The sequence below is a fragment of the Taudactylus pleione genome, unplaced genomic scaffold (assembly GCF_031769625.1).
Source record: "Taudactylus pleione unplaced genomic scaffold, aTauple2 ptg000082l, whole genome shotgun sequence".
In the NCBI taxonomy this organism is placed as follows: Eukaryota; Metazoa; Chordata; class Amphibia; order Anura; family Myobatrachidae; genus Taudactylus; species Taudactylus pleione.
Window position 1 is genome coordinate 162,878 of NW_028284484.1, and position 250,567 is coordinate 413,444.

General features: G+C 45.1%; 2 protein-coding genes across 8 annotated transcripts; one reads left to right on the plus strand and one right to left on the minus strand.

The window, feature by feature from the left end:
* Positions 1 to 3,270: 3,270 nt before the first annotated feature.
* KLHL17 (kelch like family member 17) lies at positions 3,271 to 111,710 on the minus strand. Of its 7 annotated transcripts, none has more exons than XM_088468163.1 (13): positions 111,521 to 111,573; positions 110,899 to 110,951; positions 42,245 to 42,506; positions 40,538 to 40,659; positions 37,060 to 37,281; positions 32,995 to 33,111; positions 28,726 to 28,939; positions 25,576 to 25,720; positions 25,330 to 25,497; positions 24,265 to 24,353; positions 24,103 to 24,176; positions 5,903 to 6,084; positions 3,271 to 4,937 (listed from the first exon to the last, which is right to left on the minus strand). In XM_088468163.1, the coding sequence occupies exons 2-13, from the start codon at positions 110,929 to 110,931 to the stop codon at positions 4,709 to 4,711; spliced, it is 1,857 nt and encodes a 618-aa protein (XP_088324289.1). In that variant the 5' UTR covers positions 110,932 to 110,951; positions 111,521 to 111,573; the 3' UTR covers positions 3,271 to 4,708. The 7 variants fall into 7 exon arrangements, with proteins under 7 accessions (XP_088324289.1, XP_088324291.1, XP_088324287.1 ...); XM_088468165.1 differs by lacking the exon at positions 111,521 to 111,573 and having other exon boundaries at positions 3,271 to 4,715; positions 4,830 to 4,937; positions 110,899 to 111,394; XM_088468161.1 differs by lacking the exon at positions 110,899 to 110,951 and having other exon boundaries at positions 111,524 to 111,710.
* On the plus strand, positions 111,598 to 229,359 carry NOC2L (NOC2 like nucleolar associated transcriptional repressor). The gene is made up of 19 exons (XM_088468159.1): positions 111,598 to 111,722; positions 114,442 to 114,609; positions 114,897 to 115,077; positions 117,467 to 117,583; positions 117,907 to 118,024; positions 118,604 to 118,691; positions 131,683 to 131,761; positions 137,960 to 138,070; positions 145,245 to 145,358; positions 158,070 to 158,258; positions 162,548 to 162,687; positions 171,049 to 171,160; positions 185,491 to 185,604; positions 188,637 to 188,738; positions 194,343 to 194,486; positions 205,544 to 205,657; positions 212,662 to 212,794; positions 227,115 to 227,234; positions 228,541 to 229,359. Exons 1-19 carry the CDS (start codon positions 111,598 to 111,600, stop codon positions 228,705 to 228,707), a joined length of 2,436 nt encoding a protein of 811 aa, XP_088324285.1. The 3' UTR covers positions 228,708 to 229,359.
* Positions 229,360 to 250,567: the final 21,208 nt, after the last annotated feature.

Consider the following 250,567-nt stretch of genomic DNA (forward strand, 5'->3'; position numbering starts at 1 on the left):
TCACAGATAAATATGTAACATTTCGCACATATTGTCAGGACTTCAGATATATGAGACTGTATATACATTTGCTGGCGTCCTTCAATGAGATTACTGGGCAGGATATCGCCAGTGTGTTGGAAAAACTCTCGCCCAATTATCCCAATTTTACAGCAAATATCTCTATTTTTGATCAGCTTCAATGACTTTTTGTATTTCTTAACGTTTTAAAAAGCTATTTTGTATAAGTCAAGTTGTAGTCTAAGTTTAGTGGTCTTTTTAACATTTTAAGCCCCCCTCCTTTTCTGAATCTCCATATTAACATATCTTTGTTGCAAATCACCTTGGGAAAATATATACTCAGAATTGATTTTATTACAAAAGATAGAAGGATACTTTCCCAAAGATGAACTGATTTGGATAAGGAAGACATGATTAGGCTGACACAGTTTATCGAACCTATAAAGTACAGCAGTAGGGAGGCAACATTATATGGATAACCATGAGAGCCAGCAAACTTATATCTATCTCCCCAATTGACTTGGCTATAGATCCTAGTTTTACCTAGCAGACTGAGGTCATTATGTGGGACAGTTAGAAAAAGTAGCGCACAGAATTTTTGTTTTTTAGGTAACCTATAGTTTCTATTTTTGTAATGGATCTCATTGATTGGTTGCTATGGCTACAATATCCTTTTCCTCCCATTTTTCTTTTATAATTATTCAGGAATCTTCTTTATTCCAATTTCATAAAGATACATTACCCATGTGCCAAATTCTCATACATCTTAGGCTACGTACATCATGGATTAAGAATGTGTTTAAAATGCATTTGAAATTCAAGTTAATGGCTGTGAAAAGTAAAAATCATTGAACCAAATAATATCAGTAGTTTATGTTTTTACATGCATTTGACTTGTGTTGCGCTTCAGTGCCTTTCTTAATGCTCCTTGTTTGTCTTCGCGAAACTCACATAGGGCTTTATGTATCAAGCAGTGAAAAGCATGGAGAAGTTCACCAGTGGAGAAGTTGCCTATAGCAACCGATCAGCTCCTGCCTATTATTTTATAGACTGAACTTGATAAATGCTTTTTCAAAGCTGATTGGTTGCTATGGACAACTTCTCCACTGGTTTACTTCTCCACACTTTTCACTGCTTGATACACAAACCCATAACTTACATTCGAGATATATCAAAGCTTGGAGAGAGGTAAAGTACTAACCAATCAGCTTCTGTCATATTACAGGCTGCGTTTGAAAAATGACAGTTATGCTGGGTACACATTAGGTCGACTTTACAATCGGCTGCTCAACATGCTCGAAATGCCTGCCCAGCTGTAAAGTCAGTCCCTGCAGCAGGTAGCCCGTACACACAGCCAGAGTGCCGATATATCTGCAGGTATATCGGCCATCGACTGTGCTGCACACCCGAAGCGATGTAGTTCGCAGACATATCGGGGTACACACCCGCTGAAGCGCTTACAATATAATCGCCCGTTTGACTGAACGGTGGATATATCACCCAGTGCGTAGCCATCTTAGGAGCTGATTGGTTGGTACTTTATCTCACTCCAAGCTTTGATAAATCCCCCCGAAAGTGAGCACATTGTAAATGTAATGAAATGCGGTAAAGAAGCGTTTACATCCCACTGTCTGGAGCTGCACAGTTTTGTGACGCCGAACAACTAAACCGTGACAATAAGGATTTATGTGTTTCCAGCTGCATTAACATGAACAAGATAACACCTTCCTTTTGTCACAGACGTGCTTAAACAATGCAGATTGAACAAGGTTGTAAACAAGTATGAATACAAAGCAATCACATATAAAGTGCATACCTATACGCAATGCGATTTACATATACCTGCAAACTCCAGTGTGTACGTAGCCTAAAACTGAGTAAAAGACAGCTATCACAATATGAAGATATAGGATTACTCAATAAATAAATACTTAAATAAATGATGCATCATTAAATAAATATGCCCATGTAGCTTTTAGTGTAGTAGGGGGTTAAATAATATAAGCTACAGTTAATCCTCCTCTCCCAGTAGATATTGGTGACTTTTTTGTTATTGGCGACACACACAAACAAAAAAAGATGGAAGTAAAAAAAAAAAAATTAAAAAAAGATACTTTCCATTAACGCATTGCTGTCTATGTCCATATGTAGTGTCTCTGTAGTGATCATCACACTGGAGAAAGCAACATAAAAAGGTGCATTGTGGGAAAGACATGCTGCTCAGTAAGGGAAAACCTATGTCAGGGGACATGCAAAAACAAACCATAGATTACAGAAGACAAGAGGAAATGTTAGAGGAGCGCAACAAGCAAGGACATACGGTGAAGTACTGTTATTCTATTGTGAGGTTCCTTTTCTAGATATGAAGGTTATTGCAGAAGTAGTGTGAGGTTACTTAGGCATGACATGAGAAATTAATACATATTTGCTTATTTGGAGTTATTATAAACAGTTAAAAAAACAAGTTCACGCAGGAGAGCAACATTTTATATTAACCTTATACAACCGTAAAACTATGGGAGCGAGTGGGTTCTTAATAAATAAGTAAGGTTATTATTAGAAGCACCTGAAATAGGTTTACGTGCAAATTGTGCCGGGTTGAACGTTTGCGATATGACATGTAAAATGTTAGCACCCAGAGGAGCACAGTTGATATCAAGAATAAAAACAAAAAAACACTTGTTAAAGTACAAAAGTGCAATTTGTAGCACATGATCGTGGGGGTCATTTACTAAGGTGCAGTAATCTATAGCTGCCAATCAGACATTTACTTTCGTAGTCTAAGGATACGGACTCACTAGTGGCTGTTGTCCAGTCTGAGATACTTTCCCAGTGCTGTGTTCACCAGAAAGTGAATGGACTCAGAACAGTGATCAAAAGAACTGTGAGTACCCGCTCGCTAGATACGTTTTCTCGCACCCAGCGTAAGCAACTCCAGCGCACGCCCAGCAAGGCAGGCGATCACATGGCAAGGCATTAGCATGCCCACTATGTCTTGGCGTGCGATCACTTTGTGTATGCAGACGCCCACCAGCTAATCATAAGAAGCCCACTTGCGCACGTCATCTCCTGGAAGTGCATGAAACCATTGGTACATCGAGCGCCATCCGATGTGATCGCAGCGCTTGAGGTTGACTATACCCTGGCGCAAGCACTGCGATCACTTCAGTGTGAAATTCAATCTGGTGACGTGTACAATGACGCTGCCTGTTAATTATGCACGCCTCTGAAATGGCGTTGAGACACACAGGCACGCCTGCGTTCGCACCTCCAATCCCCCATTTCTACTGGCCTGCACCTGTTACCACCTACAAACGGCCTTTCCTGTCACTCATTCAGCTGGGCTGCCTATGCTGGGCGAGCGAACGCTTCCCGATCTTTCGCAGAGGTTCAGGCACACGCATTGCGGTTTCATACGCAGTTTGCAAATATCGGCCAGCTACGAGCGAGCGGGTCTGAATCAGCTCCATAGTGCTAAGGTAGATCATCAGGTGTGGCTTAGGCTTACTACATTAATTTCAACTTTGAAGCCAGTACCATAAGTACTGATAGTGATGTCCTCATAGTGACGTACTGATCACTAATCTGAGGTTGGTTCACGCTACACTCACATTCTGGTGTACACAGTGTGGAGCAATACACTACTGGCCTCTGTACAATCACCTGTGAGTATGTACTATACATTGCAACAGATCATAGTTAGCATTTCATTGGTTGCTGTGGGACATTGCACATTGCGTTTGTAATTCACCCTCAGTGTAAACTTTTCCATCCGTTAACACAATAATGCATTTTAAAGGGGCAGTATTTATTTATTTTTTTACATTCCCACACTTCCTAATCAGTGTGACAACACCCCACCAATAGGGCGAGCACAGAAACACACTTCGACCACTCAGTCGGAAATCTTCTTGAAACATTGAAATTGTGTCAAGGAATGGAAACTTTCCTCTAGATCTCGCAGCTGTAAAGTGCTGTATTTTGTTTCTCTAAAACAGAAATTTGTTTCAAACCGTGTAGACCTTGACCATTTTATATAATTAATCCTTTAATCCTGTCAGTGCTGACTGGGTAAACAGTGGAACTGGGAAAAAAAAGAAAAAAAGCAAAACTAATAAATTATAGTGCCTAATTGTAACATGGCGCATCATAGCAGTCCAGTGAGGACATTTCATAACCTGAATCCATCCAAAGATCCAACATTTAAAAAAACAAAAACATCTTCAATCCATGACCTATATTTCAAAGGTATTTTTCCAATCACAGATGGGCCAGTCTAAAGTGCAAGAGACGTCTGTTCTTGATGAATGTTTGTGTCAATGAATAAATACAGGAAGGATGATTTAACCCCTTCAGCGGCTTGAGAGAACTATGCAGTGCAATAGAGCAAAGATTGCCATCTTCCCTGATGCAGAGACTTGCAGGATGCTACAGCGTACAGAAAAACCCTTTCCCGACCACTAGACAGAAATTTACTAACCCATCTGCTACTGGATGGGTCTTTCATAAAGTCTTTATGTGGCAAAGAGGTACCTTTGCAATGGGATGCAGGACTTTCCAGCAGTGACGAAGTTACATGGACAAATAGCATGTCCTGAGAAGAAACCCCCTGGAACTGAGAAACGAGTGTTTGGCTTCTCTGGTTCCTCCTCTTCATCTATAGTAGACCGTGTGGGCTTCTCCTTGATGTGATGGACCTGATTCTTTGTCAGAGGCTGGTTGAGGAGACGGAGAGAGTAGGGGAAGAAGGAGGAGGAAAGTTGAGAAGTTCTAGCACTGCTACCCCCACGCTGCTCCTCCGGGTAAACATACAGGATGCTGCTACCCACTTGTTGGTACGGGGGTTGTATTTCTCAATGGAGTTCAGGCTTGAGCTTCCATCATTGCCTCCTACTGCATAAAGCCACCCATCCATCGCCACTAGATCATGAGTGCTTCTGTAGAAAGACAAGAGATTAGAAGATCTGACACAAGGCAATGTATCTCGCAGCCTCTGCCTAGAGGCCTCATACATCTACGGTTTAACACAATTCTTCTCCTTTTTTTCCTACAAATAAACACTTTTGAAAAATCCTTGTAGAATCACAATACTGAGATTAAAAAGGGCTGTGTTCCTTACTTCATTAGGTAACAGGAAGTAATCTGGATCTTTACTATTCAATCGTCTTCCAGAGTTTTGTTCCAGTGCTTGGTCTGAGGATGGGATTTACACACCAAACAATAGGAAACTAAAAAGTTAAGTAAAGCCCCTTTGGAAACTCACCAGATGGACATTAGGACAACTAGGTTTCTACAGACAACCAAAGTCTTTTGATCTTAAAACCAAAGACAAAATAAAAAGTAACTTGGCTGGCGGTTAGGACTATAGCAGGTTATTACAATTGGGCCATTTTTGTTGAGCACCTTCAGGAACAGAGTATGAGATAGATCCAGATATTTAAAAGACTGTTAAATAAAAACAGTCACTGTGTAAAGTTTTCACCAGTGGAAATGGATTATTCCTGATTACACAGGCTCCTTAGGCCATTCAGCAGGGGGCTACAGAAACCCCCCTGCCCCAATGCTAGCACCAATCTCCCAGCTGGAGGTTATCTGATGGTAGAAAATCCTCTCATGTACATGAAGAGTGATTGTGAAGCATCAACAATCCCTTTGATGTGATATTAAAGTAGGAAGACAGATTAGTTCGGACGTTAACTTCCGTCAGATTCGTTTAGCATTAGAAACCATTTAAATTGTAAGGCAGCTTTTGTTTGTTTGCTTTTTTCAACTAATCTTAGCATGTGGTACATTTGTGTTATTTCTGGGTACAGTAAACAGTTTATGTAAGTAATATAATATAAACATTATTTCACAGTCCATTCCTACCATCCGCTTCCACATTCCCTCTAGTATATGTTACCTTCTAATGTTCATTGGTGCCACACTCTCCCATGTGTTTGCCTTTGGGTTATATCTCTCCACAGAGTTCAGACAGCTTGTGCCATCATTCCCCCCCGCTACGTACAGCATTCCCTCCAGTACAGCCACACCGGCACTGCTGCGGCGGCTCAGCATGTTCGCAATCTGAGTCCAAGTGTTTATCTGGGGGGAGGGAAATAATATGGATAAGTCACCTTGGCATATAGTAGAATAATTCTCTGATGTGCGGTGTGAATCCATTAGATTTTTTTTGTGATAGACCAGAGACTTTTCCTGCCAACACAAAAGTCTTTCACACAAAAGTCTTTCACAAACACGATACTTTTGTGAACAATTTCTTTATAGACCAAGGACAAAATTTTTATGAGTGCAGTGAATATTCATTAAAGAAGTCGTTTGCCGTTCACCGTTGCCGTTCACTGCATATCCACTGAACGACTTTCTAAAGTTGTTCAGCAACATACAGAAATTGACCAGCATGTGCGAACGGCAAAAGACTCCGACAGTTGTTCGTGGGAGTGCGCGTCGCAGGACGTTTGTAGCTTATCCATTACACGACTTTTTACACGATTGTTCACAAAGTCGTGTAATGAATAGGCCCCTTTAGCCTCATGTAACACTGCATTGGCCTCAATGATGCTGCTGATCTCTAATAAAAGTGTAGGTTAGATTATAGGTTGACTCACCTGTCAGGAGGGAACACTTTAATGTCCACTGATGCTAGGTACACACTGGCAGATATATTGGCCGATCAATTGATCGGCCAATATATTGTGTGCTCGTCGGCCAGTGTGTACCAGCGATATGTCTGAACAACAAGTCACAGACATATTTCATTGGCTGTGCTGTACAGCCGATGCCCAATATATCTGCGGACCACCCGTACACTTGCAGCGGAGGCTGCGGGAGGGGGTCGCGGTGTGTGACCCGCGGCCAGATGATGGTTGTTCAGTGTGTGTGAATAACCATCACCTGCAGATATATCTGTTAGGTGTGTACCCAGCTTTAGGAGATTTATAAAAATGGACTCCTCACTGTCCTCTGCCAGGAGCAAAATGCAGCTTATTTGTTGGTGCATTAATATAATTGGCCAGTTTTCAACCAAATTCAGTCATAATAAACAAGGTTTTCAAATTTTAGCATAGCTCCACCTATACGTATATTGCTGGCATTCTTATAGGTTTTTACCCCATTTTAGATTTCTGTTTTAAAATGCTATTGGTGCAATACATGGGGCTGAAATTATGGAATCGGTATGAAATCCAGACGCTGGAAGACCAGCAGTGAAGATATTTTAACAATTTACTAACCTAAAACCCCCCCTAACCCTCCTTTAGGGGTGCCTATCCCTAACCACCCCCCCCCCCCAAGTGCCTAACCGCCCCCTTACCCTGCAGCCTAAATCTAAGTCTCCCAAGGTGGTGCCTAACCCTAACCTCCCCCGGGGGGTGCATAACCCTAACCCCCCCTCCCCTAGCCTAACCCTAACCCTCCCGGGGGATGCCTAACCTTAAGGCCCCCTTGGGAGCCCCTAACCTAATCCTCCCCCCGCGGCTCTCCGCACCCGGCTTACCTTCGATCGGTATGCCGGGCGTCAGGCTCCCGACGTAGGTATAATGACAGGCATCGGGATTTCAACGCCTGTCATTAGACCCCTGCCAGGATTAGACAGTCGGGAAGCCAGCGGTCGGCATTTAGACAGTCGGCTTCTTGACTGCATCCCGAATGTTAGCTGATACCTGTTACCAACAATAAACTGCACAGTAAAGAAATTTGAGAATGACCTGAGAGAACCTCCATCATAGAAATAAATAGGCCTCCTGTTAGAAGTCCCAGCATGCCCTTGTATCCTATGGCTGGGACTTTGCATTCAACAGCAGCTGGTGAGTCATGCGTTGCATAGCCTGTTCTGTGAAATGGAAACTGTATGTTGTTATAAGATCTTAAAACTGATATGCAATGTTCAGCACTGCATCAGATTTTTATACTGGCATTGTGTTAAAATAATGATTACTCATATGCTTACAGTAATCACTACTACACTAAAATACTTTTGGTGATGTTGTTTATAAAGTTTAAAATGCAGGATAATAGTAGCAGACAGCTGGCTGAGCTGTGAGATGCTGCAGTTGAAGAAGCCGCTTATAAGATACGTTCTATAATAAAAGTCTCTTCTATAACTTTAACACACCTGCAAAATGTCCTGAATTATCTGGTGGTAACACATTGCGATAATTATCCCATAAGTATCAGTGACATCAGACTATCAAGAGACTCTTCAATATGATCGTTTAGTTTTGCAGGAGGAGGTAGTAGCACTCAGTGTCAGAACTACTGCTGTTGTTGGGGGCGATGCCTGTCCATCTGCCATGCTCCTATGAGACTATACGAGGTGAGGGCAGTGAAGCCCTTTTTGGGCTTTCAGTTCTGGAACTGGACAGGGCGTCACAGTGCATGCAGAGGCCCCTTAGTATGCTTAGAAGAACATAAAAGGGTCTAGATTGAAGGATGAATGCCATGTCAAATTTTGCAATGGGGTTCTGCAATTGAGTGTGCGTTACCCCGCTGATAGCGCCTTATACTGAGTATGCAATGTGAATTGTGTACTAAACCTTGGCTGGAGCTATTTATTCCTCAGATAACACTTGTCACTCATCTGTATAGTGGTGTTGCATACCAAAGTGAAATAATTAGAGCTCTAATTAATAAAGTATGCGGTGTATGCAGAATGCAAAACCGAATGTGGAAGGACCAGGGTATTCTCAAGGGAAATCAATAGCATGATAACATTTGGGTTGATGGCTATATTTGGGACATATATAAATATGTGCACAGTAACACTTATTATTTAACAGTTTCCTATATAGCGCAACAAATTCTGTTGCGCTTTTCCAATTGGAAACAACAGTAATAGAACAAAACTGGGTAGTAACAGACAGACACAGAGGTAGGAAGGCCCTGCTCACAAGCTTACAATCTCTACAGGATACTTACATCAGTCTTGAGCTTTACACACATACGTTCAGCAATTGCATATTATTAGACCTATCCTAACATTTACTTTCCTTCTTGCTGGAAGCATTGTCAGCCATGGGAAACAACACTAGTCATCGGATTTAATATTTAAAACACTGAAGTGCTAGATGAAAGAAATACTTTCTGAGCAAATAACTCATCAACATTTAATATTCAGTGGCAATTGCCCTACAGCTACTGGTGCTGTAAAACTGCTATTTTAGTCTATTCATAATATCAGGCGTTTTAATTTCTAAAAAGACGACGTACAGTATTATATAAATAGCCAGAATCTAACTTTAGGCCTGTCTTGGGTAAAGTTAAAACCAGTAAAAGAGGAAGAGATCGCTCCCTGCTGGGTATATAATGAATAGCAAACACTGAGATTAATTTATTTATTAACAGTTATTTATATAGCGCACACATATTCCGCAGCGCTTTACAGAGAATATCTTACCATTCACATCTGTCCCTGCCCCAGTGGAGCTTACAATCTATATTATTCATGCGATATGTTTACTGTCAAACCCCCCCCGTATTTTGACTGATGAATTTATACAAGTAGCCAACTCACACTATGGGACAATATATATTTATAGTTATTTGTATAGCGCATACATACTGCGCAACGCTTTACATCTGGCCATCCACATGAGTTACTGCCCCAGTGGAGCCTACAATCTGTAGTTCCTATCACCTGTACACACACATATATACTAGGGATCATTTCTGTTAGAAGCCAGTTAAGCTACCAGTATGTTTTTGGAATGTGGGAGGAAACTGGAGTACTCAGAGGTAAGCCACACATGTATGGGGATAACATATAAACTCCACACAGATGGGGCCTTGGTGGGAATTGAACCAACATCTTTTTGCATCTGGTTTGTACTTATTATTGTCCCTTCGAAACTGCACCAACATGTATGTATGGATTAACTTTTTTCATATTTATTATGTACTTCTAGGTGCAACAAAGTTCATTGATGAGGCAGAGACTGAGGGCTTTAACCAAAGAGCCAAGAGAAGTAGAGAAATGGAAGTGAACTCTTGTAGGACTCTGCAAACCCTAAATAACTTGTCTAATTCGCATGCCTGAAGATCCTCTCTCCGTATATATATATATATATATATATATATATATATATTATATATACACACACACACACACACACACACACACACACACACACACATACATACATACACATATTATATACACACACGGTACATATACACCTCAAATGTTTATCCTCATATAAATAACATTTAGGACTGTTTTAACTAGCGATTGGTACCATAATAACAATAATAAGATAAGTTGATTGCTGAAGAGTTTGCTTGAATTTCTATTAACTTACTATAGACATTTTTTTACCAGTTGTTCATTAATGGAATTGTCCAGCTACTAACCTTTTCTCTCCTAGAATGAGTCTTACATGGATTCAAATAAAACTGAAGGTTCCCCTCACCCTAAACCTTTCCCCTTTATCTTACTGGAATCACAGCAGATTCAATGGTAAACAGGGAAGCATGAGTACAAGAGTGCATTGAAACTGCCCTCTTAGAGGTGGATAAATGTGTCAGTCCTCAAGACACATGGAAATAATAACAGTGGACGAAAGCTATTCAAGACTGACAAGTAGATGTATGAAGCAGTGAAAAGAGCGGAGAAGTGGCCAGTGGAGAAGTTACCCATGTAAACCTATCAACTTCTACCTATCATATTATAGAATGTACTTGATAAATGCAACCTCGAAGCTGATTGGTTGCCATGAGCAACTTCTCCACTCTTTACACTGCTTCATACATCTACGCCTGAGATTCTCACCTATCAACGGACTGATTGCACAGTGTGTGGACCTCCGGTTGTGCTGCTACATACTGTAGGTATGCTCCAGCAGTGGGGAAGAATACAGACATTTCCATTATTGGTCTGATCATTAAAATTATGCCGCCTTATACTGATACACCAAGCATACAACAGGGGGCCTAGCATAAAGCTTTAACTGCAATCTTCAGCGGTAAGCATACTGTATCTTGAATGGACTAATGCGTTGATCCTGTGCGGACTATATGTCCTGCATGATTGTTGGATGGCATGATATATAATTAATTTGCCCAAAATACAGGGATGGCGTGAGTTCTATACAGTAAATAAGTTAATTAATCCATCTGTGACTTACTGTGGCCACAGACAGCCTCACATTTTGGACTATTAATGGAAGCATTTAAGATCATGTACACATCCTGTTTGTATTTATGATTATATATATTTTGTGTATAAAATAAAAACAATTTTTATAATAGCTCAGAGTTTGTAGCCTAGTAACAACCCCCTCTGGTCTTAGTTGCAGGGAGCGTGCAGGTTGTGGGCCTCTAATTGCCCTCTTAACAGAGCCGGATTGAGCCTTGCAGGGGCCCCAGGGCAATAAAGTTGTGGGGGCCGCCTCCGAGCCACACGGTGCCCCCCCCCCCGAAAGCCCCACACGGAGCCCTAACCCCCAAGCCACATGAACCCTCCCTCCTAGAAGCCCCACTTTGACACTACCCCCACCCTCCCCAAGCTACATGGCGCCTACAACTCCATCCCTGCTGCTGATGACTCGTCTGACATCCCAGCAGAGCTGCTCCTGAGTTCCATCCTCAGTGTCACGGACTTCTGTCATGTGACGTTGACGAGGAGACTCGGAAGCCACTCTGCGGTGCAAGCAGTACATCTGCCGAGTGCTACGGCTGCTGAGCCTTCACCCGGGAACAGGTGCCACTGGACACCTGTTCTCGGCAGCATCACATTAACCCTGTGGGGGGCCCTGGGCCGACCACCCTTGTCGCGCCTCCCCAGGTGCGCATGCAAGGGGGGTTTCCGAGTACCTAGAAACTCCCTCGGCATCCAGGACGGCAGCAGCATTCAGACAGTCTTTTTCACATTGAGAGAGAAACGAGATGGGGCTGACACTCTGCAGCAACATAAACATCCCATCTGAAAACAGTATGTGGTATGTTCTGTGGGGGAGCAATGTGGTATATTCCGTGTGGTATATTCTGTGGGAGAGCAATGTGATATCTTCTGTGGGGAGCAATGTGGTATATTCCGTGGCATATTCTGTGGTGAGAAATGTTATATAGTTAGTGTGGTTTATTATATGGGAGAGCAATGTGGTATCTTATGTGGAGGAGCAATGTGTTTTTTTTTCTCCTGTGCGGAGGGATGGGACTGATGGTGTGCCTCAGAACAGGAATCGGGAAAACAGCAGTTGGTTTTGCTGTCCCTAATAATCCTATGGGGCTATTCCGTGTCAAATCAACACACTTTTTGTTAAAATTTTACCTCAAAAGCTCAGATTTTGTTCAAATTTGGTATATGGAGAGTATATATGTAGTCTAAGAAAAATACAAAATTGTATTTAAATACTAATGCCGTTTCCAAAATATGGCTGTGTAAACTTTTAAAAAATCTGTAAAAAATGCACAACCAGCATATTTTCAAATCGCCATAGCAGATCTCCAGTGGTGTCATTTTACTGTGTTTTTTATGCCATTTCCTGTGATATACCACACGATAGGCTTTGTGAGGAAAAACTTTTCCCAAATTCAAACTGAAACTTTTGATTATGATTATCTCATTTATCCTGATTATCTCAAAAAGTGAGTCGACAAAAAAGTTAAAAAAATTTCTGGAAATAGTCTATACTAATGATAAATGTTTTTCAAAATTTAAAAGTGGGAAAATAATGTGTTCATAGTTAAAAATAATTTTAAACAGGAGTAGGCACTATGTTTGAAAAAATCAGGGCCTACTCTAAATCCAATGATATGATGGAACAACTAAAATTAGCCAAACACTCAATATTCAAATCAAATGTAAATTCAAATTTTTTCTCAATATCTACATGTGAGAATATATAATATCGATATTATATATTCTCACATGTAGAGATAGTCAAAAAAGAGAATTTACAAAAATTAAAATATTGTAGGCCTAAATATAGAAGTTCCTATCTGACTTTATTAACTAAAAACAATAAATAATGCTTGCGAGAAAAAAATTAGGATCTTCAATAATGTTAATGCATTGTTTATGAATCATGCTCATGAATCAATGGTCAGGAATCATGCTCAGTATTGCAGGACAGTTTATAGCATGTCTGTGCAAGCAAAACTTCACAAACTTGTGTTGTCACAAGCTAGACTTCGGTGGTGAGCCCGAGTGGCATTTTTCGGCCACAGCGCATGTGAAAGGCACCTGTGATAGAGTTGGCGGCTCAGTCAAGAGACTGGCAGCTAGAGCCAGCCTACAACGTCCATATGAGAACCAAGTCCTCACACCTCTCCAACTTTATCAATGGGCAGTAGAAAATATATCTGGAATTAAATATGATATTCACAATGCAAGAAAGTCTGAAACTTTTTGAATGATCGTTTCAGCCAGTCAGTAACTATTCAGGGAACACAACAGTATCATGCTTTTATACCTGTTGATTCAAGTACATCAAAAATATCTGCGAAACCTTTTCTAAGGCTACATCATCATCTACAGTATTCGTTACAAAATCTCTAGACAAACTCCAGTTGATACAAATAAATGGCTATATGTCCGTTGTGGTGTGTAACAAGAAATGGTGGCTTGCTTATGTGATGGACAAAAATGAAGATGAAGATGAATTAAAAGTGACCTCCCTTCATCAAGCTGGACTTTCACCATCATTCTTCTATCCAAGGAAGCCTGATGTACTATGGATACCTATAACTCCAACTGGAAGAATTTATGTCATGTCTCCTGATGACACTTTAAAAACCACTGAGGCATTGTCAAACTATCTTCAGCTAACATTGTTGACTGACTAATACAATGTCAAGTATTTCTATTCAACTTGATTTATATAATTAAACTAATGAAGCCATCAAATCTATTATTACCTATTACTACTTGTAATACACACAACTTTTTTGAATAAACTACCTTGCTTTAAAATTAGTTTTAACTATGAATCCATTATCCTCCCATTTTTAAATTTTGACAAACATTTAACATTAGTATAGACTATTTCCAGACATTTTTTGAACCTTTTTGTCGATGCACTTTTTGAGATAATCATGATCAACAATTTCAGTTTGAATTTGGAAAAAGTTTTTCCTCACAAAGTCTATTGTGCTGTATATCATAGGAAAGGACATCAAAAAACACAGTAAAATTACACCAGTCCCACCTCGTTAGCTTAATTAGAGAGCTGCTATGGCGATTTGAAAATATGCTGGTTGTGCGTTTTTGACAGATTTTTTAAAACTTTACATATATCGGAAACAGCATGATATATTTAATTAATATTTTGTATTTTTCTAAGACTACATATATACTCTCCATATACCAAATTTTTACAAAATCTGAGCTGGTGAGGTAAAATCAGTGTGTTGATTTGACACGGAATGACCCTACGGTTATGTTAAGGTCATTTAGTCATAAGGTAGTATTTTCGTTTAAGGCCACACACCTTATTGAGAGATCACACCCCTTACAATGAGGCCACGCCCCCTTTCTGATGGCACCAGGTTATTTGGAAACCCCCCCTTCAAAATCCTGCATTTGACACTGACCCCCCCCCTCCCACCTTAATCTGGCCCTGCCTCTTAATGTTTCCCCGATAATAAGACATTGTCTTATTTATTTATTTTTTGGTCAAAAAAACTCCATAGGGCTTATTTTTGGGGTTGGGCTTAATTTAATTAACATTAACAGCATCATGCCCGCAGTCCTGCTTTTATCCCCATCATGCCCTCAGTCCTGCTTTTATCCCTATCATGGCCTCAGTCCTGCTTTAAAATTCTTTACTTACCATAGGGCTTATTTTCGGGGTAGGTCTTATTATCGGGGAAACACGGTAGGTGGAAGGATTATGTGGAAACGCCGTGATGTACAGAACCAGAAGAATAGTCAAACCAAAACAATGGTCAGGGTCACAGGCACAGGATCAAAATACAGGCAGAATAAGATGAGCTATAAAGGTACAAGACGCAGAAACCGGGATGCTGAAGCACATGATGAGACCCAATACTCTGACACAGAGTAAATTTATATAGGCAGATCGGGGAAACAAAGAGGAATGACAGTGCACAGTGGAGACCAGGCATCTGGGGCAGAGTGAGGTAAATAGGAGCCAGGCTCCTGTGTGACAGCACCAGGCACTCTGATACGACACTAATCTTCCCCCTTTTCGGGGTGGGAACGGAACACTCCAAAAGGCTTACTAGGATATTAGGTTATTATTTGTGGAACTCTTTCAGAAGAAGTTGAGCAAGCACACATGCAGATATAATCCATGATCGCTCTCTTACGGTTGAAGCCCTTTCAATTAATAAGGCAGTAAAGAATTTCCTCTGAGATTTATGAATCAAGAAATCGGTTTCCTGTTATTTTTGTTCTTGTACCAAAACAGGTGAAGGAAGAACATGAGAAGAGAAGAAACAATTGAGTATCAACCGGGATTTGGTAGATGTAATCAGAAAGTCACAGGATTAACTACTTGTACCATTTTAGAAGGTTCTCTATACAACAGGGACAATTCAATGTTTGGTAAATTCAACTGGAGGTGATGAATTTACAACCAGATTATGGGCCTGATTCAGGCGGCGCATAACCAGATGTGAATTTATGCATCTTTGTGTATCACCGTTTTATTCTAAGTCAAGCAGAACATGGCCGGATCGGTCTTTTCCTGGTGGGTACTGGGCAGTGGACAATTCAATCACACGTAACCACCATGACATATGGGAGTTGACAAGGACATGCATCAAATGCTCTGTGTGGTTTAGAATTATGCGCACAGGGAAGGGAAGCCAGTTTCTGACTTATCTTGTACCCAGCATGGGGCTGGCGAAGGTGCCAATACTAATGATGACGAATGTGGCAGCCGGCTTTAAAATTAATGGGTGGCGAGTGTTTTCTGCACATGCATGAACTCGCGCATTATGTAAATGGATTCTCACATTAGCATAAGGTAGTAAATCGGGATTCTGCAGCTTCCTGCAACTGCATCCACTTTGCCTGCGACTCAGAATCTGCCCCTATTTCTTTAGGACTCAACTTTAGAACTACCTGTCTCTTTATCTACTGAAACATTCTAGTAGCAGAAAGTTTTGAGAAGATTACTCTTGACTTGTGCCTAAGTAACAGAAACATCTTGATACAGAGACTCCACTGCAAAACCTTCAGAAGAAGGGAAGGGAATTTTTTGAGGGCAGCTACTGGAACAAAAATCTCTTATAGAGAGCGATGCTAAAGTAGATATGGATGATAAACCTTTGAGGGGTATGAAACGGGCCATCTTGGAGAAAAATTCATCACAACCCAAATTATATTTGAGAAAAGGGAGATCAGTACTGAAATCCATGGATAAGCATATCCATGATTTTCCATAATAGGGAGAGGCAGAGTACAAGTAGCAGAGCAGAGTAGACTACCAGAAATTCCATGGTATGTGCTCTAAGGTTTTTCTTTTGACTCCCAGGAAAAGTTTTAAAGAGGACAAAGTTTTAGCATGGTGAGGTGTTGGATCACCATGGTACGTGGTGATCACCATGATGCAATTTGGTTCCAGTATTATTATTTTTTTTAGGTACATAGAGATTCTCATGATTAGTGGAACCAAAGAGGCCTGATAGAGCACCTGGTGTCCCATTCTTGCCACCTGGACAGAAGGTATTGAGCAAGTTGGAAGGGAAGTAGAAGACGAAGAAGAATAGACACCATATTGCATGGCGAGGATATACAGTCAGGTGCATAAATATTGGGACATTGACAGAATTTTCATATTTTGGCCTCTATTCACCAACACAATGGCTTTGAAATGAAACAAACAAGATGTGCTTTAACTGCAGACTTTCAGATTTAATTTGAGGGTAAATAAATCCAAATCAAGTGAACGGTGTAGGAATTACAACGGTTTCTATATGTGCCTCCCACGTTTTAAGGGGCCAAAAGTAATGGGACTATCAACTCAAAAGCTATTTCATGGACAGGTGTGGGCTATTCCCTCGTTATTTCATTATCAATTAAGCAGGTAAAAGGTCTGGAGTTGATTCTAGGTGTGACATTTGCATTTGGAATCAGTTACTGTCGGCTCTCAATATGAGATCCAAAGAGCTGTCACCATCAGTGAAGCAAGCCATCATTAGGCTGAAAAATCAAAACAAACCCATCAGAGAGATAGCAAAAACATTAGGTGTGGCCAAATCAACTGTTTGGAACATTCTTAAAAAGAAAGAACGCACCGGAGAGCTCAGCAACACCAAAAGACCCAGAAGACCACGGAAAACAACTGTGGTGGATGACAGAAGAATTATTTCCCTGGTGAAGAAAAACCCCTTCACAACAGTTGGCCAAATCAAGAACACTCTACAGGGAGTTGGTGCATATGTGTCAAATTCAACAATCAAGAGAAGACTTCACAAGAGTGAATATAGAGGGTTCACCACAAGATGTAAACCATTGGTGAGCCACAAAAACAGGAAGACCAAATTAGAGTTTGCCAAACAATATCTAAAAAAAGCCATTACAGTTCTGGAACAACATCCTATGGACAGATGAGACAAAGATCAACTTGTACCAGAGTGATGGGAAGCGAAGAGTATGGAGAAGGAAAGGAACTACTCATGATCCAGAACATACCACCTCATCAGTGAAGCATGGTGGTGGTAGTATCATGGCATGGGCATGTATGGCTGCCAATGGAACTGGTTCCCTTGTATTTATTGATGATGTGACTGCTGACAAAAGCAGCAGAATGAATTCTGAAGTGTTTTGGGCAATATTATATGCTCCTATTCAGTCAAATGCTTCAGACTCATTGGACGGCGCTTCACAGTGCAGATGGACAATGACCCGAAGCATACTGCAAAAGCAACCAAAGACTTTTTTAAGGCTAAAAAGTGGAATGGTATGCAATGGCCAAGTCAATCCCCTGACCTGAATCCGATTGAGCATGCATTTCACTTGATGAAGACAAAACTGAAGGGAAAATGCCCAAAGAACAAGCAGGAACTGAAGACATTTGCAGTAGAGGCCTGGCACAGCATCACCAGGGGTGAAACCCAGCGTCTGGTGATGTCTATGCATTCCAGACTTCAGGCTGTAATTGCCTGCAAAGGATTTGCAACAAAGTATTAAAAAGTGAAAGTTAGATTTAGGATTGTTTAGTTTGTCCCATTACTTTTGGCTCCTTAAAAAGTGGGAGGCACATATAGAAACCTTTGTAATTCCTACACCGTTCACCTGATTTGGATGTAATTACCCTCAAATTAAATCTGATAGTCTGCAGTTAAAGCACATCTTGTTTGTTTCATTTCAAAGCCATAGTGGTGGTGAATAGAGGCCAAAATATGAAAATTCTGACAATGTCTCAATATTTATGCACCTGACTGTAGGCATTGAGTGGACTATAAATAGAGTACATTTTTATGGTCTATATCATTTTGGAGAAGAACCTGCACGGATGAAGTTTACTGGATGAATGGTCAAGGGACAGAACTGTCCCTACTCTGAATGAAGATGTGCAAACCTCTAATAAAAGAAGCTAGGGCAGTGTCAGGCTGATTAAGAATTAGTGTTCGATTAAATGCTAGCTTCAAGTTATTAAAAGGCTTGGGTCGTCTTTAGTGGTCAAACATTAAGGCTAGCACCCTTACAAGTGAGGGAAGTGACTATGAATGAATACCTTTTAATACATTTTCTGTAGTAATTTGAGAACCATAGAAGATGTCAGGAAGCTTTCAGGCCAGTTGGATGGGGTCAGTTTTGAATGACCATTACTTTATCATAAGCCTTCTGTAGCTCTGAGCCAAAAAGGATGTATCTCAAGAAAGTTACAGAGAATTGTTCAAACAGGTATTTCTCAAGAAAATTAGTAAGTCATCTAGGCAGACAACAATGTAGTTGTGTAAGAGCTCTATAAAAATTTTGTATATGAAACTGTGAAACACTGTTGGTGCATTGCTCAGGCCAAATGACATTACTACATAGTCATGACCGTCATCTCTCATTTTGAAAGCGGTTTTCCACTCTGCCGGTTTAATGCAGATAAGGATATAAGCACCACAAAGGTATAACTTGGTTAAAATGCTGACTCCTTGTTGCAGTCAAATAGTATGGAAATGAGGGGCAGCGGATATCTAGTTTTGATTATGATGGCACTGACAAAACCAAAAGCAATGCAGGGATGAAGTCCTCCATCCTTTTTCTTCACAAAGAGGAAACCTGTCGGGGAAGAGGATTTGCAGATTAACCCACATTCGAGATTTTCTTGGATATGTTCAGACAGAGGGCCTGATTCAGAGCCGCTCGCTCTGAAAGGGCAGGGCTTTTTTTTTTTTGGAGCGGCCACTTGGCCGCTCGCATAGCTGTGAGTAACCACCCACAGCTATAGCGAGCGGCCATGTTGGGCTTGCGACGAGACCCTTGTGGTAGGGTCTCGTTCATCGCAAGCCCCAGAGAGCTTTTGGGGGCGGGCTGTCACTCAACATCGACAGCTCGCCCCCTTTGGTGCGAGACCCGGAGCGACGGAGTGCCCGTCGCCAGCTGGGTCTCGCGCATGCGCACGACGGAGCCGGCTCCGTCGTGCGCATGCGCTGTGGGCCACCATCGACCCGGTTGCGAGTGCTCAGTGCTTGCGACCGGGTCTGAATCAGGCCCAGAGTTTCAGGAATAAATTGCCTCACCCTTAACTTTTCCAGAAAGTCTCTGCCAAAAGGTCGCCTCCAGAGACTAATTATTACAGTTTATCTTAGAGGCCCAAGGTCTGGCACTAGACCTCTTACTGTCCAACAGAAGAGGCTCCTTGATATAACCACAGAAGCTGGTACTTGCACAACAAGGCACAACAATACTTAAGTAAAAAGCCTCCAGAACGACTGTGCAATTGTGAAGAAGAGCAGGTGCCCAGGGCAAAGTTTGGACAGAGAGGCGAGAAATAATGAAAGGTAATTGGGCTTTTTCAATGGAAAATTCAAAAAGGTATTGAGCACTGTTCGAGGAACCAATGACATTTCTTATAATACTTATCACATTTGGGGTAATTTGAAATGTGTAAGACATACTGTAGCTGGTCTGCAGTGGTTTGGCCTCCTTCCTCTAGGCTTACATAGCATCAGCTCCTGAAGGCACTTTCATGAGAGACTAAGGGGTATATTTACTAAAGTGAGAGTTTTTAGAAGTGGAGATGTTGCCCATAGCAACCAATCAGATTCTACTTAACATTTAACTATCACCTTCTAGAAGATATTAGCTAGAATCTGACTGGTTGCTATGGGCAACATCTCCACTTCTAAAAACTCACTTTAGTAAATATACCCCTAAGTGTTGGAACAAGTCTATAGTACTTTCGAGGTGTATCCAGCAAAATCCATTTTCTTTCCGCCCAGCATACACTGAAGTGGTAGGCTGGGCATATGGATTCTGTTGGTCAGTTTAAAGATGGAGCTGGCAATAATAAATTATTGGATGGGCATCATGCATCTGACCTAGCGCATATTAGACAAAAATGGGTAAACGATGTTGTTGTACTCTCTGCTGAGGCATGGCAACTGGCCTTGACCAGTCCGCACAATGCCACAGTAACTGCTCGATTTCAACAGATACAGCTGTTTATACTCCATACGCAATTGGGAGTAGGGCAAACTCACAATGTCCCAAATGTAACTCAACAGAGGGAGATTTTTGGCATCTCATATGGCAATGTCCAAAGATAAATACTTTCTGGCAAGAGATATGTCGTATTATATCAGACACAGGTATACCACAAGATGTCCTCACTCCAGTGTCCTGTGTTCTGGCTAACATTGAAGATGAGTCTATTGATAAATACTCTAAACTATTTGTAAATAATATGTGCATGCTCGCTAAAGTGTGCATAGCGAGGGAGTGGATGGCGCCCTGCGCCCCGAACATTAATGCATGGATATCGCTGGTAAATAAAGTAGTTTCACATGAAAAATATGTAGTTATAGCCAGGAAGTCAGAAAAGAAATTTATTAAGATATGTCCTAGGTGGCTTGAATCGACACATGCTTGTCATGCCAGCTGGGGGTCTGCCGGTGATTAATGATTGCTTACTGAATTTTGATGATAAATATCAAATGTCTGATATAATAGTTTTACATTTGCATGATGTTTTATTGAGATTCAAAGGATACATATATTTGAGATTTGACTGGCCGAAATCAACTCTAAACGACTATGCTAGATCCTCTCAGAAGTTGCTTTTTCTATATATTATATGTTGATGTTTGACTATAACAAATTGAGGCCACGTCCAGGTTCTCTTTGAAATACAATTTATTGTGAATCAACAATTGTCAATATACTGTTCTTACAATGTTTCAGCACTGTCAGTTTAATTTTTATGCTTGTAACTGCTTATAAAAATCAATAAAAACTTATTGAATTAAAAAAAAAAAAAAAAAGATGGAGCTGGCAGTATCAAGTCGCAGAGTCAAACAAGTACCCCGGTCTTCACCAGGAAGACAATGGTATGGGCTAAGCTGCCAAGAGCCTGCAGGTCACAGGCCTCTAACTATCCCCTCAACATGACTAGCTGGGCAAAATAATTGTGTGGGAAAAAAAGAGAGGTACAGAGTCAGGAGTCAGAGTATGGCCAAACACAACAATGGCCAGGGTCACAGACAGAGGTCAAAATCAGATATAAGGTACACAGCACAAAAAGCAGGATGCTGGATCACAGGATGAAATATAATCCTCTAGCATAGAGTGGTGCACAGAATAAGCTTAAATAGGCAGATAAGATTCTGAATTTGGCACAGCAGTCACATGACTACAATTTGCATTTCATCCTTAGGGGAAAACGCATCCACCACAGACCAGAGCCAGGGTAGCATGGAGAAACAGCATCGGCTGATTATGCAGCGAAGACAAGGCATCCAGCACAGAGTCAGGTAATTACGAGGTGGGTGCCTGTGTAACAGCGGCCAGCTGCTTGGATGCGTCAGACTTACCGTGGTGTTAATTATATGCATTTTATTGGCATTATTAATGCTGATAAAACACTTGTAACTAGATCTGACAACAGAATTCATTGTTTCTAGTATCAGCGCAACAACTACTGCTGTTTCTAGCATTTTACAGTGGTGAGATTATCGTTCAGCTTGCTTTTTATTCTATCCACGTGTGTTTTTACTGAAGTCTACAGTGAGCTCCAATCTATAGGAAAACACTCGTAACCAATGCCTCTGACATTCTTTCCATTTGTGTTCTTACCAGTGGTAAAGGACCCTGATGCAATGCCAGTTGGTATATGACACAGGGGACTTGAAAGCTTGGAATGAGCTGCTTTAAGCTTTCAAGTTCACTAACTATATGTATAACATGCTTGATACAAAGGTGCTGATGCAGAGTTGGCGCAATTGCGTCCCGAAAGTAAGGACAATTCATTGTTCACAATAAAATGCAAATGTATATATACAGATAGGTAGACATATATCTAACCTCCTTGCTCGTTAAACAGCTCTTCTAGCCGCGCCATGACGTGACTCGGTAGCCCTGAGCACCTTTTTGTGCGTCTTTTTACCTTCAAATGTGTCTTATCCGCACAACAATGTGACTGTGTAGCACAAGCAGCTTCTGCTGATTAAAGTGATATGCAGCATGTCTATGTTCTCTGAGCGAGTGCGGGTGTATCTGCATGCGAAACGCTACATTACAGTGTCAGTGGCTGTAACACTGTAACATAGTGTTTAGCATGCAGATACACCCGTTGACGCACACAGAACATAGACATGCTGCATATCATTTTAATCAGCAGAAGCTGCTTGTGCTATCCAGTCACATCGTTGTGCTGATAAGACACATTTGAAGGTAAAAAGTTGCACAAAAAGACACTAGGCTGCTACCGAGTCACACTGAGCTCACACGTTAAGTGTGGCGCGACTTGTAACGCACGGAGGATAGATGTATGTGGGCACATCTGTATATGTAAAGCTCCAACTAGTACGTTATATGCGTACAGCTTACACCAGACATATGTTGCATACACTTGCCGGATGTAGTTTAATTCCTGGCTGTCGGGAAGCCGGCGCTCAGAATGCCGGCAACGGAATTCCGACACCAGTCAGAGTCTCTGCGCCAGCATCCTGGCGGTAATTGTGGGGTTAGGGGGAGGATTAGGGGTTAGGTACTAGGGGGAGGGTTAGGGACTAGGGGGGGAGGTTAGGGCTAGACTGCATGGGTGGGGGGGAGGGTTAGATTTAGGGGTAGGGTCGGAATACTTACCGACAGGTGTCGGTATCCTAGCCCTGTCGGGATTCTGACTGCTGGGATCCCGTACCCAACCCGGTTATAAGCCTATGTTTTGATTAACACGCATGTGCTAGTAGGCATAAATAAAACTTCAAATATTTCATTAATACATCAGAAATAACTCAGCATCTCATGCACAAGAAACAAAAAAACATTTGCTTAAATGCCCACACAAAGCAGAATATATGCGTGAGCAAAGAAGAGGGCAGCAACTGTTGCCACAGGGCATTCGCATACAGCCATTCACAAGCAGTGTGCTAATGCTGGCCACTGCCCTCATTCATCATCATCAGCTATTTGCCCCTGACTACTTGCTAACTATATGGCTTCCTATCTCCCCTCTGTGTCACCCCGGTATGGTTTCCCACTACCCATTAGACTGTAAGCTTGCATGAGCAGGGCCCTCTTCCCTCATGTGCTTTTCTTTTCCTCACTTATACCATCATCTCCTCCATTCTCCTCCCCTCTGCCACAAAATAGCACCAAACCTTTAAGTTTGGCCGCCCCACTGCTTATTTGGGTATTATGGCTGCAGTAATGCTTAAAAACCTTGTCCATGTCCTGTAATGTTTTGTACTGTAAATCACTTTCTTGTTTTGTTCATACTGTTTCTGTACAGTGTGCACCATATAAATAAAGGATGATAATAATAATAATAACGCAGCCTTACGCGAATTGTCCAAATCAGCATGTCTGTAAGCATGCACCTACTTTTCCGAGCACGCACAGTGATTTCACGCTATCTGGCTTAGTACTCACAAGTCTGCATCAGGCTTAATCAATTCCCAAAAATAAACATAAGATTGGGAGCACTTACAACGGGTAACATTGCAGCAACCAATGAGGACTTGACATTAGATCCTTACCTGTGGCTCATATTTTTCCACTGTGGCTAAGTGAGAAGAACTGTCATAGCCGCCAACTGCATACAGATTACCATCTGAGTGTTTCAGAAAAAAGAAGAAACACGTTAGCTGTGCTATATATTAGATCTTCCATTCAATCGGATAGCGAAAGAGAATATTCACCTAGAGTTGCCACACGGACATATCTACGTCTGGTGCTCATTGCAGCTATAGATGTCCATGTGCCTGTGAGGGGGTCATAACGCTCTGCACTGGAATGACAGCAACTTGTTGTTAGTTATGAAGTGACCATTTATACAACATGCATGAGTACACTGCCTGCACTACATCAGGCGGCTTGCACATGGCTACATTTTCCAACTTGGTCACCCAGGTCAGTGCAGGACGTGCGCTCAACCTACCTCTGCCAGCAAAGACTAAACATGGAGGAACTTGGGTGTTATACTTATCTTTAATATAAGTATAACTTGACTTCGATGTTAGTAGGCGCTCGTGTTAGCAGCGCACACATACACTCCCCCTCAATAGCATTGTACCGCTAACTGACTGGGTGACTAAATTGGAAAATTCAGCCATGTGGCTGGTTGACATGGGAGTCTGTTGATACGCTTGGTGGATGACCCCTGACAGTGGTAAAGGGCTGATCGGAGTTGCACTCAGTTTGGGGCAATACGCGCTGTAATATCATCTTGATAATTTCAAAATGTAATAAGAAGCATTTATTTTGTAAATGCTACATCAGCAGCAGACATTTAACACACTTCATCCTTTCTGCTTGTTTACCAAGTGTAAGACTGCAAGGCAACCACTTTATATCAGATGAACGGTAACTGCCAATTAGATGTTTAGGGTTGCAGCAGACACTAGAGTTGGGAAGTACAAAACCTCTGGATACATAGTATATAGACCTTCCAAATGTATCAAATTAGGCAGGACAATTCCGATTGGAGGGTGCTGTCCTTCCTTCCCTGTTGTGGCACCTTCGTTCCGATCCAGCTAGATGGTATATCACATTTGCTGCTGTCCCGCAGTGAAATGGTGCTACCCGCACCTGCCATGCATGTATGTCATTAAGGGAACTTTCAGAAGATGGTCCAGCATGTTGGAAGTGTTGTGCGCGGCCCCATGATGCAAGGCCATGGCAATTTCTTGAGCACAGTCCCTCTCTAGCCTCTACAAAAGTCATGAGGTAGGAGTTTACAAAGGATGGAAGTTATAACACAGTACCTGTTTAAACAGGAAGCACCATCATATCCGCCTGCGGCATACAGCAATCCGTGAAGTACAGCAACCCCGAGACAACTGCGCCGGGTTCCCATAGAAACCTCTGGCTGCCAAGTGTTTGTTACAGGGTCATAAGATTCCACAGTAGCAAGATCTGACGTTCCATCATATCTGTGGGAAGAGAGAATGGCATCAAGCTGTGTTTGGTGTTTAAGAGATATCAGATAACACTAACCATCCGTGACTCACCCTCCCACTGCATAGAGTTTGTTTCCAATAGCTGCAACACCCACTCGGGCTCTTCTTGTAGACATAGAGGCAACCATGTGCCAGCGGTCAGTACGGGTATCATAAGCTTCACAGTCACCATGTATGGCAAACAGACTGCCACCACCTACAGACCAGACACAAATAGACTTGTGTCACATACCCTGTTTATAGGTACGGGTTATTTTCATTTTATTTAATTTACTGCTAGTAATATAAAATGCACAGTGAAACGTATGTGCATTAATTCGTAAATAGGACTTCATGTTATATCAATATATATATATATATATATATATATATATACATATATATATATATGCGCGTTTTAAGTCCATTTGGGAGAAAGTGCTAAATAGATTACACTATTATTACAGGTTGAGTCTCCCATATCCAAATATTCCGAAATACAGAATATTTTTAGCATGACAGATAGTGACATCTTTGCTTTTTGATGGTTCAATGGGCCTAATTCAGACCCGCTCGCGAGCGCTGAGCGCTCGCAAGCGGGTCGATGGTGCCCTAATGCGCATGCGCACGACGGAGGGAGCTCCGTTGTGCGCATGCGCGAGACCCGCATAGCAACAGCCAAGCTGTCGCTATGGGTCTCGCACCAAAGGGGGCGTGCTGTCGATGGCGAGTGACAGCACGCCCCCTTTGGTGGGCGCGCCGGGGCGTTGCTGCCCAGGCGTTCCCCTAGTGATGTCAGTGGGAGTGCTTTTGGCTCTGATAGAGCCAAAAGCACTCCTGGGCAGGGTCTCGTCGCAAGCCCGATGGTCACGACCATCGCGACCATCTTTTTGGCCGCTTGCATAAGCTGTGGGTGGTCACCCACAGCTATGCGAGCGGCCGGGAGGCCGCTCCATTTTTAGGTAGGAGGGCCCTGATTCAGAGCGAGCGCTCTAGTCAGAGCGTCCGGCTCTGAATCAGGCCCAATGTACACAAACTTTGTTTAAGGCACAAAATTATAAAAAATAAAGTATAAAATGACCTATAGGCTGTGTGTATAAGGTGTATATGAAACATAAATGAATTTCATGTATGTACAAAAACTTTGTTTGAGCCACAAAATTATTTAAAATATTGTATAAAATTACCTTTAGGCTGTGTGTATAAGGTGTATATAATACATAAAAGCATTCTGTGTTTATATTTGGGCCCAATTCCAAAGATATTTCATTATGATATGCAATTATTCCAAAATATGGAATATTCCGATATCCAAAATACCCCTGGTCCCAAGCATTTTGGATATGGGAGACTCAACCTGTATATTATTACATTATTGTTAGAACTAAAGATGAGCAAAATGATGTACAAATGATGTTTTTCAGCACAGCAAAGTGATAGTAACCAGACTTAAGCTGGCCACACACTAGACCAACTTACATCCAACCAGCCAACTTGTTGATTGGTTGGAATGAAAATTTGGTAACGGATGATCAGCAATTTGCTTCTAAATGCCAGAAAACAGATGGAAATGGTCGTCAGACAAGTTTGTTAAATATTTGATCTAATCAATTTGTTCAAACAACAGTTTTTGTCCATTTTCCGGCATTTGGGAGCAAATTGCTGATTGTCATTTACTTTCATACCTTACCAGATTTTCATTCCAACCAATCAACAAGTTGGCTGGTTGGATGTAAGTTGGTCTAGTGTGTGGCCAGCTTAAGTGATAATATTTACTTTATGTATTGTGCACATTTCAGTCTATAGTCCTCAGTCTCACAAATGGCAACACAGAAGGCCTAATTCAGTAACAATTGCTATAGCGATCGCAGCTAAGTAATTGCACACAGTCTCACTGCGAAAAATATGCTAATGATTACAATCGCAATGCCAACGCAGCCTAACATATGGACGTCCACTATACCTTACACACACATCCGTAAATTCTTAGCAAGTTTGCAAAACCATCGGTAACATCGCAGCCTCACGCACAATTGCACAAGGTCTGACCATACTCGGAAATGGCTAACCTCAGTGCACGCAGTGAAAGCTCAAGCTGCGTATGGCATCGCAGTGGCTAATTTATGCATGCTCCTGTAACATTGTTCCAACACACTGGCACACCTGCGTTTCGCAGGTGTGCCAGCCAGTCACCCCCCCCCCCACTCTCTTCCTGTCAATCACTCTGCGATCCCAATCGCAGTGTATTTTTTTTTATGGTTTAATGCATATTTATGGTCCATTTTTATTAGTCATTTTAGTTACCAATCCACAATATGGTTATTGTGCATAGGAAGAAAGACCTCCCTTGTCATCAAAATCTTATCTTCAGATAGTATATTCAGGTGTCCCTGAATTGAAAAATAATATAATATTTGTAGATGCTGTAAGAAACTTCAAGACTCATGGTCTATTGATCACATTAAGGGAACAGTCTATTCACTCATGTTGGACAAACCAAAAACAAGTCCCATTAATCGTGCAGTGAGTACAGGCATGGCATTCCTCGTGGTGATCATTAGATCCAGTGGCGGCTCGTGCCATGCTGCTTGAGTGGGCAGCCTACAGTCTGGTTGGAGTGAGCCTGATGATGAGGTTTGGACTGTTGAACTCGAAGCACTGGCCATGTGCAATGGATCGGGCAGGCGCCGTGACCGGCGCACAAATAACCATCTAGGGACTGCATCGGCTGTAGCCTCTAGAAGTCAAGTAAGGTTGACTGAAAGACAAGGAGTGGCTTCCTACTGTAAGCGCTCTCCCTGATAATCATGGTCCAGACTGGCAGTCCCAGGGGGAGAAAACACCTCCCGCTGGCACTGCCTGTCTGGCGTTTCATTAGAAGATAGTACTTACAATGGGAAGCCACTGCCAAGGAAGACACACTGGTTACTGCACTGGGAGTGGTGAATGTTACTGGGGTGGCTACACCAGAATACAACTACCCATAAGTAAAAGCCCTTGGGCTTATAAATACATTTGATTTATTCAACAAGAAAATTTCCAGAATATGTAATATCTTCAAAAAGCACTTTTCTGTATCAAGTACATTTTTACATTCATCGGTACCTTCTTGAGGACCGAATCTGAGTACATTGATTCTAGAACTTGTCAAGCATAAATTTCAGTCTCTATTAGCTTTCAATACAGCTCTAGTAGTGATCTTCATTATGTTAAGCCCCTTACCTACTGCAAAGAGCACAGTGCTGGCTCCCTCACAGCGCCTCGGTCGGGTTCGGCTGTTACTCAGCACTCCCCGCTGTTCTGGCATCAGGTGGTACTTGAGGGCCTCAATCAACAGGTCTTTACACTCCGAGTGATGACGCACAAGTAGCTCGGTGTCCACGCTGCTCATCAGGAAATCCCTGCCCAGCAAGGGGAGCCGCACACACTTCATTAGCTGCAGGCAACACATCAGATATTAACCTCTATACTTTACATCATAGCGGAGAGAACTGCCTTACATAAGAGAATCAATGTAGCTAAGCATTATATTCTATTTATTTAGATATAATTTTTGGATTAGAACAGATAAATGTTTGCGCATATCAGCTTGTATTCTTATCTTTTAATTTGTTGATTTTGAGAAATTCAATAGTACCTGATGCATAATTTACATGTCACACGTTAAGATTTTACAGCAGTTTATTCACTTCCCACCATCAAAGTCTAAATTGCTACCACTTTATGACCAACCCATTTTCATTTCTCCTCAGTTACTGTGCAGGTTAGCTTAATTTATGCCTTATATTAATCATCGCTGTAACAAAAGGCACTTATGTGTGTTAGAGGATTAGTGGCACCTGTTTACCTAGAACTGCACATCCAACAGATATGCCACTTGGCTGCAAAGAACATACACTGATAGATATATGGATGAGAAGCGATCTATTGAAGGTGAGACTTTTGGGATTTGTAAATAACATTTATTATACTTTATCTATGAATGGATAAAAGTTAACAAAAACTGGATTAACACATACAAATAATAAAGAATAGGATCCCCAATTTGTAAGTAGCATTTTTCATTACCAAGACTACAAGCCAATTTTGGGGCACCACAGTGGGGCAGTGATAAGCATTGCAGCCTCACAGAGCTGGGGCCATAAGTCTAACTGTGACCAGGGCCTTATTGCCGGCGGTCAAAATGCCGGAGGGGTTAGGGTTAGGCTGCAGGATGTACATTGTCCAATTGGGATGTACATTGTCCAATTGAGAGATCCACCTAGATTCTAAACGAAGAAGTTTTTTAGCCCGATCACCCCCTAGTACTAATGGAGGTATATGATCTATTATTTTATAATGAAAACCACATACCTCCATTAGTACTAAGGGGTGATCGGGCTAAAAAACTTCTTCGTTTAGAATCTAGGACACTGTACAGTTGGACACTGTACATCCCAGGGGATTGAATGAGGAAATTGCCTGGTCAGCTTGCTTATAATTGCTTTTTTTTTTTTGCACAGTTGCCTGGACGGGAAGACTATTTATCCAAACATACTGTAGACTCTGGTTCTGACTTTTGGATCCATAATAATATACTTGATTTGAATGTTTGTATTAATATGGTGAGGTACAGGCATTGCGATAGGACAGATATGTTTACCTGTAGTAGTCAATATGGTACACAGCACTTTATGGATTTGTTAGTGATCTGCATAGCATCATATGCACTGATATTGACACATTTTTGATTACTGATTGAGGTAATTGCCATTTTATCATACATCTTGTTTTTAGCTTTTATTAGACTCTTCTTGCTTATAAACACACTTTATTTGTTCTGGGCTTCCCCCTCCCCCCAGTCCGTCCGGTGTGCAGCGATGTTCTGTACTTCTCGGAGTCCGTGGTAGCTATGTGACACTGTTGCTGAGCGCCCTTGGTTACCATCCCAGGGATCCCTATATCTATGGGACGCTGGTTGATGACGCTATGTACAAGCGACACCCGGTACGTGGAGGCAGGTGAACACACACGGTATGTCATTTCTTAGTGCACTGGATTTAAGGTAAGCACTTGCACTTTATTTATTTTCACACCCTGATGAGAAGGCTGTAGGTACCTTGAAAGGTACACATACCTGCTTCTGCTGGCCAGGTCCCACACCCATTGTATCTGCCTGTAAAAACACCTATTATCTAGGGGTAGGATGTATCAAGCATCCTACCCCACTGATTGCAAACATAGCGAAGTCTAGTAACGCCGTATGCATGTACAATTGTGGCTAAAATCACAGATCTCCCAGTAAGAGCTGTTTTTTTGTGCAATAATGACTTCCGGGTTTATGACCTAGGAGTCCTTTTGTGCATGCGCTAGCTGCGGGTAACACTGGGAGGATTCCGACTTGAACCCTCTCAGGGAACTATGCAGTAAGAAGCTCATAAGCTTGTATTAGGCAACGCCATCTAAGCTCCGGAAGATTTCGCTTTACAGAGCTTTGTGCATATGGGGAATGCGGCCAAACTGCAAATGGCAGGGTCTGACTGCTGCATCCCGACCACAGTGTGCACATGAATATATCTGCAGAGTAAACAAGCGACACACGTGAGCACACGCACACCAGATCCAGAGCTGGTCACTACTTTTAGCTTGTACACTGCAGCAAATCACCTTTCATGAATGACCAGCAACATCTGACATAATTCCATCACTATAGGGTTATATTTCTCAGATTTAAGGGAGTCATCTATGAATGATGCACACTCAGGGGCAGCTGTCACTCGCATCATGCACACTCAGGGGCAGCTGTCACTCGCATCATGCACACTCAGGGGCAGCTCTCACTCGCATCATGCACACTCAGGAGCAGCTCTCACTCGCATGATGCACACTCAGGGGCAGCTGTCACTCGCATGATGCACACAGGTTCCCCATCCCCCTGACACACCTGTGAGGTGGGACATCTGCTTGCCCTGGGTACCCAATTGCTGGGAATACAGGGGGCAACCTGTGTGCATACATGTATATTTAAAATGAGGAGCAAGCGTGTTTTGTAGGGAAAAAATTGTTACTTTATTGATTGCTGGTATTATACAGGGCGATAAGTTGTTATGAGGAGAGGTAAAAAAAAAACAAAATGATAATACCCAAAAACAAAGAAATTGTGGTATATTAAAACACTATGCTACTAAGAAATATTGACATGGGAGTACTTTAAAATGGAATTAGACTGACCGCAGAATTGTTAAAACTAGATGAATAATCGTGATAAAATAGGGAATGGCAGGGGGATACGGTGTTCGGGCTCTCCTGGCTCATGGAATAATCAACGTCAGAAGTGACTTCTCTGGTGGCCGCTTTGCTTCCTTGTACTCTCATAGAAGGCGTTGATATGCATATCAGACACTTCAACTGACCAATCAACGCCCTGCTGATTGGTCAGATGTGTCAATGGGGTGCTCCATGCAGGTGTGAGGGGGCACACCGACAGCTTCGGAGATGCTTCCGGACACCACTGTCCGGTATGAACAGTCCTCTGGACAGATGTTCTAGTTCCCGGACTGTCAGGAGGAATCCTGGACTGTCTAGAGGAATCCCGATTGTGCCTGGACAGTAGTCACTAGTCAGTTCCTAATTGCCTTCCCTCAAACACGGAACGACTTCTTGCATAATTAATGTAAAAAGGGGAGGGCTGGATCAGGCCAGGGCTGATACGCGCAGCCCCTGTATTAGGAAGAATATCAACGATGCCAGCAACAGAGAAATACTGCCCTTGATATGGCTCTATGTGTCTGATTGCTGAGAAGTAGGCTCAAAATCCTTCCTGGCATCAAGCATATGAATGATGGGTGTGCTATCATGCACACTGGTTAGCAGAATTGTACCAGCCTGGGGAGCTGATGCCACACTGCCCCCCGGCCCAGTCCTCACCTGGATGTGGATGACTACTTATTCTTTCTGCAGTGCTGTGTAATATGATTGCTACTATATAACTAAACAATAATAATAGACTTTGGTACACTTATCAATTTTACTTATTAAAGGCTAAGAGGGAATTAAATGGTAAAGTCATATTTGAAATAAAAAATAAGCAAGCAATTTGAATGTACAATGGTTGTTTTGAGTTTCATTTGTCACCACAATAATCCCACATCTATTTGGCAGGAGCTTCATATCACAGCCGCTGTTGGGGACCCCATTCCTTACACTATCTAACGCTCAGTCAGTGGCTGTCCATTTAATTCTATTTACCTACTGCCATATGAACACTGCCCTTGTCATCACTAACAGAATAACGAGTGGACACTTCGCAGCCTCCAAACAAGATCTCCTAATGTAGTCTGACTTGTGGGAACATTCTGATCCGAAAACTAGATTGGCAGCCTGTAACTTCCCATCTGTAGCTACCCCCATAAGGATGTATAGCGGCGGTCAAGACTTGTGGTACAGCCACATGCTTTCCACCAATGCATTAAAGGGGCAGGGTAGATAGCAGCATGTTGGGTAGTTCCTCACCCGGGGAACATGTTGTCTCCTGCCATCCACATCATGTTTGACCCAGTTCAGGACAGCTCGGTACACCTCTTCCTCTGAAGGAACATTCAGACTGTCACTGGATATTAGGTCCAGCACCTGTATGACAAAGACAATAAGAAAGAAGAACCTGGATTACATGGCATTGAGGACATTTGTGTAGCTGCTCTCTCTCTCTATATCATTTGCACTGGGTCTTATATCTGACACAATAACTCCAGAGTTTGTGAGCTTTTTCCACTGGTCTCAAAATAAAGTTCCAATTGACCTCTGGGCCCTAGATTTTGGAAAGATGGTATGTAGGGATCCAATTGGTTATTTTAACAGCTTAGAAAGTAAAAGGTAATGTATGACTGGTTGCCACAGGTTACAGAACCATTTTGCTGTTCTTGGTTCTCATAAATGTCTCCTATGTTTCTGAAATCTAAAAAAATTCCTCTCATAATTTTTTACCTATTCGGTCTGTGCCTGTCACCTTTTTACATACAGGCATTGTTTCTACTCCTGTAGCCTTTCATAGAAATGTTCTACCTCTCTTATTCCTCCTGGGGAAACGTCACTACCTCCTTCTATCTGCATTTCTACTCCAATGACACTAGTTATTTACAGGCATGCATGGCTAGGTGGGATATGGACCTTCCATTCTATGTAACTGGTTCCATACGTCCTCAATTGTCTTTCTGTTCTGTCAGTCCCGCCCCCCTCCGGGATGCGGTCATAATCCCGGCTGTCGAGATGCCCGGCGCCGGAATCCCGACACCTGTCAGGATCCTGGCGCCGGCATCCCAACAGCAAGTACTGGGGTTAGGGGCAGGATATGGGTTAGGCACTAGAGGGAGGATTAGACACTAAGAGGTTAGGGTTAGATTTAGGGTGCGCGGGGGGAGGCTAGGTTTAGGCAGCAGGAAGGGAGGGTTATGGGTATGGAGAGGGGGGCGTCAGTATCCTAACCCTATCAGGATGCTGGCGTTGGAACTCTGACCACTGGAATCTCGTATCCAACCCCCCTCCCCTCTCCCAACTGTGTATTATATATATAAAACTATATACAATATAAATGTACATTACATAGAGGAAGTGGGGAGAAAAGACAAAAGGAGAAATCTACATTTCATCATCATCAGTGCTTTCTCTGACACAAACGTTATAATGAATTAAGGGGTGCACTTTTGCTGACGTGCAGTAGTATAACATACAGGCCACAAACCTCAATGCAAATTAACGTCATAAACAAGAATGAGTGAATAAATGAGCATTATATACAAATATTTTTTACAGCTCATATATCCAAAATGCAGTTACTTCCTTACAGTAACACCTTCCCTCTATTTAGCTTCATCGCAGATATCAGAGGCCATAAATTACAGGTATTAATATCTTGTATATCAAAATAACTTGGCTAAGAACATATTAATAGCTGAAAACTGGAAATATCATACAGTACTGTGACTAAACAACAGCTTGACAGATATGCTGGCAGCCAATGCCTCTAATTGCTAAAGACGTGTAGAGAAAATACAGTAGGAATATCCATTCAGATCCTAACAGCTGGGCCCTCGTGTAGCTATGCGCTGGCAGCTTCTCGTGTTGGAGTTTCCCTCCATTGTGTATCGCAGGCAGTTGCTAGGAGATAATACCGGGGTGCCTAGGTTATTGTGTACGTGTTTGTGAGGGGGCATCTGAAAGAGGAAAATTCTGTGTGGGAGGATAGCAGTGGCTAAGTAACTCTAGCTACATAACCTCCAATGGATTAGGGTAAGAGAATAGAAGATCAGAGGGTGGGGGTGAGGCGAGGTTAGGAGGGATAATGTATAGCATCCTGAATTTTTACACTTGATTGAAAAATAGATCAATATATATCTATATTCTGCTAGACACAGTGAACCATCAGAAGGTGTAATCCTATCCATGCCAGAGATCTGTGTACATTTTCCCCATCAGGTGGTGAAGCCAAATATCACAATAATTATAGAGATTAAACTTTGAATTACTGATGGGTCTATTGACTAAAGTGTGGAAACCTGTTTCTCTGACGAAAACTGGAGCGTTTGCCAGAGACAGAGCCTCTTCCCATATAAGTCACCAGGAGACAGATTTCGCCTGGTCACTATGGGCAAGGCTTCCCCATGCAAAGTACCGCCGCTATCCTCCGATCTCTAGCATCGTCTCAGTATTTATAGAAATCGCGTTTCCTAAGATAAGTATACATTCTTTTTGGATTATGTTTTAAATATTTTTTATATAGAAAGTGGAAACAGAACCACAAATCCACGCTTCCAGCCCAGTGTAAAGCCAGGTCATAGGCTTCCAGGACCGGCGGGTGAATGGCGGATTATTACCGCTGCTCGCCAGTATCACCAGGAAGCGGAGTATCACTCAGTTGCACGGGTGAGATTTTCTAACTAAATTGGGCCAAAACTATTTGTATTGCTGCAATATAATAAGTGGCAATATAAAATCTTTGTTATTTTCATTATGTTATGTTATTCATGAATAACTCATTATATACCGTGCACAGCGCATTTTGTTGTTATATATAATATGGAACACACTAATAATTACTTGTATGAACTGACCCTGTAAAGATGCTTTGTGCAACCTTCTATTTATTTGCATATAGCGGTGTAAAGAGTAAAAATATAAGTGCTGCCCACCGACAACCCTGCGCACCAACACCTTCCACACTTTTCAACCCCCCCATTGTTAATTAAATGTCAGATTTTTACATTAGGCCTGTATTTATTTCATGTGTTATTATGGTGCATTGCAATATGTTTAGGTGTAAATGTGCCTATAAATCAGAGGTGGGCAATAGGGGCCTTCTGGCTGCTGTTGAACTACACATCCCAGCATGCCCTGCCACAGTTTTAGCATGCCCTGATAAAATGATGTCAGGGCATGCTGGTATGTGTAGTCCCACAGCAGATGGGAGGGCCGCTTATTGCCCACGCCTGCTATAAACGCACTTTCCCATATAAAAGTAAAACTGGAAAGTGTAAAATGCTCCACATTGAAATTGTAGGCAAGGTCTGACTTTCATCTCCTCTGAGGACCTGACAACTGGGGAATATCCCTGTGCCTTCTTCAATTCTTGCATCTCATTGGTGATCTTCTCCCACAAAACAAAATAGAATATTTACATGCGGGTGCTAAACGAAGAGCATGGGTGAGCTTAGCCCAAATTCAGGATGAAATGCTCCAATGCACAAAGCTCCTACACCCCCTGAGATGATGCACAAATCTCCAGGCATCTCATAGTTGGTCAGTCCGGCTGTGAGCACCTGTTCTTTCAGTTACATCCAGTTAGAGATTAAGGTTTCTTGATTTTCTCAGGTGGGGATACCAGTGTTTAATCTGCAGAACTGCTGGAGGTAGAGGCTCCGAGGCATATTTATTAACTTTACATATTGGAACTAAACCATAGTAGCCAGACATTTGCTTTCATTACGTAACTCGCATTAAAAAGCTTGTTAATTGTGTTTGCTCTGTTAAGTGCAAATTAGAACCTAAAAGCAAGGTTAAAAGTAACCCTAACTGTGCTGCTTACTGATTCACAGCCTGCCACAAACTGGGGGAGATCTATCAAAACTTATAAAGATGGAGAAGTAGATCAGTGGAGAAGTTGACCATAGCAACCAATTAGCTTCTTCCTGTCATTTTATAGAATGTACTTAAATGCTAGCTTCAAGTGGATTGGTTGCTATGGGGAGCTTCTCCACATATATGTTCTACATATGATTTTTCTCTAAAAGACCAGCAGAATGGAGTGCTTAATGCATTTTATGGGGGAGACTTCAGGGCATATGGCGGGACACGCACTCACTGCCTGAAAAGGGGAGCCTCCAAAAAAATAAAAACAAGTCACAGTTCACCTTTAGAAAACAGAATTACATTCAGATCATATAAAATAGAGACTCTCCAATGTTTTAGAAATGTTAGTGCAAATGATGTTGGTAATTGCAAATCAAAATAAAAAACCCTCATAATGTGGCCATTGGAACACCTTAAAAAGTTGTGGTCTGTAACGGAAATATGAATTATTATTACCTGTTTTAAAGGCAGGAGCATGAACTCCTCAGTCTTTGACACCTCCACAAAGTGTTGCAGGACGTACTTGTGTGCAGACTTGAGCAGGTCGCTGCAGGAGTGTGTGTCTGCAAAGCTACGAATTCCCAGGCAGTTTGAGGGGTCCAACTGGCTGAGCAGGAACTTGCAGCAGGCGTCTCTCACTCCGTTCAGCTGCAGGAGGCTGGCGGCTGGGAGCAGAGTCTGGCATAACGATAACGGTAGATGTCAGGCTGAAATCTAGTAATCGTGACATGGATGGGGGGTGCTCTAAACATGCATAATTCACAAATTCAAATGGTCATACTGGCACAATAAATGTCTATTAACAAATAAAAGGAGCAGTACCTTCTAAATAAAAGGAGCAGTACCTTCTATACCCCAATAAATGTCTCAATTAGCTCTACATCCACTACCCATACTCTTTACATCTCTGAGCAGAGTAACATCACAGCAGTTACTATGATCTTGTCTTCTTTTGTTTTTTAACTCAAATACTTTTTATTTAAAGTTTTGAAAATACACCCAATAAAAAAAAAACAGTATAATAATAAAAGCAAGTGCGGCAAGTATGAAAAGTAAATTTTGTGACATATACATATAGACAAAGCAAAGTATAAGGTATAGTCATATTATTTAGGATATACATACATGTCTTAGGTAACACATGAAAAAAAAAAAAAAGAAAACATAACGAGTACCCGAAGGCGCCATTCGGGTCCCCGAAGTAGGAGCTGGAAACCAAAAACAACAAGCATAGGAGGTGCATAAAAAAAACCCCAAGGAAATCCTATATAAATGTCCCACCATAAGACTGACCACACCCGCAAAAAATAATAAAAATAATAACTAATCAAATACAAAATACACCCAACGCAAACCTACCCTATAACCCCCCCACCCTGTATAGCGTATCCCCAACTCAGGTATACCTGGATCCCACATTTCCCTCCCCCCTAACTAAACTAACGTACTACTAACAGTCCCCCCTCCCTCCCCCCCGATTGAAAGGATAGATATTCGGATAACTGACTGGAGCAAAAATGGTCTTATCCAGGACGAATCAGGCAGCCGGCTCCTCCCATAAACTACTTTCCTGCACTTCCGTAAAATGACTAGAAATATATACAGAAATACTGAAATATAATCGGCTAAAAAACAAACAGATTACGTATATCTAAGGTGCTTTGACAGAAAAACTACATTAACCAGGAAAGCAGGGTAATCCTATAAAATAGATGCTTAAAAATAGCCACAGCAAAATATATATTAAACAGAATTTCTAGATATAGCAGGAGTCTCATATAACAAACATATAACCAAATAAAATATAATAATCACAAATTATATAAAATTACATACTAATATGTGATAAAAACGATATATATATAGATATATATATATATATATATGAGTACTATAAAGTACTAGGCAATTACAGTTGAATCTTCAAATATACTATGGCAGGTCATATCTTACTAACAACTTGCATATAACAACTGGTAAGGTATAATAATAGATTGATGCAGATCAGTCTGGCCAAGCTTCGGCCCCCTGTGAAAATGCACCATAATGAGCAGTCCCGTTCCAGCATGCCCGAAAACCGACAGGGAGTACATAAAATATACCAGCAGCAAGTCCTGGAACCACGGCAGACCCCACAGGGCTAAACATCTGAACTTGGCCAATGCAGAGAGAACCACAGTCATATGGAAGGAGAAATACATGAACAGATTTTCCTCAAATGAAGTGTGAACTGCAGGATCAAAAAATGGAGATTCAGACATCTCAGTCTCCTCCCGGGGTTGCCAAGGGATACAGCAGGAAGCAAGAATATTCATTTGTAAATTCCCAACTTTGCTGATAAGTCTCTGAGCAGAGGCACTAATATCTTGCAGGATCTGTTGTAGAGAAGCCTCCGTGTTTGTTTTGTACAGGTGTGATGATAGCAGAAATCAGCAAGGACTGAGTATAGGAGCTGTGTAATGTAGGCAGGGGTGGGGCCCAAACAACAATTATACGACCAAGTGTGGACAATCTTGCAGAGAAACTGCCCCTGCACATGTACCCAAGATCCAGCAACCTTAGTGAAGCAGGGCAGGGACTGTAAACAGCCTCCTAAAATGGACGCAGGACAGACTGACAGCTTGGTACATCAGTAAGGAGCCAGAGCATCCACCCGCAGCCACGACCTTCGGACCACACACATCAAACACCAGACAGTGAGGACCGCCACGGACTAGTCAGCACAGGAGTGCCGTGAACAGCGCAAAGAGAGACACTGCCGGGAACTCAGCTGGGCCAGGATACTGTCTTCAGCATCGGAGCCGGTAAGTATATTTAGCAGGTACGCAGGGGGATAAAATTACCACCGGAGGTGCAGTGATATGTAATGCACCTGTGGTTCAAGTTTCAGCCCAATACCACCAAGGGAACAGGATAAAACACGGATATTTAGCAGGAGCTCATGCAACCAGCTGCCTGCTCCAACCAGAGCCAAGCCACGCCCCCCTATGATCTTGTCTTCTATTAAACTATGAACCCCCCAACATGCATTAAATAGGTCAAGTAAAAACAGATGTATGTATGCTGTTCTTTTAATCTTTTGCAGGTGCATAGAGTGCTTTGGCAAGGTGGTTCTCACCAACCTGCCCACACCAATGCCAGATTAACAACAGATCGGCCGGGGCAGTCGCCCATGAGCTCCCAAACGCATGGCATGGGTTGGGGACGGGATGCTGGCGCTCGGGATCTCGGCGGCCATAATCCTGACACCGGCATCCCGAAAGGGTTAGAATACCAACACCTAGTACCCTAACCCTTCCTTTACCCCTAACCAAACCCTACCCCTCTGCAGCCTAAACCTAAAGCCGCAGCCTAACACTAACCCTCCACCTAGTGCCTAACCCTAACCTCAATACTTACCATCAGGATGTCGGCGGTCAGTATGCCGGCGCCAGGACTTTGACTGGTGTCGGAATTCCAGCAACGGCATTCTGAGCGCTAGCATCCCAACAGCATGGATCTGAACTACATTCCCATAGCACGATTAGCATCGGACTGACGAGTGAGTATAGGCTGCAACTAACGATGCTATGAAAGTTGACATTGCCAGCACAGATGGTAGAAGCTAAGTGGGAGAGGCACAAAGGAGGAACAAGAATTTCCCAGGCAGTAACAGTAACACTGTGGCATAGCGTGAACTGGGAGCACTGTGGCATAAAGTGAACTAGTGACATTGTGGAATAATGTGAACTGGGGAACTACAGCATGTTCAACACATTTACATTGGTACTGGGAGTATTTACACATTATACCTACAAATAACATTGCCAGTATATAATTTTGACAATTTATTGGTCAGTATCCTCACAAGTTTGTTGCTCTAGCTCCCCCACAAGCCTTAATCTGACCCTGGCACACATCCTTCTAACGAATATATTTCACAGCTTGCACTTACCTGCACATTCCCTTCTCCCACCACAACCTCTGCTGTGTAAGCATATTGTACCAGCTGTTCCAGTGCTTGAGGGTCAATGTCATGCAACGTCACATGAGTCTGTCGACTCTCACTCATTTCATCTATGAAGCAGAAGAAATCAAATCTTAAAGCGGTCCTGTTACCTACCCAGCATATCTCAGTGGCATTATTAAGGCATTGCTTAATATTCATGAGGCTGCAATGAAGAACATGGTATATAGCTTTACTAACTTTTGCAAGCTCAGAGGACACAAGTTCTCATCCGCCTAGCTCATTGGACATGGTGTAGTTGAACACACATCTGCTGAGCTTATGGTGGGTACTACCTTAGTACATTGCTTTTATAGATTGCTAGAATAAACAAATACAGTAATGACTCTCGTTGTATAGGATCATTTAATTATAACCTTTAGCAGTGTAAACTTCTGGTTTCATATTGAGTTAACTTTTATTTCAGTAGCTGTTTTCTTTAAGAATTGCTGTTGGAATTTTATGGAGAGAGAGACCCCACAACATAAACTGTAATAATATATGTTGCAAAACTGAAATAAAAAGGAATTTATGTAAAACAACAAAGGGAAAAGTGAGTGACAGTAATTGACAGTAGCCTCAATGGCCCAGTGCACTGGGAAGGGTGGACAGAAGGATCAGAATGGCTAATGAGTGGTAGTGCACAGGTGATAGGGATAGTGCAGGGGGAGAACAAGAGTGTGGAGACATTTGTATGTGAGTCTAGGCGAGTGGGAGGATTAACTTGGTGGAGAACTGAAAAGAGATGATGAGGGAGGACAACGTGTGTGAGTTAGGAGTGTGAGGAGTGCTGGTAGTAGACTTTAGTGAACAGGTGTGTTTTCAGGGCACTTAAGAAGCTATGCAGGCTGGCAGCCAGTCTGACAGGGTACAGAAGTGAGTAACAGCTGAGGAGAGCGGCACGGGAGAAGTCTTGGATGTGGGAGGAGGCAATGGAGGCACAGAGGGCGAAAAGGAGTGTGCACCAAGATGAGGTTGGAGATGTTCGAGGAGCAAATCAGTGCTTTGAACATACAATAAGTGTGTGAAGTTTAAAACTGTATTCAGTATGAGAAGGGAAGCCAATGAAGGAGGTGATGGAGAGGACAGGTGGAATCAGAGCAGCGAGAGAGGAAGAGGCGATGAGCAGCAACATTCAGGGTAGATTTAAGAGACGAGAGGGGGGAAGACAGGAAGACCAGGGAGTAGTTCAGGCAGGAGATGGCAATGGTAAAAGATTTGCTAGCCCCCATTGTAAAAAAGATGTTGGGGAGGTGAAAGCGGCAGGAATGGGAGATAGTGTTAATGTGGGGGGAGAAGGAGAGGGAGGAATCAAGGATGGACCCAAACAGTGAACTTGATAGGGAGGAGAGAGGGTTGTGTTAGCTGAAGGGAGAGAGGGGGTGGAGTGGGAAGGAGAAGTGAACCTGGAGGGGTTTGGGCACGTGGAGACAATAGGCTCAGACTTACACATGTTCCTTTTAAGAAAGCGCCGAGACATTCATCCAGGAAGAGATGGAAGACAGTAGGTTAGAGATGTGAGAGAAAGGGTATAGGAGAGAAGTCATATTTGTGCATTGATAACAGAGAGGGGTATTGTAAGCCAAAGCAACACAAGCACAACAGCCCTGCAATAATATGTACATATATAACCACATATACAGGTATAGTACTTACTTGTAAACATAGCATGGAAATAAGGGCTGCAGGATGCCAGCACCACTTTGTGGCCCTTAATTTCCTTGGTCCCCACATGGAGCACAATGTCACAGAGGAGCCCTCGTTGGCGCATTCTATTCATGCAGACAAAGGCATCGTGGTAGTGCCGCTTTGAATTGTGGGAGATGCTGTGGCCCTCCCGGGTCAGTAGCTGCACCGTCCCTTCCATGGCTGGGGACTGGTCTCCTGATTTCTCCTTGACTGGCTTCACTCGTTGAAGCTGTAAAATATTCAACAACATACTTTACAAAGGGTCAACTTTGTCACATTTACTATAGCAAACCCATATTAGCTATCACAACTGCTTTTAGTCTTATTTCATTTGTTCAGATGGCGCTTGTTCTCGGATCCCCGCTCCTTCCTATGGGAAGGATTTCCAGAGATGCAAAGAGGGTTCCGAGCGGATCCCTCTGCCGCCTTCTCACAACCTCTTTGGTGGCTTTGCACATGCGTGACCTCAGGTCACGCATGCGTAGCCGCGCCAAAGGGGAGGAGGTAAGTAACGCATCTACTTCTGTAGCTGCAATACTAACCAAGGGGACAGCTGTTTTTCGGAGCAGTTGTCCCCGCACCAGAGCAATACTTAAGTGTCCCTCGCAGCGAGAGCAATACTTAATCATCGGGGGCCATATGGCCTCCGATGATGAATAGGCCCCTGTATCTGGAACAAACCATGTTGAACTGTGAAGGGTGCAAATACACTTTAGATTTGAGTTTGGACATATACCTCCCAAATCAAAATCTCCCCCCACTTGCAGTGCAGCGTGGTTTTGCCAAGGTGCTCTATTTGCTTTGCTCCCAATGCACATTAGAAAACTAATGTAACCAAATTGACCTGTACACATGAACTGCCTGTCTTTGCTTTATTTTGTATTGCATTGAGTTCAGGACTGTCTGCAGTGTTCCCAAGCATTAACACTCAGTAAAACATAATGGCGTCCTATGGGAGCAATTATTAAGTACATAGGTCAGCATGCTGCCAAGAAGCATTGATGACAACATTTTACAGTGCGCATAAGGTACAAGGTTTCCTCTGTAAGAGCCTGATTAAGACATTTGAGGACAATGCAATACACTAGTTTTGGTCCAGCTTTCCCCTCTTTGTTTGTGAAAATGTACACGATAACTAGTTACAGTAATCCGTGCCCCGGCCTCAGCAGCCAGTCTAGTGAGGCGGCTATTGCAGAATTTGATAAGGACTTGAGAATGATCCACTATGAACTGTTGCTGGGTCTCGGTCAAATAAGGTCATACATTTATTGCACTCAGTTTTGGTTTGTATAGTTTTTAGAATCCACCTCTGTTAAATTTCTTGGCCAACTTCATTCATAAATGATGTAATTTTTGGAAAAAACATATTAAAAAGTCAGTTTTTAGTTATTTATAAAAGTATTTCACAGGGAGAAATACGTTAACAGTCACCATTTATTTTAAAGTTAGACCTGGGTACATGAAACACAGTAAAGCCATGAACTCTTAATATTTGAACAATAGATTTACAGGGGTATTCAATATGGGAGCGATAACATCGTTTTTGCGTTAATATTGCACTTTTGACGTCATTATCGCAGGTTTGACTTTTACACCGTATTCAATTTCAAAGACTTATCACAGTTTTGAAAAGTCTTTGATAAAAAACGGGGATAACTTTTCACCATTGAATAGGTGTCGAAAAAAAGTGCAGAATTGGGGTTTAGGGGTGCAGGCTTAAAAAAAATAGAATGCACCCCTGGGAATGACATTTAAAAAAGAACTGTGTCAAAAAAAGTTTTTTAAAAAAATAGGGACACCCCAAAAAGTTAATTTAAAAATTGGGGTGAAAAAAAAAAATGGGAAAAAATTGTTTAAGAATAGGGAAATAGGTTCAAGGCTATTCTGCAAGTATGCGGCAGGTGTTTTCTAGAATAGAATTATAGCAGCAGGTGCACAAATGCAGAATTTTTAAAAACTTACTTTAGGGACATAAAAATATGCTAGTACCCATTTTCATGTACCCCAAATTTGATGGGACCACTTAAAAAAACGAAAAAAATCACCTAAGTGCTCTTCTGCATCACTTCTTCAATGTCGGGAAAAAAACACCTGCTGCGGCTATTTAAATCCCCGACTGTCAATTAAAGGCTAAAACGGGGATACCCATAGTGATCCCCCATGTTTTTACAACTTTAGGGGGGTCTTACAATTTTTTAAAGGAAAAATTTGTAACTTTACGCAAATCCAACTTCGCAGGCTCCCGTTTTCGTTAATTTGATATTGAATACGGGGATAAGCGGGAGCACGCCCGATACTTTAACGCAGGTAAAAACTCGATATGAAATGTTAACTTCGACAGTGAAGTTAACGTTTCATATTGAATACCCCTCTTAGTGTTTGAGTTTCCTCTAATCAGTAGATCAGGCAGCGTACAGTTTGCATTATTTAGCCTGTATCCCAAAAACCATGGACACTGTTTTATAAAGTTCAAAAAGAGTTTGTTGTGAATTAGCAATTTCAGACTTTAGTAAATTGTCACAGTCAGAGAAGTTTGAGCTGCATGCATAAAAAGGTAATGTCATACAGGGCCAGCAACAGAAATCTTGGGGCACAACACACATGTTTTTGGAGCCCCCATAACTGTCAGCCTCAAACCCAGCCTGTGTCTCACAGCCACAGCCCCTGCGCCTCACAATCTCAGCCCCAGTATCTCATAGCCTCATCCCCTGTACCTCACAATCCCAGCCAGCGTCTCACAGCCCCAGCCCCTGTGCCTCACAGCCCCTGCGCCTCACAATCTCAGCCCCAGTGTCTCATAGCCTCATCCCCTGTACCTCACAATCCCAGCCAGTGTCTCACAGCCCCAGCCCTTGTGCCTCACAGCCACAGCCCCTGCGCCTCACAGCCACAGCCCCTGCGCCTCACAGCCCCTGCGCCTCACAGCCACAGCCCCAGTGGCTCATAGCCTCATCCCCTGTACCTCACAATCCCAGCCAGTGTCTCACAGCCCCAGCCTGAGCCTCTCCAGCCTTATGTCTTCCTCATTTCCATCCCGCCTGCCACTTCATCTCCAGCTTCCCCAACCACCGCCCGAACAGTGTTTCCAAAGCCCCCACAATCACCGCCCGATCAGTGTCTTTCTTCTCCAGCCAGCACTTACCTGCAGCCTGCTCCTGTTCCCTGGTGGCTCAGACCCGGCTTTTCTCTGAACCAGCGGCGTGATGTCATGACACCACGCGCACTGCGCTGGGACAAAAAAAAATAATAGTTCAGGGCTGCAGACGGCCTGCCTCCTCCCTCTACCTTGTTTCTGTGCGCAGCTGAATACAGCTGTGGCAAGGGGGACACATTAACTGGGCTCCTGAGATTACTGAGGGTCCGGGGCCCCTTGCAATCTCGGGCCTGGTACATGGGTCCCCTTTGTCCTTTGTCCTCTGTCGCCGGGGCTTGGTGTCCCATATACAGCCTCCAAAAGTATCCAAACCCTAAAAAGTCAACACATTTGTCTGTATTACCAGTGACACATACACAGATTGGTCCGGACAGTAATTGTTTCTTTTTTAAAAGACTACACGTTTGCCATTAAAGTAAATTTTCTAATTCATAATTCATTATTTGTCTGCAGATTTAAAAATAAACAAAATTTCTGCTTGTTATCTTGGGTATGCACCAATATTTCACTATGAAATAGATAGATATATTTTAGATAAGATAGATGACTTGCAGAACAGAAACTGACTAAATAATCTTCGGTTATTGGGGATCCCTGAAACTGTGAGGGGGCTAGCCTTAATCTATTACTTACAAAATTATCTCAATAATGCCTTAGGCATGTCTCAGGGAATCGGTATGATATACTGCTGGATGGGATGCCGGCGGTCACAAAACAGACAGCGGCATTCCGATCTTCAATATCCTGACAGGGGCCGGTAAGTACCCTAACCCTCCCCCTGATGGTGCGTAAACCTAACCCCCCCTTCCCACACCCTACACCTACCCCTCTTGGGGTGGTGCCTAATTCTAACCTCCCCCCCATTGGTACCTAACCCTAAACCCCCTCCCCACAGCCTAGCCCTAACCCTCTCCTAGCCATAACCCACCCCGGGGGAGGCCCTTGTCCTAACCCCCCCATACCTGGGCTAATGCTAGTATACTTACCGTAGGGATGCTGGCGTTTGGGATGCCAACGTCGGTATCTTGATCCCTTCGGGATCGCGGCGTCGGCTTCCTGGCGTCCGGCATCCCATCCGCATTCCTATCTCAGATGCCCGCCCCTATGATTAATGAACGGGCACACCGGTTGGGACCAGAAAGATCCACCAATGACTCTAGGCCACGCCCGGTAATAGCAAAATATCTAAACTTCAGAGATAAGGAGTTGGTGCTCCACTCCAATAGACATCAGGGCTCCCTGGATATTGATGGCCACAAACTTTTGCTTTTTCAGGACTTTTTGGCCGCAGTGTCTTAGAGGAGGAAGGAATTTTCTCTCCACGGTGTAAATTACTTTTTGATAACCACATTCAGTTCACTCTATTATTTCCTGCAAAAATTGAAAGTTACTGTGGATGGAATAGTCCACACGTTCAATTATTTTAACAAAGCCAAAGCGTACGTGCACTCTCTATCTACTAGATCTGCTAGTCCAATGGGGTCAAATACTTAATATACTAACCTTTTAGCTCTTTATTTATAAAAGGAGGGACATACATTGATTTATAGTTCTATTGTTTTGAACAATGAGTTATGCTATGGGTTGAAAGATGGACTTGATTTTGGGTTCCACTTTTTCCCATTTTTGTTATTGTTCTAATCTTATGTGCTGCTGAAATATGTAGTATGCTAGAGGTTTCCTTGTTGGAATGTTTGTAGGAAAAAAAATAGAAAATGGAGATTCTCAGAGCAATCTTATATGTTTGTTTGTTTGTTTGTTTTTTTCCCCCGATATGTATATATAGCAAAGTCTCACTTATCAGCTTCCACGCTGCCTCCTCGCACCACCGGCTCTCAAAGCTGCAACACCGGCTCTCAAAGCAAGACTCTGGAGTTACTCTCCCGCTCAGTTTGGTGGACGTCTTTGACCAAAGATGTCCGCGAGTTTGTCCTAGCATGAGAGGTTTGTGCCCGAAATAAGACACCTCGAACAGCCCCTTCAGGTCTGTTGCTTCATCTCTCTATACCTAAGACACCTTGGACTCACATTGCCATGGACTTTATTGTCGATCTCTCAGTTTCTGCTCGATGCTCCGTTATCTGGACAGTGGTGGATCGCTTCAGCAAAATGGCACATTTCATCCCTTTGTCTAAATTACCCACTGCCAAAGAACTTTCTTTGTTGTTCCTCCAGCATAATCTTTCATCTACATGGATTGCCTGTGGACATAGTGTCGGATCGGGGAACACAATTTATTTCACAGTTCTGGAGAGCCTTCTGTTCCTCTTTAGGCATGTGCCTCAGCCTTTCTTCAGGATATCATCCTCAATCCAATGGGCAAACAGATGAGTCAACCAGTCTCTGGAACAATATTTACGCTGCTATGTCTCCAAATGCCATTATGATCTGCGTCTTGCAGAATTTGCAACTCGTGCCATTTAGCATCTTCAGTCTCCCCTTTCTTTTGTGTTACTGGACAACATCCCAGATCAAATCTGTTTGATTCCAGTTTCTCCAATGGGCCTGATTCACCTTCTGTCTCTCGGCTACGTCGCATTTGGAACAAGGTGCATCAAAATCTTCGTAAAGTTTCTCTCCACTCCAAGAATGAAGCTGATAAGCATCGGAGGTCATGTGCATTCAGGAAGGGTGATTTAGTTTAGCTCTCTACCAAAAACATCAAGCTTCGCCAACCTACTCAGAAGTTGGGTCCGAGATTTATTGGCCCTTTTCATATCATTGCTCAGGTTAATTCAGTGGCCTTCAAGCTTCAATTACCCAAGTCTCTCCTTATTAATACCTTTCACTGTTCTCTAGTAAAATCAGTCTTCAGTTCTGTCAAATTCAAATACAAATTTCCGTTCAGGCCTGCTTTGTTGTAGAAATGGGCCCTAGACTGCAGACCCTGAATATATATATATATATATATATATATATATATATATATATATAAATATATAATGGGAGTTGCTACCTGTGGAGACTATTGTTGCAAACACAAAAAGAATTACAGATGCACAACTCCAACATTACTAATTATATATAATAATACAGTGTTTGGTTCACTGTAATGGGTATGGCCCAGAGGAACGTTCCTGGGTCCCTGAGAATGCTTTACATGCTCCAAGACTGAAGAAGGTTTTTTTCCGGGATTTTCCTGACAACCGGGTTCTGGGGGTTCTTAAACCCCACATCAAGGGGGGGGGTACTGTTACAAGTCACGGTCATGACTTGTTTCCCTCCAGCAATATACCTTCATCTGCCAGTGTTTCTCCTGAAGTCTTTCCATCGGTTGCTAAGCGATCGGGACGCCATAGGATGTCACATGTGAACCAGAACACCGCGTGATTGGATCCTTTCCTTATTTGTTCACGTTGGCCTCTTTCCGCCTCGCCGACTATAGTTTCCTAAAGGATCTCTGGGCTCTGCTGCATGGTCAGTGCTTCTTGTTGTTCCTGATTTCAAGCGGACTCTCACTTACCAGCTTCCACGCTGCCTCCTCGGTTTCCACGCAGCAACTTAGGCTCCCACGCCATACCACCGGCTCTCAAGCCGCACCACCGGCAAATTGCTGCAACTCTGGCTACAAGCCGCATTAGTGGATATTGGTTGCACGGCAGTTCCTCAGCTATGAACTTTCAACCAGCGATCACGCCACAACATCTGAACTAAACATCCTTTTATATAATATCCTGTGTACTCGGACTCTAAGTGTCTAAATTTTGCTCTGCCTTGTTTCTTGCTATACAGAAATAGTCGTTTTATAGTACTATCTGTTCCAGTTCTCTGTGCCACATAACGTCATCTAATCCTCTTAAGACTTCTGTCCAGGCCTGAACCCTTTTTTCTAAGAGGGTTTTAACTAGTTAGGCCAGGAGACCGTAACAGAACCTAACACCTCTCTCACAAAACAGAAGTTTTTAGCACAGCACTTACATTCAGTAATCACAGTGTATCTCAACAGGCCTCTGATCTGTTGCCCACGCAGTGACTGACTACAGAGACTGACACACCCTTTATCAGCCTCTCACAGGTGGACTAACAATGAAGGTTGATAATCAATATCTGTACACCAGACAGAACCTATCTACCCTTAAAAACCTTTCCAGTGTTTTGTCAAAATATATACAAAATATGCACACTGATTTATAAGTTTATAAAACAGCAGATGCCCCAGAACTTGAGGGCCCCACTGTTAACATCAATGAATTTCATATCAAGAAATCCTACAGATAGGTAGGAATGAAAATACTGTGACCCAATACCTGAGCAACAAAGCTTGTTTAAACTGTATTGGGATATGGGTATATGGGATATAGGAACTGGTATGAAGAATTCAGAATTGGAACCTGGTGCCAAGGTACTAAACTCTGAAAGAGTTGTACTGACAATCCTTTGGCAGCACTTCCTGAATTAAATAAAGCACCTTGGCTTGCGATTGGTCCAAACAATCACATGATTGAGGCCTGTTGTTCACTGATTGGCAGGACATCTCGGTGACATCATTCCAAGATGGTGGTGACCATGGACCGGGACCCCAGGAACCCCCAGGAAGAGGATGCCTGTCACATGCAGTTAAGTTTTTGGGACTGTGAGTCAGCACTGCGTAGACTCTGATGGGTATAAAGACACCACCAGACCTGCTAACATGATCCAGAGTGTGACACCCTTACTGTTCAGAAAACTGAGCAGCTCTCTTCACAGGCTTAGGTTAGAGAGAAACAGCTTGGCTTGGTTCCTTGACACATGAATAATGTGATAACTAGAGATGCCCATTCAAAATTCACTTCTGGAAACTGGAATTCTCGAATTTTAGAACCATTAACAAACGTTTGAGGCTGCTCACGTGTGTGCAATATGAAATAATTTAATTGATAAATATTTTAAATTGCAAACATTGGGCTTGATTCAGTACGGATTGCAACTGCAATAACGATTACGCACACAGTCTCACTGCGACGATATGCTAATCCACTGCGATTGCTATGCCGTCGCAGCACAACGTAAGGATGCCCACCTTACCTTACACACATCCGTAATGCTTAGCAAGACTGCAAACCCATTGAGTACCATCGCAGACTCACATACACTTGCGCAAGCTCTGATCTTACTCAGGAATTGTTAACCTCGTCGCACGCAGTGAGTACACAAGCTGCGTATGGTATCGCAGTGGATAGTTTATGCACGCCCCTGCAACGGCATTCAAATGCACCGGCACGCCTGCGTTTTGCCGGCCAACTCCCAATCCCCACTCCCAACTGGTACGTCCTGTCAATCACTCTGCGATGGGTCGGCGGAGTCACTGCGATCACAGTCCCGATTGCAGTGGTCGGTTCGCGTAAGCGCACTGCGATGCATACACATGTGCAGAACACTACAATCGGCCGATTGCGTGAATAATCGCAGTTGCGATCTTTGCTGAATCTGGCCCATTGAACATAAACATAAAAAGTCTAACTTCACAGAAGTGTTCATCTTTATGTAAAAAAAAATAAAAAATAAATGTTGTAATCAATTAAAATTCCTCAAATAGTGTTGCAATAAACTAACATTTTAATGGAAATGTAAACAGTGAACCATGAACGTGAATAAGAGCTGTCATTTTCTAACCCACAGCTGGGATTAGGGATTCTTAACGATTGTACTTCAAACATTTTGGAACAGTCAAATAACTTGATTCATCCATTACAAAACATTAGCTTTAACTAATCTAATACCAGTAAGACATTTAAAGTGGATGCTGATTTAGATGCTTATTTGTTATTTCGTATTTGTATAGATTGGTGAATAATCCCTGAAATGACAATACCACTTTTAGTATTTTCTATGGGTATTCTCTCTTGTAGGAGCAATTGAATTCAATGCCACGGGCCGCGATGTGCCGTTCCGAAACGGAACCATTGTGGCCATCAGCCGTAAGTTTTTTCTTGCCCACATAGAGGTGGACAGGAAAGACTTTGATGAACATCACACCGTAAATGGCCGATATGTGCGCAGCTGAGCACTGGAATGATGCTCAGTGCCACATCGCACTGAACTGAACTGTTCTCATATTAGACTTGTTTTACCATCCTGTCCAGCAGTCGTGAGGAGAGTGTAACCATGACACTTGTGTACATATTGTAATGCACTTTGTAGATGAGGTGCATGGTAAACATTCTCACAAATCACTTTTAAGGCTAGGTTCACACGTGACTACTGCTATTTGCTAGAAGGTGTAATATATATATATATATACACACACACACACACATATACACACATATATATACATACATACACACACACACATACAATCAAAGCCACGCAGTAGGCTGTACTGTACAGTTCAATGACAGGTGCAGGGGGCACTCACTCAGATACCTGTCACGCTGTAATCTGTAAATATTATGTCACCTTGTATGCAACATCCTATCTACAAAGCAGAGAAGTACAGCAGTGGCCATGAATGGTATTAGCCATGTACTCATCGCTTTAGCCAGTGGTTCCCAAACTGGTTGTCGCGGGGCACCTGCAGGGGTGCCAGGGTTTGTGGTCCAGGATCAAATGAAATCATTTATGGTCAATGTGATTGGCAGCCACTAGTACTGGTTGTGCCCATCAGAAAATATGTCTACAAACAGAAGTGCAACCTAAAGCTAGGTACACACTAGACGATATAGACATATCGTCCACATCGGCCAGTGTGTACCCACTATGCGCGACCATGAGCACTCCTGCATGTCGTCCATTGGGGTCATTCCATCGTCCTGCATATAGGGCGAATGGAATGCAGTGCAGTGTGTACCGCCCGCCCGATATATTGCGCGGTCAGGCATCGCATTGCTGGGAACACACATTGGCAAGTGTGTACCCAGCTTAAGCCTGACAGGTAAGCACAATTTACTAAATTTAATAATTTTTGCTGAATTTCTCAATAAGAAAGGTGCAATGAACAAAACACTGATACTCTAGGGATCTGTGATTCAATAATGATTTACAGTCCCCATCATTCCTTGTGGGAACCTCAGTCCCACAATGAACAGTTAAAAATAATTATACGGTTCATCGTAGGATGATATTAGCGCACTGCCTCCCTCATCTCTTTCTGTACCAGCAATTCTGTATCAGATCCCTCACAACACAGTGCTAAAAAAAAATGAAAACTCATTATTCATACAGATAAATGCAGAAAGAAAAATAATATTGTATGGAAAAAAAAAACAGGAGGCGAATGTCACCCTGCAGCCTTTACTGATTCATCACTGAATGTTCCCTGCCCTCGCCTGCTACTGCCTCGTACACCTACACGCTCCTGATTACTGCTGGTAAAAATAGATCCACTTAAAAGAAGCAATTTCTACGCATTTGTAATCACAGCATGGAGACGGTGACTAGTACATAGTCAGTACATAAGGGCACGAGAGGTTGAATATACTAAACCTGTATTTTTATTTGGATTTATGTGTCACACAGATCATAACGTGCCTGGTATCTAGTCTATGGATTCTGAGATACGTTGCATTCCTAAGTAGACATTAGGGGGGGGGTATATGTACTAAGCCTTAGAGAGATAAAGTGGAGAGAGATAGAGACTGTTTGAAAAAATGACAGGAGCCGATTGGTTGGTAATTTATCTGTTATTTTTCAAACACAAACTTTAAAATGACAGGTGCTGATTGGTTGGTACTTTAGCTCTCTAAAGTTTAGTACATCTCCCCCGTATGCTTTACAGGTCAAGGACCTAGGCATATGGACCAGGAGATAAATACAACAGGTCATCTAGCGTGCTCAGTAGTTCACTAAAGTGGAATCTTGTTTCATTGTGAAATGAAAAATCATCCTGTATCACTCACAAATGTATGTATAAAAGATTTGGTATCGTGGAGGAATTGAAAGTGGTTTTAAAAATGCGATAAATGGCATATACACACATCGCTGCTTCTCCCTCATATTCACTTTTATAAGGTGCCACCAAACTTTGCAGCACAGAGTTGTATGATTTGTAGAACACGCAGTGTGAGAGCCTGCCAGGGATGAGGTGCATGAGGAGGAAGTGACCAGAACAAGATGGCAGACACCCATTTAGGGATACCCGGAGAAGACTGCACATTTGGGCACATTAACTAAATGTAAGTGCTTCTGGCAGGCTTGGTGTGAAGAGGCGGGTGGGAGCACGGAAAGGTGAGCTAAATTTAAAGTACATTAGTGGAGTACCCTCCCTGAAACCATTACCCTTTGCTCAAATTAAATCTTTTGCTATATTTACTATTAGGGGGACCACAGCTTAAATATTTTAATAATGATAAATAAGTGGCAAAGTGTCTAAATGACAGGTATAAATGACAGGATTGGGTACGGGATGCCGGCACTCAGGATCCCGGTGGTCAGGATCCCAACAGAATTAGGATACCGATACTTCTCAGTCGGTATTCTAACATTCCCTCCTCTCCCTACCCCTAAACCTCCCTCCCTAGTGCCTAAACCTCACCTCCCTCTCCCTGCACTCCCTTAGTGCCTAAAGGCACACATCCACTAAAAGTCATCAAAACGACTGCACGACTACGACATTGTCGGTCTGTGATGTGCCTACACTGAATGAGCAGTCATTCAGTGTAGGCACATCAATCATCCCCTAACATGCTGAACCTGACGTTATCGTCAGGTTGTCCAGCATGTTTGCCCGATGATAGATGTCTAAACGACCAGCGGGAGCGCACATCACTGGTCGTTTTAGACATTTTTCCAAACAATTTGCGAACGATTAATGAACGTCTGAACGATATCATTATCGTTCAATCGCTCAATTTAATCGTCTAGTGGATGTGTGCCTTTACCCTAACTCTCCCCGAGTGCCTAAACCTAACCCCGCTAAGTACCTTCGGAATGCCGACGGTCAGGATGCCGGTGCTGGGATTCTGACAGGCATTCTGAGTGCTGGTACTCCACCAGTCGGTATTATGACCGCATTCCAAATGACATATACTGTAGCTTCTAATCGGATGTCCAGGCATTATCCAATTAGTAGCCGATTATCAGTCAGACTTTCTCTAGCATTCAATCTAGATTTCTGTATTCTGCCAGCAGATAGTAGATATTTTCTGACCTGCTACACTGAGCAAATGGTGAGAACGCCCTTCAGTAGTACCCCACATTTATATTGTGTGGTGGAAGAAAGCCTTAATGCCGCTTTAACTTATTGGGAGCAAGCAACTATCCTCTGTAATGAAACGCTTTCGCCACAGAGCGTCTTGTTCTATAGTCAGGAAGAAATTGTAGAGTGACAAAAATGATCACGCTACAAAGCACACTTGTATCACAAATATTGTTGTAAGCATCTCAAACATTTATACATGCATTTGTGTTTTTTATTTCAGTAACTGGATCACTGATATTGCTCATTTTGATTCTCAGAATAAATCAATGTTCATTAAGCTCTGGCACTGGTTTTGCCGTTTTCCCCAAGAAAGGTAAAGAAATATTTAATAATACTGCTAACATTTACAGCAATCTTATGCAAACACTTCTATTCCTCCAAGTATACAGCTTTCCTTTAAGGGGATTTCCACTTTAGGACAAACCAATTCATCAAATAAAACATGCATTTCCCATACAGGGACTTGTTATCCTGAAGCCAGCGAAAGCTGCTCATTTTTATTGCACACTCACTAAAGCTCTATGTAATATCTTACTTAGAGCTCTACTGTACAGCTATGGTATGGATGGAGTAAAGCTGGGTACAAACTATACAATTATTGGGCTGACCTGTCAGATATTGGGTCGTTGGCCTGAGAACCGTTTAGTACCAGGGCCCGATGGCTGCTCTATAACCCATCGGATCTGACACCGGCTGCTGCACACTTTACTTCGGCCCCATCGGAAGGGCATCATTTGGAATTTGTAGCGTGTATGGAGATCGTCCCGATCTTGCATATAAAAGTCACCTTAACGAGTTGAACCCCAGGTAATCGTTACAAACAAAGCAATTATTATGTAGTGTGTATGCTCCACATCTGGTGTTATCGGGATCATTTCGGTCGTTGAAATTTGTCTAGTCGTCAGATGTGTACCTAGCTTCAGTCTGCCAGTGCAGCAGTAGAGTGGTCTCTCGGCCACAGGTAAAAAAAAAAATATAGCTAGATCGCTTTTAATTAGAGAATCCCTTTGAAGAGCTTTTCTCTACATAGGGTGGATGCAGTTACTTTGGTGGCTAAACCATTAGCTAAGCATGGTGTTTTGTGGTACTATACTGCTGCTATATATACACCGTTAGCACTTTCTATTTATAGGTAAACTGATTTAGTTCCGTGAATGCAGGGACAGTGTAAACTAGGCAGTTGCTCATCGGCTCCTGAGCAAAATCAAAAGTTAAACGGTGATTTAAGTTCCATATCTCGCTTGTATCTAGCACCTGAGGAAGGGGGGGGGGGGACGGGTACTATTTAACCCGGGCCAGGCACAGTTGGAGGGGACCGGGTCACCGGTTGCCCCCACTACTCTGCCCACTACTGCTGCCCGGGTCTGTAAAAGCAGCACAGACGCACATTGGGCAGTAAGAGCGCGGAGACTGCTGCAAGATGTGCCAATGTGTCTGCGCTACTATACAGGCACGGCCAGAGCTAGTGGGCAGAGAGAAGAAGTGTTACAGGTGTGGATGATCACCCGCTGGAGCCACCCCCTATGCGGCACACTTTATTGGGTGGGGTCGTCTCCCCTATTTGGTCACACCACCCCAGTACCCGAGCCCGTCAGAGCTCTCCCGGCCCTGCCCAGCACGGGGCAGGTACAAGTGCTTATACTAATGATGTTCGCAGCTGCGAACAGAAAAACAGTGGGCAGTGCAGCTCTCCATTGGACACTCTAATTATTATATTGTAGTGAATACAGCGACTGAGCGCTTAACAATTTGCGTCTTGTGCCTCAGGGTTGTATTTGATTCCTAGAGAACTTATAAGCTGTAATGTACTGACTAATGTTTCAGCCTGGCTGGTGAGAGAGAAGGGGGGCTGGCTGGTGAGAGAGAAGGGGAACTGGCTGGTGAGTGAGAAGGGGGGCTGGCTGGTGAGAAAGAAGAGTGGTGGCTGGTGAGAGAAGGGGGGCTGGCTGATGAGAGAGATGGGGGGCTGGTTGGTGAGAAAGAAGAGTGGTGGCTGGTGAGAAAGAAGAGTGGTGGCTGGTGAGAGAGAAGGGGGGCTGGCTGATGAGAGAGATGGGGGGCTGGCTGGTGAGAGAGATGGGGGGCTGGCTGGTGAGAGATGGGGGGCTGGCTGGTGAGAGAGAAGGGGGGCTGGCTGGTGAGAGAAGGGGGGCTGGCTGGTGAGAGAAAAGGGGGGCTGGCTGGTGAGAGAGATGGGGGGCTGGCTGGTGAGACTGAAGGGGGGCTGGCTGGTGAGGCAGAAGGGGGGCTGGCTGGTGAGAGAGAAGGGGGGCTGGCTGATGAGAGAGAAGGGGGCTGGCTGATGAGAGAGATGGGAGGCTGGCTGGTGAGAGAGAAGGGGAGCTGGCTGGTGAGAGAGAAGGGGGGGTGGCTGGTGAGAGAGAAGGGGGCTTGCTGGTGAGAGAGAAGGGGGGCTGGCTGATGAGACAGAAGGGGGGCTGGCTGATGAGACAGAAGGGGGGCTGGCTGATGAGACAGAAGGGGGGGTGGCTGATGAGACAGAAGGGGGGGTGGCTGATGAGACAGAAGGGGGGGTGGCTGATGAGACAGAAGGGGGGGTGGCTGATGAGACAGAAGGGGGGGTGGCTGATGAGACAGAAGGGGGTGCTGGCTGGAGACAGAAGGGTGTGATGGCTGTGGAGACAGAAGGGCTGGCTGGTGAGACAGAAGGATTGTTGGCTGAGTAGACAGACTGGTGATACAGAAGGGGGTGCTGGCTGATGAAGACAGAAGGGGGTGCTGGCTGGAGAGAGAGAAAGGGCTAATTATATCCATCATAATTTTTTTAATATCAAATCAATGTTTATTTTAATTTTTTTTGTTCTTAACATTGTAAGTACAGAGTGTAATTGTTTAGAAACTATCGGGGAGGGTGGGGGCAGTCCATTACTTTGCCAGGGGCGCTCGGACTCCTAGATACACCCCTGGTGGTGATACCTGGTGTGGCAGTATGTAGACTTCACCCCCTGGTTTGTGATATTTTGGGGATGTTCTCATCACGCCCCCAGCCTATCCCGGCACAGTGGATGACGCCCATCACTGCTGCCCGGTGACATCATCCGAGGCTGACACAACAAAATAGCAAAGCTGCTCAGATGGAGTCACCCGATGCTGCCCGCAACCCCCCTAGTGACGCCACTGTCCTCACATATACCATCATCTCCTCCCAACTGTCCATAATGGTCCTGCTGCTTATTTGTATATGTTGACTGCTGCTGCAGCAATGTTTAGAAACCTCATCCAAGTCCTGCAATGTTTTGTACTGTAAATCACTTTTTCCTGGTTTTGTTCATACTGCTACTGTACTTTATATAGCACAAGTGGTCTGCAGCGCCTTACAAAGGATAATAATATAATATTAATAATAATCCCAAGTAATAAGCCTTTCAGAGTTCAAAAGGTAGTAGCAGTTGGTCTAGGCTAACGTGCTACTGATTTCTTCAACTTGCTCTTTATTATTGTTCTTTCCAGAATTCTAAAGAACCCATATTTCTGTGTATTTGCTGCAGAGAATGTTTGATGTGCAAATAAGGGACACGACACAACAGGATGTATGCCCGGGACCATCACTTCCCCCACTTCTGTGGAAGTGTGAATATAAGTAATCACAGCACTGCCTGCAAAATGTTATATGCAGAATCCATTGGAAACATCCTAATCTGTTACACAATTAACAATGCTGGATAATTTCTCGCTATAATAATGTTTAGGTCAAACTAGAATCTATTCATTAAAACTGCGATTACTGCAGAAGGCCATACTTCCTTACTTTTACTTTCTCCTCTCCGGAAGAAGCAGCTGGCCACTTTGGGGCAGAAGCCGCGCTCTTTATGTCATTAGGCCCGCGCCTCCCTATGGACCTGAGATTCCCGGTATGTGGGCAGGTTGCGGAAGATCCACCAGCTCTTCTGGCGGTCCAGGGGACTACCCTAAAAAATATCAGGAGTTTCCCACACCTTCGGGAGAGTAGGTAAGTATGAATAGGACAGAATACATGTTTTATAACAGAGATGGATGCATTAAAGCATCATATTGGTGAATTCTAATCAGCTACTTTAAAAGTAGCAAGGTAAGGGCCATATTATTGAAAAAGTGATATATGTGTGAGTGTCATGTGTATATCATGGGGCTGCACCAGAACGACAATTGGAATTTCATGATCACATCACTGTTCAGATTAGTATAATGCAGAGGCGTAACTAGGGTCTTTAAAATGGCACCTCCTCCCCAACGGTGTACGCGCCAAAAATGAAAGTGGCCATGGAAAATGTGCCAACATGACGCGCCACCGTTTTGCGTCACTCTGGGACATGCTTGCTGACATTCTGGCAGCCCCCTCCGGGAGGGGCCAGCCAGGTCGGACAAGCAGGGGGGGCGTGGCACGATAGAGGGGGGCGCGGCCGGGGATACTACACGTCAATGGGGAAGAGCAGGGGCGTGGCCACGGAATCACGTCTTCTATGCCCCGCACCCGCTACACAATGCAGAGATTTTCGGTATTGTGAAGCAGGGGGCGGGGTCATGATGATGCGATTCAGCGCGCATTGCATCATCTCCCCTCCCCCTGCAGGGGACTGGGGGTGGTAAGCATGAGGTGCTAAGTTTGAATCCTAGATATGACTATTTTAGATTAATAAAAATGTGAAGTATCTTGATATAGTTAGAATACAGTCTTCTCTTGTAATATAGCAGATGGCTCTGTTGGTAAGTTGGTATTATGAAATGTGGATATGATTGAAGGGGAGGACGTGATCAGACGCAGAAAGGAGATGCTGGGACTCACATAGCAGGAAGCTACATTACTGAGGGACGTTTCTTCTAGAACGGCGACTTCCGGATACGCTGCCCTGGCCCAGGGCACATGCCCTGCTCACCCTGCCCTAGTTATGCTACTGGTATAATGCCGCTTCACAAGATTATGGGGAAAAAAATTCTGCTTTATGAAATGGTTTGGTGTGCTGGCTACCTAATTATTGGGATGGATCAATACATTATTTTGCCACGCATACAAGTTGTATGTGTAGTGTGATGATTTATATATATATATATATATATATATATATAATATTTTTTTATTATACACACACACGTCCATAGTAACGGCACTGAGTCATATTGGATGCAAAGTTAACTTGCGTTAAAAGACATCAACGTTTTGGAGCATCCACCCCGTTGTCAGGACCATACAAGAGTGTTAAGAGTATTATCTCCATCCTACGCTTATAAGTTTGTTCTCCTATCTGCTGTTTTTACTAACACCGTTACAATTGAATGTTCTATTTCTCGATTGTGATTTTATTATAAAAGAGTACTTCTATTTTATTATATATAAATTTTTATGTTGGATTTAATAAATTGTGTCTATTATTCGCACTCTATTTATAATGTTTTCTTCTTACACTACATTGAGCCTTTCACCACTAAATTCCTCCCACTTCGTATATCTACCGTCTCTGGGTTACACTAAATAGCGCCATATTCTTTTGACACCGCCCTCACATATCTCTAGTCTTAATTAGGTTTCACTGGGAAACCATGGTCATTTGGGGGCTTACTAACACCAAGTTGCCAAGTTGGACCCCAATAGTCTTTCCAAATAAGTAAAAAAAAGATGACTCTGAGTGCCGTTACTATGGACATTGATGTTTTCACTTACAAGTACCGGGGCGAGCTGCTATTTTATATGTGAGTGCCGGCAGTCTGTCTGTGGATGACATTCCAAAAGATCGGTTGGCACACACAAAAAAAGTTTCTAAACATCCGCCTGGGGTGCTCCCCAATGCTTCCTCCAGGGCAGCATCAACACATGTCCAGGTTAATAATCAAGGTGCACTCACCAGGGACTTTCCATCAGTAGCAAAAACTTAATTTATTTCTTACTGCATAATCTCAGGTTGTCACAAGTCGACGTTTCGGCTAACAGCCGTAGCCTTCCTCAGGACAGATATCCCAAACCACCAAGATAGACCCACTATGCTGAGCCCTCCTCTTATACCCCCAAGGCTAATTAGTAGCCACACCCCCAAACACTTTGGTTTACATAATTTGAAAACGAATTTATTCTATCGCACTATGGAGACAAGATAGTCTACTTTAAACATTTTATTGACAACATTTTTGTCGTCTGACGTGGTGATAAGAACTCTTTTCTCAAGATGATTGAGATTCTTAATGGTTTGAATAGCCCAATACATTTCACAGCATCTGTCGATCAGGATCAAATTAATTTTTTGGACGTCTTGGTCTTTAAGAAAAACAAACGGTTGGCACACATTCTGTTTCGTAAACCGACCGATAGAAACACACTCTTGATACCGATGAGCCACCATCCCGATGCCCTTAAAAACAAATTACCAACTTCTCAGTTCCTTCATGTTCTAAGGAACAATTCTGAATGCGATCTGGCTGAACTCCAATCTCCAACAGAGATTCCTGAGAGGATATAAAGGCCATGTTGTCGAAAATCGCCTCACCAGGGCAAGAAAGATCTTCAGTGGTAATGTGCCCACTAGAGGGACGGAAAAGAATGACAGGATGATCCTGGGTGTCAGATGTGACACTAGATTACGAGCAGTACAACGCTCGATCAGGAGACATTGGCCACTTGTTGGCACTGATTCCAACTTGGTGAATGTTGGGACGACCTCACCCCTACTAAGTATCCATCGGGGTCCTAATCTTAAGGATCTATTGTACAGGACAAATATGGAACCGACAACTCCAGTAAGGCTAACTGGCTAACTACGAATAAAGGGTGTTTCCGGTGCCTGGGATGCACAACTTGTAGAGCACTCCTAGTGGGGAAATCATTTCCACATCCACATGGTGGGCGGTGGATCCCCATACAATACCGTTTGACCTGCCAATTGGATTACATCATTTACTTTCTATTATGCCCATGTGGTTTGATGTACGTGGGTAAAACCACTAGAACCTTTCGAGAAAGAATGAAACAACACCGGTCAGACATCAGATTGGCCTATGAAAAGGGGAATAACGATAAACCGGTGGCGATGCATTTTTTTCTGTTGAAACATCTAGTGTCATCGTTAAAGTATATGATGATTGATCGAGTACCACCACTCAGAAGAGGTGGTGACCGTGGCCTGATCCTTCTGAGGAAAGAGGCTAGATGGATACACAGACTCGACACGATATCGCCTAAGGGACTGAATTAACATAATCATTTAAATATCTTTTTGGATTGAGCTCTCACCTAGTGATTGGTCGCGCCAGAATGAGGGTCCTCCAACAGTTGCATATTTATTTATCTATATTTTCTTTATTGAGCATGATATGCATTTAGAATTTAATTAATCGAGGGATGTAATCATTCTTTGATTATTTATCTTTATACTTATTTTTGATCCAGAGGGGTTGTGGGGGGGTGTGTGTTTGTATGTAGAGTATGTTTATCTATATTAATATTTGTTGTTTTTATATTTCCAACTTTTGCACTATGCTGATGAGCCTCTCTCTAAACCCTGTAATAGTTATTAGGTATATTTACTATCTATAATTCCAGTACATGATCCTTATTTTGTTAATACACCTATAGGGCTGTTTAAAAACGCTCATGGTGTGTTGGTTCTGGCTTAGCACATGTTGCCCTTACTTTAGGGAGCCATTAGGAGGTGAAACACTGTACTTCCGGTGTTTGGAATGCATCGGATGACAACTTCTGGTTGCAGTGGAACGCAAACCGGAAGTACCGCTAATTTAGCTGCGAGGTGGTTTTCCCACGCTGGTACAGCATGTTTGGCATGATTTAAGGTTCGTACCATGGTTCAGCCCGCTTGGGAATTCCAGGGAGGATAGATCAGTATACTTCGTATTCTGTTTATTAGATTAAAGTGTTGGTTTACATAATTTGCCCCATTATTCCACTGTTTGGGGGTGTGGCTACTAATTAGCCTTGGTGGTATAAGAGGAGGGCTCAGCATAGTGTGCAACATGGGTCTATCTTGGTGGTTTGGGATATCTGTCCTGAGGAAGGCTACGGCTGTTAGCCGAAACGTCGACTTGTGACAACCTGCGATTATGCAGTAAGAAATAAATTACGTTTTTTGCTACTGATGGAAAGTCCCTGGTGAGTGCACCTTGATTATTATCTTGGACATATTATTTTTACATTATATATATATATATATATATATATTATATATACACATATATATATATATATACACATATATACACACATACACAAGCCGCCACGCTGCCAATGCTGTGCGGGGTGATGGATTGCCGCGATCCCGCGATGCTGCAACCCAGCATCGCAGGATTTGACGATCGTGATCAAAAAAATTATCACAATTGTCAAATCGCCGACATTTAACATGTAAAATCTCTGCGATCCAGCGACGGATCGCAGAACATCGATGGTGGGAGGTCGTGTTTCCACCTAGATATACCGGCATCTCCCACCACATTGCCAGATCGCGGCAAACAGTCGCTGATGTATGGGCACCTTCAATTGCTACTGAAGCTCTGCACTAATTACTGCCTGTCTGTGTGCAGCATCAGGTGCACACTAATTGATTCTCCTGTCTGTGCACAGCCCAGCTGCACACTAGTCTGTCATTAGGGAGGCTTGCTCTGGTTGGGCCCGGTTTCTGTTAAATTCCAGCCAGCACTTCACTCCATGTCGGTGACAGCGTTTCTCAAGTTTCCATTTGTGCCCAGTCCCCTGTTCATCAGTCGAGTTCCAGAATCCTGTTTTGCTGTGTTTACCTGTTGCTGTTTGCTCCATCCAGGCGGTCCGGCTCGCATGCTGTCTGCTAGTGGTGCTTGTGTCACCTAGATGGCACGGCGTGCATTCTCATCCTCTGGCGCATGCCAGCGTCAACCCGGCGGTATTGGCCGCACCTCAGCGTCCAAAGTGAGCAGTCTGGTGTACCATTGCCAGTGTCAACCTGGTGACATTGGCCGCACCTCAGCGTACAAAGGCCCTCATTCAGAGCCACTCGCTAGCGGCAGTACGCTCGTTCCGAGCGATGTTCGCACATCTGCGCATGCGTACGGTTTTTAGTACGCATGCGCGAACCAGTCAGTGCGGCTGAAAATTGTTTGTACGCAATATAGCGAATGCCTGCTATTTTGAGTGACAGAATGAGGCGTATGTGGGTGGTAACAGGGGAAGGTGCTTGAAAACGGGGAGTGGAGATCAGAACGTAGGCGTGCTTAAAGGTCAAAACGGGCGTTTTATGGGTGTGCATAATTAATCCAGCAGCGTCATTGACCAAGTCACTTGATTTTTTTTAACTCAGAACTGCTCGCAAAATAGCGGTTGAAAAAACCAACCACAAGAATAGCGAGCAGTTCATATCCTGTTCGATGTACTCGATTAATCTAATAAATAGCGGACATGACGTATGATGCGAGCGGCCAGGGGGCGTTTTTAACAAATAAACGAGCGTATGTTTTGCTCGCTCGTTCAGACTTAGAGGTGTGAACAGACTGCAATGTGCGAACGGATCATTTGAATAGCCACCCCTTGTTTTCGAACGAACGAACGCAAATAGCGAACGGCTCTGAATGAGGGCCAAAGTCCGCAGTCCGGTGCACCATCGCCAGTGTCAACCTAACTGACTATTTGCACATTACAGCAAAACATGTAAAAGGATAAATAAAAAGAAAGGGGTCCTGGTCCCTATCCCTACAGTCAAAAGTAACGCACAAATGTCAGGATGGAGTGGCTTTCAATAACGATGATATAACACTGGGGTAATTGTTTTACAAGCCAAAAAAAATGTTCAGAGTGCCACCACCATTACAACATAAATAAACATATGCAAAAGTAATAGAGGGGTACTAAAAATGTGACTTCCCCGTCTTCCTTTTTATTAGCCAGTCTGCTTAGTTGAAGTCAATAATTTTAGTTTGAAGATGAAAATATGCATCAGAAATTAGCACTGTTATTAGACTGAGCAGGTCTAGTTGTGGCGGGGTTCACTCACCAGGGGCCCAAGCTCTGTTGGGTATGCAGGACACATTTATGTTCTCTGGTTTGGAGAAGGTCTAACCATTCCTGTGGGGAAGGTGGTGGGACAGGAGGGAAGGAGAAGCGTGCATAGTAGGAGTTGGACTGACCCTGCAGTTGTCACTCAAAACATCCTTGAGTGCCACCTTGTTGCACTAGTGCCATGGGTATCCTAATCCAGATATAACATATGTTATCAGTACACCTGTTCATTGCCTCCAGTTACAATATACAACCATCCAACAATCAACTTCTTGTCCAAAGGACATGTATTAAAATGGCCACTTCCATTTTTCAACTTGAAAACTGTTTCCTGGGAGGCAGTGTGATACATTTACACTATAGTATCTTTTGTTTGCTACATGGTTTTTCACTTTTCAAAGAAACACTCAGGCACTTTATTGCATGCTACACAATGTTAGCTCTTATTTATTTGTAGGCTTATTACAAAGTCCTCACATGCCTGATTAAAATGGACAAATGATTGTAGGGTATGTATGCCCCAAGGTGGTAAAACCTACACCCAACTTATGGGGAGCTACAAGTCCCAGTCGATCATGCCAATATGCCAGGGCACGATGATCTGAACCTCTCCAACAGGAGAAAACCACAGAATGCCCAAGCCAATAAAACACAAAAAGTTCTGTTTTGGTAAAAACAAACAAATAAATACCTGTGTTAATATGAACAGAACTTTGGGCCTGATTCAGACAAACTCGCAAGCGGCTGTCCGCTCGTAAGTGGGTCGATGTTGTGCACTGCGCATGCGCACGACGGCGGGAGCTCCGTCGTGCGCATGCGCCAGACGTGTCGAGCGAAGGAAAGTCCTTCGCTTGTTGTGTCTGATCAAAGGGGGCGTGCTGTCGATGTTGATTGACAGCACGCCCCCTTTGGTGGGCGTGCCAGGGGCGTGCCTCCCTGACGGGGGCGTTCCCAAGGGAACGCCTACCGTCAGAAGCAGGCCCACTGACATCACTAGTGATGTCAGTGGGAGTGATTTTGGCTCTGATAGAGCCAAAATCACTCCGGGCCTTGCGGTTGAAAACCTCAACCGCAGGCTCCGGCTCGCAGTTTCGATGGTCGCGATGGTCACGACCATCGCGGCCATCTAACTGCACGCTCGTATAGGCTGTGGGTGGTGACCCACAGCTATACGAGCGTCCAGGAGGACGCTCCAGAATTATGGAGGGCGGCCCTCATTCAGAGCGTTCGCTCTGCTTAGAGCGTACGGCTCTGAATGTGGGCCTTTGTCCTTTTAAGAACATGAGAATATTTTTTGTCAGAAGTTACAAACATATACTATTGCTAATATTTTAGAAAAAAAATATTCTGGTTGATGCTGACTTTGTCTAAAGTTTGTAACAGTTACATTTACAGTTACATGGGTTCATGCATACATTTTAAATATAATATACAGTAAGTCACCAAGTGGCTTGTATCTATTACATAAGGAAATCTTTAAGCTTATGCCCCAGTCGGGATCTTCAGCATTCGGGCTTGCGACATTGGTATTTAGTCAGACGGCTTCCTGGCCATCGGCTTTTCATACCAACCCATCTTCAATAACCACAGCTTCATCCTAATAGTGCAGAATAACCACAGCCTCACAGTGCTCAGTAACCACAGCCTCATAGTGCTCAATTACCGCAGTCTCATCATTGTAGTGTACAATAGCCACAGTGTCACCCTAGTAGTGCTCAATAACTACAGCCTCATCCTAATAGTGCAGAATAACCACAGCCTCATAGTGCTCAGTAACCACAGCCTCACAGTGCTCAGTAACCACAGCCTCATCATTGTAGTGTACAATAGCCACAGTGTCATCCTAGTAGTGCTCAATAACTACAGCCTCATCCTTGTAGTGCACAATAACCACAGCCATAACCTTGTTGTAGTGCTCATACCACAGCCTCAATCGTTGACTGATAAATTACTTCCTCAAGCTTCCACCTACAACTAATCATGTCCACTAACTGACTACTTCCTTAATTATATATTGCTAACTGACCAATTCTCCAAAATGTTCCCATAAACTGATCACAGCCTCAGCCTCTGCCCATCAACCACAGCTCTCACCTAAGCAATACACTCATAAACTGGGAATATAATTGCACTTAGACTCCTTTAGAGTCTATGGGGACTACTACACAGTGTTGCTTAGTAGGACAGCAGAGAAATTGTGTGTCTCTCTCTCTATTAATATATAAACAGTAAGTAAACCAACAACCCATGAATTCTCAAACATGCAAACAGGGCATTACTTACAATGTAAGGGCCACAAGTTGTTGCCTCGATCACTTTTCTAAACTTCCATCATCAGAGAGTTCTTGTGTTTGAGATAGGATCTGTCTGAATTCATTCACTGCTTTGTTATATGGAGTCCATGCCATCTGCCTCCCACTTCCTGAGCTCATGGATAAACAGGGGATTGTTTCCCTGCCCTGGAACACAGCACCGCTATGCATGCTTTTTTCTATAAATGAATGTAAATGTTTGGACCCTACTATATTTGCATTATTCAGGCGGTAAATGGAATATAAATTTCCACCATTCATTTTGGCCATTAACTGTGTAGAGATACAAGTGAGCAAACAGTAAAAGAGAGGTGAGCACTATCCTCTGACTTACAATAATAAAAAAATGCCATAACTAGGTGAATAGGCTGATGTAAAGCCAGTAATAAATAGAATAAGTTGCTACAACAAAAGTAGAGGGTATATAAATAGTGCGTACAATGCTAAAAACTAATGTAATTAAATAAAAAAAAAAAGAAAACACTGAAAGTAAAAATAATTAAAAACTACATCCAAATAATATACATATACACCAAATTTGTGTCTGTAACAATAACTGTAAATATTATCATGAAATGGTGCATATATATGTTATATGTTGTAATGACCCAAATATTGTGCAAATACAATGAATTCCCAATTTTTACACCAGGCATATGCAGTCAAGAAGCCGACGGTGGAAATGCTGACCACCGGCTTCCCAACTGTCATATCCCGGCAAGGTACTAATGATAGGCGTCGAAATCCCGACGCCTATCAGTAGCCGTACGCTGCAAGACCGACGCCCGGCATAACGAACGAAGGTAAGCTAGGGGAAGGAGGGGTTAGGGGGGCCTAAACCTAACCCCCCCCCCCCCCCCCCCGAGAGGATTAGGTTTAGGCACCCCTGGGGGGAGGTTATGGTTAGGGTTAGGCACCCCTAAGGGAGGGTTAGGGTTGGGGGGGGGCTGGAAAGGTTAGGGCTAGATTATTATTATTATTATTATTATCCTTTATTTATATGGCGCCACAAAGGTTCCGCAGCGCCTTACACAGTACATAAATGAGCACACAAGAAAAACAGTTAATAGTAATACAAAACAATGCAGGACAAGGACAAGGTTATAAACTCAGCTGCAAAACACAAGCAGCAGGACATGAGCAACCAGGTGGTAGGTGCCATTGTAGGGAGTTAGGAGTAAATTATACTATAAGTAGGGGGAGGAGAAGCACTTGAGGATGAGGGCCCTGCTCGTGAGAGCTTACATTCTAAAGGGGAAGGGCAGACAGACAGGGGCGACACAGAGGGGTAGATAGTGAAGAAGGAGCATGGAGCAGTGGGTTAGGATATGTGCTGCGGAATGTGTGTGTATAAGACGACCTGATGTTATGTAAAAATTAAGTCCTTCATACATCTATCTCTATGATAGAAAATAGATTGTTTGTGTTATTTACATGAGAGATGTACAAAGTAAAGTAGAAGCACTTTAATTTGTGTGTTACATTTTAGCATCTATATACAGCCTGACAAGAAATGCAGCTATTATGGGACTGTCCCGCCATCCTAATACAGTAGTGACTACTTTAGTTCCAGCTGCTGGGTGCTATGCCATGCTCCTGTGAGTGGGTGCATCTCACATGCTAGACCCACTCACAAATGGGTGCAGCCATACATGATGTGGTCCCACAGGATGTTGCAGTACCCGGGCCCAGAATTTCTCTTGGCAGCCCTGGAGGTGACAGACAGAACGAGGAGGGAATGGGGCTTAGTAGTGGGGTAACAAGACCATGGAGGGAGGTGGTTGAGAGTGGAGGTATAGGAGAAGTGGGGGAAAGAAGCAGAGGGTTGGAAGCAGACTGATGAGAGAAAAAAAGGAAGAACAGCAAGTGGAGGAAACAGGAGGGGGAAGAGAGGGACGGATAAAGTAGAGGATTATGTGGACATAGAATATGGGGGTTGTGTGAAGTAAGGGTGTTCATGCTGTGGACAAGGTAATAATTGAGATGTAAACTGGAGTGGAGGCTGTGTGATGTAGAGACAGTGAGATATAGAGTCAGTGTGGATTAAAGTTGTTAAATGTTCAAAAATACATGTAAAGAACAGTGCTGCTAATGTATGAGCGCAGCTCCAAAAGTGATATATAAAGGAGAGGTATGTGAGTAGTGGGTGCAGGAATTAGTTTATAAACAAATGATTAATGTGGATAGATGTGACACAATTGGAAAAGGCAATACAAAATGAATGAGGACAAAATTACAATGTACCCGAGCTGATCCAGTCCAAAGTGTTCTGTTCAACAAAGATCAATCAACAAGAGCAGCACACAGACAGGGGAGCACTTGCAGTGTCCAAGCAGTGAGTGCAGTAAGTAGTTGCCTGGATACAGCAGAAGATGTTGATTTTGTTCATTCACATAAGTATGTTGCTTCTTGTTGTTCAGAAAGTGTTCTGGTTTTGAGTTTCGTTTTCCTCCAGTTTTCCTCCAGCGTAACTCCGACTTAGTTATCAAATTGTATTTACACTTATAATCAGAACACTTTGAATCTTAACACAGACTATGGCAGCCTCCGGCTATGCAGCCTGTGGGAGCAGTAATATCTAAAGTTACAAACATGTGTCTCTGTGCTCACTGATTGGGACCCCACCCCAAAAGCTCTAACACACACTAAATTGGGATGCAATAAAGTCTAAGATAAACAATTTGTGAGAAGGGGGAGGCCAACACAGATTCACAATACATTCCTAACTTCCTTTAGATAAATTGCTCTTAGTATAGCAGTAGTTGTAATTTACCCAGTATAAATTTTCAAAACTGTGCTGAGGCAATCACTAAAACAGCATCTGATGGGAGCAGTAGTTGTAATTTACCCAGTATAAATTTTCAAAACTGTGCTGAGGCAATCACTAAAACAGCATCTGATGGGAGCAGTAGTTGTAATTTACCCAGTATAAATTTTCAAAACTGTGCTGAGGCAATCACTAAAACAGCATCTGATGGGAGCAGTAGTTGTAATTTACCTGTGGAATGCAGAGAAGAAGTCACATCAGTCTTTGCATGGTGCGCATATGACAAATAAGATCTGCAGCGTAACTCCGACTTAGTTATCAAATTGTATTTACACTTATAATCAGAACACTTTGAATCTTAACACAGACTATGGCAGCCTCCGGCTATGCAGCCTGTGGGAGCAGTAATATCTAAAGATTAGATACTTACCCTGTCGGGATGTGGTCCTTTCTAGCTTCCGGGGTCGGTATTACATCCGCTGGGCTGACCAGGCAGCTATCAATGCTGAAAAGGTCAGCAAGCTTGGTCACCTGTGTTTGAAATACAGAAGGTGCACGTGTGCTGAGTGTACACGGAGGAATGCACTTACTGGAGAAGGTGACACTTGATGTGCCCAGGTGCACAAAGGACTATTGGCCAATCGGATCCCTGTCTTCGACACTATAGTATTCTGAAATGACCACGAGTATACTGGGGTGTATACTGGGGTGGGGGATGTGCTATATGTAATGTAATAAATTCGACATAAACAAATAAATGGAGGGGATATGCAAACCAACGTTATGGTACAGTGATGTAAAAAAGCATTGAGTCACATGAGGTGTCCTCTAGGTCACATGGATATTATTACCAGTTATTTATATAGCGCACACATATTCCACAGCGCTTTACAGAGAATATTTGCCCATTCACATCCATCCCTGCTGCCAGTGGAGCTTACACTCTATATTCCCTATCACACGCATACACACATACACACATACACACTAGGGGAGTTTGGGAGGAAACCAGAGTACCAGGAGGAAACCCACGCAAGCACAGGGAGAATATACAAACTCCACACAGGTAGGGCCGTAGTGGGTATCGAACCCATGACCTCAGTGCTGTGAGGCAGTAATGCTAACCACTACACCGTCTGTGCTCCCCAATAATAATAATAATAATAATATTATCTGCAATATGGTATGGTGCCTATGGAGAGTGCTGAAAAGGAATCCACACAATCCCATGAAATAAATCATTGACTGCAAGGCATCATCCAAATACTGTAAATATAATATATATATATATATATATATATATATATATATATATATATTTTATTTTTTTTTATTTGTCTGTGTCTGCACTCAAAGCATATCAAGCTAATATTAAGGCGGTGCACCTTAAGAATCCCAAAGTAAAACGGGCACTCACCAGGTATCCTTTGTGTCTGATCACCTGCATCTCTCTCTCTTTTACTTGCCTCCTGCACCTCTCACTGCCTGCTACTCGATCAGCCCCTGCTTCTAACTCCCTGATACCCTCTCTCATCCCCTGCCCATCTCACTAATTCCTTCTCTCACCCACTGCACTTCAGGCTCTCACTCCTTGACACCCTCTCACCCACTGCCCCTCTCATTAATTCCCTCTCTCACCCCCTGCACAACTAACTGATTCCCTCTCACCCCCTGCCCCCTCATTAACTGATGCCCACTTTCACCCCTGAACCACTAACTACCTCCTCTCTGCCCCTCTCACTAAATGCTTCCCTCTACATCCCCTCCAATCCATCCCCTAGTGAGTTGTTGGCTGACCTCACCTAACCGATGAACTTGATGTTCAGGCCCTGGTGCTCCAGTCACTTGCACGGACTCCACAGGCTGACAGTGACCCGACAGGACACAGTCCCCCATAGAAGAGGGAACTGATGCTCCTTCTCGGTGAAGATCAGAGATGTGTCCCCTGCAGGACACATCTCCATTCAGTGCTGCTGGTGTTCCAGCACTGGGATCCTGTGCTCGATCTCAGCACCAGGACACACACATATATATGTCCACACAAAACTGTCTGGCACTCCGCTGGTCACTAAGGTCATTACGTTGCTCCGGGTGCCGGGTGAGTATGCGTCCCCAATGTATAAAACCCAATAATGGCGGCACTCCGGAGACTCTTCATAATAGGTGAAGCAACATTGTGTTTATGGTCAACGTTTCGGGGTACGGCAACCCCTTCTTCAGGATACACAACCAATTGGTTACCCCGAAACGTTGATGACAATGAACATAATGTTGCTTCACCTATTTTGATGAGTCTCCGGAGTGCCGCCATTATTGATAGATGTATGTATATATACATAAAACTTTAAAAATGTGGGGTCCTACCCAACTTTTTCTGGGTCCCAGCTAAATTAAGGTTTTCGGTAAATCTAACAATTTAGCAGCTACAGCCCATGAAGCAGATTACATTGGTCCTGATAGAATAAATACACACAAGAAAACAAAAACAAAAAAAAACTCCCCAACATGAAGAAACACAAACACATTGGGCCTGGTAGTAAAAACCAAAACACACATATGGGACCAGATAGGATAAAACATTACAAACACAAGGATGCAGCACAGCGGGGGTGCAGGCAGGTTTACATCAGAATATGTGGGGCCCAGTATAAATTAAACAAGTAGGGCTTCCCAATCGGAGGCACACAGATAGGGGGAAGCGGGCAGATGCTGACAAAGGCTGGGTGGGCAGATGCACATATGGGGAGGGTGGGCAGAGGCACACATGGGGCTGAGGCAAAGGCACACAAGGGGAAGAGGGTTGAGAGAGAGAGGTAAATCTATAACAAAATAAATCTGTGTGGGCAGCTCTATGTATCATCAGGGCCCGGCAGCAGTGACATCAGATTGGCTGCCTGTAATTACAGTGCGCCGACTGTGGGGAGCTCTCAGTTGGCTCTGCAGTACTTTGTACATCGATGTGGTGAGCAGTCTCGGAGCTTCTTTTCTCACCACACTGAGCTCCGCAAGGCCGCCGCACTGTAATGACAGGCAGCCAATCTGATTCTCTGCTAGGCTGCCTGTTACAAATCTCACTCCATGCTGCCGGGCTGGTGAGTATGTACAGCCACCCGACAGCCATCGGGCAACTCCCCCTCCCCTGATGCAGACATAAGCGGCCCCCCCCAAACACTCCTGGCGGCCGCACAGTGCCGGCTATAGCACCCTTGTTCAGCCGATCTGCCTCAAGTCGGCCCAGAGCACCAGTCAACCACTCACAATTAAGCCTCCACCCGCTACCCGCCTGCTTACACTTACCGGAGGATGTCTTCACTCCGGGTGCAGGGGCAGTCACCATCACGCCAGTCACTGTAGTGCAGAAGCATGACAGGAAAGGCGCCAAAGAGGTCCATCTGCTTTTTATTGCCTGCAGCCGGGCCAGGGTCAACTAATCTTTAATGAGGAGCCAGGCATTGGCCGCAGCGGAGCGCGCCCCCTGGTACCCACCCATTCTGAAAATGTGAGTCCCCAATACTGGGTAAAATACGCACTATAGTGCGTATTTGTGATCACTGCAGTTTAGTACAAAAACAAGAAAAAAAAAATATTCTATAGATCTTTGAGCCAAGTGAAGAAACCCACATGAACGCAGCGAGACTGTTCAAATTCCACACAGAACATATTGGGTTAACCACTGGGTCGCAATAGATGCGGCTCCGCCAGGCTGCGCTTTCCCTGACATGGTCACATCTGATGCGACCAGTCAGAAACGCCCACTGGGCGGCTGCTGGAAGATATCTTTCAGCAGTTGCCAATCCAGAGGGATCTCTCGGCCCCTTGGCATTCTTGTGTTCTCCCCCAGTGTCTGCCATGCAGCCGATCACTGCTGATGAGGCAGCCCAGTGAGACCCCCACCCGGCACCCAGGGGCACCAATATGGTGGTGGGGGGGGGGAGAAGTGGGTCCCAGGTCTTCTGCTCACCCCCCTTCCCTTCTAGCCCAGCGTAGTGAGTACAAAGAGGCTGATGGTGCTAAGCAGTCTCCTCTGCAACCGCACTGATCACCCCCCACGGCTCTGCCCCTGTGTAGCAAGCAGTGCCACAGATACTGGGTTGTTGTTTTTTGGTAAGGAGATGTGACCACACCTCCTTACGTTAGGCCACACCCCCTTGTCATTACCAGGGCCCAGCCAGGCTCTCTTCAGCCCCACCGCCAGCTGCAGAAAGGAATAGCTGCCAGAGAAAAGTAAACTAAGTAGCCCCCAGTAAATTGTAAAATAGCGATATCCCAATTATCAATGTTTTCATAAATATTGACAGTCGATGATTTTTTTTTGATTATATTAATGTTTTTTGTTTACTTTTTTTTAAATAAAATTGTGTTGGATAAGTTGCTCTTGACCTAATTCAATCAGAAAAAAAATGACAATTTCTGAGCAGTTTTTAGAAACAATATTAGCCAGTTAAGAGGTCAATCCCATAGTCCAGTGCTTTGAGGAGGCAATGCTAACCACTGTGCCACCCTGACAAAGTAACAGGAAGGTAAAAGATATTGAATTCTTTGAGACTACAATATGACAGACATCAGGCATTATGGAAATACAGAAGCTAGCCATAAAGGTAAAGCAATATACTGTATGTAGTATAAATTGCAGCATGACATGTACATACTAATTGCTATGGCATCTGAATGAGACATTTCTCTTTGTCTTCTGTGCAGTGGATAAGACTGGTAACATGCATGCCTAAATTGGCTTTATTGAGCCTATCAGTGTACTCAATTCAGTTTTATTCAATAGACAACTCTACGGAAATGTGCACAGTCAGAGAAGACAAAGCAGAGGGGATCCCCTATTATCAGGAACCATTATTCCTTGGCAAGCTCACTCAAGCTTCTCACTGAGCAAGCATGGAGCGGTCTCCTCATTAGAGACAGATAATTAGGTGTTTGGAAACAGAAAGTCCTGTTTCTTTGCAAAACACGAGAAGCAGTTTGCAATTGAATCCCACAAAAGGTGTATAACGTTTCATTGATAGAATCAGGAAAAAATATGCATATTTTAAGATTTCTGATTCTCCTGACGCAAGCTATATTATATACCTCCTCAACATTGGGAAATATATATTTGGGAAACAACAGAATGTAAAGGGGTCTCTCCATTACACAACTTTTGGAACAATCTGACCAAAACCAGGAGGTTTTGGTCGCATTGTTCACAAAGTCGTGTAATGGATAGCCGGCAAGGACCAGCAATGCACGTGCACGCTGGGTCCTTGCCGACCCAGACTATCTACGGAACATGCTTGTCAACCTGACGACGATCGTCAGGTTCCCCATGTTCCGAGATAGGAGATCGGGATCCTGCACTGAAAGACGTTCAGTGAACGCCGTTCAGTGCGGGCACCTCACCCGGCAACTTGAAGGACTGAACGCTAGACGTTCAGTTTTTCAGGTTGCCTAATGGATAGGCCCCTTAAGAGAGTCCTGTTAGGGTGCATGTCCATTTCACAGTGAGCACTGATGTGCACTCCGGGGCCTGTCTAGTGATTTCCAAGTGCTAGGTATTCCCAAGCCCCTATTCCCTCTTCCCCCAAAAAAACAATTCAATGATGCGCTGAAAGGTCATCATAAAGCTGGACATATCTCGCAATATTTTTCAAATCAGGGCAAAGTCTTGATAATTGGGTCAGTTCCCTGGAATTGAATTGAGACTGACCTGCCTAAATCATGCCAAACAATAAAGGGGTTAACGTATTTGCATGTATGCGACAGAAGCCTGGCATCACAGATTAATAGAGCACCATGCCTTGCTTGCCCAGGCCACAGCTAGAAGATTCAAAAAGTTTTTTCGCTAGAGAGGACCATATCTGGGGAGATCAAGAGATTGCATAATTCTTTACAGGAAGTGCAAATGGTACTCTATACAGAAATCTTTTTTGGTACCATTTCTAATTATCATAACTAGTACTGGAAAAAGGAAAAAAAAAAAAAAAAGTCAGATATAACTTCAGAAATTAGTAAAATTAGCTTTTTAACACTTGTCCAGAGTATAGAAGCTAATAAAAATGTTAATACAATTTTTTTTGAGTACCGGTACCTTTTTCATAGGAAAAAAAAGGCACTACTTATGGCAAACATAATACATCAATGCACTACTTTCCATTAACCATTTTTAGGAGATTTTTGTATACATTTGTAACATGTAGAACCAATCACATGAAAGAGGTAATTTTCATATACTGGCCATACAAGGAAACTAAAGAGAATGTATCTTCCCAAGGCATCAATATAACGTAATCATGCTTCCTATGCCTATGTGCATAGAAATCATACCATGTTTAGTAGACTTAAATTAATATAGCAGGAGAATAGAGAGATACTATTTATAGGATTCATAGCTAAAATGGTTTTTGAAGAAAAAAGGCAATAGATTAGTATACAAGCATGCATCTTCCTGTGGCACTTGTCCAATCAAATGTCACTTCAGTGAAATCCCCTTGTTGACAACTGATTGAATTTCAACCTATGTTTCCACTCCTTTAGAAAATAGGATACATCCATTACAAGTCTTCACAATAGTAGGTGACTACATCTCTTCTCCACACAATACAACAGTGTTTTCTTCCGTTAAATCAACAAAAAACTACAATTTACACTTTATAAATGAAGAGGAAGATCTGCACTGAGATATCATGAGAACACTTTTTGTTAGTGATGCTAGGGACTCACATAGTAGGGAATGCCTTGACGTTGGCAGGTGAGCTTACCCCAATATTGCTATATTGAGCACAAAGCCTCCTACTTAATTGTATGCTGGCACACAGTATTTATATATTGTTGGTTTTATAAAGCAAGACTTTCGATTTAATTTAATGTGTCAGTAAAAAAATGCTGAAAGTTACCATTTTACCTTTTTTTAATTTTTATAACTTGTCAAATAAAAATATTTATTGTGGTTGGCAACAAGGCACAATCCAATGCTCGGATCCCTGCAATGTGTGTATGTGAGCAGTATTTTATGACACGTAAAGGAGACAATAAATGTGACTAAGTGGATGTGGGTAGCATGAATCATATTCTATTGACCAGCTATGATCCACTATACTCTTTGTCATTGGCATGCAAGAAGCCCTGCTTACTAGGGAGATGGGAGAGAAATCTAGCAGCTGCTTGCAGAACAAAGCCAGTAACTAGCAGGCTCGCCTCTCTGTGACCTGGAGTAATAGAACATGGGTATCTGACATTATTGGTGCTGGTACATACATCCTTTGTCATCTGTGGACAGCCACAAAACACAGCTCTTAAATACCAAATCAGAGGCTACCAAATATATCTGAATCTGTTAAAGCACAGGTTGCACTGTGGTGACATATGGGTCATGGATGCTACAGACACGTTAGATGGTTTACATGTTTATATAATGGGAAAAGTTGCCTCGGTACATCACATCAGAACTCAAGCTGACCAAATTCAATGACCACCCAAGAAGCAAATAAGTTCTTAAAAGCAAATAAGTTACAATAAATTAGACCTATAAACTGATTTTATAAAGAGGTGCATCTGACACCACAATGTAACAGGAACCTCGTATCACTGCTCCATGCTGCTTCCACTATACAATTCTCTGTATATAGCCTTCTTGACTCTGTTACGCTCCTCAGATCTTTACTCTGCCCGCTAAAGGCCCCCATACACGGTGCAATATAGCAGCCGATCCAACAGATTAATACGATATCGCTGCTATATATCGTACCGTGTGTGGGCATGATATCGGCCAGTGCGCGCTCCCGTGGGATTGTACATCGCTCCTCCAGATCTTACGTGCTGCACATAAGACCGGGCGATGCGATGTACGATCCCATGCAGCGATATGCAGGGGGGGGGGGTAGCATATCGGGCGGTCGGGCAGCAGATAGCTCCGTGTGCGGGGACCGCCCGATGTGTCAGCCATCGGATCAGCCGTCGCGTCGCGCAAGGTGTATATCGCACCGTGTATGGGGGCCGTAACACAATTAAATGAGTGGACAGGTCACTGCCTTAAACAAGTCCAGTACATTCATATCTGCAAATACTCTGTTCTGCTATGAGCTTTCTAATTATCTGATTGGCTACAGACTGTTCTAGACAAACCCACTTCAAAAGTGTAAGCATGATGGACAAACAGGAGATGAGTAATGATGATCATAGAAATGTGCTCAGACCCTAGTCAAAGCGTCTAAATAAAAATGTACCTTGGACAAAATATTGCAATAATGGCTGCAGAACATCTTGGCAAACAAAAACACCTCTTACTTAACTTTAATTTTTACAGTAGAGAACAAGGATTTCCACAAATCTATATTGCATGGGCCACTGACCATACCCTGAATCACTAAGACCTCAGTAGGCTACAAGGCAATCGTCTTCCTTGGCACTCAGGCCAGTCTGCAGTGAAAAGACTAACATGACATCCCAGCTTTCCCTGGGCCCTGGGCAGCCTTGTTTTCTATTGTGCTTAACACTGGGTCTCTGTGACATCAGCGGGTGTCTGCAAAACTCCCAGTGAATCTGATATAGCTGTTCTTCAAAGAAAACTAAAGTGGTTTCTAGAAGCAAATACAATATAAAGTCATTGAGATATATTATATATCTCTCCACACATACATACATACACACACACACACACACACACACACACACACACATATTCCTGATGACAATGTGATAATACATTGAAACGTTGGCTATATGCACGTTCCTGTCTGAGAGTTTTATTTTACCAGAATGCAGCAAAATCTATATATCTATATATATTACAAACACACTGAGCTATTCATCCCACAGTGGTGTCTAGAAGTCAATCAGCAATTAAATACATACTGCTAAGGTGCACTGATTTGATATACGAAATCCAACCCTAGCACATACAGATCATCTGCAAGCACAGCCTATGATTGGGTTAAGTTCTGTTCCACAGTCTCTCCATTGCAGTAGAGAATCTGCTCCCTGTCTTGCCGGTCACTGCAGCAGTAGTAAAGAGCTGCAGAGAGCACTAGAACAGTCTAATAAAAAGGATCATTTTGCTGGGCCTGCACTAAAGAACTATGTGGGGTTTAAATACACAGCAATCCCTGTCCAGTAATGCCACTTGCCATTGTAGAGGGTCATTCTATATTCACCAGTAAATCCACCTAGCATATTTTGCTACAAAAGGTACAGCCCAGATATTAGTGCATGCTGTCACTATAAATAAAAGCAGCAAACATCATTATACACAGTATGTGTTGAAATGCATACATGTGCAGAGGATGTTCGTGTAGACAATTGAAGTGCACAGTAATTAAGTTTCTATGTGAAATTTGTCTACACTTAGGATAAGTAGATTCAGTGAAATAAAAATGCCAGGCTGCTCTACAGTCTATAGGGTAAAAGTAACACCAGCATGCCCTCCCCTGCCACCAGCAATGAATGAGGCTCATACTCACAGACATATGGCTGTAGGTGCAGATCTTATACTGTAATGTTGCCTGGATGCCCTGGACTCATGCTGGCCAGCTGATTAGACATCACACAGAGAGAATGCTTCTATGCACAGATCAGGTTGCCTAACTTTGCATACCAGGGCCGGGAGCAAAGCAGTCCTTTGTCATTATCCTGGAATAAAACCTCCACAGAATACCAAATTGTCATGGGCTGAAACTGACGCAAATCTGAACCAACCAGGTGTCTGGCTGCTCTTAAGGACGCTCCTCCCTGCTATGTGCTGCTGCAACCGAAGCATTTCATGTACTAGAAACAACAGGACAGGATTCCGGGCATTGTAATTCTGCCTGCTTCAATATGTCACCGAACAGTCTCATTCATCATATGGGAGGGAAGCTGGGAAAGGATAAGCCAGACATACAGCCAATAGCAGCAGCAGCAGCCCTGCAGTCAGAACCACCTTAAATATCACTTTAGCTGCTGCATGTTATGCCTGTGCCACCTTAAATGGAACCATGATGCTGTATGTGTTATTATAAAGCAACATATGTAACACTGCATAGTGATTCGTTAGACCTCGACTGTAAAAAGTAACATGTTATACTACAGTAAGGGCCACCTTAAAGAAAAAATAAGAGTTTGTTGTCCCATTCAGTGTGTTATAAATGACTCTCCAGCATGCAAGTCTGGACCCACAAGGGTAGTTTGTGCTGGGACTTGTTGTTCTGCAACATTTGGGGAACCACAGACTACATGCCACTGCCTAACACTTTACATACAACTAAGGGCCGTATTCAATTAGAGGCGAAAAGTCAGAATCTGTGGAAAAGTATCGCGGATGATGTAATTTCGCGAAACTTCAGATTCAATTCCAAAGACTTTTTACATACGCGGAAAGTCAATGCAATGTAAAAGGCGAAAAAGTTTCGCCTATGAATGGCAGGCAGAAAAAAATGCAGAATTGCAGTTTTGGGGTGCAAAAGTGCGGAAACCACTCTGATCCCCTTGGGACAGCACCCCAAAGAATAACTGCGTAAAAAAAAAAGAGGAACACCCCAAAAAATTACTTTGAAAAACTACAAAGTGGGGGTACACACATGAAAAGTAGCGAAATATACTTTAGGGGGGTCTGCAATAATGGGGTAGTTTTTTTGTTTGCAGGTGCATGCTGAAGGTGCGTTTTTGACGTCACTTAAAAAACTTCACTTTAGCGATTTTAAACCATGCTTGCACCCATTTTGAAGAGCCCCAAATTTGACAGTACTACTTATTTTCTCCCAAAAATACTGCTTAATGCATTTCTTCACCACTTGTGTAAAGACGCTATATAGAGGCAATTGAAAGCACTTAAGTACCCCAAATAGCTTCAGGGGGGCTAATCGAGGACATCTATACCCGGTATCCAATGTAAGTGCATCTTTTAGGGAATGTTTGGCTAATTTCCCCATCTCTGACAGCACTTTTCACCTGTTTGAATTTCGCCAGGAAGTGTTTTTGCGACCTTTGGAATTGAATACAATGAATAGAGGGTGCAAAACTTTTTGCGTCCAAATCACGCGATGTAGGCGAAAAGTACGACAGACGGAAGAGTATCACGGGTGCAAAACTAATTGAATACGGCCCTATAACAGAGGAGTTGAAATGTTCTATTGAGTCACTGCTGGAAGTTGCAGCCTTAAGTCCCCAACAATTTAAAGTTACAGCATCTTTAAAGAACTAGCACATAAAGACGGTGGAATTTTCTTCCTTTAGTGTAAAAAAAACAACACAACAAAACAATTGGAAATGCACTTTTATTAATGCTCAATTATAATAAAAAAAAGAAAGCATTTATTAGCTCAGATTTTTTATGGGACTGGAGCGGCGGGGGCGGATGGCCATGGGCTGTGCTTTATAGCAATAAGCTGCACAGCCCCTGCACTGCAAGGACGAGGTGTAATGTGCAGTGTTTTAACTTAAAGATCACAAATTACATCTTCTCCTCTGTACAGTGCAGGGGCCGTGCAGCCTATTGCAATAAAGCACAGCCCCTGACCGGCGCCTTTCAAATGTGGGGTGCCGGGCGAGCTGCCCCCTTTCCGATGCCCATGTACACACTATACGATGTGTTTACCCAGCGTCGAAATGCAATATAATGATACATCAAGCTCCATGTAAAACACTGCACGATTTGGTGTACGAGGACGCAATGTATCGTTACATGTAGCCGCATGGAGTCGTTCATTGCATCGTCCCATCTCCTGTACTGAATAGCAGATGGGACGATGCGATGAACGGCCATCGCAAACGACGGATTGGGCGTACACAGTGCAAGACCTTTACAATACATCGTTCCGATCCGCGACTGAATGTGTCGCATACGACAGATCGTACAGTGTGTACCCAACTTAACTCTGCATCTGCCCCAATCCATCTTACAACGAAACCATAGAACATAAGTATTTTTGCAATGCATATGTGTAGAAAATTATAAAAAAATATGATGTTTTAAAAAATTTATTTTCATATCTAAAATTAGATCAGCACACCAATCCACTTCCTCAGTGAGGTCAGATAGGAGAGGGTGCATGTTGGGACAAGGAACAGTGAACCTGATCCAGATTGTATGCGATGCCGATGTTTACACAGTTGGTCGATTATCAGTGTTGCACCTTGCATGTGCCAAGGTACATTATAGTATAAGTAATGCAGCTAACAATGTTAATCATCTTCATCACTGTTGTTGACATCATCATCATCACACAATATTAGCTCATCTACACTGGAATTCACCTTTACAGTCTCTGGGTCCGATTCAGAGATGGACGCAATATCGATATTTTTGCGTAATGAGCGACTGTTTGCAAAAAGGGATGTGTCAATGCAGCACTGCGCATATGTAGTGATCACATTGCAGGTGGTTCATCTGTACAAACATAATCCCAAAGTGAATGACAGATATTCATTTGGGGGTGGTAACAGCGCGGGTTGGTTAAAAGAACGCAGGTGTGTCTGACCGTTTAAAAGCGGTTTCGTGGGCGTGCATAAATTAGCCATTGCGTTTTCCTGCGCAGCATGAGAGCTCTCTGCATGTCAGGAGAGCAGCAGTATTTGAGGCAGGTCAGACACGACTTACATGCTGCGTGACTGCCCGATGTGCATCAATAGTACTGATGTTTAAGCTGTTGTACGTCGTCTAATGGATATGAGAAGACAGCAGTGGGCGTCCCTATGCTCAGCTGTGCTTTGGAAGCATTAGAATGTTTTAGAAACTACTATCCGTTAGTGTATGCAGTTGCGATTGCATTAGCGTATATATATGAAACAGGCCCTCTGTTTGTAATTCGCAGCAAAGGTTCCCTCATAGAATTTGTAGTTAATTTTGATGGACATCAGTTTGTCCCACATTTTTAGGAAGTAGCCTCCTAAGCTAATGGCTCACAAGGTTTCCGGGTGTGCTAAACACTCTTTCAAAGTACACACTGGAGGAAAATGCAAGCGGTTGCACTGAATCAGGGCGGCCTCTTGCATCATGAACGGCCGCCTCCTTGTCGATCGTTAAGCTGTGGGTTACCACCCAGAAGCTTAACGACCGACCTGGTTGATGGTCACAATGGTGATCACCATCTCGACCATCGGGGCTTACGACCAGACCCTAATATTGGGTCTGGGCACTCGTAAGCCCCAGAGAGCTTTCTGCTCTGATGGAGCAGGAAGCTCCCCACTGACATCACTGATAATGTTAGTGCGGCCGCCCACAAAACGGTAGGTGTTCGTAAAGGAACGCCTCCGTTTTGGAAACCACCCCCCAGCCCGCCTACCAAACGGGGGCAGCTGTCGATCAACATCGACAGCCACCCCTTTGGTAGCGTGCTCCGGAGCGACAGAGTTTCTCTGTCGCTCCGGGGCTTGCGCACGCGCAGGCCTAACCATTGAGTCGGTTACGAGTGCATTGGCGCTTGCGACCGACTCTGAATAAGGTCCATTGTGTCATGTGCCACTTGAGATGACAACTTGCTCGCAAGGAGCTCTTTATCAGTTGGAAATAAAGCCTTTACATAGGACTTAAACCTACGATCAAGCATTGGGTTTGCATACAACTCTGAATCAGCCATAAGGTTTGCATTCAGCTCCAATGTGTGAATATAAGTGCATTCGCAGGATCTATAATGTGCAGATCTCCTTCTGCAAGCTCGCTCCCAGTGCCCAGATGCCACAGCCAAATCGACATGCTGCAGACAGGGGGCAGTATCAGGCAGCATCCCAGAAACCTGGGGAGTGTCGGCCCCAATTTCTGAATGTGCTGAAGCCCGTGGCTGCGTGAAAACACTGGCCATGCTGAGTGCCTCCGATAACCGTTCGTCACACAGAGTGATCCGATGCTGCTTCCTCAGACTCGGCAGTGAATTACAGGAGCTGGCAGGAGGAGTTTATTTACACAAGATGTCTACTGCAGCATTAGCATATTTTAGCATTGCTGCCAAAGTTAAAAGTGTACAATTCCAGGTCCACGGTTGCCAAAAATGTACTGATCCAATTGCAAGATGTTGAATACCCTGTGATCCTGGCAAAGCGATGAACTAGTTTGCTTCGTAATTACGGGATCCACTTTAGCTTTTTTCCAGTTGTTTAATGAAAGGTATAACCTGACTCAGGCTATCAGTGTCGGAACTCACTTAATTTGTTCATTTTCAAATGGTTTCAGTAGTTTGCATAAAACAGACTATTCTCCAGTGTGCTGCAGTAAGGTAACATATCCCCCCTCTCACTATGTCATGGCTTGATGTGTACATTTGGATGGCTTGTTGATATTCCACCATTAAAAGGGTGGAATTCCAATTGGTAACTACTTATTGGTTCAGTTGGTGGAATGGCAAATGGAACTGTTCTTGCAGCTGTTGCAATCTTCTACATGTGGTTGCTGAATGCTGGCAATGCTTAAAAATTTTACGGGACACAGCCAGCATATCCTGCATGGACATTTTATTGAACCACCAAGTTTAGTTTGCGCTTAAAATTCACCCAGTTTTAATGCTAGCACAATGTTACTTGTGCTATCGGAAATTAGACATCTTGACGTGAATCTTAGCGGGGTAAGCCATTTTGCGATCACATCCCTAAGTTTATTAAACAGGTTGACACTGATATGCCTCTTAGTGAAGCCAGTGAGAGAACAGCCTGCCTGTGAATGAGCGGTCAATGTGTTTAGATACTGCTGCTGCTGATGCTAATTAACCCACCCAGTGGGCTGTCACAGTCATGTAATCTTTAGTTTGACCAGTACCGCTTTGTTTTGTCACCACTAGGGAGTAAATTTACTAAAAGTGAGAATTTTTAGAACTGGAGATGTTGCCCATAGCAACTAATCAGATTCTAGCTATTATCTTCTAAAATGTGCTAGTTAAATGTTAGGTAGAATCTGTTTGGCTGCTATGGGCAACATCTCCATTTCTAAAAATGATCACTTTAGTAAATATACCCCTAGGTTTTGTCCATCCTTAGCACCCTCAATTTCTTTGTCTAAACTATCATTACTTTTACTACTACTCATCCTCACACTTGCAGAGGGTGCAGAAATGGTGTAAGGAGGCTTCTCTAGGATTACAGTGTCAGAAATGTCAGACTCACACATAGCACTCGTGGACATCCCTTAGACTCTCCTTAGGAATCTGTGAAGTTTAAGAATACACAGTTTGTTCTTCAGCCTTAGGGGTAAATTTACTAAGAATAGAGTCTGGTCGAGTTTTTTTTTTTCAAACTCGATTAAGATCGCTGAAACTCGGGTGATTTGAGGCTCCTGCAACTCACAAATTTACACAGAAGAGAGTTTAGCTGAGAGTGAGATGGCCGATGGTGAAGCAGATCGAGATTTCTCCCCCGAGTAGCAAGTTTGGAAGGAGATTACTCACCCGAGATTGCAGTGTTTTCTCTCTGAAAAACTCTCCCGAGCTAGCAGCCTGCACATATCAGTGAGATATGTGTAAGCTGCTTGTGTTTTGTACCTGTAAAAACTGGTTAATTGTGTAAAAAAAAAAATGACATGAGGTTTCCCCCCAAAGGCCTAACCAGCCCCGGACTTGTCAGCCTGTCCTGGTACCTAAAATTACAGGGAACAAAATGAGTAGGGTTCCACCGTAATTTAGGTACCAGCACCAGGCTGCAGGGCCAGTCCTGGTTTTAAATATAGAGGGGAAAAAAAAAATGCGTAGGGGTCCCCCTATAATTAAAACCAGCACCAGACCCAAAACGACCGGGGTGTAATGCCACAACCCGGAGACCCTATTACCATATTTCCAGGGCCAAAGCATTCTCACTCCAAGTCGCTCAGGCCAAGCCGGGGAGGTGGGGACCTAGCAAAAAGGGGTCTCCCCTCTCCCAAAACCCCAGGCCTGGTCTGAAGCCCGGGGATCTTCCCAGCACCCCTGGGCTGTGGTTACGGGGTAATAAAGTGTTAAATTGAAAGAAAACTATTGTAGGTGCCAGCATGCCTGCCCTTTGGCACTTGTGGAACTACAAATGCCAGCAGGCGGCCAGCACCTGTACCTCCACTGTAAAATATATAGTTAAATAAAGACACAACACAGACACCTTAGACAGTACAGCTTTATTACACACATACATCAATCACACATACTTACCTGTACCAGCCGGTCTGCCCACTTTTCCTAGTAGATATCCGTGTGGAATGACCTGCAAAAGAGATCGTATACTCACCTCCATCCTCGCGCTGGTCTCTGTAGCATCCAGGGGTCTGTGCAAAAAAACAAACCGAGTACCCGATCCATATACTTACCATTAGCGGTGTATGTGTGTGAGCACATACACCGCTAAGCGGCTCCCGAATGAACAGTGAGAACAGTCAGGAGCCGCCAGCCAATCAGCGGCCGCTGCTTGGCTCCGGCTCCTGACAGTTCGCACGTGGGCTGACTCTTTCATCCACTGTTGCACCTTCTTGTACCCAGTCTTCCAGTAGAACACCCTTGATATAGAAGAAAACAACATGGCTTTGAATTTGGATTTGCTTTGATGTGCTTTCTTCATTCTTGGTGATGATGGCGTTTACCAGTGCATGGACTGGCATTTTGTCTCAGAATTGTGCTGGAAGATCCATGTTTCAGAGGTAATAACTATATTTTAAAAAAATGTGAATCCGCTTGAATTTGTTTCAAAATGTCTGTACAAATTTGCATTCGATTTCCTATCTGCTGGACAGTGAGAAGCCTTGGAACTATCTTAGCACAAGCTTTTGTCATGTTAAGATCTTGATGCAAAACTTGTCTAACATGTCGAGGTTTACCATTTCGACGGTCAATTCAAACATTTTTCATTTGTTTTTGATGTGCAAGGCCTTCCGGGACGTTTATCATCTTCGACATCCTTACGCCCACCACGATATCTTTTGTGCCACTCAAACACACGTGCATGTGACATTCAATCTGCCCCGTAAACCTCGCTCAGCATACAGAAAGAGTCAGTGGCCTTTTTAAAAAATATGTAACAAAAATATTTGAGGTAACACGTTGCTCTACTTTTATACTAAGCATTTTTATGTTGCACGGGAAAAACACTACTTCTAAGAACGCTGCGTGATAGCAAACTATCTGTGCGAGAGGGGTAAAACATGCAAAACCATTTTTTGACAGTCCAAGGTCAATGTTCCCCCACTCCCTTTGAACTCTTGCAGTATGGTTTATTTTTTACAAGTAGTCTTTTTATTAAATAGCCACACCTCGTAAGACAAACAGTGATAAATACGCTTGCAGTCACCCTTCCCATCCACTCCATCTACTACAACACCCTCTATGGCAACCAAATGGCATCTATTTGAAGCACAACTACAGCCCAAATCCTCTCCCTCTCCTAAGTGAAATGGCGCCTCTTATATGGAATCCAAAACAAGAGAGATATGAGATTTCCGGGAAAATTTTATTTTGCCTCGTTTTGAGATCCAAACTGACCCGGGACTCTGTTCTCCTTGGCAACCTCAAGTTTGGGTTTGCTCGGTTTTCAGCAAAACGGTACAGAGTTATTAGAAGTGGAGATGTTGCCCATAGCAACCAGATTCTAGCTATTTTCTTCTAGAAGGTGCTAGTTAAATGTTAAGTAGAGGGAATAGACCCAAAATAGCAAGAAGCACTCTCACCCTCTCCAAAGCGGTTGGAGGAGTAGCCTTCCCAGACTTGGAACGCTATCATTCAGCTTGTATTCTTAGTCAGGCCAGAGATTGGTTTATAATTGACTGCCCCAAACCCTGGGTACTTATTGAAAGGGAATTTATGTGTCCCTTCCCTGTTTCTGATTTATTCTGGTTGCCCCCCTCTGAAATTTCCTTCAGGCCAGGATTTTGTAAAGCAGTTCGGACTACAATAATGTGCTTGCATGCATATGTTTCCTTAGATGAAGAAATTTCCTTGCCTTCTCCTAATCTGTCTCTCCAATCGATAGCTAATTTGATTCCAGATTTGTATTTAGGTTCATGGGTTGGGGCGGGCCTTTCTTCCCTGAGTGACGTATTTACAGAAAATGGTCTTGCCCCATTTGTGTTTCTTCAAACTCAATTTGGACTAATGAAGCAGGACTTTTATAAATACTTACAGTTGAGACATTGGTTGCAAAGCCACCTCCCTTCTCCAATTAAGAAACCTGCCTTCCACCGTTGCTGTTGCTTCGTTTCCAATCTCCTAATCATAAAGGAGGTATCTCTTGGTGGTATCAGTGTCAGATAAGAATAAATAAAAAGGGGAAATTACCATGCCAGATCAAATGGGAGAGAGATTTAGCTGTAGATCTTTCTGAAGATGATTGGAATATTATTTTTTGTTCTGGTTTTACAGTATCCAAATGTATTAATCATTCAGAAATGTATTACAAGCTACTTCAGAGAGCATATTTTACACCTGAGAGGCAACATAAAATCTGGCCCTCTGCCTCCCAATTATGTTGGCGAGACTGTGGTTTAGTTGGAGACATTCTCCATGTTTTCTGGTCATGTCCCCTGCTTCGACCCTTATGGAATGCCGTGTTTTCCATGATAAGTAATATAGTTGGAACATCCATTCCTGCAGAGCCCCTAACCGCTTTATTTCATTTTTATCCTGGGACATTATCCTGTGGTGAGAGATACATCATGGGACATATTTTAATAGCTACGAAGGCTGCAATTGCTCAGGGGTGGAAGACTGCTAACTTGCCCAACATCACAATGATAGAAAACAAGGTTCAGAAGCACTTTGTTTTTGAAACATTGGATAGCAAATATTCCTCCTCTGCTAACTCCATCCATATTGGTTTCAATGGGGAGAATATAGGGAAAAACAAGGTCATTCCACTATTTATAGTGTTCCTGTTAATTTAGGTGTTCTCTGCTCACCTCATTCAGATTCGTGGTAGTTCTACTAATCATTCCTTTAGTATCCTGTTTCTAATTACTTTTATGTGTATTAAAAGTTCTCTTTTATGTCTATGAATCAAATGTTTGTAAGCTGACCAATGATATTTTGTTTTGTGCTATGCGATATGTCTGGCTTCCCCCGTTTCCCCTTTTTTTCATTCTGTATCCTCATTTATTTTTCAATACTAAATTTTCAATAAAAACTATTATGGAAAAAAAAAAATGTTAAGTAGAATCTGACTGGCTACTATGGGCAACATCTCCACCCTTAAAAACTCTCCCTTTAGTAAATATACCCCATGGAGTCAAGGATGCACAAGGTCAGTTCTTGTTCTCCCTATTATTTCTAGTTGTGCAACCTACTGTATATGCAGTTCATAGAGATCAAACTGCATTGCTCAAAAGGAAGACAAAAAGAAAGTCTAGCATACAGTTTCATGACTTGAAAAATGGCAAGTAAATTCCCTGGCTCTATTAGACTCTAAAGCTACAGATGGTGTCTCATAATAAAGGCATTTCATTCATTTTTAAATTCTGTTAGTGAATTTGTCACAACTTAACCACGCTTACAGTAATAATCCCTTCCCAAATCATTTCTTACATTTGCAAATGGGCGATACCTTGTCCTTGCATAGTCCAAGGTTCCAAAACTTCCTTATATAAATTCTTGGATACAGAGCCGTAATTAGACTTTTTGGTGTCCTGTGCCAGAGAGAGCATTAGCGCCCCTCCCCCTTTTTTTAAATAGGGACATAAGATAGTGCACCTGAAAAAGGGCCATGGCCTCATGGGGAAGGGCCAGGGAAGAGATAGGGGCAGCCAGGAGATGCTGGGGATAAAAGAAGAGGAAGCTACCAGTGAGAACGATAATAAACAGGAAAACTGACAGGCCCAAGCAGTGTCGCATGCCCTGCGGTGCCCTGTGCCATGGCACTGGTCCCACTACCCTAGTTACGGCTCTGCTTGGATGTATATATAATGTTCTGGGGCATTTAGCTCAGTAGACTGGTCAGTGGTGCAGTATCTAGATGCGCAAATAAACATCACCACACAGCTTGTTCAGGGCAGCTAGTCTGCATACGGATTCTCAATTTCTCAATTATACCCCTTTCAGACATACAACCCGGGAAATTTCCTGCTCAGACCCGGGAATTTCTCCTGTGCAAATTCCCGGGTATTTGGTCGAGACCCCCCTTTCACACTACAGTGTCTACCCGGGAAATTCCCAGGTAGACCCCTTTCAGACGAGAGCAGAGTTTTTCTGCTTACCTGCCTCTTTTCTGCCGTCTGCTCCTCCCAGCCAAAGGCCGGCCAATCGTAATGCAGTTTTTTTTTTTTTTTATAATTTTTTAACATTTATTTTAATTCCCTGGTGGTCCAGCGGGAGTGCGGGCGGCCCGCTGTGGCACAGCCGGCCGGTGCTGGGGGTGGTAAGCAGCAGCGCTGAGCGTCCTATAGGACGCGCTGTCAGCTCAAACAAAGCAGCAGCGCTGAGCGTCCTACAGGATGCTCTGCGCTGTCAGCTCAAAGCAGCAGCGCTGAGCATCCTATAGGACGCTCTGCGCTGTCAGCTACATGTCAAAGCTGCTTAGTGCTGCCCGGGAGTAGTAAATTCCCGGGTAGCACCATTCAGACAGAAGCAGGGTAATTTCCCGGGACTTAAGCCCCGGGAAAAACCCTGGTCGATTGCAGGGGCGGCTACCCGGGTAGGTACCTTTCACACAGACATGTGACCCGGGAATTTTGGCCGAGGCAGGCCAAAATCCCGGGAATCTCAGTATGTTTGAAAGGAGTATAGTGTCACAGTCCCTCCAGCCTAACACTGAATCAGTGGCTCACAATCCACATCAGCTAGCCTAACTCCACTACAATATAAAAATGTGTGTGTGTGTGTAATATATATATATATATATATATATATATATATATATATGACAAAAGGTGAGAGAACAAGCGCCTCATGGTGTAATATTTTTGGGAAACTTTATTTTATATATAAGCAGTAATCCAATATGCGTACCACAAATTGTATATGGGCAGGCAGTTAGTGTCTTTAAGTTTTCCAGCTTCACAAATGAAGGAAGTGTATCACAATCCTCTGGACATGGACCAGTTGCTCTGTTGGAACCCTTTTTCATTAGCCAGCGATGAACCACTACACTAGTAGCCACATCCTGCGTTACTCTCCGCTTCCCACCGGCAACAGCAGTCACGGGGTTAGCCCCGTGACTACTGCTGCTGACGATCTGTGTCCAGAGGGTGGTGATTCACGAATGAAGGAAGTGTATCTGGAAAACTTAAAGACAATTTTGTGGTACACATATTGGATTACTCCTTATATAGAAGATAGTTTCCAAAAAATATTACACCATAAGGCGCTTGTTCTCTCACCTTTTGTCTGTTCATAAATCATCCGTGACCTTTGAACAACAGTCCACTTGGAGAGTTGAAGGCTGCCACCGCTATTACGGGAGGTGCATTAGGAAAAGAACATTCCTTAATTAGGATATCCAGATTAATTACGAAATCAACATTGGGGTGTAGCACCAGTATTAGTACCTGTGTCTGAAAATTAATTATATATATATATGGTCGCCTATTATTTCTAACCTCTCCCTCTGTAACTTAGCTCTATCACTTTATTATTTTGGTTGTCTTTGTCATCTATGTCTGTTTTACAGTGAGGTACCAAAACTGTACCCCATAATCAAGAAGTTATAATTAGTGACTTCTACAATGTTTATAGCAGTAATGTATAGTGGCACACTCAGAGTACCCACAAACCCTCCACAATGGACCAAATTCTTTATTAAGACAGAGCCAGTTTAGTCTCGGTCTCTACATTGCCGGTACTGGAGCTCCGATTGGGCTGTGCTCCTCTTCAGTGTTCACCAAGATGGCCCTAGAGGTAGCCACTATACGCCGCTATACATGCCCAATCGCAGCAATTACTCCCATGGGCCATACTGCTCATGGCTTCAGAGACAGCAGGTAAGGGCTGCTGTGTCACTACATTATAAAGGCTTAATAGCAAGGAAAATGGGAGGTTTATATGTATTGGTGCACTTATTGTATCATGTATATCTATACAAATTAACCTTTATTTTAGATTATAAAACAGTTTTTGCAATAGGAAACCATCAAAATATATTAAAAGTAATAGAAAAGTGTTGTAGAATGAAAAGTGTGTACTTAAAACAAGGTGCTCTTAGAGTATAAAATATCATCACATTTCCCTGCTGTAAGTGTGTACTAACTATATATATATATATATATATATATATATATATATATATACATACACACACACACACACACACACACACACACACACATATACATACACACAAACACACACACATATATATATTAGGGGTGAGCGGGTTCGGATTTCTGAAATCCGAACCCCCCCGAGCCCCCCGATCCGAGGCCGATCCGAGTCAGGCTCGACTTTTCCCGCCTGACTCGGATCTGAAATCGAGGCAAAACGTCATCATCCCGTTTTGGATCCTATATAAGGTACCCGCGTCGGCACCATTTTCTCACTCGGCTGTGGACAGTGAAGAGGGAGGGTGGGAGTTAGGGCTGGCTGGGCTGTGTAGTGTAGTGTAGTGTAGTGCAGAGTAGTGTTGTGCTGTGCTGCGCTGCTGTTGTCCATAGGGACTGTGTCCACTACTTCAAAGTCCATAGGGGCTGGCTGTGTTGTGCTGTGCTGCTGTTGTTGTCCATAGGGGCTGTGTCCACTACTTCAAAGTCCATAGGGGCTGGCTGGACTGTGTTGTGCAGTCAGTTGTCCATAGGGGCTGTGTCCACTCCAAAGTCCTGTGCAGTGTCCCAGTCCTAAAGGGGTGCTGTAGTGTTGTCCAGGGGGTGCTCTGTCCGTCAGGGGTGCTCCCCCCAAGTGCTAAAAAAAATATATTTTTTCTGTGTTTGTGAATTGTGTGCGCAGTAGCCGCACGTGCATCAACAAAGTAGTGCCAAACGTGCGCCTGTGTCATAAGTAAAGGGCCGGCTGGCTTGACCGTTAAAGGGTGCTGTAACCCCCAAAGTACACTCCAAACAAAATAAAAAAATATTTTCTGTGTTTGTGAATTGTGTGCACTGTGGCTGCACGTGTATCAACAAAGGAGCAGCGCCAAGCGTGCGCCTGTGTCCCATAAGTAAAGAGCCGGCTGGCTCATTTCTTAAAGGGTGGTGTAACCCACAAAGTGCACTACTCTCCAGCAAAAATAAAAAAATATTTTCTCTGTGTTTGTGTGCGCCTTAGCCGCACGTATATATCAAATCGATATAACATAAATGGAGGACCAAACTTTCTCCGATAAAAATAAAATAGAGAAAGATCAAGAACCACTTCCTCCTAGTGCTGAAGCTGCTGCCACTAATCATGACATAGACGATAACATGCCATCAACGTCGTCTGCCAAGGCCGATGCCCAATGTCATAGTAGAGGCCACATACAATCCCAAATGACAAAGTTCAGGAAAATGACCTTAAAAAAAACATTTAAATCATCTGAAGAGAAACGTAAACTTGCCAATATGCCATTTATGACACGGAGTGGCAAGGAACGGCTAAGGTCTTTCCCTATGACTAGTGTGTGTCATACTAGTATGACTAGTATGTTCATGAATAGTGGTTCAGCTTCACATGACGATGGAAGCCCTCCTCCCACTAAAAAAATCAAACGAGTTAAGCTGGCAAAAGCACAGCAAAGAACTGTGCGTTCTAAGAAGATATCACAAATCCCCAAGGAGAGTCCAAGTGTGGTGGCGGTTGCGATGCCTGACCTTCCCAGCACTGGACGGGAAGAGGTGGCTCTTTCCACCATTTGCACGCCCCCTGCAAATGCTGAAAGGAGCACCCACAGTCCACTTGCTGATATGCAAATTGAAGATGTCACTGTTGAAGTACAACAGGATGAGGATACTGGTGTAGCTGGTGCTGAGGAGGAAGTTGGCGAGGAGGATTCTGATGGTGATGTGGTTTGTTTAAATCAGGCTCCGGGGGAGACAGTTGTTGTCCGTGGGATGAAAAAGCCCATCACGGTCATGCCTGGGCGGAAGACCAAACATTCCACCTCTTTGGTCTGGCAATATTTCTATCCAAATCCGGACAACAACTGTCTTGCCATATGTACCATATGTAAAGGTGAAATAAGTAGGGGTAGGGACGTTAACCACCTAGGAACATCCTCCCTTATACGGCACCTGCAGCGCGTTCATAAAAATTTACTGTCAAGTTCAGAAACTTTGGCTAAGACCGTAAGCAGTCCAGGGACACCTAAATCCCTTTTTCCTGTTTTATCCAAGGAATCGGTGGATAAGGACGACATCTTGCCTCCGTAGAGCCAGTTTGTGCAGGGACAGATTAATTGCCAGCTTGTTTTGTGGGGGCCCAAACGAACCAATCATTTCAGCCACAGTCATGTGGCAGACCCTGGCACTGAAATGATTGGTTTGGTAAAGTGTGCATGTCCTGTTTATACAACCATAAGGGTGGGTGGGAGGGCCCAAGGACAATTCCATCTTGCGCCTCTTTTTTTTCTTTGCAGTATGTACTGTTTGGGGCCTAGTTTTTCAAACTGCCATCCTGTCTGCCACTGCAGTGTCACTCCTAGATGGGCCACGTGTTTGTGCCGCCCACCTATTGAGGTTAATAATTGCATAGGAGCAGAAAAACCCACAAATTCTGTGATTTAAGCCGTTTTTATGCTTTTTAAAAAAAAAATACAGATCCAAAACACAAAACCCAGAACCCAAAACACGGAAGGGTGGTTTTGGCAAAACCAATCCAGATCCAAAACACGAAGATAGATCCAGATCCAAAACCAAAACACGAAAAGTGGCCGGTGCACACCCCTAATATATATACACACACACACACACACACACACACACACACACACACACACACATACATACACACACACATATACACATACACTGATGAGAAGTTACATTTAGTTCTCAGAAATATTTTGCACAGTTTCATATTATTTATAAAATGTGTTTATATGGTGCACAAAATGATACACAAGTACATGATAAAAATGTACTAAAAGTAACGGTACCAGGGCCGTAGCTAGGGTAGTGCGGCTGGTGCCATCGCACAGGGCACCACAGGTCAGGGGGCGCTGTTTGGGCCTGTCAAATTTCTGTTTATTATCATTCTTGCTTGTAGCTTCCTCTTATTTCATCCCCAGCATCTCCTGGCCACCCCTATCTCTTCCCTGGCCCTTTTTTGGGTGCCTTATGTCCCTTTGAAAAATGAGGGGGGCGCCAATGCTCTTTCTGGCACAGGGCACCAAAAAGTCTAGTTACGGCTCTGAACGGTACACTAAGTGAATAAGAAACAAGTGTGCTTGTTATTTACAGTAAAAAAGTTTGACTACACCAAACAGTGTACGTGGTCTTTTTTGGAAACCCCCTTTAAAAATCCTGCATTTTCCCCGGAGGTAAAGGTAGGTGGGTATGAGTACCATTACATGCTGCACTTAGTAGAGTAAATGATGTAGCTGGGAATGTAAAGTTTCTCTTAGGTTATATGTATTTCACATTATGTATTTATGTTAACTTTTCAACATTGGTACTTGGAGCAACGGCATTTATACACTGCGGGGTTGATTCATAGCTGTATGCAGACCCGATGGTTTGCGTACAACTCCGATGTTTGAAGATCTGCACATGTGCAGGATCTGTGCTGTGCATGTGCAGATCTCCCGCGAACTTTCTCGCAGTGACTGGGCGCCGCAGGTTGATTGACAGGCTGCGGCTGTTTCCAGGCAGTGTCAGGCAGCGTCCCAGAAAGCAGGGGCGTGTAGGTCCCGTTTTCTGGGCATGCTGAAGCCAGTGGCTTCGTCTTTGTACGCAGCTTCAATAGCTTCAGCTGCGTGAAAATACCGGCCATACTGAGTAACTTCAAGGTTACTTAGGCGATTGATGGTCGCGCAGAGTGTTCCGATGCTGCTTCCTCAGACGCAGCTGCAGATCACAGAAGTCGTCAGGGAGTGACTATTTACGCTAGACTCCGCCTGCGGCATTAGCAGATTTAAGCAGCAGCGATGCTAAAAGCGTACAACTCGGAATTGTTAATGTAGATCTGCCATTATCTTTATTCGCTCATTCCACCAATGTGCTATTATTTATTTAAATAAAAATCTTATTATTATTATTATTACATTACAATCACAGATGTAAGCAGCCATTACAGCAGGCCTGACTAGGTCCTATACCTATTTCTCTTTCTTTTAATCTAGATTAGGGCATTTTGAGGCTCTCCACCTATTGTAGGACTACTAGACCCAGCATGCCTTCACAGCCTTTGGCCATCTTTACATAATGCTGCTTTGCGATCTTCCTTCTGTACGAATGATTCTTGGTCTTGCAGTCAAAACTTCTTTGAATATTGAAAGAAAAATTCTGACAAAAAGAGCAAATATGAAAAAAAGGGAAATAAAGGCATCTGTAACACGGCGTGTAATTACCATAAGCCAAGAGACTAAACAATGTGGAATGTCACATGCACACTGGAGCAAATGGTTTAAATGGGACCTGTTAGGAGGAGAACTTGTTTTGTATTCGACTACCCCCCACTTCAATGTTTCCCCAGACCAATGTTTTGAGGAAATGCTATTGTTAGGCATTTCCTTACAACAAATAAGAAAGTCATACAAGTCTCCTAACAGATCCACTTTAAATTATGTAAGTGACACTCCTTTACTCCGTGTGTCCTTGGTTTTACCACTTGTTACTTTTACACAGTTGTGGTAACTCCAAAAATATAGATCACTAAATTATTTCTAGAATGTTGTACAGTTTATAAGAATAAATTGAACAAGTACTTGGACAGTCATTATAAGGACATTTTTTTATTTTCATTTTACTCATTGCCATCTAAAGGCTCATAGACGGTGTGTATGAGCCGACCTAGCCGGCAATGGACCCGGAGGGGGTGCCAGCATACACACTTGCTGATGCCAGCAACGACGAACGACGGCAGGGGTGTGTGGCATACTGCATTCAGCAACATGGCATCGTTAACGATATCCCCAGATTGAGCTGCATGCACAGCCGACTGGGGATATCGTTAACGACCCGCGTGAGCATGCATCTTTGGTCATACAGACCATACACACTAGACGATATATTGTTGAATGATATCATTATCGTTCACTTTTATCATCTAGTGCAGTGGTCTCCAACCTGTAGCTCGCGAGCTACCGGTAGCTTGCGGTCATAATTTTGGTAGCTCACCTAGCGACAGTACTGCCGAGTCAACTAGGAGGAAGTGACCTCTGACGTGTGCTCCCCAGTGGCATCGACGCCATAGGTGGAGCCATAGGGAAGCAAGTCAGGTGATTGCCACAGCCTCTACAGCAATCACCTAACTTGCTTCCCTGTGGTTCCACCCACAGCGTCTACGCTACGGCAGAGCGAGTGACTCCCATCCAGCTCTGCAGGAAAATCACACAGCAGCCCTGTCTATATCTTTGCTCCCCTACTCCGCTTTTATTTACAAACTACAATATCACTGTAATAATTAAATGCATTTTTATTTTCTATGAAACATTTATTTTTCATTTACATTAAATAACCTTCAATTGTTCTGTTATTAGTCAGATTTTTTTTTCTACAATTTTAGTAACTCTTCAGGAGGTTTAATGTTTCTAAAGTAGCTCACACCTCAATTAATGTTGGACCACTGATCTAGTGTGTACACGGCATAAGACAATGTTACTGAACCCAGAGGCTCTCTCCCACCTGGATGGAAGCCTCAGTAATGACAGCACCAAAGGCCGTATTCATTTAAACATGAAAAGCCGTTTTCGGTGAAAAAGTTTCGCCGCTGACGTCATTTCACCAGGCGGAAAAGTATCGTCTTATTCAATTCCAAATACTTTTCGCGTACGTGAAAACGCAATGCAATGTAATGAATAGGTGGTGAAGAAAAGTGCAGAATTGCAGTTTTGGGGTGCAAACGTCGGGAGACTACTCAGCACCCTTGGGACAGCCCCCCAAAACATAACTGTTTGCAAGTATGAGGAGGTGCTTTTTTGATTACAGGTGCTTGCTGAAGGTGCGTTTTTTAGAACTTCACTTTTGCGATTTTTAACCATGCTTGCACCCATTTTCATGTACCCCAAATTTGCTGGGACTAGTTATCTTCACCCAAAAAAACCCTGCTAAATGCTATTCTTCACCACTTGTGCAAAGACGCTAAATTAGCAGCTATTGAGAGCATTTAAGTACCCCAAATACCTTCAGCAGGCCTATTTGGGGCATCTACATTGATCCCCAATGTTAGTGCATCTTTTGGGGGGTGTCATGCTGATTTCCCCAAATCTGACAGCACTTTTCGCGTTTCACCAAGTTGGCGAAAAGTAGATTACACCAACGGCAAAATTATCGTGGCTAATTCAATACGGCCCCAAGTATCTGATGGAGGTAGAAGTGGGGACATCTCTTCCTATCACCACTGATCTAATGGTCACTACACGGGAATCCACAGCAGTTACGTCATGTCCTTTTGTGCGAAGGCGCTAATTTGTAGGACTGGAATATTTTATCACATTCAACCTACTGTTTTTGATATTTTGTTTCATATGCTCATTTCACCAGCTTAGATCCTTAGTCAGGCTGCCCCCCCATACACATTACTACATCACCAGAGTTTTACTGGTCTGTGGAAGATCTTGCTGCAGGTGCCGAGATTTGAGATCACAGGGCAGCGAGTAGCAGTAAGGATGTATACTGTGGGCACCAGGGGACACTGGGCGGCATACTGTTGGCACTGGGTGGCATACTGTGGGCACTAGGGGACACTGCGCGGCATACTGTGGGCACTACATTTTGTCCAACGCATTTGTTGTGCTGGGTGTTTTTACACATTTTACTTTTTAATAAGATTGCGAGTATATAATTTTGACAAATGTATTGTTAGGAGATGCCACAAATTAGTTGCCCTGGGGCCCACGCAAACCTTAGACACTGTGAGGGAATAGATCAAAGATGGTAAAGGGGTTGCCCAAAATTAAACTTCTCCTCTATAGCTGCACTTGAACTAAGGAAAATATTTGCTAAATGTGTCCTTTCCTCGGAGCTCCGCCGATCATGTATTACATAACCGGTGAATCAACAAAGCTCACTTTCTTTAAAAGGACCATATGTTCCCGGGTGGTAGTGCGGCTTTAATGGGAGTCTTCATTAGGTCTATCGTACAACCTAAACAATCTTATTTGCCTTGAAACAGACTCAAAAGGAAGAGTGCCCCCCTGTGGACATGTCGTCATTACACATGATAGAACACATTTGCTGGCTTCACTAAGCAATGGCTGAATAAAGTAGAAGACCCAGAATCACCTTTGCTTTTTAAGGCCAGTATACAGTACATATTTCAACATAATGAAATAAACCGAGCATCACAGTAATTATAAAAATACATACAAGCTTTCTATACACCAGTCATGATATAATAAATAAATTTGTCTATTAAAAGAATAAGATGTTTGGTGAATGCATGTAATAACAGAAGGAAAAACTGTTGATCAGTCTATAAATATAGGGGACAACAATTTTTATTTTACGATTCTAGAATAGTGCTGAATCTGTCTCTTTTATAATGCACACTGTAGGTAAGGAACGAGATGAATAAAAGTAAACGACACAGGTATCATATAATATGGTGACAGGTGTACTTCAAAATAGCTCATCAAAGCAATATATAGAAGTAAGCACATTTGCTTGTATTTTACGAGGCACAGAGTTTTCCACATTGAGAAAGGTCACCACTGCAGTTCCTGCTCAAGTCAGACTAGGGTATTATTATTATTAAGTGATTCTACTGGTTTAGCAAATGCACGCAGGAGTCCATTGCTTAAACATTAGTCTTGTTTGCCCAAAATCATGCTGAAAAACTTAAAAAAATAATGTATAATTTCTGAAAGTCTAAACATGCATTCGCTTATTTTATTTTTTTTAATCTGTTTATTTTAAAGCAAACTATACAATACGAATAGCAGGAATAAAACAAAGATATAAGACATTAAGGGCCGTATTCAATTAGGTGCGAAAAGTCACGTTTGGCGAAAAGCGTTCGCTGGTGCGAAAACTCCATAGGCTGAAACCGGCGAAAAGTTTTCACCATCTCAGATTAAGTGATAAAATTGGCAAAATCTCTATTATTTGGCTAAAAATATGTGGACTTGGTTCAGAACCCTTTGGACCAAGTTCCATCAAATCAACGTTTCAGGTTTATTTCAAACGGTCATCAGGACACATATACAGTACAAGTGAATATACCATACCTTAAATACCCCAACACCTGGCACTTGAATCACAACCAGCTCAGTCTGCGGCACCTGTTCCCACCTCCGGAAACTTCCCGCAGAGTGTGTGCTAAGCTCAGCCCCCTTGTACTGTATATGTGTCCTGATGACGGGTTGAAATAAACCCGAAACGCTGATTTGATGGAACTTGTTTGAAATCTTTTTATTAACCCGTGGAGTGCCGCTCTCTCGATCTTGCTATTTTAACACATGACTGGCACTTCTGTATTTTCATTATGTGAATGGGAGTGCCAACTCTATGGACAGAAATATTATAATATATAAATATATATATGTATATATATCACACACACACACATATACACACATACAGTACTAGACAAAAGTTTGAACACACCTTCTCATTCAATGGTTTTTGTTTATTTTAATTATTTTCAACATGGTAGATTAACACTGAAGGCATCAAAACTATGAAAGAATACATATGGAATTATGTTATAAACAAAAAAAAGTGTTAAACAAATCAAAATATGTTTTATATTTTAGATTCCTCAAATAGCCCCCTTTTGCTTGGATGACAGCTTTGCACACTCTTGGCATTCTCTCAAATCAGCTTCATGATGTAATCTCCTGGAATGGTTTTGAATTAACAGGTATGCCTTGTCAAGAGTCAATCTGTGGAATTACTTGCCTTCTTAATGTGTTTGAGACCATCAGTTGTGTTGTGCAGAGGTAGGGTTAGTACACAGTGGACACCACTATTTGACTACTGTTGTAATCCATATTATGGCACCAACCACTCAACTCAGTAAAGAAAAACGACAGTCCATCATTACTTTAAGACATGAAAGTCAGTTGATACGGAAAATTTCAAAAACTTTGAATGTATCCTCAAGGGCAGTTGCAAAAACCATCAAACGCTATGATGGAACTGGCTCTCATGTGGACCGCCCCAGGAAATGAAGACCAAGTTGCATACACACACACAACGATTTTGTTACCAACGATTTTATGAACGATTTTCTGTCAGATTATCTGTCAGATTTTTTAAAGAATAATGAACGATTCTTTGAACTACAAACGATTTTTGTAACTTCCCTTAATGAAAATCGTTCAGCTGGTCAGTCAGAATGAACTACAAACGGGAACGCGCATGAACGATAATCATTCATCGCTATAACTCAGAAAATGAACAATTTCTCAACGACTGAACGATAAGGACGTCGTTATAGTTAAATCGTTCAAAAAATCGTTACATGTGTATGCCCCTTTAGAGTTACCTCTGCTGCAGAGGATAAGTTCATTAGAGTTACCAGCATCAGAAACCGCTACTTAACAGCACCTCAGATTAGAGACCACATAGTATTTAAATAGCAGACAAATCTCAACATCAACTGTTCAGAGGAGACTGCGTGAATCAGGCCTTCATGGTCATATTGCTGCGAAGAAGCCACTACTGAGGATGAACAACAAGAGAATTGTTTGGGCCAAGAAACACAAGGAATGGACATTAGACCAGTGGAAATCTGTACTTTGGTCTGATGAGTCCCAATTTTAGATTTTTGGTTCCAACCGCCGTGTCTTTGTGAGACACAGAGAAGGTTAGTGGATGGTTTCTGCATGTGCGGTTCCCACTGTGAAGCATGAGAGGAGGTGTGATGGTGTGGGGGTGCTTTGCTGGTGATTTACTCAAAATTCAAGGCACTTAACCAGCATGGCTGCCCAGCATTCTGCAGCGCCATGCCATCCCATCTGATTTGCGCTTACTGGGACCATCATTTGTTTTCCAACAAGACAATGACCCCAAACACACCTCCAGGCTATGTAAGGGCTACTTGACCAAGAGGGAAAGTGATGGAGTGCTGAGTTAGATGACCTGGCCTCCACAATCACCTGACCTAAACCCAATTGAGCTGGTTTGGGATGAGTTGGACTGCAGAGTGAAGGAAAAGCAGACAAACAAGTGCTCAGCACCTCTGGGAACTCCTTCAAGACTGTTGGAAAACCATTCCAGGAGACTACCTCATGGAGCTGATTGAGAGAATGCCAAGAGCGTGCAAAGCTGTCATCCAAGCAAAAGGGGGCTACTTTGAGGACTCTAAAATATAAAACATATTTTGATTTGTTTAACACATAATTCCATATGTGTCCTTTCAGAGTTTTGATGTCTCCAGTATTAATCTACTATGTTGAAAGTAAATTTAAATAAACATAAAACCACTGAAAATATATATATATATATATATATATATATATATATATATATATATATATATATATATATATATATATAGAGAGAGAGAGAGAGAGAGAGAGAGAGAGAGAGAGAGAGAGAGAGAGAGAGAGAGAGAGAGAGAGAGAGAGAGAGAGAGAGAGAGAGAGAGAGAGAGAGAGAGAGAGAGAGAGAGAGAGAGAGAGAGAGAGAGCTCCATAGTGCAGATAAAAATGGTAAATTTAATAGACAATCAATAGGTGCATTACAATGTCGGCGCTCAGTGGAGCCGCCCGTACCTGAAAACAAACTGTGTGGGCTGGTTACAACGTGATGTGTTAAAACAATACTCCACCAGAAGTCATCGGCGCTGACCCAGAAGACCTCCGGGCTCACACACCCTGCTGCTGGATACCGCAAAGTAAACCACAGCCGGTCGGACCACGTGCAGCTGGGGGATCGCTAGTGCCAGCTGGGGATTCCTAGGAGATACGTTACAGAGGCCCCGCCCTAACGCGTTTCGGCATGGACTTCGTCAGAGGGCTGGGCTCTGTGACGTGACACACTTCTTTTAAAAGCTGATTCAGCCAATCGGTGTATAGAATGTGTAAATCTATACACCTGAACCCTATAGTTTACTAAGGACAAATGAAATCGTTTTTCACAGCGAGCACCATTTTGACACACACAATTAACCCTTTCACAGCTGTCCATAAAACAATATTGGCATAAAACATGGGAATCCGTGTGCTGTGGTGTCATGAAATACGCGGAGTCAATATATATCTAAATCTTACAAATCAATACATCATAAATGAATAAAGCAAAATGATACAGATGGCGTAGAGATATAGAATTAATAAAAAGTACAATAAAATATTGTTAAAGACTTGTTAAAAAATATTGAGAGACTACTCATACGTAATTAATAAAATGAAAAACATATGTTATAAAATTAATAACTCTTAAAAATGTTATATATCCTACATGTAAATAGTCTGTAAAACTCTATTTTCCTCTTTGATAGGCCACCAGACAAGAAAAACAGAAAACGGAGCACAGAATTGATTTTAGATAGCTGGGAATAGTATTATCTCTCTCGAATGAAGGGAGTGATTTCTATTCCTTCGTTTAGGGTGTGTGAGCCCGGCGGTCTTCTGGGTCAGCGCCGATGACTTCTGGTGGAGTATTGTTTTAACACATCACGTGGTAACCAGCCCACACAGTTTGTTTTTAGGTACGGGCGGCTCCACTGAGCGCCGACATTGTAATGCACCTATTGATTGTCTATTAAATTTACCATTTTTATCTGCACCATGGAGCGCTCTCCTCTCCTTTTATATTAACAGAACCTTGGACCTGGCATCCGGTCTTTTCATTGTGGAGAGCAGCGGTCCGTTATTATAGGGACCTGGTGTTACAGAAAAGAATAAGTACTCTTGTACCCAATATTGGTGTTTTTATTGCTGGACTCATGAGAGTTTATATGACTTATGAACAGTGTCTTTCTATGAACATGCGCAATCACTGACTTATATATATATATATATATATATAATATATTACACACACACACACACACACACACACACACACACACACACACACACACACACACACACACACACACACACACACACATATATAGTCAGGTGCATAAATATTGGGACATTGACAGAATTTTCATATTTTGGCCTCTATTCACCAACACAATGGCTTTGAAATGAAACAAACAAGATGTGCTTTAACTGCAGACTTTCAGATTTATTTTGAGGGTAATTACATCCAAATCAGCTGAACGGTATAGGAATTACAACGGTTTCTGTGCCTCCCACTTTTTAAGGGGCCAAAAGTAATGGGACTATCAACTCGAAAGCTATTTCATGGACAGGTGTGGGCTATTCCCTCATTATTTCATTATCAATTAAGCAGGTAAAAGGTCTGGACTTGATTCTAGGTGTGACATTTGCATTTGGAATCAGTTGCTGTCGACTCTCAATATGTGATCCAATGAGCTGTCACCATCAGTGAAGCAAGCCATCATTAGGCTGAAAAATCAAAACAAACCCATCAGAGAGATAGCAAAAACATTAGGTGTAGCCAAATCAACTGTTTGGAACATTCTTAAAAAGAAAGAACGCACCGGAGAGCTCAGCAACACCAAAAGACCACGGAAAACAACTGTGGTGGATGACAGAAGAATTATTTCCCTGGTGAAGAAAAACCCCTTCACAACAGTTGGCCAAATCAAGAACACTCTCCAGGAGGTAGGTGTATGTGTGTCAAAGTCAACAATCTAGAGAAGACTTGACAAGAGTGAATATAGAGGGTTCACCACAAGATGTAAACCATTGGTGAGCCACAAAAACAGGAAGACCAGATTAGAGTTTGCCAAACAACATCTAAAAAAGCCATTACAGTTCTGGAACAACATCCTATGGACAGATGAGACAAAGATCAACTTGTACCAGAGTGATGGGAAGAGAAGAGTATGGAGAATGAAAGGAACTACTCATGATCCAAAACATACCACCTCATCAGTGAAGCATGGTGGTGGTAGTGTCATGGCGTGGGCATGTATGGCTGCCAATGGAACTGGTTCTCTTGTATTTATTGATGATGTGACTGCTGACAAAATCAGCAGAATGAATTCTGAAGTGTTTTGGGCAATATTATATGCTCATATTCAGTCAAATGCTTAAGAACCCATTGGACGGCACTTCACAGTGCACAAGGAAAATTACCCGAAGCATACTGCAAAAGCAACCACAGAGTTTTTTAAGGCTAAAAAGTGGAATGTTATGCAATGGCCATGTCAATCCCCTGACCTGAATCTGATTGAGCATGCATTTCACTTGATGAAGACAAAACTGAAGGGAAAATGCCCCAAGAACAAGCAGGAACTGAAGACATTTGCAGTAGAGGCCTGGCAGAGCATCACCAGGGAAGAAACCCAGCGTCTGGTGATGTCTATGCGTTCCAAACTTCAGGCTGTAATTGCCTGCAAAAGATTTGCAACAAAGTATTAAAAAGTGAAAGTTAGATTTAGGATTGTTTAGTTTGTCCCATTAGTTTTGGCCCCTTAAAAAGTGGGAGGCACATATAGAAACCGTCGTAATTCCTACACCGTTCACCTGATTTGGATGTATAATTACCCTCAAATTAAATCTGAAAGTCTGCAGTTAAAGCACATCTTGTTTGTTTCATTTCAAAGCCATTGTGGTGGTGAATAGAGGCCAAAATATGAAAATTCTGTCCATGTCCCAATATTTATACACCTGACTGTATGAAGGAGGGACCACAGCAGGTATCTCCGATACCTGCTGCGATCCCTCCATTGCCGCTGGCAGCCGCCTCCCCCATAGGTTTCTATGGGGGACGTGATGCTGCCAAATGTATCAATATCGGGAATGCAAAGCATTCCAGATATTGGCCCCAGCAGCTAACACTATCTGAAGATAGCGTTAGCCGCTGTAGTCTAAGGCAACTTACCGCATATTTAGCCAGCGGAGGGATCTCACGGATCCCTCCTCCGGCAATGAGAGCCGCTCATGTGCAGTCCGTGGGACTGCGCATGCGCAGCAGCCCCGACTGCCCTCCGGAGACATCGCAGGGAAAGGCTCTTTTCTGAGCCAGTCTCCCTACATGTCCCGGATAATGCATCCGGCAGATAGGATCGCATTTTGAAATGCGATCAGAGGCGGTACTGAATGCCCTGATCGCATTGCAAAATGCGATCATTAATAAATGGGCCTCACAATCTGATACACTATCCCACAATCCTACATTGGCAACTTTGTAACAAGTGGAGAAATAGGAATGTGTCTCTAGGATTACAATAATATCAATATGTTTTCAGTGAGCTACATCAATTTTTAAAAGCATCCTTTATTTTTATTGTGTTTTTCTACCCCCATAACCTTACACTTTCCCACCCCACCCTTACCTTGTTCCCTCTATATTCTGCTTTCCCTATGTGGTCTATGTTGTCATGTTTGTCCTACTACATTCATAAAAGCTAAAAAACGTTTAGAAGCCAAAAATTAAAATTATTTTAAACAATTTCATTTTTGGCCATTGGATTAATTTTATTAGGGTTATACTAAAGACATAATTGCTTTATAATCATTTTTCCACACTTATGCAAATATGCATATAACAGCCATTTTACTCAATTTAAGAACCAAAAATACTTTTTATTAGGGCTATTAATACACTTCTATATTGATTTCCAGTGTCAGTTAGGCTTTTTATGCGGTACAGACATATTTGCCCAAAATGTGCTGTAGTTTTCGTTAGTTTCGCCATGCCCAATTACCGCACATATGAGTTTTCACATGTTTTGTAATTGGATAGGGCAAAACGCGGGAGCACGCATTGATAAAGTGAACAAAAACATCTCATCAAAACTGGCGAATGCGGCGAAAACTTCGCCCTAAATCTGGACTGAGCCATTTTTTCAACATATAGCAAATTATTAAATTGCTGACATTTTTTCAATTATATTTGACAAAATTATTAATATTGTGTGTAAGAAAAAGTATTAAAAGAGAAATAACTTATCAGAGCAGTAACAAACCACATAAAGGCAGAAAAGGCCGCCAAACAAAGAAAAAAAATTCAATTATACAATACAATACTACAATATAATGGTAATAAGAGAAATAATAATACCAATACTAATACCCATGTCGCAATAGGGATGTCAGGAAAAGTAGATAATAGGACTTATAAAATATGTAAAATAGATAGTACAATCCATTGTGCAGGTGGGTTGGACCAAGAGACAAATACGTCCAATCAAAGGTCTATAACTCACAGATCCCAAAGAGTAAATGGGCCTATCCATTAGGCGACCTGAAAAACTGAACAACTAGCGTTCAGTCCTTCAGGTCGCCTAGGTGCGGTACCCGCACTGAACGTCATTCAGTGCAGGAGACCGGCCTCCTATCTGAGAACATGTGGAACCTGACGATCGTCGTCAGGTTGATCAGCATGTTCAACAGATAGTCGGCAGTTTTCCAGCAAGGACCCAGTGTGCACGCGCATCGCTGGTCCTTGCCGGCTATCCATTAGACGACTTTCTGAATAATCCGTCCAAAAACCTCCAGGTTTTGGTCAGATCCTTCAAAAAGTAGTCTAATGGATAGGCCCCTTAACTCAGGAGAGTAAGGCAGCATGGTCAGTAAAGTCAGCATTCACTCATTTTAGCTATGAAAATTATTACTTTATATTTAAATGCAAAAAAGGTGAACAAAGGCTAGAAATGATAAGTAGCCAATGTTAGGTCTTAGACAAAAAAAAAAAAAAACCACCAACAAATTACCATAATTTAGTGCTCATATACACAGACATTTTAAGACAATAATGTAAAAAATAAAATAAAACAGACAAAAGCTTACGGTCTGTACCCGGTTTCTCAGTCCATTATAAATCTATTATACAGCAATCTAGTGCCATGTGTCTAGGCTAACGCAAGTCAACTAGACTTGTAGGACACCACCCTCCCAAGACACAGTGAAAAGTTCTGCCGTTTTACCGGTTTAATAAATGGGGACAAAATATAACTTTCACAAAAGGTAGGTGAATGTAATATTTTCAACTACTGTAAGGACAATGAATAGACATCTAAGAGAGGAAAGCACCAGGCCAGACCAGCGGGAAAAACATGGACAGAGAGGAGGAACAGGGGGGAGAACAGGGAGAGACGGGAGGAATGAAGGGGTACAATAATGGGGGCAGAGAAGGGACAGCAGGAGATGGGAGTAAAAGGGGAAGAACATGGGAAAAATAGATTTAGACGGGTGTCACGATACGGCACAAGGAATTCCTCTGAGTAGGACAGGTGTCAGAGTCTGTGTTTTTTGTGGACCCGGGGTGGAAACAAGAGCAGACACAGGTTTAAACTGAAAGGTGGGTTGTTTAATGTGACTGTTTGTTGACATGAATAATAAAATAAAGTCCAGTAATAAGCAAACTGTTAAATATGGCTGAGGGGAGCTGTAGTGAATGGGAGTAAACAAATGTCCAGATCAGTGACAGAGATGAATCCAGATAGACTGTAAGAGTGAAGTGGATATCCTGGTTTGCTGTATAGTGGCTGAAGGGGATAGCCGGTAATGCTGTGATGCTGGCTGAAAATGGAAATCCGGGAATGCTGTGATGTGCTAACTGAGGAGACAGTTGAGGCAGGAGAGGGTCTGGTGGAAGGTGCAGGGCTGATCTCAGCGGAGACCAAGGCAAGACAGAGCAGTGCAGGTTATGCAGGAAGCCAGAGGCCGAGAATGAGCTAGGGCAAGCACCGGAACACAAGTCTAGGTTTCAGGAGAACTCTCTCTCACAGCTACGGGATCTGCACACCGCATGGGGTAAGTAACAGTTTTCCTTACCTACCTGCAACATAGTGTTCACCAAGTCCCTGATACTGTGCCCATGTGTTGTATTTGAGGTGTAGAGGAGAGCAAGAAGGTGCGCATTACGGTCAAGTAACGCCATAAAGAACACCCATCCTACAGATAATATGGGGTTAACCCATTAAGACTATAAAAACTTTTGGGACCATTAACACGATTCTTTACATACAAGAAACTTATGCGTTTGTGGACATTGGACATTTAAGAACACCCAACCTACAGATTCAAAGTCGGGACGTTTTTTACCCATTTGGAACATATAGGTTTTTTCAGAATTATATGGTCACATCCCTTAGTCAGCACACACTAAGATTGCCCCAAAGCGCACCACTACTATCTCTACTCATTGTATTAATTAGAGGCTGGGATACCTCTACAAGTGGAGCAGCTAGGGACGACCTTGAGATAAGACCAAGAGCGCTGGATACCCATACCCTTATAACGCTGTGAACACGTTGCACTGGCAACTACAGGGAGATCCAAACACCCTTAAGTACCGAGTAGCGGAATGTGATAGGCCAGAGGGAGCAGGTGACCTACAGACGATTGGCCTGCTATGTCACATGGCCACAGACAACATGGTGGCGTGCAGACACCTGTGACACAGAGATGCCGCTAGACTTACCCTAACCAGGATGGCCCAATGCTCGCAGACCTCTGCATACAGTCAATGCCAGTCTCCACATGCCAGCTCCCCCGACAGAAGGAACGCGCCATAGCGCCCTCACTGGTAAGGACCACAAACCTCCACGCCGTGAAACCCTGGTCGTGACAACAGGGAGCCGGGGGGGGGTCACGATGGAAAGGAAACAGCTATAGGAGTGACAATAGTAGTGTCCTCAATAAAGGTCAAACCCAGGTGTTGGCTAGACCTAACCAGAGGCACGGAGTCTAATCCACTCTGTGGTCTTCACCACAGAGTGGGATTTGGGTTTCGCCACACCAAATGAGCAGGTCGCGGCCCTCTGGTTAGGTACCTGGGAATGACACTAAGATGAGTGGAAGACTGAGTATACAACGTAGAGTTGAAAAACAGACAGGAGTACGTAGGAAAATGGATGCAATGTATTCTGTAGAATGATGCGCTGATATGCTCTATGAAACATTGCAGGTGATTCAGAGTCAGAATACACCAGGAAGTGACACGAGATTCAGGCACAGGCTAGCATAAAATTAGTATGGGAAGATCTGATAACGGATGCCTTGGGTAACTTGGAAGACCTAGACGCAGGATAGTGTAATGTTAGCACAATAATCCAGACACAGAGTAATATTGGGTGTACAGTGTACCCATACGCAGGGTAGTGTATAGACACACTGTAGATCCAGTCACGGAATACAAACAACTGTACAGGGAACTCAGACGCAGGTCAGTGAACTTGATACACTGTAGATCCAATTGTGGTGTAACGGAAGGTACTTCGTGAATCCAGACGCAGGGAAAGCTACTGAAACTAGTGCTTGGGAATAGTACAGTACAGGATGAGACACAGGAAACTGGTAAATGAGCCAGAGCTGAGTAAACACAAGAGGAATAGCTGGAGCAAAACCGGAGGTTAAACAAAAGTAAGTCACTAGGAATCCAGACAAGGATATGCTCGAAATGGCACAGGTGATAGAGACGCGAGCTGGTTCCAATAATACTAAAGAGCCAGACGCAGACTAGCCATGGGATACGCTATGAAAGTAACCTAGAGCCTGGAATAAATACTGGCATCACATTCACTGGGAAAGCAAAGTTGAACAGCAGCTTCCCGTTCCTGGAGTCAGAATAAATACCCTTAGGTAGTCGGTCATTGTATCAGAGGATCAGCCTAGTGACCACAGGACTACCATTGGAAGAGACTAGTCACATGATACGGACCAACATGGCTGTGCCCATGCCCGCCACCACGGGAACCAGGACGCACACACTGAAGCCCAAGCAGACCCCAGGGAGAACACTCAGCCACCACTCACCTCCACCACCGGCGACTGAACACCTAAGCTCAAGGACGCCGCTGCAGAGGTGAGTAGCGGACGATCCCAGGCCGCATCCTGACAACGGGAGGAAGAACATGTCGGAGACCGGAGAAACAAGAAGAACAGTCGGAGATGGGGTGAGCAGAGGAAATAATGATGAGGGGGGAGGAACAGAGGGAGATGGGAGTAATAAGGAGATAGAGTAAGGAAAGAGAAAGAAAAAAAATCTCTGCACAATAGCCAGCGACACGGCAAATGACATGTCAGCATACTAATTTGTTTTTATAATGTGCTAATTAATGTGTCTCAAGGTTTCTCTGCAGTATTCAATAGAGGTAGACTTGTCCTAATAAGGTGCTTGTGAGGTTCTAAAGGAACTTTGCCAGATAACTTTCCTATATTCTGAACAAGCAATTACCACTTCTTAATGTTGAAAACGGGCATGAAGCGCAGCAAACGGATGTTAGTAAGTGTGTGTGTACAGGGCCATTCAGATAACATTAAAACACTTCAAAAATAAGACAGTGTAGACATCATAGTCAGTAGATCAGTAACGAGTTCTCACTGACATGACATCAGCTGCTCAGGAGAACATATAATAAAGTAATGGTACTGCTCACCCTCTCAGCACTGTTCCACCACCACAAGTTCATGAAGGCAGATCTCAGTGACTCTGTAGGTAGGAAAAGTCCAGTCTGTATATAGCATGATCTCCAGTCCATGTAGCACAAATCAGCAACTATATTAAGGACACTTGGCAACACTCAGGGGGGCTGACTGATCACCAAGATGGCTCATGTGCAGCCAAAATCAGTGCAACAGGTCTCCACCAGCATAGCACCTCCTCACACACTGACAGGCAGGAGGCAATGGGGACACTGATAGTATCCTATGGAGTATCTACTAAAAATGTCAGAATAAAATGATAAACATTGTGGCAATCTGCAGGACAATCTAATACACCATGTCTCCACATAAATAATCAGGCGAAGTAATTTCTCAAGTTAAACAGAAAGGCAAGCCCACAACATAACAGGAGGAATGTCATGTAACACATATACACTCAGTACACCACATACACAGCCCCCCCTCTCTGTCAGGAGAATGGGAAATATATACAGGATTATCAGTTTGTCACGCCCGGCCGCACCGTATTTGAAACATGAGAGCGTTTGATCACCAACAATTCGCGTTCCGTGATTATAAGTAATATTTAAACGTAATAACGATTAAATAAAATACCACCAATAGGTCACTGTTACTCCTCGCGGCACTACGGGGTGACTGCGTGACCGCCCATGTCATATTTGATAGAATACATGTGCCAGAAACAAGGATCTGATCTGAAGCCGCCGCGCTGCACTGTGGGAGGAGAGGAAGCGCCGAGCACGCTGCACGCTGGAGTAGTGGAGCTGAGCAGCAGCATGGCGGCGCCGGGGAAGCGGTGAGTGTCAGTACAGCAGGAATACAGCGCCTATCATGGGGAGAGGTGGGAGCACGGTGTGGCAAACATGGCGGCAGGCGTTGTGTAAAACTCTTGGTGCTGGGGGACTGCTTTTCCTCCCTATATGTAACGTGGCCCAGGGCACCGGCATGCGTTTGGGTCGGGCAGCCAGCTGTTGTGGAACCAGAAGTTCCAGCACGGCATGGCAGGCCTAGGTTGTATGGGCATGCTTAGACTAGGTTATACACTAGATCAGGGATTCCCAACCACGGTCCTCAAGTCAAACTAACAGTCCAGGTTTTAAGGATAGCCATACTTGAGAACAGGTGACTTAAATAGTACCTCCGTTATTTTGATTAAACAATCTGTGCTCAAGCATGGAAATCACTAAATCCAGGACTGTTAGTGTGCCTTGAGGACCGAGGTTGGGAATCGCTGCACTAGATGATATATTTGACGATTTTTCGTTTTGCATCAAATCTGAGCAACAAATCGCCCAGTGTGTACGCACTATTGCGTGTTCCCGTGCATCGTTCATCGCATCTACAGATCTAGCTGCAGTGCAGACAAGTCCTAGGATATCGTAAAGAATTTAGTTCAAATCTTTTAGTGTGTAGGCCCTGCCGGATGACCGAGGGGAGGTAGCCCCCCTGCACCAAGAGCTGCACAACATCTGCTGCCATGTTTTAACGTTATCTAGTAAGCGATGAAACGACCAAAAGATGACCCTTGCATCTTTTGCATATTGTCTAGTGTGCACCCAGCTGACCTACAACAGGTTTAGATTCTGTAGGGCACAGTCTCATGTAGTAAGCATTATACAATTACTTTAGTAAATAAAGCTGGCTACACACTAGACTATTTTCTTTTGTTTAAATGATTTGACGGTTTCCGACGGATCGGAATGACAAATCATTCATCTTCCAGTGTGTACGTACTATGCGCGCTCCTGCGTTGTCTGTCCCATCTTCAGATCTGTCGTACATGCTGCTCAATCTGAAGATGTTACTGACTGTCCCATGCATTTGGATGCGGCGGGAGAACAACATATCGTGCGGTCATTCAAATCTTGTGTGTACGGACCACCGCACGATATGTCGTCTGTCGCATCTGCTGTCACCTGTGTACACAGATCGTCTAGTGTTTACCCAGTTTAAGTGATGCTGCGAACGGTAAGGCAGTCTGTGCAATGGTACAGTAGGTGTCCTGAGATCTAGCGAGAGACCGCAATATGTTGGTAGTAGATGTACCCTCATTCACCTAGCGCAGTGGTTCTCAAACTTGGTCCTCAGGACCCCGCACAGGTCACATTTTCCAGGTCACCCAGCAGATGCACAGGTGTAATCATTACTCACGTATTCATTTGATACATTTTAAAAGATCCACAGGTAGAGCTAATTATCTCACTTGTGATTCTGTGAGGAGACCTGGAAAACATGCACTGTTTGGGGTCCTGAGGACCGAGTTTGAGAACCTGTGACCTAGTGTTTTTTGTGCAACTTAAACGCTCCGCCACATGTAGTAATTAGTACTTTTTCCTGAATTTTGCAGCCAAATATAAAGTTGCTTACACTGTACTAGGCACACTAGATTAGTACGTTTGTCACAAAGGAATTGGTATGAAATACTAAAGCCGCAGATTAAGCATAAAGATACTGTGTACATGGAGCGAGTCATGGTGTCTTTTTGCCTTTTTATCTAGAGTAGTGACTGAGCCGCACACAGAAGTACATGCAATTCCGTGTCAGTATTCAGGGTATCCCTTGCATTGTACGTTTCTCTCATTAGTGATGCATATTTATAGCGTCACATGGCGCTGCTATATCATAAAGTAAGGACTTGGGTACCTCTTTGGATGAAGTTCCCACATGATTTTAAATATTGGATCTATATACTACAAGTATTCCTATGTAGCTGTCATAGAATCTCATTAAACACCATGGCCACAGACCCTATAACAAGGCCCTCTTGCACTGACTGGGTACAAAATGCTCCTGTATTTGCCAAAATTTACAACCTTTTCATGAGTCAAATCGGGTATATTTTGTACTAGTTGGAAGGAGTCATATTGGAGAATCTGCGGCCAGCAGCACTACTAGTGTTTGGCAATCTCCGCATGCTTTGATTTATTTCCTACCTGAGCATTCATTTCAGTCGGGCATTTTGTATGTGCATGCTGGCTTTATTTTTTTAATTGGAGTCTGACTAAACTTGGTCATTATGTTTGTGCATATGTGGCATGAAAATTAGATTGTAAACTCTGTTGGAACAAAGTAATCTCTGTAAAGTGCTGCAGGATGTATAGGTCCTACATAAATTATGGGTAATGACTTCTAATAAGAGAGTCAAGGCACTCTAATGGTGGGTACACACCTGAAAGATATATCTGCAGATGAATGACCATCATCTATCCGGCAGCCGCGGGTCTCGCTGACAGGGAGGCGGGTCGGGGGCAGGGCTGTCCCCCTTCCCTGCGGCTGCCGCTGTGTGTGTATGGGCGGTCTGCAGACCGCCCGTACATACTTGCCTATGGACAGATATGTGCAGCACAGCCAATGCGATATCTGTGAACTACGCGGTTCACAGACATATCGTCTGTACACACTGGCCGCCGGCCAGCGGATATATTGGCTGATCAATTCATAGGCCAAAATATCGGCCAGTGTGTACCCAGCATAAGCCATGCCTTATCACTGATTGTTATTTCTGTTTCATGTAGAAAACTTGCAGAGCTAAATGTTGAAGAATTTATGACGACAGCCTTTGATTCAGATGGAGACGGCGGCTTTGATGAAGAAAATGGGGAAGAATCCGACAAAGAAATTGAAACCAAAAAGGTGAAGAAGTTGAAAAAAAAGACCACAGTAAAGAAAGAAACTGGAGACAAGTAAGTTCTCTTGTGCTGAGAGATTGTTATACCTGTTGCTCTCATATTTGATCTCTGGGGTAGTGGAAGCACAATTTTAGAACCTTTCTGTACTAAACATAACTTCTATTTCTTAAACAATGTAATGTTTTCATTTCAAAATCTTCTTACAATTGCTTACAAGACAGCATTGCAATGGTGGTGCAGAAGGCAAATGCTCTTGACAAATATTATTGATTTAAAGAAAAAAAATGTTCAATGCAGCAACTAAATGATGACCTTTTTTCTCTCTCCATGTGCCACTAAAGGGAGGTAAAGAAAACAAAAGGCAAAGCCTCTGAGCACAAGGACCAACTCTCTCGTCTCCAAAAAAAAGACCCAGAATTTTACAAGTTTCTGAAGGATAATGACCAAACTCTGCTGAACTTTAATGACTCGGACAGCTCAGATGAAGAGAGTGGAGCTCACCAACTTCCCGACCACCTAGAGGTAACAGGACAGTGTCTCAGCAGCTGGCTGGGGTGTAGTAGGTATTACCGCCAGACGCATGTCCGACTGTTCAAATCCCGACAGAGGCAACCCGGCAAGGGTAAAAATCCCGATCGTCCCTAAGGTAAGTATCACTAACCTAATTCCCTCCCCCTCTAACCCTCCCTTAGGGGTGCGTAACCTCCCCCCCCAAGTGCCTAACCCGAATCCCCCCCTCTAAGTGCCTAAAGCTAATGCAAATCATTAGATCGTGTACGATCGATTGAACATTGTTCACTTCAGCTGCCGAAGAGATTTCAAGGGCGATTGCATACGACATCGCATCGTATGCAAATTGCACGGTGTATGGGGGCCTTTAGATTTGGGAGGGATGCGTTCAAATTTAAATTGCAGTGTCAAAAAAAACAAACTGTCCAGCATTTGTAGGCTACATGCAAAAGCAGCCAGTATTTACTGCATGCAAAAAAAAAGTGTATGTATTTGCACCCCTTGCATTGCAACATGGCTTGTTCAGGTATACAGTTACTCTGAATCAGGACCTATTTCAGTTGAAAATATACATAAAACTCAAATCGCTACCCAAAAATGACACAATTTCCAAATAATATATGTAATGCATATAAATACTTGATTTAATCGCTGCAGTTCAGTAAACCTTCTGTGGAGGTTTAAAATATACCATACAAATAAAAAATAGCTGAAAAACTGCGCAAAAGCACCAAAATACTGATGGTTAACAGTAAAAAATAAATGTATTCAAGTACACATACGATACATAAAATACTAAAATTAAGGATAAAAAAGAAAGAATGTCACTATCTCAATAAAAAATGAATACAAACTGTCTCTGCAGGCTTATAGTGGTGGTAATTAGTAGCAAGCTGTTAGTCCAGTGGTTCCCAAACTGCCGTGGCACCCTGGGGTGCCTTGGGACACTTGCGGGGGTGTCTCAGGTTGGTGGTCCAGCACCAAATCAAATTATTTATGGTCAATGTAATATAAATATGTGAACAAACAGAATGCGCAAAACTGTCCACCACCACATAACTGACCCTAAGGATGACAGGTCAGCACAATTTAATTTGCGACTTTACTACACTTTTTTTCTGAATTTCTCAATAACAATCTTTTGGCTTAGGGGTGTTGTGAAAACAATGCTTATACTCTAGAGCGCCACGGTTCAAAAAAGTTTGGGAACCACTGTGTTATTCTCTTGGTCAGGGGCAGCCTGCTTTTTTAAGACGAGTGCTAGGACACATGCACAATTGCCTTTTAAGCTTCAATAATGACTTTTGAACATATCCCACTAAAAAAATATGTATAAGCCATGTATAGATTGTCCAAGTGGGCGGACATTCTATGGATGGCTTATTTATATAACCCTCCCCCTAGTGCCTAACCCTAACATCCGGCAGCTTAACTATAACCCTCCTCCAAGTGCCTAACCCTAATTTTAAAAATGTTGAAAAAAAGCCATAACAAAAAAAAAAAAAACTTTTCGACAATTTGTGTGTCAACGTTCTGTGCCTGTTCATGGTTCCCCTCTTTTACCCCGTACTAATTATCCATGTTAACTTTGCCTCTCTTAATTTGGAACATTAAAATCTGTCTCTTTCTAGATGCTATGCGTTATCTACGTATATATATTTGGGGAAACAGTCGGAAAGCCGATGGACGGAATCCCTACCGCCGGCTTCGCGACTGTATAATCCCGGCAAGGGTTAAATGACAGACGTCGAATTCCCGACTACTGTCATTTTCCCTACGCCGGGAGCCCGACACCCGGCTTACCGATCGAAGGTAAGCCGGGTGACAGGCGCGGACAGTTGCGACGGGGGGAGGGTTAGGTTTAGGGCTCCCAGGGGGGACTTGGGTTAGGCACTCCTGAGGGGAGGTTAGGGTTAGGCACCCCTCCCCGGGGGACTTAGGTTTAGGCGGCGGGGAAGGGGGGGTTAGGGTTAGGCACCCCTATGGGAGGGTTAGGGGGTAGAATAGGGAGGGTAGTGGGTACTTGCCTTTCGACGATCGGGATTTTCACTGCTGCCGGGATGCCGCTGTCGGGATTTGAACAAATCATGCTGAATCCATATATTTGGATGTACAGTGCTCTGTATTGCTTGTAGCAATATTTCTGTAATTGTTCAATCAGATGTTACTTTCCCTTCTATCTTCTGTTCCACTCCCCCCATCTCGCCATATTGTACAAAACTTTTAATACTTTTTTTTTTTAAATAAGAAAAAGTTGGTGATTTTAGTTTTGCAAATTTCAAGAAGCACCTGCTGCTGTTTCCTATCTGTATTTTAGTCCAAGAACTTAAACCCTGCTCACGTAATAGCCTTTTTCTGATTTAGCGACCGCAAAATATAAGTATGTTCTCTCGAAACACAGGAAATGAGCGAAGACTATGAAGATGAGGAAAATGAGGAAGAGAAGCCGCAAAAAAAGAGAAAAGATCAGATTGTAGTCACATTGAAAATTATACAACGCTGGAAGTCAGAAGTGAAGGTGCGTAGCATTCGTTTTCTTACATATGCAATATCAACAATATATACATTGAAGTGAGTTCTGTTCCTGTCATTATTCAGTTTTTCAGAATTCATGGTGCATTATTAGTGGATATTCCCATGATCTATCCTTTGGTTATTAAACCATCTTGGGTGGACTTTTGTGTTCCCACAGCCCTGTTGTCTGGTTTACCTGGTGGTAATGTTATATTTATAGGGGATATCCATAATAATACACAGATATAACTTTTCATGTTGTACCGTTTCATGAGATAATGTGGTTTGTGTTCTTTGAAGTGATCTTTGTCATTCTTGTATATCTAGTCTGACTTGCGGCCAAGACTCTTTCACGAGATCGCTCAAGCCTTTAAAGCTGCGGTGGCGACCACAGAAGGAGCGGTGGGTGATAATCCCAGCAAGTTTAAAGTGACTGACACCGCAGGTAAGGCAACATCTTCCTTGTGTGGTAAACACTAAGCTTTATTTTGACTTTTATTTGATGGTCAGTGGGAAGACTGTCTGCTAATTTAAGGACACTAGCTCTAGCTGAGAGTTTAGCTTGTTCTACTTTAGGCCAACTGAGGGGCAACTAGAGGGTACGTCTAGATTATGAGTTCACTGCTGTGGACTTATTAATTTTTTTATGTTCCTCTTTGTAATTGACCCAAAGGGTTCCACAAGTTACCTGTGCTGTAAACTCAGCACTGCAGACAATTGGGTGTCCCTAAATAACATGGAATGTCCAACGCCGTGAACGGCAAAATCCCTCTGCATGCTGTCTTCATTAAAAATAAAAAACAGCACAAAGATAAAAACCTGCATTAATCAGATATTTCTCAAAGCATTTTACCATACTGTTCTCCTCGTACACATAGGGTTTTACAAGTTACTCTCCTTGGTCAGAGCCTTTTTTTGAAATTTATTTTCTTTTGTCTTGTCTGCCCCCACAAGTTACAATAGACGACTATAATGTGTAATTTGCATATTATTGATGTTCATTCTTTGTTTTTCCATTAAATAGTGTTCAATGCGCTGGTGACATTTTGCATCAGAGACCTGTTTATTCACCTAGAGAAGAAGCTTGACCTGAAGCCAGCTAAGGGAACAAAGTAAGTTACATGATGCTTTTCAGTTGTCCTCTTCGCAATTGCTGCTTCTAGTACAGTATATGTACCTGAACTAAAATGTGTGCACAAACCCTATCCTCGCTCTTGTTCCTCAAATCCGTAGTCTGGCTGTCACACTTGAATGGTCCCTGTCCCTCTCCCCCCACATTAATGTCATTTTCATGATCAAACCCTTCGTGACCCTGGTGGCTATCAGATCTATTAGTCATGCCTTTGTTATATCACACCTGCACTATGGAAATCTCCTATCACGCCTCACCTCTCATATCTATCCTCAGTGTCGCTGCTCGCCTCGTCTTCATATCCGGTCATTCTGATGTGATCTCTCCTCTCCTTCCACTTTACTGGCTCCCTTTTTTTCACAACAGAATCCAATTTAAGCTCCTCACTTTCAAAGCACTTAATCACTTCACCATTCCTGCCTCTTCAATCTCATCTCAACTCATTCTCTTTCTGGCCCTCACATCTCTCCCTCTGAGTGTCATCTTGCCTCTGCACTGTCTTCCTCCTCACACATCCAATCCTCCTCCTTTTGCTGCTCCCTTCCTCTGGTCCTCACTCGCCTGCCTTATTAGACTGTCTAACAGACTGCAGGGACTTGTAGTGCTCTGCAATCTCACCTGTTTATTAAAGTCAACAGACTGAACTACAATTCTTCATTTAGATCCCATGTTCTCCTTCTTAATAAATGTAAAATTACTGAAGTGTATTTTCAGCAATTTACAAAATTTTGGGGTACAGAAAAATGTGTTTAATGTGTGTGTTTTAAGTGTTTTTAAAAAGTTGTGAGGTAAATGTTTTTTTCTACTTCAGGGTCCATAGGGTATCCACAGGATACCTTGGGGTATAGGTGTGAAGTCAGTCGCTGGGCACCATAGAGTTAAGCTTTTCAGCCTCCCAGGATGCACTTGGGTCCCCCTCCTATACCCCGCCCCTGAGCCAAGGCACCTCAGTTTAGTTTGGTGCCCGGCCGGCGTCGGGTGCACCTGTCGGAGTGGGGGCTAGAAGAGCCCCTGAAGCTTTCTTCAGTGCAGCTGTGGCTGCACATCTGGATGTACAGCATGGACAGTCAGTCCTGACGTCCATGCTGTCTTCCCTACACCCCCCGCCGGTACCAGAACACCGGCACCGATCCGGGGATGCTGGTGAGCATCTGGGGTCACAGCTAGCGGTGACTCCAGATGTTCCGGACCATGGCCGGATCCAAGGGGGACAAAGGTAAGCAGCGGGGTCCCGCGGTGGGTCCCCGCTGGTCACATGGTCCTAAGTCCCCAGGCAGGGGGCTCCCTGGGCACTGGCTGCAGCGTGGAGCCAGGCGACCAACCTGCGCTTTCAACTACCCCCTGGGACAGCGGACCGCAGCAGAGCGGTAGCGCTGCGGCGTCCCAGGGGTTAAATGCATGCCAGGGGAGCGCGCCTTCCCTGTCTCACAGCCGGCGCCTCCCCCGCTGCACACAGCCCTCTCTGCACGCTGCCGACTGGTCCTGTGGCAGCGCTCCTCCCCCAGGCCAGCCTCCTCTCTGCTCCTCGGCGGCCATCTTCTCCAGAACGCATGGTGAACGCTGCTGGAAGCGCTGGACGGAAGCATCGTGGTCTGGGTCCCCCCGCATACCTCTCCTCCGCTGTGGTCAGGTGTGTGTATGCAGCGCTGTGTCCTACCAGGCCCTGTGTCTGCGTAGTTGAGTGATCAGCGCTGTTAGTGCAGGAATTGATTTTCTTTGTATTGTATGTGACTGTGCTAGCGCTGCTGCCTGTAACTTTTCTCTAAACTGTCAGCTTTATTACTGTCCCTGTTCTTTCTGCTAAGGTGATTTGAGGACGAAGTTCCCCCGGCGGCTAAATCTAAGTATGCCTTTTTCAAAGATGTGAAGGGCGATGCCACAGTCTTTCCTCTTTCGGGTCAGTTGGTGGACCATTTAGAGGAGGCATGGAAACAGCCTGGCAAAAGATACCAGCCGCAGAGACGCCTGGCGGTGGCTTATCCGTTCGCGGATAATTATTTTGCTAAGTGGGAATCCCCTCCACAGGTGGATTCTCACGTGACCCGTCTTGTCCGTAGTGCCACATTGCCGATGCCATCCATGTCCTCCCTTAAGGATGCTACGGACCGCAAGGTGGAGATCTGCCTGAAGTCCGCTTAATCCCTTGCGGGGGGGGCAGCACGGCCGGCTATGGCCATTTGCTGGGTTGCCAGAGCGATGGAGCGCTGGACGGATTCATTAGAGTCTTCTTTTGATTCCGACTGTCCGGCCGAACAGGCGGAGTTGATTGGCAATCTCCGTGATTCGGCCACCTACATCAACGAGGTGGCCCTAGACATTAGTACTCTGGTGTCTAGGATTTCTTCAGCAGCGGTAGCTGCTCGTCGCACCTTGTGGCTGCGATCCTGGAAGGCGGACGCAGATTTCAAAAAGGGTCTGGAGGCGTTGCCGTTTACCGGAGAAGTTCTCTTCGGTCCGGATCTGGATAAGATTGTGGCCACCCTGGCGGCAGCCAAATCGGCTTGTCTCCCGTCGCCCGCTGCTCCTTCTGGTTCTGGACCATCGTCCTTTCGGTCATCTAGGGCCCAGGGCTGGCCCAAACCACAGTCGTTTCCTCGACAGGCTGGCCCTAAGAAATCGGTCAAGCCCCGGAAGCAGGCATGGAGTACCAGACGTCCGGCCCCCAAGCCAGATGACAAGCCTGCGGCCTGACGGTCCGGGCTTCCCTTTGGGGGATCCCAGGGTGGGAGGCCGCCTGCTGCAGTTTGCCCAGTGTTGGTCGACCACTACGACAGACACTTGGGTTCTGGAGGTGGTTTCCCACTTATACGCCCTCTCCTTCCGGCACAGACCCCCGGCTCGATTCTTCACCACGGGTCTACCATCAGACCGGAACAAGGCTACGGAGCTGCGGAAGGTATTGCACACTATGCTCCAGGCTGGAGTTATAGTGCCTGTTCCATTATCCCAGAGGGGCCAGGGTTTCTATTCAAATCTATTTTTGGTACAGAAACCCAATGGGTCATATCGTCCGATTCTCAACCTCAAAGCACTCAACAAGTCTTTGCAGGTCCCGAAGTTTCGGATGGAGACCCTACGGTCCATCATTCTGGCGCTGGAACCTGGGGACTACATGGTGTCATTGGACATACAGGGCGCTTACCTGCATGTCCCTATTCTTTTGCGCCATCAACAGTTCCTCAGGTTTGCAATCCGCAGCGACCACTTCCAGTTTCGGGCGTTACCTTTTGGCCTGGCGACAGCACCACGTGTTTTCACCAAGGTGATGGCGGTCATGGCGGCTTCTCTGCGGCTGCAGGGAGTCCGCATGTTGCCGTACTTGGACGACCTGTTATTGGTGGCAGGATCTCCAGAGCTCCTGTTACGCCACTTGGACCTGACCATTGCACTGCTGCAACGGCACGGCTGGCTAATCAACTGGCAGAAGTCCACTCTAATCCCGTCTCGGAGGATTCTGCATCTTGGAGCCTTATTGGACTCGGGACAGCAAAGGATCTTCTTGACGGAGGACAAGATCTCTGCTTTACAGTCAAGAGTGCGCAGTTGTCTGCACAGCCGCCGGGTGTCCCTACACTCGGCGATGAGGTTACTGGGCTCCATGGTGTCGGTGTTCGACATGGTGGAATACGCCCAGTTTCACTCCAGACCTCTGCAGCACCTGATCCTGTCCAAGTGGAACGGGCTGCCTCAGTCTCTGAAGTCCCAGACGATTGTGATCATCCCGGAGGTTCGCCTGTCCCTTGCGTGGTGGTTACAGACGACCCACCTCAACAAGGGACGTCCGTTCTGGGTTCCAAATTGGGTCCTGTTGACAACGGATGCCAGTCTTCGGGGCTGGGGAGCAGTTTCGGGTCCACACTTGTTCCAGGGCAGGTGGACACCGACAGAAGCGGAGCTTCCAATAAATTTCTACTTCAGGGTCCATAGGGGGTCCACAGGGTTGACCTTGGGTATAGCTGGATCTGGATCCATGGGCACCACGCAGTTAAAGCTTTAGCTGCTCCCAGGATGCACTTGGGTCCGTCCTCCTCTATACCCCGCCCCCGGCCACAGCACCTCAGTTTGAGTTGGTGCCCGGCCGGAGTCGGGTCACCTGCGCAGGAGCAGCCCCCAAAAGCTTTCTATTTTTATTTAAAAAAAAAAAAAAAAGAGCCTGTTAGATTTTTATTTTAAAACAGAGGCTCTAGTGTGGCAGCGACGGGCTGTCTATGCAGACGCCCACGCTGCCGCTCTCCTTCCCCGCTGGCGCCGCGACGCCAGTACTGCACTGGGGATCGCGGTGGGAGGCCAGAGTCCGTACTAGCCGGACTCTGGGTCCCTCCCTGGACTGCTGCCGGAGTCGCCGGGGACAAGGTAAGCCGCGAGTCGCCGATTAGCGGCGGCTCGCGGGTTTTGCCTGCAGATGCAGTCCTTTGCCCCCGGTCCTAGGGGACAGACCGGGGGCCGCTAGCGGTGGCGGCGGGCTCCCCCTCTGAGGAGGAATAACCCGTGGGACCACTAGACCACCAGGGATATATGGCAAGCGGGATGCCGGCAAGCCCTGGGGTTAATATGCTAGCCAGGGGAGGAAGCCTTCCCTGTCAGCGGCTCCTCCCCTCAGCTCAGCGCGCCTTTCAGCACGGAGTCTGGCGTCGCTGAGCTGCAGCTACTCGGCCACTCCTCCTCTGATGTCTCCAGCGGCCATTTTCTCACAGTGGCAGCGCAGATCTTCAGGGAGCACGCGGACCGGTCCCCCTGTGTACCTCTCCCCTGATTAAGGACAGCATACACAGCACTATAGCCCTCCCAGACACTGAATCTGGGCAGGTTGATTGTAGTGGAAAGGTGCAGTGAGTATATCTTCCTGCATGGTATGTGACTTTTGCTAGTGCTGCCTGTCTGTGCTTATTTTCTACTTACTGTCAGCTTATACCTATCCCTTTACTTCTCCTACAAGCCCTACAGGTGTGTGGGGGAGGGGCGTTTCTACTGACCTCACTTATATAGATCACGTATTTGTGAGGTCCGTCACATACAGTTGTGTGCTACTCAGTGCCATATTGTGGGCTGTTGTTCAGCACACCGGTGAGTGCGTTTTACTTCTACCCTGGTGCCAGATATATAATATATTCTGTCATGTCAGACGAGGAGGTTGAGCGCTCAGTGGCTCCGGTGTTGGCCTCCTGCGGACGCTGTTCTGCAGGAGTAGATAGGGAGGATTTGTCTCAGGATGGCCTGTGTAGTCGATGCCAGGTGGCTCCTGGCCCATCCAGACCTTCTCTGGCGCAGGAACCACCGTGGGCGATGTTTTCTCAAGTGCTGGTGTCTATTGCGGACCGTCTGTCGGTCCCGACTGCTCTCCCTACTAGGTCGTTGTCCCAGCCGACCATCCCCCATTCCCCGGGTGTCCCGCAGTTATTGCGGAGTCCTCCTGGGTCTCAGTCGGTGGGTCCCTATGCGGGGTTGCCTATGTATATACAGGCTTCCCCTGTGCCGCAGCAGCCTGTGGTACCTTTTCAGGCCCCTATGGTGACTCCTCCACCCTGGGTGGATGTGCTCTCCAACTCCGTGCAAAATTTGGCGGCCGCTTCCTCAGCTTTTCAGTCAATGTTGCAGACTGACATGCCTTCTAGGATTTCAAAACGCCCACTCATGACACGGGCTGCTCAGGTATCGGACTCAGAGGGTTCCTCAGATGATGGGGAGGTCCCTGATGACACTGACTCGGACGCCTCGGTCCAGGAAATGGATACCAAGTCGTCCATTAATGTGCGAGCACTAGTTAGGGCGGTGCGAGCTATTCTTCTTATAGAGGATGAGGCACCGGTTCCTAAGTCGAAGTTTCCTAGTTTCAAAAAAACTAAGGTGGCTTCTGCGGTGTTTCCCCTGTCGGATCAGTTGACGGATCATATGGCGGTAGCTTGGCAGGCGCCCAGTAAGAGATTCCTTCCTCAGAAGCGGTTGGCTTCTGATTACCCCTTCCCTGAGGCACATTGTAAAAAATGGGAAACTCCACCGGCGGTGGATTCCCATGTCACCCGTTTAACTCGGGGCGCCACCTTACCATTACCGTCGATATCCTCGCTGAAGGATCCCACGGACAGGAAAGTTGAGACTTGCTTAAAGTCTATTTACTCCCTCTCCGGGGCGGTGGCCCGACCGTCCATGGCCATCTCCTGGGTGGCCAAGGCCATTGAGGGGTGGGCCAATGCATTGGAAGATACCTTCCCGGACGACGCTCCGAATGTCCAGCGGGCGTTGTTGGGACAAATGAGGGACGCTGCTTCTTACATTGGAGAAGCTTCTTTAGATGCTAGTCTGCTGACCTCGCGGGTATCGGCTGCAGCGGTGTCTGCCCGCCGATCCTTATGGTTGCGGTCCTGGAGAGCGGACTCTGATTCAAAGAAAGGTCTGGAGGCCTTACCTTTCAATGGGGAATTACTATTTGGTCCGGACTTGGACAAAATAGTGGACACCCTGGCTAAATCCAAGTCGGCCTTCCTCCCTTCGGCGGCACTGCCTGCTAAGGTTCGGAGTTCGGCTTTTCGTTCCTTTCGGGTTCAGGGTAAGGCGAAAGGTCAGTCCTTCCCGAGACAGTCTGCGAGTAAGACGGCCTCTAAACCCAAGAAGCAAGCCTGGAGTGCTCGGCGCCCTTCTTCCAAGCAGGAAGATAAACCTGCGGCCTGATGGGACGGGCCTCCCTCTGGGGGACCTCAGAGTGGGAGGCCGACTTCTTCTATTTGCCCAGTGCTGGCACAATACCACCACGGATGCCTGGGTTCGAGAAGTGGTCTCCCAGGGGTACGCCCTGTCTTTTCGGCACAGACCACCCCACCAGTTTTTCTGCACAAGTCCTTCTCAGGACAAGACCAAGGCGTTACAGGTTCAGGAGGCTATAGAGTCCTTGCTGAAAGCAGGGGTCATTGTTCCCGTTCCTCTTTCACAACGAGGGACGGGGTATTATTCGTCTCTGTTTCTGGTGCAGAAACCCAATGGTTCTCATCGCCCTATCCTCAACTTGAAGTCTCTGAACAAATTCCTCAGAGTTCCCAAGTTCAGGATGGAAACGTTACGTTCCATCATTCTGGCGATGGAACCGGGGGATTACATGGTGTCCCTGGACATCCAGGACGCCTACCTCCATGTTCCGATAGCATCTTCACACCAGCGGTATCTGAGGTTCGCTATCCTTCAACACCACTATCAGTTCCGGGCGCTACCCTTTGGTCTCTCCACGGCACCGAGGGTGTTCACGAAGATTATGGCGGTCATGGCCGCACATCTTCGGAACCAGAATGTACGGCTGCTGCCGTACCTGGACGACCTCCTGTTGCTGGCGAGCTCCCCGGAGGTACTGCTTCAACATCTCCACCTGACGATCGCTTGCCTGCAAGCACACGGGTGGTTGATAAATTGGAAAAAGTCCTCCCTGATTCCATCACAGCGGATGGTTCATTTGGGAGCCCTGCTGGATTCGCGTCAGCAAAGGATCTTCCTGACTCCGGAGAAGGTCGCCTCCCTACAGCTGCGGATACGCAGTTGCCTGAGCCGTTGCCGCCTGTCGGTCTATTCGGCTATGAGAGTTCTGGGGTCCATGGTGTTGACATTCGACATGGTGGAATTTGCCCAGTTCCATTCCCGGCCCCTGCAGGGGCTGATTCTATCAGAATGGAACGGGTTACCTCACCGGATCCGCTCTCAGGTGCTGGTGTTGTCTCCGGACGTTCGGCTATCTTTGGCTTGGTGGCTTCAGACAGCTCATCTGGTCGAGGGGCGCCCATTTTGGATCCCGGACTGGGTTCTGCTCACGACGGATGCCAGTCTCCGGGGTTGGGGGGCAGTGACCGGCTCTTTGTCGCTTCAGGGTCGTTGGTCAGCGGAAGAAGCACTTCTCCCCATCAACATCCTGGAACTGCGGGCAGTATTCAGGGCCCTGCAGTCGTCCGGCCCCGCTCTTCACGGAAGGGCGGTACAGGTGCAGTCCGACAACGCCACCACGGTGGCGTATATCAATCACCAAGGCGGAACTCGCAGTCAGGCAGCGATGTCGGAGGTGTCTCGTATCCTGACTTGGGCGGAGGGTCACATTCCAGCGATCTCGGCGGTCTTCATCCCCGGAGTCCTCAATTGGGAGGCGGACTTCCTCAGCTGTCACGACGTGCATCCCGGGGAATGGTCGCTTCACCCAGAGGTGTTTCAGCTACTCGTGGACAGGTGGGGACTGCCGGAGCTGGACTTGATGGCCTCCCGTCACAATCACAAGTTGCCCGTTTACGGGTCAAGGACAAGAGACGCAGGTGCAAGTCTGGTGGACGCGCTGTCGGTGAAATGGACGTTTCACCTGGCGTATCTGTTTCCTCCGATATCCCTGCTTCCTCGGGTTCTGCGGAAATTCAAGCAGGACGGCGGCATGCTCGTGCTGGTAGCTCCGGCGTGGCCCAGACGTCCTTGGTACTCCGATCTCAGGAGCCTCTCCATCGACGCTCCGTACCCTCTTCCTCAGCGTCGGGACCTGTTGTCTCAGGGGCCCTGCCTTTACCCGGATCTGGGTCGGCTGTCTTTGACGGCGTGGCTCTTGAGACAGCCGTCTTGAAGTCTCGGGGCTTCTCCAGTTCGGTTATTGGTACCATGCTCAGGGCACGCAAGCCTGCTTCAGCACGGATTTATCACAGAGTGTGGCACACTTACTTTCAGTGGTGTGAGTCCAGACATTATGATCCTCAGGTGTTCCGAGTTTCTAGGATCTTGGAATTTCTTCAGTCAGGATTGGATCTCGGCTTACGCCTTGCATCTCTGAAGGTTCATGTGTCCGCCTTGTCCGTGTGGTTTCAACGGCGGATTGCAATACTACCAGACGTTCACACCTTTTTCCAAGGTGTTCTCAGGATCCAGCCTCCCTTTGTGCCTCCTGTGGCTCCTTGGGACTTGGCGGTGGTGCTACGGGTCCTGCAGGGTCCTCCGTTTGAGCCTCTTGAGGCGGTGGAGCTCAAGTGGCTGACATTTAAGACGGTTTTTCTCCTGGCAATTGCTTCGGCCAGGAGGGTGTCTGAATTGGGGGCGCTTTCCTGTCGCCCTCCTTTCCTGATTTTTCACCAGGACAGAGCGGTGCTCCGCACTCGTCCTGAGTTTTTGCCCAAAGTGGTCTCGAAGTTCCATATTAATCAGGAACTTGTTGTGCCAGCTTTTCAGTCCCCTGATCTTTCAGCTGGTGAGACTTCCTTAGATGTGGTCCGGGCGCTTAGAATTTATGTAGACCGGACGGCTTCGGTTAGGAAGTCTGATTCCTTGTTTATCCTCTTTGGTTTTCACAAGAGGGGTTGGCCTGCCAACAAACAAACGTTAGCCCGTTGGCTTCGTTCCGTTATTTGTGAGGCTTATGCACAGGAGGGCTTACCTGTGCCAGCCTCTGTTAAGGCTCATTCCACTCGTTCTGTGGGTCCCTCTTGGGCTGCTAGACGTGGCGCTTCTGCTGTTCAGCTGTGTAAGGCGGCCACTTGGTCTTCAATTCAAACGTTTTTGAGGTTCTATGCGTTTGACACCTTTGCTCTCAGGATGCATCCTTTGGGCGCCGGGTACTCCTTTCAGCACAGGAGCGTCCCCGCCCTTAGTTGTACTGCTTTGGGACATCCCCAAGGTCAACCCTGTGGACCCCCTATGGACCCTGAAGTAGAAAACAAGAGATATGGTAAGAACTTACCTTTGTTATCTCTGTTTCTACGAAGTCCATAGGGTCCACAGGGCGCCCGCCCTGACGCACCTGGCTTCAAATGGGCTGTGTGGCTGGTCACCGGTTTTCCGTCTCCCATTTCTGTGAGTATGGTTTCTTGTGTGTTCCAGTCTTCCTTCTCTCTGTTTAGTCTCCTCCTCCGGCCTTGGCTGCTTACCAACTGAGGTGCTGTGGCCGGGGGCGGGGTATAGAGGAGGACGGACCCAAGTGCATCCTGGGAGCAGCTAAAGCTTTAACTGCGTGGTGCCCATGGATCCAGATCCAGCTATACCCAAGGTCAACCCTGTGGACCCTATGGACTTCGTAGAAACAGAGATAACAAAGGTAAGTTCTTACCATATCTCTTGTTATCTTGGAACTCCGTGCGGTCTTCAATGCTCTCAAGCAGGCACAGCGGTTTCTCCAGGGTCACCCGGTGCAGGTCCAGTCGGACAATGCTACCACCGTGGCCTACATAAACAGGCAAGGAAGAACTCGCAGTCGGGCGGCTCTCGTAGAGGTCTCTCGGATCCTGGTTTGGGCGGAGCGCAATCTTCCGGCCATATCAGCGGTCTTCATCCCGGGAGTGCTAAATTGGGAGGCGGACTTTCTAAGTCGCCAGGACGTTCATCCGGGGGAATGGTCCCTGCACCCGGACGTTTTTCAACTGCTGGTGGACAGGTGGGGTCTTCCAGAGATCGACCTCATGGCGTCCCGGCACAACAACAAGTTGCCGGTGTACGGGTCTCGCACAAGAGACGAAGGGGCGTCTCTGGTGGATGCTCTGTCCGTCAGGTGGACGTTCCGGTTCGCATACCTGTTTCCTCCGGTCTCCCTTCTTCCACGGGTAATCCAGAAATTCAAACAGGAAGGAGGGACGCTCCTGTTGATAGCTCCCACGTGGCCCAGACGGCACTGGTTCTCAGACCTTCAGGGTCTGTCCGTGGACAGTCCTCTGCGGTTGCCGCTACGACCGGACCTTCTGTCTCAGGGTCCTTGCCTTCACCCGGACCTGACTCGGCTGTCTTTGACGCCGTGGCTGTTGAGACGGCCATGCTGAGGTCCCGGGGGTTTTCCAGCTCTGTGGTGCGTACCATGTTACGAGCTCGGAAACCGTCTTCCACGAGGATATACCATCGCGTGTGGCATACGTTCTTCCAGTGATGTCGACTGAGAGGTTATGCACCGCGGGAGTTTCGTCTGTCTCGGATTCTCGCCTTCCTGCAAGCGGGACTAGATCATGGGCTTCGCCTTGCTTCTTTGAAGGTACAGGTTTCGGCCCTATCTGTCTGGTTTCACCGTAGGATTGCTACAATCCCGGATGTGCGCAACTTTATGCAAGGTGTTCTCCGCATTCAGCCGCCCTTTGTTCCACCTGTGGCGCCTTGGGATTTGGCTGTGGTCCTGAGGGCTCTCCAAGGACCGCCGTTTGAACCACTGGGCTCAGTGGATCTTAAATGGCTAACAGCTAAGACTGTTTTCCTTCTGGCCATTGCTTCGGCCAGACGTGTTTCTGAGTTAGGGGCTCTTTCTTGTAGACCCCCTTTCTTGGTTTTTCATGGGAACAGGGCAGTGCTCCGCACTCGGCCCGAGTTTCTTCCCAAAGTTGTTTCCCAGTTTCATGTTAACGAGGAAATCGTTGTTCCGGCCTTTAACTCACCGGGTCTTTCCGTGGGTGAGGCCTCTTTGGATGTTGTGCGGGCCTTAAGGACTTATGTTGACCGCACTTCTTCGTTTAGGAAGTCGGACGCTTTGTTTGTCCTCTATGGCTTCCGTAAAAAGGGTTGGCCTGCTTCAAAGCAAACTTTGGCAGCCTGGATCCGTATGGCGCTTTCTGAAGCTTATCTTCATGAAGGCCTACCGGTCCCTCCTTCTCTGAAGGCTCATTCCACTAGGTCTGTGGGTCCTTCGTGGGCAGCTCGACGTGGTGCCTCGGCAGTTCAGATCTGCAAGGCTGCTACGTGGTCCTCTGTCCATACCTTTTGTGAGGTATTACAGGTTTGACACCTTCGCCTCTCAGGATGCTTCCTTCGGGCGGCGGATTCTCCTTTCTGCACAGGAGCGTCCCCACCCTTAAAGGATACTGCTTTGGGACATCCCCAAGGTATCCTGTGGATACCCTAAGGACCCTGAAGTAGAAAATATGAGATATGGTAAGAACTTACCCTTGTTATCTCTATTTCTACGAAGTCCATAGGGTTCCACAGGACTCCCGCCCTGTCGCACCTGTGCTGCAGATGGGCTTTGCTCTGGTCACCGGTTTTCCGTCTCCCTCTGGTGAGAATGTGATTCTTGTATGTGTCCAGATCTTTTTTCTCTCTCTTCCTTCTCCTCCTCCGGCCTATGGCTTGATAACTAACTGAGGTGCCTTGGCTCGGGGGCGGGGTATAGGAGGGGGACCCTAGTGCATCCTGGTAGGCTGAAAAGCTTAACGCTATGGTGCCCAGCGACTGACGTCACACCTATACCCCAAGGTATCCTGTGGAACCCTATGGACTTCGTAGAAATAGAGATAACAAGGGTAAGTTCTTACCATATCTCATATTTTTTTTTTTTCCTTATGCTAGTTCGAAATCCCCTCTCCCCTCAATGCAAATTCTCTACATACATGCCTCACATCAATAAACCCATTTGAGCTTTTTCGATTCATCACATCTTTATTGGCCAAATGATGATACTATTTAGATCCCTTCAATTGCATGATTACTCTTTAGGAGGGGAATACCAACATTTTTAAGTTTTTTTAAAATATTTCCCCATCTTTTTACTTGCTCAGCGGGTGCGCACAAATAAACATGAATTTGCTTGGAAAAAGCAGTGCGAGTTTGGAATTGATCTCTGCTAGCAGGACCCAACTCCCTCCTTAATGAATTGACCTTATAGTAAGCCTTTTAATGGAGACAGTGAAAATTAGCATAGAAAGGCAAATTAATTGTTATGCAAACCTGCGTGTAACATTTTTTTTTTTTTAAAAAGTGGATGAATGCCTACCAAACACTAGTTTTTCGTTTTTGTCCATTTCTCTTAAATCTTATTTGACGTGTTAGACTGAGCAAAAAGACTAATGGTATTTAAGAGAAATTGATTGTCTTCTGAATATATGAAGGTGAATTTGTGTGGACACTGCATAAAAAAAATGATGTTGGAATATGACGAGCGCAAGCAATGAAAAATTAGCTCTGTACAGGAGTGAGTAAGTTCTCAGCCGCAAAGGGGCTAAGATATTTCAGTTGTGTTCCGCAGCATGTGATATACGCTGAACATTCCTTTTTTCCTTGTTTTTAAGGCTGTTGAATCCATCAAATAGTGCACTTTGGAAGAAACTGCGATTGGATATTAAAATGTATTTAAACTCCGTCATCCAGGTAACTTTACTTCACTCTGCTAAAAACTTGGTGACCATTTCACATGAGTGGTTCTCAACCTCAACCCTCACATTTTCCATGTTGTGAGGATTTCTGTCTACAGAATCGGGTGGGATAATTACTGACCTAGCAAAATAGAATGACTGATATTGCACGATTAAAGCTATGCACAAAACATGACCTGTTGGTGGCACCCGAGTACTGGAGTTGAGAACCCCTTGATGTACATTGTCCTCCTTTCAGTTGAATTTTTTAAGTTCTTTTTTTTGTTTTCTTTTAAAGCTGACAACCCCCAGTTAAAGCTGTTAGTAGCACAGTTCCCTAGTAAGTAACCATGCTGCTGATGTTCAATACAATTTTATAGACCCAGCTGATTTTCAGTCAGCCCCAAATCTGCGAGAGCTATTACTGTGCAGATACTAAACCGATTTAGATGTGAGTCATTCATTCATACCATGCTAGTTACTTTGTTAATTGAACATTATCATGTTTTTTAATGCTCTCTAGTAAGGGTTGTGGTCCATTATATCAAAGTAAAAAAAAAAACTGAAGGAGTAATTTTTATTGCTTTATAATAGTTGTGCATTTAGATGTCCAGAGTGTCTCCACAAGAGACGTACACGGCACCTAGGTCTCGCCTTTTGGTATCCTGTTACTAACTCTAAGCAATGGATAATAAGTATTGTGTGATCATACAAATAGTAAGTAGTTTGCAGCATAATGGAATGCTATTAAGTCTGAAGGTAGTAAACTGCATTGAAAACCTGCCTCAGTTCTAATAATAAGGTGGTAACGATAGTTTTATGTCCCATCCTCTTATCACAAATTAGCTGTTCCTTCTAGATGATGATTGATAGAAAAGATACACCACTCAGATAATTGTGTGTATTTAGTGGTGACCTTATTTGGGCTAAACTGCTATTATGCGATGTGCCGTCCTTTTCTCCAAGTGATTTGTAATAGAGATCCATTATAATGGCGTTTATGTCTGTTTGCTGTTTCTAGCTATCTTTAATATTTTTCTCCTTCATCCACCAGGGGACACTGGAAATTAAGGCACTGGGGTATAGACGGGTAGCTGAGTGGAGCTGGCACTTTAAATTTAGAAGTGTGAGTGACTCCTTACCCTCTATCCCCCAGAGCATCAGTTTGAGAAATGTGCCTGAGGGAATCGGTCACTTGGGGCTGAGTTCAGCCCATATATATATTTATTTTATTTTACTTACAAAACATCAAAGCATTTCAGGACAGGTTGACAGACGGCTGCATCTACAAGGAGGCTTCAGGAGGGACCCGCCACCGCTATATGAGAGTGGGTGTACAGGTCTCTGGCACCCTGACATTGCTCAGGGAGGGACATGCCGCAGCTTATCACAGAAGCTGTGCCTATGACGCCGTTTGCCGCTGCGCATCTGAAGCCGACAGCGGTGAGTATGATCTGCGCCCCCTGCTGTGCTACCCAGCGCTGTAGCAAGCAACGTGCCCGGCTTGAGCACAGCATTGTGTGAGTGCTGCCGTCTTACAGTATTTTCAATTCAGTGGCTGAAAGGCGCCAGCGGGAAGGAGAGGGGCGGAGCTTAGGCGCTGTAGAGCAGAGCTTCCTTATATATTGTGCTCTCCTATTGGCCATTCTCCAGGTAAGGGGAGGTTTGAGCCAGCCCACATCTCCTCTCATAGGTGCCATTTTGACAGGTGCGATTCAGGCCTGCAGTAGCCACACAGCTCTGTTCTGCTTCTCTGTCCCCTGCTCTGCTGCAGACCTCTCCAGCATCCTGAAGGTTGTGAGTGACACTGGAGTTGGCTCTTGGGTCAACAAGGCTGTGGAAAGATGGGCAGAGGAGTTGGTTAGTGGTCTGGAATCTGGAGTGCCTCAGTCCGACTTATCCATCCTGACGGAACATATTCGTGAATCTGCTATGTACCTAGGAGCTGCCTCCCATGACATCGGTCATGTGGGATCTAGAATTTCTGCTTCAGCAATAGCTGCTCGCAGAGCACTATGGCTTCGGTCTTGGCAGGTGGATGCTGAATCTAAACGAGCAGTAGAGTGCCTTCGTTTTAATGGGGAGATACTTTTTGGGCTAGAATTGGACAAATTGATTTCCCAGGCTAGAGGCAGTAAGTCTACCTTCTTGCCCTCTACTGCACCTGTTCCACGTTGCACCCAGGCCGGTCCTTCTCTTCGCTCCTTTCGGGCCCCCCAGTCCTTTTCAAGGACGTTCTCGTGTAGCCTCCTCAGCAACTCATGGAGGAAGGAAAAAGGACGTCAACCAATTGCTGCCGCCGTCAGGAACCCAAACCTGCAGACAAACCAGCTGCATAACGGACTTCAGTCCCACCTAGGAGATTCCAGGGTGGGGGCGTTTCTTTTGAGGTTCTGGGATACTTGGTTTCACACCAGTTCTTCAGTTTGGATTCAAATCTGGTAACTCTGGGCTACAAAATAGAGTTTGCAATTTACCCTCCCATGTTGTTTTTTTTTACCACAGGTCTCCCAACAGAAACAAAGGGTTCTTCTGCAGGCAATTCACAAATTGGTGGATTCCGAGGTGTTGATCCCAGTCCCATCTCATCAGAGAGGTCTTGGATTCTATAATAATCTTTTTTGTTGTCCCGAAGCCAGACTGCTCGGTCAAACCCATTTTGAATCTGAAATTGCTAAATCTTTACCTGGAGTTTTACCGTTTCAAGGTGCAGTCTCTTCACTCCATGATTGCGGGTCTTAAACAAGGGGAGTTCCGTTCCTGGTGTGTCTTGAGATCAAGGACACTTTTCTCCACATCCCCATATGGGCACCACATGAAGCCTTTCTTCGATTGCAGTCAGGGAGACTTATATCCACATCCCCATATGGGCACCACATGAAGCCTTTCTTCGATTGCAGTCAGGGAGACTTATATTCAGTTTCAGGCTCTGCAGTTCGGACTGTCATCGGCATCCCGGATCTTTACCAAGGTACTCTCTGTGATGATCGCCCATCTCTGCTCCTTGGGAATTACCATTGTCCCGTATCTGGACGATCTCTTTGTCAAGGCCTCGTCAGCTCAGGTTCTCTTAGACCATGTGGCTCTGACACACCAGTTTCTCATCCAACACAGCTGGGTTGTCAGTTTCTGGAAATCCAATCTGGTTCCATCCCAGTGTCTCCAGTTTTTGGGTATGATCCTGGATACTGCTTGTCAACGTGTCTTCCTCCTTGTAGACAAGACTCAGGCAATCCGCCAGCTGGTTCCCCTGGTCCTTGGGCTGGAACGAGTTTCGATTCACCTGTGCATCCGTCTCCTTGGAAAGATGGTGGCAGCTTTCGAGGCTCTGCCGTTCGGCAGGTTCCACTCTCGTCCTTTCCAGTTCAATCTTATGGCCCAATGGTCCGGATCACAGCTTCATATGCATCGCCTGGTCACGTTGTCGCTTCAAGCTCGCACTTTTGTGGTGGCTTCAGCTCGACCATCTCACGGAGGGTCGCTGATTCGGCATCTGGGATTGGATAGTTCTGATGAAGAATGCCAGTCTCCGAGGTTGGAGGAGTGGTTGTTCTGGAACACCACTTCCAGGGTCGGTGGTCTCATCACGAGTCGACACTACCAATAAATGTGCTGGAACTCCGTGCGATCTTCAAGGCTCTTCTGGAGCCTGCCTCCATTCTCGGCGGTCGGCCGGTTCACCACAGCTGTCGCGTATATCAACCGTCAAAAAGGGTCACACAGCCATGCGCGAGATGAGTTGCATTCTTCGACGGGCAGAGCTCCATAGCATGGCAATCTCGGCTGTATTCATTCCAGGAGTGAAAAATTGGGAGGGGGGGGGGGGAGGAGGGGGGCGGAGGAGCAGGTGCACACTATAAGCACTAAGAATACAAACGATCAAAATCTCTATAATAGACTGCAATAATTAACATGGTTTTAAATGTAAGGTTTGGCCAAAGATGTTTGCCCACCTACCACGTCACGGTGAACCTTTATACAGGTGGGTCCCTAACATCTCTAATACTAACACACTAATTAATTTATCTAGGTCTTACCTATCATAGAGCCCATAGATGTGTGTATTGCAATGCAAGGACACATACCAGTTAAAATCACCTGCTCAAGGCTTGCCAGCCGGTTACATCAGCTCATCGTCACATCTGGCGTTTTTATGTGGCCTGGTGTGAAGAGCAGGGATTTCCCACCACTGCCTTCCATCTGCCCGTCTCCTCTTCCTTCGGCGGGGCGGTATTCTGGTTTACGGCTAGGTTCTTTTAAGGTTTAGGTGTTGGCGTTGTCAATATTTTTTTTTCAGTGCCGCCTGGCTTTGTTCCCTCAGATTCAGACTTTTCTTCAGGGTGTTCTCCGATTACCGCCTCCCTTTGTCCCGCCTACGACTCCTTGGGACCTCAACCTGGTTCTGACTTTTCTACAGTCTTCTATGTATGAGCCTTTTGGAGGATGTAGACCTTAAATTCCTCTCTTGGAAGACGGCCCTCCTTTTGGCCTTGACTTCGGCCAGGTGAGTTTTGGAGTTGGGAGCTCTCTTGTCGACCTCCTTATCTCATCTTTCATGATGATCGTGCGGATCTCAAGTCTTCCCTCATCTTGGATGTATTGCGGGCTCTTCGGATTTATGTGGCCGTACAGCAGCACTAAGGAAGTCTGATTCCTTATTTGTCCTTTATGATTCCGCTAAGCGTGGTTGGCCTGCTTCTAAGCAGACGTAGGCCAGATGGATCCGGTTGAGCATCGGGCAGGCATATGTTTCTAGCGCCCGGCCTCCGCCGGTTTCTATTTCTGCACATTCAACTCATGTGGTGGGTGCTTCTTGGGCTCAAACTCTGTTGTGCCGTGCTGCCACTTGGTCCTTTGTACACACTTTTGTTAGGTTCTATCGTTTTGATACCTTTACGACCTCTGAATTTGGCTTTGGTCGCAGGGTTTTGCAGGTTCCTCAGGGCTCTCCCACCCGGGGGGATAACTTTGGGACGTCCCCTGTCCCTTAATCTCCAGTGTCTCCTGGTGGATGAAGGAAAAAATAGGATGTTGGTACTTACCATTAAATCCGTTTCTCCGATTCCACAGGGGACACTGGACGCCCTCCCAGCGCTGCGTACCTGTCTTGGTGTTCTGTTGTTCAAATGTTGTATGCACTATGGGCCTGATTCAGACCCGCTTGCGAGCGCATATCGCTCGCAAGCGGGTCGATGGTGGACCATTGCGCACGCGCAGCAAGTAAGAAATCAACTATGTTGATTCACAGCTTGTCCCGTTTTGTAGGCGGGGAGGAGGGGTGGCTGCACAAACGGAGGCGTTCCCGAAGGAACGCCTGCCGTTTGAGGGTGGTCCTACTGACATCACTAGTGGATTTCCTGCTCTATTAGAGCAGGAAGTCCACTCGGGCTTGCAAGACCCTACCACAGGTCACCCACAGCTGTGCGAGCGGCCTGGAGGCCGGTCAAAAAAAAAAAAATAGGGACGCCCTGATTCAGAGTGAGCGCACGCAAATAGCGTGCGATTCTGAATCAGGGCTTATGTTTGTTTCTGTGTAGCTTTGGCTTTTCTTTCTTGTGTTGATTCCTTCTCAGTTTCCATTTTCTGATTCTGTTTCCGTCTCCTCGGGCACGGTTTTCTCTAACTGATGCTCTGGGGGATAGAGGGGAGGAGTCACTCACTTCTGAATTTAAAGGGCCAGCTGCGCTCATCCTCCAGTCTATACTCCAGAGTCTTAATCTCCAGTGTCCCCTGTGGAATCGGAGAAACGGATTTAACGGTAAGTACCAAAATCCTATTTTTACAGACTGAGCCACAAGTGCACCTGGTCCTCTATAACAAAATAAATAGCATAATCAGAATGTATATATTCATTGTATTGGTCATATAAGGTGGGGCTTGTGTGCTATAATTTGAATACTAGTAAACAGGCAGAACTACTTGCCTTTACTCTAAGCAGAATGATTGAGAATAAATCCATTGCGGTGTCGGCAGTCGCACAGCAGTGAGATCATTACGCTTTCTGCTGCCATCAGACACAGTAGAGATGAACAGGGCAAGGGTAGCACTGGTAGTGGCTACATGGGATCCTGCAGCTGAGGATCCCCTGACAAGTGTCAGACTTAGACGGACCTGTAGATTCTTCTCTGCATAGATATCTGTATTTCTGCATAGATATCTGTATTTGTATGTAGGCCTTCTGTGGTATAACTGTACACATTTCTCTCCCCGCCAGCTCCTTAATTGTCTCACAGAAGCCACAGTCTGTGCGGCGGTTCTCCAGCATGTGAACACTACAGTCCATTATTACCTGTGCTTTCCAAAACACACCCGGCAGCTCCTAAAGGTGAGTGACTTATACCCACATTCCAGTGGGCTAAAGTTTTACTTATCTAACTTGTAGCAGTATCTCATATGATCTACCACAAATGCCTGGATGCACTTTAGTGAATACTGCTGCATGTACGCTGACACTTTTTTTCTATATTTGACATTGTGAACCATTTTTATGTTATCAATTATTAGGAAAAAATGCCAACACAGACAGTTTTTTTTGGGGGGGGGGCGGGCTGGGGGGGATCTTATGTCAAGTATCTATATGTTGAATGCAGGAAGCTGTATGTGGTATTTTCCTATCTTCAGCTGCTCTTGGTATGTTTTCAAAATATAAAGTTATCATCTGTTTTCTTCACTTCCATGGTGGACATAGGGACAACACTAGGCTGTGCAGAAGGACAGGGCACCAGTTAAAGTCTTTGACTTCCCAGGCAGCCCAGCCTCCTTGTCCCCTATACCCAACCCCAGACAGCCTAGTCTGCTTTTGGTGTCGGCAGGAGCCGTGCACACTTTTATAATGGGCCGCTTCTGCAGCCTAAGTCTTTATTTGCTTTTATTTTAATTTTATTTAGAGAGGGCAGCACCGGTTGCCGAGGCGCTGGCGACCGGGTCAACGACCTCGGCCAAGTCCTCCACAGGCACAGAGAACCCCAGCTGTAGCTGGACGCCAGGGAATCTGGTAAGGCGGCTGCCGTGTTGGTGCGGCTTCACCCACTAGCGCTGGAGACAGCCGGCGGGTCTCTGACAAGCGGCTAGCCCCTGTATTACAGGGTGAGGTGGTTCTCTGATTACCTTGGATTCTGCCATGTCTTCCAAGAGCAAGACACCTGTGGAGGTGACCAAGGAGGTGGAAGCTCCTTGTCTCGCTCCAGACTATATTAAAACCACTTTCTTACCACTCCGGTGCCTGTCCAGGATAGCACAGAGGTCCGCTCACGCTGCACATCGCTCCCGGCTGGGGCTGAGGTCGGTCGGTCTGTCTGTCTGTCTGTTCTGCTCCTTCCCCGTCCTCCTTGTCCTATTACTGAGCATGCAGAAGGGTCTCTGCAGCCTCTTGTTCACAGTGTCTTCTCAGCATGATGGCACACAGGCTGTACGCCAGAGTTCCTTTCTAAAAAGCAGCATGGGCGCAGCCATGTTGGACTCTGTCACTCTTCCTCCACTCTGAGCACTGCTCCCAGACCAGCTGATTGCCGCATCCAATCCCTGGGGATCCTCCCCAATAGAATCCATTTCCAGACTTGCCTCTGTTGCCAATACAACATCGCTTCTTGCTGAAGTTACAGCTCAGTGCTGAGCTCCCAGGTACTCTGTATCTGAACGGTCTCAGGGCCTGATTCAGACTCGCTCGCGAACGCACATCGCTCGCAATTGAATCGATGGTCCCCCACTGCACATGCGCACGCCGGGGCCGGCGTGCGCATGCACGAGACCCGGCCAGCAACGGGCGCTCCGTCGCTACGGGTCTCTCACCAAAACAGGGCCGCTGTCGATTATGATTGACAGTTTGCCCAGTTTTGGAGGCGGGAAGGGGGGGTGGCTACATAAACGGAGGCGTTCCCGAAGGAATGCCTGCTGTTTGTGGGAGGCACCACTGACATCACCAGTGATGTCAGTGGTGAGCTTCCGGCTCTATTTAGAGCCGGAAGCTCACTGGGAATTGCGGGAACGAGACCCTACCACAAAGGTATCGTCGCAAGCCCCGATGGTCGCGACCATCACCTGGCCACTCGCAAAAGCTGTGGGTGGTCACCCACAGCTATGCGAGCGGCCAGGAGGCCGAAACAACGACGACAGAAAAAAAACGAAAAAAAAACGCCCTGTTTCAGGCCCTCAGTCCGTTATATCCAGTTCCTATATCTGGTAAACTAGTCTCCTATACCATCTTGCACACCAGTCTGGTTTTTACCACTGAGACTTGTTCTTACAGTCACCATCGGTTCCAGCCGATACCTCCAACCTTCGGTCTCTTTCGATGCTTCCAACATCGGACTCATATCAGTTAAGTTTTTCAAATCATTATCAACTGTCTCAATCCAGTATCATCGGTCCCATTCCAATTATGTTAATTCATTCAGTATTATCTCCAGTTCTTATTCCAACCTGCTGTTTAATAAAGACACTCCATTCTTGTTCTCGCCTTCGGACCCACCATCCCCTGCAGCTCCTCTACCTTCTCACAGCAATACATGAGGAAGTCCTGGCTCAAGCCACCCAGGTTTATTCACACCTCCCAAGTCTCCTCTTCAGGCTCCCACACCTGTTCCAGCCCAAACCAACCCTCAGGCGTGACACTCTTATATTACACACGTCTGTTGGTCTCTCCCCGCAGGAACCAGTCCAGGCTGATCTCTGTGTCTTGTACTGTACGGATGCGCAGCGAGAAGTCACAGTCACAGCTTCCAACCAGGAGCTGGCCTGGCGGTCTCCCTGTCGCAGGTAAGGTTACAGCTGCTTACCGTTTAACATCCCACGCTTCCCCTACTGTGGTTCTGCAGTTTAATCTGCAGCCACTCGCTTTGGAGCCCCTAGGGATTAGTTCCATCTCCAGTCAGTTCAGGTTTGGGCGCAGGTGTCCCCTTTCTTCCAGCAGCTGCTTGGTTAGGGACAAACACGGACCATCCAGGCAGATAAGCACTACTCTCCGGTCTGCCCTCCTTATGCCTCGGACTCGGTGGTTTCCTCAGACCTTGAGGAGATCGGGTCTGTTATTTCTCCTCTGTCTAGGAGGAATTTTCTTCAGTTAACTTGGGCCTGCAAATTGAGGACGAGGAACGGGGCACATAAATCCAGGGCTTCGGTTTTTCAAGCGGCGAATGTGGATTTTTGTTGAATTCACAGCTAAGTCAGTATTGACGGAGGGCCTCTTAGAGGAGGCTTAGATCATTCCCGATGGAGGCTTTCAGGTCTCAAAGCATATGGTGGTGGCCTTTTAACTGCTCCCTGCCGAGCAGCGTCACAAATGGGAGTCTGCTACCCTGGTTGACACACACATTGTCCACCTAGGTAAAAAAAACTCATCCCTCCCTATCCCTACTTCAGCTACCCGTAGGATCCAACTGATAGGAAGTTGGCGACCTTGCCAAAGGTAGTTCTATACCCATGCGTGTGCTATCGCACGTCCATCTATGGCTTCCGCTTGGGTAGCTGAGGCCATTGGCAGTTGGTCAGACGTCCTAGAAGAGGTCCTCTCCTCTGGTATTCCCAGGAACCAATTATTGTCCCTAGTGGCACATGTTAAGGAGGACGCCTCCTATCTGGACGAGGTGGCCCTTGATGTTGGTATCCTAACTCAAAAGTGGCAGCTTCCGCCGTCACTAGGATATCCCTGTGGTTTTGTTCCTGGTACACGGTTCTGGTTCTCAGAAGGATTTGGAGGCCTATTCATTATTCTGGGGTGACGAATCGAGAAGGGGGCTTCTGCCTTCTGACGGCAGACCTTGGGTTATGAGTGTCAAATTGTCGCTCCTTTTGTTCGCAGGGAAAGGCCTAGTGACAGTTTTCCTCAGGTTCCAGGGTTCTTCCACCAAGGCCTCTAAGCCCAGCAACAAATAACCTGGGCTACCAGACGCCACACCACCAAGCCTGCCGGGGCGGACCTCCACCTGTGGGACCCTAGCATGGGAGCACGGCTTCTTTCTTTCTCCCAGACCCGGCTGACGACCATGTCGGACTCCTTGGTACGCGGGGTGGTTTCTCAGAGCTACGCTCTACCCTTCCAGGAGCATCCTCCAAGCGGTTTCTTTTCACAGGCCCTCCATTGGTTCCTGGAAAAGCCCTGCTGGAGTGCATTTTCTCCCGTCTGGCCTCCAGGGTAGTTGTCTCAGTACCCCGGACTCTGATAGGCATGGGTTCCTAGGCCAACTTCTTGGTTCAAAAGCCGTATGGCTCTTTTCATCCAATACTCAACCAGAAGGCTCTCAACCATTTCTGATGGGCCCTCAGGTTTCGCATGGAACCTCTGCATTCTATCCTTCTGGCATTGGAACTGGGGGGGGGGGATTTCATGGTCTACTTGGACATTTAGGATGCTTTTTTACATGTTCCTGTCTGGCTTAGCAAGCAGCGCTTCCTTTGGTTGCAGTCCTGGGGGTTCATTACCAGTTTTGGGCTTTTGCCATTTGGTCTTTCCACGGCTCCTCTTGTCTTCTCGAAAGTCATGGCATTTATGGCAACTCTTTTACATTGCAAAGGTGTCAGAATTCTCCCTTATTTGATGATCCTCTTATTCTGGCCAAGTCTCCAGATATCTGCAGGGAACATCTTCATATGGCAATAGATCTGTTTCACTCTCGGGTGAAACAGCAATGGGGAAAAAAGTAGTCTTTTCCTCCATCTCAGCAGATGCTCCACCTGGGTGCCTTACTGGATCCACTGTTTCGAAAGTCTTCCTTCCGGCGGACAGGATTCAAAACTGGTTGCGCGGAGTCTTGCATCACTGCCGAGTGTCCTTTCACTCCTGCATGCAAATCCTCGTCATGGTGGACAATGCTCAGTGTCACTCCCAGGCATCTCAAACTGAAGTTCTGATCCGATGGAACGGTTCCTATCTCCACATTAAGTCGCAGCCATTTCATACTCTCTTGGGAGGTCTGGCTCCCCCTCTTGTGGTGGCTATAGGTGTCCTACTTGGACAAGGACTACCACTTTTGGATTCAAGATTGGGTCCTTCTCACCACCGGCGCACGTCCTGCGCAGGTGGGGGGGCTGGGGGCGTATCCTGCCAGCAGTCTCCCCAGGGTTAGTGGACGGTTCAGGGTGAGCCGTCTTCTGATCAACATTCTGAAGCTCCGAGCAGTCTTTCGGACTCTGTCTAGTGCAGCTGCTCCTCAGGTATTGTCTGGTCCAGACTCAGTCCGATAACACAGCTGTCGTTGCCCTCACCAACCATCAGGGACGCACTTGCAGTTGTGGTGCCTGGAAAGATGTGAGTTGCATTCTCAGCTAAGACTCCTTTTCTGGCTATGACTGCTGTCTTCATTCCAGAGGTCCAGAATTAAGACTTCCTAAGCCGCCGGGACAATCACTTGGGTGAGTGGTCTCTTCATCCAGATGTCTTCTAGCTTCTCCTTAATCGCTGGGGCCTTCCGGACATCGACGTGCTCGTGTCTCGACATGACCACAAGCTCCCAAGAGATGGTTCTCGCAACAGGGACCTGGTGGACCCCTTAATGGTTCGGTGGGTCTTCGTCTCATGTGCATATTCCTTCTGATCTTGCTCATTCCGCGGGATCTCCGCAAATTTTCTCGGGAGAATGGCACTGTGATCTTTGTGGCAGCTTTGGGCTCCTCGAGGCTCCGAATTGTCCGCGGAGAGCTAGGTACGCAGGTGCCTCCATAGATGCTCCTCTCCGTTTTTCGCTGCGGCTGGTTCTACTGTTTCAGCGCCCGTGCTTCTTCAGGATCTGGCTCGTCTCTTGAGACATCCATCCTGAGGGCCAGGGGTTTTTCTAGGTCTTTCATTCGTACCATGCTTCGTGCCCACGGACCTATTTCAGCTAGGATTTATCACCGTGTTTGGTAGGTTTATTTCTCTTAATGTTTGACCATGGGCCTTGACCCTAGGTCTTTTAGTCTTCCCCGTGTTCTCTCTCCTTCCTGCAGATGGGCCTGGATTTGGGTCTTCACCTCTCATCCCTGAAGGTTCAGGTTTCCGCTCTCTTGGTACTCTTTCCAAGACAGATTGCATTGTTGCCTGCCGGAGTCCTCCACGTCCAGCCACCCTTTGTTTTTCTGGTGGCTGCTTGGGACTTGTCTTGAGTGCTTGGGGCTCTTCAATCTTCTCCCGTCGAGCCTTTAGAGTCAGTGGTCTTTCGCTGGCTCACATGGAAAGCTCTGTTCCTTCTGGCCATCTCTACAACCCCGGAGAGTGTTTGATTTGACCGCACTGTCGTGACGCTCTCAGTTTTTGGTCGTTCACCCAGACCGGGCCTTTTTTCGGACATGGTTAGGCTACCTTCCGAAGGTTGTTTCACATCAACCAGGAGGTTGTGGTCCCGGCTTTTCAGTCTCCCGATTCTTCCCTCAGTGAGGCCTCTTTGGATGTGGTGAGGGCCCTCCAGATATATGTTTACTGCACTAGGAATCTCCGTTAGTCCGCTTTCCCTTTTCGTGGTTTTCACAAACGAGGCTGGCCGGCTACGTAGCATACCTTGGCCCACTGGCTCCGTTTGCCCATCCAACACGTATACCCGGCAGCAGGCCTTCCTGCACCGGCCGTGGTGACTGCTCATTCCCCCAAGTTGGTTGGTACTTGAGCAGCTTGCAAGGGTACCTCTGCAGAACAGCTGTGTAGGGAGGCTACATGGTCTTCTGTCCGCACACTTTCTGTGACACCTTTGCCTCCACGCATGCGGCACTTGAGCGGAGAGAGTTCTCAGTACAGCTCAGGAGTGTTCCCTGCTTTAGGGGAATTGTTTTGGGATGCCCCCAATGTTGTCCCTGTGTCTCCTATGGAAGTGAAGGAGAAAGAGATTTATGTTCTTACCTGGTTAAATCCTTTTCTTTGAGATCCATAGGGGACACAGGAAGCCCACCCTGACACACCTGGCTTGCGGGGGTTCTGTTTCTGGTTCCCCTGTCCATCTCTGGTGTGTTTGGATCGGTGGGTGTGTACGTTTTTTTTCTCCCTTCTCGCTCCTGCCTTGGGCTTGCTAACTTAACTGGCCTGGCTGGGGCGGGGTATAGGGGAGAAGGAGGCTGGAAAGTCAAAGACTTTAACTGTTTGGTGCCTAGTCCATCTGCACAGCCTATACTCCAGTGTTGTCCCTGTGTCTCCTATGGATCTCGGTGAAAAGGACTTAACCAGATGAGAATATAAATCTCCTTATTTGCATCGTTATAAAATTTTAAAAGATAACACATTCTTTTTTTCTTTGTGAATCTGGTCAAAATGTGTATAATTTTCTAGAAGAGTCCATACAAGAGATTATGTTAAATGTAATTTGTCATCAGTGAATACTTGGCTCCATTGGTGTGAATGGAAATGCAAAGCGCACACGAGCCAATCTTTGGTGTCGTCTGACTGCATTTTCCAATATACCCGATGATCATAGCTTGGTACTGTCGTTATCTGCCATCAAAGTTGTTTTTATGTCACAAGTGAAAATATTTGCCCTGTTAATACCTAATGCTGGTCACGCTCTCTAACAGATGTTAATGGTAATGTGGGCTTTTTTGTGCAGCAAGCGATCTCTCTGTGGAGCACAGGGGAGGAAACAGTTAGAGTTGTAGCATTCTTGGTGCTGAACAAGATCTGCAGACACAGGAAGGACTCCTATCTTAACCCAGTGTTAAAGGTAAGAAACTTGGAGGTATATTTAAATCTCTCTTTTCCTCTCTCTCTTTTTGACCTCAGTGTTCACAAAATACGCGCTATAGGCAATGAGGGACTCACTTTTTAAAAATTGTGTGGGTATCGAGGGATGCGCTATGAGCGCGCCGCAGCAGCCGGCCAGTGACTTCCCCAGCATCTCTCTAACCAATTAGCGCGGGCGGCAGCGTCTCCTTGTCCAAAGAGGACGCCCGCCCCATTCCCAGCTTGCCGTTAGACTCTCACTATACACTACAGCAGCATGGAGGTTCTATGCAGGAGTAGCCTGGAGAAGAGTGAGACCCAGGGAGGCGGCAGCCGCAGCTTGTACTTCCCTGTCCTGACCGCAGCTGTCTGGGGAGGAGGAGAGGAGGGAGACAGTTGTGGTAGCACAGTACTCCTGTCTACAGACAGCATCCGCGCCTGTCAGCATGCCGCCCTCAGTATAATGGTGCCCGGACATGGGATACAGGGTATAGTAACATACTCCAGACCTCCTGCTGCCTGTGTCAGCTACAAGAAAGACACTCGCAGTGCACCCCCCCACCCCTACAGTGACTGTTCTCTGAATGACTCCACCTGTACAGGGGCCACAGCGCGGGAGTGCAGTGCACTAGGCTGTCACTCCACGATTATTATACAGTAGCTCATTGCATGCAAGGCAAGCTCACTATGGCCCTCGAGTCCTTCTCCCCAATGTGACCTCTCTTGAGTTAGATTTAGTGCTGTAAACTTCCAAAAGTAGCACCCAAAGGTCTTTTTCATATTAAAATTGAGATCTCACTGGTGGAGAATTACTAAAGCCGTAGAATTCCTGAAATTGAGGTTTAATCAATTAAGTGTATGTGTATGTAATAGTGTGTGCATATGTGACACTCGCAGTTATCCCGAACTCACCGATGTTTGCTTACAGCCCCATATTGTAGCGCAGATTGGCAGCTGGAACTGAGACGCCAGAGCCAATTTACTGCGTATGTGGGCTAAAGAGGGGAGGTCCGCTGGGGTGGGTGCAGGTGGCACAGGATAGCGTTAATATCCTCTCCTCACCCTGCACTCATTAGCCGTATGTGTGCTGCAAGTGAAGTCCCAGTGAGGAGCGAGGGGCCAGTGTGTACCATTGTGAGGAGGGGAGTTTCTAACACCTAATGTCACCCCTCTGCTGTCTTGCTAATACACCCCTTTCTCCGATTGAAAAATAAATGCCCTTACTCCCCTCTACTCCCAGATCTATCGTCTTCCTACCTTTACCCCCAGATCTATCCCAACTGCTGTTTGCCCTTAAACCCTTCCACCCCAACTGCTACTTGCCCCCAGCACTGTCCCAACTGCTGCCTGCCGTCACACCCATTAATATGTGATGGAACCCTAAAACCGTGGAGTAGGACCCACATTTTTTTAAAGTAAGGGGTCCCAGGGACCCACAAATTTTTTCACTCAGCGTGATCACTGTGACATTCTTCAACACCTACTGGGGTGAAAATAGCTAAAATGTTTCCTCCCCATGTGCAATATCCTGACTGCGGGAAGGGCATAACAGAAGTCCTGCCATAAGGACCAGACCTTATCAAATTTGCTTGAGCCACCCTGGATGGAAAGGTGGGAGGGTCAGAGACCGTCCACGTGCGGGCAATACACTCCCGGATTAGTGTTAAGATTATTGATTTATATAAGTGCAGAGGAATAGAAATGGACTCTTCTAAATCCATACCAAATAAACAGATATGTGGGTTCAATAAAGGAACATGGACACCCGTGTTCCATACACAATCAACTATTAGTCCAAAACAGAGAGACTCGAGGACAGGACCAAAGGAGACGCCAGAAAGTAGCAGAAGGAGCAGTACACTTAGGTCAGGAGTCCACAGTAGAGCCCCTAAACTCAAAAAGCTTAAGCGGACTCCAGTAGACCCTGTGCAAAATATATAATTGTATCTGTTGAAACCTGGCATAAGCCGTGGCATCCCGAGGAGAAACTAAGAACTTTCCAGTCGTCCTCATCAGACAAAGTACCCAGATTGTGATCCCGATGAGATCTAAGGTTAGTCAATCCCTCTACACTGCCTGAAGAGAAGAGTGAGAAGTAGGCTGGAGCCTTAGAAAAACTAGGTTCCCCCCCCCTCCACTGTACACAGAGAGCATGTCGGAGTTGAAAAAAATGGACCAGATGGCCATACGTAGAGGACATATATAAGTAAATGAATGAAGAACCCCTTCCTTATACAACTGACCAATAGTAACCACCCCATGTGACCGCCAAGCTGAGAAACCCTTCAGCCCCCGAAGTTCTGTAAAGGTTAAATTACCCAAAAGCGGAGAACATGAATCAATCACCTTTTTCCCAGCAAGCCAAGTTCTTCGGGCCTTAATAGGTAATAGAGGTATAGAGTTAAAAATTGAAGCGCAAAGTTTGAAATAGCACACAATATTATGAATACTAAAAATTTAATAAAACAACAAATAATTCAACATAAAAATTCCAGTGCTGAAATAACATGCAGTGCTTTCTCAAATAAATTGGTATATATCATATGCCTATGAATGATAGTCAGGTCCATAAATATTGGGACATTGACAGAAGTTTCAGATTTTGGCCTCTATTCACCACCACAATGGTTTTGAAATGAAACAAACAAGATGAGCTTTAACTGAAGACTTTCAGATTTAATTTGAGGGTAATTACATCCAAATCGGGTGAATGGTGTAGGAATTACAACAGTTTCAATATGTGCCTCCCACTTTTTAAGGGGCCAAAAGTAATGTGACTATCAACTCAAAAGCTATTTCATGGACAGATGCGGGCTATTCCCTCGTTATTTCATTATCAATTAAGCAGGTAAAAGGTCTGGAGTTGATTCTAGGTGTGACATTTGCATTTGGAATCAGTTGCTGTCAACTCTCAATATGAGATCCAAAGAGCTGTCACTATCAGTGAAGTAAGCAATCATTAGGCTGAAAAATCAAAACAAACCCATCAGAGAGATAACAAAAACATTAGGTGTGGCCAAATCAACTGTTTTGAACATTCTTAAAAAGAAAGAACGCACCGGAGAGCTCAGCAACACCAAAAGATCCGGAAGACCACGGAAAACAACTGTGGTGGATGACAAAATAATTATTTCCCTGGTGAAGAAAAACCCCTTCACAACAGTTGGCCAAATGAAGAACACTCTCCAGGAGGTAGATGTATATGATTCAAAGTCAACACTCAAGAGAAGACTTCACAAGAGTGAATATAGAGGGTTCACCACAAGATGCAAACCATTGGTGAGCCACAAAACAGGAAGACCAGATTAGAGTTTGCTAAACAACATCTAGAAAAGCCATTACAGTTCTAGAACAACATTCTATTGACAGATGAGACAAAGCTCAACTTGTACCAGAGTGATGGGAAGAGAAGAGAAGGAAAGGAACTGCTCATGATCCAAAACATACCACCTCATCAGTGAAGCATGGTGGTGGTAGTGTCATGGCGTGGGCATGTATGGCTGCCAATGGAACTGGTTCCCTTGTATTTATTGATGATGTGACTGCTGACAAAAGCAGCAGAATGAATTCTGAAGTGTTTCGGGCAATATTATATGCTCGTATTCAGTCAAATGCTTCAGAACTCATTGGACAGTGCTTCACAGTGCAGATGGACAATGACCCGAAGCATACTGCAAAAGCAACCAAAGAGTTTTTTTAAGGCTAAAAAGTGGAATGTTATGCAATGGCCAAGTCAATCCCCTGACCTGAATCCGATTGAGCATGCATTTCACTTGATGAAGACAAAACTGAAGGGAAAATGCCCCAAGAACAAGCAGGAACTGAAGACCTTTGCAGTAGAGGCCTGGCAGAGCATCACCAGGGATGAAACCCAGCGTCTGGTGATGTCTATGCGTTCCAGACTTCAGGCTGTAATTGCCTGCAAAGAATTTGCAACAAAGTATTAAAAAGTGAAAGTTAGATTTAGGATTGTTTAGTTTGTCCCATTACTTTTGGCCCCTTAAAAAGTGGGAGGCACATATAGAAACTGTTGTAATTCCTACACCGTTCACCTGATTTGGATGTAATTACCCTCAAATTAAATCTGAAAGTCTTCAGTTAAATCACATCTTGTTTGTTTCATTTCAAAGCCATTGTGGTGGTGAATAGAGGACAAAATATGAAAATTCTGTCAATGTCCCAATATTTATGGACCTGACTGTATGTAATTCACTGGACATCCAATATGGTTACACTCCTATAATGTCTCAAAGTATGCTCACATGGATACAATACAGGAAGTCTCAGTGGAATCCAGAGCAAAGTGATGTGTATCCTTTCAATTGTTGATGTTAATCGTAATACAACATTAATATTGTATGATATGTTGCTTGTAAAGACAAGTCTTTAATTGTACTGAGGTGCTCACCGTTATGGTTTGTATAAAGACATTCACCGGTCATCAACTGGGGTCTGTCATCCAGTCACCACGATGTTTCAACCAGGCAGGTAAGGAATGTACCTCCAATTGCTATGGACAGTGTCCACGTAGCTGTAAGAAGTCCCCAGGTCCGCCAGTGGCCAGTAAATATTTCAGCCTCCGTATGGGCACCTGTGGAGTATGCTGAATGTAACAGGCAAAATAGCCGGAAGCGGTATCCGACACTGAACCAGCCGTGCAGGCGTGTGCCGGACAAGAGATGATTCAGCCTATATAAACGTCTACATATAGATGTACTGGGTAAGCGCACCGTCTGTTGTTTTTAATAGAGGTGTAGACCAGGTAGTGCTGGGCCACCCACCCCTCGAGGCCGACAACGGGTTTTATAAGCTATACACAGTCTTTTATTTCCCTAAATAAAGTAAGTAATGTAACTAGAAATTACTTTAAACTGGCATATGGGAATATACACAGGGGAGTTTTGATATATATATATATATATATATATATATATATATATATTTATAAAAATTGACTAAAAAAGGCAATTTGGGGGTAAGATTTAAATGAATGAAGTCAGTTGGAGAACGTGAAATCTGTACGCCAAGATACTTAAATTATGTACACCATCTAAGATTGAAATCGTATGCAGGTGGTTGAGGAGTATCAGGAAAAAGCGGAAATACAACAGATTTGTCCCAATTTATGCGAATGCCTGAAGTTATTATTGGTCTATTATTTGTTTGTGCTTTGCGTGTCTTATGTGTTGGTTTGTGGACATTCAGCCCTTTTAATCAAGATATCTTCTTGCTGGGGTTTAGGTCTTCAGCCAGCAATAGGAATATCACCATCATTAATTGGGGGAATAACTATGAAATTATGAATAGTGTTCTTCTTCTTTGGGGTCCATAGAGATGAACAGGGATACCATGGGGGGTGGGGGATACTATGGTTGGAAGACCAGGCACCATACCATTAAAGCTTCTGCTCCCAGAATGCCCCGGGTCCTTCTCCATATATAACCTGCCCCTAGCCATGGGACTTCAGTAGTTCGTTTGGTGCGGCAGGATCAAGATGCAACTTTGTAACAGGGACTGCTCAGAGCAGTCCTAAGCTTTTATTTTATGTTTTATATTCTTTTGTTTTCTGAGTTGGCAGTACCAAGTGTCTGAAATAAGACGCACGTACTGCAACTCCATCTACCTCCGCCGGGCTTTAACATCGGTAAATGTGCTGGTGATTTTGGTGGGTCGCGGCTGAGCTTAGCTAGCTGCAACGCTGCGACCTAGACTTGACTGGATCCTCGGAGATGTCAGGTAAGGCGGTTTCTCACTTATGAGGAATCATGCGTGGCAGTCCTTGCTTCTGGTGTCAGAGACGCAGTCCCTACGAAGGGTTTCACGCCTCTGGGTTGCTCCACCTACCCTCCACGTGTATATGAGATGCTCACGGTTCATGCTCGGTGTGCCCTGTGGCTGTTGGTCTCAGGAGGGTCTGGGTCAGTCTCCCTGTATACCTCTCCCTTGGTTAAGGTATACGGTGCTCTATGTCCTAACATTTCTTTGCGTTTCTGTAGTTGATTTAGAGCCAATTGTAATTGTATTACATATGCATTGTATGTGACTGTCTTTCATTTCTGTCTGTCAGTTATAACTATCACTGTTTTCTCTCCATCCTCTTTCATTCATTAAGATATTTTGTGAAGGTGGTCACATTGCATTGTTACCTTTTATATGTATATATGCTAAGCGTAAAAGGAAACAGAAGTTCAGGCAGTTTTTATTTATGACTGTCAGTTATAACTATCACTGCTATTGCTCAATTTGACCCTCAACTACCAGGATGTATAGGGGTTAAATTGCACTTCACATTTACTTGTGAAGACTGAGCTGCCCATCCCCCTTTCTCCTAACTAATTGCAGACGCTCAGCTGCAATTGATCATGGAAATGTTTGGTGAGGGGAGATTTGGTCTCGCTCTCCGAGTATACCTTTCTCCTAGGACCAAGGTATAGAGCCCTGGAATCCTACCAACTTTTTTGCTTTTATAAGTTGACTCAGTGCTGATTTGTAAGTATTTGTATGCATTGCACTTATGTGATTGCGATTTAGTGCCCATATGCAAATATATTTATATGCATATGTAGGTCCTACCGAACTTATGTGTTTAGGTAGTTGTTTTTAATGCCCTTTTGCAAATATATTACAGGTTGAGTCTCCCATATCCAAATATTCCGAAATACGGAATATTCCAAAATACGGAATATTTTTAGCATGACTGAGATATTGAAACCTTTGATTTTTGATGGCTCAATGTACACAAACTTTCTTTAAAGCACAAATTATTAAAAATAAAGTATAAAATGACCTATAGACTGTGTGTATAAAGTGTATATGACATATGAATAAATTTCATGTATCTACACAAACTTTGTTTGAGCCACAAAATTATTGAAAATATTGTATAAAATTACCTTCAGGCTGTGTATACACGGTGTATATGAATCATAAATGCATTCTGTGTTTAGATTTGGGCCCTATTCCTAAGATATCTCATTATGGTATGCAATTATTCCAAAATACGGAATATTCCGATATCCAAAATAACCTTGGTCCCAAGCATTTCGGATATGGGAGACTCAACCTGTATATGCATTTTATGTGACTTAAGCTAACACTGGGAAAACAATAAAGTTTTTTTCTTTTTTTTTTCCTAACCCCTAACTACCTGCTGTATAGTGGTTAGAGAGTACTTCACATTTATTTTAATCTGTGAAAAGGGTCACATTGCATTTTAACCCTACACTGGTTGTAGGTTTCTTGCAAGTGTTTCCCATGTCTGAGGACAAGGGTACACAGGAGACTATTGTCCCTGTACTGGTTTCATGTAAATCCGGTGCAGTTGGTCTCTCAGGATTTCATACAGGATGGACTGTGTGTGGATTGTTATACACCACAACAGTCCACCTCGCCAGCACCTGTTCAGGGGTCACCTTGAATGTCCTCTTGGTCTCAAGTGATGACAGTTATCAGCCCCCACACTGCCTCCCACTTTGGATTACCAACAATGATTACAGCCTGCTATGTTTCCTCTTCCCTTACATCCTTCCTGGATGGAGGGTTATGTCCACTCAGTCCAGAATCTGGCTTTTAGCATCTACCTACAGTATCTGCAGATGTTACAGGTGAATAAGGCATCAGCTGTCTAAGCATATAGATGAACTGCACCATCCTCTGTCTACCCTGCTTTCAGATTCTAATATAGGAGGCAGAGGATACACAAGTTTCTCCCTCTGGGCCTATCTCGGAGAGGTCATCAGTGGATGTTCCTCTATATCAGTGTTGGCTAACCTTGACACTCCAGCTGTTATGGAACTACATAACCCAGCATGCACTGCTACAGTTTTGCTATTGGGGCATGCTAAAACTGTGGCAGGGCATGCTGGGATATATAGTTCCACAACAGCTGGAGTGTCAGGGTTAGCCAACACTGCTCTATATCAAGGGCAGTTAATTCAATCCTCATTATAAAAGATGAAGTACCAGCAAATAAAGCCTAGTAAACCTGGTGTTCAGACACCAGAAGGTGATTCAGGCTGGATTCCTTAATCTGAACAGCTCACTGAGCTTATGGGGGAAGCTTGGAACACTCCAAGTAAACTGTTTCAGATTCCAAAAAGACTAGTATCTTTTACCATCTTTAACAGGGAGAGTGCCTTTGGTGGGAAATCCCCCTACTAGGGATTCTTATATGATACCTTCCTAAAGGGTTACTCCCCAGAAGGTTTTTTGCACAACTCCCCCATCAGATCCTATCAAGGCAATTCGGGTGATAATCCCGGATTCCTTTAGCTAACAAGGAAGGAGTTATTACTCAGATTTGTTTATGATTCAGAAGATAAATGGGTCTCATCGTTCTATTCTGAATCTGAAATCTCTACAGGTTCATCCATGTGCCCAATGTGTCTCTTAAAACGTATCGTATGATATGTGCAGCCCATCATATCTATTGTTACCATATGCAGATCATGCCATGTATTTGTGCATGTGATGCATGGTGCATCAGACCGGCGTCATTTCAGTGACATTTTGAAGAAGTGTGTGTTCTTTCAATGACTTTCCATCCTAAAATGCAGATCGATCGTATGTACATCTTGTGGCCGGGACTGCCAGGGAGTTCAAGGGAAATCGTAAAATTAATCTTACCTTATGCTGGTCCTACTAGTGTATGGCCAGCTTAAGATATTCAGGATTTCCAGGGTAATGGCTTTTTCAGGCGGGATTAGACAAAGGTCTACGCCTGGCCACTTTGAGAATGCAGGTTTATGCATGGTCAGTCTGGTTTCAGAAGAAGATTGCTTCATTACCAGATGTTAGGTTTTTTTTTCCAAGAAGTTTTGTTCCACCGGTAGCACCGTGGGATTTGTCTTTTGGTTCTTAAGGGACTACAAACGTCCCCATTTGAACCTTTTCACTCTGTGCATTTAAATTGGTTGACAGCAAAGACACTTTTTTTTTTTCTTGCTATTTCTTCTGCTCGCAGAGTCTCTGATTTGGCAGCGCTCTTTTTGCTCCACAATTTTGATATTTCACCAGGATACAGCTGTTCTTCGTACAAGGGAGGGTTACCTTCCTAAGGTAGTGTCCCGTTTTCATGTGAATGAAGAAATTGTTCCAGCTTTTCAGGCTCCAGACCTTTCTGTAGATGAAGCCTCCCTGGATGTAGTTCGTGCTCTCCGTATTTATGTGGAGCGTACAAACTCTGTTAGAAAATCAGATGCTCTATTTTTATGGTTTTCACAAACGAGGATGGCCAGCTAATAAGCAGACTCTGGTGAGATGGCTACGCATGACTATCTCTCAGGTGTACGCACAGGCTGATCTCCCTGTCCCAAGCACGGTGACAGCACATTTTTCTCAGTCTGTAGGGCCATCGTGGGCATTTAGTCGTGGTGCCTCCGCTGAACAGTTGTGTAAGGCAGCCACATGGTCTTCTGTCCACACTTTTCTTGGGTTCTGTGCCTTTTGATACTTTTTCCTCTTAGGATGCTTCCATTGGGTGGCGAGTTCTCATTTCTGCTCAGGAGCGACTCCCACCCTAGGGCAACTGCTTTAGGACATCCCCCATGGTATCCTTGTGGACCCTGAAGAAGAAGAAAATTAGAGTTATGGTATGCTTGCCTAGATAACTCCTTTTCTTCGAGGTCCACAGGGCACTCACCCTGACGCACCTGCCTTCACTGGGTTATATTCTTTCGGTCGCAGATTCCCTCATCTTATGTTAGTGTTTTTGGTGTACGATGGTTCTTCCTTCTCCTCTTTCCTTCTCCTGCCTTGAGGCTTGTTACCTAAACTGAAGTCCTATGGCTATGGGTGGGATATATATGGGGAATGACCCAGGGCATTCTGGGAGCAGAAGCTTTAACTGTTTGGTGCCTGGTCTTCCAACCATAATATCCCTCCCATGGTATCCCTGTGGATCCCTATGGTATCCCTGTGGACCCCAATTGACCTTGAAGAAAAGGAGTTATCTAAGTAAGTCTACCATAACTCTAATTTTTCTAGGGATCATAATGTTTCTTTGTGATTTACACTACACTTTGTGGTTAATTACACTGTACAAGAAATACTTTTCATTTGTTTCCTTTCTAAATGTAGTCGTACTATAATGTTTCAAGTTTTTGAGCTACACTATTTGCGCTATATCTACATAGGTAATCTAGTCAGTGAAAAGCAATTTTAAAATCTGATATTTTCTTGATACAACATAAATATGTTGTATCAATTCAATCAATCGCAAATAAGAACACAAAACGAAAAATACAGCAATGAAAACTACGATCTCAAATAATGACCTATGCATGAGAGCACTTTCTTTTTGCTTGTCGCTTGCACTCGTCTTCTTGGGCAACTCTTGTCACTGTCCTACAGTAGTCAGCACTCATAGAAGCGGCCCACCTACCCTGATATCTTCCTTCCATTGCTGAAATGTCTTGGTGGAATCGCTCTCTGTGCTCGTCACTCACTGCACCGCACTTGCCAGGGAAGAAGTGCAGATGTGAGTCGAAAGTGGATATTGAGAGATGTTGCAGATGATACTTTTCTAGTGATTGTTCACGATCTTCACATAGTTTCCAGCTCTTCTGTTACCCTAGAAGCCATGCACAACACCTTTTAAAGGCTTCCCAAGTCACTTTCTCATTAACCTGGAGGACTTTGTCGCAGTTGTCATCCTTAAGAAGTTGATGAATTTGCAGCCCAACAAGGATCCCTTCCTAAACTTTAGCATCACTCAGAAGTAGAAATTTTGCTCTCCAGTACTTTAAAGCTTCTCCATCTTTGTTCTTCCTCTTTACAAAGTTCTTCATAAGTCAGAGTTTTATGTGTAAAGGGGGCAGAAGAATTTTACTTCGATCACCCAGAGGACGGTGATGGACAAAACATGGCCTACAGCGAATGTTTTCAGGTTGGCCAACCTATATATTCTCTAGATAACAAGGGAGGAATTCATTTGTTTGTGTCAGGGCGTCTTATTTCTGCACCCTGTGTTCTTCGCCAACATTGCGGCTAATTATCCGGCTGGTCAGGTCCTGGTTTAATTGTTTTTATGTGGGCGTGTAGAATTGGTGGGCTGCGATGTGCGCTTCTTCCCGTCCAGACTGTCTCTTCCCTGCATGTGGACGCGCTGCTGTGTTGCCGCTCCCCCTGCCTCCATGCCCACCTGCCAGCGGAGCCTCCCCATTGGCCCAGGTGTCCTGGCCATGCTCTCTTATGACTGACAGCGGGGCCTATCCACCTGCCGCCCGTGATGTCCATTGAGAGCGGCGAAGGGCCGGGGCCATGGAGCTGCTGCTGGCAGCACCTCGTGGAGCAGAAGATCCCGGAGGAGGAGGGTTCCATGCTCCACTGCGGCTAGGAGGGGAGGCAAGCTGATAGGAGTGTGGGGTGGATTTGCGGCCCCCTATAGATCATGGTGCACCAGTGTGCTAGAAGAGGGGCATATATGTGTGTGTATATGTATATATTATATAATGTAACCCCTAACCTTCCCCCCCAAACCCTGATACTTACCTTTGGTAACCAGCGCCGGTATTTTAAGCTACAGGAATCTTCTTTATCTGAATATTATTTGCAACCCCCCCCCCCCCCCCCCAAAAAAAAAAAAAAATTAATAAAATTGTGTCCCCAAGCAGTTGGGGTCTGTCCGCAACCCTCCTCAAAGCTGCAGTTTCTTGTAAGAAACCTTCAAAAGAAGGGGATGAAAGGAGCAAAAAAAAAAGGATTTTATTGAAATATTTGACGAATAATTGATAACCCTTGACCATTACCTACCAGTTAAATATAAATAAAAAAATACTTTTTATTAAAAACTCCGAACCCTTAGGGGTGGTGAGGAATGACAGGTGATAAAGTGAAAAATAGGTCGACCAATATTTTTTATCTCGCCTAATTTCCAACAATTGAATAGCCCTGGCCATGTTACAGAGGCTGAAATTTAGGCGTGATAAATCACAATTATCATGACCAAAAACTGTTCAATTGAATAGCGACTAAATTTTATCACACCTAAACACATGTTTATCACTGATAAAAACACAGTGATAAAACAATTGAATCCCCTCCCCATAGTTGTTCTTTGGTAAATATTAGGCATAATCGAAGCTTGCAGGGCTGGACACCAAAGGACAGATCAAAGTATTTTCTAAAATAAGAAAAAAATAAAAGTTGTAGACCTACAAAAAGGAGCTCCTGTGGTCTGTCATACCACAAAACTCATGCAGGTCGTCATAAACCTAGCCTCAATACACCATGCAGCTCGGGATGCCTGGCATGAGTGAGATGCCAGGTTCCGTGTGACTTGGCCAATGCCGTGTGTCTTATTTGCTGAAAAATGGGTCTGTGATGCAAACTGATGCAGCAAACTGCTTCATGAGACTGCGCTGATTAATGTAACACTTTTCTATCTGTGTGCGACAGTCTATATACGAAGTAGAATGGACCTTGGCGTGGGAAAAACTAGCGGCCGCTTCATCGTTGCACATTGTATACAACTTCAGACTCTGTCACACACAGATATACAAGTGTCGCATTTCAGTTTAATTAGTGCAGTGTCGTGAAAGGGTTTGCCGCATCCATTTGTGACTGAGACGAGGACTGTATGGAGCGACAGCAGCGATAGTGTACGAGGACACAACTGTACGTTAACCTTTGATAATCTGTGTGTATTGGTGAACATTAATGACAGCTTGCCTTTAACTGATCAATACTAATGGATATCCTCTCCCTCTTCCAGAAAATGTACATCTCGTATGTGAAGAATTCTAAATTCACATCTCCCAACGTCCTGCCGATGATCAACTTCATGCAGCGCACTCTGACCGAAATGTACGCCCTGGACGTCCAAGCCTCATACCAGCACATATTTATATACATCAGGCAGCTAGCTATCCATCTGCGTACTGCCATGACCCTGAAAAAGAAGGTGAGGTGAAAAGTGAGAATGTTTGCAGTGTGAAAGGTGTCAGTCCTGATCAAAATGAAAACTGCCTTTTCTAAAGAAACCTTTTACATAACCGGTTGCATGCTCCATTCGTTTCAGCTGCTTTTAGCATGCAAACGTCTCTGGCCCTCCGCATCAATGGATGTAGCAATAGTGCCATCTACAGTCTGTCATTGGGTAATGCCTATACCATCAAGCTAGATCTTCAAATTAATCAAGAATAATAATTATACACTAAGGGGTACTTCAATTAGATGCGAAAACTTAACATTGGAGAAGTTTTTGCACAATTTACATGTTTTGGTGAGATATTTTCGCGTCTTTTGTCTATGCACGCTCCCACTTCTCGCACTATCCATTTACAAAAGACGCAAAAATGCATTTGCATTTGCAACTGTTCATGGAGTAACCAACGAAAAGTACAGGTGAATTTGGTGAAATCCGTCTACCCCTTAAAATTGGTAACTGAAATAGGTAGTCATTTTATAAGTGTATTAGTGGCCCTAATAAAAGTATTTGGGGTTCTTAAATTGCGTCAAATGGCTGTTTCATGCATTTTGCATGAGTGTTTAAAAATAATAAGCTGTTTATTAAATTGAGGGTGCATTGAAATGGGTGCAAGTATATTTTTGGGTCAAAAAAATGCACTTTTAAAAAATGTTAAACATACACCAGGTGCAGTCACCTGCAATGTTTAAAACACATGCTCCATCCATACAGCCCCCCAAACATACCCAACCCATTACTTTAAATGCAATTTCCAACACTTAATTTTCTTTTTTCACCCCAAAATTTACATGTCATTATTGGCCAAATTAAGCTAATGAAAAAATTATTTTTGCCTAATTTATCATTAGGTTGAATGTCACAGGGGTTCTGAACCAAGTCCCCACATTTTTAAACAAAAATAGGGATTTTGCTCTGAGGTGGTGAAAACAGTTTGCCGGATTTTGTCTATGGACTTTTCACACATGCGAAAACTTCGGCAATAGGATTGCACGATATGCATTTTTGTGCCAAACGTTTTTGCCAAACCGCGGCTTTTCTCGGCTAATTGAATCTGGCCCTTTAAATGAATGTTGTAACTGACAAAACCGTTCATTCCAAAATGTTATAATATAAAAATTAGTATTTTAACAGTCTGTCCCCCTTTAGCCTTCTGTGTAACTGGCAGGAATGCCCTGACTGTGCATATTTTAATTTTTATTATGACGGTATTATATTTTATGCTGTTTGAGGTGTCTGTATATGTGTGAAATTCCGCAAATACTCAGGTTTAATTACTTTGTTCTTGCAGTCACAACTTACTATATTAGACAACATGCTTATATTTAAATCGTATTCTTAATTTCTTTTTAAAAAATTGCAATATATATATATTTTTTTTTTTTAGGGAAACATTTCTGTAATTAAAACTAGTTAAATTGGTGAAGTTCTCAAATTCTTATATATACACTTATATGGCCTTGTTTGAAAAGCTGAAAACAGAATTTATTCGAAATAAGTCATTTTTGTAATATCCACAAATATATTTAAACATTAGTATACGGGCTTGCCCAGTGGCTAAAGGCACTGACCACTAAAGCATGATTCTGTGGGATTTGATGGGAGACCATCTTTTGGGTAATTTTGACTTTGGACAGGTCACATTTTCTTGCAGGACACCAAATTAAATCATTGGGATGTGCTGGCAAACATCAGCGCATAGTTCAGCTGCCCATAATTTTACCACATGTGTGGTTGGACCTTGTGCCTGATAAGTTCTCTGAAAACTGCATGGTGCTATGAAATGTACTCTTGGTATGATACTGGTAGGGGACTGCGAGGGGAGGTGGCAAGAGGCTGTGTTCTGGCAGGTAGCCAGTGAGAGCTGTGAAGGATGGGGGGCTGTGTCCTGGCCGGCAGTTGGTGAGAGGTGATGCCAAGGGACTTGGCCTATGCAGACATTAGTCCCATTCTATAATAGATTTCTTACTGGTTATGTATGACCGAGCGGGGAAATCAGTAGGATTTGGAGTCCTTTAACAGTTCTGCGACTGACGAGTCTGCATATACAGCAAGGCGCTGTAAAACAAAGAACTTCTCCTCACCAGTAATCCATAGCAGTCCGGGAGTGAGTGAGGAGGGTGCTGAGCAGTGATGCAGACGTGCCAGTGGGAATTGGTATGAAATACCGTCAGCCGCATGGCCGGCGGTTCGATTCCCGTCAGCGGCAGCCCGACAGAAGCAGAGTGCGACGCAGCGGAAGCCCGACAGCGCTGGAAATCCCGATCGTGGATAGGTAAGTATCCACTAACCTAACCCCCCTAACCCTAACCCTCCTTAGGGGTGCCTAACCCTAACTTCCCCCCCAAGTGCCTAACCCTAATCCCCCCTCTAAGTGCCTAACCCTAACCACCCCCTTCCCCGCTGCCTAAACCTAAGTCCCCCGGGGGGGTGCCTAAACCTAAGCCCCGGGGGGGTGCCTAACCCTAAGTCCCCCACGGGGGTGACTAACCCTAACCCTCCCTCCCCCTAGCCTAACCCTAACCCTCCCGGGGGGGTGCCTAACCCTAAGTCCCCCCCGGGAGCCCTAAACCTAACCCTCCCCCCCGCGGCTGTCCGCTCGCGGCGCCCGGCATCTGTACGATCGTGATGCCGGGCGCCGGTCTCCCAGCGTCGGGGAAATGCGGGCGTCTATATCTAGACGCCCGGCATTTCGCCCATGCCGGGATAAGACAGTCGGGAAGCCGGCTGCCGGTATTTAGGCAGTCGGCTTCCCGATTGCCTCCCTGCCAGTGTGATGGCGTCACTAAGAATGATGGTGCTTCACTACACACAGAATATTATTATTATTTTTTTTTTTATGCAATTCTCTCCATATGCCGCCCTGAAGTTTTTATAAGTTTTCCCATGTTTGAAAACGAGGGGAAGGGTGGGGTGTTATGGTCCTGTAATCCCCAAACAATATCCCCCCACACTGTGGGAAAATAATGGAAGTCCAGGGATGGAAGAAGTACTTTACCATCCTGACTCCCATTAATTCAGGGGCTCCCACTTTTGAAACATGGGTTGATTAGTGGCAAAGAGGATCTTTTCTTAATTTGAACAAATGCAATTCAGATTGTCATTATAATATGACACGCCACATAGTTTATTGGTCAATTTGATCAAGTTAGCCGGTCAGAATGTTACGTATACGGCCAGCAATTAGGATGATGGGCGTAAAGTGAAGCGACTTGCGATATTCAAAGATACCATTGTATATATGTGTACTTTTGTATGTACCACTTTATCCTTGTTTTGCTACGTCCTGTCTGGCTGTAGGATTGTGTAACGGAAGACCTCTTAATTGGATCGAGACAACCAAAGACTTCTCGCTCAGGAGCTCAGACAGCTTCTTATAAGCCAATTATTTTTTCCCCATAAGTGATTTTTTTTTAATGCAAACTGAAACTGCAGGGTACAGAAAACCAGTCCCTGTTCTAGCCACTTAGAATCCAGAATGTCATAGTAACCTCTTTCCACAGCTATGGGTTTTTTAATGTCATGGCAAAGATGGCTGACCAGTCCGGAGCACACTCCTCTTAGGGGCTCAGTGTTGGGGCATGGAGATGGTTGGTCTTCCTAACCTTGGTTACTCCATGCAGGATTAGTGTGTTTCATTGTAGTTTTATATATGCTTTAATAATAATGATGAACACAGCACTCATTGAAACTAAATATGAGAGAGGCCTCATCACCAAACTTTACAGTATGATTATAGGATATTTTTTAGCAGAAAAATAGAGAAAATGCCTTCATGCTGAGAACCCCAGTGTCTGCCAGCCTACCCTATGGTGCGCAATTATCTGTAAGCTGATGAGTGCCCCCTGCTGATTCTCACTCATTAGATGGAGGAATGAGGCCCAAAACATTGGAAAAGGGGGGAACCTGCCCTATTGCTGGCTTATTAGATGCTGATCTTACTGTGTGCCGGTTCCTCTGCACAATGGGTTAATTTGTTGCTACGTAGATGAGTTATGTAGGATTGAAGACCTTGCTGCACCAGGGGAGTTAGGCAGCCTTTAATACAATAGCTATGTGTATTTTATTACCATTACTTCATTTTACTACTTTTATCTCCTTTCCAATGAAAATGGCAGTCTTCAGTATTTTCTCCATCTGTCCTTTCAATTTCCATTGATGATTCTGTAATATTGAACATATCATGTGTTAACAAACTGCTAGAATGTGACAGAAGTATTTGTAGCAAGCATTGCATATAAGATGTGGTATCTCTTCCCATACAGGGAGCTTATCAGTCAGTATACAATTGGCAATACGTTCACTGTCTGTATCTATGGTGCCGGGTGCTGAGTACAATCCACCCTAATGAGGTACTGGAGCCTCTCATTTACCCACTGGTCCAGGTGATCACCGGATGCATCAGGTAGGAGCCGTTCACATATTGAGTTTATATAATGGTTATTGATCTGGAATATTTTGCTGTTAAGATTTCCGATAACGTACTGTTATATTCTCAAAATAGCCACAGTTCTGATACAGGGCAGTTCTATCTTCAGTTTGCTTTATTTTATAGACCAGTGTATGCCTTCTTGCAACTGTAACAAAATGTTTGCCTTTTCTTTCCATCTAGTTCCTCACCTCTAATGGTTTTGTGCTTACCTTGGGAAAGTTCACAAAGCTGCACTTTGGATACATTTGTATTCAATTCAGAGAGAGAGAGTTGCAGAGAATTAACATATCTCAGTGGTCATACAGAGGCACGAAAAGATAAAACAATGAATTTGGTAAAATGTTCAAGAGGCCACGAAACAAACCATTGATTTAAGTTGATTTAACCTGAATGTTACCTACTTCTTTGGTTATTTGAAGTTACCTCTTTACCAAATCAGTGACCAAACAGCCACCAATTCAATTCTTTTGTAAACACAGTAAGGTGATAGTATTATGGAGGTTACAGAGGAACTCCTTAAAGTGCCCACACACTGGACGATTTTAGGTACGATTTGCATGAAAACAATGCATTGGAACGATACATCCTTTAAAAACGTGCAGCTTCCAGGAACGTTAACGGTCTGCTGTGCAGACCCCCGGGTCGTTTGCTTATCTTCAGATCTTTCCTACTGCAGGTAAGACCTGGCAATCTCCTTAACGATGCACTGGAAATCATCAAGGACCCACGATAGGTGGTTAGTCACATTGCACAGTTAGCAAGATATCGTTGGTCCAGGAGTGCCGGTGAGTTGCCCCGGGAGTTCAAGGGAAATCTTTGATGACATCGCATCATTTGTGAGTCGTCCATTTTGTGGGCACCTTTAGAAGTAAGCTTAAATATTATCTTAAGTACATTACTGAGGCCGTTCACTTACTCTGGTTCTTGCCTTTCATTCTAAGCACCCCTTGTTTCTGCAATTACCCTCAAGGTCTACATATTGAACCAGTATCCCAAATTATTTTGGTCGGTTTTTTATTACTGCATGAGTTTCTAGATATTTCACTTTGTTTTTATATAAATATAACCAGCTGAGGTAGTTCCACGGGAATGCATGGCTGCTGAAACTTTGTGTGGGCCTTGGTGCTGGGGGGTGTGCGGGTGATAGAGGTTGGCATGGCGGAGGGTTCATCTGGTGACATGATCACAGGGTAAGCGTGGTTACGCCTCTCGTGCACTCCCGAGTAATCTCTACCTGCTCCCCCACTCTCTACGCTCCTGACTGGCAGGAGAGTTCCAGGTTGTTGCCTATCTCTGCTGACTCTCAGCCTCCTGTCCTATTTTAAATTAGATTTTGGATTGTGCCTGTATTTGCCAGGAGTGCAAGCACCATGTGAGCTGTAAGATGCTTGCTGGCTTTGGTATTAGATGCTGATGACTCAGTACTACCTGCATGATACTAATACGTTGGGAATGCAGGCAATGTGCAGTGATAAAGAACAGGGGCGTATCTACCCCTTGGCCTGGATGGCACCCGCCAGGGACGCCAACCGAAGTATATATACTGTTTGCCTCCAGGAAGATAGACATAGTATAAGAATTATTTTAAGTTTATTAGTCTATTATATGTTTAAGTACAGAGTTGGCTTAAAAACAAAGACCTAAACATCGGTTTCAGAGAACCAATGTTTATAGCTAAATTAGCGTTCCCGCTAGGCTGTTTTAGCGGGGCGCCACACCCTGCCCTATTTCTAAAGGGCAAAAAGCACCCTGCCCTCCAGCGCGGCACCCCACTGAAACAGCCTGCAGGTGCCGTCCCTGAAAACTGCGGTGTAGCGGTCACCGACAGTGAATGGATGCCGGGCGGGGGGGCCCCCGAAAGTACATTACTTTGCCAGGGGAGCTTGGACCCCTAGATACACCCCTGATACAGAACCGGCTCATTCATTCTGTAACTTGTATAAGATGCCCTACAGCTGTTGCTGAACTACACGTCCCAGCATGCCTTGCAGCAGTTTAAGCTTGGACAAATACCAAAATTGGCAGAGCATGCTGAGATGTGTAGTTCTACAACAGCTGGCAGGCCACTTTTTGCCTAAATCTAGCCTAGAGTATACTGTGTGTGTAGATTATGACATGTAGTATTACTATTATTATTATTATTATCATTTATTTATATGGTGCCACAAGTGTTCTGCAGCGCCTTACAAAGTACATAACCCAAAAAGTGACTAACTGTAAAATACAATGCAGGACAAGGACATGTATAATATACATTGCTACATTGGTGACCATAACACCCAAATAAGCAACAGAGCAGTGATCACAAAATACACCCTATAGCTTATTTTTACGCGATCCAGGAGGTGAGGGACTCTGTTTTTAAAAAGGTCTGAGTCCCATAGGAACGCTGTGTGAGCAGCCAATCGCAGCTGTTGGTGCTTAGTTGGAGAGAGAAAAGATGCTACCGGCGGTGACTGGCGCATACACAGCGGCCGCAGCAGCCAAACGCCGCCAGTGGCGCTCTCATCCAATCACCATAGGCAGCATCTCACCTACCAGTCAGCGGCATCACATCCAGTCACTGCTGGCTGCGTTCTAGTCTAATCACTGCAGGCAGCAGCTCACCTACCAATCACCGCCAGCGGCATCTCATCCAAATGCTGCCGGCTGTGCGTTCCAATACAACCACCTGATTTCCCCTGCTTTCTTCTAACTTCCCCCAGGCCTCCCTTACCAAGGTACATAATATTTATTACAGCACAATAGGAGCAGAGCCTGATGTCCTAATGTTATTGTGTTCTACAAGGGAGCATTCTCTGGTGCCTTGTTATAATACAGCTGCAGCACCCACTAGTGCTCTGTTATGATTACATGGGGAGACTGGCTTGTTGTGTCCTCTTATACTAATAGTGGAGCAAACTCTTGTACATGTGGGGCAGGCTCTAGAGTCCTGTTATTATAAGGAAGCAGGCCCTAGTATTCTGTAGCTGTAATACCGATAGGGCAGGCTGTGGTGTATTGTTGTTGTTACACAGTTACTCTAACACATATTTATTATAGCTACTGCTGTAAAAAAAAAAAATATATTAAATACTGTATATTGTACTGTCACCTTGTACTACGTTCCCCTCTCCATTTGTCTGTACCCCTTCTGCTTTCCTGTGTACTTTGCCCTCCCACCTGTGCCCCCTTTTGCTCTCCTGTGTACTCTATCTTATCCCTGTGCCCCGTTCCCCTCTCCCATGTCTGTAACCCTTCTGCTCTCCTGTACACTCTCCCCCATGTCTGTACCCCTTCTACCTCTCCTGTGCGTTCTCCCCCATGTCTGTAACCCTTCTGCTCTCCTGTACACTCTCCCCCATGTCTGTACCCCTTCTACCTCTCCTGTGCGTTCTCCCCCATGTCTGTAACCCTTCTGCTCTCCTGTGCACTCTCCCCCATGTCTGTTCCCCTTCTACCTCTCCTGTGTGCTCTCCCCTCCCACTCCTGTGCCCCCTGTTCCTTTCTCCCCATATCATTCTCTTTGCAAAATATGTCCGTTAGCGCATTTTTATGTGCTACAGGCAGTGAGGCATACATTGTGATGGGACACAGAAACTGTGGAGTAGGACCCCAATTTTTTAAAGTGAGGGGTCCCTGGGACCCACATTTTTTTTCCACTCAGCGCGATCACTGCAGAGTGTTAGGTACGCTAGTGGGGAGTAAGAAGTAGATGAAAATAATGTAAGGAGTAGCACAAGAGGGTAGAGGGCCCTGCTTACAAGAGCTTACATTCTAAAGGGGGAGGGGCAGACAAACAGGCGTGACAGAGATGGGGTAGACTGGGAGGAGGGAGCATGAAGCCGCAAGTTAGGATGAGAGCTGGAAGGCATTGGTGAATTAGTGGGTCTTGAAAGCCTGTTTCAAGGATTTTAGAGAGGTGGAGAGAGATCCAGAGGTGGGGAGCAGTGCGGGCAAAATCTTGGAGGCGGGAGTGGGAGGAAGTAATCAGTTGCCATGAGAGGCAGTGTGCATTTGTTGAACAAAGAGGGCAGGCAGGAGAGTGAAGGGAGATGAGGTCAGAGATGTAAGAGGGAGAGGAGTGTGTGAGGGCTTTGTAAGCGAGTGTGAGAACCTTGAATTGGATTCTGAAGGGGAAGGGGAGCCAGTGGAGGGCTTGTAGGAGAGGGGAGGCAGATGTAGAGCATTTGGAGAGAAAGTCGAGCGACAGCACTGAGGAGAGAGATGGGAGTTATGGAGTCTTTCAGGTGGCAGTAGTATTGGTAAAATACATTGTTACCCATCATCATGGCTACTTCTGGACACCCCTTTTGGCCAAGTATTTGTTTATAACATTTATGTAATTCTAAAATGTATCAGCATTTGAAAGTAGTATGATCCTTAGCGATGTGTTCTAGGAATTTGCAAAGATGGTGGTCACACATGCTATAAACAGTGCCAGATTAATGTCCACATGGGCCTGGAGCTGAAATCTGTGAAGGGCCTATTGTGTGCTGCCGCAGGGGGTTGTGACAAGCACTACGGCTGTGTGACTAGTGATGCAGGGGGGGGGGGGGGGTTACTTGTGGGTGTGATCAACAGAGGAGGTATGGCCTGTGCAGTGGCTATCTTTATGGAGATCATAATTAGTTGGCACCTACCATTAACCACATTATAGTAAAGCTATAACAAGAAAGTTTTTTTGTTTTTATGAAAGGATGAGAACTGTACTGGCTGTCTTTCTTTGAGTGCTAGAATAGTTTAGATTAATTAAAAGAAAATATTCACTGATAGAGAATATATCGCAGTGACCTCCATATAATACAGAGAGCATCACACAGTGACTGCCATACAACAGAGAGCACGACAGTGACCACCATATAATACAAAGAATATTGCAGTGACTGCCATATAGTACACCAAGCATCTAATTGACCACCAATACACTACAGAGAACATTGCACTGAGTGCCATATAATACAGAGAACTCCAATGACCACCACAAAGTACATAGGGCATTACTGCCACACATTGGATAAATCAGACAGAAAGCTGCTGACAGATCTAGAACAACTATAATATATGTCAGGAACAGATGGCTGGCCCTCTGGAAATCTAGGGCCTGATTCAGAGATGGAAGTTAAGCTATGCTAATGGTTCTAAAGATCACCTGAGCAGGAATACGCCCAACACTGCATTCTCATATACGTACAACGTCGCTCACCTGCATAAATATCAGTAATATTGACGCACATCCAGCGGCCATCTTGCCCTTGTGGCAGGTCTGACCAGCCGCAGACTCAGCAGCTCTCCTGACTTGCAGAGGGTTCTCATGCTGTGTAGGAGGTCCCAGGGGCTAATTTATGCACGCCCATGTAACAGCTTTTATACAGTCACACACACCTGCGTTTCTCTAACCACACCCCGTTACTGCCTCCAAACGCTGACTCCCTGTCACTCACTGTGCGATGGATTCCACTGTACTTCTGTAATTAAAGTGCGATCTCTGTGCACGCTCAGTACGGCTTATGCGCAATGGCAAACAATCGCTCGATCTGCTCCCGTAATTACCATTGCGTTCATCTATGAATCGGGCCCCTAGTACACAAACACAGGAGATCAAAAGTAGTCTTTAGTGTTTCAGATCTCTATCAATGTTCTTTAAGCGCAGGAGGTAGCTACACACACACACATTTTGCACACACAGGAGTATTAAAGTATATTTTTTTTGTGTACTTTGGTCTGTTTGTCATGCAGGGGCATAGAGAGGAGGAGTGTCACCTTACAGGCTACAGCTCATACCTCCCCCATTTCTTACCTCTCCTGATGTCCTTCTCCCCTCTAACAGTACAGTGCCTCTTTATTGTTGCCATCAGGTGCCTCTGGATGGTGAAGCCTGGACGAGAGCACCCAATAAGAGGCAGCTTAGCACTCTACCCGGTCACCATATGTGGGACATATAAATCTCTGGTGGGTGAATGAGCCGGGTATCAAACGACTGGAGCTTTGCTGCCATGCACAGGGACACAATTGCAATTGGACCAGGAGGCGGGGCTTAGTGTGACCTTGTGCGGCTGGGGGTGGAACTTTGTGCTGCATGGGTGTGGGTAGAGTAATGGGGCTTCAGAACTCTGATTGGCTGGCCAGGAGGTGAATGGACGAGTCCTGTAGGTGGTTACAGGAAAAGTGTTTTTTTTTTTTTTTTTTTTTCCTATCTGTACTGGAGTGGTTCCTAATGGGCCTATTTTCATATGGGGCCTGGAGCTGAAGCTCCACCCGCCCATTATTAAGTTGGACCTGGCTATAACAGCATTCCAGGGCTATCCGTCTAGTGGAGGCCCCAGAAAAGGCTGGAAGGGTTTGCGCGGGCTAACTGGTAACCACCTGGCTGCCCTTATACAGAGCAATGAGTTCAGTGCTTGGAAAGCTTAACTACTAAACAACCATCATCTGGGCGCGGGTCCCGCTGGCCGGAGTTCATGTCACGCCCCCCTCAACGTGGCCTCTGCTGCAAGTGTGCGAGTGGTCGGCTGACCACCCGTGCACACAGCACTATGCACCAGTATGTCTGCAGATATATTGGGCATTGGCTGTTCAGCACAACTGACACCTGTGAATGACGTCGTTCCCAAACATATCTTCTGTAGACACTGGACGATCCACACAAGCAATATTGCCTGATCAATTGATCGGCCAATATATCTGCCAGTGTGTACCCTGCATTACGGATCTTTGTGTATGATTTTTCATGCTGATGCACAAAACATTTTTTTTTTTTTTTAATCATTTCTCCAAAGGGCTATATTGTGCATATTCTTATACAAAGATATGCTTTAAATTATACATTTGTGAAAGCTGGCTTGTGTGTGTTTTCACCCTGTTAATTGCGCAAGTGTACAGTTCAATCATACACTTATCTGCACATCATATTTTAGATAGTTTATAAAGCTTTGCAATATTTGTTTAGTATAATAAATAATATAATGTTTGTGTATATGGTGCATGATCCTAAATGTGCCAGCAGGTGGCACCATTGTTTCAAGACATTGTTGCAGGATTATACGTAACTATGAACAAGGTTACTTTTCTGGGAAATTGCTACCCATACGTGATCAATCTGCACTTCATGAGGTATGTGTACACTCCTGAATGCCGCAGTCATCGCTTTTATCTCTGTAGACTGAGGGTCCAGGACTTAATATGCTTATTAATCTCACTGTACTTCTGTCAGTCCCTCTGATCAGTATAGGGGGACATGGAAAGATACTGTAGGTAGGACATAACGGGGCTTTATTTTCCATGCTTTTTTCAAGTATTTTTCAGCTACTGGCATTTGAATGTTAAAGCTCTGACACTAATCATTTTCTTCTTCATAATGCTAAATTCTAGTAGTTCAGCTGAATTCCCGATATATTCTGCTCTGGCCATTTTCATTTGTACTGCTGCTTTATTAGCAGCCCGAGCTGCTTCCTGTTCTGTATAGGAGAAGCCAGGAGAGTATTCATGAATACTGTTTAACCCCTTGACTAAATACTGAATTAAGTCATAACATAAGTGTCTAGTGTTCATTCTAGCACCCTGCACCTGTCACAACCCGTGCAGTTCCTCTTTCCTGCCTGGGGTGTCGCTCCCTGCTCTGGTGCTTCTAGCACACTCAGCTAATGCAATAAACTGCTGAGACACAGACCAGGGTGTACTAGAAGCGCCACTCCAGACAGGAAGAGGAACTGCACTGATAGTGACAGGTGCAGGGTGCTAGAATGAACACTAAGGGGTATATTTACTAAATTATGGGTTTTTAGAAATGGAGATGTTACCCATAGCAAACTATCAGGTTCTAGCTATTATCTTCCAGAAGGTGCTAGATAACTGATAAGTAGAATCTGGTTGCTATGGGTAAGATCTCTACTTCTAAAAAACCGCACTTTAGTAAATAATACCCCTTAAGTGTCCGAATGTATAATGAAAAAAATCTTCGATATAAATACGAGTAGCTCTTGCTTCAGAGATACCTAAATCATCACTGGTTGCATATGGGGAGATACCCAAAGTGCATCAATGCTGTCACACAGAGCCCTAGAGCTGAAATGAGTTCAATGCCTGTATATTAATATTATGTTTGTTTTTGTTGAATTTTCATTTTCAGATTAGAAATCTTGTTAAACTGTTTTTTTTTTTTTTTTTTTTTTTTTGTGCACGTATGACTTCCTTTCCCATATTATTTTGCTCTGAAGAACTAGTGTCTTTTGTTTTTTGAAGTTTTTTTATTTTTTTCTATCTCCAAGAAATGTAGTAATTAAAAAAAACAAAGTAACATCTAAAGTAGCTGGACATGAATAATTTGCCATTTATTCCAATTGCTTTCTATGGCAGGCTTGTCCCAACCATCCGTTACTTTCCTCTGAGGATGCACTGCGTACGAGCCTTGACGCTGCTATCTGAAAGCACTGGCGTCTTCATCCCAGTTCTACCTTTTCTACTGGAGGTAGGTTCTCTGACTAACGTACTTGATACATATTGCAGTAATTTACTGTTGTAGCCTGCTAATGTTATGCTGGTTATTACTGATGTTCTATGCATTTGTTTCTAGGTTCAAATGGTCACATGCAATATTATGTCTAATTTTATAGTTTTATACTACAATGTCTGGCCTTACTTGTAATACTGCTAGTTATGGAATCGTGATCCAAGAGTACAGTACATTCTGAGTTTTAATATTAAAATTCATTGGTCTGTTTGTCTGATTATGCATTCGGACACCCCTGCATCGATTGGGATGAAACCAACACCATGTGGTCCAGTTGGATCCTGGCCAAGTTTAAGGGGGGGGTTAGGGTTCCGGTCGGACCTCCCTTTGGTGTACACTGGGCAGAATTTTGACTCAGGGACGCTGGGCCTTCCACTGGATGGATTTGGTTGAAAACATCAGATGGGTGGCAATTGGTCTGGGATGCATAATTGAGTGGTTGGGGTCCCGGTCGGACCTCACGTTGGAGTGCACCGGGCAGAACTTTGACCCCACGGAGCCTGGTCTTGGCCATCCACTGGATGGATTTGGATGACATCACATAATATAAACTTAATAACTTGAAGATTTAAACCTGGGCAACTTCAGCTAGTAGTGTATAAAATTTAAAAACTTTTTCTTCTTTAAAAACTCTAAATTGGAGACTGGGCGTGTGTCACTATTTACCTTTTAAATACTTTTCTCCAAATGCTAATTGTATGTTTTGCTGTAGGAGTCCTTAACTTGGGTTATTGCTAATGATTTCTGTGACGGAGTGTGCAGGTATTACTTTGTTGAAAAGTAAGGTTCAATATTATGTACGCTCCTTACTGAACTCCCTGCTTGGACACTGCAGGAAGCAACCACTTTGCTTCCTACTATTTATGATTACTTTTGTTTTCGGAAATGCTAGGGCACATATCCCGAATTTGGTACAATCCCGGTAAATCCGGAACGAATAACTTCCCTACCCTAAATCTTAACCCTAACTCAACCCTAAACCTAACCATAACTCTGAACCCTAATACCTAAACCAACCCCAATACTCTATTCCTAACCCAAACCCTAAAGTAACCCTAATGCCCTAACCCAAATCCCTAAACTAACCCTAATCCTCTAACCCAGTGGTGCACAAACTTTTTTGAATCACGGCGCCCTAGTGCATCAGCATTGTTTTCACGACACCCTTAAGTCAGAAGTTTGTTATTGAGAAACTTCAGAACAAAATGTAGTGAAGTAGTACAGTGAAGTAAATTGTGCTGACCTGTCATCCTTAGGCTCAGTTATGTGGTGGTGGACAGGTTTGTGCTTCTGTTTGTCCACATATTTACACTTCATTGTCCATAAAGAATTTGATTTGGTGCTGGATCACCAACCTGAGGCACCCCTGCAAGTGTCCCCCAGGGTGCCGCGGCGCACAGTTTGGGAACCACTGCTGTAACCTGTAATACCCTAACCCTAAAGGGCAGACTAGATGGGCCATCTGGTTCTTATCTGTCATAAAGTTCTATGTTAATAGAGTTGCAGAAGGAGTGCAGGGTGGCTATGAACAGCATATTTTAGCTAAATTAATAAAACATTAGGGTTTAGTGGCTACATTAATACACTTCATAAAGTGAAATCCTTCTATATATACAGTAGTACTTATGGGAAATTTGCTGAGCTCAGTCTCAACCCGTCATCATTGTGACAATACCTCTGTAATAAATCTCCAGCTAATCCTTATACAGGAAGTAGGGGCCGGCTTTCTATCTGTATGGCATTAGTAAACCCACCCTTCTTTCTTTTCCACTCTCGGTCATCAACTGTAGATTTCCCTTCTTCTCCCAAGCTGATTATATTTTCCATATAGCGCGCCTTCATCTGATGTTTGGCGTGACTCTCCAGACCAGATCCGGCAGTGACGATGAATAAGGGGATGAGGTTTGGGTTGATGGATTATTCATGGTCTTGGCTTCAGTCTAGTCTTTGGTAGCAAAGAGAGTGAAGATGGGAAACACTGGAGGTTTATGCTGCTGTGTGATGCTCCGTCTGTCCCCTAGCCAAGATATTGTTAAATGTAAGGAAATGTTTCTGCAGCTTCTAGCCTCTGTCCAGCCCACATCCTCCTGCCCTCGCCAGCTTCATTTCCATGGTCTGTTCCTGTACCCTTCCTGCAGGTCCCCTGACTGCTGCCTCCTTCCGCTGGGCCTTTTACATACAGCCACCGGAATAGGCTGTTTCAAGGCTCTTTCTCTTAAGTATGTCACAATTTTGGAGAACCTAGAGCTAATTCTCTTTAAAAGGGTTTTAATTTATGTACATGTTCGTTCTGTTCACTAACTATTGCTAACTGCAGTGCTTAAAATTAGTTTTCTCTGTGCTTTCCTCCATGTTTTTTATATCTGGTAGTTTTATTTTTTGCACCGTTTTATGTGACAATTGCCAAATGAAAACAGTTGTATCCCAAGTACACAGCACAGTAGGTCTGCATCAGATCCACACTATTATAAAACCGCAGCTGAAAAGCACAGAAGCTGGACCAAAATAAAGCCATGATAACATTACAACTATAATCTACCCAGCGGAAGGAGAGTTTGGAGGTGGCAGGTAGGGGGTGTAAGTAGAACTGCTCCATATCCTGCACTTTATCTTGCTGGCATTGGTGCACCAGCCTCTGTTCTATATTAACTGAGCCAAGTCTTCTCATTTTATAGTCATTTAATCCTTGGCTAAGGAAGGAGTCTTCCGTACATTATGTGTATTTTGCAGACCAGCTTATGAAGACAGCTGATTATTTGGGTTGTGGTGTATTAAAGATAGCTCTGTATTTCTGAAATGAGTCTCGCTGTCCGCAGCCAGATGTGACGTTCTGTGAACCTAGCAGCCTATCACCTACTGCAAGGACATGACGATGCATAAACACAATGCTGTCCATGACTCGGCGGACGTGGGGTATTGCATCCAATTCTAATACTTTGGACTTTTATATGTTGTGCATAGTGAATTCACTGCCTTGTCTTTAGTATGTTGCAAGTGGAACCATGCACAAAAGCAATATGATTTCATCAGTCCACCTTTGCTGCCATAGTGAGTCATTCAGCCCCTTTTATCCTATTTGTGTGGTGGATAAGGTGCACCTGTCCTCTATGCCATGTGATATGATATTCCGCTTTCTCTTGAAGGTTGGTTCAACCCAAAAAAAGCCCTATAATGAATTAGATCACTTATGGATGCAGACTATTTGTACTGCACCTAGTATATAGCTTTTCCGTGCGTGTAGAATGTAGACTCACCGATATTGACAGGTGACGTGTGTTGGAAGCATGCATTTATTCACAGCTCTAATATTGTCTGCCCTTAACAAGTGCCATATCGTTCAGTGTGGGCACCTACAGGATGAGGAACAACTGAATGATTACAATGTTGTAATCGTTCAAACATTCCTCAGGCGGCAAGTGGAAACGCGGCATTAGGCTATATCTAGCAAATAAAAAGAAAAAAAATGCAGTTGGTAGAACTAGAAATATTACCTTTTCTGTCATTGACATTCGCATGTATACAAAAAAGTCATTATCCTGTAACAAATCATACATTAACATTGAAATGCTATCCATTAGTTAAATTACCCATCAATCTTTTATCTCATACTTATGGACATTTATACTCATGGTAAGGGTTTAAAAATCTCTACATCACAATTTGTGAGGCTACCTGCCCTCCGGAATTTTTGAGGTCACCAGTGATCCCCGTCTCTAGCCTCAATACACCACACAGCGCGAGTTTCCTGTCACGATTGAGCTGCCAGGTTCTGTGCAACTCTGCTAGCGTCAGGCATCCTTTCTGCTGAAAATGCATCTTGGTCGCAATGCAATGGGTGTTCATTCTAGCACCCTGCACCTGTCAAAACCTGTGCAGTTCCTCCTTCCTACCTGGGGTGTCGCGCTCTGCTCTGGGTGCATCTAGAACACTCAGCTGATGCAACAAACTGCTAAGATACAGACCAGAGTGTGGTAGAAGCACCAGAGCAGAGAGCGACACCTCAGGCAGGAAAGAGGAACTGCACGGGTTGTGACAGGTGCAGGATACTAGGAAGAACACTAGATGTAACTAGGACAGGAAACTGTACTGATTAATATGATATGCAACACTTGTGTGTGCATGACTGAGTCTGTATAGGAAAAACACAATGGAACTTTCCATGGCCACTGTATTGTAGCGCTTTGTATACAGATTCATTCTCTGTCACACACAGATGTAGATAAGTGTCATCTGGTGCATCATAGTCACATCACATTGTGACTAAGGCGCATTTTCAGCAAAAAAGACTCCCCAGTGCTAGAAGAGAGGCAAAGGACCTGTCACACCGAGGAGGACTGCAGCAATAATCTGTGAGGACACATCTGTACTGATCTCTTTATAGATGCTTTCGAGATGTAGTCGTCATGTCAACACCATAATGTCTACCGTCAAAATTTCAACACAGTGGTCTTAAAAGGGTGTTTTATGATTTGTCCAAATTTATGTCGACAAGGCCTGAATGTTGACGTGATCTTAATGTTGACATTTACAATGACTACCTGTTCGTTACGTCAACATTCCTATTTTATCTTAACCCTAATTGCAGGCTAACCATAATCCTAATCTCATGTGTCAATATGTTCCAAATGTCAACATTCTGACTACATCCTGGCTTAAAATTGGGTATTGACTGTATGTACCCGTAGAGAATGGTTGTCCACATGCTGAACATGTTGATATTTTGTCAATGACGACAGTATGGTGTCTATATAATGATTGTCGACAGAACATGCCCGAAACCCTACTTTCATAGCACAGTGACCGGGCCGTTCCTCTTTAACGGCATATTGTCAGTGTTCTCTCCCCCTTGTGTTTTCTTCTTTAATGTCACTGAGTCTTAGTGAACTCCTAGGCTAACATATTGGTACAGCTCTTAAGATGGCTGCCTCCATCGTTTCATAGCCAGCAGGACTTGAAAGCCTATTGTATCCTAGAAATAGCCGTTTTTTGTCTTTTTCACTTCAGTGAACATTCAAAACATGAAGATTTCCTATATTTACATTATTTTTGGGAAGAAATGGAATGTTGCAGCTAGTTTGTGGTATTGGGATTAGAATGGATGGAGAAGGCAGCAGTGGTTAATCTGTCTGAGACACCTGAGGTTATAAAGGCTGTGCAGTGAAAGTGCCCTTTTGCAGGCAGACGGGAGGTTTAAAGATTCCTCCTCACTAATGGTTTTACAAGAACCATTTTCTAATTAAATGATTATATTCACAGTGGAAGCCTCTTACAGCAGCACCTAACAGGAAGTATATTGGAAAATGGTTCTGTGTTTAAACAGGGATATTACTAATACGCTTTAACCCTTTCCATTACGTATATTAAGTTTATTGGGCAGTCATTGTTATGTTGGGCTGATCAGTCGACATGCATAAGGACAACATGAGAATGTCGACATGGTTGAAATTGTGACATGCTTAGCATGTCGACAGTGACCATGTCGATGTTCTTCATGTCTACACAGATGACATGTCAACATAATAGAATGTTCACCCTAACGTCCCTGGTGGCCCAGAGGTCACTTACGTGGTCCTAAAAGCAGCTTTCTCTCCAGCGTTGTCTTCTGGCTTCCAGCGGTAATGTGACCAGCAGTTCCGATGCAAACGTGTGACTTGGCTGATGTCCAGTGAGTGTTTTTCCCCATAACCCTAGTGCAGGGGTGCACGAGCCGAAGGAGTGCGTGCACAAATTGGCAATATAGAAGAGCAATATAGAAAACTTTAAAAAAAAAAAAAAAAAAGCAGATCTACATGAAATACACCGAAACAAGCCAGATCCACATAAAATACAACTAAAAAGCCTCATCCACAAAAAACACATAGAAAAACCCCCAAAATAAAACAGATACACATAACACAATCCAGCAGCCCCCCCATGTGTCACTCCAGCAGCCCCCTCCATGTGTCACTCCAGCAGCCCCCTCCATGTGTCACTCCAGCAGCCCCCCCATGTGTCACTCCAGCAGCCCCCCAATGCGTCACTCCAGCAGCCCCCCCCCCGGCCACTCCAGTCCAGCCATCCTCCTCCACACTATATCCCACTCCACGGGTCACTGTCTGCGTCACGTAGGTAGGCTCTGGCGTCTGCAACCGTAGCAGAGCAGACTGCTGCAACAAAGGACGAGTCTCCTATGAACAACCGCGCACCTATCAGTGTCAGTCAGGGGAGCCGCATCAGAAGAACGGAAGAGGCGCATGTAGCTCAAGAGCCATGGGTTGGCCACTGCTGTCCTAGAGTCGAACACTCCCCCACCCCCTAGTGCCTAACACTAACCTCCCCCAACGTCGAGTATCTAATGCTGGGTACTCACCGGCCAATATATTGGCCGATCAATCGATCGGCCAATATATTGGCCGATCAATCGATCGGCCAATATATCGTGCCCCCGTCGGCCAGTGTGTACAGACGATATGTCTGTGAACGTCGTTCACAGACATCGCATTGGCTGTGCTGCACAGCCAATGAACAGGTATGTCTGCAGACATATCTGTCCATCGGCAAGTGTGTACGGGCTATCAGCCGATCGCCCGTACACGGGTGCAGAGAGGGGGGGGGGCGCCACGAGCGAGTACTACTTACCCTGGTCCGGCACAGCTCCCCATCCACAGCAGCCCAGCACACACTGCTGTGTGCTGGGCTGCACTGGGAGACTGTCCGAGGCGGCCCCCAATTGGCTGTGTGCCGGGCTGAAGAGCCAACAGCACTCCCCAGGGCCACAAAAAAAATTTCTCCCGAAGGGGGTGTGGCCACTCCTGCGATTAGGCCACGCCCCCAGTCCGCCTCGAGCCGCTGCAGCATGCAGTTGATGGTCGTTCAGTGTGTATGAACGACTATCATCTACAGATATATCTGCAGATCACTCGATCTGCAGATATCTGTCAGGTGTGTACCCACCTTAACACGAATCGTCAGCAATTTGAGACTGGCAACAATTCAGATGTCGACATTATGAACATGTTGACATTCTGAGGATGTCGACATACCTGTCATCATTTTAAACCATGTTGACATTGTCATATCTTCATTATGAATGTCTGCTTGGTAACTGACAACCATGTGCCTGGATTTGGTACAGCGTTTCGTCAGGACCAACAAAATCTTAAATTGAAGTTGATTTATATGACTTATGTCAATAAAGTGCATTGTACATCCTTACACTGACATTCTACTACATGTTTGGTCAATTATGAAGTATTCATTGAAATTTGATTGTGATTATTGTACTACATGTTAAACGTAACTGGTCATGTCCCAGATTTGAATTCACCATGAAGGCTGTTCTGTTACCTAGGAGACTATGGGGTATATTTACTAAGGTGCAGATTTTTAGAAGCGGAGATATTGCCCATAGCAACCAATCCGATTCTACTTAACATTTGTCTAGCACCTTCTAGAATCTGGTTGCTATGGGCAACATTTCCACTTCTAAAACACCGCACTTTAGTAAATATACCCCTACATGACAACCTCTCTGACTCCAGCATCTACATGTATGTACAAGGTCCTGAAATAGCTCTTTCTAGCTTATTCTCCAGTTTAGTGATGCACAGCTTTTAATGACTGAAATATCCTTAGATACCAGTTGATCTCTGTACACAAACTAGCAAATGTTTCTAAATCTGGGTATAATGTATATGGGTGTGTTCCAGGTATGGTAGGGCATTAATGATGGAAGATCACAGTTTACTTATAATGCCTGTAAAGTATTTATCCCCATCACTTTTCTTCACACTTGTATGATTGTGTGACTGAATATTCCAGTTCTGGAAAATACAAAATTCTATAGGTGAGATTTATGTCATACATTGTCTCTGTCCCATCCCTTCCCCCCAGCAAAAAAAGGAAGATAATTGAAGTCGATTAAATACATGCCTATATATCATTTAACAAGGTTTCTACTTCAGGGTCCATAGGGGTCCACAGGGTGACCTTGGGGTATAGCTGGATCCTGGATCCTCGGGCACCACGGAGTTAAAGCTTTTAGCTGCTCCCAGGATGCACTTGGGTCCAACCTCCCCCATACCCCGCCCCCGAGCCACAGGCACCTCAGTTTTAGATGGTGCCCGACCGGAGTCGGGTCACCCTGCGGGGTGGGCTGCAGGAGCAGCCCCCTAAAGCTTTTAATTTTTTATTTAACTTAGTTAAATTTATTTATTTTTTACTATTAGTTTTTTCTCTAGAGCAGCAGCGCTGGGCTGTCTGTACAGACGCCCATGCTGCCGCTCCTTCTCCCTGCTGGCGCCGCGACGCCAGCACTGAACTGGGGATCGCGGCGGGGGAAGCCAGAGTCTGTACTAGCCGGACTCTGGCTTCCCCCGGGACTGCTGCCGGAAGACGCCGGGGAGATCAGGTAAGCCGCGCACCGCTGATTAGCGGCGGTGCGCGGGTTCCTTTTAAATGCAGTCCCATGCCCCCGGTCTAGGGGACAGACAGGGGGCGCTAGCGGTGGCGGCGGGCCCCCCCTCCAGCGGAGGTATACCCCGCCAGACCACTAGACCACCAGGGTTAATATCGCGGCAAGCGGGATGCCGGCAACCCGGGGGTTAATATGCTAGCCAGGGGAGGAAGCCTTCCCTGTCAGCGGCTCCTCCCCTCAGCTCAGCGCGCCTTTCAGCTCGTAGTCTGGCGTCGCTGAGCTGCAGCTACTCGGGCCACTCCTCCTCTGAGGTCTCCAGCGGCCATTTTCTTACTGGCAGCGTGGATACTCTCAGGGAGCACGCGGACCGGTCCCCCTGTGTACCTCTCCCCCGACAAGGACAGTGTACACAGCGCTATAGCCCTCCCAGACACTGAATCTGGGAGGTTGATTGTAGTGGAAAGGTGCAGTGAGTATATCTTCCTGCATGGTATGTGACTTTTGCTAGTGCTGCCTGTCTGTGTCTTTTTTCTACTTACTGTCAGCCTGTACCTATCCCTTTCCTTCTCCTACAAGCCCTACAGGTGTGCGGGGGAAGGGTGTTTCTACTGACCTCACCTATATAGATCACGTATTTGTGAGGTCCGTCACATACAGTTGTGTGCTACACGGTGCCATATTGTGGGCTGTTGTTCAGCACACTGGTGAGTGCGCACGTTTTCTTCCTAAGTCATGTCTGAGGAGGAGATTGAGCACTCCGGGGCTCCGGTATTGTTCTCCTGCAGGTGCTGTTCTGCAGGAGTGGATAGGGAGGATTTGTCACAGGACGGCCTGTGCGGACGGTGCCAGGCGGTCCCTGGTACGTCTAAACCTCCCATTTCGCAGGAGCCACCATGGGCGATGTTTTCCCAGGTGCTGGTGTCCATCGCGGACCGTCTGTCGGTCCCGACTGCCGCCCCTACTAGGGCGTTGCCCCAGCCTACCATCCCCCATTCCCCGGGTGTCCCACAATTATTGCAGACTCCCCCGGGGTCTCAGCCTGTTGGTCCCTATGCGGGGTTGCCAATGTATATTCAGTCCACCCCTGTGGCACAGCCGGCTGTGGTGCCGTTTCAGGCTCCTGTGACAGCTCCTCCACCCTGGGTGGATGCGCTTTCCCACACTGTCCAAGATTTGGCGGCAGCATCTTCTGCTTTTCAGTCGATGTTGCGCAGTGACGTGCCCTCCAGGGCGTCTAAACGCTCAGTCATGGCACAGGCTGCGCATCTTTCGGATTCTGAGGGGTTCTCGGATGATGGTGAGGTACAGGATGACTCAGCCTCAGATGCCTCAGTCCAGGAGGTAGACACTAAGTCTTCCATCAATGTGCGGGCTCTGGTTAAGGCGGTGCGGGCTATTCTTCTGATTGAGGATGAGGCACCCGCTCCCAAGTCAAGGTATCCTAGTTTTAAAAAGGCTAAGGTTACTTCTACAGCGTTCCCCTTGTCTGATCAGTTGACTGATCACATGGCGGTGGCCTGGCAGACGCCCAGTAAGCGTTTCCTGCCACAGAAACGCTTGGCGTCCAATTATCCATTCCCGGAAGCGCATTGTAAGAAATTGGAAACTCCGCCTGCAGTCGATTCCCATGTAACACGCCTCATCAGGAGTGCTACTTTGCCATTGCCGTCTATATCCTCGCTGAAGGATCCTACGGACAGGAAGGTGGAGACTTGTCTAAAGTCTATTTATTCTCTCTCAGGGGCTGTAGCCCGGCCGTCCATGGCCATCTCCTGGGTGGCCAAGGCCATTGAGGGGTGGGCCAACGCCTTGGAGGACACGTTTACGGATGAATATCCGGACGTCCAGAGGGCGTTGTTAGGACAGATGAGAGATGCCGCCTCCTACATTGGAGAAGCATCTTTGGATGCTAGCCTGTTGACCTCTAGGGTTTCGGCGGCAGCAGTGTCTGCTCGTAGATCCTTGTGGTTGCGGTCTTGGAGAGCAGACGCGGATTCAAAGAAAGGCTTGGAGGCCTTACCTTTTAATGGGGAATTACTATTTGGTCCGGACCTGGACAAAATAGTAGATACCCTGGCAAAATCCAAGTCAGCCTTCCTCCCTTCAGCTACTACACCTGCTAAGGTCCGGAGCTCGGCGTTTCGTTCCTTTCGGGTTCAGGGCAAGGCAAAGGGTCAGTCCTTCCCGAGGCAGTCCGCACCCAAGACCGCCTCAAAGCCAAAGAAGCAAGCCTGGAGTGCTAGGCGCCCTTCTTCCAAGCCAGAAGATAAGCCTTCTGCGTGATGGGACGGGCCTCCCTCTGGGGGACCCCAGAGTGGGAGGCCGACTTCTTCAATTCGCCCAGTGCTGGCACAATACCACCACGGATGCCTGGGTGCGAGAAGTGGTCTCCCAGGGGTACGCCCTGTCTTTTCGGCACAGGCCGCCTTGCCAGTTTTTTTGCACAAGTCCTTCTCAGGACAAAACCAAGGCCTTGCAGGTTCAGGAAGCCATAGAGGCCTTGCTGACGGCGGGGGTCATTATACCCGTACCACAGTCTCAACGTGGGATGGGGTATTACTCTACGCTGTTTCTGGTGCAGAAACCCAATGGCTCTCATCGCCCCATCCTCAATTTGAAGTCCCTGAACAGGTTTCTCAGGGTTCCCAAATTCAGGATGGAAACTTTGCGTTCCATCATACTGGCGATGGAACCGGGGGATTATATGGTCTCCCTGGATATCCAGGACGCCTACCTCCATGTGCCTATAGCAACATCGCACCAACGGTTTCTGCGGTTTGCTATTCTCCACAACCACTACCAATTCAGGGCTCTACCCTTTGGTCTCTCCACGGCACCAAGGGTATTTACCAAGGTGATGGCGGTCATGGCGGCTCACCTTCGGAGCCAGGGGATACGGTTGCTACCGTATCTAGACGACCTCCTCTTGCTGGCAAGCTCCCCGGAGGTACTGATCCAGCATCTCCACCTGACGGTCACTTGTCTACAGGCGCACGGCTGGTTGATCAACTGGAAGAAATCCTCCCTCATCCCATCACAACGGATGGTTCATTTGGGGGCCCTGCTGGACTCTCGTCAGCAACGGATTTTTCTGACTCCAGAGAAGGTCTCCTCCTTACAGCTGCGGATTCACAGTTGTCTGAGCAGTGGCAGAGTGTCGGTGCACTCAGCGATGAGAGTTTTGGGGTCCATGGTGTCGGCATTCGACATGGTGGAGTTTGCCCAGTTCCATTCCAGGCCCCTGCAGGGGCTGATTCTTTCAGAATGGAACAGATTGCCACACAGGATCCGCTCTCAGATGCTGGTGTTGTCCTCGGAGGTGCGTCTGTCCCTAGCCTGGTGGCTGCAGACAGCGCATCTCCTGGAGGGGCGCCCCTTTTGGATCCCGGAATGGGTTCTGCTCACAACAGATGCCAGTCTCCGGGGTTGGGGGGCGGTGACAGGCTCCTTGTCACTTCAGGGTCGTTGGTCGGCGGAGGAAGCGATTCTTCCCATCAACATCCTGGAACTGCGGGCAGTATACAGAGCCCTGCAGTCGTCCGGCACCGCTCTTCACGGAAGGGCCGTTCAGGTGCAGTCAGACAACGCCACCACGGTGGCGTACATCAATCACCAGGGAGGGACTCGCAGTCGAGCTGCGATGTCGGAGGTGTCCCGCGTCCTGGCTTGGGCGGAGCGCTCTCTTCCAGCTCTCTCGGCAGTTTTCATCCCAGGAGTCCTCAATTGGGAGGCAGACTTCCTCAGCCGTTACGATGTGCATCCCGGGGAATGGTCGCTTCATCCAGAGGTATTCCAACTACTCGTGGACAAGTGGGGGCTGCCAGAACTGGACCTGATGGCGTCCCGTTACATTCACAAGCTGCCTGTGTACGGGTCAAGGACAAGGGACGCAGGCGCAAGTCTGATAGACGCGCTGTCGGTGAAATGGCTGTTTCAACTGGCTTACTTGTTCCCTCCGATATCTCTGCTGCCTCGGGTCCTGCGCAAGTTCAAACAGGACGGAGGCACACTGATCCTGGTGGCCCCAGCGTGGCCCAGAAGGCCGTGGTACTCCGATCTGCGGAGCCTGTCCATCGACGCTCCGTACCTCCTACCTCAACGGCGGGACCTGTTGTCTCAGGGGCCCTGTCTTCACCCGGATCTGGGTCGACTATCTTTGACGGCGTGGCTCTTGAGACAGCCGTCCTGAGGTCTCGGGGCTTTTCTAGCTCCGTTATTACCACCATGCTGAGGGCGCGCAAGCCTGCTTCCGCGAGGATCTATCACAGAGTGTGGCACACTTACTTTCAGTGGTGCGAGGCCAGAAACTATGATCCCCAGGTGTTCCGAGTTTCGCGTATTCTGGCTTTCCTTCAGTCCGGTTTGGACTTAGGATTACGTCTTTCTTCACTGAAGGTACACGTGTCTGGTCTGTCGGTGTGGTTCCAGCGCAGGATCGCTGCTATGCCGGACGTACACACCTTTTTCCAGGGTGTTTTGAGAATCCAGCCTCCCTTTGTGCCACCTGTGGCCCCGTGGGATTTGGCGGTGGTTCTTAGGGCCTTACAGGGTCCTCCTTTTGAGCCCTTGGAGTCAGTGGAGCTCAAGTGGCTAACTTTTAAAACTGTTTTCCTCTTGGCAATTGCTTCTGCCAGGAGGGTTTCAGATTTGGGGGCGCTTTCTTGTCGTCCCCCTTTTCTGATTTTTCATCAGGACAGAGCGGTGCTTCGCACTCGTCCTGATTTCCTGCCTAAGGTGGTTTCCAGGTTCCACATTAATCAGGAAATTGTTGTACCAGCCTTTCAGTCACCTGATCTTTCGGCTGGGGAGACTTCCTTAGACGTTGTAAGGGCACTCCAGGTTTATGTGGACCGGACTAGTTCTGTGAGGAAGTCGGATTCTTTGTTTATCCTCTTTGGTTTTCACAAGAGGGGTTGGCCTGCCAACAAACAGACTCTAGCCCGTTGGCTTCGTTCTGTTATTATTGAGGCTTATATGCAGGAGGGTTTACCTGTTCCAGCCTCGGTTAAGGCTCATTCCACTCGGTCCGTGGGCCCTTCTTGGGCTGCTAGCCGTGGCGCCTCTGCTGTTCAGCTCTGTAAGGCGGCCACCTGGTCTTCCATTCAGACCTTTTTGAGGTTCTATGCGTTTGACACCTTTGCCTCTCAGGATGCATCCTTTGGGCGCCGGGTTCTCCTATCAGCACAGGAGCGTCCCCGCCCTTAGTTGGACTGCTTTGGGACATCCCCAAGGTCACCCTGTGGACCCCTATGGACCCTGAAGTAGAAAACAAGAGATATGGTAAGAACTTACCTTTGTTATCTCTGTTTCTACGAAGTCCATAGGGTCCACAGGGCACCCGCCCTGACGCACCTGGCTTCATATGGGCTCTGTGACTGGTCACCGGTTTTCCGTCTCCCATTTCTGTGAGTATGGTTCTTGTGTGTTCCAGTCTTCCTTCTCTCTGTTTCGTCTCCTCCTCCGGCCTGGGCTGCTTACCAATTGAGGTGCCTGTGGCTCGGGGGCGGGGTATGGGGGAGGTTGGACCCAAGTGCATCCTGGGAGCAGCTAAAAGCTTTAACTCCGTGGTGCCCGAGGATCCAGCTATACCCCAAGGTCACCCTGTGGACCCTATGGACTTCGTAGAAACAGAGATAACAAAGGTAAGTTCTTACCATATCTCTTGTTTTTTATCCCCCTTGATCACTACTCTGACAGCTATCGCAGCCAGAACTCTGTTTAAGTCTTACTAACTTTACACAGATGAGCAATATTTGCCCATTTCATCAGGGGATGGACAGCAAATTGCCACAAATTTGTAATGTTCATAGTTATCCGGTCACTTTGTGCTTCTTGTGTATGTGTTTTGTTTTCTTTTTCCCCGTCAATAACACTTTTACTTTTTTTTTTGCAGGTTTTCCAGCAAGTGAATTTTGACAAAAGGCCGGGGAGGATAAGCGTAAAGCCAATCAACTTTGCTGTGATCCTGAAATTGTCTAACGCCAACTTGCAGGAGAAAGTCTTTAGGGTAAAGACTCCTTCCCTCTCATGTATTGTAAAAGTGTGGTATTGGCACTTATTGTGTCCGCGCCGCATCACGCATGCGTCCTGATTGTGCAGAGACTGAGCAGAGAATTGGACACCGGGTCTGTGACACAGAAGGCCATGCTCGGAATGAGGGACTACACCTGCCATAGGGCTTTCCATAGTTCATTTCTGTCCGATGTGTCTTTAGATGCACAGTCTTATGATGCTGCAAGCTTCTCAGTTCTTTATGAAGCAGAGGCAACATTAGCATAAAGATGCATCTGCAGCAAAAGACGCAGCCTCCCCGAGGTCTGCATCCACCTCGGAATGAGGTCTGTAGTCTTTACTGATTTACATGATATGACACCTACAGGATGTTTATTATAAAAGTGCTTGTGAGCACCTAATGTATTATACATTATCATTCCCTTATACAGTGTAATGTGTTTTTAGTTGCATTTCATTGGGATATTTAAAGCTATTCTTGCTACTAGTCAAATTTAATTATCTTGTCTGGGAAATGGAAGAACTATAGGGCCAAATGTAATAAGTTGCGAATTTGTTAAAAATGCGAGTTTACTGCTAAACTCGCATTATTTACTCACTCGCAATTGTAATAGGGTGCGACTATAGTGAAACTCGCATTTTTCAGGCTTTACTATAACTCGCAAAAAACAACTCGCATCCAGATGTTTTCCCATTCTCTAGATAGAATTTGGGCAATGTAATAGAGTGCTTCACTCGCACATATTCCTGCCTGAGAACTCGCAAAAACAATAGACCAGCTTCAGGATAGCGAGCTTATCCTGAGAAGGTCAGAGTAACACAGAAACATGCACATATCCATGAAATACGTTCATGTTTCTATGTACATATGAAAGAAAATATAAAGGTGTCCCCTCTCAGGGGCACCCCAGGTTTAGGCTGATAGCCCGGGGCTATCTCCGGCACCTCTGGCCGGTGGGTTCCGGGTTGATAGTGTAAATGTGTTGTGTAAAATAGAAGTGTTAATATTGTCTTTTGCTGTGGAACTACAGGTCCCAGCAAGCCTCCCCGCATGCTGGTACTTTGAGAACCACAAGTACTAGCATGCGGGGCATTACGGGCCCGCTGGTACCTGTAGTTCCACTGCAAAATAAATTTTAAAATAAGGACAAGACGCACTGTGAAAGTACAATTTTATTTAAACACACATGCACTCACTGACGCACATACTCAGCTAGTATCCCTGATGCCATCATGTCCCCTTCTCTAGTAGGAATCCATAGAGTACCTCCTAATTAAAAAAAAAAAAAAAAAAACACACACTCGCCTCTCCTATACAATGTTCCTGTCATTCTTGGTCCCTGTACACATCCAGGGGGTTAAAACCAAAAAAACTTAAAATCCCAAAACCATGCCGGCCAGGAGGAAAGATATGGGTTTACACATACCTTTCCTCCGCGTGAATGACCGGAGAGGACAGGAACATTGCATAGGAGAGGCGAGTGTGTGTTGTTTTTTTTTGTTTGTTTTTTTAATTATAGGTATCCGGTAGATTCCTACTGGAGAAGGGGACATGATGGCATCAGGGATACTAGCTGAGTATGTGTGTCAGTGAGTGCATGTGTGTTTAAATAAAATTGTACTTTCACAATGTGTCTTGTCCTTATTTTAATATTTATTTTGCAGTGGAACTGCAGGTACCAGCGGGTCCGTAATGCCCCACATGCTGGTACTTGTGGTTCTCCAAGTACCAGTATGAGGGGGAGGCTTGCTGGGACTTGTAGTTTCACAGCAGAAGACCATATTAACACTTCTATTTACACTATCAACCTGGCACTCACCGGCCAGGGGTGCCGGGGATAGCCTCGGGCTACAGCCTAGGCCTGGGGTGCTCTGGAGAGGGGTACTCCTTTATTGGGATGGGGGGGGGGGTCTCCACCTCCCCCAGGGATCCCTGGCCTGGGCTGACTAGCGGTCAGGGGTAATGCTTTGGCTGGGGAAACCGGTGAAAGGTTTTCCCTGGCTGTGGCATTACCCCCGCTAGAAAGAGTTCGGTGCTGGTTATGGAAGTTACAGGGGGACCCCTACTTGTTTTGTCCCGTTTTTCCACAACCAGGACTGGCTCAGGAAAGCCCTGTGCTGGTACTTAATATACAAGGGCCCCCTACGCATTTTGTCCACTGTATTTTAAAAAACCAGCACAGGGGTGTACAGAGCCTGGTGCTGGTTATGTTTTTGGGGAGGGGGTGCATGTCTTTTTTTTTTTTTTTTAACACACAGACAGAAGCCTACATTGATCTCACTGATCTGTGATGGCTTCTGTATAACTCACGCCTTTTAATGTTAGTCACATTAAAAGGAGTAAGTTTAAGTAAGGAAATATTCGCATAGTGTAGTAGCCTCGAGCTGAAATGTTTGCAGGCTATTACATTTGCGAGTCCCGACACCAACTCGCACCTTCAAAAAATGCGACAAGGTGCGAGTTGGATTTTTACTAAAACTGGAAACCTATAACATTTGGCCTATAGTGTTAGAGACCAGAACAGGAGAAATGCATTCAGTTTCCTGTACTACTTACAGCTCCAAGTAGAGGGCAAGATGAGAATAAGGTGCTATTAGCTGCTTGATCGCAGCTCACAGTGGAGGCAAGGTCACTGGGCCACCTGGAAGTGGCCTCTGTATTGTACCCTGGCCACTGCGGACTGTACTGTCTCTGATCATACTGTGCATCTTATATTAGGCAGCAGTCAATTAGCTCTCTACTGTATAAGACTACATATAGTGGGTTCTGTATTGTGGTGTTAAGTTTAATGTGTTTAATACTGGGAATGGCAATGGAGGCCATGCAGGGAATGGTGTTGCACCTTTTTTCTAGCAATGGATTGTGCACCAAAACAACTTGCCTGTTCAACCTGGCTGTTTCTCTACCAACGAGTTTTGTTTTGTAGTACCATTCCTGGCCCTTCGGAGTAGAAGGATATTGGTTTCAGACCCTAGACCTCACAGCAATCTTTAATAAAAACTTTGTATGTACTCTCTTGCCTGTAGGATGGGCTCATTGATCAGATCTACGACCTGACGCTGGAATACCTGCACAGCCAGGCTCACTTCATTGGGTTCCCAGAGCTGGCACTCCCATGTATTATACAGGTATGACAGATTCACCTGAAGTGCTCATATTACATTTGAAAGGCCTCTGTTGCTATCTGGTCATAAGATGTATTGCTGGTTAAAAGCTTTTTTTTTTTAAATTTATTTATTGACCCTTTGCAAGGGAAAGATCAGTGCCTAGAAGGTATTGGAGGTTCGTGTTATGTTGGCGGCGGAAACGTATGCCATTACAGAGTTACTGGAACAGTATGTTTCGTGCAGTGAGTTGGCTTTTTCATTAATATTCCCACAACTGACTGGCAAACACACTGCACATTTTTTAATTAAAAAGCAAGAGGTCTCTTGTTCTCCGCTCTGTGACTTTGTGGGAAAGGGCCTGATTAAATCTTTCTCCTCTGCTGGCTTGCAATCAGGAGCCAACCTGTCATAAAAATATACCCCTTTGCAGTGTACGATTGAAGTAGCTGGTTCCATGCAATTAAAACGCCCCTGCTAAGTTCTCCAAATCCACATTTCCAGTCCAGATATGCAAGCATGAGCCTTGGCCTTGCTGGGAACCATATATTACTTGTAGCCTACACGGAGACCTATTAACAGGGCATGTGAAGACTCCGTAATATATCCTGGAGGCACCATTTCATTTCTCAGTCAATCATCTTAGCCTAGTATTACTCATCTATGCTAGTGCTTATGTTGTATTCCCTTGTCTGTGTAACACAAACATAGGCATCTCCAAGCAGTAAGAGCTATCTGTTCCTGACTCTGGTTCTGTGTGACTTCACCATAAATCACTGTTACCAATTTTACTGTGACCTTGCACTGACTGACTTGTCCAGCCCTAAACCTGACACTATTCAAAACCAAAATCTGCCTTCTCTCTAAGGCTTTACAATTTCATTTTAGGCTGCTTCTGTAAAGGGTAAAAATGGCTGACCAGAGCCTAAACATGGAATCCTTCATAGATCTGTTGGATAGAAGAGCATGGTTACATACATAAAATATATCTACACCCCTCCCACATTCTATCTTACAAAAGCGTCACATCATTACTCCTCTGTTGGGAGTAATCTCATTTCTCTGTCTCTGGCTTCCTGTTTACCTCTATTTCCCTATGCAAAGCACACCCTGCCTCTCACATGCACCTTTGAGTAGAACCAGTGGGGCAGCCATTTTGCAGCCTGGACTAATCTTTGAGATTACAGTTTATCATATCACTGAGAGCAGTGGCGTAAGTTCATCCCAGTCGCCCGGAGGCAAGTTATAATTTGTTCCCCCCCCCCATCACAGCCGCTGACACTGTAATGTAGCAATGCGCATGCAGACAGGCTATAGATAGACAAAGGCAGCAGCTGATGGTCTGACATGGAGCTCTCCACTAGTGTATGGTGGCTTCTCTGGTGCCTGGAAGAGGTGCCATGTATTGTGCGGCTGTAACAGTACACTCCGGGTACATAGTTACAGCCCTAAATGGGATGAATCAGTTGTGGACAATGGTGGAGGTGCCCCTTCAGAGCTGGAGCCCGGCGGCAGGAGCCTCCATTGTCTCCCATAGTTCTGCCCCTGACTGGGAGCCTTGCGTACTCTCCACAATTTGGTAGTCAATCAGAGAATCTAGAACAATAGGCAAGTATGGGTTTATGCTACCTTGTCACTACTTCAGAACTACTGCACTCTTAAAAAAAGCCATCTTAGAATCTGAAAAGTCCTTGGCGTACAGTGTTCTTTAATGGATTAACAAGCAGGAAGTCAGGTATGCAAACAATAAAAATGTTCCCCCATCCTCTTATCCTCCATTTTGCATTTTAGCTCTGTAAAGCTTCTGAAACATTTGTATACACTTTGTACTTAGTTCTGTCAATTGTTTTAGTTTTTCTTAAGGAAACTTCTATTTGTTATTAAATAGATTAATATGTGCATTACAAACTTCTATATATGCATTGCACTTCACTGTATTTTCTTTTTTCCTTAAATTCCAATTATTATTTTTCACTGCATTTTTTTTTTTCTGTAGCTTTTTAGTTGTGATTTATTCCTATGACTAAAGATCTAGTATTACTTTGAAACCTTAAGCAAGTGTTCGCGACAATTTGTCCACAGGGGGCAGTGTTTGTTTGTTTGGGAATAAATAAGTCAGTCAGAATCACAAATTCCACTAATGATAACCAATATACATATGCGGAGCATGGTGTGTGTTTCTTTGCTTCATGACTTTGAGACTCCTTTATCAACGAGTTTTATCATGCACAACAAGTGATAAAACTCATTGCGTATGATAATGGCGGTCCAGACAATTAGCTCTCAACTGTCTTTTGTTTGAAAAATGACAGTTGGGAGCTGATTGGCTTGATCACCATTTATCATAAGCGACGAGTTTTATCACTCGTTTTGTATGATAATACTCATTGATAAATTAGCCCCTTCGTTTATAAGCAGTCTGTAAAAAAAAAAAAACCTTACTCGCATTTTTGGGTTGTGTTCTCCCTTTTATAGTTCTTTAAACAATTAAAGGAATAAATATCCAAGTACTCCTTGATAGAAGAAGATTTATTATGTTTGCTCTAAGATCTTCCTGAGGCTGTGGAAATGAAACCTGCAGCGGGGACGCAGCAATATCCATAGGTGGCTTGCGTGGGTGTTCGTCGGTATGTAGCCTTAGAGATGAGCGTGTGTGCGCATCACTGGCAGCCTGACAGCATCTATCCTGATAATCGCTGGCTGGCGCGGCTCTCGGGTGAAGCACTCTCTCTGTCTCTGTGACATGCACTCCCCCACCCCCCCCCCCCGTGCTGGGAGAGAGAGAGGCGGCAGTGTTGTTTTGGCAGACTGCAAATCCCAGCTCCGGAGCGGCGTGTAGCTATTAGTCTCTCTCTTTATTAACTATTCACTCGCAGACATTACAACCTTGGCAGAACATCGGCAGCCTCAGCATCCTGTGTCTGCCGAGCAGCTCTGGGGTTACAGGCAGCGGTTTGGATGCATGTCAGTGATCTGTTTTCTTGTTGGGAGGCAGCAAGCGCTCCCAGCATTTCTATTTTCAGCCTGCAGCTGTGAGGGATTCAGGATGTTTTAGTAACTGCGGGTCAATCATCCCAAATTAATTATGGTGACGTTTGCCAAATAACCAGCCTTACTTTGCCATCAAAATATGGCTTTTTAGTGACCATTCCCTGTACTTTCTGCCTTCCTGCTATGGCTCCGATAAACCTTCAGCGTCACTTCTCTAAGGAACGTTTGTATATAATGTCAGCTAATGTCTTTGGTAAAGATGAAAATGTGCTTTTGTTCTATTATATAGCGCATAACTGGTTGTTCTTTTATTGCCATCCACATTTTGTCTGTGTAACTGGGTGTTCGCGGCTGGTAGCTGAAATGGAGTATTTAATTTGCCCTTTTAGCCCGGGCTTATAAGCTCTGCACATTTTGGAAATGGAATAGGCACATATTGCTGTTCAAGGAGAGCCAGATGTGATGCACTGCAGGTCACACATACAGGCAGATTAGGCTGCCGCGTGCTTCCAGCTGACGTTAACAAGGAAATTTGGAAACCTGCCCCCTTGTTCCCCCACCTTTTCTCATGCGTCATCCATTAGACCACACGTTGACACGTAGGAGACCCCCAGGCTGTCTGCGGCTCAGGGCTCTGTAAGCAGTTTCCCTCCCTTATCCCTGCCCGATCCCAGATGTGTATGCACACAACTCCAAGAGGGAAGTTGGGAACAGAGCCTGCAGTCTCCTGCCAGAGGGGTTTCTCTCAGCGCGACTGCAGATGTGCAAACAGCCGCTCTGTGCTTTGTGGTACGGCGACCTCAGGATATGTTCCGAGGTGGGCTTTTCGCCAGGATTTAGAGAGAAGCTAAATTAGCTAAAGCTTTTTCCATTTGTATTTTTTTGTTGTAGAGGTTACGGTTTGTTCGGTAAATGGATTTAATGATTCTAACTGACAGACACTCGCAACTATCTCTATAACTTGCACACACATATGTATAGCTATTGAACATATCTAGGGGCAGATTCAATTAGCCCAGCAGTATCCAATTAAGCGATGCACCCCCGTGCGATAAGCCCCAGGGGTGCACCTAACACAGATTTTTCTTCGCAGCCTCAGGAGCTATGAGGAAAAACAAAAAATCAGCATTAAATACACCCTTTGAGCTTAATGTGTGGGGTAACCCAAACATTCCAGCACTTAACGTGGAATCTGTGGGTTAATGCATGCTACACGCAGTGAACACTGTTGGTATTTGAATCTGCCCCAAAGATACACACATATATCTATATCACACGTACCTCTCCCTAGCTTATGGTGGTTTACTGGTTGAGCGTCATGAACACCTGTCTGTTCATCCTCTGTCTTTAGTAATAACGCCATTCATACTCTCCTTTTTTTATTTTAGAGTTCTTATACAGTGTACAAACATTGCATTAACTTTTACACCAAATGTTAATGTAACACAAATTCCAGTACCCTTATGTGATAAGAACATGGAAAAAAGGAGGGTTTATATAAGGGGATATATACAGTATATATCAAAACATCGTCATGACACTTTACCATTTTAGAGTATAGCAAATGAACAATTATAACATCATCTGTGGGGTTTATGGGTTAGTGAAGGATAAAAGGGATTAAAACTCTCTTCTGCCAAGGGCTCCAGTTATGGTGCCATTTTTAGGTTTTGTTGAAGTAAAGCCTACTAATTGCATAGACACAGTGGAGGCAGCCATATTGTGGGAGGAGCCAATATGCATGAGTGTAGCATATTTTCTACAAATGGTACTCTCACTAGGGTCATTCGTTCCTAGTGAATTCGTAGGGTTTTTTTTTTTTTTTTTTTTTAAGTATTGGTTTGGCTCCCAAAATGGCTTCCTATGCTGTGCATGTGATGGTATATCTAGCTCTGCATGCATAGCTCTGTTATATTATGTCTGTGCACTATGGGCCTGATTCAGACCTGTTCGCTATGTGTGTGCCCTCACAAGCTGCCCGATGTTCTGCGTACGCTTCGTTCTGCGCGTGCGCGAACTACTCACTGCGATCGCATACCGCTCGCTCGCCCTGCAAAGACAGCCCAGTATAATGAGTGACAGGAGAGGTCGTTTGTGGGTGGTAACAGGGGCAGGACACTAATAACGGTGGGTTGGATATGTGAACGCAGGCGTGCCTGAGTGTTTCAACGCTGTTTTAGAGGCGTGTATAATTAACAGGCAGTGTCATAGTACACGTCACTTGCCTTTTACACTGATTTCCTCGCAATGCTTGCGGTAGGGTAAAGCTACCTCAAGCACTGCGTTCATATCCGATGCTGCTTGATGTACCAGTGTTTTAATACACTTCCTGGAGATGACGTGGTGCTGGTGAGCGGCTCTGCCTGTGCGATTGGGCGTACGCATGCAAAAAGTGGCCGCTCACTAAACCATTGGTGAGCGTGCTTATGCCTTGGAGAGCAATCGCTTCCCGTGGCGTCACTTTGAGAAATTTGCATACGCATCCAGCGAGCAAACGCAGATAGCGAACGGGTCTGAATCAGGCCCTATATGCATAACTCGATCTTACTGAGACCGTGTACGATTACTTACTGCCAGTTCCTTTTGTTGGCAAAGCCTAATGGTGTTTTTTTTTTCCTCTCTTTTTTGCCCTTGCAGCTTAAATCTTTCCTGAAGGAATGTAAAGTTTCCAATTACTGCAAGCCGATGCGCCAGCTGGTGGAGAAGATCCAAGAGAATTCATCCTACATAACTAATAAGAGGCAGAAGTGTACCTTTGGGGTGTCTGACAGGGATGCTGTGGTGCGTAGAGATTTGGGACATTTTGTATCCTATAAAACTTGTACGCTTCCAGAATGCATGGCAACATAATTTTGATTGGCTATGTTGTGAAATCCTATCCTGAATATTCCCTCATAGTGGCATATACTGTATGGTCAGCATGTAAATACTTTGGACTGTTCCCATTGATTACAAAGAATGGCAGTGATATGCATGAAGTAACCATCTCCACCATACACTCTCACTCCTCTGCTTGCCATTTTAGGAGGGAGGTGCTACGATGAGGCAGTGGCTGACCGCTAGGCTTGGGTCTGATTCTCACACTGGGGCAGAGACACAGCTGTCAGTAAGCCTTGTTCTAGAACTGGTGAAAGCTGACCCTATAGCCTGTCCTAAATCCTTTTAATCCTCCCAGTCTCCTGACATTACTAGAATATATCCTGGTAGGAGACTTCAGGGAGTAGGGCCCTTGGAGCTACATGTACCCCATGCTTGGCACGCAGGAGATTTCTCACTATCCTGCGCTGTTGGATGTTCCATGATGAGGCATTAATCCAGCACTGTATGTCGGGTACCCTGCATCTCCACCACCTTCCTTTCCTCTGTCGCCTCAACTGATACAATATACACAGACAGGTTTATGGATCAAGCAGTGAAAAGTGTGGAGAAGTTGCCCATAGCAACCAATCGGCTTTGAAACGGCATTTATCAAGTACAGTATATAAAATAATAGGCAAGAGCTGATTGGTTGCTATGGGCAACTTCTCCACGCTTTTCACTGCTTGATACATAAACTCGTAAGCATCAAGATGATCCCAGTTCTACCTGCTGCTGGGTGTAAACTGCATCAGTGAGCCTTAAGGGAAGGGAAGAAGCATCACTTACAGTGTTGACCACAGAAGACCGAATGGGCTATTTTCTTTGCAACTACTGCTCATTTTAGTCTTTAATGCACACAAGTTTCTCCAAACATGCTTTGTGTATGTGTGCTGTAAGTGTATAATGTATCACATTCTGTTGATCTTAATATCACACCTGGTACAGATGAAGCAGCTGACAATGTACATAGACAGATAACGGTGTGTGACATAACGGCAGTGTGTTGCTACCTCATTGAAACAGCTGAGGGTATGTCCCTTATGTGATAAAAACACAACCGGGCATATTCCTTGGGAAACGCATGGCCATGTTTAGTAATGGGGAAAAAATAGCAAGATGTTTAAGCGCTAGTATTGTAGCATTAAATGCTGTACAATGAGGAACAGTATCCTATATCCGTGGAGTTAAATCTCTCTCTCTCTCTCTCTCTCTCATCTGTAATTATCATATGGCTCCCTCTCCCCCCTGCCCATTTCTGGACCCTCTTGTTGCTGGAAGGACCTCCCATACATTGCAGGCACCTCTGTCTCCAAAGGGAGCAGATAAATCTTGATAATTAGCATTGTGTTGTTTGCTGGCTGACGGAGCCCGATCTCCTCTGCAACCCTAGAACAGCACGCACGGATGTAATGCCTTCATAAATATTTTAATGGCAGACTGCTGGTAATATAAATCAGGGGCTGGAAGTGCCAGAAGCAGTCCACAGACACTCTGGCACCACCTCGCAGGGACAGAGGCAATGGGAAAGTGTCAGATCAGAGACACACACGTGTTGTGGTCTCTGCAGCAGGATGAAGCAGTGCTGGGGGATTGCAGGTGGTGCCACTAGCTTAGATCTGGACATGTTTGGTCTGTATGGGGGAGAACTGTAGAATCTAGAAGTCGGCGGCTTTGTCCTATGTATAAAGATATGGTTCATTTAGTTGAACGCAGCTTTTTAAGCATTTGCTGGCTTTAAAAGTGAAATCTATTAAACCTCTCTCGTTTAAGGGGGTATATAGTCTTAGTCCAACTGAAATTACAAGTCTAGAGAAATCTGAGCTGTAGCTGGCAGGTAAAGATGGTGTAAAAACAGCTCAGCTATAGCTTTTGCTCATTAGATTGCAGGCATTTACCAGTGTGAAAACATCAAACATGGGGCAGCTGGGCACAGCGGCTCCATTGCTATTTAGTATGTTCAGGGGTCTGCCACCTTGCAGACTGCAGCTGTTGCTAAACTGTATATCTGTAGGAATTTTAATTTTGCAAACTGCTCCCAGTTATATGATTATATGCATTGGCGAAAGGGTAGCCAGAAGACTCTGTAGCCTTGGTTGTGCCGTACATAAATAAGTATTTCTTCCTCAGGGTCCATAGGGCTCCACAGGGAGACAATGGGGTGTAGGTGGTGGATAGGAAGACCGCACACCAAACCGTTCAGCATTCTGGTATTGCAAAATCTTCAGTCCTCAACCCCCTCCCTGCCCCCATACCCTGTCCCAGAGGCAACTGGATTTGCTTGATGTCCGGCAGGAGCCCGATCACTATTAGAAGAGGGGGCTGCATTAAGCAGCACAAGTTCTTATATTTATGATTTATTTTTACTACTGATGGGCGAGCAGCACTAGGCTCCATCACCCCTCCGCAGCGCCGCTACTCCAGCCCCCTGTTTGGTACTCTCGGCGGGGCTCCTGGGGACCTTGCTAGCGGGCACCACTGGGGGACCCCAGACTTCAGCTCGCACTCCAGGGGACAGGTAAAGCGGGTTACCGCTCACGGTAACCCGCGTTTTGGCAGCCTTATCTCCAGTGTCAGGGGACATACCAGAGGTGCTGATGTGGACAGCGGTCTGTCCGGGACTCCACTAGACCACCAGGGCATATATACTGGTGCTAGACACCAGGAGTGGTCAGCTCTCTGTTAATGCGGCCCCTCCCCCAACTCAGAGCGCTATTCCACCGCGGTCTTGCTGCCCTGAGCTTATCCTCCTCCCCTGCCCCCTCAGAGATCTCTGGCGGACATTTTTCTCTACGCAGCAGCCACAGCTCTCTAAGATCGCTGGGTCCTGTCCCCTTACATACCTCTCCTAGGAGCCAGGTTATGTAGCACTGTAGCCAGCCACTGCAGTTGGGAGTTGATTGTAGTGCCCTTTGCAGTTATATTGATTTATGCATTGTATGTGACTTGTGCTATCGCTGTCTGTCTGTGTGTTTTCACTATACTGTTAGCTTATGCCTTTCCTTTTTTTCTCACTATAACCATAACATATTGGTGTATTGAGTGTCCACTGTACTTCACATCTACTGTTTTTGTGAAGGCTGTGTGGTTGCACTCTGCTCAGTGCCATATTCTGTGCTGTGTTCTCCTGCAGTTGTATCTTATCAAAGGCAGGGTCACTGTACTGCATACCCACTTGTATTTGTGAAGACTGTCACATACTGTGTGGTTGCACGCTGCTCATAGCCATATTGTGTGCTATACTATTCTGCAGCTATGTCTAGCAAAGGCAAGGGTAGCAAGCAAGCTGCTGCACTTATACTGCTCTCTTGCAGATCCTGTGCAGCAGGCTTAACTGAGGAGGATCTAAATTCAGGATGGACTATGTGCAACTTGTTGTTATAATACACCATGACAATCAGCCCCTCCTCAGGAACCCCCCTGGACTTCCTTTTCACAGGTGTTAGCTACAATTGCGGACCACCTAGCAGTCCCAGTAGTAATTCCCCCTATGGGGTTGCCACAACAGGTACAGGCGATAAAAGTACCTCCTATGCCTCCTCCATGGATAGACATACTCTCTAACTCAGTACAGAGTCTAGCGGCTACCTCCACTGCCTTTCAAAATATGTTGCAAGGTGGCCCCTACCCAGTAAATCTACTAAACGTACTGTACTATCCACAGTCTACACAACTCTCAGATTCTGAGTAGGCAGAAGATGCAGGTCTCTCTCTGAGTGAGGAAGAGTCTCAGTCTAAAATAAATGTACCTGCTTTAGTGCGGGCTGTTAAGTCAATTCTTCAGTTAGAAGATGCTGACCCCACTCCCAAAATAAAACCACCACTGTTTAAAAGACAAAGTGGTTTTAGCGGAGTTTCCTCACTCTGATCAGCTTTCTGAACTCATGAGCGAAGCTTGGAATGCTCCCAGTAAAAAGTTCAGCCCCCAAAACGCCTGATTTCTTTTTACCCTTTTCCAGCAGCTGATTGTTCTAAATGGGTAGCTCCCCGAGCTGTTGATTCCCATGTCACACGTCTGATTAATAGCTCTACTTTACCTATTACGGCTTCCTCCTTAAAGAACACGATGGATAGGAAGATTGTAGCTTGTCTCAAGTTTGTCTATTCTCTTACAGGAGCTATTACTCGTTCAGCAATGGCCAATGCCTGGGTGACAAAAGCCATTGAGAGCTGGGCTGATGCTCTGGAGGAATAATTTCCCTCGGATGCTTCCTGGGAACAGCTGTCCTTTATTTCCCACATCAGGGATGCAGCCTCCTATTTAGGAGAAGCGGCTTTGGATACTAGTCTCTTGGCCTCCAAAGCATCTGCTACTTCGGTGGTAGCTCGGCGTATCCTTTGTCTTCATTCATGGATGGTGGACTCAGACTCTCAAGCCGGCCATACACTGTGCGATTAGAAACCTCACGATGTGTTGTACGATTGCCCTTGCGATCTTCCTTTGAAAGTCTCCATACGATGTGGTCAAGTGGTGTACGATTGATTGTTACGATAATACATACATCATAATACATCCTACACAGTAGATCGCAATTTTAAGTTTTTCCGTAATATATACGATTCAACTATACGACGGCGGGGACGCGTATCGGCATCACAAACATACCAAAACACACGATCTGCACGATTGATCGTTACGATCGATAGAAATTGTGCGCATCGTCCAAAAAATTGCACTGTGTATTGGCCACTTTAGAAGGTCTTAGAATCACTGCCCTACAATGAGTAAATCCCCTTTTGGTCCGGAGCTGGATAAGTGTGGATACCTGGCGGCGTCTAAGACAGTCTTTCTGCCATCAGCATCTACACTGAGGCCTCGGATGTCATCCTTTAGGTCCATCATGTCCCCAGGGAAGAGCTAAACGTCAGTCCTTTTTCTCGGCAATCGGCTTCCATAAGGGCCTCTAAGCCCAGGACCAAGCGACGTCCTGCTACTAAATCCGAGGTAAAACCTTCAGCTTGACAGGGCAGACCTCCCCCTGGGGCATCCCAGAGTAGGAGACCGACTTCTTCAATTCGCCCAGTGCTGGCGTCATGTTTGGGTACAAGAAGTGGGCTCTCCTGGGTATGCAGTTTCATTCATAAGACGCCCCCCTCCCCCAGCAGTTCTTTTACACAGGCCCTCCATCAGACCCGTGTAAAGCTCTGCTCCTCCAGAAGGCCATTCAGTCTTTGCTGCATGCAGGGGTAATAATTTCAGTCCCGTCGTCACAGCGAGGAAACTGTTATTATTCCACCCCTGGTTCAGAAGCCCCATGGGTCTCATCGGCCTATCCTCAAATCTCTGAACAAATTTATCAGGGTGCCCAAGTTTCGTATGGAAACTCTACACCCTCTTGTCCTAGCTTTGGAGCCTGGGAATTTTATGGTGTCTCTGGACATTCAGGACACTTACCTACATGTACCTCTAGCGCCCTCTCATCAGCGGTATCTTCAGTTTGCTATCCTACAGCAACATTTCCAATTTCAGGCACTGCCCTTTGGTAAAGACCCGCAGAGCTGTAGAAAGCCCAAACTCCTGGCAGTTATGGCAGCCCACCTGCGTCGTCAGGGAATCAAGCTGCTCCCATACTTGGACGGCCTCTTGCTCTTAGCACACTCTCCAGAGGTTCTTCACCACCAGCTTCAGGTAACCATTTCCTTGCTACAGAGACACTGCTGGTTAATCAACTGAAAAAAATCCTCCCTGGCCCCTTCACAAAGGATGATGCATCTGGGAGCTCTTCTGGATTCTCAGGCTCAAAGAATGTTCCTGACAGCAGACAAGATCTCAGTACTGCAGAAACGAGTGCGCAGGTTACTCCACGGCCTTTGAGTGTCAATTCACTCAGCAATGCATGCTGAGCCCATGGTATCCACCTTTGACATGGTGGAGTTCGCTTAGTTCCACTCCAGGCCCCTACAATACCTAATCCTATTCAGGTGGAATGAGCTGCCTCATCTGATCAGGTCTCAGACGATGATCCTCTCTCTGGAAGTTCGCCTGTCCCTCTACTGGTGGTTACAGATGTCCCACTTGAACAAGGGTCGCCTCTTTTGGATCTCGGAATGGATACTTCTGACCACGGACGCCAGCCTCCGTGGGGGGGCGCAGTGACCGGCCAGCACTCCATCCAAGGTCGCTGGACTCTGGCATGTCTTGGGCTTGTTGACAAACTGCCTCAGGGGCGGGGTATAGGGGGGAAGGACCAGAGCATTCTGGGATTGCAAAGCTTAACTGTTTGGTGTCCGGTCTTCTATGCACCATCTACACCCCATTGTCTCCCTGTGGACTCTATGGACTTTGAAGAAAGAGATTTAACAAGGGTAAGTTTTACCATAACTATCCTTTTTGTCAGGATTCCTATTTCAAGGTATAGTGCAATCAGAACCACCTAAACCCCATTGTCTCCCTGTTGACTCTGGAGCTGATAGCGTTCGCTCCTAGTTGCCGATGGTTCGCATTGTGCGTATGCATCGCAGTGCGCAAGCCACTGTGAAATATCAGAAAGCATTCGCTCGCCGAACAAAGACAGCCCACCAGAGTGAGTGACCGGAGAAGCCGTTTGTGGGTCACAAAAGGGGCTGGCAACGAGAAACGGGGGAGTGTAGATGTGAACGCAGGCGTGCCTGACCGAAATAACGCAGTTTCAGAGGCGTGCATAATTAACAGCCAGCGTCATAGTACACGTCACCTGGTTGTATTTCACACTGAAGTAATCGCAGTGCTTGTGGCAGGGTACAGTCTACCTCTAGCGCTGCAATCACATCCGATGGTGCTCGATGTACCAATGTTTTCATGCACTTCCAGGAGACGACGTGCGCAAGTGGGCGTCTTAAAAATGGCTGGTGGGTTTCTGCATACACAAAGTGATAGTGGGCGTGCTAATGCCTTGCCGTGCGATCGCCTGCCCTGCTGGGCGTGCACTGGATTTGCTTACGCAGGGTACTAGCGAACGCTTCTTAGAGTCCGGGTCTGAATCAGCTCCTCTATGGACTTCGAAGAAAGAGAGTTAACAAGGGTAATGGGCCCCGTCCATCTGCGATGGATTGCCGCGATGCTGCAACCGGGATCGCAGAAATCAAACATGTTGGATTTTGCCAATTTGCCAAACGTGATCAAAAAATGATTGCGATCGTCAAATCGCCAACAATTAACATGGCAAATGTCTGCGATCCGGCGGATCGCAGAACATCGATAGTGGGCGATCGGAAGTTTCCATTTGGCGATCGGAAATTTGCGATCGTATCCCTGCATCGCGACGAACCGTCGCAGATGTATGGCCACTGTAAGTTTTACCATAACTCTCCTTTTTGTCAGGATTCCTATTTCAAGGTATAGTGCAATCAGCATTGAAGTCGGTTGCTTTCGTTGCTTCCAAAATTCTCTTCTTCCTCCAATTAAAGCTTAAATATTCCTTGGATAATTGACTTCTGATTTCTGTTAACTCCCCAAAGTTAATATTAATAGGAGCAGATCTACTTGTACATTCCACTTTTATTATATATTCATTCATTTCTCTGTAAACTTTTTTTTTTTATATTATTACTTAATTCATTTCATTTTGAAGTCTTTGGGGCTTCCAGTTGTTAAATGACGTCAAGAGCACCTGTGGGTAACATTGAATAATTACACTGGGGACTGAGCGCTCTCAAAGGGCTTAATTAGAGTGGAGAAATTGCACGGAAGTGTAGAGCTTACCTACCGGTTCCAATTGTGTTGTCAGGGGAGTACAAGTGGAACATCCTAATCACTGTCGTGTTTTCATACCACCTGACCTTTGTGTACTTACACGTAGAATACAAACATCAAGAACTTACCAGTTTTATGGATTTCTAAAGAGAAATCTATGTGCAGAAGGAGAGAAAGGGGATGGTTCGTAGTGTAATGGTGGGTACACACGATCAAACTAATCGTTATCTGAATGTCCTGCATGTGCTGGATCGAATATCCAGCACCTGCAGCAAGCCCCCAACTACTATAACAACCCACGATCAACGATCGCGTCGCGGGCCCTATAGTGAACAGGCTAACATGGTTGATATCGACCATGTTGGCCTGCATGTACGGACGATGGTCGATATCTAGATCGACCATTCGTGCCGTCGCATCGACCATCGTTTGGTCGTTGAAAGAGCTAATATTCTGGCCGATATAAACTATCGAATGATAAACGATATCGTTTATATCGACCAGAATCTCTGACCGTGTGTACGCACCATTATACAGTGCATCCGGAAGTATTCACAGCGCTTCACTTTTTCCACATTTTGTTATGTTACAGCCTTATTCCAAAATCAAATAAATTGATTTTTGTCCTCAAAATTCTACACACAATACCCCATAATGACATGTAAAAATTTAATTAGAAAACAAACTAAAGGTGCATACACACACGATTTTTTGAGCGATTATCGTTAAATGATATCGTTTAACGATAATCGTTTGAAAGAATCGTTCACTTTCTGAGTGAAACGATGAACGATTATTGTTCATGCACGTTCACGTTTGTAGTTCAGTCAGACTTGTCAACTCAACGCTTTTCATTAAGTTAATATGCAAAAATCGTTTGTAGTTCATAAAAATCGTTCATTACATTTAAATGAACATAGTAAACTTTAGTAAACGATTTTAGTTCATTTTTTCAAGGTAGAAAATCGTTTACTAAAATCGTTCATTAACTCAATCGTTGTGTGTGTATGCAGCTTAAGAAATCACATGTACATAGGTATTCACAGCCTTTGCCATGAAGCTCAAAATTGAGCTCAGGTGCATCCTGTTTCCACTGATCATCCTTGAGATGTTCCTACAGCTTAATTGGAGTCCACCTGTGGTAAATTCAGTTGATTTTACATGATTTTGAAAGGCATACACCTGTCTATATAAGGTTCCACACTTGACAGTACATGTCAGAGGACAAACCTCTTTTTTTATTTTATAACATTAAAAACACAGGAGTATACTTCAGAAAATGTTTTGAATTCTCGTCACTAAAAATGGAATCCAAGCTGTTATCTACTGCATGCTGGTAAGATGCAGACAGGAAGATCTATGGAATCTACACAGCACTGCACTCTCCATTGGCCTTTGCGTTATTTTCCTCATTAACTCTCCTTCTGTGTCACTATATCTGACACATCATTATATCTTCCACTTCCTCTATCTGTTGGCATATTTCAAGGCAGCACCCTCTAGTATCCTTCATGGTTGACATGATCCAGTCCCCTATTTATTTTGCAGCCATTGGGGGACACTGGAACCAAGGAATAATAGAGGTGGCTGTAGGAGTCCTGACTCCTCCCACACACCCTGCCTTGGTGTCATCATTGACTCTGCTGTCAGCAGCACTGCACACTCCAAGTTTAACTGTTTTGTTTCCTTCTCTTCACTGGCTCACCATTAGCATTAGAGGTAAACCCAAGCTACTAACCTTCTCCTCCAAAGCGCTCATCAACTCTTCTCTTACATCTCTGATCTCACCAACAGATGCACTCCCTCTCATATTCTTATAACTGCCAACTACAATCAGTGCTTTGCCTCTTTTAATACACACCTCTAGTTCCTGACTTCTCACCAGTTGGGTAATGCCTTTTCTGTGTTACCTGAGGCCCCCTGCCCCAAACTTCAGTCTTTCAAGTTGTTTCTCAAAACTTATCTTTAACCTATCCTACCTCACCTGATACCACTCACTCTACCTGATCAAATTTCATCTCCACTCTGTGACTGACTAGTACATTTTGTGTCCAAGTTGTCTAGATCAGAGGGTCTCAAACTCTGTCCTGAGGACCCCACACAGGTCATGTTTTCCAGGTCACCCAGCAGGTGCACAGGTGTGCTCATTACTCACTGACACATTTTTAAAGATCCACAGGTGCAGCTAATTATTTCACCTGTGATCTGTGAGGAGACTTGGAAAATATACACTGTTTGGGGTCGTGAGGACAGAGTTTGAGAACCTGTGGTCTAGACCAGTGGTTCTCAAACTCTGTCCTCAGGACCCCACACAGTTCACTTTTTCCAAGTCACACAGCAGGTGTATTTATTACTCACTGACATATTTTAAAAGTTCCACAGGTGGCGCTAATTATTTCACTTGCGAATCTGTAAGGATACCTGGAAAACAGGCACTGTTTGTGGTCCTGAGGACAGAGTATGTTTTCCTAACAGGTCATGTTGGGAAGCAAGTGGGATAATTACTGACCCAGCAAAATAGATTAGCTCACCTGTGCATGATTAAAGAAATCCACAAAACATGACCTATTGGTGGTACTTAAGTACTGAGTTTGAGAACCCCTGGTCTCTACTGTAAGCCCTCACCAGCAGGGACCTCTGTGTCACGGTTGCTCTTCTTTGTGTCAATCTCTGGTGTACTTGGGCACACTGCAGCTATCCTGTTTTACTTCAACTAGTTGTATTATGTTTTATTGGCCAAACTGCTGACCAAGCAATAATTGGTAACATTGGTTGGTTAGATAGTTGCAGTATGAGATCGAATTGCAACAAATTGTAATAGAAATAAGTTGGATAAAATGTAAGATCCCAGCGCAGCTATTATACCTGCCCTCTTCTTTTATGTGCTTATACAGCATTTCCGAGACATTGGACTCTCTGCACACCCTGACAGATGTTTAGGCAGTGGAGACTGTAGGTGATCTGGTTAGCTCAGACTGTAAACCATTTTTAGGTACTTCCCCATAGGTAGCTCTTAGTGGCTTTTCATGAAATTTAGAAAAAGGCTTTTCTGTAAGGTGGTGCACATAGAGAAATGCTACCAAAAGGAATAATTTTTCATATTTCAAATGAATAATTTTACAAAATCTTCCTGTTGCATTTTATACAGTGCTTCATTTTTATAACACTGGTTTCCAAAAAAATTAAAAAAATAAAACAAGCCAAAGAAGTGTGTAAAGTGAGGACGGAGAGAGCAGATGCCTGGTGGGTGCACGGGATACTTTTACGTTTTGTGGCCATTTAAATGTAAGTAATTTTGTTTTTTTGACAGATGAAATGGGAAAAGCAGATAAAGGAAGAGGGGACACCGCTGTCAAAATATTTCACCAACTGGAAGAAACTGCGGGAGAAGGAGATTCAGCTGGAAATCAGTGGCAAGGAGAGGGTAAGCCTGGCCACATTACCATCAGACATCATATTGCCTGAACACCAGTTTTGTATGGGAAAACTACATTGGTTTACTAAGACATATTGACCCTTTTGTTACCACCACATCGAATGAACACAAACTGCACATTGTAATTAGGGCACTTTAAAGACTTGATAAAGTGGGCAATACTGTGTTGCAAAGACTTAAGGTCTATCAAACTAATTTTGACCTTAAAACTTGGAAACAAATGTTTCTGCATTCTTTAAGGCTGAATTAAGTTTCACTAACTTTACTAAAGCTGGAAATCGGGGTATATCTGAGATTTCTCTTACTTTGCGAGCAACATCACTCTCTGCGCACGTCGCCATAGTGTGTGTTTTTTTGTTTTTTTAATGAAAGCTGTTTAACAAGCTCTGAAAAGCTTAGTTTGCCTGCGTTGGCCAGTGCCATCATCAGATGGTGGTAGCCCGCTGTTCCATATGGGGGGAGCCAGGCTGGTGTGCTGTGGTACCTACAATGGCCATCACTGCTTTTTCACTCTGCATACATGTGGCCGGATGGCTGCACATGCGCAGGTTCAAGGGTGGGCTTGGTGGCTCAAACTTTGGACTGCAAACTTTTTTTTTTTTTTTTTATTTTGGTAGAATTTTCACGTTTATTTACAAATGCTCTTTGCAACTGTCACATTCATTCCGTGTTATGAAGATCACTCTAGTCTCCGTGTGACGAGAGGTTGTGGTTGGATGTCTCATTTGTTGACCAAATAGTTCTGGGAAATGTGGCTCAGTAGTTGAGGTTTTTTACTGTGCTGGTGTAAGGGCAGTGTGTTAAGGGTTAATCTCTTCCATTCATGGGTCCCGTAGAGCAATTGAGTGCAGATTCTGTGTTTAGCAGTAAGTGGGTTTGTGAGTGAACATCGTTCTCTGAGGAGCTGAGAGCTTGGCTAGCGTTCCTACATGACTCTGTCATGGGATTTAAATGCTTATTTACATAATGCTAATCCGTTGCAGGAGCCGACGGCTCAAGGGATTAAAGGAGTATAAACCCTGGCTCTGTTTCCATGTGCCATGCATAACCAGGAGGCGGCAGTGTACCTCTCATACTCTTCACTAAACTATTGAGCCAGGGCCAGTGAAACTTAGCAGAGATGGGAAAGATCAGATGTTAAAAAGCTAAACTGCACTACAACACCCAGTATGCTGTAGATTGTTTATCAGATATGCGAGGACAGGTGCAAAAAGCAAGGCTAACGTTTGTAAATTACCGGCATAAAAACAGAATGGCTGTCTGCTGTCCATCCTTTTGGATGATACAAATCAGCGAAGGTACCAGTATTGTTTCAGTCAGTGGGATTAGATGTAGAATACAACAAGAACCTTTTAAAATTAAACTAGAGGTTTTAAATGTAAATTTAAAAACAAATCTACAGAAATAGCATGATTTAAAAGAAAAAAAGACATGATAGTGTTGAGTCTTTTTGTTTATTTGCCACATATACACTATGGGCCATATTCAATTTGGAGCGAAAAGTCAGTTATCGGCGATAATTTATCACCGATGACGTAATTTTCGCCATTTTCACTTATCCCCATATTCAATTTCAAAGACTTTTCACAGGTGCGAAAAGACTTTGTAAAAAAACGGGGATAAGTTTTCACCACAGCTTAGATGGCGAAAAAAAGTGCAGAATTGGAGTTTTGGGGTGCAGAATTAAAAAAAAAAAAAAAAAAAAAAAAAGTACCCTGCAGCCTTTGGAATGTCCTGTTAAAGTAATCTGTGTCATAAAATGTAACAGTGGTTTCATTTTGCGGGCAAAGTACGTGGCAGGTGTTTTCTAGAATTCGGGTGGTTTCGGTAGGTGGATTTTTGAAGAATTTTAAAAAAATCACTTTAGGGACTTAAAAATATGCTTGAACCCATTTTCATGTACACCAAATTTTATGGAACTAGTTATTTTTTCCCCCAAAAAAGCGAAGTGCTGTTCTTCACCACTTCGTCAAAGCCGCATTTATGCACCTGCTGCGGCTGTTTAAAAACCCAATTACCTTCAGCAGGCCAAATCGGGGGTACCCATAGTGATCCCCCATGTCAGGTCACCTTCTAGGGGGTGACAGGCTGATTTCCCCAAAAGTGACAGGACTTTTCGATACTTACCTTTCCGCCGGGTACCATTTTCGCTGATTCCTAATTGAATACGGGGATAAGCGGGCACACGCACGATAATTTATCCCAGGAAAAAACAGGGATGATGGCGAAAACTCCGACCACGGACTTTTCGCCTCAAATTGAATATGGCCCTATGTAAACAAGTTATTGGACACTGACAGCGAATAGATCAACAAGATTTTATTGATGTCAGTACATTGTAGGAAAACCACATGCAGTGATTCCTGCAGACACCCTTCTTTACAAACTGTCCACGAGATCCTGGACAACAACAGGGCAGGCGGTATGTTTTGCCATTCCGCCCTAAGTACAGTGACCTACTGTGACACTGAAGAAGGTGGAGTCGGCCTAGAATGCACCTGTCGCTCCAATTCATCCCAGAGGTTCTCAATGGGGATAAGATCTGGACGCTGACCTGCCAGTCTATCTGGGTTACCAAATTTTCTGTATACCAGTCCAGCGTAACCCTGGAAACATGACGGGTGACATTGTCGTCCTGATAAAAACATTCATTGTTTCCATGTGCATGGGCCTCCCTATCAAGTGTTCTTGTCGAAATCGCCAAATTAGTGGCCATTTGGAACTTGTATGCATAGGATCATTTCACTTGCGCTGGGGTGTCCAATCAACTTTGTCTACATAGTGTATATTTAAAGAGCAAGTAAAGCCATGGTCCTACATGAATATATATCTAATGCTGTACATTACTGGGATAAATAATGTGTCCCATATAACCAGAGTGGCTATACTCAGATATGCATGCTGTAGTCCCTGTAGAAAGAGGCCATGTTAACGTGGTGGTAGTTCTAGAATACAGCAGAGTGTGAATGATAGCTTGGCAGACTATTTGCAGATATGTACTTTTAGGATTAGTGGAATGGTATACGGGGGCAGAGCCAGTGATGATGCGGTTACTAAAATAACTGCATTTCCACCTATTTGGACTCTGCTCTATTACAAATGTATGAGAGGAGTTATAGCCAGGGCCCTTGCGTCACAAGTGCTCCCCTTCTGCTTGCTTAAGCTGCCCATACACTTGACCACAGGTTCTCAAACTCGATCCCCAGGACCCCACACAGTGCATGTTTTCCAGGTCTCCTCACAAAATCACAAGTGAGACCTGTGGATCTTTTAAAATGTGTCGGTGAGTAATTAATACACCTGTGCACCTGCTGGGTGACCTGGAAAACGTGAATGGTGTTGGGTTCTGAGGACCGAGTTTGAGAACCTCTGCTTTAGACCAACTTTTATCCAACCAGTTGGTTGAAATGAAAATCTGGAAATGTATGGCAGCAAGTGACAAGCCGCCATTTGCTCCCAAACCTGTGGAAACGGACAAAAACTGGCATTCAGATTTAACCAACTTGTCTGAACGGCCGTTTGGGAACAAATTGCTGATTTGTCATTTCCTCCCATACATTCAGTTCTTCATTCCAACCAGCTAGTTGGATGAAAGTTGGTCTAATGTATGGCCAGCCTAACTTAACTTGGGAGGAGGGGGCAGCTTCCTCTTCTCTCAGGCCTGGGGACATCATAACAGTGTAGCCCTGGTATGGAGGAGCGCACCTGATTGCATCACATGTAAGAAGCTGCTGGGTACTTCACCATCAGGCCAATGACTGACACTGCGGGGGCATTGGCAGGAGCATTACAAACACTGCCTTAGTGACCTTATGTCCCCTAACCATTGGCGCTCTAGGCAGCCACCTAGGTGTGCCTGATGGTAGCGCAGGCCCTGGTAACTCAGTTGGAGGGAGAAGCTAATTTTCACACTTTCCTTACAATGTGGCCTATTAGGGCCTAGCAATATCATTATGGAATATGGAGCTTAGTGACCATATTGGGATGCACTGTGCCGCAGCAATGAATTGATAGGTTGCATTATGATAATTTGGTCTGATCCACAATGGCTGCTTCCAAAGATTGTAGGTGACAAGTGGGGTGAAATGCGGTAGGTTCTATTGCACTGTAAGCAACCACCACAATGGGTGATGGGGGAATGCCCTCAATCAATGCAAAAGCATTTACTTCATGTGATTAGTTAGTTGTAAAATATTGTATTGCCATAGCTGAGTGTTTTGCCTCAGTGTAGTGTAGTGATAGAGTACGGGTATATCAGATGGGAGAGCTCCGTGTCTGATCAGCAATCATCCTGGTGTCACCAACTCTGTCCTCCCCGTCTGTGTCCACATCCTCCCGTAATGCTATCTCCACATGCTGAGCAGATTGTGTGGGTACAGCTAGCGCTCAGGGAGAGGAGCGGAAGCATCAGAGAGAAAAACATGTCTATTAATAAAGAGACTGTTCATATCTCACACTTAAACTGCATTTCTATGGGATGTGCACACAGCACAGAAACACACATTTCATAGGGTAGTTACATATATTTATACATTTTATTAATCTTTACTGTAACCCTTTAGTACCTTTCTCACTTAATCTCCCACTGCATAAGTGGTAAATTGTGCTGCACTGCTTGTAAAATAATACTGCGGATGTTGTGTTCCGTTTGCGAACACTGTCCTTAGCATCTCTCAAATTAGATTTCAGCAACTATAGGGCATACTTACACAACAGGGTACTTCCACTGAGATCTGTTCTGGAGGGCCTAGCTCTGCTCTTTAGAGTATGTGCCAGTCCCTGTATGGGCTCAGAAGGGCAGAGTCAGTAGCACAGCATCGCTAGGCCCCTTTCGCAGCTTGTCCCTTGAGGTACCTCTGACGCTTGTTTTTTTTATGTACGTCCTCGCCATAACATTGGTAGACACATCTGTGTTTGTATTACTTTGCTCACTACATGCTGGAGCGTCACTTACTTTCGCTGCAGCCCCCACCCCTAACTACACCTCAATTTACATCACTAGTTGCCTTTCACTGTGGCACTATAATGACCAGGCAATGTTTATAGCTCAGTCAGAGAGGTCCTGCTGTGCATACCGCAAGATATATTCTTAGGTGAGACAGACTGCTGTGCGAGTCTTATATGCACGATGGTTACAAATAAAACACAAATAATTATCGTGACAATTTATTTTTGCAAAAAAGAGTAGTAAAGTCTTTAAAAGCCCAGGCAATAACAACTGCTCATGGTAATGTGTGTGAGGGATTTCACATCTTAGGCTGGGTACACACCTGCACAATATCATCCCGATTTAGCCAAATCGGAATGACAAATTGGGCATATCGTGCAGTGTGTATGCCCAATTTGTTCGCTTCCGTGATCGCATACGGTATCGTGTGAGTGGCCGTACAGCACGGTCAATCACCCGCTATTGCATTTAGCGCCATACATATTAATGAAGGACGAAATAAGTAATTGTTCCGTCCATTAAATCGTGCAGTGTGTACCGGCAATCTTGCGATGTCCAGGATGAAGGCTAATCGCCCTGAATATCGACGTGATTGCCGATCGTTACATATGTGTACCCACCCTTAGTGTTCTGTTTTTTTTATACAATCCATACATTATTGTGATTGTTATGCCATGTACAATATATATTTAACCTTGAGCCCACAAGGAGTTACTATGTTACCCGTTAAATTGTGGCCGCAGCGGTCACGAGAAAGTCAACACTTTGTCATCATTGATGTGACGTCAGCACACCCTGGTTCTGTGGGCTGCGAAACTGAGATAATCCCTGGGTTCATTGAAATTGGGGCAAGTCTCCCTGGTTGTTTACAAAAGCTGCCTGCCTGTGTTAGAACCAGCGCGCCTGCTGTAGGTAAATGTGATGGCTGACGGCGGTGTCTGTGCGTAGGTGAGTGTGTGTGAGAGCTTTTCAGCTCTCGTCCGTGCTAATAATTACAGCGCTAAGCATTTTTCCTGGAGCTTCTAACAGCCTCTAATGATGCCGCTGTGGAAGGGTGGCAGCAGTCGTTAGCTCCTTCATTAGGAGCAGCAGATTAACGAGCAGAGGGCTCAGCAACTTCAATAAGAGGAGGAAAAAAAATAAAATAGAGGAAATAAAAGATGCCGGCTTGGGAGTCTCTCACAGACTTCCTGTTATCTCATTATCGTCTGTTATTAACGAGGGGTAGAAACGATCTGACAGGAGAGAGGGGACAAGCTACTGCCGAATCCCCCATTTGTGTTCTGGAGATTACATAATTTCATTTTGAAGGTGTCTTTCTGCACCCAGAACAATCTAGAAGGCGTATTTTTATAAATTACATTCTTGGATGGACTGCCATATAATAAAGCACTTCTTTTATTAGCCGACTCTTCTTTCCATGCTTATTTCTGCCAAGGTCATGTTTTCCTATTATGACAATTGAGAGGTGACTTGCTGAGTTTGATTCGTAAACATCGGTACATTGACTGTGACTTAGACCGTTGCCATGCCGAAGTTCCATGTCAGTTAATTGACCTATAGCTGCAACTTTGTAAGAAAAAACAAACAATAAGAAAATAACATGTTTTATGCATAGCAGAGTTCCTGTTTGTAAAGAGATTAGGGTCAGAGGGGTGTAGTTTGGAAGCCGACTGTCTAAATGCAGACCGCCGGCTTCCAGACTTTCTAATCCCGGCGTGGTACTAATGACAAGCTCTACGCCTGTCATTAACCAGACTGGTTAGGTTTAGGGCTCCCGGGGGGACTTAGGTTTAGGCAGCGGGTAAGGGGGGATTAGGGTTAGGCACTTGGGGGAGGGAGATTAGGGTTAGGCACCCCTAAGGGAGGGTTAGGGGGTAGAATTAGGTTAGCAATACTTACCTAAGGGACGATCGGGATTTTCACCCTTGCCGGGCTGCCGCTGTTGGGATTTGAACCGCCGGCCATGCATCCGGCGGTAATACCTACTACACCCTGGTAGTCCTGTGTGCCATTAACTGTACCGTTTAATTCTTTTCCACAGATGGAAGATTTAAATCTCCCAGAGATCAAGAGGAAAAGACTGGATAAGAAGGAAGAAGATAAAAGAGAATTCAAAGACCTGTTCGACTCTGACAGCGATTCAGACAGTGGTGCTGGTGGTTTGTCACTGAAAGGTAATTAACATAGCTAGCGCCCCCCAGTGGCGAGAATAATCAAAGCAAGCATAGATCGGTGTTCCCGCTCATATGGGTCTGTTTAATGCTGCAAATACACTACATTCTCTTTATTGCAGGGAAATAGCTAAGTGTATAAGAAGTCCCCCGCCCTTACAGTATTGATGTGAAAACACTTGTGTTTTGGCAGATGCCGTGAAATACAAAAACATTTGCCAATTCTTGAAATCCTGCTGGTAATTGCCACACAGTATCCTCACTATCTGGGGCTGATGAGTCTTTAATTAGCCCTAAACGAAAGCAATTTCGGCTTTGTATTCTTTACGGCTTATTGTACTGTTCTACAGCGATTTTGGACCCTAATGTGAAAAGCAATTAAACCACCAATGAACATCATGCCGCTTTAAAACCTGGCTAAGGGTTGTCGCCGTACTGTGAGGAAGGAATCTACTCGGTCATACAGCTGTTCAGTATATTTAAAATATGTTGATCACATATATTTAACATTCGTATACCGGCAAATTAGAAAACAGGAGTGAGTGTACCTCCCACATGCTCAGTGGTGACCGCAATTGTGACGGCGTGGGAATGCTGCTGATCTATTCACAAGGGACATCACTGAGCTATGGGTACCTCATTGATAGGGATAGGCAGAATCCCGGGAAAGCCAACAAAATGGCTGCCACCAGTTTGTGTTGGCTCCAGGTAAACTTTAATCACATGGCCGATGTATATCTGTACTGTGTTTCTTCTTCGGGGTCCACAGCCAATACGTTGGGGTATGAATCCCGGTCACCAAACAGTTAATACAAACGAGCTCTCTGCTCCCATGGTGCACTGGGTCCTTCCTCATATACCCCACCTCATGCCTCAGGTAGCCAGTTCTTCCTGTTTGGTGTGTACACCACATAGACATTGGGACTGCATGAGCAGTCCTGCAGACGAGTAACAAAAAAAAAAAAAAAGTTTTTTACTCTCCATCTAGGCGGGTGGTCTGAGCTGTCCTGGAAGCAGCCTCGCGTCTGATTGGAGACGCACTGGCCACCCGCACCTACCTACTCCGGCGCCGCACCACTAGCGTGGGCAGGTCCATGGCTAGGGCTTCGGCAGGGGCTCTCATGCCATGGACCACATCCGGATCAAGGGGATGGCAGGTGGTCGCAGCGGCCACTGACGCCGGGACCACGTGGCGGTCCAACCTCCGGCGGTGAGACTGGCCGGAGGCACGCTGCAGTCAGGGGCAGAACAGCCTGTCGCCTACACCAGACCGCCGGATGTGCTGTTCCTGACAAGCTGGGGCTTGTGGCGGTGCCCATGTCAGTTTACCGGGCAGGTCCAAGCAGCATAGGGGAGGTCTGCTTCCCCGGCGGCCCCTCCCCCAATCCACCCGCTAGTCCAGTCTTCTGGCGCAGCGGGGTGGGTTGCTCCTCCCAGCCTCCTTATAAGGCAGCCAGTGTGTATGTCAGTTGCTCTCTGATCGCTGCTCCTTCAAGACGCTGGGCAGTCTCCCTGTATACCTTTCCTACTGCTGGTTCAGTTTTTACAGGGCTCTATACTACTAAGCCTAGCGCTGATTATGGTAGTGAGAGCTTATATGCGTATGACTCGTAGAAGTGTTTATGCATGACATGTGATTGTTGTCTGTGGATACTGTTTCTTCTGTAAAAGAACTGTAATTCCTGTAAACTGTCACCGTCTCTCCCCTTCCCTTACTATAGGTGTGTGGGTTGAGAGTAGAAAGCAGCACATATACACTCAGAACCTTGGCATAGTTGACATGTCTAAGGAGTCTGAGGGTCAGGTGGCGGGAGCCCTGTTGCTGATATCCTGTATAGCCTGCAAGGCGGGCTTATCCCCACAGGACTTTCTACAAAATGGGCTTTGTGGGAACTGTTTTAGACAGCCACCACACCAATTAAGTTTGCCTGTTACAGGCCCTGAGCCCCCTTGGGTATAATTTTCTCAGGTTATGGCTCAGGTGGCGGAGCGGCTGGCTGCCCCGGTACCACCGGTTTGGGGTTTGCCTCAGCAGATGCATCCTATGCCCATGATGTGTTAGCCTTGGCTGGACTCTGGTGCTGGTAAGGTTATGGCATCATCCTCTGGGTTTTTTCAGCCTCCTCAGGCTGCCAAACCAAAGCAGCCTAAATCTAAGCGCCATTTACCTTCTCACATGGGTGAGTACTCCAGTGCCTCCTCCTCCGAGGACTCTTCTCAGGAGTCTAGCTCCGAGGAGGGTGATGATCATTTCCCAGTAGCCGATGTCCCCTTTCTGATTAGGGTTGTGAAATCTGTATTAAATATCGAGGAAGGGGATCCTCCGCTTAGGAAGGCACCCCTGTTCAAGCGCCAGAAAGTGGTCAAGGCAGAATTCCCACAGTCTGAGCATTTATCAGAACTTATGGAGGAAGCGTGGGTCTGTCCGGATAAGAAAAGCCATCCTTCTAAAAGAATAGTGCTTCTATATCCTTTTCCAGCAGAGGAGAAGGTGCTAGGTGGGAGATGGGAGAATCCACCGTCACTTGATGCACATGTGGCGCAGCTGATTAAGCGTACCACTCTGCTAATCCCAGCGGCTTCGCTGAAGGAAGCCACAGATAGGAGACTGGAGAGTTGCCTCAAATCAAGCTTCTTGCTGGCAGGAACGGCCACCCGTCCAGCTATGGCTACTGCTTGGGTAGCAAGAGCAATTGAGGAGTGGGCTAAAAGTCTAGCAGAGTTTCTACCAGATGCCTCTAAGGAGCAGCTGGACATGATCTCCTTTATTAGAGAAGGGGCGTCTTATCTGGGAGATGCCGCCTTGGATGCAGGGATCCTTTCCTCCAGGGTTTCAGCGGAGTCCGTGGTGGCACGTAGGATTCTCTGGTTAAAGGATTGGAAGGCGGATGCTGGGTCCAAAAAGGCCCTAGAATCCCTTCCATTCACAGGGGGAGTTCTCTTTGGTCCAAAATTGGATAAAATTGTAGCCTCCATGGCAGCCTCAAAGACGGCAGGTCTGCCATCAGCAACCTCGTCTAAACTTAGATGGGCGTCCTTTCGGGGGTTTCGGATGCAGGGCAAGGCGAAGGGTCAGCCCTCTGCGAGATTTCCTCCAAAAAAGGCAGGACCCAGGAAGCCCTGGCAGAACAAATGTCCAGGATCTAGGTTCCAGGATAAACCAGTGGCCTGACGGGACGGGCCTCCCTCTGGAGGATCCCAGGGTGGGGGGCTGACTACTTCGGTTCTCGGAGCCCTGGCACCTCACAACGGAGGATGCCTGGGTTCGAGGAGTCGTCTCCCGAGGGTACGCCTTGACGTTTTGGAGGACTCCTCCTCAAAGATTTTTTTTGTATAAACCCACAGGAGGGTTCAGAAAGAGCTTTGGCCCTTCAGAAAGCAATTATTGCGTTACTAGCATCGGAGGTAGTGGTTCCGGTGCCAGAGAATCAGTTCCAAGAGGGGTTTTACTCCAATCTGTTCTTGGTTCAAAACCCTAACGGGTCGTACTGGCCCATTCTGAATCTGGGAGAGCTCAACAAATTTGTTCGAGCCCCCGGGTTCAGGATGGAAACATTGCGATCGATTGTGTTGGCAATGAAGCAGGGGGACTATATGGTTTCCTTAAATATACAGGATGCCTACCTCCACATACCAATCACACAAGCTCATCAAAAATTTCTTCGTTTTGTGGTAGGGGGGGGACATTTTCAGTTCCAGGCCCTACCTTTTGGCCTGTCCACAGCCCCTCGGGTATTCATCAAGGTGATGGCGATGATGATGGCATGCCTCAGACGCCAAGGCGTCAGGATCTTGCCTTATTTGGACTATCTCCTGTTGCTAGGGCAGTCCCCGCAGCAGTTACAGGATCATTTGAGCTGACAGTATCATGTCTGTACAGTCACGGCTGGATCATAAACTGGAGAAAGTAGTCACCGCTGTCCGGTACAACAGATGTCACTTGGGAGCAAGATTGGACTCGTGGTGCAGAAAATATGTCTGCCGGAGGAGAAGACTCTTGCCTTACAATCGCGAATATGCAGATTGCTCAACAACAGGCAGATATCCGTTCTAGTGGCCATGCAGGTCCTGGGGTCGATGGTGGCCACCTTCAGGATGGTGGAATACGTTCAATTCCACTCCAGACCACTGCAGCAATTAATTCTGTCTCGCTGGGAAAAGGATCACCGCACGATCAGGTCTCAGTTGCTGCGTCTTTCTCCAGAGGTGTGTTTGTCCCTGTCCTGGTGGTTGCAGACAAAGCATCTCAGGCAGGGTCGCCCCTTTTGGGTGTTGGATTGGACATTGCTCAAAACTGACGCCAGTCTTCAAGGTTGGGGGGCGATGACGGGGTCACACACTTTCCAAGGAAAGTGGTCAGTGGCAGAAAGCCGGCTACCGATAAGCATCCTGGAACTAAGAGCTATATTCAAAGCTTTAGTGCAGGCTCAGGAAATCCTAAAGGGCAGGCCGGTGCAGATAGTCAGACAATCGCACCGCAGTTGCCTACCTAAATCATCAAGGGGGCACAAGGAGTCGGGCCTCCTTGGCAGAGGTATAAAAAATCCTGGTATGGGCAGAGTCATCTTCCCACGATATCTGCCGTGTTCATTCCGGGGGTCCTGAATTGGGAGGCCGACTTTCTCAATCGGCAGGAGATAAATGCAGGAGAGTGGGCCCTACATCCACAGGTTTTTCGGAACCTCGTGGACAGGTGGGGTCTACCAGAAATAGATCTTATGGCGTCAAGAAAGAACAACAAGGTTCCCAGGTACGGATCCTGGACCTGAGATCCGATAGCAGAGTGTGTAGATGCACTGACAGTAAAGTGGCGTTACAAGCTGGTATATCTGTTCCCCCCGTTTGCTCTTCTTCCCAGAGTCGTCAGAAAGATCAAACAAGTGGGCAGTACCGTGATATTGATAGCTCCGGCATGGCCGAGACGGCCCTGGTTCACAGATCTACCGTCTCTCTCCATAGACACTCCATGGCCTCTGCCATTGAGACCGGATCTGTTGCTACAGGGTCCCTGCTGGTACCCGGATCTTCATCGGCTATCTTTAACGGCATGGCTCTTGAGGCTTCCGTCTTGAGGAAGAAGGGGTTTTCGGAGTCTGTTATACGGACAGTGCTGAAGGCACGGAAACCATCCTCAGCTCGTATAGCCTATAGAATTTGGCATACTTTCTTTCAGTGGTGTGAACTGAAAAGGTTTGACCCAGAGAAATTTCTGATCTCCAGAGCGCTTGATTTTCTTCAAAGCGGTCTGGAAAAAGGGCTCCGCCTGGCCTCTTTGAGGGTACAGGTGTCTGCTCTTTCAGTCTGGTTCCAACAAAAAATTGCTCTGAGACCAGATATAAAGACCTTGTTTCAGGGGGTGTTGAGGGTTCAGCCTCCCTTCTTTCCCCCGGTTGTTCCGTGGGATTTGAATCTAGTTCTGAGGGTTTTACAGGCTCCTCCGTTCGAGCCTTTAAATTCAAGAGACATCAAGTGGCTAACAGCAAAGACAGTATTTCTTCTTGCTATAGCATCTGCACGTGGTGTGTCGAATTTAGCTGCACTTTCTTTCCGTGAGCCGTTCTTGGTGTTTCATCAAGATAGAGCAGTACTACGTACTAGGGAGGGTTACCTTCCGAAAGTAGTGTCTACATTTCATATTAATGAAGAAATAGTAGTTCCAGCATTTCAGAGCACTAGTCTCTCGACAGGAGAGGCTTCCCTGGATGTGGTCCGTGCATTGAGAATTTATGTGAAACGCACGAGTAAATGGAGGAAGTCTGAATCACTCTTTGTGCTTTATGGTTGTCATAAGCGTGGCTGGCCAGCCAATGAACCGACACTAGCCAGGTGGATTCACATGGTAATTTCATTGGCTTATACAAAGGCTGGCATGCGGATGCCGGATTCAGTAACGGCACATTCTACTAGGGCAGTAGGTCCGTCGTGGGCGGCACGTCGGGGTGCTTCTGCTGAGCAATATTATTCCTTTGACACTTTTACCTCTCAGGATGTCTCTTTCGGGCATAGGATTCTCCTCTCTTCCGAGAGTCAGGAGCGTCCCCATCCGTAGGGTTAGTGCTTTGGGATATCCCCAACGTATTGGCTGTGGACCCCATGGACCCCGAAGAAGAAAATAAGAGTTATGGTATGACATACCTTTTTGTTACCTCTTTTTCTTCGAGGTCCATGGGGTCCACAGGACACCCATTCAGACGCACCTGTAGTTCCGGGGGGGTTTTCCGGAAAATGTCTTCTCTTGAGAGTCTGGACTCATGAATATGGGTTTTTTCTTTCTTACCCTTTGTTTTGTCTCTGCCTGCTTGAGCATGGTAACGAACTGACTACCTGAGGCAGGGGGTGGGGTATATGAGGAGGGACCCGGTGAATCCTGAGAGCAGAGAGCTCGTTTGTATTAACTGTTTGGTGACCGGGATTCATACCCCAACGTATTGGCTGTGGACCCCATTGACCTCGAAGAAAGAGTTAACAAAGGTATGTCATACCATAACTCTTTATTTTTTTTCTCATCAAGGCGGTACAAAAACAGAAAATTACACATGTACAGCTGTCACAACTGAGCTTTGAGCTGACTATAATGTATAATAGGTCAGAGATGGAGCGTGAAAGCCTACATTCTTCTCTAGCATATAGGCATTTGCTCTGCTCATTCAGCCCATATACATACATGGCTGGACCCCGGAGGCTGTCTCCCCAGCACAGAAAGCTGTAGCAGGGTCTGCTCTCTGCCTGCCTCGGGGGTGACTCCAACGTGTGACGTTACAGCCATGCCCAGGCCTGCTAATAGATGGACTTACCTGGCCTGTTCTAGGACTCCTCGATGCTGCATACCTTTGGCGGAGTTTGGGAAAAACTGATCTATGCTATAAATACCTGCTCACAGGCAGATTCATATAATTATGTCACAAACTGCAAAGTTCTTTCATATTGCAATGTAAAACAATATAAAGAAAAGTTCAATATCCTTTCATGGAACTGTAAAACCCATATTTCCATAATCAAACTGGATTTTAAGTGTTTTCATGTGAAATTCAGATTAGAAAAAAAATTCCAATAGGGGCTGTATATATTTGCACATTGCGGTGTGATTACGCTAACGCAGTATGCTGCATTTCTCATCTATTATTTCATTATGTCCACTGAACTGATATTACATATAGGACAATCCGCATACAAGGGTCCCTTTTGCAACTTAAGGCATGGGCACCGAAGTTTTAGTTAATTTCGGTTCTCACTGCATTTTAACAGGCGGATAGATTAGAGCAGGAGTGGACAACCAGTTGGAGGCAAAGAGCCAAAAAATATATGTAGTCAATCGAAAGAGCCGATAGCATGCGCGCGGCATAGGGGCGTGGCCTGTCACAAGGCCACGCCCCATTTGTGTGTGCACGCCTTTGGTATGACAGGACAGGGTTAATATTAGCACGCCCTAATACGCTCCGTAGCGCTTCTGTCACCTGCTCTGCAGTAAACAGACGTCTCCATAGAGACTTAGGGGTAAATTTACTAAAGTGAGATATGTTTCCTTTCACATTACAAAGCTGGTAACCGCATAAAATAAGCATTGTGTTATCTGGTGCCCATAGCAATCAATCAGATTCTAGCTATTATCTTCTAGAAGGTGGTAGATAAATGTTATGTAGAATCTGATTGGTTGCGACCACCTTCTAGAAGATAATAGCTAGAATCTGATTGGTTGCTATGGGCACCGGATAATCAGATTCTAGCTATTATCTTCTAGAAGGTGGTAGCAACCAATCAGATTCTACATAACATTTATCTACCACCTTCTAGAAGATAATAGCTAGAATCTGATTGGTTGCTATGGGCACCGGATAATCAGATTCTAGCTATTATCTTCTAGAAGGTGGTAGCAACCAATCAGATTCTACATAACATTTATCTACCACCTTCTAGAAGATAATAGCTAGAATCTGATTGGTTGCTATGGGCAACATCTCTTCTAAAACTGTCACCTTAGTAAATTTACCCCTTAATCTCAAGGTGAGCCTCAATCATCTTGTTCACCTGTCAAAAAAACAGGAGATGGATCTGTGTGCGCACAATATTTGTTTTTCTACAATTTGTAGAATTCTGGCTAAAATATCTGCAGTCTGTCACTGCATTTTTATAAATGGGCCCGGTGTTCTCAAAAGCCATATATACCAAATCCACAGCAGGAGCTTTAAAACTGTAAAACGGATAACACAATGCTTATTATATGCGGTTACCAGCTTTGTACTGTGAAAGGATACATATCCAGTGCCAATTCAGATCTCAGGACAATCTTAAGGGAAACAATGGTTAAAAGGGCAGCAACCAAATCAGGTCTCTGGCCAAATTGGCTCTTGCTGTGGTAATTCTCCAACCAGATTCACACCTCTCAGGCACGGAAAACGCATGTGTAATAAACTAACCTATCATGTTTGCAGCTTGTTCCAGACCGGTCTCTCTCATCACTCAGACAGATGTTCCAAATTACATCTCATCCCCCTAAGGTATCGTAAGCTACAAAGGGCAGGTCCACCTGTGGTCACAGGGGCCTGTGCAAGACTCAGAGACAGAATTAACAACACATTTCTGGCAAGCAGCTGAGGTTGGTGCGCATGGGGGCTGCTGTGAAGTCATCATGGAGGTCTCAACCCTAGCACGGTCCCAGCAGATGGGAGAAAGACCCCCAGCTGCCACTCCAGAGAAAAACATAGGAAACGATTTGTGATTTCAGCACGGGAAGGAGTGTAGAGACTTATTCAAAACTAGCTTAACTGCCTAGTTTAGTAGTAGGGACCCTAAACCTAACTGAGCGGCTTAGGAAGCACTAAATGACTGTTATCTCTGTTCTCCATCCCGTGCTGTTTGTGGTGAGGACACTGATAAGAAAAATGGTGACATGGAAATTCTGCAAGTTGACCAGAAAAGACCACATGTAGTGGCATAAGAACATCAAACACATTAAACAGCAGACTGTAATATATAAAGATAAATGACCCAGGAAGCAAAAGAATAGGAGGGGAGGTAAAACAAGATATATGGCTGGTACCAAGGGGATGTGGAGCAAACATTATAACACAAAGGTATACAGCATCAATAAGTAAATTGTCCTATATGTAGTATCAGTTCAGTGGACATAATAGATGAGAAATGCAGCATACTGCGTTAGCGTAATCACACCGCAATGTGCAAATATATACAGCCCCGATTTGAATTTTTTTTCTAATCTGAATTTAACATGAAAACACTTAAAATCCAGTTTGATTATGGAAATATGGGTTTTACAGTTCCATGAAAGGATATTGAACTTTTTTTTTTATATTGTTTTACATTGCAATATGAAAGAACTTTGTAGTTTATGACATAATTATATGAATCTGCCTGTGAGCAGGTATTTATAGCATAGATCAGTTTTTCCCAAACTCCACCATTGCAGTCCAGCTTTTAAGGATATCCATGCTTGAGTCCAGATGGTTAAATCAAATTGACTGGGGTATTATTTAAGTCACCTGTGCTTAAGCATGGATATCCTTAAAACCTGGACTGTAATGGCGGAATTTGGGAAGCTCTGGCATAGATGAATAAAAAGCATGAGCAGCACTGCATTAGTGCAGCCGATTTGTGAGCTGAAATGGAATCCGTATACTGAGAATCAGTGACACCACTGAGGTGCTGTTAGATGAAAACTAAATATAAGCGAAAAGCAGTCTAACAAAATGGCTGTCCCATATCTGTGCAGGTTATGGGTACACAGTAGTACTGTAGGTGGCAGTCACATGCTATTAAAGGGGTTGGATTGTGTCCCAGCACCTTACATATCAATCCAGCAACTGCAGAAGTTATATGGCCAGATGTACAACATAGACCAATCTATTTCTTGTTCATATAACACATCTTCCACTGTAGCAGCGAGGTACCAGCCTGTGACTGAGCACAACATGCAGCCAAGGCTTATTAATGGCTCTTCCAGCAGGGCCGGATGGACTCCTTGTCAGGTAATTAGCAGAGAGGAGTAGGCAGCTGGAGTATCCGTGAGAGCCTCTCTAATGAGCACCGTGCGAGCGCTTACTGGCGGCCCTCTAATGGACGTTTGAGACCTGGCTCGTTACTCTGCCCACAATCACATCCAGGAGTGCGAGGGGCTCTGTGGGTTCATCTTCGCACAACACTTTTTTTCTATTTTAACCCTCCACTTTATCATCTATGACTTGTAAAAAAATATTTGACAGCGCTGAAACGTTGCAGCGAACACTGCCTTAATCTGTTATTTACACAGCGTGCCGGCGGTCACCACCTTTTATACACTATTTCCAGCATTCCACTAGTAATACGGAGGGCACCCCGTGTATATGCATGTATGTGTGTGTATATTATTCTTCTTTAACCATTCTGAATACTAAAAATACCTCTCCCCCTGGCTCTGCTTTTCATACATCATCAGGCCTCTTGAGCTTTCCATTGTGTTACACATTCATTCAGCCACTTTCTCGCTTCCACTCACCCAGACTCGCCATTCGCACCCTGCTGGATTCATGTTCCTGTCAGGACTCTGCAATAACACATACTCATAGTGTGTAACATCTGGGTACCCTGAACAGCAGTAATGTGCAGGGGTTTACTGTGGCAAGGAACATAAACTACAATGCTCTATCTTTTGCCATAAGATCTGTTTGATGTCCCACAGTGATAATGTTACAGGTGCATCACTAATTCCTATTACATAGTTCAATAGGCTTATTAATGACACTGTGTAAGACCTATATGTGCAATTATATTCCGTACCCCAGAGTGCATGAACCAGCTCCCCCCACAGCCTGTTTAAAAACTACTGCTCAACAGCGCCCCCTTTGGCTATTATGTCATAATATTAAACCTTTCCCAAGGCAGAGCATGTAGTCCTGGTAGCAGCCCTACTATTTCCTTACTGTGAAATGTGTTTTTATAAAGGATATACAGGTAATACTGTGCGTATATTTCTGAGATGGTTTTCAATGGGAGCAGTCAGAGGCCATATCCTAAATCTCTGCTTCCTCATTGGTTCAGCCTGTTCACTTAACTAAAGATTTATTATTATGCAGTATTTATTACTAGATTTTAAATAGCGGCATGATCTATATAATAATATGAAATGATCTGTATGGGTATCACAACAGCTCCCATTTTGAGGGAGAGGAGGACAGTCAGTTGATGTAAGTATGGGAGCAGCGGGGTGGTGGTGGGGGTATTATTGGGTACTAAACCTCTTCTTCAGGATACACCTAAAAAAAAAAAAAAGCTTTTTAATGTGTATCCTGAAGAAGGGGTTTAGTACCCCAAAACGTTGATTTGCATAAACGCGTAGATTCACCAAGTTACAAGCCTCCGGAGTGCTTCCTGTCCTCAATGCTGTATTTAGGGGCACCAGGAGCGGGGCCTACAGAGACTAGTGGAGTGCTGGACAAATTTGTGGATATAGCGATAGATATATCTATCTATCTGTCTATTTATTATCATTTATTTATATGGCGCCACAAGTGTTCAGCAGCGCCTTACAAAGTACATAAATTGTTGACCAGTGACTTAAAGAACAATAGAATACAGGACCAGGACATGGATAATATATATTGCTACATTAGCGACCATAACACCCAGATAATCAACAGAGCATAAGCAGCCAAGTGTTAGGTGCCCTAGTGGTGAGTAAGAATAGATTAAACTAAAGTAGGGAGAAGCACAAGAGGGTAGAGGGCCCTGCTCGTAAGAACATACATACATACATACATACTTACTCACTCTCGATCTCTCTCTTGACAAAAGTATTTGGCCACACCTGTTAATTATTGAATTGAGGTGTTTCAATCAGACCTGTTGCCACAGGTATTTAAAATTAAGCACCTAGCCATGCAGTCTCCATTTGTAAACATTTGTGATACAAAATGGGTCGTTCTGAAGAGCACATTGACTTCATGTGTGGTACTGATAGGATTCCACTTTTGCATTAAGACTGTTCGTGAAATTTCATTCCTACTGGATATTCCACGGTCAAATGTAAGTGATATTATTAGAAAGTGGAAGTGTTTAGGAACAACAGCAACTCAGCTACAAAGCGGATGTCCATGTAAAATTACAGAGCGGGGTCAACTACTGCTAAGGCGCATGGTGAGTAAAAGTCGCCAATGCTCTGCTGATTCCATAGCTGAAGAGTTCCAAACTTCCACTGGCATTAATGTAAGCACAAAAACTGTGCGGCGGGAACTTAATGGAAAGGGTTTCCATGGCCGACCAGCTGCATGCAAGCCTCACATCACCAAGTCCAATGCCAAGCGTCGGATGGAGTGGTGTAAAGCACACAGATACCGGACAATGTAGCAATGGAAACGTGTTCTGTGGAGTGATGAATCACGCTTCTCTGTTTGGCAGTCAGATGGGGGAGTCTGGATTTGGCGGATGCTGGGAGAACGTTTCCTGCCTGACTGCATTGTGCCAACTGTGAAGTTTGGTGGAGGAGGGATAATGGTATGGGGCTGTTTTTCAGGATTTGGGCTAAGCCCCTTGTCTCCGGTGAAGAGCAATCTTAATGCTTCAGCATACCAAGACATTTTGGATAATGCTATGCTTCCAACTTTGTGGCAACAGTTTGGGGAAGGCCATTTCTCTTCCAACATGACTGTGCCCCAGCGCACAAAGCAAGGACTATAAAGACGTGGTCTAATTAATTTGGTGTGGAAGAACTTCACTGGCCTGCACAGAGCCCTGACCTCTACCCCATCGCGTACCTTTGGGATGAACTGGAATGGAGGTTGTGAGCCAGGCCTTCTCGTCCAACTTCACTGCCTGACCTCATAAATGCTCTACAGAATGAATGTGCACAAATTCCCACAGAGACACTCCACAATCTTGTGGAAAGCCCTCCAAGAGTGGTAGCTGCAAAAGGGGGACCAACTCCATATTTATTTATTACCATATTAAAGTATATGTATTTGAATACAATGTATTTATATACCGTTTGTGTAATGGTCAGGTGTCTGAATACTTTTTTCCATATTGTGTGCATGTATGTGTATATGTATGTGTATAGATATATATAAAAACTGTATTATTTATTTAATTATTATTTAGAGACCATATACAGTCAGTAGATTAAGTCCTCTAGAGGAATTTAAAACGTCTTGGATCAGATGATTTGTCGAAACCACCATGTAATACCCCTTTTACACCAAAGTTCCAGGTCTGACTCGGGATTTAGAACACTTTTCCAACCCGAATTAGACCCGGGACAGACCCCCTTTTACACTACGGCACCGACCCGGGCTGTGCTTGGGTCAGCACTGACCCGGCTCTCCGATGCAGGTGAGCAGCACTTCTTACCCTCCGCGACCCATTAACCTTACTCCGAAGCGGTCTGGATGCACAGAGGGCAGGTGGGGTGTGCTGCTCCGTTCTGGTCGGCCAGGCAGTGGACGCTTGGAGATGTCCTCTCCAAGCGCCACGATCCGGATCATTGTGACTTGGATCAGCGCCGTTAATACTGCAGGGTGACACAGGAATGACACGTGCTCAACCCTGCAAGCCAGCCGGGTCGGATCCCCTGGTCACTGGACCCGGGTTGATCCATTTACACCAACAAAAATCCCGAGTTGATGCGCGTTCATGTGCATCAATCCGGGATTTTTAAGTCTGTATAAAAGGGGTATAAGTATACCATCTCCAAAGGAGGACGACCAAAAAGTTTATTTCGAGATATCATCTGATCCAAGACATTTCAATTCCTCTAGAGGACTTATTCTATTGATTGTTTATTGTCTCTAGATACATATAAAGATAATTCAATACTATTACAGTTAATGTGTAATGCACTTTTTTTTTTTTTTTGTTTCTGAAAAATTCTAACGGGTCTAAAAAGAGGTGCAGCTTGTTTAATGAAACTGTGTCAATAACCTTTATTAAGTATTATTAATTTTTATTAAGTGTTTTAGCGCAAGTTAAGGGCATTTGTGAGATATATAATGCCCAGTCATTATGTGGCCTCATTTATCAATGAGTTTTATAATTCATAACGAGTGATAAAACTTGTTGCGTATGATAATGGTTCTACTGTCATTATGTTTGAGAAAATGACAGCTGGAAGCTGATTGGCTTGAGCCAATCACTTGTTGTGAGTGATAAAACTTGTTGATAAATGAGGCTCTAGGTGCTGCTGTGTGCTGGGACATATTCCTACCCCAATCTCAAGTTTATCAGAATTATCTTCAGTTCTGGTACAGTCTTTAAACTATTAAATGTGTGAATATTACTTTAGTAGGTTGGAGTGGAGATCTAGTACACACTAAACTAACTCTATTGTCTGTTTCTTCAGGAAAGTCGAAATCCAAGCGCAAGAACGACTCATCCGATGAAAGCTCTGAATTGAGCACTGAGGAAGAGGAGGAGGGAGAGTACGTGGTGGATGATGATGATGACAGTAGTGGTTTGGATGGTAAGGCATGCAATTTATCAACATAATACTGTTCACTAGTAAAGCATATTCACACTGAGCTTCTAGTGTAGGGGTGGGCAAAAAGCAACCCCCCTACCCCCCCCCAGCTGTTGTAGAACTACACATCCCATCATGCCCTGCCACAGTTTTGCTCTTTGGCCATGTTAAAACTGTTGTAAGGCATGCTGGGATTGTAGTTCAACAACAGCTGGAGATCTGCTTATTGCCCACCCCTGTTTTAGTGTATGTCAGCTACTTGGCGAACTCGCCACATAATGTTAGTTTGCAGTGTCTGTCGTTAGTTGCCATTATTTTTTAATTAATTTGACATTTTGTTTCCCTTACACTAGACCTTCGAGTAGAATGTTGGCGTTGCATGGTTAGATATTTTGTGTATGTTTACCTGCAACTATGCAAAAAGCTGTTGGTGCTTCTACTCTTTTCTCTACTCAGAATAGGTTTGAGAAAAGGGACGCAGTAGGGACCAGGCATTAGGGGGTTAATCTAGTACAGCTGGTCGGTAATGAGCTGTGGAGGCAGTGTGGGACAGAACGCTTTATCGCAGGCCCTGTGTCATTAATCACCAGATAGAGGGAGAGCGGAGTTCTGGCAGGCACAGTGCACTACTGCTCCCCCCAAGTGCACATTTACATAGCCCGGTACTCATCCATCCGCTCATACGCCCTTCCAGAGATTACTCCCAGATCCAGGGCACACATAATTGAGGGGTGGGAATGTTTCATTTTTTATTTCCTTTACCATCAACTCAATTTCAGTATTGAACATATATTGTTAAAGAAATAAACTGAACTTTCTTTTATGTTCTATTTTGAATATTTTGGGAAGTGATGGTGATCAATGTTTATGTGCCAGTAACAGGGTTATACTGAGAGTGCTTTTATTTGCTGATTTAGCTGTATTGGGTTACCTATTATAGAAGGTGGCATGTCTGCATTACTGTTTTAGGATTTTTTTTTTTTTTCTTGCTTTGATACCACCTGATCTTATTATTTTCCTCTGTAAATATTAAATTCGGCACTGCACATTCATACATTCTTTTCGAACCAGGCCATATACCAAATGCATTATGTATAGGGGCAACATGCAAAGCCATATAGGAAGATGTCTCTCCTTTAGACACGTATCTGGCTGCAAAGCTTGACTTGGGCTAGTGCCCTCTCTATCTGGATGCTGCAGCAAGCAGCGATAAATTAATGAGCGCCGAGATTAATTAGTGATGAGCCACCCTCGGCCGGCTTGTTCCTTCCTGATAAAGCAGAATTTATATTTGCTCTTCCGCCCACAGGGGAATCGCAGGATGAAGACGAGGAGGTGGGGGGAGAAGTTAAAGCCCACAAGAAAAAGAACCAGGAGAAGAAAAAAGAGCAGCGCCTCTCGCAGGCCGACCTAAAAGAACTAGCCCAGGGAGAGGAGGATATAGTGCAGGATCTGGAATTCTCAGACGATGAGTAAACACTCAGCGATTGTACCAATAACTCTTCCTCTGCTGGATGCAGTCCCCTGGCTGCTGTGCTGCGGATATCTCACAGAACGTTCTGAGCAGCGGAATAAGAGACACCCTGGTACCAGCCAGTGCGCTGCTTCTGCCGCCACTGTGGGATAATTGGCATCTTGGCAGGGAGGACCTGCTTAATAGATGTGTATAAAAGATTTGCCTTAACTATATTAAAATACATATTTCCATCTTCAAATATCTTGCACCCCAAAGAGATAACCGATGCCAAGCCAAAGTGTTGTGGGGTGTGGAGAGAGAGGACATCAATCAGTATTTTAGCATCTAAACATTTTACAGTTGCAATACAGTTATACCATTCTCTGTATATATGTTTCTGTTGTCATGATGTGTAGACTCTGGGGGCGGCTGTATTCCATCTGTTAGTGACCTACAGCTATATTTAATATTAAGTCTTTGACTGTAGGTAATATCCCAGTTTAATGAGCCCCATTATTTCAAACTTCAGGTTGAGATGTTAAACTGCCATTGCCGAGTCATAAATGGCAGCAGTATGGACTCTCTGGTTTGGGGTCTCTGTAATAACAATGCTGTACTATTGTATATAGAACATGTTGTTACCATAGATGTATTACATATATAAAAAAGCAATGGCTGTTATTTTAGGAATTCTTCATATTTCACTGATTGTGAAATATTGCGTAGAGGGCAAAGGGGAGATCTCTGCTCAGTGTGCCTGGCCTAAGCTTTCATGGTGCTGGAAAAGGGCCCTTATTAAAGTTATGTTTTGTTTCATCTTTTATTCGGTCCCCTTGGAAAGAAGGAAAGGTGATTCTTTTCCTGGGATAAAGTGTGTAAGTCTAGTGTTAAAGAACAACTAAGCCACCAACACACATTTTGTATATTAAACTTCTTGGAAGAAGCAATGGGGACTTACCCATGAAGGTGCTTTTTACCAGGGTACTTCTGGTTGTATTCTATTTAAATGAAATTGACCAATTCCCTTCTCTCCTCCATTAGAAGTCATGTTTTTAAGACCTTGTCCATTGTACTACTTTGAAATAATACGGAACAAAAATCTGAAATTGCAAAACACAGCATATCCGATATTGTTGCTTTTACGTCGCTGGCCTAACCCAGTGTGTGGATGCTAAATGCAGCCTTTGTTGGTGCACTTACCATAGAGCTGCACATACTCTGTCTTTGAGCTGCTGCAATAGGGAGACATGCCTTCCTTCTAAGTAGACTTCTTTCTTTAGTGATTTGCATCTGACAGGCTCTATGTTCAAGGACTGTGAAGAAACAGCAAAATTGTTGCTGGTCAAAAATTTTTCAAATGCTGTTTTCATACCAGGGAGCCCAACAACCAGACCTGTGCTTAGTTTTGTCACTGCACTTGGCAAGCAGTAATGCAACTGGATCAGGTGCAGCTTAGTTTGTGTACTAGACTCCACATAGTAGTAGACTAGCTGAAGTACCTGCCGTTGCCCGGGTTTATATCTTAAAGTTATTACGTTTTATTATGTGATGTCGTCCAAATCCATCCAGTGGAAGCCCCAGACCAGGCTCCCTAGGTCAAATTTCTGCCTGGTGCACTCCGCCGTGAGGTCCAACCGGGACCCCAACCACTCATATAGGCACCCCAGACAAATTGCCACCCCTCTGTGAAGTTTTCTTCCAGATCCATCCAGTGGAAGGCCCAGAGCAGGCTCTCCCCGGGTCAAAGTTCTGCTTAGCGACCCCGGGTCAAAGTTCTGCCCAGTGTACAACAACTGGATGTACGACTGGGACCCTAACCCCCGAAAATCTGGCCAGGATCCAACTGGACCACCTTGCGTTGGTTTCATCCCAATCGCTGCAGGGGTGTCTGAATAACCAGACAGACCAATTAATTTTATCTATAAGATTTGTCACTATGTGGTCTAATAGCTTACTTTTCTCCTTCATTCACCAGGGGACACTGTAGATCTAGACACTGGGGTATAGACTGGTGGATGAGAGGAACTGGCACTTTAAATCTTTAAGTGTGAGTGACTTCTCCCTCTCTACCCTCCAGAAACCCCAGTTTTAGAATTGTGCACGAGAGACAGGGGCGGGCTGGGCAGGGTGCCATCTGCCCCCTGGGCAGCTATAATTTCAGTGTTATGGGGCTGTCTACATATACACTTCTGGCGGAAACATGCAGAGGATGCTCCCCGGCCACTCAGTTTGTGTAGCAAAAATAATCAGCGTGGCTGTCTGCCGCACTGATTTTCCTTGAAGCTCTTGTAATAAGCAGCCAGGGAGCATAGAGTGCATGTCTCCCGGCCACCAGAGCTAGGGACGGGGCGCCTCTGGATGAAGGGAAGGAGCAAGGCACCACCTCTTCCGTTCCATTTCTCAGCTGTCCCGCGCGGTCTGCCTCTACAGTACACTGTCGGGGTCAGCAAACAGTGATGCCTGCGGCGGCTGTACTGACACAGATGCCTGGAGGCTTTCCCCTGGGGTAGGGTCTAGATGCCCTTTTAAGTCTTCCCCTGGTAGCCAGAATCACCTGGGCCTTACATGGAGGTAAGAAGTTCCGGGGTCCTACTACTAGGCCACTGATTGCCTGTCCAGGTGAGATGAGACTACAAGTCCCAGCACACCTTATCAATTGGATGTGCTGGGACTTGTAGTGCCATCGCAACTAGAGAGACCCTGAAAAACTGTGTGTGTGTATATAGATAGATAGATATATATATAGGTGTGTGTGTGTGTATGTAATATATAAATCTATAAGCTTGGTTCGGCACTCATTACTCCTCTTGTTGGTATAATACCTGGGTGCTCGCACATACAATTGTAAGAGAGTGGAGGGATGTGCTGTCTCTGAATGAGGCAGAACACTGAGCATCACTCCAGGATTTAGAAAATAAACAAATTTGACTTTGGTTCAACGTTTCAAGGCCTTTAACGGTCCTGTTGTCGGGAAGTGTATGTTTCCTGACGACGGGGCCGTAAGGGCCTTGAAACGTTGAACTAAAGTAAAATTATATATATATATATATATATATATATATATTATAATAAATGTCAATCATATACGCACACACATTCCACAATGCCGAATGCTGATGTGTGCCTTATCTATCCTGCTTTGAACCATAATGGGCGTGCCTGTGTTTTGAACCCTCACTGCCATTAGTGAAGACTTAATTTAAATTGGCTGTCGAAATAGCTGTGGGTAGCTTAAGAATTTTCCCTTCTACAAACAATTAGTCTGCAAGCAGGCTGATACTTTTATTTGTTTTGTAGCTGTGCTTCAGTAGAGATACAGACAGGAAGTCTAGACCCAACCTTATCGCACATGTTTTCAGTACAGTTCCTGTAACTTTTGAATACATAATTGTTGAATGTCACAAAGTGTCTCTTAAATGAACAATCTTGAGTTTTTGGTTTACTTGTTTTTAAGGGAAAAAATAGAATACATGATGTAGCAAGAGGGTAAGACTAGTGAGGTGGCGTAGGATAAAAGATGGAAGTTAGCAGTGAAATCTGGTTGTTTTAAGGGGCATATCCAATTGGGTACGTGGTAAGAAAACGTGCGCCCAATTTTGGGTGACAGCGGGTATGCGTGCTCCTGATACCCGTGGTATCCAATAAAAAAAAAAGTGGTTGCGGAGCTTTTAGAGCTGAAAATCCTGCGGCGCATGAAAACAAAATATACATGTCCGGTGGTCTCCTCGGCTCCCGGTGGCCTCCCCTCCATCTTGTCACTGGGAAGGGAGGCGCAAGGGCTGCTGGGAGATGTAGTTCTTCCAGTGCCCCGGTATATGGATGGGGGGGGGGATTTGTCCACACACATCGGGGGTCACTCTCACACACACAGACGCACACACTTACAAACACACTCACATACTCACCCTGCTGCAGAAGAGCCAGCTCCCGACGCAGCTTCGGAAGGTGAGCAATTAAGGACTAGTTAAGCTAATTGGTAACTTCCCATTCTCTCTCTCCCCAGCCTTATAAAAGGCACACAATGGAGGTGAGCAGAGCTCCACTTTCTGATGCTTCTCTCGTTGCCTTGCGCTTTTTCTGGTTCTCTCCAGGCCCAGCTGCAGTAGAAGAGCTTTGATTACATGATGCAGTGGCTCTGTCACATGTAGGCTGGGAGCATGCTGTGCGATGGCGAGGTCACCGTGCAATTTACTTCCAGCCTCTGTCACATGGACTGCTACTGCAGGTGGCTGGCAGAGGACCATAAAACTCGCCCTTCGGCAAGAAAGTTAGCACCTAATCCAGCTTTGCCCAGTTCCCCAGTGTGTTAAGAATCTCGTAATACCAAGGATTTAATGTGTTTAATCCCAGGTATTTTGAAACTGAAAAGCTGTCAGGGGTCCCTATATTAAAATACCTGGTCAAAACTGCTGTCTGTTTATCCATATACAGTATGTAGTTTTTACCCATCTGCATTCAACTTTGTTTTTTATACCTGCAGTGTTTGTACTGTCTCTTATGCATTTTGTTTGTGTTACCCTTTTATTTTATTGTAGTGAGTCTCACGCTGAGACTTTGCCATAGGGTCTTGGCATTTGTGCTGCTCTTGGCATATGGAAAAGTAGTATCATGCCTAGAATGCGTGTTTCCCAATTGTATCTGTATGCGGAAGTTATGGAGGAATTCTCATTTACTTTGCTTCTACAGGCCCAGATTGAGAGGTGGATGCGATGTCTATGCCACATGCAAGTGGCCAATATTTTCAGCCTGTGCATGCGTCCTGACCGTGGGAGCCGCATAACGTATTTGGGCGCTGTGCGAGGCCATTTCAGTGGGCGTTTCCGGGTGGTAACAGTGGTGCCTAGCTAGTCAGCGCCATGCCCTTTTGCTGCTGTTGCACTGACACCGGCAGTTCAGATGGAGATTCTGCACCTCCGAAGGGCTGGTGCGTAGCGGTGGATTAGCACCACAACCGCTGCTGCAATACTGTGCACTTCTGACAAGTACTAGGGATATATGTTGTTTGCAGACTAAGGGCCTGAGTCCTCATTGAGTGCTTGAAAATGACCGTGGATCTGCTTGTATACAGAGTCGGCCGTATACCATCCCAATACAGCTGCTGCTGAGAGCAGCCATCATCCCTATCAGCACAGGTTTGCACCATCCGTATCTTGGGTGTAAGATTCCTATGTAATCATTGGATCTTTTGCATGAGCTTAAGGGCCTGAATCAGAGCCACTCGCTCTCGCTGTGTGTTCGCCAGCAGTCCGATGTTCTGCGTACACATGCGCACACTTCATTTTGCGCGTGTGCGAACTACACAGTGCGATCGCAACCCTCTCGCTCACCCAGCAAAGGCAGCCCAGGTTAATGAGTGACAGGAGAGGCCATTTGTGGGTGGTAACGGGCAGGACACTACTAACGGGGGGTTAGAGATGCGAGCGCAGGCGTGCCTGGGTGTTTCAACGCCTTTTTAGAGGCGTGCATAATTAACAGGCCGTGTCATAGTACACGCCACTTGCCTTTTTTTTTTTTTTTTTTACACTGATTTCCAAGCAATGCTTGCGGTAGGGTAAAGCTACCTCAAGCACTGCGTTCACATCCGATGGTGCTTGATGTACCAATGTTTTAATACACTTCCTGGAGATGACGTGTTGCTGGTGGGCGGCTCTGCCTGTGCAATTGGGCGTACGCATACACAAAGTGGCCGCTCGCTAATAATGGCGGGCGTGCTTATGCCTTGGCAAGCGATCGCTTCCCGTGGCGTCACTTTGACAAATTTGCATACACCTCTAGCGAGCGTACGCAGATAGCGAACGGGTCTGAATCGGGCCCTAAGTCTGAATGACTGCAATTCTGCGCACGCGCCAGCTTCAGACTTTGAAGCGTGAATGCTTCTTGGTATTTGCTGTTGCACCAAGTCTGCAAGTCTAGATCTGGTTAACTTCCATACTGCTCTGCATAACCCTGATGAAATGAGGAAGAACGCGCAGTGTGACAAATCGCAGATGTGGCCCTTATTTGTGCAGGTCATGCCCTGAGAGCACATTCGCTTGTCAGCGCGCTCTGCTTTTTTTTTGGGTTACCTCTTCTCAAATCATGTTTGGGATATTCCAAATCAGAATACCTGTGAACTGAAAGGAAATGACTTTGCTTTGAGTTACAGATGTTCATATGTCCTTTGCATTTGTCCAAGTCTTGTATGTGGGCCTGCTGGATGAATGTTTTATGTTCTATTATTCAGGATGCCTTTGGCCTAGTAGTACAGCGCATCATAGCCTAGCAACGAAAGGGAAGACACCACAGGTTTCAGACAGTCAGCAGCTTAATTTTACTATATTATAAAAATGATCTTCAGGGTCCATAGGGCTTCGCAGGGAGACCTTGGGGTGCAGGCGAGACTTGGAGGACCGGACACCAAACAGTTAAAGCTTTTACCATCCCAGGATGCAAAGGTCCTTCTTCCTATACCCTGCCCCTGAGGCAAATCAGTTTTGTTGGTGTCCAGCAGGAGTCTGTTCACCTTTTATAACAGTGGACAGCCCAAAACTTAATTTTATGAGTTATTTATTTTACTTAGGGGGGGACCCTAGACTGCAGCCCGGACTCTAGGGGAAAGTAATGGCGGCTGGGCAGTCTTACCTCCAGTCTCCGGGGACAAACCAGAGGTGCTGAGCATTAACACCGGCTCCGGCCGCGTAATCCACTAGACTACCAGGGTACATATGGAGCGGGAATCCAGTGTCTCGGTTGTTAAAATCAGCCTGGGGAGGTCAGCTGTCCCTGTTACAGCGGCCTCTCCCCCATCTCAGGGTGCCATTCCTCTGAGGTCTAGCTGCTCTGAGCTGCTCTCTTGATATTCTACAGCAACATTTCCAATTTCAGGCTCTGCCCTGTGGACTTTCTACAGCTACATGGATATTTACCAAGATTACGGCTATCATAGCGGCCACCTGCATGGTCAGGGAGTCAGGCTGCTGTCTTACCTGGACGACCTCTTGCACTTAGCAAGCTCCCCAGAGGTTCTTCAATGCCATCTTCAGGTAACCATTGCCTTCCTACAAAGGCACGACTGGTTGATCAACTGGAAGAAGTCCTCCCTAAACCTTCATAAAGGATGGTCTTTCTGGGAGTTCTTTTAGATTCTCAGGATCAGAGAATCTTCCTGACAGCAGACAAGATCTCCACATTTACTCTACATGTGCAGATTCTGGGATCCATGGTATCTACCTTCAACATGGTGAAGTACGCTCCGTTCCACTTCAGGCCCCTGCAACAGCTAATCATCTTCAGGTGGACTTCCTTGGCCTTCACGACGTGCATGCCGGGGAATGGTCTCTCCACCCAGAAGCCTTTCAACTCCTAGTGAGCAGATAGGGCCTACCAGAAGTGGACCTCATGGCCTCCCGACACAATCACAAACTGTCGGTGTACAGGTCCTGAACAAGGGATGCAGAAGCAACCTTTGTAAACGCTTTGTCAGCAAAGTGGACTTTCCATCTGGCGTATCTATTTCCTCCAGTCTCCCTTCTTCCTCGTCCTTTGGACGTTCATCCAAGGCTGAGGCAATGTCTTGGCCCAGACGATATTGGTACTCAGATCTTCGGAGCATCTTCATAGATGCCCCGTTCCTGCTGCCTTAACGACCGGACCTGTTGTCTCAAGGTTCCTGTCTTCACCCGGATCTGGATCATCTGTCTTTGATGGCGTGGCTCTCGAAACATCCCTCCTAAGGTCAAAGGGGTTTTCTCGCTCTGTGGTCCAGGTTATGCTCAGATCGTGTAAGCATACATACTTCCAATGATGTGATACAAAAGCTATGACCCTCAGGTGTTTTGGGTTTCTAAAGTCCTGGCCTTCCTCCAAGCTGGATTGGACCTTGGAATTGCCATACCTCACTGAAAGTGCATGTCTCTGCTCTGTCCATTTGGTTCCAGCGTAGAATTGCTTCACTGCCGGATGTCCACACCGTCCTGCAGGGTGTCCTTGGTATAAAACCTCCCTTTGTCCCTCCTGTGGCTTTGTGGACTTTGTCAGTGGTTCTCCAGGCCCTGCAGGGCACTCCATTTAAACCCTTGGAATCTATGGATCTCGTGGCTTACAGCGAAGACATTTTTTTTTTTTTTTTTCTTCTGGCTCTGGCGTCCGCCTGAAGGGTGTCAGATTTAGGGGCGCTCTCCTTTCGCTCCCCATTTCTAATCTTCCATCAGGACAGGGCTGTTTTTTGGACTTACCCTGGTTTCCTACCCAAAGTGGTGACTCATTTCCATATTAATGAGGAAATTATAGTCTCGACCTTCCAATCACCAGACCTCTCAGCAGGTGAGGCCTCCTTGGATGTGCTCAGTGCTTTTAGGATCTAAGTGGATCGTACCAGTTCTCATTGGAAAACAGACTCCCTATTTGTGCTCTATGAATTTCACAAGAAGGGATGGCCAGCCAATAAGCAAACATTGGCCAGATGGCTTCGCATGACTATCTCACAGGCCTACAAGCAGGCCGGCCTTTCTGTACCGGGTACTGTCACTGCTCATTCCACTCGCTCTGTGGGTCCGTTGTGGGCAGCTCGCTGTGGCGCCTCACATGAACAGCCTTGTAAGGTGACCACGTGGTCTTCTGTCCACTCCTTTCTTAGAATGCTTCATTTGGACGCCGGATTCTCCTTTCAGCTCAGGAGCGTCCACTCCGTTGAATAACTGCTTTGTGACATCCCCAAGGTCTCCCGGTGGAGCCCTATGGATCCTGAAGAAAATGAGTTATGGTAAAACTTACCTTTGTTAACTTTCTTCGAAGTCCATAGTGTCCACAGGGCACCCACCCTGACGCACCTGGCTTCTATGGGCTGTGTTTCTTGCTCACCGGTTTCCCATCTCCTTGTATGTGAGAGTGTGATTCTTGTGTGTACCAGTCTTCCTTATTTCCTTTACTCCTCCTGCCTTTGGGCTTGTTTACTAACTGAGTTGCCTCAGGGGCAGGGTATAGGGGGAAGTACTGTTGTATCCTGGGATGGCAAAAGCTTTAACTGTGTAGTGTCTGGTCCTCCAAGTCCCACCTACACCCCAAGGTTTCCCGGTGGACCCTATGGACTTCGAAGAAAGAGAGTTAACAAGGTAAGTTTTACCATAACTCTCATTTTCGGTTGTTGCTGGGGACTCTTGTAGGTATTTCTGGTTGACTTGGACTAGGTCAAAGCCAACAACTGTATCCCCCTGACTGGTACTACACACGTTGGGAAGACAATAGCACAGATCCCCAAGGCCTGATGTACAGTAGCAAGGGCCTAGGCTAATATAGTGAATTAATAGCGTTTCAAAGACTGGGTCCTGGAGCATATATGAAAATAAGGGAACACTTTATTTACATAAAGGATACACTGCTTACTCATAAAAAAAAAATGGTATAAATAAGGATTACAGATGACATTCACAAATGTGTTGCATTTTCAAAATAAAGAGGAAAATTCATACAGGATTACACACAGTTTATAATGGACTAGGTGAAAGGTAGGAAATATAGGTCTAGGCTTCAACTTAGAATTGATCCCCCAAAGTCTGACACAGAGCAACATGCTCCCATACAGTTTATAATCTTTTCCACCAGCCCCATAGTGACCAAGTCCCTGCTGTCTGGATAGCCGGTTAATAACCCAGGGTCCAGACCAGGGCCACCAACGTGTAGTAGCCACATGGAGTTTGTTCACATTATTATTTGAGCTTTAAAAGATTGTAAACAACACTAATCTGAGATGTGTGATTGGTTAGATACCGCATTTATCCCAAACCATATTCCCCAGGTGCCCCCAAATGATATCTAACCAGCACACACATGTCCGGTATTTCTACCTCAGGGTCCATAGAAGGTCCACAGGAAACCTTGGGTATAGGTGATGGCAAAGACATCCGGGCACCATGCAGTAAAATTTTCTCCCAGGATGCAAGGGGGCCTCCATCTGTACCCCGCCTCCGGGCTGGAGGCTCCTCACTTTTGTTTGGTGCCCGGCCAGTCAGGTCACTGTATCGCAGTGGGGCTGTTGCTAACAGACCATGAAAATGTTAAGTTGTTTTTTTTTTTTTTTATAAGTGTGGTCAGTGGGAGCAGTTCAGTGGAAGTTCGAGTAACCGCATCATCACCCCGCTGGTGCTGAGACGCCGGTACTGAACCGTGCCTCTCGGCGGGCCTCAGGGGTCTTGGCTAGCAGGGACGCCAGAGGATCCATAGACTGTGGCCGGACGCTACGGGGTGCAGGCCGAGTCGCAGTCTTTTTCCTCCAGGGTTGGGGGACACCCTGGGATGACAGCAAGTCCTGCGTCCACACTAAGCCACCTGGGACTGGAGTTTTTGCGGAACATGTAGAAACGAGAGAAAGGATCTGTACATGGTGCACGACAGTATTATTTATCTGGAGCACAAGTCTCTACAGACATTGATTTAATGACTTTTTTTTTCTCATACAAACTAGGATTAAAGACATAAAATTGATACTTAAAATAAGGAGACCAAATACAGGCACACAGTGTATTTTAATATATATATTCACACTCATTTACACTATTTCACTTAATATGTCACATATTTCGCTATTTTAACTTACTCTAGATATGAATCATTGAAAACATTTTAAATTATAAACTAATAAAAGTAAAATTTTATAATACTGTCATGCACCATGTACAGAGCCTTTCTCTCTTGTTTCTACTTGCATCAAATTATCTGTGGTGATACATATACAAATCTACAAAGATTAAAATTTATAAATAGGGCTTCCTTTTCTTTCGTAATAATTATAGTTCCAGTGCAATAGATTTCTCTATAATAGTCTTTGCGGAACACTCCAGCGTCCTATGAGTTAAACACTGGCCAGGGGAGGCAGCCTTCCCTGTTTAACAGCTGGCCCCTCCCCGCTGCTTAGCGCGCCTTTCCACTGCGGTCTGGCTTGAACTGTGACAGCTTCCGGTTCCACCTCCCCATGAGTTCTTCGACGGTCATTCTCCTGGCTGTGTATCGCTGATCTTGACAGGCGCTGCGGAGTACGGGTCCCCCTACATACCTCTCCTGGTTGGTAGTCAGTGTATGTAACACTTTTGTCCTACTAGATGGTAAGGGGTAAATTTACTAAAGGTCGATTTGGCATTTTGAGTGATTTGAGGTGCGATTTTCATTCGATTTGGCTTAGATTTTGCTTTTGGGTATTTACTAATGGCCAAATCGAATGTGAAATCGGACTTCAAATCGAATTTTGAGTCAGATCGACCATCGGAAAAACATTGGTACTTTTACATAACCCAACACACAAAACCCTTTTCTACTTCAGGGTCCATAGGGGGTCCACAGGGTTGACCTTGGGGTATAGGTTGGGAACCAAATCCGGGCACCACGCAGTTAAAGCTTTTAGCTCCCAGGATGCACTTGGGTCCACTCTCCCTATAACCCCGCCCCCCAGCCAGAGGCACCTCAGTTTAAGTTGGTGCCCGGCCGGAGTCGGGTCACCGTTACTGCAGGGGGGCTGCTTAGCAGCCTCTAAGCTTAAAAGAGTTTTGTTTTATTATTTTTTTACTACTCTTCAGAGCGGCAGCATCAGACTGTCCAATGGACGTCTGAGCTGCCGCTCCTACACCCCGCCGGCGCTGCGACGCCAGTACAGATCTGGGGATCGCAGCGGGACCCCAGAGTCTGTACTAGCCGGGCTCTGGAGGAATCCCTGGGCTGCTGCCGGATCGACGGGGACAGGTAAGTCGCGTGGTCACCGCTTGCGGTGACCCGCGTGTACATGCAGCCTTATGCCTCCGGTCTCTGGGGACAGACCGGAGGCGCTAGCGGTGGCGGCGGGCTCCCCCTCCATGGAGGCATACCCCGCGTGTCCACAGCCCACCAGGGATTATAGCGGCAGCGGGAGCCGGCATCCCGGGGGGTTAATTGCTAGCCAGGGGAGGAAGCCTTCCCTGTCTAGCGGCTCCTCCCCTCAGCTCAGCGCGCCTTTCAATAATACAGTCTGGCGTCGCTGAGCTGCTTCCTCCGCGGGCCACGCTTCTTCTGAGGTCTCCAGCGGCCATTTTCTCTCTGTGGTGCTGCAGAACTCTTAGGATGTCAGTGAGCCCAGTCCCCCTGCGTACCTGGCCATTTTGGGTGAGTGTACACAGCGCTATAGCCTTCCCAGACACTGAATCTGGGCAGTTGAATGTAGCGACATTGTGCAGTATATTATATGTCATGCTTATGTATGTATATATATTTTTCTGCATTGTATGTGACTTATGCTAGTGCTGACTGTCTGCTTTTTCTCTCACCTGTCAGTGTATATCTATCCCTTTTCTTTATCTGCCCTAATACAGGTGTACCTGGGGTGGTTCTGAGACCTCACATATATATATTTGTTAATATCTGTGAGGTTTGTCACATACTGTTGCGTGCTGCACGTTGCCATATTTTAGATGGAACTGTGAGTTGCGTACGCTGATAATGGGTTCCTGCAGCTAATCTTAGCGTCAGTCAGGACCGGTATGGCGCTGCTTAATATTTCCGTCAAGATAGTCAGATATATCTGACCAGGAGATTGCACACGATACTGCACCCATTATTGCTATCCTGCAAGTCATAGCCTGCAGGAATTAGTGCGGAGGATTTTAACTCAGAAAGGTTTACGTATGCGGCACCATCTGGTGCCGGGCCCCTTGCACGACCCCCTTAAAGGGCGTTGTTTCTCAGGATCCTCTCCTTTGAGGATCGCCGGGCGGGCCCCATTGTCGTCACTCGCTGGGAGTTACTTCACCATACTGCCCTTTTGAACTCGGGGTATCTCGCAATTTCTTGCAATTTACCCCTGTGTCACAGACTATCGCTCCCTGCCGGGGTTTTTCACAGTACATGAATTACCTCCGATACCACATCGGTCTGTCATTCCCCTTGCAGGGATTACCACAACGGCCACCCTGGTGGATGTCGTTTTATACGAAATACTAATTGGCGTGATATACGCCCTGTGGTTACTGACCAGTGGCTCTGCCGTGAACTGGATGGTATATTCGGCTCTTTCCCTCTCACATGGGGGGGAGCCGATCTCAAGTATTATTATCCCTGCTTTGGGGCTGGTAGCCAGGCTCATTCTGGATATAGAGAATGTCGATCCTGCACCTGTATCATACATCTCCCGTTTTCTGCCCAGCGGGTGGATCTCATAGCGGGAGTCTGGCTGTCCCCAGATACGAGGAGTCACAAAGGCCTCCTGTTTCCCATTCCCTGAGGGTCCTCACAAGTAATGGAAATCCCCTTCTGGGATGGATTTGTATGTTAATCATCGGGTTACAGGCATTAATACGCCTCCCATCCCGGCCTGGACGGATTTTACGGATCCGTAGGTGGTAACTTTGCCTGAAATCAATGTACTCGTTTTCAGGGCCTGTTGCCCGTCCTACCATGGCCATCGCATGGTGATGCTTTTGTGACGTTTTTCCCCTCCAACACGTCTGAGGTTCAAATATCTTTTTGCCGCTCACAAAATATGCAGTGGTCATATGTGGGATTACCTCATGGGATGCCGGTCTTCTAACTTTCAGGGTTTCGGCGGCATCTGTATCCGCCGCAGTACCCTATGGCTGCGTTATGGGAAAGCAGAGGTGCACACTCCTTCCAGGGGGAAGTTCTTGTTTGGTCCTGACCTTGACAAGATCGTTGCATCATTGGCAGTATCACTAATGGGGAGATACCGTCTTTAGCTACTCCCACTACATTCGGACTAACTCTGTTAAGTCTTTTTGTCCTCAGGGTCAGCCTAAAGGCCTGTTTTTTCCTAGGCTGTCGGCCTCCACGGGGGCCACCATATCCAGTACCGAGCAGTCCTGGACTTCCGGACGACCCTGTTTCTACACCTGAGGATATACCCTCAGCCTGACGGGACAGGTCTACATCTGGGGAATTTCCAGAGTGAGGTACTGATTCTCAACGGCCTCTCATTGCTCATGCAGCCTCCTCACAGGCATTGGTACACGGGCCCTTCTTCAGAACTGATCAGGGCCTTACAATCCCAGAAAGCTATACAGTCTTTGTGGTAAGCAGAGCTATTTCGGCCAACCTCACTATCTCAGTGAGGGACTGGTTGTTCTACTTTCTTTTTGGGGCGGTGACCGACTGGTCCTCCTTTGCCTATACTCTGTCTCAAATCCCTGAATCAGATTCCAACGGTGCCTTGACTCAGGTGGAATCGTCCATGCTCCATCATCCGATGTTTGGAACCTGGGGATTTTATGGTATATCCGAGTATTCAGGATACGTACCTACGGGTACATACAGAGCCCTCTCATCAGCATGGGTTCAGGTTTGCTGTGCCACAGCAACACTTGTAAGTTTCGGGCTCTGCCTTTTGGGGCTGTCCTCAACTCCACCGGGGTTTACCAGCTTTATGGATTTTCTGACAGTTCACCTGTTCAGTGTATCCGAATGCTCCTTTCTCTGGACGGTCTCCTACTTTTAGCAGGATCACCAAGGTACTTTACCGCCAGGTCAGGATAACCGGGGCTTCTTCTCGTCACAGAAAAGTCCTCCCTGCATCCCTCACAGGGTTTTCTTCATCTGGGAGCACTGCTGGATTCTCAGAATCTGAGAATTTTTCTGGCGTAAGACAAGATCTCCACTCTTCAACTTCGAGGGTGCGGATATCTACGCAGTCGACATATGTCATTACTCTTTGTGATGCGCGGTCTACCAGAGTGTCTACCTTTTGGTAGGGTGGAATGTGCTCAGTTCCATTCCAGGCCTTGCCATAATTGACTCCCCTCCAGATGGATCGAGTTTTTTCCATCGGATCACTGTTCGAACGATGATACTTTCTACGGAGGCGAGTTGGTCTCTGTCCGGGTGGCTATGGCCATCTCGTCCAGGGTGTTCTTTGCTAAAGACAGTGTCTGGTCCGCATTCATTTCGGGGCAGTTGGACGTCTGTCGCTTCTGCCCTGCCACTTACCTTGTTGATACTTTAAGCTGTCTTGGACTTTCACTCTGGCCTAACCCATTTGTCACGGTTAACCTGAATAGGTTCAGTCCAACAGTGTCACAACAGTGGCTTCCATCTAGGCAACACTGGTAGTTGGGTGGCAATGTTAGGAATGTCACCCATTCTGACATAGTCCAAGGGTCTTCTCCTGGCCAACTCTGCGGTGTTTATTCCCGGAGCTCTCCATTGGGAAGCGGGCTTCCTCAGCCGTCACGGCGTGCATCCCGGGGACTAGTCTCTTCTCCAAGAGAGGTTTCAACTCCTGGTGAGCAGAGGGGGCCTCCCTGAGGGGATTGATCCCCATGGCCTTCTGACTCGATCACACATTACCGGTGTTACAGTCCAGCTCTAGGAGTACTGAAGCTACCTTCAGTGACTTTGTCAGTGAAGTGGTCCTTCCACTTTGTGTACCTGTGTCCTCCGGTCTCCCTTCTTCCTCGAGGTCTTCGGAAGTTTAATTCGAGACGGAGGGGCTTTCCTTCTGGGGGCTCCAGGTCGTCCCAGACATCACTGGTACTAAGATTTTCGGAGTCTCCTCCTCGATGCTCCGTTCCTACTGCTTCACTATCTGGACCTGTTGTCTCAGGGTCCTTGTTTTTCCCTGGATCTGGATCGCTTGTCTTTAACTGCGCCCCTACTGTGGTCCTCGGGCTTCCCTGGCTCTGTCTTCATTGAGATGTTTAGAGCAGATAGGCCAGACTTTGCTGGGATCTGCCACGGACTGTGGCATACATAATTCTTATGGTATCGTACCTGTCGATACGATCCTCCGGTGTCCAGGATTTCCAGATATTCTGGCATTCCTTCCAGCTGGCTTGGGTTTCACCCTTGGCCTGGCCTTCCTGACAGTGCGGATCTCTACACTGTCGGTATGGTTAAGATATGGAATTGCTCCGCTCTGGTATCCAGTTCATCCTTTGGAGTGTTTTCTGGATTATGTCTCCACTTATCCTCCCTAGGGACTCCTGGGGAGTTAGTAGTCGTTCTTTGTTCCCTCCGGGGACAGTCCATGGAACCGCTGGTTGTGATAGCCATTACATGGTCTATTGTTTAAGCTCTCTCTCTCTCTCTCTCTCAGGGTGTTTAAATCAACCAGGAGAGTGTCTGAATGGGGAGCGTTCTCATGTGGCTCCCTCTTCTGGAGGGCATCATGTCAGGGTGTGAGTTGCTCTCGCCCTGTGTTTCTTCTTAAAGTGGTTTTTAGGTTCCATATTATTCTGGAACTTATGGTATGGCCATTCAGTTCCCAGTCCTCTCGGCTGTTGTGGCCTCATGGACTGTGGTCCGGCCTCTTTGGCTTTATGTGATCCGTTCAAGTTCCTTATGGTAAGCGGACTCCTTATTGGTGGTCTGCGGTTTCTGGTTTTAACAGGAAACGATGGCCAGCCTATAATGAAATGTTGACTGGATGGCCTCGTATGTCTTCCTCAGGGGCCTACCCATGGGTGGGCATTTCTGTCGTTGAGGCTTGTTTTTTTCTCGGGCCGTGTAACCCTCGTGGGCGGCTCGTCGTGGCGCCTCGGCTGTTTTGCCTTACTAGGTGTCCACGTGGTCTTCTGTCCATACCTTTTTAAGGTTCTAGGCATTGGTTTCCTTTGCCTCTCAGGATGCTTCCTTTTTGGTGACGGATTCTCCTCTCAGCACAGGAGCGTCCCCACCCTTGGTTGAACTGCTTTGGGACATCCCCAAGGTCAACCCTGTGGACCCCCTATGGACCCTGAAGTAGAAAACAAGAGATATGGTAAGAACTTACCTTTGTTATCTCTGTTTCTACGAAGTCCATAGGGTCCACAGGGCGCCCGCCCTGACGCACCTGGCTTCATATGGGCTGTGTTACTGGTCACCGGCTTCCCGTCTCCTTTTCTGTGAGTATGGTTCTAGAGTGTTCCAGTTTTCTCTCTCTTTTTCTCTCCTCCTCCGGCCTTTGGCTACTTACAATCTGAGGTGCCTCTGGCTGGGGGGCGGGGTTATAGGGAGAGTGGACCCAAGTGCATCCTGGGAGCTAAAAGCTTTAACTGCGTGGTGCCCGGATTTGGTTCCCAACCTATACCCCAAGGTCAACCCTGTGGACCCTATGGACTTCGTAGAAACAGAGATAACAAAGGTAAGTTCTTACCATATCTCTTGTTATTTATTATCGTTCGATTTGAAATCGACCTCAAAATCTGACTTCAAATCGAACTTCAAATCCCCAATACAATAGACCTGCTTCATGCTTTTGATTTGGGCATGAGCAGGTCGGATTGACACAGATACATGCAGACATCAGTGAGATGCCTGCATTTATCTGGCTGTAAAAAGTAATTAAACAGTTGAAGTAAAAAAAAAAAAAAAAAAAATTGACGTGAGGTCACCCCCCAAAGCAGAACCAGCTACGGACTGCTGAAACCCAGTTCTGGTTGACTAAGTACAGGGAAAAAATGACGTAGGGTCTCCCTGTACTCAGTACAACCAGCACTGGGCTATGGGAAGCAGGGCTGGTTCTGGATTTACAGGGAAAAATTTGCGTAGGGTCCCCCTGTAAATCACAGAACCAGCCCTGGACCCTTTCTAACGGGGGACTGATGCCACAGCCATAGGAGCCCTATCACTGGGCCCCCCAGCCGCAGCATCAGCCCTGACCGTTAATCAGCCCAGTCCCTTCAAAAAAAAAAAAAAGGGGTCTCCCCTCTCCAGTGCACCCCTAGCCTAGGCTGATAGCCCGGGGCTATCCCTGCCACCCCTGGGAGGTGGGTGGCGGCTTGATTGTGTTAGTGTTGTGTTAAAATAGAAGTGATAAAACATTGTCTTTCCAGTAGAACTGCTATATTGACGCACCTATCAGCAGACCAACTAAAAGGGTCTTGCTATCGTCGCAATCTACTGTATGGGATGATGATGTGTCATCTGATGATGGACTGCTTCTGGATGAGTCTAACTGTGAGCCCCTTCCTCTGGAGGCAGGGGTCAAGTCTATTATATATATATTCCAGGGCTAATACAAGATGTAAAAGCAGCCCTGATCATTGAGGATGGGCCTCCTGCGTCTAAGTCTAGGCATGCACATTTCATGGAAGAAAAGGTGACTGAGGCTACATTCCCATTGTCTCACCAATTGGTGAATCACTTGGAAGCAGCTTGGAAAATGCCTGGAAAGCAGTATCAACTGCAGAAGCGTCTAGTCCAGTGATTCCCAACCTCGGTCCTCAAGGCACACTAACAGTCCTGGTTTTAGTGATATCCATGATTGTGCACAGATGTTTTAATCAAAATAACTGAGGCACTAATTAAGTCACCTGTGCTGAAGTATGGCTATCCCTAAAACCTGGACTGTTAGTGTGCCTTGAGGACCGTGGTTGGGAACCCCTGGTCTAGTCTCCGCTTACCCTTTTGCTGAGAATTATTTTTCCAAATGGGAGACTCCACCGGTGATGGATTCCCATGTCACGTGATTGGTAAGAACGCTTCCTATGCCTTCCATGTCGTCCCTGAAGAATGTTACAGTTAGGAAGGTAGAGGTTTATCTTCAAACTGTTTATTCCCTGTCGGGGGCTGCGTACAGACCAACTATAGCCATTTGCTGGGTGGCTCGGGCCATGGAATGTTGGGCTAATAGCCTTGAAACATCCTTAGCCTCTAATGCTACCAGGGATCGGCTGAATCCGGTGGGAAATCTCTGAGGTTGTGCTACCTTTATAAATGATAGCTTTGAATATTGGCCTCGCCGCTCTCTGTGGCTCCGTTCTTGGAATCCAAGAAGGGGTTGGGATGTTTGCCTTATGACGGTAAAGTCTTGTTTGGCCCTGATTTGGACAAGATCGTGAATACCTTAGCAGCAGCTAAGTCGGCTTGTCTGCCTTCGGCTCCAGCTTCTTCAGAGGCGCAGACTCCGTCCTTTCGGACCTATCAGGCCCCAGGTAAGGCTAGAAAGTCCTTTCCCAGGTCATCCACCGCCAACAAATTGGCCAGGCCTAAAAAGCAGCCTTGGAGTACCAGACGTCCGGCTGCCAAACCTGATGACAAGCCCTCAGCTTGATGGGACGGGCTTCCTCCTGGGGGACCCCAGGGTGGGAGGCCGACTTCTTCAGTTTGCCCAGCACTGGTTTCAGACTACCACGGATTCCTGGGTGAGGGAAGTGGTCTCTCTGGGGTACACTCTCTCCTTCCACAGAAGGCCTCCCCATCAATTCTTTTGCACAGGGCTTCCGAAAAACGCAGACAAGGCTTTGGCTATTCAACGGGTGGTACAATCCATGCTGCAGGCAGGAGTCATTGTACCGGTCCCGATGTACCAAAGAGGAACAGGGAAATAATCCAGCCTTTTTCTAGTCCAGAAGCCAAACTGTTCTTACCGTCCTATTCTCGATCTCAGGTACCTGAACAAATTTCTCAGGGTACCCAGGTTCAGGATGGAAATCCTACGCTGAGTTATACTGGCTATGGAACCTGGGGATTTTATGGTGTCTCTGGATATCCAGGATGCATACCTGCATATTCCAATTACTTCAAATCACCAACGGTTTCTCAGGTTTGCTGTGTCACAACAGCATTTTTAGTTTCAGGCTCTACCGTTTGGCCTTGCAACTGCACCTCGGGTGTTTACAAAGGTCATGGCAGCCTATTTGCGGCTGCAGGGGATCCGCCTGTTACCATACCTGGACGACCTCTTACTGCTAGCAGGGTCTCCAGAGGTCCTTCACCACCATCTGCAGCTTAAGATATTTGTGCTCCAGGTACACGGGTGGTTGGTTAACTGGAAGAAGTCCTCACTGATTCCGTCTCAAAGGATGCTCCATCTGGGAGCGCTGTGGATTCACAACAGCAAAGGATTTTTCTGACAACCAAAAAGATCTCCACTTTGCAGATGCGAGTGCGCAGATGCCTTCACTGTCGCAGAGTGTCAGTCCACTCAGCGATGCAGTTGCTGGGAACTATGGTGTCATTGTTCGACATGGTAGAGTATGCCCAGTTTCCTTCCCAGCCTCTGCAGAAATCGATCCTCTCCAAGTGGGATGGATTACCTCATCATATATGGACTCAATTGATGGTGCTCTCTCTGGAGGTGCTTCTGTCATTGACTTGGTGGCTACAGACGGCCCACCTCAACAAGGGGGTCCCTTTTGATCTCGGACTGGGTCCTTCTGACGACGGATGCCAGTCTTCGGGGTTGGTGCGCAGTGATGGGTCCACACTTTTTTCAGAGAAGGTGGACCACAGAGGAATCTGCGCTTCCAGTCAATATATTGGAACTGCGGGCAGTTTTCAGGGCCATGCAGAAAGCCGGGCTGTTGCTTCACGGAAAACCCGTGCAAGTACAGTCAGACAATGCTACGACAGTGGCTTATCTAAACCATCAAGGAGGAACTCGAAGTCAGGCAGCAATGACAGAGGTGTCACGCATTCTGACATGGGTGGAAGGCCATCTACCAGCCATATCGGCGGTGTTCATTCCGGGAGTTCTGAATTTGGAAGCGGACTTCCTCAGCCGTCACGACATGCATCCCGGGGAATAGTCTCTCCACCAAGAAGTGTTTCAGCTCTTAGTGGACAGGTGGGGCCTTCCAGACATGGATCTCATGGTCTCTCGGCTAAATCACAAGCTGCCACAGTACCTGTCCAGGACAAGAGACGTCGAAGCTCTCTTGGTGGACACTTTGTCAGTCAGGTGGACCTTCCAGTTTGTGTACTGGTTTCCTCCAATCTCAGGATATCCAGAGTGTTGGCTTTCCTGCAGGCAGGTTTGGACCTTTGTCTCCGCCTTGCTACACTGAAGGTCCATATCTCTGCTCTTTCAGTGTGGTTTCAGCAAAGGATTGCTCCTCTTCCTGACATCCAAACTTTCTTGCAGGAGGTCCTGCGTATCCAGCCTCCCTTTGTCCCTCCTGTAGTGCCTTGGGAATTGGCTGTTGTCCTTAGGGCCCTTCAGAGCTCTCCCTTTGAACCACTGGGCTCAGTGGACCTCAAATGGCTTACTGCCAAGACTGTGTTTCTCCTGGCCATTGCTTCTGCCAGAAGACTTTGATTTGGGGGCTCTCTCCCGTCGTTCCCCATTTCTAGTTTTTCACAGGGACTCAAACTCGCCCTGGATTCCTTCCTGAAGTGGTCTCTAGTTTTCACATTAATGAAGAAATTATTGTGCCGGCCTTTAACTCCCCAGACCTCTCGGTCGGTGAGGCCCCTTTGGATGTGGTACGTGCCCTCAGGATTTATGTGGATCATACCAGTTCCCTTCGAAAATCAGACTCCTTGTTTGTACTTTATGGTTTCCATAAGAGGGGATGGCCAGCCAATAAACAAACTTTGGCTAGATGGCTTTGCATGACTATCTCTGAGGCTTACACTCAGGAGGGCCAGCCTGTGCCGCCCTCGGTCACTGCTCATTCTACTCAGTCTGTGTGTCCTTCAAGGGCAGATAGCCTTGGTGCCTCGGCTGTGCAGCTTTGTAAGGCAGCTACATGGTCTTCTGTCCAGACCTTTTTGAGGTATTATGCCTTTTGATACCTTTGCCACTCAGGATGCTTCCTTCGGGCGGCGGATTCTCCTTTCTGCACAGGAGCATCCCCACCATTGAGGGTACTGCTTTGCGAATCCCCAAGGCTTCCTGTGGACCTTCTATGGACCCTGAAGTAGAAGAGAGATGGAAAGAACTTACCTTTATCTCTTTTTCTACGAGGTCCATAGGTTCCACAGGGCACCCGCCCTGACACAGCTGTGCTTCTGATGGGTTTTCCCTCTGTTCACCGGTTTTCCATCTCCTTTTGTGTGAGAATGTGATTCTTGAGTGTTCCAGACTGTCTTCTCTCTCTTATCCTGCTCCGGCCTTTGGCTTCCTACGTAACTGAAGAGCCTCCGATCCGGGGGCGGGGTATAGAGGGAGGCCCCGTTGCATCCTGGGAGAAAAATGTAACTGCATTGTGCCCGGATGTCTTCGCAATCACCT

Excerpts from the sequence above, each read along its gene's own strand:
- NOC2L (XM_088468159.1), top strand. The coding sequence starts at position 111,598 with ATGTGCCAGAAACAAGGATCTGATCTGAAGCCGCCGCGCTGCACTGTG. Across the intron at positions 111,723-114,441 it reads ATGGCGGCGCCGGGGAAGCG|AAAACTTGCAGAGCTAAATG; the intron begins GTGAGTGTCAGT and ends TGTTTCATGTAG. Across the intron at positions 212,795-227,114 it reads TGGTGGTTTGTCACTGAAAG|GAAAGTCGAAATCCAAGCGC; the intron begins GTAATTAACATA and ends CTGTTTCTTCAG.
- KLHL17 (XM_088468160.1), bottom strand. The coding sequence starts at position 111,000 with ATGGACTGGAGATCATGCTATATACAGACTGGACTTTTCCTACCTACA. Across the intron at positions 37,282-40,537 it reads TGGGAGAAGGGAATGTGCAG|ACTCTGCTCCCAGCCGCCAG; the intron begins GTAAGTGCAAGC and ends TCGTTATGCCAG. Across the intron at positions 24,177-24,264 it reads TGTCCGTGTGGCAACTCTAG|ATGGTAATCTGTATGCAGTT; the intron begins GTGAATATTCTC and ends TGAAACACTCAG.